Raw genomic sequence first — 288,358 nt, forward strand, 5'->3', positions numbered from 1 at the left:
CAGGAAGACAGCAATGTCAATGGTCATGAGTGAGAAGATTGAACCTGAAATGTCCCTAGGACTACACTGGAAGCCTACATTAGTTTTTTAGGCATCTGTCCTCAGAGGCCTGTTCTGCAATACCAACTTATGATACAACATGTGGCCCCTGAACCCAACAACAGAACATTTCCTTTCTTGATTAGGTTTTCCCCAGAAAGCAGGGGAAACCCTGCTTTCCCCAGAAGGAAACCGTGTGTTGGACCTGTGTCAACCCTCAGGGTAGACGAATCCTGCATGGCCCCTTAGCCAACGGCACATTCTCAGTTCTCCCTGGTAACAAATGAGCATTGTGACCCATTTTCATGAGGCTCCATGTCAACTCAAGGCCTTGCTACTTTGCCCTGGAGCCACCAGAACGAGTCTGCCATGTTCCTCAGTTGCAATGGTCAATGGAGTTGTGCTTTCCAGGCATCCATGCGGGAGTGCTCTGCACCCAAACTTTCCACATGGGGATCCCTGGAGCAAACAAACCAGACTCCCTCTGTCCGGTAGAAGGAAACCTTCCTGTTTGGAGCATCTCACAAGCCTCAGCTTGGGAAATTCTCCATGGCCTCTTGATGCCACCCCTCTATTTGTTGGTCATCATAGACACAATCTCCAGCATGAGCAAACATCTGAATTCTGCCCTTACTGAGGTGCTGGATTTTCGATTCAAACGCTCCACACTGGAACTGCCTTTCTCTTGACACTGAATTTAACCATAGCTTGGATTTACAATTCCATCCTCACCCTCATGGTCTGCAAGCCCTCTTGATAGGGAATTCTGGAGACACAACACAGCATTATGCCATCCCCATAGAAAGAAGAAGGGCCTGGTGAGGCTGCCCAGTACTCCACATGATGACCAATCTTCTCAGCCCTCAAGGGAACCCCAATTAATAGTTTGCCCTGGCCACTAGTGCTGTGGCTGACAGAGCCTGAGCCCCGACCTTGTGTCAGCCACCCAGTGGGTGGGACCCATATCCAGCATGTGAGACCAGCCATGGACCAGGACCATCAACTCTACCCATCCTTGGTATTCAGGCATCTGTCCCCAGATCTTTTCTGGAATCCCTACCAATGGAGGTACCTGAGGCAAAATAGAGAACTCCTCCTTCCCCATGGCAGGAATACTGGCTGTTGGGATGGGTGTTCAACCCTCAGCATGGGAGCCAACTGCATTGCCAATGAGACTACACCCACACCCACTCCTGATTGCCGACCTGGGCACAAACAGGCATGGTGACCCTCAGCCTGAGCCTGCTTTCAAACAAACGCTATCAGTTGCTCCTCCAGGATCCCTCATTGCAGGCCTGATACGCCCCTAGGCCCAAATCCTAAGCCTTGGTGGGATTTTGCAGGTGCCCAGACCTTGAGGCCATCTCTTGAATCCCTGTTTTGGGGCACACCTAAGATGGAAAACAGCATTCTTCCCTTCCCCGAGAAAGGCACCAAATTATTGGGAGCCTCCAGCATCCTTAGAGAGGAAAAATCTCTCATGGACACATGAAACCACACCTGCATTCCAAGGCCAGCCTGGACACACAATCAAGATACAAAAGCCTGTGATACCGCCTTCGAGTCACCTTATTTACAGTTCCTGACAAGCTGCCCTCCATGTCTATGCATTGGGCCCACGATCACCTCACCACTAACCATAACCCCAGTTTGGTTTGCAGCCATCTATCCCAAAACCATGGCTCACATGCCCACCAGAATGTGGTCTCTGGAGCCACACAAGAGGAAAGTTCCTGCGATCCCTAAGAAAACTGTGCCCGTCACAGTTGTCCAAACCCTCCAGATTAGGAAAATCCTGCCAGGCAGCTGAGCCCACCCCAATATTGGAGGCCGCTCTGGACACAAACGTGCAGTCTGAAACGCCCTGATCACCTCCATCCAGGCAGACAGCCAAGTCAATGGCCCTGAGTCAATTGATTTAACCTGACATGCCCCTAGGACTTCACTGGAACCCTAGATTGGGTTTACAGACATCTGTCCTCAGAGTCCTGTTCTGGAATACCAAGATATGATACAACATGTGGTCCCTGGTCCCCACAACAGAACATCTCCTGTCCTCAGAAAGAAATGGTGCTCTTGGACCTGTGTTAAACTTTCAGGGTAGATATTTCCTGCATGGCCCATTAGCCACCAGCACATTCTATGATCTCCCTGGTAACAAACCGACATTGTGACCCATAATCATGAGACTCCATGTCAACTCAAGGCCTTGGTACTTTGATCCAGAGCCACCAGATGAACCTGCCATGTTCCTCAGCTACAATGGTCAAAGGATGTGTGATTTCCAGGCATCCATGCGTGAGTGCTCTTATACCCAAACCTTCCACATGAGGTACTCTGGAGCAAACAGACCACACTCCCCCTGTCCAGCAGAAGGAAACCTTGCTGTTTGGAGCATCTAACAAGACCCAGCATGGGAAATCCTCCATCGCCTCTTGACGCCGCCCCTCGATTTGTCGGTCCTCATAGACACATACTCCAGCATGAACAAACATCTGACATCAGCCTTTACTCAGGTGCTGGATATTCGAATCAGCCGTTTGGCACTGAATTTAACCATAGCTTGTGTTTACAATTTCATCCACAGCCAACTGGTCATTCGCCCTCTTGATAGGGAATTCTGGAGCCACAAAGAAGCATTCTGCCTTCCCCATAGAAAGAAGGGTCTGGTGAGTTTGCCCAGAAACTCTCCATGAAGATCAATCTACTAGGCCATCGAGGGAACCCTGATTCATAGTTTTCCCTGGCCACTAGTGTTTTGGCTGACAGAGCCTGAGCCCCGACCTCGTGTCAGCCACACAGAGGGTGGGGCCCATATCCAGCATGTGAGACCGGCCATGGCCCAGGGCCATCATCTCTACCTATCCTTAGTATTCAGGCATCTATCCCAGACCTTTGCTGGAATCCCTGGCAATGGAGCAACCTGAAGCACAAAAGAGAACTCCTTCCCCATGGCGTTGAATCCTGGCTGTTGGGATGGGTGTGCAACCCTCAGAATTGGAGCCAACAGCATGGCCAATGAAACCACGCCCACTCCTGAGGGCCAACCTGGGCACAAGCAGGCATTGTGCCCCTCAGCTTGAGCATGCTTTCAAACAAACGCTCTCAGTTGCACCTCCAGGATCCTGCATTGCAGGCCTAGTATACCCCTAGGCCCAAATCCTAACCCCTGGAGGGATTTTCCATGTGCCTAGACCCAGAGCCCATCTCCGGAATCCCTCTTTTGGGGAACGCCTAACATGGAAAACAGCACTCTTCCCTTCCCCAAGAAATCCACCAAACAATTGGGAGCTGCCAGGATTTTTGAGAGGAAAAATTTCCCATGGATCCAGGACACAAAATCTGCATTCCAAGGCCATCCTGGAAAGTCAATCCAGATACAATAGACTGTGTTACCCTCTTTGAGTCACCTGATTTTCAGTTCCAGACGTGATGCCCTCCAGGTCTATGCATTGGGCCTGTGATCACCTACCACTAACCCTATGCCGAGTTTGTGTTTTCAGTCTTCTCTCCCAAAACCATGGATCACATCGCCTCTGGGATGGGGTCCTGGAGTCACACCACAGGACTGGGCTTGTCATCCCCAAGGAAACTGTACCCATCACAGTTGCCCAAACCTTCCAGATTAGGAGAAACCTGCAAGGCTCCTGAGCTCACTCCAATATTGGAGGCCACTTTGGACGCAAATGTGCAGTCGGAAACACCCTGACACCTCTATCTAGGCAGACACCCAAGTCAATGGTCCTCAGACAGATGATTGAACCTGATATGCCCCTAGGGCCTCACTGGAATCCTAGATTATTTTTTCAGGCATTTCGCCTCAGAGGCCTGTTCTGGAATATCAATATGATAAAGCATATTGTCCCTGAGCCCCACAATAGAACATCTTTTGTCCCCAGACGGAAGTCATGTTCTTGGACTTGGGTCAACCCTCAGGGTAGATGAATCCTGCACGGCTCCATAGTCACCAGCACATTCTAAGATCTCCCTAGTAACAACCAGCATTGTGATCCATCTTCATGAGATTCCATGACACATCAAGTCCTTGGTAATTCGCCCAAGAGCCAGCAGAATGAACCTTCCATGTTCCTAAGCTGCAATGGTCAGTGGAGGTGTGCTTTCCATGCATCCATGCGGGAGTGCTCTGCTACCCAGTCTTTCCACATGGGGGACCCTGGATCAAACAAACCGGACTCCCCCTTTCCGGTAGAAGGAAACCTTGCTGATTGGAGCATCTTAGAAGCACCAGCATGAGAAATCTTCCATGGTTTATTGACACAACCCCTCCATTTGTCATAGACACAAACTCTAGTATGTGCAAACATCTAACATCCGCCCTAACTCAGGTGCTGGATATACATTTCCACCGCTGCACACTGGAACTGCCTTTCACTTGACACTGAATTTAACCATAGCTTCGGTTTACAATTCCATCCTCAGCTTTCTGGTCCGCAAGCCCTCTTGAGAGGGAATTTGGGAGCCACAAAGCAACATTCAGCATTCCCCACAGAAAGAAATAGGGCCTGCTGAATCTTCCCAGAAACCCCACATGAGGATCAGCCTGCTTGAAACTCGAGGGAACCTTGATTTATAGGCTGCCCTGGGCACTAGTGCCATGCCTGACAGAGCCTGAGCCAAAACCTGGTCTCAGCCATCCAGAGATCTGAGCCCATATCCAGCATGTGAGACCGGCCATGGCCCAAGTCCATCACCTCTCTCCATCCTTGGTATTCAGGCATCTGTCCCCAGACCTTTGCTGGAATCCCTGCCAATGGGGGAACCTGAAGCACAATAGATAACTCCTCCTTCCCTATGGCAGGAATCATGGCTGTTGAGATGGGTGTCCAAACCTCACAGTGGGAGCCAGCTGCATGGCCAAGGAGATCAAGCCCACTCATGAGGGTCACCCTGGACACATGCAGGCATTGTGACCCTCAGCTTGAGGATGCTTTCAAAAAAAGGCTCTCAGTTGCACATCCAGGATCCTGCATTGCAGACCTGGTATGCCCCTAGGCCCAAATCCTAACCCTTCGTGGGAATTTCCATGTGCCCATACCCAGAGCCCGTCACTGGAATCCCTGTTTGGGCCACCCCTAAGATCAAAAACAGCACTTTTCTCTTCCCTGAGAAAGCCACCAAACTATTGGGAACCCCGCAGAATCCTTGAGAGGAAAAATATCCCATGGACACATGAGTCCACACCTGCATTCAGAGGCTATCGTGGATACACAATCCAGATACAAGAGCCTATGCTACTCCCTTCGAGTCACCTGATTTACAGTTCCTGACGTGCTGCCCTCCAGATCTATGCATTGGGCCTCGCCAAAAACCCTATCCCGAGTTTGTGCTTGAAGATTTCTCTCCTAAAACCATGGCTCACATGCCCTCCAGGTTGGGAACCCTGAAGTCACACCACAGGACTGTGCCTGCCATCCCCAAGGAAACTGGACCCATCACATTTGCACAAACCCTCCTGATTAGGAGAAATCTGCAAGGTTCCTGAGCCCACCCCAATTATGGAGGTCGCTCTGGACACAAGTGCACAGTCTGAAACACCCTGTTCATCTCCATTCAGGAAGACTCCCAAGCCAAAGGTCCTGAGTCAGATGATTGAAACTGACATGGCCCTAGGACCTCATTGGAAGCCTAGATTATCTTTTCAGGCATCTGTCCTCAGAGGCTTCTTCTAGAATACCACTTATGATACAATATATGGTCCCTGAGCCCCACAACAGAAAATCTCCTGTTCCCAGATGGAAGCCGTTCTCTGGAACCTGTGTCCAACCCCAGGGTATATGAATCTTGGACATCCCCTCAGCCACCAGAACATTCTAAGATCTCCCTGGTAACAAACAAGCATTGTGACCCATCTTCATGAGACTCCATGCCAACTCATGGCCTTGGTACTTCATCCCAGAGCCAGCAAAATGAACCTGCCAAGTTCAGGGGCCTTGCAGAATTCGCCTAACTGGAGGATTTGATACAGCTCCAATAAGAAAGCTCCCCATGTGGAGATGAGAGAGGTTATGTTTAGTAACTCAGAAAAGTCCCAGATGCTGGTCTTCAAACCAGTTCTCTGAGGAGAGACACCTGGAAACCAAAGCTAGATATCAGATTAGGGCCTATAGGCCTGTCCGTTTCAATCTTCTGTCTCTGGGGACACTGTATGAGGGTCTACGTGGAGATAGTTGCTCAGCTGGTGTTGGAGGGCCCCTCCTAGTCCAGGGCGACCTACACTATTGGCATGGCCTCGGGGCCCCTGGAGGTTTTTCCTAATCTGTAGAGTTGTGGCGAATGGAGTGGGCACAGTTTTATTGGAGAGGACAGGCACAGTCCTTCGGTGTGGCTCCAGAGGCCCAAGCCTGGAGGGTGTTTGGGACCGGGCTGTGGGCACTGAAGTCTGATAACACAAACTTGGCTTAGGTGTGGCACCGAGGGTATGGCAGGCCAGATCCACAGACCATGAGGTGAGCTCCTCTGGTTATGAAAGAAGGGGGAGTGGGAGGCAGTCGCTCAAGCTTTTGTCTCTGGATGTTGTGTCCCACATAGCCATGAAATGTAGGGTGGCCTCAGGGGCTATGGAAGAGTCTCTCTCTCTGAGGAGTTGGGCCAGCTCCCAAGATTTGGGGGTCATTTTATGGGAAGGTTGGAGTCCTGTTGTCTGGCTCAGGTGTTTCTCCAAGAGAGGGACTCCAGATCACAGCCCTGGGTGAGGTCGACTGGAAAACTCGAACTCTGGTGAGTTTTGGGAGCATAGGAGCTTTACAAACCCCATATGCGAGCTCTTGGTCAAGGCTACTTCGACATGGGGCTCACATTGAGGGTCACAATGCGAGTTTGTGCCCAAGGAGGAAATCAAGTTTGGGCTTGGCCAAACATGAAGTTTTCTCCTACCCTGAAGTTGTGACTCCATGCCAACAGCAACGTTTACAGCCATGGGGAAGGAAGAGTTCTTATTTGTGATTCAGGTACCCACCTGTGCGGGCATTTGATAGAATGTCTAGGTTCAGATGTCTGAAAACCCAGGTTGGGAAGAGATAATGGCTTAAGTCTGTGGCTAGTCTGATGTGCTGGTTTTGCAGCCAGCTGTCACCTTGTCTGTCGGGACGTCTGGCCTCAGGCTGTGTCACACAGACCATTAGTGCCCAGGGTAGCCTATCCAATTGGGGTGCAGTCGAGGCCCAAGCAGGTTGATCCTCATTTGGGGTTTCTGGAGAGCCCCATAGGGTAACGTTTTTCTTCTGGTGGGCAGAAAGAGGGCTGCAGTGTAGTTCCAGAATTCCCAGTCTGGAGGGCTTGTTTGCCAGGATTGTGAGGAAGGAAGTCTGAAAACACAAGCTATCGTTAGGTTTGGGGCCAAGGGCACTGCAGGCCCACTCTGTAGAGTCTTAATTGAGATCTCCTGCATCTGAGGTCAGGGCAATTATCAGACGTTGCCTCAGGCTGGAGTTTGTGTGCATGATGGCCCCTTCCTGAAAAGGGTGGTGGCGTCATGAGGCCATGGAGGTTTCCCTGCGATGGGAGTTGTGAGCTGCTCCAAACCTCAAGCTTTCCTTCTGCAGGACAGTCGAGCCCTATTGGATGGTTCCAGGATGCCTGATATGGAAAGACTCAAGAGCAGGTGTCTAAGCATGGATGCCTGGAAACGCCACCTCACATTCCCACTGGCTGGTCAGGACAAGGCAGGCTCAATCTGCAAGCTCTTAGGGGAGCTACCCAGTGGGCTGAGTTGAAATGGACTCTCCTGAGGAGGGGTCATAATGTGGGTTGGTGGCCATGGAGACCTTGGAATGTGGTGGTGGCTCAGGGACTCTGCAGGACTCTCCAACCTGAATGGTTTGACACATCTCCAACAAGGAATCTTCCCAAGCGGGGCGAGAGGTGTTCTGTTTTGTGCCTCAGGAAAGCCCCATATGCTGGTCTTCGAACCCTGGCCTCTGAGGAGCGACACATGGAAACCAAAGCAAGAGTTCAGATTAGGGCCTAGGGGCCTGTACGATTCAATCTTCTGTCTCTGTGGACATCTATCTGCGTGTCTGTGTGGAGGTAGTAGCTCAGTTTGTGTCAGGATGCCCCTGTTTGTCCAGGGCGTCTTATAGTAGTGGGATGTCCTCGGGGGCCTTGAGGTTTCTCCTGTTCTTTAGAGTTGTGGCCAATGGAATGGGCACAGTCTCCTAGGAGAGAGCAGGACAGTCCAGCGGTGTGGCTCCAGAGGCTCCATCCTATAGGCTGTGTGGGCCAGGGCTGGGGGACAGATATTCAAAAACACAAACTCGGCTAAGGTTTGGGGCCGAGGTTATGTCAGGCCTGACCTACAGTCCGTGAGGGGAGCTTTTTGCGATATAAGGAGGGCGACTGGGAGGCTGTAGTTCAGTCTTATGTCTCTGGAGGTTGTATTCACGATGGTCATTTAATGTAGGGGTGGCCTCATCGGCCATGGAAGAGTCCCCCTCTCTGGGTATTTGCCCAACTCCCAAGAGATTGGGGTCATTCTTTGGGAAGGGAAGAGTCCTGTTCTCTGCATCATGTGTCTCCCTAATTGAGGGTTTCTAGAGCAGAATACTGGGTATAGACAACTGTAATACCTGCCCACTGGTTAGGCCTGGGGACCTATGGGCATGGCAAGCCCCATATGAGGGTACTTGTTCCAGCCACTGAGAGGCATTACTTGAATAGGGGACCCACGCTGAGGGTCACAATGCATGTTTGTGCCCAAGGTGGCCCTCAATCATGGGTGGGGTCCATTGAGTATGCAGGTTTCTCCTACACTGAACGTTAGACAACATGCCAACCACAAGGTTTCTTGCCATGGGGAAGGAGGTGTTCTTATTTCTGCAACACGTTCACCTCTGATCAGTGATTGGAGATAAGGTCTAGGTTCTGAAGCTTGAAAACCGAGGTTGGGAAGAGATGACGACCTAAGGCCATGACAGGTCTGATGTGTTCAGTTTTCTGCCAGCTTTCTATGTGTCGTTCTGGAGGTCTGCACTCAGGCTGTGCCATACAGGGTATTAGTGCCAAGATAGGCTGTATAATTGGGGTACAGTCAAGTGCCGTGCAGAAGATAATCATTTGGGGTTTCTCAGTAGCCCCATATGGCAAAGTTTTTCTTCTGGAGGGCAGGCAGAGTGCTGCTTTGGGTCCAGAATTACCAAACTGGAGAGATTTTGGGCCAGGATTGTGAGGACGGAAGTCTGAGTACAAAAGCTAGGCTTGGATTTTGGGGCAAGACATGGCAGATCCATGATAGCCCTTTCATGAAGGGGGGTCATTACAAGGCCATGGGGGTTTTCCCATGAAGGGAGTAGTGAGATGCTCCAAACCACAAGGCTTTTCTCCGGGTTAATTGAAACCTGTTGGATGGCTTCAGGACGTCCCATAGGGAACAACTCCAGAGCAGGGTTCTATGGATGGATGTCTGGGCAGCCTGCCTCACATTCCAATTGTCTCCTAGTGACAGGACACGTTTGATCTGCTGGCTCTGGTGTAGCAACCTATGTGGCTGGGTTGAAATGGACTCTTCTGAGGATGGGTCATAATGTGGGTTTGTTTCCATGGAGACCTTGGAATGGGGCGATAACACCAGGGCCCAAAAGTTTTCTCCTAACTGGATGTTTTGACACAGGTCCAATGAGCAAGTTTCCCATAGGGAGACAAGATTTGTTCTCATTGGTTACTTCAGTAACCCCCCGTATTCTGGTATTGGAAACAAGAACTCTGAGGAGAGATGCCTGGGAACCAAAGAAAAGAAATGGATCTGATTAGGGCCTAGGGGCATGTCTGGTTTAATCTTCTTCTCTGGGGACATCTGTCTACCGGTTTGAGTGGAGGTAATTCCTCAGCTGGTGTCAGATTGCCCCTGTATGTCCCAGGCAGTTTACACTATTTGATGGCCTCAGTGACTTTGGAGGTTTCTCCTAATTTGCAGGTTTGTGGCCAATGAAATGGACAGAATTCCTTTGTGGAGGTAAGGCACAGTCCTGAGGTGTGGCTCCAGGGGCCCAAGCATGGAGGGTGTGTGGGCCAGACCTCTGGAGAAAGAAGTCTGAAAACAGAAACTTGGCTTAGGTTTGGGGATGTAGGTATGGGAGGCCCGATCTACAGACCTTGAGAACTCTTCATGATATGAATAAAGGGTGAGTGTGAGGTGCTTGCTCAGGCTTTTTTCTCTGGATTTTGTGTCACCAATGGCCGTGAAATGTCAGGGTGGCCTCATGGGCAAAGGACGAGTTTCCCTTTCTGGGGATTTGGCCTGATCTCAAGATTTTGGGGTCATTCTGTGGGATGTGAGCAGTCCATTCTGGTTTTTTTTTTCCTTCCTTTTTTTTTTCCTCAGCTGTGCCACTGAAAGAGGGATTCCAGAGCAGATCCCTTGGGAGGGGTGACTGGGCAACCCGAGCTCTGGTTAAGATTGGTGGTCTAGGGGATGGCAAGCCCCATATGTGGGTTCTTGGTCCAGGCACTGAGAGGACTTAATTGAGGACAGAGCTAACACTCTGTGTCACAATGCATGTATATGCCCAACACAGCCCTCAAGCATGGGTGGGGACTCACAGGCCACGGTGGTATCTCCTACACTGAACATTGGACAACATGCCAACCACAAAGTTTCTTGCCATCAGGAAGTAGGAGTTCTGATTTCTGCAATACATTCACCCCTGGAGTATTGGAGATAAGGTCTAGGTCCTGAAGCCTGAAAACCGAGGTTGGGAAAAGATGATGACCTAAGGCCCTGGTGGGTCCTATGTGCTCAGTGTGAGGTCAGCTTTCTGGGTGTTGGTCAGGAAGTCCGGGCACAGGCTGTGTCAGACAGGGTATTAGAGCCCATGTAAGCCTATATAATTTGGGTACAGTCGAGTGCCATGTAGGTTTATCTTCATTTGGGGTGTCTGGGGAGCTCCATAAGGCAACATTTTTCTTCTGGAGGGTAGGCAGAGTGCTGCATTGTGGGTCTGGAATTGCCAGATATGAGGACTTGGGGGACAGGTGTTTGAGGATGGAAGTCTGAGAATACAAGCTAGACTTAGGTTTCAGGGCAAGGGCAAGGCAGGCACACACTGCAGTGCTGAATCGAGATCTCTTGCATCTGGATTCAGGGTGAGGATCAGATGTAGGCTAAGGTTGGAGTTTCTGTCCATGATGGCCCCTTCATGAAGTGGAGGCATCAAAAATCCATTGAGATTTTTCTCACGATGAGAGTTGTGAGATGCTCCAAAATGCAGGGATTCCTTCTGGAGGACATTTGAGACCTGTTGGATGGCTCCAGGACATCCCATATGGTATGAAAGCAGAGCAGGATTCTAAGGATGGATGCCTGGACAGACTGCCTCGCATTCCAATTTTCTCCTAGCGACAAGACAGGTTTGATCTGCTGGCTCTGGGGGAGAAACCGAGGGGGCTGAGTTGAAATGGAATCTCCTGCTGTTGGGTCCTAATGTGGGTTTGTGTCCATGGAGACCTTGGAATGGGGTGGTGGCAATGGGTTCTGAATGATTCTCCTAACTGGAGGTTTTGAGACAGCTACAAAGAGCAAGTTTCCCATGTGGAGATGAGATTTCTTCAGATTGGTGCCTCAGGAAACCCCCATATGCTGGTATTGGAAACCAGGCCCATGAGGAGAGATACCTGAAAACCACAGCAATGGATCTGATTAAGGCCTAGGACCTGTCCGGTTCAGTCTTCTCTGACAACACCCATCTACAGTATGAGTAGAGGTAGATGCTCAGCTGGTGTCACACCGCCCCTGTTTTTCCTGGGTAGCCTTCACTATTGGGATGGCCTCGGGGACATTGGAGGTTTCTCCTAATTTGTACAATTGTGGACAATGGAATGGACAGAATTCCTGTGGAGTGGGCAGGCACAGTCCTCAAATGTGGCTCCAGGGTCCAGCCTGGAGGGTGTGAGGGCCAGTACTATGGGAACAGAAGTCTGAAAACACAAACTCGGCTTAGGTTTGGGGACGTAGGTATGGCAGGCCGGATCTACAGACCGTGAGGAGAACTATTCGGGATTTGAAGAAAGATGAGTGTGAGGCACATGCTCAGGCTTTTGTGTCTGGATTTTGTGTCATCGATGGCCGTGGAATGTCGGGGAGGCCTCATGGGCCATGGACAAGTCTTCTTCTCTGTTGATTTGGCCCGATCCCAAGATTTTTGGGTCAATCTGTGGGATGGGGGGAGTCCTTTCTGTTTTGTTACCTCAGGTGTCCCACCAAAAGAGGGATTCCAGAGCAGAGCCCTGGGGAGGGGCGAGTGGACAACCAGAAATCTGGTTAAAAGTTGGGGCCTAGCAGCATGGCAAGCCCCATATGCTGTCTAATAGTCCAGCCACTGAGAGGCCTTCCTTGAGGACAGGACTCACGCTGAGGGTAACAATGCGTGTTTATGACCTCATGGCACTCAAGGATGGGCAGGTCTTCATGGTGCACGCTGGTTTCTCCTACACTGAACGTTGTACAACATGCCAACAACAAGTTTTCTTGCAAAGAGGAAGGATTAGTTCTGATTTCTGCATCTCATTCACCCCTGGGCAGTGATTTTAGATAAGATCTAGGTTGTGAAGTCTGAAAACTGAGGTTGGGAAGAGATGACGACCTAAGGCCATGTCAGGTCTAATGTGCTCAGTGTGGAGCCAGCTTTCTGGGTGTTGGTCGGGAGGTCCGGTCTCAGGCTGTGTCAGACACGGCATTAGTGCCCAGGGTAGATTGTATAATTGGGGTACAGTCAAGTGCCGTGCAGGTTGATCCTCATTTGGCTTTTCTGGGTAGCCCCGAGGGCAAAGTTTTTCTTCTGGAGGGCAGGCAGAGTTCTGCATTGTGACTCCGAAATTCCCAAACTGGATGCCTTGTGGGTGAGGAGTGTGAGGACAGAAGTCTGAGAACACAGGTTAGGCATACATTTCATGGTGAGGGCACGGTAGGCACTGCCTGCATATCTGAATCAGAATTTCGTACATCTGAAGTCAGGACGAGGATCAGATATAGACTCAGGTTGCATTTTCTGTCCATTATGGCCCTTTCATGAAGGGGGCAGCATCTCGAGGCCATGAAGGTATTCCCACGATGGGAGTTGTGAGATGTTCCAAACCGCAAGGATTCCTTCTGATCGACAATTGAGACCTGTTGGATTGCTCCAGGACGTCCCATAATGAATGACGCCAGAGCAGGGATCTAAGGAGGGATGCCTGGGCAGTCCGCCTTGCATTCTAATTGACTCCTAGTGTATAGACAGGTTCGATATGCTGGCTCTGGTGGAGCAACAGAGGGGGATGATTTGAAATGGAATCTCCTGCACATGGGTCGTAATGTGGGTTTGTGTCCATGAGGCCCTTGGAATGGCATGGTGGCACACGGGCCCCGCAGGATTCTCCTAACTGGAGGTTTTGAGACAGCTCCAAAGGACAAGTTTCCCATGTGGAGACGAGATTTGTTCTTATTAGTGCCTCAGGAAACCCCCATATGCTGCTATTGGAAACCAGGCCTCTGAGGAGAGATACCTGGAAACCAAAGCAATGGATCTGATTAGGGCCTAGGGGCCTATCCGGTTCCATCTTCTTCTCTAGGACATCCATCTATGGTATGATTGGACGTAGATGCTCAGCTGGTGTCAGACCATCCCTGTTTGTCCTGGGTGGTTTACACTATTGGGATGGCCTCGGGGAAATTGGAGGTTTCTCCTAATTTCTATGATTGTGGACAATGAAATGGCAGAATTCCCGTGGAGTGGGCAGGCACAGTCCTGATAAGTGGCTACAGGGGCCCCAGCCTGGAGGGTGTGTGGGCCATGACTATGTGGACAGAAGTCTGAAAACACAAACTCGGTTTAGGTTTGGGGACGTAGGTATGGCAGGTCGTATCTACAGACCATGAGGAGAACTCTTCGGGATATGAAGAAAGAGTGAGTGTGAGGTGCTTTCTCACGCTTTTGTGTTTGGATTTTATGTCAATGATGGCCGTGGAATGTCGGGGAGGCCTTATGGGCCATGGATGAGTCTTCCTCTCTGTGGATTTGGCCCGACCCCAGAGTTTTGGGTCAGTGTGTGGGATGGGAGGAGTCCTTTCTGTTTTGTTACCTCAGGTGTCCCACCAAAAGAAGGATTTCAGAGACTAGCCTTGTGGATGGGAGACTGGACAACCAGAAATCTGGTTAAAATTTGGGGTCTAGAGGCATGACAAGCCCAATATGCCATCTAATGGTCCAGCCACCAAAAGGCCTTCCTTGAGGACAGCGCTTACACTGAGGGGCACAATGCGTGTTTGTACCCTCGTGGTGCTCAAGCGTGGGCATGACCTCATTGGCCACACTGGTTTCAACTACACTGAACGTTGGGCAACATGCCAACCACAAGGTTTCTTGCCATGGGGAAGGAGGAGTTCTGATTTCTGCATCATGCTCAACCCTGGACAGTGCCTGGAGATAAATTCTAGGTTCTGAAGCCTTAAAACTGAGGTTGAGGAAGAGATGACAACCTAAGGCCATGGTGGATCCGATGTGCTCAGTGTGCAGCCAGCTGGCTGGGTGTGGGTTGGGAGGTTCAGGCTCAGGCTGTGTCAGAAAGGGCATTAGTGTCCAGGGTAGCCTGTATAATTGGGGTACAGTCAAGTGGCGTGCAGGTTGTTCCTCATTTGGGGTTTCTGGTTAGCCCCATAGGGCAAGTTTTTCTTCTGGAGGGCAGGCAGAGTGCTGCATTGTAGTTCTGGAATTGCCGAACTGTAGGGCTTGTGTGCCAGGAGTGTGAGGACGGAAGTCTGAGAACTCAAGCTAGGCATAGGTTTCTGGGAAAGGGCACGGCAGGCACAATCTGCAGATCTGAATCGAGATCTCGTGCATCTGAAGTTCAGGTTGGAGTCTCTGTCCATGATGGCCCCTTTATGAAGGGGGGGGGATCACGAGGCCATGGAGGTTTTCCCACGATGGGAGTTGTGAGATGCTCCAAACCGCAAAGATCTTTCTGCGGTACAATTCAGACTTGTTGGTTGGTTCCAGGAGGTCCCATACAGAACGATTCTGAGCAGGTTTCTAAGGATGGATGCCTGGGCAGCCCGCCTCGCATTCCAATTGTCTTCTAGTGAATAGACAGGTTCAATCTACTGGCTCTGGGGGAGCATCAGAGGGGGCTGAGTTGAAATGGAATTTCTTGCGGATGTGTCCTAATGTGGTTTGTGTCCATGAGGCCCTTGGAATTGCGCGGTGGCACATGGGCCCTGAAGGTTTCTCCTAATCAGAGGTTTTGAGACAACTCCAAAGGACAAGTTTCCCATGTGGAGATGATATTTGTTCTTATTGGTGCCTCAGGAAACCCCCATATGCTGATATTGGAAACCAGCCTCTGAGGAGAGATACCTGGAAACCACAGCAATGGATCAGATTCGGCCCTAGGGGTCTGTCCGGTTCAATCTTCTTCCTTGGGGACATCCATCTATGGTAAGAGTGGAGGTAGATGTTCAGCTGGTGTCAGACCGCTCCTGTTTGTCCCGGGAGACCTACACTATTGAGATGGCCTCTGGGACATTGGAGGTTCCTCCTAATTTGTACAACTGTGGACAATGGAATGGGCAGAATTCCTGTGGAGTTGGCAGGCACAGTCCTGATGTGTGGCTCCAGGGGCCCAGCCTGGAGGGTGTGTGGGCCAGGACTGTGGGGACAGAAGTCTGAAAACACAAACTCAGCTTAGGTTTGGGGACGTAGGTATGGCAGGCCCGGTCTACAGACCATGAGGAGAACTCTTCAGGATATGAAGAAAGGGCAAGTGTGAGGCACATGCTCAGGCTTTTGTCTCTGGATTTTGTGTCAACGATGGCCGTGGAATGTCAGGGAGGCCTCATGGGCCATGGACGAGTCTTCCTCTCTGTTGATTTGGCCCGATCCCAAGAGTTTTGGGTCAATCTGTGGGATGGGAAGAGTCCTTTCTGTTTTGTTACCTCAGGTGTCCCACCAAAAGAGGGATTCCAGAGCAGAGCCCTGGGAAGAGGCGACTGGATAACCCGAAATTGGGTTAAAAATTGGGGCCTAGCGGCATGGCAAGTCCCATATGCCGTCTCTTGGTCCAGCCACTGAGAGGCCTTCTTTGAGGACAGCGCTCACGCTGAGGGGCACAATGTGTGTTTGTACCCTCGTGGTGCTCAAGTGTGGGCGCAGCCTCATGGGCCACACTGGTTTCAACTATACTGAACGTTGGACAGCATGCCCACCACAAGGTTTCTTGCCATGGGGAATTAGATCTGATTTCTGCATCATGTTCAACCCTGGGCAGTGATTGGAGTTATAGTTTAGTTTCTGAAGCCTGAAACCTGAAGTTGGGAAGAGATGACGACCTAAGACCATGGCGGATCTGATAAGCTCATTGTGCGGCCAGCTGGCTGGTTGTGGGTTCGGAGGTCCAGGCTCAGGCTGTGTCAGACAGGGCATTAGTGTCCAGGGTAGCCTGTATAATTGGGGGTACAGTCAAGTGGCGTGCAGGTTGTTCTTCATTTGGGGTTTCTGGTTAGCCCCAGAGGGCAACGTTTTTCTTCTTGAGGGCAGGCAGAGTGCTGCACTGTAGTTCTGAATTGCCAAACTGTAGGGCTTGTGGGCCAGGAGTGTGATGATGGAAGTCTGAGAACAAAAGCTCGGCATAGGTTTCTGGGCAAGGGCAGAGCAGGCACACTCTGCAGAGCTAAATCGAGATATCGTGCATTTGAAGTCAGGGCGAGGATCAGACGATGGCTCACGTTGGAGTCTCTGTCCATGATGGCCCCTTCATGAAGGGGGGAGGATCACGAGGACATGGGGGTTTTCCCAAGATGGAAATTGTGAGATGCTCCAAACTGCAAAGATTCCTTCTGCAGTACGATTCAGACTTGTTGGTTGGCTCATACAGAACTATTCCTAGCAGGTTTCTAAGGATGGATGGCTGGGCTGCCTTCCTCTCATTCCAATTGTCTCCTAGCAACAAGACATGTTCTATCTGCTGGCTCTGGGGGAGCAAGCGAGGGGCCTGAGTTAAAATGGACTCTCCTGCAGATGGGTCCTAATGTGATTTTATGTCCATGGAGATCTGAAATAAGGCGGTGGCACGGGGCCCTGAAGGATTCTCCTAACCGGAGGATTTGACACAGCCACAACGAGCAAGTTTCCCATGTGGAGATGAGATGTGTTCTGATCGGTGCCTCAGGAATCCCCCGTATGCTGGTATGGGAAACCAGTCATCTGTGGAGATGCCAGGAATCCAAAGCAATGGATCCGATTAGGGCCTAGGGGCCTGTCCGGTTGAATCTTCTTCATGGGGGACATGTGTCTACAGGTCTGAGTGGAGGTAGTTACTCAGCTGGTGTCAGATCAACCCTATTTGTCCTGGGGTGACAACACTATTGAGATAGACTCATGCACTTTGGAGGTTTCTCCTAATTTGTACGGTTATGGCCAATGGAATGGGCAGAATACCCTTGAAGAAGGCATGCACAGTCCTGAGGTGTCACTCCAGGGACCCCAGCCGGAAGGGTTTGTGAGCCACGGCTGTGGGGACAGAAGTCTGAAAACACAAACTCGGCTTAGGTTTGGGGACGTAGGTATGGCAGGCTGGATCTACAGGCCATGAGCAGAACTCTTTCTGATATGAACAAAGGGCGAGAGTGAGGCGCATGCTCAGTCTTTTGTCTCTGGATTTTGTGTCACCAATGGCCATGGAATGTCGAGGTAGCCTCATGGGCCATGGACGAGTGCCCTTCTCTGGAGATTTGGTCAGATCCCAGGAGTCTGGAGTGATTCTGTGGGATGGGAGGAATCTGTTCTGTTTTTTTACTTCAGGTGTCCCACCAAAAGAGGGATACAAGTGCATAGCCCTGGGGAGGGGCGAATGGACAAACCAACCTCTGATTAAGAATGGGTGCCTAGGGGCATGGCAAGACCCATATGAGGGCTCTTGGTACAGCCACTGACAAGACTTACTTGAGGACAGGTCTCATGCTGAAGTTCACAATGCGTGTTTGTGCCAATGCAGCCCTCAAGCATGGGCGGGGCCTCATGGGCCATGCTGGTTTCTTCTACTCTGAACATTGGAAAACATGCCATCCACAAGGATTCTTGCCATGGGGAAGGAGGAGTTCTGATTCCTGTATCACATTCACTGCTGGGCAGTGATTGGAGTTAAGTTCTTGGTTCTGAAGACTGAGAAATGAGGTTCCAAAGAGATGATGACCTAAGACCATGGCGGGTCTGATGCGCTCACTGTGCGGCCAGCTGTCTGGGTGTCAGTCGGGAGGTCCGGGCTCAGGCTGTATCAGACAGGGCATTAGTGCCCAGAGTAGACTGTATAATTGGGGTACAGTTGAGTTGCGTGCAGGTTGATCCTCATTTGTGGTTTCTGGGTAGCCCCTTAGGGCAATGTTTTTCTTCTGGAGGGCAGGCAGAGTGATACATTGTGGCTCCGGAATTGCCAACCTGAGGGCTTGTGGGCCAAGAGTGTGAGGACGGAAGTCTGAGAACACAATCTAGGCAGAGATTTTGGGGCAAGGGCATGCAGGCACACTGCAGTTCTGAATCGAGATCTCCTGCATATTTTTTTTCCAATTTTTTTTTTCAGAAAAACAGTATTCATTATTTTTTCACCACACCCAGTGCTCCATGCAAGCTGTGCCCTCTATAATACCCACCACCTGGTACCCCAACCTCCCACCCCACCGCCACTTCAAACCCCTCAGATTGTTTTTCAGAGTCCATAGTCTCTCATGGTTCATCTCCCCTTCCAATTTACCCAAAAGCACATACCCTCCCCAATGTCCATAACCCTACTCCCCTTCTCCCAACCCCCCTCCCCCCAGCAACCCACAGTTTGTTTCGTGAGATTAAGAGTCACTTATGGTTTGTCTCCCTCCCTATCCCATCTTGTTTCATGGATTCTTCTCCTACCCACTTAAGCCCCCATGTTGCATCACCACTTCCTCATATCAGGGAGATCATATGATATTTGTCTTTCTCCGCTTGACTTATTTCGCTAAGCATGATACGCTCTAGTTCCATCCATGTTGTCGCAAATGGCAAGATTTAATTTCTTTTGATGGCTGCATAGTATTCCATTGTGTATATATACCACATCTTCTTGATCCATTCATCTGTTGATGGACATCTAGGTTCTTTCCATAGTTCGGCTATTGTGGACATTGCTGCTATAAACATTCAGGTGCACGTGCCCCTTTGGATCACTACGTTTGTATCTTTAGGGTAAATTCCCAGTAGTGCAATTGCTGGGTCATAGGGCAGTTCTATTTTCAACATTTTGAGGAACCTCCATGCTGTTTTCCAGAGTGGTTGCACCAGCTTGCATTCCCACCAACAGTGTAGGAGCGTTCCCCTTTCTCCACATCCTCGCCAGCATCTGTCATTTCCTGACTTGTTGATTTTAGCCATTCTGACTGGTGTGAGGTGATATCTCATTGTGGTTTTGATTTGTATTTCCCTGATGCCGAGTGATATGGAGCACTTTTTCATGTGTCTGTTGGCCATCTGGATGTCTTCTTTGCAGAAACGTCTGTTCATGTCCTCTGCTCATTTCTTGATTGGATTATTTGTTCTTTGGGTGTTGAGTTTGTTAAGTTCTGTATAGATTTTGGACACTAGTCCTTTATCTGATATGTCGTTTGCAAATATCTTCTCCCATTTTGTCAGTTGTCTTTTGGTTTTGTTAACTGTTTCCTTTGCTGTGCAAAAGCTTTTGATTTTGATGAAATCCCAAAAGTTCATTTTTGCCCTTGCTTCCCTTGCCTTTGGCGATGTTCCTAGGAAGATGTTGCTGGAGCTGAGGTCGAAGAGGTTGCTGCCTGTGTTCTCCTCAAGGATTTTGATGGATTCCTTTCTCACATTAAAGGTCCTTAATCCATTTATAATCTATTGTTGTGTGTGTGTTGTGTGTGGTGTAAGGAAAGGGTCCAATTTCATTTTTCTGCACGTGGCTGTCCAATTTTCCCAACACCATTTATTGAAGAGGCTGTCTTTTTTCCATTGGACATTCTTCCCTGCTTTGTCGAAGATTAGTTGACCATAGAGTTGAGGGTCTATTTCTGGGCTCTCTATTCTGTTCCATTGGTCTATGTGTCTGTTTTTGTGCCAGTACCATGCTGTCTTGATGATGACAGCTTTGTAATAAAGCTTAAAGTCTGGAATTGTGATGCCACCAACTTTGGCTTTGTTTTTCAATATCCCTTTGGCTATTCGAGGTCTTTTCTGGTTCCATATAAATTTTAAAATTATTTGTTCCATTTCTTTGAAAAAGATGGATGGTACTTTGATAGGAATTGCATTAAATGTGTAGATTGCTTTAGGTGGCATAGACATTTTCACAATATTTATTCTTCCAATCCAGGAGAATTGAACATTTTTTCCATTTCTTTGTGTCTTCCTCAATTTCTTTCTTGAGTACTTTATAGTTTTCTGAGTATAGATTCTTAGCCTCTTTGGTTAGGTTTATTCCTAGGTATCTTATGGTTTGGGGTGCAATTGTAAATGGGATTGACTCCTTAATTTCTCTTTCTTCTGTCTTGTTGGTGTAGAGAAATGCAACTGATTTCTGTGCATTGATCTTATATCCTGACACTTTACTGAATTCCTGTACAAGTTCTAGCAGTTTTGGAGTGGAGTCTTTTGGGTTTTCCACATAGAGTATCATATCATCTGCGAAGAGTGATAATTTGACTTCTTCTTTGCCGATTTGGATGCCTTTAATTTCCTTTTGTTGTCTGATTGCTGAGGCTAGGACTTCTAGTACTATGTTGAATAGCAGTGGTGATAATGGACATCCCTGCCGTGTTCCTGACCTTAGTGGAAAAGATTTCAGTTTTTCTCCATTGAGAATGATATTTGCAGTGGGTTTTTCACAGATGACTTTGATGATATTGAGGTATGTGCCCTCTATCCCTACACTTTGAAGGGTTTTGATCAGGAAGGGATGCTGTACTTTGTCAAATGCTTTTTCAGCATCTATTGAGAGTATCATATGGTTCTTGTTCTTTCTTTTATTGATGTGTTATATCACATCGACTGATTTGCGGATGTTGAACCAACCTTGCAGCCCTGGGATAAATCCCACTTGGTCGTGGTGAATAATCCTTTTAATGTACTGTTGAATCCTATTGGCTAGTATTTTGGTGAGAATTTTTGCATCTGTGTTCATCAATGATATTGGTCTATAGCTCTCTTTTTTGATGGGATCCTTGTCTGGTTTTGGGATCAAGGTGATGCTGGCCTCATAAAATGAGTTTGGGAGTTTTCCTTCCATTTCTATTTTTTGGAACAGTTTCAGGAGAATAGGAATTAGTTCTTTAAATGTTTGGTAGAATTCCCCCGGGAAGCCATCTGGCCCTGGGCTTTTGTTTGTTTGGAGATTTTTAATGACTGTTTCAATCTCCTTACTGGTTATGGGTCTGTTCAGGCTTTCTATTTCTTCCTGGTTCAATTTTGGTAGTTTATATGTTTCTAGGAATGCATCCATTTCTTCCAGATTGTCAAATTTGTTGGCGTAGAGCTGCTCATAGTATGTTTTATAGTAGTTTGTATTTCTTTGGTGTTAGTTGTGATCTCTCCTCATTCATTCATGATTTTATTTATTTGGGTCCTTTCTCTTTTCTTTTTGATAAGTCTGGCCAAGGGTTTATCAATTTTATTAATTCTTTCAAAGAACCAGCTCCTAGTTTGTTTGATTTGTTCTATTGTTTTTTTGGTTTCTATTTCATTGATTTCTGCTCTGATCTTCATTATTTCTCTTTTCCTGCTGGGCTTAGGGTTTCTTTCTTGTTCTTTCTCCAGCTCCTTTAGGTGTAGGGTTAGGTTGTGTACCTGAGACCTTTCTTGTTTCTTGAGAAAAGCTTGTACGGCTATATATTTTCCTCTCAGGACTGCCTTTGTTGTGTCCCACAGATTTTGAACCGTTGTATTTTCATTATCATTTGTTTCCATGATTTTTTTCAATTCTTCTTTAATTTCCCGGTAGACCCATCCATTCTTTTTTTTCCCATTTATTTATTTTCAGAAAAACAGTATTCATTATTTTTTCACCACGCCCAGTGCTCCATGCAAGCTGTGCCCTATATAATACCCACCACCTGGTACCCCAACCTCCCACCTCCCCGCCACGTCAAACTCCTCAGACTGTTTTTCAGAATCCATAGTCTCTCATGGTTCACCTCCCCTTCCAATTTACCCAAATTCCCTACTACTCTCTAACGCCCCTTGTCCTCCATGCTATTGGTTATGCTCCACAAATGAGTGAAACCATATGATAATTGACTCTCTCTGCTTGACTGATTTCACTCAGCATAATCTCTTCCAGTCCCGTCCATGTTGCTACAAAAGTTGGATATTCGTCCTTTCTGATGGAGGCATAATACTCCATAGGGTATATGGACCACATCTTCCTTATCCATTCATCCGTTGAAGGGCATCTTGGTTCTTTCCACAGTTTGGCGACTGTGGCCATTGCTGCTATAAACATTGGGGTACAGATGGCCCTTCTTTTCACGACATCTGTATCTTTGGGGTAAATACCCAGGAGTGCAATTGCAGGGTCGTAGGGAAGCTCTATTTTTAATTTCTTGAGGAATCTCCACACTGTTCTCCAAAGAGGCTGCACCAACTTGCATTCCCACCAACAGTGGAAGAGGGTTCCCCTTTCTCCACATCCTCTCCAACACATATTGTTTCCTGTTTTGTTAATTTTGGCCATTCTAACTGGTGTAAGGTGATATCTCAATGTGGTTTTAATTTGAATCTCCCTGAGGGCTAATGATGATGAGCATTTTTTCATGTGTCTGATAGCCATTTGTATTTCTTGATTGGAGAAGTGTCTGTTCATATCTTCTGCCCATTTTTTCATGTGTTTGTCTGTTTCGTGTGGGTTGGGTTTGAGGAGTTCATTATAGATCCTGGATATCAACCTTTTGTCTGTACTGTCATTTGCAAATATCTTCTCCCATTCCGTGGGTTGCCTCTTTGTTTTTTTGACTGTTTCCTTTGCTGTGCAGAAGCTTTTGATTTTGATGAAGTCCCAGAAGTTTATTTTAGCTTTTGTTTCCTTTGCCTTTGGAGACGGATCTTGAAAGAAGTTGCTGTGGCTGATACCGAAGAGATTACTGCCTATGTTCTCCTCTAAGATTCTGATAGATTCCTGTCTCACGTTGAGGAAAACTTCCAGACTCTTTCTATGAAGCCAGCATTACCCTGATCCCCAAACCAGGCAAGGACCCTACCAAAAAGGAGAATTTCAGACCAATATCACTGATGAATATGGATGCTAAGATTCTCAACAAGATCCTAGCCAACAGGATCCAACAATACATTAAAAAGATTATCCACCATGATCAGGTGGGATTCATCCCTGGGCTACAAGGGTGGTTCAACATTCGTAAATCAATCAATGTGATACAACAAATTAATATGAGAAGAGAGAAGAACCACATGGTCCTCTCAATTGATGCAGAAAAAGCATTTGACAAAATCCAACATCCGTTCCTGATTAAAACTCTTCAAAGTATAGGGATAGAGGGAACATTCCTGAACCTCATCAAATCTATCTATGAAAGACCCACAGCAAATATCATCCTCAATGGGAAAAAGCTTGCAGCCTTCCCGTTGAGATCAGGAGCAAGACAAGGATGCCCACTTTCACCACTCTTGTTCAACATAGTATTAGAAGTCCTAGCAACAGCAATCAGACAACAGAGAGAAATAAAAGGTATCCAAATTGGTAATGAAGAAGTCAAACTCTCTCTCTTCGCAGATGAATGATTCTTTATATGGAAAACCCAAAAGACTCCACCCCCAAACTACTAGAACTCATACAGAAATTCAGCAGCGTGGCAGGATACAAAGTCAATGTGCAGAAATCAGTGGCTTTCTTATACACTAACAATGAAAATACAGAAAGGGAAATTAGAGAATCGATTCCATTTACTATAGCACCAAGAACCATAACATACCTGGGAATAAACCTAACTAAAGTGGTAAAGGAACTATACTTGAGGAACTATAGAACACTCATGAAACAAATTGAAGAAGACACAAAAAGATGGAAGACCATTCCATGCTCTTGGATCGGAAGAATAAACATTGTTAAAATGTCTATACTGCCTAGAGCAATCTATACTTTTAATGCCATTCCGATCAAAATTCCACCGGCATTCTTCAAAGAGCTAGAGCAAATAATCCTAAAATTTGTATGGAATCAGAAGAGACCCCGAATCGCTAAGGAAATGTTGAAAAACAAAAATAAAGCTGGCGGCATCACCGTACCTGATTTCAAGCTTTATTACAAAGCTGTGATCACCAAGACAGCATGGTACTGGCATAAAAACAGACACATAGACCAGTGGAACAGAGTGGAGAGCCCTGATATGGACCCTCAACTCTATGGTCAATTAATCTTTGACAAAACAGGAAAAAATATACAGTGGAAAAAAGACAGTCTCTTCAATAAATGGTGCTGGGAAAACTAGACAGCTATATGTAGAAGAATGAAACTCGACCATTCTCTTACACCGTACACAAAGATCAACTCAAAATGGATAAAAGACCCATTCATTCTTTAGAAGGATGCTGTTTAGTCTGCATGTATTTGTGTTCTTTCCAAACTTCCTCTTGTGGTTGAGTTCTAGCTTCAGAGCATTGTGGTCTGAAAATAAGCAGGGAATGATCCCAATCTTTTGATACTGGTTGAGTCCTGATTTAGGACTGAGGATGTGATCTATTCTGGAGAATGTTCCATGTGCACTAGAGAAGAATGTGTATTCTGTTGCTTTGGGATGAATTGTTCTGAATATATCTGTGATGTCCATCTCATCCAGTGTAACATTTAAGGCCTTTATTTCCCTATTGATCTTTTGCTTGGATGATCTGTCCATTTCAGTGAGGGGATTGTTAAAGTCCCCTACTATTATTGTATTATTGTTGATGTGTTTCTTTGATTTTGTTATTAATTGGTTTCTATAGTTGACTGTGCTCACGTTGGGGGCATAGATATTTAAAATTGTTAGATCTTCAAGTTGGACAGACCCTTTGAGTATGATATAGTGTCCTTCCTCATCTCTTATTATAGTCTTTGGCTTAAAATCTAATTGATCTGATATAAGGATTGCCACTCCTGCTTTTTTCTGATGTCCATTAGCATGGTAAATTCTTTTCCACCCCCTCACTTTAAGTCTGGAGGTGTCTTCGGGTTTAAAATGAGTTTCTTGGAGGCAACATATAGATGGGTTTTGTTTTTTTATCCATTCTGATACCCTGTGTCTTTTGATTGGGGCATTTAGCCCATTAACATTCAGGGTAACTATTGAGAGATATGATTTTAGTGCCATTGTATTGCCTGTAAGGTGACTGTTACTGTATATTGTCTCTGTTCCTTTCTGATCTACCACTTGTAGGCTCTCTCTTTGCTTAAAGGACCCCTTTCAGTATTTCCTGTAGAGCTGGTTTGGTGTTTGCAAATTCTTTCAGTTTTTGTTTGTCCTGGAAGCTTTTAATCTCTCCTTCTATTTTCAATGATAGCCTAGCTGGATATAGTATTCTTGGCTGCATGTTTTTCTCGTTTAGTGCTCTGAAAATGTCATGCCAGCTCTTTCTGGCCTGCCAGGTCTCTGTGGGTAAGTCAGCTGCCAATCTAATACTTTTACCATTGTATGTTACAGACTTCTTTTCCCGGACTGCTTTCAGGATTTTCTCTTTGTCACTAAGGCTTGTAAATTTTACTATTAGGTGACGGGGTGTGGGCCTATTCTTATTGATTTTGAGGGGCGTTCTCTGAACTTCCTGAATTTTGATGCTCGTTCCCTTTGCCATATTGGGGAAATTCTCCCCAATAATTCTCTCAAGTATACCTTCTGCTCCCCTCTCTCTTTCTTCTTCTTCTGGAATCCCAAACATTCTAATGTTGTTTCGTCTTATGGTGTCACTTATCTCTCGAATTCTCTCCTCATGGTCCAGTAACTGTTTGTCCCTCTTTTGCTCAGCTTCTTTATTCTCTGTCATTTGGTCTTCTATATCGCTAATTCTTTCTTCTGCCTCATTTATCCTAGCAGTGAGAGCCTCCATTTTTGATTGAACTTCATTAATAGATTTTCTGATTTCAACTTGGTTAGATTTTAGTTCTTTTAGTTTTCCAGAAAGGGCTTTTATATCTCTGGAGAGGGTTTCTCTAATATCTTCCATGCCTTTTTCAAGCCCGGCTATAACCTTGAGAATTGTCATTTTGAACTCTAGATCTGACATATTACCAATGTCTGTATTGATTCGGTCCCTAGACTTCGGTACTGCCTCTTGTTCTTTTTTTTTGTTGTGAATTTTTCCGCCTTGTCATTTTGTCCAGCTAAGAGTATATGAAGGAGCAAGCAAAATACTAAAAGGGTGGCAACAATCCCAGGAAAATATGCTTTAACCAAATCAGAAGAGATCCCAAATCGTGAGGGGGGATTTCTCCCCCCTCACGATTGGGTGAGGGATCCCCTCTGATTGGGATCTCCTTTGATTGGGATCTCCCAATCTCTTCTGCTTGGGATCTCTTCTGACTTGGGGATAAAAAGAGGTTCAAAAAGAAAGAAAGAAAAAAAAGGAAAGAAAAAAGAGAATTAAAAAAAGAGATTGAATTAAAAATTCAATCAAGAATTTAAAAAAGAATTAAGAAAAAAAAGATTGAAGAGATTAGGATCTCTTCTGATTTGGGTATAAAAAGAGGTTCAAAAATAAAGAAAGAAAAAAAGGAAAAAAAAGAATTAAAAAAAAGAAAATGAATAAAGAAAAGTATAAAAAAGAAAAATATATATATATATTAGATAATCTAGTTTAAAAACGTTAAAAAAGAAAAGGGTAAAAGTTATAAAAAATTTTAGCAGAAGAAGAGAAAAAAAATGAAAAAGAAAAAAATTAAATTAACTGCAAGACTAAAAAATCACAGAGAGAAAGCCATGAGTTCCGTGGTTTGTTTTCTCCTCCTCTGGAATTCTGCTGCTCTACTTGGTTTTGAAACTGCACTCCTTGGTAGGTGAACTTGGTCTTGCCTGGATTTCTTGTTGATCTTCTGGGGGAGGGGCCTGTTGTAGTGATTCTCAAGTGTCTTTGCCCCAGGCGGAATTGCACCGCCCTTAGCAGGGGCCGGGCTGAGTGATCCGCTCGGCTTTGCTTTCAGGAGCTTTTGTTCCCTGAGCGCTTTCCGTAGAGTTCCGGAGGACGGGAATACAAATGGCGGCCTCCTGGACTCTGGCCCGGAGGACCCGAGAGCCCGGGGCCCCGCTCCCCTGTGCGCCCTCAGCGAACAGCTCCTAGTAACTCGCGTCTGCCTAACCTCCGGCCGCGCTCCGAGCTCACCGAACTTGCGACCGGTTCAAGGCAACTCCGAGCTGCGAGCTTACTGTCGGCTCTGTCTCTGCAGCCAGCTTTCCTGTTCCAATATCCGCAAGCTCTGCAACACTCAGACACCCCCGATCCTTCTGTGACCCTGTGATACCTGAGGCCACGCTGACCCTGCGTGGGCTTCGCCCCTGTTCAGCCTCCGGAGCGATGTCCCTCAGCGGAACAGACTTTTAAAAGTCCTGATTTTGTGCTCCGTTGCTCTGCCGCTTGCCTGGAGCCGGCCCCTCCCCCCGGGGTCTATCTTCCCGTCGCTTTGGATTCACTTCTCCGCCAGTCCTACCTTTCAGAAAGTGGTTGTTTTTCTGTTTCTAGAATTGCTGTTCTTCTCTTCAATCTGCCGATGGATTTGCAGGTGTTTGCAATCTTTAGATAAGCTCTCTAGATGATCTCCTGCTAGCTGAGGTTGTCTCAGCCTGCTACTTCTCCGCCATCTTGACTCCTCCCCCCACCATCTCCTGCATCTTAGGTCAGGGTGAGGATCAGACGTTGGCTCACGTTGGCGTTTCTGTCCATGATGGCCCCTTCATGAAGGGGGGTGCATCATGAGGCTATGGAGGATTTCCCATGGTGGGAGTTGTGAGATTCTCCAAACTGCAAGGATTCCTTCTTCGGGACAATTGAGACCTGTTGGATGGCCTAGGACATCCCATAGGGACGACTCCAGAGAAGGGTTCTAAGGATGGATGTCTGGGCTGCCTGTCTCGCATTCCAATTGTCTCCTTGCAATAAGACAGATTCGATCTGTTGCCTCTGGGGGAGCAACCGAGGGTGCTGAGTTTTAATGGACTCTCCTGCAGATGGGTCATAATGTGGGTTTGTGTCCATGGGGACCTTGTAATGGGGCAGTGGCACCAGGGTCCTGAAGGTTTCTAGTAACCAGAGGTTTTGACACAGTTTCCACGTACAAGTATCACATATGGAGACGAGATTTGTTTTGATGGGTGCCTATGGAAAGCCCCATATGCGGCTATTGGAAACCAGGCCTCTGAGGAGAGATGGTTGGAAACCAAACCAATGGATCTGAAGAGGTCCTAGGGGCCTGACCATTTCAATCCTCTTCTCTGGGGACATCTGTCTCCAGGTCTTAGTGGTGGCAGTAGCTCAACTGGTTGCAGATACCCCTTATTTGTCTCGGGCAGCCTACACATTTAGGATAGCCTTGGGGACATTGGAGCTTTCTCTTAATTTGTTCTGATTGATGTCACCCCAACATTCCATGGCCATTGTTGACACAAAAATCAGTGACAAAAGCCTGAACAAGCGCCTCACACTCGCCTATTGTTCATATCCCCAAGAGTTCTCCTCAAGGTCTATAGACCGTGCCTGCCATACCTACGTCCCCAAACCTAAGCCGAGTTTGTGTTTTCAGACTTCTGTCCCCACAGACCTGGCCAACACACCCTCCAGGCTGGGGCCCCTGGAGCCACACCTAAGGACTGTGCCTGCTTTCTCCAAGGGAATTCTGCCCATTCCATTGACCACAACCATACAGATTAGGAGAAACATCTAAAGACCCTGAGGCCATCCCAATAGTGTAGGCAGCCAGTAACAAACAAGGGTGATTTGACAAAGAGTTGCCATGTGACACACGCTGAGCAACTACCTCTAATATGACCGTAGACTGATGGCCACAGAGAACCAGATTGAACCAGATAGGGCACTAGGCCCTAATCGGATCCATTGCTTTGCTTTCCAGACATCTCTCCTCAAGGCCTGGTTTCCAATACCAGTATATGGGGGATTCCTGAGGCAGTCATCAGAACAAATCTCAACTCCACATTGGAAATGTAATCTTTGGATCTCTGTCAAAACCTCCAGTTGGGAGAATCCTTCAGGGCCCTGGATCCACCGCCCCATTCCAAGATCTCTAATGGACACAAACACACAATATGAACCATCCTCAGGAGAGCACATTTCAACTAAGCCCCCTTGGATGCTCCCCCAGAGCCAGGAGATCGAACCTGCCTTGTCCCTAGGAAATAATTGGAATGTGAGGCAGGCACACCACGCATCCATCCTTAGAATCCTGCTCTGGAGTCATTCCGTATTGGATGGCCAATGAAGCCATCCAACAGTTTTTGAGGGTCCTACAGAAGGAATCCTTGTGGTTTGGAGCATTTCACAACTCCCACCGTGGAAATACCTACATGGTCTCTTGAAAACCTCTCCCTTCATGAAGAGGCCATCATGGTCAGAAACTCCAACCTGAGCCAAAGACTGATCCACACCCTGAGTTCAGATACATGTGATTTGATTCAGCTCTGCAAAGTGTGCCTGCCGTGCCTTTGCCTCAAAACTTAAGCCCAACTTGTGTTCTCAGACTTCCATCCTCACTCTCCTGGACCACAAGCCTTCCAGTTTGGGAATTCTGGAACCACAATGCAGCACTCTGCCTTCCCCCCAGAAGAAAAACATTGCCCTATGGGGCTACCCAGAAACCCCAAATGAGCATCAACTTACACGCCACTCAAATGTACCCCAATTATACAGTCTAACCTGCACACTAATGCCCTGTCTGACAAGACCTGAGTCCGGACCTCCCGACCAACACCCAGAAAGCTGGCCGCACACTGAGCACATCGGACCCGACCATGGCCTTATGTCGTCATCTCTTCCCAACCTTGGTTTTCAGTCTTCAGAACGTAGACCTTATCTCCAATCACTGCCCAGGGTTGAACATGATGCAGAAATCAGAACTCCTCCTTCCGCATGGCAAGAAACTATGTGGTTGACATGTTGTTGAATGTTCAGAGTAGGAGAAACCAGGGTGGCCCATGAGGTTCCACCCATGCTTGAGGGCAAGGTTGAGCACAAACTCACATTGTGACACTCAGCATGAGCCCTGTCCTCAAGTAAGTCTTCTCAGTGGCTGGACCAGGAGCCAGCCTATGGGGCTTTTCATGCCCCTAGGCCCCGCTTCTAAACCAGATGTTGGGTTGTCCAGTCGCCCCTCCCCAGGGCTCTCCTCCGGAATCTGTCTTTTGGTGGGAGACTGGAGGTATAAAAACAGAAAAGACTCCTCCCATCCTAAAGAATGACCCCTAACTCTTGGGATCAGGCCAAATCGTCAGAGAGGGATACACGTCCATGGCCAATGAAGCCACTTCGACATTCAACGGCTATTGTTGACACAAAATTCAGACAAATGCCTCAGCAAGCGCCTCACAATCACTCTTTGTTCATATCCCGAATAGTTCTCCTCACGGTCTGTAGATCGGGCCTACCATACCTCCATCTCCAAACCTAATCCGAGTTTGTGTTTTCAGGCTTCTTCTGTCACCACAACCCTGGCCCACACACCCTCAAGGCTGGGGTCTCTGGAGCCACAACTCAAGACTGTGCTTGCCCGCTCCAAGGGAATTCTGCCCATTCCATTGACCACAACCGTACAAATTAGAGGTACCTCCAAAATCCCCGAAGTTATCCCAATGGTGTAGGTCGCCCGCGATAAACAGGGGTGATCTGCCATCAGCTGAACAACTACATCCACTCAGATCTCTAGGCAGATATCCCCAGAGAAAAACATTGAACCTGACATGCCCCTAGGCCCTAATCAGATCTATTTCTTTGGTTTCCAGTCATCTCTCCCCAGAGGCCTGGTTTCCAATAAAAGCATTTAGGGTTTCCTGAGGCACTGATCAGTACAATGTCGTCTCCACAAGTTAAACGTGCTCTTTGGAGCTGTGTCAAAACCTCAGGTTAGGAGAATCCTTCAGGGCCCCGGTGCCACAGCCCCATTCCAAGGTCTCCATGGACTCAAACCCACATTATGACCCATCCACAGGAGAGTCCATTTCAACTCATCCCCCTAGGTTGCTCCCCCAGAGCCAGCAGATCGAACCTGCCTTGTCACTAGGAGACAATTGGAATGCGAGTTCTCTGCCCAGGCATCCATCGTTAGAACCCTGCTCTTGAAAAATTTCTTATGGGACGTCCTGGTTAAATCCAACAGTTCTCGACTATCTCACAGAAGGAATTCTTGCAGTTTGGAGCATCAGACAATCCTACCGTGGGAAAACCTCCATTGCCTCATGATGCCCCCCCCCAATTTCATTAAGGGGCCATCATGGACAGAAACTCCAACCTGAGCCAGCGTCTGATCCTGCCCTGACTTCAGATGCACGAGCTCTCGATAGAGCTCTTCAGAGTGTGCCTGCTGTGCCCTTGTTTCAAAACTAAGCCTAGCTTGTGTTCTCAGACTTCCGTCCTCACACTTCTGGTCAACAAGCACACCAGTTTGGCATTCCAGGGTCAAAATGTAGCACCCTGCCTGCCCTCCAGAAGAAAAATATTGCCCTATATGGCTCCCCAGAAACACCAAATGAAGATCAACCTGCAGGCCACTCAACTGTAGCCCAATTATAGAGTCTAGCCTGGGCACTAAAGCCCTGTCTGCACAGACTGAGCCTGGACCTCCCAACCTACCCCCACACAGCTGGCAGCACACTGAGCACATTGGACGCCATGGACTTAGGTCATCATCTCTTCCCAACCTCGGTTTTTAGGCTTCAGAAACTAGACCTTATCTCCCATCTCTGCCCAGGGGTGAACGTGATGCAGCAATCAGAACCCCTCCTTCCCCATGCTCAGAAACCTTGTGGTTGGCATGTTGTCCAAATACAGTGTGGGAGAAACAAGTGTGACAAATGAGGCCCGGCCATGCTTGAGGGCCGCCATGGTCACAAACAAACTTTGGGACCCACAGCATAAGCCCTCTTCACAAGCAAAGACTCTCAGTGACTGGACCAACAGCTCGCATATGAGGCTTGCCATGACCTTAGTCCCCCAATTTTAACCAGAGGTTGAGATGTCTAGTCACCCCTACTCAGGGCTCTGCTCTGAAATCCCTCTTTGGTGGGACACCTGAGGTAAATAAATACAGAAAGTCTCCTCGCATCCACAGACTGACCCCAAACACTTGGGATTGGGCCAAATCCACAGAGAGAAAGAGTTGTCCATGGCCCATGAGGCCACCTCAACATTCCAAAACCTCCGTTGACAGAAATCTGGAGACAAAAGCCTGAGCATGTGCCTCACACTTGCTTTTTGTTCATAGCAAGAAAAATTCTCCTCACAGTCTGTAGATCGGGCCTGTCATACCGATGTCACCAAACCTAACACGAGTTTGTGTTTCCAGACTACTGTCTCAATTTTCCTGGCCCACAAACCCTCAAGGCAAGGGCCCCTGGATCCACACCTCAGGACTGTGCCTGCCCTCTCCAAGGGAATTCTGCTCATTCCTTTGGACACAACCCTACAAATTAGGAGAATCCTCCAAAGTCCCCGAAGTCATCCCAATAGTGTAGGATATCCAGGACAAGCAAGGGCGATCTGACACAAGCTGAATCACTACCTCCACTCATACCCATAGACAGATATGCCCAGAGGGGAATATTGAACCGGACAAACACCTAGGCCCTAATTGGCTCTACTGCTTTTGTTTCCAGGCATCTCTCCTCAGAGGCCTGGATTCCAATACCATCATAAGGGCATTTTCAGAGGTACCAATCAGAACAAATCTCGTCTCCACATGGGAATCTTTCTCTATGGAGCTGTGTCAAAACCTCCAGTTAGGAGAAAACTTCATGGCACCGGAGCCACTGCCCCACTCCAATGTCTCCATGGACACAATCCCACATTATGACCCATCCTCAGAAGAGTCCATTTCAACTAAACCCTCTCCGTTGCTCCCTCAGAGCCAGCAGATCGAACCAGCCTTGTCACTAAGAGACAATTTGGATGCGAATTGGGCTGCCCAGGCATCCGTCATTGGAACCATGCTCTGGAGAAGTTCCTTATGGGGTGTCCTTGATCCATCCGACAGGTCTCGACTGTCCCACAGAAGGAATCCTTCTGGTTTTCAGCATCACACAATCAAACAGTGGGCAAACCTCCATGGCCTCATGATGCCCCCACCATCATGAAGGGGATATCATGGACAGAAACTCCAACATGCGGCAATGTCTGATCCTCGCCCTGACTTCAAATACATGAGATCTCGATTCAGCTCTGCAGAGTGTGCCTGCCCTGCCATCGCCCCGAAACCTAAGCCTAGCTTCTGTTTTCAGACTTCTGTCCTCGCACTCCTGGCTAAAAATCCCTCCAGGTTGGGAATTCTGGAGACACAAGGCAGCACTCTGCTTGCCCTCCAGAAGAAAAACGTTGCCCTATGGGGCTAGCCAGAAACCTCAAATGAAGATCAACCTGCATGCCCCTCATCTGTACCCCAATTATACAGTCTAGCCTAGGCGGCAATGCCCAGTCTGACAAACACTGAATCCGGATCTCGTGACCGACACTCAGACAGCTGGCCGCACACTGAGCACATTGGACACGCCATGGTCTTAGGTCATCATTTCTTCCCAATCTCGGTTTTCAGGCTTCAGAACCTAGACCTTATCTCCACTCACTGCCAAGAGGTGTACGTAACGCAGAAATCAGAATTCCTCCTTCCCCATGACCAGAAAACTTCTGGTTCGCATGTTGTTCAACGTTCAGTGTAGGAGAATCCAACGTGGACCATGAGGCCCTGGCCATGCTTGAGGGTCGCGATGGGCACAAACACACATTGGGACCCTCAGCGTGAGCCATGTCCTCAAGTAAAGCCTCTCAAGGGCTAGACCAATAGCCCGTATATGGGGCTTGCCATACCCCAAGTCCCCCAATCTTAACCAGAGCTCGAGTTGTCTGATCACCCCTACTCAGAGTTCTTCTCTGGAATCACTCTTTTGTGGGACACATGAGGTAAAAAAAAAAAAAAAATAGAGAAAGGACTCCTACCATCCAAGGAATGACCCCAAACACCTGGAATCGGGTCAAATGCACAGAAAGAAAAACTCGTCCATGGCCGATGAGGCCAGTCTGACATACCAGGGCCACCGTTGACACAAAATCCAGAGACAAAAGCCTGAAAAGGCGCCTCACACTCACCCTTTGTCCATAGCCCGAAAAATTCTCCTCATAGTCTGTACATCAGGCCTGCCATACCTATGTCCCCAAACCTAAGGCAAGTTTGTGTTTTCTGACTTCTGTCTCCATTGTCCTGGCTCACAAACCTTCAAGTCAAGGGCCCCTGGAGCCACACTTCAGGACTGTGCCTGCCCTCTCCAAGGGAATTCTGCTCATTCCTTTGGAAACAACCATACAGATTAGGAGAAACCTCCAAAGTTCCCGAGGCCATCCCAATAGTGTAGGACATCCAGGAAAAACAAGGGCAATCTAACAAAAGCTGAGCCACTACCTCCACTCAGACCCATAGACATATATGCCCAGAGAAGAAGAATGAACCAAACAAGCACCTAGGCCCTAATCGGATCCATTGCTTCTGTTTCCAGGCATCTCTCCTCAGAGGCCTGGATTCCAATACCAGCATAAGGTCATTCCCGGAGGTACCAATAAGAACAAATCTCATCTGCACATGGGAATCTTTCTCTTTGGAGCTGTATCAAAACTTCCAGTTAGAAGAAAACTTCATGGCACCAGAGCCACCACCCCATTCCAAGGTCTCCATGGACAGAAAACCAAATTATGACCCCTCCTCATGAGAGTCCATTTCAACTCAGACCCCTCGGTTGCTCCCCAGAGCCATCAGATCGAACCTGCCTTGTTGCTAGGAAAAAATTGGAATAAGAGTTGGGGTGCCCAGGCATCCATCATTAGAATTCCGCTCTGGAGAAGTTCCTTATGGGGTGTCCTTGATCCATCCGACAGGTCTCGACTGTCCCACAGAAGGAATCCTTCTGGTTTGCGGCATCACACAATCACACAGTGAGAAAAACTCCATGGCCTCGTGATGCCCTCACCTTCATGTAGGGATCATCATGGACAAAAACTCCAACCTGAGGCAATATCTGATCCTCGCCCTGTCTTCAGATGCACGAGATCTCGATTCAGCTCTGCAGACTGTGCCTGCCGTGCCCTCGCCCCGAAACCTAAACCTAATTTGTGTTTTCAGACTTCCATCCTCAAACTCCTGGCTCACAATCCCTCCAGTTTGGGAATTCTGGAGACACAATGCAGCACTCTCCCTGCCCTCCAGAAGAAAAACGTTGCCCTATGGGGCTAGCCAGAAACCCCAAATGAGGATCAACCTGCATGCCCCTTGGCTGTACCCCAGTTATACAGTCTAGCCTGGGCAGCAATGCCCAGTCTGACACAGACTGAGCCCGGACCTCGTGACCGACACCCAGACAGCTGGCCGTACACTGATCGTATTGGACACACCATGGCCTTAGGTTGTCATCTCTTTCCAACCTCGGTTTTCAGGCTTCAGAACCTAGACCTTATCTCCACTCACTGCCAAGCGGTGTACATGATGCAGAAATCAAAACTTCTCCTTCCCCATGGCAAGAAATCTTGTGGTTGGCATGTTGTCCAACATTCAGTGTAGGAGAAACCAACGTGGCCCATGAGGCCCTGGGAATGCTTAAGGGCCGCGATGGGCACAAACACACATTGGGACCCTCAGCGTGAGCCCTGTCCTCAAGTAAAGCTTCTCAGGGTCTGGACCAAGAGCCCACATATGGGGCTTGCCATGTCCCTAGTCCCCCAATCTTAACGAGAGCTCGAGCTATCTAGTCACATTTACTCAGGTCTCTGCTCTGCTATCCCTCTTTGGAGGGACACCTGAGGTAAAAAAAAAAAAAAAAAAAAAGGCAGAAAGGACTCCTCCCATCCACAGAATGACCACAAACACTTGGGATCTGGCCAAATCCTCAGAGAGAAAGACTCGCTCATGGCCCATGAGGCCACCCCAACATTCCACGGGCACCATTGATACAAAATCCAGGGACAACAGCAGAGCAAGCGCCTCACATTCGTCCTTTGTTCATAGCCCGAAAAATTCTCCTCACAGTCTGTAGATTGGGCCTGACATAACTATGTCCCCAAACCTAAGCCGAGTTTGTGTTTTCAGACTTCTGTCTCAACAGCTCTGGCCCACACACCCTCCATGCTAGGTCTCCTGGAGCCACAACTCAGGACTGTGCCTGCCCTCTCCAAAGGAATTCTGCCCATTTCATTGACCACTACCGTACAGAGTAGATGAAACCTCCAAAGTCCCTGCGGACATCCCAATAGTGTTGGTGGCCCAGGAGAAACAGGGGCGATCTGTCACAAGCTGAGCCCACACCTCCACTCAGATCCATAGACAGATAGCTCCAGAGAAGAAGATAGAATTGTACAGGCACGTACACCCTAATCGGATCTATTGTTTTTGTTTCCAGGCATCTCTCCTCAGAGGCCTGGTTTCAATACCATCATATGAAGGTTTCCTGAGGTACCAATCAGAACAAATCTCGTGTCCACTTGGGAAATTTTTCTTTGGAGGCATGTCAAAACCTCTAGTTGGGAGAAACCTTCAGGTCCTTAGAGATACTGCCCCATTCCAAGGTCTCCATGGACACAGACCCACATATGACCCATCCTCAGGAGAGTACATTTCAACACAGCCCCTTCGGTTGCTCACCCAGAGCCAGCGCATCGAACCTGTCTTGTCTCTAAGAGACAATTAGAATGCGTGGCGGGCTCTACAGGCCTCCACCTTAGACCCCTGCTCTGGTGTCTTTCTTTATGGTATGTCCTGGAGCCATCTGACAGATTTTGATTGTCCTGGAGAATGAATCCTTGTGGATTGGAGCATCTCACTACTCCCATCATGGGAAAACCTCCATGGCCTTATGATGCTGCCCCCCTTCATGAAGGGGAATCATGGACTGAAACACCAACCAGAACCAAAGTCTGATCCTCGCCCTGACTTCAGATGCATGAAATCTCGATTTACCTCTGCAGAGTGTGCCTGCCGTGCCCTCGACCCGAAACCTAAGCTTAGATTGTGTTCTCAGACTTCTGTCCTCACTCTCCTAGCCCACAAGCTCTTCAGTTGGGGAATTCTGGAGACACAATGCAGCACTATGCCTGCCCTCCAAAAAAAAAAAAAAAAAAAAAAGTTGCCCCTGGGGATACCAAGAAACGCCAAATGAGGATCAACATGCATGCCAATCGACTGTACCTCAATTATACAGTCTACCCTGCCACTAATGCCCTGTCCAACACAGCCGGAGCCGGGACCTCTTGATTGACACCCAGTCACCTGGGGCCACACCAAAGGACTGTCCTGCCCTCTGCAAGGGAATTCTGCCCATTCCATTTGCCACAAACCTACAGATTAGGAGAAACCTCCAACGTCCCCAAGACCATGCCAATATTGTAGCCCTCCCGGGACAAACGGGCGATCTGACACATGTGGAGCAACGAACACCACAGAAAACCATAGACTGATGTTCTCAGAGAAAAAGATAGAAGTGGACAGGCCCCTAGGCCCTAATTGGATACATTGCGTTGGATTCCAGGCATCTCTCCTCAGATGTCTGGTTTCAAATACCAGCTTATGGGATTTCCTGAGGCAACAATCAGAACAAATCTCGTCTCCACATGGGAAACTTGCTCTTTGGAACTGTTTCAAAACCTACAGTTACGAGAATCCTTCAGGGTGCCGGAGCCACTGCCCCACTCCCAGGTCTCCATGGACACAAAACCACATTATGACCCATCGTCAGGAGAGTGCATTTCAACTCAGCCCCCTCGGTTGCTCCTCCAGAGCCAGCAGATCGAACCTGTCTTGATGCTAGGAGACAGTTGGAATGCGAGTTGGGCTGCCCAGGCATCCATCATTAGAACCCCTCTCTGGAGTAGTTCCTTAAGGGACGACATTGATCCATCCAACAGGTCTTGACTGTCCCACAGAAGGAATCCTTGTGGTTTGCAGCATCACACACTCGCATCGTGGGAAAACATTCATAGCCTCGTGATGCCCCCACCTTCATGTAGGGGACATCATGGACAGAAACTCCAACCTGAGGCAATGTCTGATCCTCACCTTGACTTCAGATGCACGAGATCTCAATTCAGCTCTGCAGAGTGTGCCTGCCGTGCCCTTGCCCTGAAATCTAAGCCTAGCTTGTGTTTTCAGACTTTCGTCCTCACACTCCTGGCTCAAAATCCCTCCAGTTTGGGAATTTTGGAGACACAATGCACACTTTCCCTGCCCTCCAGAAGAAAAATGTTGCCCTATGGGGCTACCCAGAAACCCCAAATGAGGATCAACCTGCACGCCACTCCACTGTACCCCAATTATACAGTCCAGCCTGGACAGTAATGCTCTGTCTGACACAGCCTGAGCCCGGACATCTTGACCGACACCCAGACAGTTAGCCGCACACTGAGCACATCAGACACGCCATGACCTTATATTGTCATCTCTTCCCAACCTCGGTTTTCAGGCTTCAGAACCTAGACCTTATCTCCACTCACTGCCAAGAGGTGTACGTGATGCAGAAATCAGAACTTCTCCTTCTCCATGGCAAGAAACCTTGTGGTTGGCATGTTGTCCAATGTTCCATGTAGGAGAAACCAGTGTGGCCCATGAGGCCCTGGCCATGCTTGAGGCCATGCCCTAACCCCAAAACCTAAGCCTAGCTTGTGTTTTCAGACTTCCATCCTCACACTCCTGGATCACAAGTCCTCCAGTTTGGGAATTCCGGAGCCACAATGCAGCACTCTGCCTACCCTCTGGAAAAAAACATTGCCTTATGGGTCTACCCAGATATGCCAAATTAGCATCAACCTGCACACCACTCGACTGTACCCCAATTATACAGTCTACCCTGGGCACTAATGCCCTGTCTGACACAGCCTGAGCCCAGACTTCCCGATCATCACCCGGACAGCTGGGGCCACATCGCAGGACTGTGCCTGCACTCTCTAAGGGAATTCTGCCTATTCCATTGACCACAAGCCTACAAATTAGGAGAAACCTCCAAAGTCCTCGAGACTATCCCAGTAGTGTAGGCCGCCAGGGACAAACAGGGTCAGTCTATCACAAGCTGAGCAACAACTTCCACCCAGAACCATAGACAGATGTGCCCTGAGAAGATTGAAGCAGAAAGGCCCCTAGCCGTGAATCAGATCAATACTTTGGATTCCAGGTATCTCTCCTCATATGCCTGGTTGCTAATACCAGCATATGGGGGTTCCTGAGGCAACAATCAGAACAAATGTCATCTCCACATGGGAATCTAGCACTTTGGAGCTGTGTCAAAACCTCCAGTTAAGAGAGTCCTTCAAGGCCCTGGAGCCACCAACCCATTCCAGTGTTTTCATGGACACAAACCCACATTATGGCCCATCATCAGGAAAGCCCATTTCTATTCAGCCCCCTCGGTTGCTCACCTAGTGCCAGCAGATCAAACCTACCTTGTCACTAAGAGAAAATTGGAATGCGAGTTTACTGCCCAGGCATACATCGTTAGAACTCTGCTCTGGAAAAGTTCCTTATGGGGCATCCTTGATCCATTCAACAGGTCTCGATTGTCCTGCAGAAGGAATCCTTGTGGTTTGCAGCATCACACTCTCGCACTGTGGGCAAACCTCCATGGCCTAGTGAAGCCCCCACCTTCATGTAGGAGACATCATGGACAGAAACAGCAACCTGAGCCAACATCTGATCCTCACCCTGACTTCAGATGCACGAAATCTCGATTCAGCTCTGCAGAGTGTGCCTGCTGTGTCCCTGTCCCCAAACATAAGCCTAGCTTGTGTTCTCAGACTTCCTTCCTCACAATCTTGGGCCACAAGCCCTCCAGTTTGGAATTTTGGAGACACAATGCAGCACTCTTCCTACCTTCCAGAAGAAAAATTGTGCCCTATGGGACTGCCCAGAAACCCCAAATGAAGATCAATATTCATGCCACTCGACTGTATCCCAATTATACAGTCTAGCCTGGGCACTAATGACCTGCCTGACACAGCCTGAGGCCTGAATTCCTGACCGACACCAAGACAGCTGGCCGTACACTGAGAATATCTGAACCGCCATGGCCTTAAGTCGTGATCTCTTCCCAAACTCAGTTTTCAGGCTTCAGAAACCTAGACCTTATCTCCACTCACTTTCCATGGGCGAACGTGATGCAGAAATCAGAACTCCTCCTTCTCCCTTGCTAGAACCTTGTTGGAATGTTGTCTAATGTTCAGTGTAGGAGAAACCAGCTGGTCCATAAGGCCCCGCCCATGCTTGAGGGCCACAATAGACACAAATACACATTGGGACCCTCAGCGTGACCCCTCTCCTCAAGTAAAGCCTCTCAGTGGCTGGACAAAGAGCCCGCATATGGGGCTTGCCATGCCCCAAGTCTCCCAATCTTAACCACAGGTCGAGATATATAGTCACCCGTACTCAGGGATCTGCTCTGGAATCCCTCTTTGGTGGGACACCTGAGGTAAATAAATACAGAAAGGACTCCTCCCATCCACAGAATGACCCCAACCACTTGGGATTGGGCTAAATTCCCAGAGAGAAAGACTCTCCCATGGCCCATGAGGCCACTCTGACATTCCATGGCCACTGTTGACACAAAATCCAGAGACACAGGCCTGAGCAAGCACCTCACACTCGCCCTTATTTCATAGCCCAAAAAATTCTCCTCATGGTCTGTAGATCGGGCCTGCCATACCTATTTCCACAAACCTAAGGCGCGTTTTTTTGAGACTTCTATACCCACAGTCCTGGCCCACACACCCTCTAAGCTGGGGTCCCTGGAGCCACGCCTCAGGACTGTGCCTGCCCTCTCAAAGTGAATTCTGCTCATTCCTTTGGACACAACCCTACAGATTAGGACAAACCTCCAAATTCCTCAAGGCCATCCCAATAGTGTAGAACGTCCAGGACAAACAGGGGCGATCTGACACAAGCTGAACCTCTACCTCCACTAAGACCCATAGACAGATATCCATAGAAAAGAAGATTGAACAGGACAGGCATCTAGGCCCTAATCAGATCCATTGCTCTTGTTTGCAGGCATCTCTCCTCAGAGGCCTGTATTCCAAAACCAGCATATGGGGGTTTCCGGAGGTACCAATCAGAACAAATCTCATCTCCACATGGGAAACTTGCGTTATGGAGCTGTGTCAAAACCTCCAATTAGGAGAAACCTTCAGGTCACCAGAGCCACCGCACCATTCCAATGTCTCCATGGACACAATCCCACATTATGACCCATCCTTAGGAGAGACCATTTCAACTCAACCCCCTCGGATGCTCCCCCAGAGCCAGCAGATCGAACCTGCCTTGTCGCTAGAAGAAAATTGAAATGAGAGGCAGTCTCTTTAGGCATCCATCCTTAGAACCCTGCTCTTCACTAAACGAGAAAAACATGTAGCCAAGAATACTATATCCAGCTAGGCTATCATTGAAAATAGAAGGAGAGAATAAAAGCTTCCAGGACAAACAAAAACTGAAAGAATTTGCAAACACCAAACCAGCTCTACAGGAAATACTGAAAGGGGTCCTCTAAGCAAACAGAGAGCCTACAAGTGGTAGATCAGTAAGGAACAGAGACAATATACAGTAACAGTCACCTTACAGGCAATACAATGGCACTAAAATCATATCTCTCAATAGTTACCCTGAATGTTAATGGGCTAAATGCCCCAATCAAAAGACACAGGGTATCAGAATGGATAAAAAAACAAAACCCATCTATATGTTGCCTCCAAGAAACTCATTTTAAACCCGAAGACACCTCCAGACTTAAAGTGAGGGGGTGGAAAAGAATTTACCATGCTAATGGACATCAGAAAAAAGCAGGAGTGGCAATCCTTATATCAGATCAATTAGATTTTAAGCCAAAGAGTATAATAAGAGATGAGGAAGGACACTATATCATACTCAAAGGGTCTGTCCAACAAGAAGATCTAACAATTTTAAATATCTACGCCCCCAACGTGAGCGCAGCCAACTATAGAAACCAATTAATAACAAAATCAAAGAAACACATCAACAATAATACAATAATAGTAGGGGACTTTAACACTCCCCTCACTGAAATGGACAGATCATCCAAGCAAAAGATCAACAGGGAAATAAAGGCCTTAAATGATACACTGGATGAGATGGACATCACAGATATATTCAGAACATTTCATCCCAAAGCAACAGAATACACATTCTTCTCTAGTGCACATGGAACATTCTCCAGAATAGATCACATCCTCGGTCCTAAATCAGGACTCAAACGGTATCAAAAGATTGGGATCATTCCCTGCATATTTTCAGACCACAATGCTCTGAAGCTAGAACTCAACCACAAGAGGAAGTTTGGAAAGAACACAAATACATGGAGACTAAACAGCATCCTTCTAAAGAATGAATGGGTCAACCGGGAAATTAAAGAAGAATTGAAAAAAAATCATGGAAACAAATGATAATGAAAATACAACGGTTCAAAATCTGTGGGACACAACAAAGGCAGTCCTGAGAGGAAAATATATAGCCGTACAAGCTTTTCTCAAGAAACAAGAAAGGTCTCAGGTACACAACCTAACCCTACACCTAAAGGAGCTGGAGAAAGAACAAGAAAGAAACCCTAAGCCCAGCAGGAGAAGAGAAATCATAAAGATCAGAGCAGAAATCAATGAAATAGAAACCAAAAAAAAAAAAAAAATAGAACAAATCAACCAAACTAGGAGCTGGTTCTTTGAAAGAATTAATAAAATTGATAAACCCTTGGCCAGACTTATCAAAAAGAAAAGAGAAAGGACCCAAATAAATAAAATCATGAACGAAAGAGGAGAGATCACAACTAACACCAAAGAAATACAAACTATTATAAGAACATACTATGAGCAGCTCTACGCCAACAAATTTGACAATCTGGAAGAAATGGATGCATTCCTAGAAACATATAAACTACCAAAATTGAACCAGGAAGAAATAGAAAGCCTGAACAGACCCATAACCAGTAAGGAGATTGAAACAGTCATTAAAAATCTCCAAACAAACAAAAGCCCAGGGCCAGATGGCTTCCCGGGGGAATTCTACCAAACATTTAAAGAAGAACTAATTCCTATTCTCCTGAAACTGTTCCAAAAAATAGAAATGGAAGGAAAACTCCCAAACTCATTTTATGAGGCCAGCATCACCTTGATCCCAAAACCAGACAAGGATCCCATCAAAAAAGAGAGCTATAGACCAATATCCTCGATGAACACAGATGCAAAAATTCTCACCAAAATACTAGCCAATAGGATTCATCAGTACATTAAAAGGATTATTCACCACGACCAAGTGGGATTTATCCCAGGGCTGCAAGGTTGGTTCAACATCCGCAAATCAGTCGATGTGATACAACACATCAATAAAAGAAAGAACAAGAACCATATGATACTCTCAATAGATGCTGAAAAAGCATTTGACAAAGTACAGCATCCCTTCCTGATCAAAACGCTTCAAAGTGTAGGGATAGAGGGCACATACCTCAATATCATCAAAGCCATCTATGAAAAACCCACTGCAAATATCATTCTCAATGGAGAAAAACTGAAATATTTTCCACTAAGGTCAGGAACACGGCAGGGATGTCCATTATCACCACTGCTATTCAACATAGTACTAGAAGTCCTAGCCTCAGCAATCAGACAACAAAAGGAAATTAAAGGCATCCAAATCGGCAAAGAAGAAGTCAAATTATCACTCTTCGCAAATGATATGATACTCTATGTGGAAAACCCAAAAGACTCCACTCCAAAACTGCTAGAACTTGTACAGGAATTCAGTAAAGTGTCAGGATATAAGATCAATGCACAGAAATCTGTTGCATTTCTCTACACCAACAACAAGACAGAAGAAAGAGAAATTAAGGAGTCAATCCCATTTACAATTGCACCCCAAACCATAAGATACCTAGGAATAAACCTAACCAAAGAGGCACAGAATCTATACTCAGAAAACTATAAAGTACTCATGAAAGAAATTGAGGAAGACACAAAGAAATGGAAAAATATTCCCTGCTCCTGGATTGGAAGAATAAATATTGTGAAAATGTCTATGCCACCTAAAGCAATCTACACATTTAATGCAATTCCTATCAAAGTACCATCCATCTTTTTCAAAGAAATGGAACAAATAATTTTAAAATTTATATGGAACCAGAAAAGACCTCGAATAGCCAAAGGGATATTGAAAAACAAAACCAAAGTTGGTGGCATCACAATTCCAGACTTTAAGCTTTATTACAAAACTGTCATCATCAAGACAGCATGGTACTGGCACAAAAACAGACACATAGACCAATGGAACAGAATATAGAGCCCAGAAATAGACCCTCAACTCTATGGTCAACTAATCTTCGACAAAGCAGGGAAGAATGTCCAATGGAAAAAAGACAGCCTCTTCAATAAATGGTGTTGGGAAAATTGGACAGCCACGTGCAGAAAAATGAAATTGGACCATTTCCTTACACCACACACAAAAATAGATTCAAAATGGATTAAGGACCTCAATGTGAGAAAGGAATCCATCAAAATCCTTGAGGAGAACACAGGCAGCAACCTCTTCGACCTCAGCTGCAGCAACATCTTCCTAGGAACATCGCCAAAGGCAAGGGAAGCAAGGGCAAAAATGAACTTTTGGGATTTCATCAAAATCAAAAGCTTTTGCACAGCAAAGGAAACAGTTAACAAAACCAAAAGACAACTGACAGAATGGGAGAAGATATTTGCACACCCTCCAGGCTGGGGCCCCTGTAGCCACATCTCAGGACTGAGCCTGCTTCTCAAAGGGAATCCTGCCCATTTCACTGGAGACAACCCTTGATATTAGGAGAAAACTCCAAAGTACCCGATGCCGACCCAATAGTGTAGGCCTCCCAGGACAAACAGGGGCGATCTGTCCCAAGCTGAGCAATTACCTCAACTTAGACCCGTACACAGATATCCCCAGAGAAGAAGATTGAACCGGACAGGCACCTAGACTCTAATTGGATCCATTGAATTTGTTACCAGGCATCTCTCCTCAGAGGTTGGTTTCCAGTACTAGCATATGGGGGTTTCCAGAGGAAACCTTGTGGTTTGGAGCAACTCACAAACTCAGTGTGGGTAAACCTACTTAGCCTTATGAGGCCCCCTCTTCATGAAGGTGCCATCATGGACACAAACTCCAGCCTCAGCCAACGTTTGATCCTCACCCTGAGTTCAGATGCAGAAGATCCTGATGCAACCTCTGAAGAGTGGGCCTGTTGCACCCTTGGCCCCAAACCTCACCCTAGATTGTGTTTTCAGACGTTTGCCCTCACACCCTGGCACACAAGCCTTCCTGATTGGGAAATCTGGGGCCACAAAGAAGCACTCTGCCTGCCCACCAGAAGAAAAAAAAATGTCTATTGCATTTCCCAGAAACCTCAAATGAGGATCAACCTGCTCAGACCTTGGCAACACCCCAATTGCATAGGTACCCTAAGCTTTAATGCTCTGTCTTACATAGCCTGAGCCCAGACCTTCCGGCAGAAACCGAGACAGCTGGCCTCACACCCAGTAAATCTGACCCGCAATGGCCTTAGGCATCATCCCTTCCCATCCTGGGTTTTCAGGCATCCAAACCTAGACCTTATCTGAAATCTCTGCACAGGGGAGAACCTGACACACAAGTCAGAACTCCTTTTTCCCCATGGCAAAAATCCTGCTGTTGACAGGGAGTCAAACCTTCAGCGTAGGAGAAACCTGCATGGCCCATGAGGCCACGCCCATGCTTGAGGGCTGCCTTGGAAAAACACAGGCATTGTGACCCTCAGCGTGAGTCCCCTATTCAAGTAATGCCTCTCAGTGGCTGGACCAATAGCTCGCATGTGGGGTTTACTATGCCCATAGGACCCCAGCCTAACCAGAGGGCGGGTATTCCAGTTGTCAGTACCCACTGATCTGCTTTAGAATCCCTCTATTGGGGGGACACCTGAGGCAGAAAACAGGACTCCTCCCTTCACACAGAATGACCCCAAACTCTTGGGAGCTGGGCAAATCACGAGAGAGGAATACTCTTCCTTGGCCCATGAGGCCACCCCTACATTAAACAGCTATCATGGACACAACATCCAGAGATAAAAGCCTGAGTGACTGCCTCCCAATTGCCCTCCTTTCATGTCCCAACGTGATCCCTCCATGGACTGTAGATGAGGCCAGCCATAACCTCGGCCCAAACCTGAGCCGAGTTTGTGTTTTCGGACGTCTGTCCCCACAACCCTGGCACACACAGCCTCCAGGTTGGGTCCTCTGGAGCCACACCACAGGACTGTGCCTGCTCTATCCTAGGAAACTGTGCCCATTCCATTGGCCACAACCCTACTGAATAGGAGAAACTTCAAGGCCCATGAGGACATTCCACTACTGTAAGCCGCCCTGGACAAACAGGGACATTCTGACACAAGCTGAGCAACTACCTCCACGCAGACACACATACAGATGTCCACAGAGACAGAAGATTGAACCGGACAGGCTCCTAGGCCCTAATCTGAACTCTTGTTTTGGTTTCCAGGTGTCACTCCTCAGAGGCCTAGGCTCAAAGACCAGCATATGTGGCTTTCCTGAGGGACCAAACAGAACACCTCTCATCTCCACATGGGAAGCTTCCTTGTTAGATCTGTGTCAAACACTTCAGGTTGGAGAATCCTGCAAAGACCCTGAGCCACCACCACATTCCAATGTCTCCATGGCTGCCAACCCACATTATGACCCATCCTCAGGACAGTCCATTTCAACTCAGCCCTCTGGGTAGCTCGCCCAAATCCCGCAGATTGAGCCTGCTTTTTCCCAACCAGTCAATGGGAATGTGAGGTGGTTTTCCAGGCATCCATGCTTAGACCCCTGCTCTCGAGAATTTTCGCATGGGGCATCCTGGATCCATGCAATAGGACTCGACTCTCCTGCAGAGGGAAACCTTGAGGTTTGGAGCAGCTCACAACCCCCAGCTTAGGGAAACCTCCATGGCCTCATGACGCCAACACCCCCTTTAGGAATGGGCCATCATGAACACAAACTCCAGCCTGAGGCAACGTCTGATACTCGCCCTGACCTCAGATGCAGGAGATCTCGATTCAGACTCTACAGAGTGGGCCTGCCATGCCCTTGGCCCCAAACCTAAGGCTAGCTTGTATTTTTGGACTTCGTTCCTCACACTCCTGGCAATCAAGCCCTCCAGACTGGGAATTCCGGAACCACAATGCAGCCCTCTTCCTGACCACCAGAAGAAAAACGTTGCCCTATGGGGCTCTCCAGAAACCCCAAATGAGGATCAACCCCCTCCGGCCTCGACCGCACCCCAATTGGATAGGCTGCCCTGGGCACTAATGCTCTGACACAGCCTGAGGCGAGACGTCCCGACAGACAAGGAGACAGCTGGCCACACACCCAGCACTTGGGACACGCCACGGCCTTAGGCCGTCATCTCTTCCCAACCTGAGTTTTGAGATATCTGAACCTAGACATTATATCAAATCCCTGCACAGGTGGGTACCTGAAGAACAAATCAGAACTCCTCCTTCCCATGGCTGTAAGCTTGCTGTTGGCATGGAGTCACACCTTCAGGGTAGGAGAAACCTTCATAGCCCCTGAGACCACGCCCAAACTTGAGTCCCGACTTGGGCACAAACTTGCATTGTGACCCTCAGCATGAGCCCCATGTCGAAGTAAGGCCTTTAAGGACCTGGACCAAGAGCCCACATATGGGGCTTGCCAAGCCCCTATGTTCCCAATCCTCGCCAGAGTTCGAGGTTTCTAGTCGCCTATACCTGGGGCTTTGCTCTTGAATCCCTCTCTTGGAAAGACACCTGAGCCAGACAACAGGACTCCACCCTTCCCACAAAATGACACCAAACTCTTGGGAGCTGGGCCAAATCCCCAGAGAGGGAGACTCGTCCATAGCCCCTGAGGCCACCCTACAATCCCCGGCAAGCTGGACACAACATCCAGAGAAAATGTCTGAGGGACCGCCTCCCACTTGCCCTGACGGAGGAGATCCCCTCACAGTCTGTAGATCCAGCTTGCCATACCCTTGGCGCCACACCTAAGCCGAGTTTGTGTTTTCAGTCTTCTGTGCCCACAGCCCAGACCAACACATCCTCCAGGCTAGGGCCTATGAAAACAGACCAAAGTACTGTGCCTGTTCTATCCAAGTTAACTGTGCCCAATCCTTTTACCACAACCCTAAAGATTAGGAGAAACCTCCAAGGCCCATGAGTCCATCCCGATTGTGTAGGCTGCCCTGGACTAAGAGGGGAACTCTGACATCAGCTGAGAAACTATCTCCACTTAGACACTCAGCCAGTCTCCCCAGATAGAGAAGATTGAAATGGACAGCCCCTAGGCCTTAATCTGAATCCTAGCTTTGGTTCCCAAGTATCTCTCCTCAGAGGACTGGTTTCAAAGTCTAGCATATGGGGCTTTTCTGAGGCACCAAACAGAACCTCTCTCGTCTCCACATGGGGAGCTTTCTTATTGGAGCTGTATCAAACCCTCCAGGTAGGCTAATTCTGCAGGGCCCCTGAGCCACTAACACATTCCAAGGTCTCCATGGACATAAACCCACATTATGACCCATCCTAAGGAGAGTCCATTTCAACTCAGCCCCCTGGGTAGCTCGCCCCAGAGCCAGCAGTTCAAACATGTCTTGTTGCAAATAGTCAATGGGAATGCGAGGTATGCTGTACAGGCATCCATCTTTCGAACCCTGATCTCCAGTCCTTCCGTATGGGACGTCCTGGAGCAATCCAACAGGACTAGACTGTCCCGCAGAAGGAAGCCTTGTGGTTTGTAGCAACTCTCAAACTCAGTGTGGGAAAACCTCCTTAGCCTCATGAGGCCCCCGCTTCATGAACACACCATGAACACAAACTCCAGCCTCAGCCAACGTTTGATCCTCATCCTGACTTCAGATGCAGGAGATCCCAATTCAGCCTCTGACGAGTGCGCCTGCCGTGCACTTGGCCTCAAACCTCACCCTAGGTTGTATTTTCAGACTTCCGGCCTCACACTCCTGGCCCGCAAGCCCTCCTGATTGGGAATACTGGGGCCAAAATGAAGCACTCTGCCTGCCCACCAGAAGAAATACATTGTCTATGGGGTTGCCCAGAAACCCCAAATGAGGATCAACTTGCTCATCCCTCGGCCACACCCCAATTTCATAGGCTACCCTAAGCACTAATGCTCTGTCTTACATAGCCTGAGCCCAGACCTTCCGACAGAAACCGAGACAGCTGGCCGCATACCCAGCACCTTGGACCCACCATGGTCTTAGGGAATTCATCCCTTCGCATTGACCTGCATGTCTTCCTGGAGGTATGTTTTGAGGCTGTGTCAGACTGTGCATTTTTCCACAGAGCCTATGGAATTGGCGTGGGCTTAGGGACCTTGCAGGTTTCTGCTAATCTGGAAGGCTTGTTAAGCTGAGACGGGCAGAGTTTCCTCAGAAGAGCAGGCCCAGTGATGTGATGTGGTTCTGGAGGCCCCATCCTGGAGTGCATGTGGGTCAGGACTTTGGGATCAATGTCTTCAGACACAAACTCGGGTAAGAGTTAGTGCTGAGGTAATGGCATTTCCGATGTGCAGACCCTGAGGCAGCTCCTAGGGATTTGAAATTTGGATGGCTGGAAGGCAGGAGCACAGGTTTTTCTGTCTGGATTGTGTGTCTAGGATGGCCATGAAATGGAGGGGTGGCCTCATGGGTCCATGGGAGATTCTACCTCTCTGGGGATTCTGCCCAGCACAGCAGATTTGGTGTCTTTCTGGGGGAAGGGGAGAGCACAGTTTTCCATCTCAGGGGTCCTGTCCAAACAGGCATTCCAGAGATGAGTTCTGGGGCGGGACGCCTGGATAAATCCACCAAGCCTTAGGATTTGGGCCTAGGGGCATGACAGGCTTGCTCTGTGGGCTCCTGGTCCAGCTCCCGGGGGGGGGGCTTGTTGGAAAGGGGTCTCAAGCTGAGGGTCACAATGCCTGTTTGTGCCCAGCTGCCCATCCTGAGTTGGCGTGATCTCATGGGTCATGCACCTTGCTCCCACTCTGAGGATTGGATTGTCATCTCAACATTCAGTTTTCCTGCCATGGGGAAGAAGTCGTACTCATTTGTATTTCAGGGTCCCCCATGCACAGGAATTTGCATGTTCTGGGACAGGTACCTGATTACCCAGGTTGCTTCAATATGATGACCTCGGGCCAAGGCAGGACCCACCTGCAGGATATGGGGCCTGCTGTTTAGGTGGCTGACAGGAGGTCGGGGTTCGAGCTGTGTCAGACAGAGCATTGTGCAGAGGGCGGCCTATGATATTGGGGTGCTGTTGAGAGCTGTGCAACTGGATCCTCATGTGGGGTTTCTGCGCAGACCCTTAGGGCACTTCTTTCTGCTGGCGGGCAGTAGACGGCATTGTGGCTCCAGAATTCCCAATATGGAGGGCTTGCAGGCGAGGAATGTGAGGACAAGAGCCTGAAAACACAAGGTACGGTTAAGTTCAGTGCCGAGCACATTATCTTTCCAATATACATCGGTTGTTTCGTGATCTCCAGCCCCTGAGTATGGTCGAGGGTCAGATGTCTGCTCACGCTGGAGTTTGTATGCATGATGGCCAACGAACGGTGGGGTTTTCTTAAGAAGCCTTAGAGGTTTTCCCAAGCTGGAGCTTGTGAGCTGCTCCAAAAAGCAAGGTATCCTTATGCGGGACAGGGGAAGTCCGCTTAGAGGGCTCCAGGGTCCCCCATATGGAAGATTGGATAGCACAGATCTCTGAATGGAGACCTGGGAAGCCCACTTCACGTTACCATTACAGCCGAGGAACAGGGCAGGCTTGATCCGCTGTCTCTGGTTCCAAGTTCCAAGTGATCTGAGTTGACGGAAGTTCTCAGTCTAACTGGTCCCAATGCTGCTTCATGTCCAGGGAGACCTTAGAATGTGGCAGAGGCCCTGGCGCCATGCTGGATTCTCTTACCCTAAAGGTTAGACTCAGTTCACAGGAGACAGGTTTCCTTCTCGGGACAGGAGGGTTTCTCATGTATGGCTCACAGACCACAGGTTGGATCATATATTGGTTTTCCAGAACAGGCCTCTGGGGACAGAGGCCTGAAAACCTAAGCTAGGGTTCCAATGAGGTCCTAGGGGCATGGCAGTTTCAACCTTCGGACTCAGCGCCATTGACCTGTGTGTCTTCCTGGAGGTAGGTGCTGAGGCTGTGTCAGACAAGTCATTTTTTCCAGAGCAGCCTATGAAACTGGGATGAGCTCAGGGTTTTCACCTAATGTGAAAGATTTGGGCAACTGAGACGGGTAGAGTTTTCTCCGGAGAGCAGGCCCAGTGATGTGCTGTGGTTCTGGAGGCCCCATCCTGGAGGGTATGTGGTTCAGGGCTCTGGGACCATAATCTTCAGACATAAACTTGGGTACGAGTTAGGGGTGAGATGATGGCAGGCCCAATTCACAGACCCTGAGGGCAGCTCCTCGCATTTGAAATTTGGGTGGCTTGGAGGCAGGAGCACAGGCTTTTCTGTCTGGATTGTGTCTACTATGGCCACGTGGAGGGGTGTCCTCATGTGTCCATGGGAGTATCTTTCTATCTGGGGATTCTGCAAGGCACTCAAGAGTTTGGTGTCTTACTGGGGAAGGGGAGACAGCGTTTTACCATGTTAGGGTTCCTCTCAAACCATGGAATCCAGAGACGGGTTCTGGGTCCTGCTGCCTGGGTAACCCTACTAAGGCTTAGGATTTGGGCCTAGGGGCCTGACAGGCCCGCTCTGTCGGGTCCTGGTCCAGCTCCCATGGGGGCTTGTTGCAAATGGGTCTCAGGGTGAGGATCACAATGCCTGTTTGTTCCCAGCTGCCCATCCTGAGTGGATGCTGTCTCTTGTTTCTTGCACCTGGATCCCAATCTGAGGGTTGGACAACCATCACAACATTCAGTTTTCCTGCCTTGGGGAAGTAGGAGTACTCTTTTGTGATTCAGAGTCACCCATGGGCAGGAATTTGAGCTATGTTCTGGAACAGGTACCTGAATATTCAGGTTGGTTCGAGATGAAAGACTCATGTCAAGACAGGTTACACCTGTAGGGTATGAGGCCCACTATCTGTGTGGCTGCCAGGTGGTCAGGTTCTCTTGCTGTGTCAGAGAGAGCATTAGTGCACAGGGTGGCCTATTATATCGGGGTGCCATAGAGAGATATGCAGGTGGATCCTCATGTGGATTTTCTGTGCAGACCCATAGGGCAGTTCTTCTTTCTGGTGGGCAGGCAGAAGGCTATATTGTGGCTCCCAAATTCCCAATATGGAGGGCTTACAGGCAAGGAGTGTGAGGACAGAAGTCTGAATAGACAAGCTACATTTAACCTCAGATCCGAGCACATGGCCACTCCAATGAGCAGCGGTTGTTTTCGAGATCTCCAGCACCTGATTATGGGCGAGGTCAGATGTCTGCTCACACTGAAGTTTGTATCTATAATGGCTAACGAACGAGATATCCATCACCTGAATAAGGGCATATGAATTATATTTGCTCACACTGGAGGTTGTTTCTATGGTGACCGACAAATGGAGAGGCATCATCAAGAGGCCATGGAGGATTCCCCACACTGATGCTTGTAAGACGCTCCAAACAGCAAGGTTGTTTTTTCTACTGACAGGTGGAGTCTGGTTTGCTCCAGAGTCCCCCACGTGCAAAGTATGAGTAGAAGAGCTTTTCCACATGGATGCCTGGAAATCACACCCCAAATGACCATGGCAGCTGAGGAACATGGCATGTTCCTTCTGGTGGCTCTGGGGCAAAATACCAAGGCCTTGAGTTGACATTGAATCTCTTACAGATGTGTCACAATGCTGGTTTGTTACCAGGGAGATCTTAGAATGTGCTGGTAGCTAAGGTGCCATGCAGGATTCTCTTACCCTGAGGGTTTAACACAGGTCGAAGAGCTGTGTCCCCTTCTGGGACAGGAGATGTAGTGTTGTGTGGCTCAGGGACCACATGTTGTATCATAAGTTCATATTCCAGAACAGGTCTCTGAAGACAGATGCCTGAAAACCTAATATAGGCTTCCAATGAAGTCCTAGGGCCATGTCAGGTTCAATCTTCAGACTCAGGACAGTTGACTTGGGTATCTGCCTAGATGTAGGTGATCAGAGTGTTTCAGACTGTTCATTTGCATCCAAAATGGCCTCCAATATTGGGGTGTGCTCAGAGAATTTGCAGGTTTCTCCTAATCTGGAGGGTTTGGAAACTGTGACATGTACAGTTTCCTAGGGGATGGCATGCACAGTGCTGTGGTGTGATTCCAAGACCCCACCCTGGAGGGCTTGTGAGCCATGCTTATGGAGAGAAGTCTGCAAACACAAACTCGGGTTATGGATAATGGCTAGGTGATCGCAGTCCCAATGCATAGACCTGGAGGGAAGCACATCAGTAACTGTAATTAGGGAGATGGGAAGGTGGTAGCACAGGCTTTTATATCTGGATTCTGAATCCAGGATGGCCTCGGAATGCAGGTGAGCCCATGGGAGATTTTACTCTCTAAGGATCCTGGTGTCTCCCAATAGTTTGCTGGGTTTTTCGTGGAAGGGAAGAGTGCTGTTTTCCATCTTAGGGGTGCCCCAAAACAGGGATTCCAGAGACGGGCTCTGGGTCTGAATGCTTGGAATATCCCACCAAGGGTTAGGATATGGGCCTAGGCGTGTCCCTGGACTACAAAGTGGGATCCTTTTGGTGCAACTGAGAGGGCTTGTTTGAAAGCATGCTCAGGCTGAGAATCACAATGCCTGTTTGGTCGCTAGGTGGCCCTCATGTGTGGGTGTGGTCTCATTGGCCATACAGCTGTCTCCAACACTGAGATTTGGACACCCATCCCAACAGTTAGGATTCCTGCCATGGAAAAAGTAGAGTTCTCTGTTGTGCTTCACGTTCCCCCATTGTTTCAGATTCCAGCAAATTTCAGGGTAAAGATGTCTGAATACCAAGAATGAGTAGAGATGATGGAGTAAGGCCATGTTCAGTTCCACATGCTAGATACAGGTCCCAAACTCTGGACTGCTGACACTAGGTCGGGGCTCAGGCTCTGACAGACACCGTATGAGAGGCTAGGGTAGCCTATAAATCGGGGTTCCCTCGAGGGCCTCACAGATTGATCTCCATATGGGTTTTCTGGGCAGCCTCACCCGGCACTTCTTCTTTCTATGGGGAAGGCAGAATACTGTGTTGTGCCTATGGAATTCCATATCCAGAGGGCTTGGGGACCAGTAGGGTGATAATGGAATTGTAAACACAAGTTACGGTTAAATTCAGTGCCAAGTGGAAGGCTGTCCCCATCTGCAGCGGATTCTGTGAGATATCCAGCCCCTGAGTAAGGGAGGATGCCAAATGTTTGCTCACACTTGAGTCTGTGTCTATGGTTACTGAAAAATGGAGAGGTGGCGTCAAGAGGCCATGGAGGATTTCCTACGCTGGGATTATTGAGATGCTCCAAACAGCAAGGTTTCCTTCTACTGGACAGGTAGAGTCTGGTTTGTTTGCTTCAGGGTCCCCCATGTGATAAGTTAGTTAGTAGAGTTCGCCCGGATGGATGTCTGGAAAGCCCAACTCCATTGACCATTGCAGCTGAGGAACATGGCAGGATATTTCTGGTGGCTCTGGGGAGAAGTACCAAGGCCTTGAGTTAACATGGAATCTCTTGAAGATGGGTCACAATACTGGTTTGTTACCAGGGAAATCTTACAATGTGCTGGTGGATAAGGGGTCATGCAGGATTATCGTACCCTGAGGTTTTGACACAGTTCAAAGAGCACGGTTTCCTTCTGGGGACAGGAGAAGTTCTGTTGTGTGGCTCAGGGATACATGTTGTATCATGAGATGATATTACAGAACAGGCTTCTGAGAACAGATGCCTGAGAACCTAATCAAGGGTTTCAATGAGGTCCTAGGGGCATGACAGTTTCAATCTTCTGACTCAGGACCATTAACTTGGTGTCGGCTTGGATATAGGTAATCAGTGTGTTTCAGACTGTGCATTTGTGTCCAGTACAGCTTCCAATATTGGTGTGGGTTCAGGGGCCTTGCAGGTTTCTCCTCATGTGGAGGATTTGCGCAAGTGTGACGGACAAAATTTCCTTGGAGATGGCAAGCACAATCCTGTGCTGTGGCTCCAGAGACCCAATCCTAGAGAACATGTGAGACATGGTTATGGAGAGAAGTCTGCAAACACAAACTTGGGTTAGGGTTAGTGTCGCAGAGATCCCAGGCCCAAAGCGTAGACCTGGAGGGGAGCTCGTCAGGAACTGTAATTAGGGTGACTTGAAGACGGTTGAACAGGATTTTATATTTGTATTGTATGTCCAGGATGGCCTTGAAATGCAGGCGTGGTCTCATGGTTCCATGGGAGATTTTTCCTCTCTGAGCATCCTGGGATCCCAATAGTATGGTGGCTTTTTCACGAAAGGGAAAAGTGCTGTTTTCCATCAAATGGGTGCCCCAAAACAGGGATTCCAGAGACGGACTCCGGGTCCAGGTGCCTGGAAATCCAACCAAGTGTTAGGATTTTGGCCTAAGGGTGTACAGGGCTGTAATGCGAGATCCTGGTGGTGCACCTGAGAATGCTTGTTTGAAAGCATGCTCAGGCTGAGGGACACAATACCTGTTTGTGCCCAGGGCGGCCCTCATGAGCGGATATGGTCTCATTGGCAATGCAGCTGGTTCCCACTCAGAGAGTTGGACACCCATCTGAACAGCGAGGTTTCCTGCCCCGGGGATGGAGGAGTTCTCTATTGTGCTTCAGGTTCCCCCATTGGCAGAGATTCCAGCAAAGGTCTGGGGACAGATGCCTGAAATCCAAGGATGGGTAGAGATGACGGAATTGGGCCATGGCTGGTCTCACATGCAGGATATGGGGCCTGCTCCCTGGGAAGCTGACACTAGGACGAGATTCAGACTCTGTCAGACACAGCACTAGTGGCCAGGGCAGCCTATAAATTGGGGTTCCATCGAGGGAAGAGAAGAGGGATCCTCATGTGGAGTTTCTGGGCAGACTCACCAGGAACTTCTTTTTATGGCGAATTCAGAATGCTGTGTTGTGGCTCCAGATTTCTCTATCAAGAGGGCTTGGGGACCAGAAAGATGAGGATGGAATTGTAAACACAATCTACGGTTAAATTCAGTTCCAAGTGAAAGGCAGTCCCAATATGCAGCGGCTTATAAAGATATCCAAAACCTGAGTAAAGGCAGATGTCAGGTGTTTGTGTACACTGGAGTTTGTTTCTATGCTGACTGACAAATGGAGGGGAGGCGTCAAGAGGCCTATGCTGAGGCTTGTGAGGTGCTCTAAATAGCAAGGTTTCCTACTACTGGAGAGGTGGAGTGTTGTTTGTTTGCTCCGGGGTCCCACATGTGGAAAGTTTGGGTAGCAGAGCTCTCCCACATGGATGCCGGGAAAGTACACCTCCATTGACCATTGCAGCTGAGGAACATGGCAGGTTCGTTCTGGTGGCTCTGGGGCGAAGTTCCAAGGCTCTGAGTTGACTTGGAATCTCTTGCACATCGGTCACAGTGCTGTTTTGTTACTAGGGAGATCTTAGAATGTGCTGGTGGATAAGGTGCCATGCAGGATTCTCCTACCCTGAGGGTTTGACACAAATCCAAGAGCACGGTTTCCTTCTGGGAAAGGATATGTTCTGTTGTGTGGCTCAGGAGCCACATGTTCTACCATAAGATTCTATTCCAGAACAGGCCTCTGAGGAGAGATGCCTGAAAACCTAATCTAGCTTTCGAAAGAGGTTTTACGCACATGTCACATTCAATCTTCTGACTCAGGACCATTGACTGGGGTGTCTGCCTGGATGTAGGTAATCAGGGTGTTTCAGACATCACATTTGCGTCCAGAGCGGCTCCATTAGTGTGGTGGGCCCAGGGGCCTTGCAGGTTTCTCCAAATCTGGAGAGTTTGGGCCACTGTGACATCACAGTTTCTTTGGGAATGGCAGGCCCAGTCCTGTGGTGCGGTCCCAGAGACTCCATCCTGGAGGACATGTGAGCCACTGTTTTTGGAGAGAAGTCTGCAAACGCAGACTCGGGTTGGGGTTAGATGTGAGGTGATCCCAGGCCCATGCATAGACCTGGAGGGCAGCTCATCATGAACTGTAATTAGGGTGACTCAAAGGCGGTAACATAGACTTTTGTATCTGGATTGTGTGTCCTGGATGGCCTCAGAATGCAGGTGTGGTCTCATGGGTCCATGGGAGATTTATCCTTTCTAGGGATCCTGGCAGCTCCCAATAATTTGGTGGCTTTTTCAGGGAAGGGAAGAGTGCTGTTTTCCATCTTAGGGGTGCCCCAAAATAGGGATTCCAGAGATGGACTCTGAGTCTGTCACCAAGACATTTACACCACGGGTTAGGATTTCGGCCTAGGGGTGTACCAGGACTGCAATGGGGGATCCTGGTGATGCAACTGAGAGGGCTTATTTGAAAGCATACTTAGGCTGAGGGTCCCAATGCCTGCTTGTGCCCAGGGCGGCCCTGAGGAGTGGACATGGTCTCATTTCCCATGTAGCTGGCTCCCACCCTATGGGTTGGACAACCAATCCAACAGTCATGTTTCCTGTCCTGGGGAAGGAGGAATTCTCAATTGTGCTTCGGTTCCCCCATTGGCAGGGATTCCAGCAAAGGTCTGGGGACAGATGCCTGAATACCAAGGATGGGTTAAGATGACAGATTTGAACCATGGCAGGTCTCACATACTGGATACTTGCCCTCATCTCTGGGTGGGTGACACTAGCTCTGGGCTCGGGCTCTTTCAGACACAGCACTAGAGGCCAGGGCAGCCTAAAAAACAGGGTTCCCTCGAGGACTGAGCTGATGATCCTCATGTGGGGTTTCTGGGCAGACCCACCAGGCACTTCTTCTTTCTATGGGGAAGGCAGAATGTTGCGTTGTGGCTCCAAAATTCCCTATCAAGAGGCCTTGGGGACCAGTAGGGTGAGGATTGAGTTGTAAACACAAGCTACAGTTCAGTCCACTGCCAAGCGGAACGAAGTTCCAATCACAGCATCTTATTGGAGATATGCAGCACCTGAATAAGGTTGGATATCCAATGTGTGCCCACACTGGAGTTTATTTCTATGATGACCAACAAATGGAGGGGTTCTGTCAAGAGACCATGGACTATTTCTTATGCTGAGGCTTGTGAGATGCTCCAAATAGCAAGATTTCCTTCTACTGGAAAGGTGGAGTCTGCTTTCTTTGATCCAGTGTACCCATGTGGAAAGATTGGGTAGCAGAGCTCTCCCGCATGGATGCCTTTAAAGGACACGTCCAATGACCATTGCAGCTAAGGAACATGACAGGTCCGTTCTGGTGGCTCTGGGGCAAAGCACCAAGGCCTTGAGTTGACATGGAATCTCTTGTAGATGTGTCCCAATGCTGGTTTGTTACCAGGGAGGTCTTATAATGTGCTGGTGGCTAAGGGGTCATGAAGGGTTCTCCTACCTTGAGGGTTTGGCACAGGTGGAAGAGCACACTTTCCTTCTTGGGATAAGAGATGTTCTGTTGCATGGCTAAAGGTCCATATGTTGTATCCTAACTTGTTATTCCCAAACAGCCCTCTGAGGACAGATGCCTGAAACCTAATCTAGGGTGGCAGTGATGTCCTAGGGGCATGTCAGTTTCAATGTTCTGACTCAGGACCATTGACTTGGGTGTCTGCCTGAATGTAAGTGATCACAGTGTTTAAGACTGCGCATTAGCATCCAGAGCGACTTCCAATATTGGGGTGGGCTCAGGGACCTTGCAAGTTTCTCATAATCTTGAGGGTTTGAGCAACTGTGATTGGCAAAGTTTCCTAGGGGATGGCAGGCACAGTACTGTGGGGTGGCTCGAGAGACCCCATCCTGGAGGGCATGTGAACCATGGTTTTGGGAGAGAAGTCTGCAAACTCAAACTCAGGTTAGGCTTAGTGGCACGGATATCAGAGCCCAATTCATAGACCAGGAGGGCAGCTCGTCAGGAACTGTAATTAGGGTGACTCGATGGTGGAGGCACAGGCTTTTCTATCTGAATTTTGTGTCAAGGATGGCCTCAGAATGCAGATGTGGTCTCATGGGTCCATGGGAGATTTTTCCTCTCTAAGGATCTGGTCTGCTACCAAATGTTTGTTGGCTTTTTCGAGGAAGGGAAGAGTGTTGTTTTCCACCTTAGTGGTGCCCCAAAACATGGATTCCAGAGACAGGCTCTGGGTCTAGGTGCCAATAAATTCCCGCCAAGGGTGGGAGTTCGGACTAAGGGCGTCCCAGGCCTGCAATGCAGGATCCTGGTGGTGCAATATAGAGGGCTTGTGTGAAAGCATGCTCAGGCTGACGGTCACAATTCCTGCTTGTGCCCAGGGTGGCCCTCATGTGTGGGCGTGGTCTCATTGGCCATGCAGCTGTCTCCCACTCTAAAGGTACGACACCCATCCCAACAGCCAAGATTCCTGCCATGGGGAAGTAGGAGTTCTCAATTGTGCTTCAGTTCCCCCATTGGCAGGGAGTACAGCAAAGGTCTTGGGACAGATGCCTGAATACCAACGATGGGAAGAGATGACTGACTTGGGCCATGACCACTCACAAATGCTGGATATGGTCCCTGCTCTCATGGTGGCTGACTCTATGTCATGTCTCAGGCTTTGTCAGACACAGCACTAGTGCCCAGGACATCGTATAAATCGGGGTTCCCTTGAGAGCCGAGCAGATTGATCCTCATGTGGAGTTTCTGGGAAAACTCTTAAGGCACTTTTTCTTTCTACAAGGAAGGCAGAATGCTGCGTTGCGGCTCCAGAATTCCCTATCAAGAGGGATTGTGGACAAGTAGGTGGAGGATGGAATTGTAAACCCAAGCTATGGTTAAATTCAGTGTCAGGCGAAAAACAGTTCCAGTGTGCAGCAGTTGAATACAATAACCTGCACCTGAGTAAGGGTGGATGTCAGATGTTTTCACATGCTGGAGTTTGTGTCTATGAAGACCGACAAATGGAGATGTGGTTTCAAGAGGCCATGGAGGATTTCCCATGCTGGGGCTTGTGAGATGCTCCAAATAGCAAGGTTTCCTTCTACAGGACAGGGACAGTCTGGTTTGTTTGCTCCAATGTCCCCATGTGGAGAGTTTTTGTAGAAGAGCTCTTCTGCATGGATGCCTGGGAAGCACACCTCCATTGACAATTGCAGCTGAGGATCATGACAGCTTCGTTCTGGTGGCTCTGGGTTGAGTAGCAAGGCCTTGATTAGACATCAATCTCATGAAGATGGGTCACAATGCTGGTTAGTTACAAGGGAGATCTTAGAATGTGTTGGTGGCTATGGGGCTGTGCAGAATTCATCTACCCTGAGGGTTTGACACAGGTCCAAGAGCACGAATTATGTTTGGGGACAGGAGATGTTCTGTTGGGGGGCTCATGGACCATATGTCGTATTATACTGGTATTCCAGAGCAGGCCTCTGTGGACAGGTGCCTCAAAACCTAATCTGAGTTTCCGATGAGGTCCTAGGGGGATGTCAGGTTCAATCTTCTGACTCAGGAACATTGATTTCGGTGTCCGCTTGGATGGAGGTGATCAGGATGTTTCAGACTGCACATTTACATCCAGAGTGGCCTCAGTATTGGGGTGGGTTCAGGAGCCTTGCAGGTTTCTCCTAATCTGGAGGGTTTGGGCAACTTTGACTGGCACAGTTTCCTTGGGGATGGCAGGCAGAGTCCTGCAGTGTGATTCCAGAGACCCCAACCTGGAGGTCATGTGAGCCATGGTTTTGGGAGTGAAGTCAGCAACACAAACTCGGGTTAGGGTTAGTGGCGACATGATCGCAGGCCCAAAGCATAGACCTAGACGGCAGCACTTTAGGAACTGAAAATCAGGTGACTTGAAGGCTGTAGCACCAGCTATTGTATCTGGGTTGACTTTGCAGGATGGCCTCGGAATTCAGGTGTGGCCTCATGGGTCCATGGAAGATTTTTCCTCTCTAAGGGGCCTGGCGGCTCCCCATAGTTTGGTTTATTTTTCATGTCAGGGAAGAGTGCTGTTTTCCATCTTAGGGGTGCCCCAAAACAGGGATTCCAGAGATGGGCTCTGGGTCTGGGCACCTGTAAAATCCCACCGAGGGTTAGGATTTGGGCCTAGAGGCGTACCGGACCTGCAATGCGGGATCCTGGAGGTGCAACTGAGAGTGTTTGTTTGAAAGCATGCTCAAGCTGAGGGTCACAATGCCTGCTTGTTCCCAGGGCGGCCCTCAGATGTGGGCATGGTCTCACTGGCTATGCAGCTGGTTCCCATTCCGAGGGTTGGACACCCACCCCAACAGCCAGGATTCCTGCCATGCGGAAGGAGTTGTTCTCTATTGTGCTTGTTTCCCCCATTGGTTCGGATTCCAGCAAAGGTCTGGAGATAGATGCCTGAAAACCTCCGATGGGTAGAGTTGATGGCCCTGGGCCAGGGCTCATCTCACATGCTGGTTATGGGCCCCACCCTCTCAGTGGTTGACACGAGTTCGGGGATCAGGCTCTGACAGACATAGCACTACTGGCCAGGGCAAACTATAAATCAGGGTTCCCTCGAGGGCTGAGTAGATTGATCTTCATGGGAAGTTTCTGGGCTGACTCATCAGGCCATTCTTCTTTCTAAGGAGAAGGCAGAATGCTGCATTGTGGCTCCTGAATTCCTTATCAAGTGGGCTTGCAGACCAGTAGGGTTAGGATGTAATTGTAAACCCAAGCTATAATTAAATTCAGTGTCAAGTGAATGGCATTTCCAGTGTGCAGTGGCTGATTCAAATATCCAGCACCTGAGTAAGGTCAGACGTCGGATGTTTGCTCATGGTGGAGTTTGTGTCTATGATGACCGACAAATGGAGGGGTGGCTTCAAGAGGCCATAGACGGCTTCCGATGCTGGGGTTTGTGAGATGCTCCAAACAGCAAGGTTTCCTTCTACTGGACAGGGTGGTCTTGTTTGTTTGCTTCAATGTCTCCCATGTGAAAAGTTTGGGTAGCAGAGGACTCCCACATGGATGCCTGGTAAGTACACGTCCATTGACCATTGCAGCTGAGGAACATGGGAAGTTCGTTCTGATGGCTCTGGGGCAAAGTAGCAAGGCCTTGAGTTGACATGGAGTATCATGACGATGGGTCACAATGCTGGTTTGTTCGAGGGAGATCTTAGAATGTGCTGGTGGCTAAGGGGTCGTGCAGGATTCATGTACCCTGAGGGTTTGACACAGGTCCAAGACTACGGCTTCTGTCTAGGGACAGGAGATGTTCTGTTGTGGATCTCAGGGACCATATGTAGTATCGTAAATTGGTATTCCAGAACAGTCCTCTGAGGGCAGATGACTAACAAGCTAATCTAGGTTTGCAATGATGTCATAGGGGAATGTCAGATTTAATATTCTGACTCTGTACCATTGACTTGGGTGTCTGCCTGGATTAAGTTGATCAGGGTCTTTCAGAATGCACATTTGTGTCCAGAGCAGCCTCGAATATTTTGGTGGGCTCAGGGGCCTTGCAGATTTCTCCTAATCTGGAGGGTTTGTAACACTGTGACGGGCACAATTTCCTTGGGGATAGAAGACACAGTCCTGTGGTTTGACTCCAGAGACCCCATCCTGGACAGCATGTGAGACATGGTTTTGGGAAAATAGACTGCAAACACAAACTCGGGTTAGGGTTAGTGGCAAGGTGATCCCAAGCTCAATGCATAGACCTTGCGGGCATCTCGTAAGGAACTGTAAATGGGGTGACATGAAGGCGGTGGCACATTATTTTGTATCTGGATTGTGTGTCCACGATGGCTTCAGAATGCAGGTGTGGTCTCATGGGTCCATGGGAAATTTTTCCTTTTTAAAGATCCTGGCGGCTTGCTATAGTTTGGTGACTTTCTCAGGGAAAGGAAGAGTGCTGCATTCCATCTCTGCAGGCCCTAAAATATGGATTTCAGAGACGGGCTCTGGGTCTGGGCACCTGGAAAATCCCACCAAGGTTTAGCATTTGGGCCTAGGGGTGTACCAGGCCTGCAATGCGGGATCCTGGAGGTGCAACTTAGAGCGTTTGTTTGAAAGCATGCTCAGGCTGAGGGTCACAATGACTATGCCCAGGGTGGCCCTCAGGAGGGGTCGTGATCTCATTGGCCATGAAGATGGACCCACTCTGAGGGTTGGACACCCATCCTAACAGCCAGGATTCCTGCCATGGTGAAGGAGGATTTCTCTATTGTGCTTCAGGTTCCCCCTTTGTCTGGGATTCAAGCGAAGGTCTGGGACAGATACCTGAATACAATGGATGGGTAGAGATGATGGCCCTGGACCATGGCTTGTCTCACATGCTGAATATGGGCCCCTCCCTCTGGTTGGTGATGCAAGGTCAGGGCTCAGGCTCTGTCAGACCCAGGACTAGTGGTCATGGCAGCCTAATAATCGGGGTTTCCTCGAGGGCAGATCCTAATGTGGAGTTTCTGGGAAGACTCACCAGGCCATTCTGCTTTCTATGGGGAATGCAGAATTCTGCGTTGTGGCTGAGAATTCCCAATCAAGATGGCTTGGGGACCAGTAGGGTGGGGATGGAATTGTAAATATAAATATGGTTCAATTCATTCCCATGGGGAAGGCAGTTCCAATGTGCAGTGGCTGATTTGAGATATCCAGCCCCTAGTAAGGGAAGAATTCAGGTGTTCGCTCACACTGGAGTTTGTGTCTATGATGACCGGCAATTGGAGGGGTGGAGACAAGAGGCCATGGAGGATTTCCCACGCTGGGGCTTGCGAGATGCTCCAAACAGCAAGGTTTCCTTATACTGGACAGGTGGAGTCTGGTTTGTTTGCTCCAGTGTCTCCCATGTGGTAAGTTTGGGTAGCAGAGCTCTTTTGCATGAATGCCTGGAAAGCACACTTCCATTGACCTTTGTAGCTGAGGAACATAGCAGTTTCATTCTGGTGGCTCTGTGATGAAGTACCAAGGCCTTGAATTGACATGTAATCTCTTGCAGATGGGCCACAATGCTGGTTTGTTTCCAAGGAGATCTTAGAATGTGCTGGTGGCTAAAAGGCCATGCAGGATTCTCCTATTCTGAGTGTTGGTATCCTTCTGGGGACAGGATCTGTTCTGTTGTGTGGCTCATGGACTACATGTTGTATCATAAGTTTGTATACCAGAACAGGCCACTGAGGACAGATGCTTGAAAACCAGATCTGAGTTTCCAATGAGGTCCTAGGGGATGTCAGATTGAACCTTCAGACTCAGGTCCATTGACTGGTTGTCTGCCTGGAAATAGGTGATCAGGGTGTTTCAGACTGTGCATTTGTGTCAAGAGCGACTGCCAATATTGGGGTGGTCTCAGGGGCCTTGCAGGTTACTCCTAATCTGGAAGGTTTGTGCAACTGTGGTGGGCACAGATCCATGGGCACGGCAGCCACAGTACAGTGGTGTGTCTCCAGAGAACCCATCCTGGAGGATATGTGAGCCATGGTTTTGGGAAAGAATTCTGCTAACAGAAACTCGGGTAAGGGTTAGTGGTGAGATGATTTCAGACCCAGTGGGTAGACCTGGAGTACAGATAGTCAGGGACTGTAATTAGGGTGACTGGAAGGTGGTGGCACAGGCTTTTATATCTGGATTATGTGTCCCGGATGGCCTCGGAATACTGGTGTGATCTCATGGGTCCATGGGAGACTTTACCTCTCTAAGGATTCTGGCGGATCTCCATAGTTTGGTTGCATTTTTGTGAAAGGGAAGAGTGCTGTTTTCCATCTTAGGGGTGCCCAAAACAGGGATTCCAGACACAGGCTCTGGGACTGGGTGCCTGGAAATTTCCAGCAAGTGTTAGGATTTGGGCCTAGGGGTATACCAGGCCTGTGATGCGTAATGGTGGTGGTGAAACTGAGAAGCCTTGTTTGAAAGCATGCTCAGTCTGAGGGTCACAATGCCTGTTTGTGCCCAGGGCAGCCCTCAGGAGTGGGTGTGGTTTCATCGCCCATGTAGCTGGCTCCACTTTGAGGGTTGGACACCCATCCCAACAGCCAGGTTTATTGCCATGGGGAAAGAGGAGTTAGTTCTCTATTATGTTTCTGGTTCCTTTATGGATTCCATTTGGGTGAGGATGGAATTGTAAACACCAGCTACAGATCAAGTCAATGCCAAGCATAAGGGAGTTCCAATGTGCAACGGCTTATTCGATTTATCCAGCACCTGAGTAAGGGAGGATGTCAGATGTTTGCTCACCCTGGAGTTTGTGTCTATGATGACTGACAAATGGAGGGGTGGCATCAAGAGGCCATGGAGGACTTCCCATGCTGAGGCTTGTGAGATGCTCCTAACTACAAAGACCTTCTACTGGACAGGTTGAGTCTGGTTTGTTTGCTCCAAGGTCCCCCATGTGGAAAGTTGAATAGCAGAGCTCTCGTTCATGGATGCTTGGAAAGAACACCTCCATTGAACATTGCAGCTGAGGAACATGGCAAGTTATTCCTGCTGGTTCTGGGGCAAAGTACCAAGGCCTTGAGTTTACATGAAATCTCTTGCAGATGGGCCACAATGCTGGTTTGTTACTACAGAGATCTTAGAATGTGCTGGTGGCTAAGGTGCCATTCAGGATTCCCTACCCTGAGGCTTTGGCACAGGTCGAAGAGTACATTTTCCTTCTGGGGACAGAGGATGTTCTGTTGTGTGGCTCAGGGACGACAGGTTGTATCAGAAGTTGGTATTCCAGAACAGGCCCCTGAGGACAGATTCCTGAAAACATAATCTAGGGTTCCAATGAGTTCCTCGGGGCATGTCAGGTTCAATCTTCTGAATCAGGAGCATTGACTTGGCTGTCTTACTGGATATAGGTGATCAAGGTGTTTCAAAATGTACATTTGCCTCCAGAACTGCTGCCAGTATTGGGGTGGGCTCAGGAGCTTTGCAGGTTTCTCCTAATCTGGAAGGTTTGAGCAACTGTGACGGTCACAGTTTCCTTGGAGATGGCAGGCACATTCCTGTGTGGATCCAGAGACCCCATCCTGGAAGGCATGTGAGCCATGGTTTTGGGAGAGAAGTCTGCACACACAAACTTGGGTTAGGGTTAGTGGCGAGGTGATCACAGGCCCAATGGGTAGACCTGGAGTGAAGCTCGTCAGGAACTGTAATTAGGATGACTGGAAGATGAAATCACAGAATGCTGTATCTGGTTTGTGTGTCCTGGATGGCCTCAGAATGCAGGTGTGGTTTCATGGGTCCATGGGAGACTTTTCCCCTATAACGATCCTTGTGGCTTTCTATATTTTGGTGACTTTTTCGGGGAAGGGAAGAGTGCTCTTTTCCATCTTAAGGGTGCTTCATAACAGTGATTCCAGAGACAGTTTCAGATCTGGGCACCTGGAAAATCCCACCAAGGGTTAGGATTTGGGCCTATGGGCATACCAGGTTGCAATGTTTGATCCTGGTGGGGCAACTGAGAGGGCTTGTTTGAACGCATGCTCAGGCTGAGGGACACCATGTCTTTTTGTGCCTAGGGCGTTCCTCAGGAGTGTGCGTTGTCTCATTGGCCATGCAGTTGGCTCCCACTTTGAGGGTTGGACACCCATCGCAACAGCCAATTTTTTTCCATGGGGAAGGAGAAGTTCTCTATTATGCTTCTGGTTCCCCCAACGGCACAGATTCCAGCAAAGTTCTGGGGACAGGTGACTGAACACCAAGGATTGGTAGAGATGATGCACTTGGGCCATATCCGGTCCCACATGCTGGATATGGGGACCGCTCTCTGTGTAGCTGACACTAGGTCATGGCTCAGGCTCTGTCAGACACAGCACTTATGTCCTCGGGGTTCCCTCGAGGGCCGAGCTGATTGATCCTTTGTGGGGTTTCTGGGCAGTCTCACCAGACACTTCTTTCTATGGACAGGGAAAAATGCTGTCTTCTGACACCAGAATTCCCTTTAAAAAGGACTTGGCGAACAGTAGTGTGAGGATGGAATGGTAAACACAAGCTACGGTACAATACAGTGCCAAGCTGAAGGCAGTTCCAATATGCAGTGGCTTATTCGAGATATCCAGCACCTGAATAAGTGTGGAGCTCAGATGTTTGCTCACACTGGAGTTTGGGTCTATGATGACCGACAAATGGAGGGAGGTGGCGTCAAGCGGTCATGGATGATTCCCATGCTGAGGCTTGTGAGATGCTCCAAACAGCAAGGCTTCCTTCTGCTGGGAAGGCGGAGTGTGCTTTATTTGCTCCAGGGTCCCATACATGGAAAGTTTGGTAGCAGAGCTCACCTGCATGGATGCCTGGAAAGCACACCTCCATTGACCATTGCAGGTGAAGGAACATGGCAGGTTCTTTCTGCTGGCTCTGGGGCGAAGTACCAAAGCCTTAATTTGACATGGAATATCTTGCAGATGGGCCAAAATGCTGGTTTTTTACCAGGGAAATCTTAGAATGTGCTGGTGGCTAAGGTGCCATGCAGGATTCTCCAACCCTGAGGGTTTGGCACAGGTCAAATGCATGGTTTCGTTCTGTGAAAAGGACAAGTTCTTTTGTGTGGCTCAGGGAACAAAAGTTGTATTATAAGGTTGGTATTCCAGAACAGGCCTCTGAGGACAGATGCTGGAAAACCTATTCTAGTTTTCCAATGAGGTCCTAAGGGCATGTCTGGTAAAATCTTCTGCCTCAGGCCCATTGACATGGGTGTTTGCCTGCATTTATGTGATCACGGTCATTCAGACTGCATATTTGATTCCAGAATGGCCTCCAATATTAGAGTTGTCTCAGGGTCCTTGCAGATTTCTCCTAATCTGGAGGGTTTGTGCAATTGTGACTGGCAAAGTTTCCTTGGGGATCGCAGGCCCAGTCCTGTGGTGTGGCTCCAGAGACCCCATCCTGGAGGGCATGTGAGCCATGGTTTTGGGAGAGAAGTCTGCATACACAAACTCAGGTTAGGGTTAGTGGCGAGGTGATCACAGGCCCAAGGCTTAGACCTGGAGGGCAGCTCATCAGGAACTGTAGTTAGGTTGACTAGAAAAAGGTAGCACCAGCTTTTCTATCTGGATTGTGTGTCCAGGATGGCCTTGGAATGCAGGTGTGGTCTCATGGGTCCATGGGAGACTTTTCCTCTCTAAGGAACCTGCTGGCTTCCAATAGTTCTGTGGCTTTTTCAGGGAAAGGAAGAGTGCTGTTTTCCATCTTAGGGGTATACCAAAACAGGAATTCCAGAGACGGGCTCTGGGTCTGGGTGCCTGGAAAATTGCACCAAGGGTAGGATTTGTGCTTAGGGGCGTACCAGGCCTGCATTGCTGGATCCTGGTGGTGCAACTGGGAGAGCTTGTTTGAAATTATGCTCAGGCTGAGGGTCACAATGCCTGTTTTGCCCAGCGCAGCCCTCAGGAGTGGGCGTAGTCTTATTGACCATGCAGCAGGCTCCCACTCTGAGGGTTGGGCACACATTCCAACAGCCATGTTTCCTGCCATGGGGAAGGAGGAGTTCTCTATTGTCTTCAGGTTCCCCCATAGGCAGGGATTCCAGCAAAGGTCTGGGGACAGATGCCTGAATACCAGTGATGTATAGAGATGACGGATTGGGCCATGGCCGGTCTCACATGTTAGATATAGGCCCTGCTCTTTAGAAGGCTGACATGAGGTCGGGGCTCAGGCTCTGTCAGACACAGCACTAGTGGCCAGGGCAGCCTATAAATTGGTGTTCCCTCGAGGGAGGAGAAGATTGACCCTCACGTTGGGTTGCTAGGCAGACTAACCAGGCAATTCTTCTTTCTTTGGGGAAGGCAGAATGCTGTGTTGTGGCTCCAGAATTCCCTGTCAAGATGTCTTGGGGAACAGAAGGTGAGGATGCAATTGTAAACAGCATCTACAGTTTAATTCAGTGCCAGGCAAAAGGCAGTTCCAATGTGCTGCTTCTTACTTGAGATATCCAGCACGTGAGTAGGGGTGGATGTCAGATGTTTGCTCACACTGGAATTTGTGTCAATGTTGACTGACAAATGGAGTGGTGGTGTCCAGAGGCTATGGAGGATTTCCCATGCTGGGACTTGTGAGATGCTCCAAACGGCAAGGTTTCCTTCTACTGGACAGGTAGAGTCTGGTGTGTTTGCTGCAGGATCCCCAATTTGGAAAGTTTGGGTAGCAAAGATCTTCAACATGGCTTCGAGGAAAGTGCATCTCCATTGACCATTGACAATGAGGAACATGGCAGGTTCATTCTGGTGGCTCTGGGGCGAAGGACCAAGACCTTGAGTTGACATGGAATTTCTTGCACATGGGTCACAATGCTGGTTTGTTACCAGGGAGATCTTAGAATGTGCTGGTGGCAAAAGGGCCTTGCAGGATTCTCCTTCCCTGAGCGTTTGACACAGGTGCAAGAGCAGGGTTTCCTTCTGGGGATAGGAGTTGTTCTGTTTTGTGACTCAGGGACCACATGTTGTATCACAAGTTGGCATTCCAGAACAGGCTCTGAGGACAGATGCCTGAAAACCTAGTCTAGGTTTCGAATAAGGTCCTATGGGCATGTCAGGTTCAATCTTCTGACCCAGGACCATTGACTTGGGTGTCTGCCTGGATGTAGGGGAATAGGGTGTTTCAGACTGCGCATTTGTGTCCAATGTGCCCTCCAGGGCACATCAGAGGCCTTGCAGGTTTCTCCTTATCTGGAGGGTTTGGGCAACTGTGACAGGCACAGTTTCCTTGGGCCTGGCAGGCACAGCCCTGTGGTGTGGCTCCAAAGAACAGATGCTGGGGACATGTGAGCCATGGTTTGGGAGAGAAGTCTGCAAAGACAAACTTGGGTTAGGGTTAGGTTTTGTGGCGAGTCAATCACAGGCCCAATGCGTAGACCTAGAGGGCAGCTCCTCAGAAACTATAAATAGGGTGAATCTAAGGCATTAGCACAGGCTTTTATATCTGTATTTGTGTCCCGGATGGCCTCAGAATGAGGTGTTGTCTCATGGTTACATGGCAGATTTTTCCTCTCTAAGGATCCTAACGGCACCCAATAGTTTGGTGGCATTTTCAGGGAAGGGAAGAGTGCTGTTTTCCATCTTAGGTTTACCCCAACACAGGGATTACAGAGATGGGCTCTGGGTCTGGTCGTCTGGAATATCCCACCAAGGGTTAGGATTTGGGACAAGGGGCATTCCAGGCCTGCAATGCGGGATCCAGGTATTGCAAGTGAGAAGGCTTTCTTGAGGGAATGCTCAGGTTTAGGTCACAATGCCTGTTTTTGCTCAGGGCGGCTCCCATGAGTGACCGTGGTCTCATAGACCATTAAGTTGCTTCCCACTCTGATGGTTGGACACCCATCCCAACAGCCAGGTTTCCTGCCAATGGGAATGAGGAGTACTCCTGGGCTTCAGCTTCCCCCATAGGCAGGGATTTGAGCTACGGTCTGGGGAAAGATGCTTGAATAACGAGGTTGAGTAGATGTGATGGCTTCGGGGCACAACAGGACCCACCTACAGCATATGGGGCCCACTGTCTGCATTGATAACTGGGAGTCGTGGTCCAGGCTGTGTCAGACAGAGCCTGAGTGCCCATGGCGGCCTATGATATTAGGGTGCCATTGAGGGCCATGCAGGTGGATGCTCATGTGAGTTTTCTGGGCAGACTCACCAGACACTTCTTCTTTCTGTGGGACAGGCAGAGTGCTGCATCGTGGCTCCAGAATTCCCTATTAAGAGGGCTTGGGGACCAGGAGGGTGAGGATAGAATTGTAAACACAAACTATGGTTAAATTCAGTGCCAAGCAGAAGGCAGTTCCAGTGTGTTGCGGCTGATTCTAGCTATCCAGCACCTGAGTAAGGGTGGATGTCAGATGTTTGCTCACACTGTAGTTTGTATCTTTGATGACCAACAATTGGAGAGGTGTTGCAAGAAGCCACGGAGGATTTCCCACGGTGTGACTTGTGAGATGCTCTAAACAGCAAGGTTTCCTTCTACTATACAGGGCGAGTTTGATTTTTTTGCTACACCATACCCCATATGGAAAGTTTGGGTAGCAGAGCTCTCCAATATGGATACCTGGAAAGCACACCTCCATGGTCCATTTAAGCTGAGTAACATGGCAGGTTTGATCTGGGGGCTCTGGGGATACGTTCTAAGCAGCCTGAGTTGACATGGAGTTTCATGCTCTTGGATCACATTGCTGGTTGGTATCCATGGAGAAATTAGAATGTTGATTGGTTAGAAGGCCATGCAGGATTCTCCTACACTGTTTCTGGGACACAGCTACCAAGAGCAAGGTATCCTTCTAGGGAAAGGAGGGGTTCTTTAGTGTGGCTCAGGGACCACATGTTGGAATATAAGTTGGTATTGGGAAACAGGCCCCTGTGGACAGGTACCTGAAAACCTAAGCTCGGGTATCGATGAAGTTCTAGAGGAATGTCAGGGTCAATTTTCTGACTAAGGGCCTTTGACTTTAATGTCTGCTTGGAGGCAGGTGCTCATTGTGTGTCACAATGAGCATTTGGGTCCAGAACGTTCTTCAAAATGGAGGGGGGCTCAGGGGCTTTGTACTTTGCTCCTAATATTCAGGGTTTGGGCAACAGTGAAAGGCAGAGTTTCCTTCGGGAGGATAGGCCTAGTCATCTGGTGTGGCTCCAGAGGCCCCTTCCTGAGCGCATGTGGGTCAGGGCTTTAGGGACAGAAATTTGCAAATGCAAACTAGGGTTAGGGTGAGGGCCAAGGTGATCACAGGCCCGATATGCATTCCCTGAGTGCAGTTCATATTGTACTGAAATTAAGGTGTCATGGAGGCAGTAGTGCAGGCTTGTCTGTCTGGATTGTGTGTCCAGGACGATCGCAAAACATAGGGGTGGGTCATGGGGCCATTGGAGATTCTTCATCTCAGGGGATTCTGCTCGGTTCCCAAGAGTGGTTTCTGTGGGGGAAGGGAAGACTGCTGTTTTAGGTCTCAGGGGACCCCCAAAAGAGGGATACCAGAGACAGGTTCTGGGTGGGAGCCTGGAAATAATGAAAGATGGTGAGGATTTGGCCCTAGGAGGGTCCTGGGAGGCCTGCTCAGTGGGCTCCTGTCCCAGCTATTGAGGTGGTTTGTTTGAAAGCAGGCTCATGCTGAAGGTCACAGCACTTGTTTGTGCCCAGGGCGGCTCCCATGAGTGACCGTGGTTTTATGGCTCATGCAGCTGGTTCCACTCTGAGAGTTGGACTCCCATCTCATCAGCCAGGTTTCCTGCCATGGGGAAGGAGGAGTAACATGGGCTTCAAGTTCTCCCATACACAGGGATTTGAGCTACAGTCTGGGGAGAGATGCCTGAATATCCAGGTTGAGTAGATGTGACGTCTTCGTTCCACGGTAGGTCCCTCCTGTAGGATATGTGGTCCACTATCTAAGTGGCTGTCTGTAGGTAGTGGCCCAGGCTATGTCAGACAAAGCCTGAGTGCCCATGGCAGCCTATAATATTAGGGTGCCATCGAGGGCCATGCAGGTGGATCCTCATGTGGCTTTTCTGTGCAGACTCACCAGGCACTTCTGTGGGGCAGGCAGAATGCTATGTTGTGGCTCAAGAATACCCTATCAAGAGGGCTTGGGGACAAGGAGGGTGAGGATGGAATTGTAAACACAAGCTACGGTTCAATTCAGTGACAAGCGGAAGGCAGTTCGAGTGTGCCGCGGCTGATTTGAGATATCCAGCACCTGAGCAAGGGTGGATGTCATATGTTTGCTCACACTGGAGTATGTGTCTATGATGACTTCCAATAGGAGGAGGGGTGTCATGAGGCCATGGAGGATTTCCCACCCTGGGGCTTGTGAGATGCTCCAAACAGCAAGATTTCCTTCTATTGGACAGTGGGAGTCTGGTTTGTTTGCTCAAGAGGCCCCATATGGAAACTTTGGGTAGCAGAGCTCTCCCTCATGGATGCCTGTAAAGCACAATTCCATTGACCATGGTAGCTGAGGAACATGACAGGGTTGATCTGGTGCCTCTGGGGCGAAGTTCCAAGCGGCCTGAGTTGACATGGAGTTTCATGCTGTTGGATCACAGTGCTGGTTAGTATCTAGGGAGACGTTAGAATATTGGGGTGGTCAGGTAGACATGCAGGTTTCTCCTACACTGAGTCTTGGACACAGCTACCAAGAACAAGGAATGCTTCTGGGGCAGGAGGGGTTCTGTATTGTGGCACAGGGACCACATGTTGGGATATAAGTTGGTTTTGGAGAGAAGGCTTCTGGGTACAGGCACCTGAAAATCTCAACTAGGGTATTGATGAAGTCCTAGAGGCATGTAAGTTTCAATCTTCTGACTCAGGGCCTTTGACTTGGATGTATGCCAGAGGAAAGTGCTCATTGTGTGTCAGAATGTGCATTAGGGCCAGGGAATTCTTCAAAATTGAGGTAGGCTCAGGGGCTTTGTACTTTGCTCCTAATCTTCAGGGTTTGGGGAACTGTAAAGGGCAGAATTTCCTTTGGGAATATAGGGACAGTCGTACAGTGTGGCGCAAGAGGCCTCATCCTGGAGGGCATGTGGGCCAGCGTGTTGGGTACTGAAATCTGCAAAAGCAAACTAGGGTTAGGGTAAGGGCCATGGTGATTACAGGCCCAATCTGCAGGCCCTGCAGGCAGCTCATAGAGTACTGAAATTAAGGTGTCTTGAGGCGGTAGGGCAGGCTTCTCTGTCTGGACTGTGTGTCTAGGACGGTCGTAAAATGTAGGGTAGACTTCATGGTGTCATGGGAGATTCTTCGTCTCTGGGGATTTTGCCCAGATCCCAAGAGTTTGTGTCTCTGGGGGAAGGCAAGACAGCTATTTTCCTTCTCAGGAGACCCCCAAAAGCGAGATTCCAGAGATAGATTCTGGGTGTACATGACTGGAAATCATGAACGCAGGTGGGGATATGGCCCTAGCGATATGGCAGTCCCATTCTGCGGGCTCCTGGTTGAGCTACCAAGGGGGTTTGCTTGAAAGCAGGCTCACGCTGAGGGTCACAATGCCTGTTTGTACCCAGGGAGGCTCCCATGAGTGACCATAGTCTCATGGGCCATGCAGCTGGTTCCCACTCTGAGGGTTGGACACCCATCTCAACAGCCAGGATTCCTGCCATCAGGAATGAGGAATACGCCTGTGCTTCAGGTTACTCCATAGGCAGGGATTTGAGCTAGAGTCTGGGGAGAGATGCCTGAATATCCAGGTTGAGTAGATGTGATGGCTTCGGGGCACGGCAGGTCCCACCTGCTGGATACGGTGTCCACTGTCTACATGGCTGACTGGAAGTCGTGGTTCAGGCTGTGTCAGACAGAGCCTGAGTGCCCAGGGTGGCCCATGATATTATGGTGCCATAGAGGGCCATGTTGGTGGATCCTCATGTAGGGTATCTGGGCAAACTCATCAGGCACTTCTTTCTGTTGGACAGGCAAATTCTGCATCATGGATCCAGAAATCCATATCAAGATGGTTTGGTGACCAGGAGGGTGAGGATGGAATTGTAAACACAAGCTACAGTTATTCAGTGCCAAGCGGAAGGCAGTGCTAGGGTGCAGTGGCTTATTGGAGATATCCTGTACCTGAGTAAGGTCAGATGTCAGATGTTTGCTCACACTGGAGTTATTGTCTCTGATGACCGCCAAATGGAGGGGTTGCATCATGAAGTCATAGAGGGGCTTGTGAGATGCTCCAAAGAGCAAGGTTTCCTTCTACTGGACAGGGGTAGTCTGGTTTGTTTGCTCCAGAGTCCCCCATATGGAAAGATAGGGTCGCAGAGCTCTCCCATATGAATGCCTGGAAAGCACAACTCCATTGATCAATGCAGCTGAGGAACATGGCAGATTCAATATGGTGGCTTTGCAGTGAAGTTCCAAGTGGACTGAATTGACAAGGAGTTTCATGCTGTTGGGTCACAATGATGGTTGGTATCCATGGAGACGTTAGAATGTTGGCGTAGTGAGGGGTCCATGCAGGGTTCTCCTACACTGTGTCTTGGACACTGCTACCAAGAGCAAGGTATCCTTCTGGGGACAGTTTTGGTTCTATTGTGTGTCTCAGAGACCGCATGTTGGAATATAAGTTGGTATTAGGGAACAAGCCTCTGAGGACAGGTGCCTGAAAAACTAAGCTAGGGTATCAATGATGTCCTAGAGGCATGTCAGGTTCAATCTTCTGACTCAGGGCCTTTGACTTGGATGTCTGCCTGAAGGCAGGTGCTCATTGTGTGTCAGAGCTCACATTTGGGTCCAGAGCATTCTTTGAAATTGAGGTCGGCTCAGGGGCTTTGTACTTTGCTCCTAATCTTCACGGTTTGGGCAACAGTGAAGGGCGGAGTATTCTTTGGGAGGGTAGGCTCACTCGTCATTGTGGCACCAGAGGCCCCATCCTGGAAGGCATTTGGGCCCGGGCTTTGGGGACAGAAAACTGCAAACGCAAACCTGGGTTAGGGTGAAGGCCGAGGTGATCATAGGCCTGATCTGCAGGCCGTGATTGCAGCTCATAGTGTACTGAAATTAAGATGTCATGGAGGAGGTAGCACAGGCGTTTCTTCTTGAATGTGTGTCCAGGACAGCCACAAAACATAGGGGAGTCTTCATGGGTCCATGGGAGATTCTTCATCTCTGTGGCTACTGCCCAGCTCCCAAGAGTTTGGTGTCTCTGGGGGAAGGGAAGACTGCTGTTTTCCATCTCAGGGGACCCGCAAAATAGGGAACCCAAAAACAGGTTCCTGGTCTTGGCCCCAGGAAATCACAAAAAAGTGTGAGAATTTGGCCTTTGGGACATAGCAGGCCCGCTTGGTGGGGTTCTGGTACAGTTAGTTTTTTTTGAAAACAGTCTCACGCTGCGTGTCACAATGCCTGTTTGGGCCCAGGACGGCTCCCATGAGTGGCCGTGGTCTAATGGGCCATGCAGCTGATTCCCACTCTGAGGGTTGGACACCCATCTCAACAGCCAGGTTTCCTGCCATCGGGAACGAAGAGTACTCTTGTCCATCAGGTTCCTCCATACTCAGGGATTTGATCTTCGTTCTGGGAACAGATGCCTGAATATCCAGGTTGAGTAGATGTGATGGCTTTGGGCCAAGGCAGGTCCCACCAGCAGGTTATGGGGCCCACTGTCCACGTGCCTGACTGGATGTCGTGGCTCAGGCTGTCAGACGGAGCCTGAGTACCATGTTGGCCTATGATATTAGGGTGCCATCGAGGGCCATGCAGGTGCATTCTCATGTGGGGTTTATGGACAGGCTCACCAGGCACTTCTTTTGTGGGGCATGCAGAATGCTGTGTTTTGGCTCCAGAATTTCCTATCAAGAGGGCTTGCGAACCAGGAGAGTGAGGATGGAATTGTCAACACAAGCTACGGTTAAATTCAGCGCCAAGCAGAAGGCAGTTCCTGTGTGTAGTGGCTGATTCGAAATATCCAGCACCTGAGTAAGGGCAGATGTCAGATGTTTGCTCACACTGGAGTTTGTGTTTATGATGACCACCAAATGGAGGGGTGTGGTCTGGAGGTCATGGAGGATGTGCCACGCCAGAGCTTGTGAGATGCTCCAAACAGCAATGTTTCCTTCTACTGGACAGGGCAAGTCTGGTTTGTTTACTCCACCATCCCCCATATGGAAAATTTGCGTAGCAGAGGCCTCCCGCATGGATGCCTAGAAAGCACACCTCCATTGATCATTGCAGCTGAAGAACATGGCAGGTTCAATCTAGTGGCTCTGGGGCAAAGTTCCTTGCAGCCTGAGTTGACATGGAGTTTCATGGTTTTGGAACACAATGCCAGTTTGTATCCAGGGAGACGTTAGATGTTGTGTGATCAGGGGCCATGCAGGATTCTCCTATACTGAGTCTTGGACACAGCTACCAAGAGCAAGGTATCCTTCTGGGGACAGTAGGAGTTCTGTTGTGTTGCTCAGGGACCACATGTAGGAATATAAGTTGGTTTTGGAGAACAGGCCTCTGGGGACAGGCCCTGAAAATCTAAGTTAGGATATTGATGAAGTCCTAGGGTCATGTCAGGGTCAATCTTCTGACTTAGGGCCTTTGACTTGGATTTCTGATTGGAGGCTGGTGCTCATTGTGTGTCAGAATACGCATTTCGATCCAGAGGGTACTTCGAAATTGAACTGGGCTCAGGGGCTTTTACTTTGCTCTTAATCTTCAGGGTTTGGGCAACATTGAAGTGTAGAGACTCCTTCGGGAGGGTTGGCACAATCATCTGCTGTTGCACCAGAGGCCCCATCATGTAGGGCATGAGTGCCAGTGCTTTGGAGACAGAAATCTGCAAACACGAACTAGGGTTAGGGTGAGGGCCGAGGTGATCACAGGTCCGATCTACAGGCCCTGAGGGCAGCTCATAGTATACTGAAATTAAGGTGTCATGGAAGCAATAGCGCAGGCTTTTCTGTCTGGACTGTGTCCAGGATGGTCGCAAAAAGCAGGGCTGGCTTCATGGGACCATGGGAGATTCTTCGTCTCTGGGGATTCTGCCCAGCTCCCTAGAATTTGGTGTCTCTGGGGGAAGGGAAGACTGCAGTTTTCCGTCTCAGAGGACCTCCCCAATAGAGGGACTCCAGAGATAGGTTCTAGGTCTGGGCACCTGGCAAACATGAATGAAGGTGAGGATTTGGCCCTAGGGACCTGGCAGGCCCGCTCTGCAGGCTCCTGTTCCAGCTACCAAGGGGGTTTGTTTGAAGGCAGGATAATGCTGAGGGTCACAATGCCTCTTTGTGCCCAGGGAGGCTCCCATGAGTGACCAGTCTCATGGGCCATGCAGCTGGTTCCCACTCTGAGGGTTGGACACCCATCTCAACAGCCAGGTTTCCTGCCATCGGGAATGAAGAGTACTCTTGTCCATCAGGTTCCCCCATACTCAGGGATTTGAGCTAGAGTCTGGGGGGAGATGCCTGAATATCCAGGTTGAGTAGATGTGACGGCTTTAGGCCAAGGCAGGTCCCACCAGCAGGTTATGGAGCCCACTCTCTGCATGCCTGACTGCAGGTCACTCTCTGCATGCCTGACTGCAGGTTCACCTGTTGTGTTGAACAGAGCCTGAGTGCCACGGTGGCCTATGATATTAGGGTGCCATCGAGGCTCATGCAGGTGCATCCTCATTTGGGGTTTCTGGGATGACTCAGCAAGCTCATCTTTTTTCTGTGGGGTAGGCAGAAAACTGCCTTGGAGCCCCAGAATTCCCTAACAAGAGGGATTGGGTGCCAAAAGGGTGAGGCTGGAATGATAAACACAAGCTACAGTTAAATTCAGTGCCAAGCGGAAGGCAGTTCCAGTGTGCAGTGGCTGACACGAGATATCCAGCACCTGTGTTATAGCAGATGTCAGTTGTTTGTTCACACTGGAGTTTGTGTCTATGATGACCGACAAATGGAGGGGTATCATCTCGAGACCATGGAGGATTTCCTACAGTGGGGTTTGTGAGATGCTCCAAACAGCAGTGTTTCCTTCTAATGGACAGGGGGAGACTGGTTTGTTTGCTCCAGGGTCCCCCATATTGAAAGTTTGGGCAGCAGAGCTCTCCCACAAGGATGTCTGGAAAGCACACCTCTATTGACCATTGCAGCTGTGAACATGGCAGGTTCGATCTGGTGCCTCTGGGGAGAAGTTCCAAGGGGGCTGATTTGACATGGAGTTTCAAACTGTTGGATCACAATGCTGGCTTGTATCCTGGAGACTTTAGAATGTTGGGGTGGTCAAGGGACATGCAGGATTCTCCTACACTGAGTCATGGACACAGCTACCAAGAGCAAGTTATCCTTCTGGGAACAGGAGGGGTTATGTTCTGTGGCACAGGGACCACATGTTGGAATGTAAGTTGGTATTGGAGAACAGGCCTCTGAGTACAGGAGCCTGAAAATCTAAGCCAGGGTATCGATTAAGTCCTAGGGGCATGTCGGGTTCAATTTTAGGACTCAGGGCCTTTGAATTGGATGTCTTCCTGAAGGCAGGTGCTTACTGTGTGTCATAATGTGCATTTGAGTCCAGAGCATCCTTCGAAATTGACATGGACTCAGGGGCTTTGTACTTTGCTCTTAATCTTCAGGGTTGCTGCAACAGTGGAGGTTACAGATTCCTTGAGCAGGGTAGGCACATTCGTCCGGTGTGGGTCCAGAGACCCCATCCTGGAGGGCATGGGGGTCAGGGCTTTGGGGACAGAAATCTGCAAATGCATAGTAGGGTTAAGGTGAGGGTCAAGATGATCACAGGCCCTATCTATAGGCCCTGAGGGAAGCTCATAGTGTAGTGAAATTAAGGTTTCATGGAGGCGGAAGCGGCGGCTTTTCTGTCAGGATTGTATGTCCAGGACGGTCGAAAAAGGTAGGGGTGGCTTCATGAAACCATGGGAGATTCTACTCAGATCCCAAGTGTTTGGTGTCTCTTAGAGAAGGGAAGACTGCTGTTTTCCATCTCAGGGAACTCCCAAAAGAGAAATTAGACACAGGTTCTTGGTCTGGGTGACAGGAAAACACAAATGATGGTGAGCATTTGGCCCTAGGGATCTGCAGGTCCACTCTGCAGGTTCCTGGTCCAGCTTCTGAGGGGTTTCTTTGAAATCAGGCTCACTCTGAGGGTCACAATGCCTGTTTGTGCCCAGGGCATCTACCATGAGTGACCGTGGTCTCATGGGCCATGCAGCTGGTTCCCACTCTGAGGGTTGGACACCCATCTCAATAGCCAGGTTTCCTGCCATTGGGAATAAGGAGTACTCTAGTAATTCAGGTCCCCCATAGGCAGGGATTTGAGCTACGGTCTGGGAAAGATGCCTGAATACTCACGTTGAGTAGAGATGATGGTTTCAGGCTATGGCAGGTCCCAACTGCAGGATATGGGGCCCACTGTCTGCGTGGCTGTCTGGAGGTTGTGGTTCAGGCTGTGTCAGACAGACCTGAGTGCCCATGACGGCCTAAGATATTAATGTGCCGTTGATGGCCAGGCAGGTGGATCCTCATGTGGGGTTTCAGGTAGACTCAACAGGCACGTCTTCTTTCTGTGTGGTAGGCAGAATGCTGCGTTGTGGCTCCAAAGTTCCCTGTCAAGAGGCTTTGTGGACCAGGAGGGTGAGGACGGAATTGTCAACACAAGCTATCATCACACAGTTGGATCACACTGCTGGTTTGTATCCAGGGAGATGTTAGAATGTTGGGGTTGTCATGGCCCATGCAGGATTCTCCTACACTGAGCCTTGGACACAGCTACCAAGAGCAAGGAATGCTTCTGGGGACAGGAGGGGTTCTGTTGTGTGGCTCAGGGACCACATGTTGGAATATAAGTTGGTATTGGGTAAAAGGCCCCTGGGGATAGGCACCTGAAAACCTAAGCTCGGGTATAGATGAAATCTTAGAGGCATGTCAGGGTCAATCTTCAGACTGAGGGCCTTTGACTTGGATGTCTGCCTGAAGGCAGGTCCTCATTGTGTCAGAATGTGCATTTGGGTGCAGACTTTACTTTGAATTGAGATGGGCTCAGGGGCTTTGTACTTCGCTCCTAATCTTCAGGGTTTTGGCACAGTGAAGTGCAGAGTTTCCTTTGAAAAGGTACGCACACTTGTCCAGTGTGGCTCCAGAGACCCCATCCTTGAGGGCATTTGGGCCTGGGCTTTGGGGACAGAAATCTGCAAACGTAAACTAGGGTTAGCGTGAGGGTCAAAATAGTCACAGGCCCTATCTGCAGGCCCTGATTACAGCTCATAGTGTACTAAAATTAAGGAGTCATTTGAGAAACAGTAGTTCATTTTTGCTTTTGCTTCCCTTATCTTTAGAGACGTGTGTTGCAAGAAGTTGCTGTGGCTGACATTGAAGAGGTTGCAACCTGGGTTCTCCTCTAGGATTCTGAAGGATTCCTGTCTCACATTGAGGTATTTCATCCATTTTGAATTTGTTTGCATATAGTGTAAGAGAAGTTCCAGTGTCATCCTTCTGTGTGTGACTGTCCAATTTTCTGAGCACCACTTATTGAAGACACTGTCTTCTTTCCCTGAGTACTCTTTTCTGCTTTGTCAAAGATTAGTTGACAAAAAAAAAATGAAGGTCTATTTCTTGAGACTCTCCTTAATTCTACTGCGTGACGGGTCTCTTTTTTTGTCACTACTATGCTGTCTTGATGATCCCAGCTTTGTAAACTAGCTTGAAGTCGGGCATTGTGATGTGCCCGGCTTTGGTTTTCTTGTTCATCAGTCCCCTGGCTATTCAGGATCATTTCTGGCTAAATGGAAATTGTAAGATTGTTTGCTTTAAGGATGAAAAGTTTTGATGATATTTTGATGAGGATTTCGTTGACTGTGTAGAGTGCTCTGGACAGCATATGAATTTTTACAATGTTGATTCTTCCAATCCAGGAGCATGGAATGTTTTTCCATCTATTTGTATCTTCCTCAATGTCCTTCCTCAGTGTTGTGTAGTTTATACAGTAGAAATAATTTACCTCTTTCATTGGGTTTATTCCTAGGCATCTTATGGGTTTGGGTGTTATGGTTGGTGGAACTGACACCTTCATTTCTCTTTCTTCATTTACTTTGTTTGTGTATAGGAAAGCAAGAGGTTTCTGTGTTTTCTTTTGGAATCCTACATGTTTCTGACTTGTTGTATGCATTCAAGTCATTTTGGAGTGAAGTCTTTTGGCTTTTCCACATAAAGTATATTGTCTTACTCAAAGAGAGATGATTTGACTTCTTCTATGACAACTTGCATCCCTTTTATTTGCTCTTGTTCTCCAAATGCTGAGGCTGGGACTTCTAATGTTGTGTTCAACAAAGATAGTGAGAATGGGCATTCCTGTCATATTCCTGACCTGAAGGGAAAAGCAGTCAGTTTTTCCCCATTGAGAATGATATTTTCTGTGGGCTCTTCATAGGTGGCTTTTATAATATGAGGTATGTTCCCTCTATATCTGTATCTTGAGGAGTTTTAATCATGAGAAAGTGTTGTATTTTGCCAAATGCTTTGCTTTTTCTGCATCAAATGTGAGGTTGATATGGTCCTTGTCTTTCTTTTGTTTGTGACTAATGACATCAATTGATTTGTACTTATTGAACCTCCTTTGAATCCCAAGAGCAAACCTCACTGGGTGGTGGTGAATAGCCATTTTAATGTACCATGGATCATACTGGCTTGTATTTTGTTGAATAATTTGGTATTAGTGCTTACCAAGCTTATTCATCTGTAATTCCCCGTTTACATGGGGTCTTTGTCTGCTTGTGTGTCAAGGTAATGCTCAGTCTTATTAAATCTTTTGGAAGCTTTCCTTCAACTTCTATTTTTTGGAAACAGCTTCAGTAGAATATGCATGATTTATTCTTAAAATGTTTGGTAGAGTTCCACTGAAAAGGTATCCGGCCCTGGACTCTTGTGTTTTGGGGAAGGTTTTTGATTCCTGATTCAATGTCCAAGCTGGATATTGGTCTGTTCAGTTTGTTTATTTCTTCCTGTTTCAGACTCGGTAGATTACAAGTTTCCAGGAATACTGCCATTTCTTCCAGATGACCTACTTTGTTGGTATCTCAGGCGAGCTGAAAGTGATGAAAGATGGTGTTCACAATGTTAGGGCGGAGCTTAAAGCTACCAGGGCAGAGGTTCACAATGCTCTCAATGAGTTCCAATCTAATCTAAAATCTCTCAAAGCTAGAGTAACTGAGACAAAAGATAGAATTAGTGATCTGGAGGACAAACAGATAGAAAGGATCCTGAGGAAACCTGGAACAAACAGCTTAGAAACCACGAAAACAGAATCAAGGAAATAAATGATGCCATGAAACTTTCCAAAGTCAGAATTATTGGAATCCCTGAAGGGGAGGAGAAAGAAAGAAGTCTAGAATATATAGTGGGACATGTTCTTCATGAAAGATCACAACAAATGCAAAGGAAAGAGGGAATTGTTTGGACATATTATCAGCAATGATATACCAACACATGAAATATTAAGGGGGTTCTACAATAGAGGAAAAAATCTAAGAATGGCATTGAACAGAAAAATAGAGACAATATACAGAAAGAAAGACTTCAAAGGTAACCTGATGTTAATAAAATGTATCTATCAATAATCACTCTCAATGTGAATGGTCTAAATGTGCCCATAAAATAACACAGGGTTGCAGATTGGATAAAAAGACAGGACCCGTCCATATATTGTCTACAAGAGACCCATTTTGAAATTAAAGATACACCCAGATTGAAAGTGAAGGGATGGAGAAACATCTTTCATTCCAATGGGCCGCAAAAGAAGGCCGGAGTAACGATTATCATATCAGATAAATTGGATTTTAAACTAAAGACTGTAGTAAGAGATACAGAAGGACACTAGATAATTCTTAAAAGGACTATCTACCAAGATGATCTAACAATTGTAAATATCTATGCAATCAATATGGGAGCAGTCAATTACATAAGAAAACTGTTAAGATAAAGAGTCAAGATAAAGAGTCATATTGACATGAATACATTAATAGTAGGAGAACTTAACACATCTCTCTCAGAAATAGACAGATCATCGAAGCAGAAAATCAATAACGAAACCAGATGATTGAATGACACATTGGACCAGGTGGACCTCGTAGATATATACAGAACATTCCATCCTAAAACAACAGAATACTCATTCTTCTCAAGTGCATATGGAACCTTCTAAAAAATAGACCACATAATGGGTCACAAATCAGGACTCAACAGATACCAAAAGACTGAGATTATTCCCTGCATATTCTCAGATCACAATGCTTTAAAACTGGAGATCCATCACAAGGGAATGTTCTGAAGGAAATCAAAAACTAGGAAGCTAAAGATCACCTTGCTTAAGAAAGCTGGGATCAACCAAGAAATCAAAGAAGAACTGAAACAATTCATGGAAACCAATGAGAATGAAGACACTTTGGTCCAAAAGCTATGGGATACAGCAAAGGTGGTCCTAAGGGGGAAATATATAGCCATCCAAAACTCCCTCAAAAAAATGAAAAAAATCCAGAATACACCAGCTCCCTCTACACCTTAAAGACTTGAGAATAAACAAAAATCAAACCAACTCCACACATAAGAAGGGAAATAATCAAGATTAGAGCAAATATCAATGACGTAGAAACTAGAAATACAGTACAAAATATCAATGAAACCAGAAGCTAGTTTTTTGAAAGGATCAATAAGATTGATAAACCATTGGCCAAACAAATCCAAAAGAAAGGAGAGAAAGTTCAAATTAATAAAATTTTGAATGAAAAGGGAGAGAGCACAACGAACACCAAGGAAGTAGATACAGTCATCAGAAGTTATTACCAACAGTTATATGCCAATAAGTTAAACAAACTTGAAGAAATGGATGCATTCCTGGAAAATTATAAACTCCCAAAATTGAACCAGGAAGAAATTTACAACCTGAATAGACCAATTTCTAGTAACAAGATTGAAGAAGTGATCAAAAACCTCCCCAAAAACAAAGCCCAGGACCTGATGGATTCCCTGGGGAATTGTACCAAACTTTCAGAGAAGAAATAAGACCTATTCTCCTAAAGCTGTTTCAAAAAATTGAAGCAGAAGGAAAACTTCCAGACTCTTTCTATGAAGTCAGCATTACCCTAATCCCCAAACCAGGCAAAGACCCTACCAAAAAGGAGAGTTTCAGACCATTATCACTGAAGAATATGGATGCTAAGTTTCTCAACAAGATCCTAGTCAACAGGATCCAACAGCACATTAAAAAGATTATCCACCATGACCAGGTGGGGTTCATCCCTAGGCTACAGGGATGGTTCCACATTCACAAATCAATCAATGTGATAGAACAAATTAATATGAGAAGAGAGAAGAACCACATGGTCCTCTCAATTGATGCTGAAAAAGCATTTGACAAAATCCAGCATCCGTTCCTGATTAAAACACTTCAAAGTATAGGGATAGAAGGAACATTCCTGAACTTCATGAAATCTTTCTATGACAGACCCACAGCCAATATCATCCTCAATGGGAAAATGTTTGCAGCCATCCCATTGAGATCAGGAACATGACAAGGATGCCCACTCTCAACACTCTTGTTCAACATAGTATTAGAAGTCCTAGCAACAGCAATCAGACAACAAAGGGAAATAAAATGTATCTAAATTGGCAATGAAAAAGTCAAACTCTCTCTATTCGCAGATGACATGATTTGTTATATGGAAAACCCAAAAGACTCCACCCCAAAACTACTAGAACTCATACAGCAATTCAGCAACGTGGCAGGATACCAAGTCAATGTACAGAAATCAGTGGCTTTCTTATACACTAGCAATGAAAATACAGAAAGGGAAATTAGAGAATAGATTACATTTACTATAGCACCAAGAACCATAAGATACCTTGGAATAAACCAAACCAAAAAGGGAAATGATCTGTATTTGAGGAACAACAGAACATTCATGAAAGAAATTGAAGAAGACACAGAAGGATGGAAGACCATTCCATCTTGGCATTATAGACATTGTCTATACTGTCTAGAGAAATCTTTAATTTTAATGCCATTATGAACAAAATTCCACTGGTATTTTACAAAGAACTAACGCAAATAATCTTAAAATTTGTGTGGAATCAGAAGAGACACCGAATCGCTAAGGAAATATTAAAAAACAAAAATAAGACGGGGGACATCACGTTACTGGATTTCAAGCTTTACTACAAAGCTGTGATCACCAAGACAGCTTGGTACTGGCATAAAAACAGACATATAGACAAGATGGCGGGGAAGTAGGAGGAAGCGCCCTTTCAATCTGCACCCTAAAGTGAGCTGATTACCTTCCAGAAAACTCCGATCACACTCGAAATCAGCCTGAGGTCAGAATTATACTTGTCTGGATCTCTACCAGAACAGGAGATGCCAATGGGCAGGTAAAGTGGAATGGGAATGACGGACTTATATCAGAAGATAAACAAAAGTGGGAGGGAGCCACCAGAGGCAACCATTTGGAAAGTAATACTCCAATACGAGTGAGAGTGCCCTGAATCTGGGGACCAGCATTAACTTGGAGACTGGTTGAAAACACTCCAAAAGAGCAAAGGATCATGGGGGAAATTGTGCGAATCCGGGTGGCTAGGAATAGGGGCTTAAGTCGCTGGTCCCAGGACAGGCTCCCCTCGTGCTGAGGCAGAGAGAGTGTGGTGGAGAAACCAGTTCTTGGTCCCTAAGCCGCCAGCGCACCAGAGAATGCGTGGGTTCGAGCTCCTGTGAGGTGATGGGAGCCACGCCGGTCGACAGAACGCTCGAGCAGTGCTACAAAGCCTGAGATACGCAAGCATGTCCCTCATACTCCCCTGAGAGAGTTACAAAGGCCTGGCCTGCGCTCTTTGACCCGCGCCATTGTTTCAGAGCCTAAGGCGTGCGTCCCAATCTCTCCCCTGACAGAGGTGCACAAAAGCCCAGCATGGCGCTTTCCAACCTGCGCTCCATTCTCAGTGCCTGAGATGTGCGCGTGCGACCCATAGTCGTCCCTGAAAGAGGTGCACGCAAGCCTGGCCCTCTTAGACCCAGTAAGACCAGGCACTCCCAGCCCGGGCCAGTGCAAAAATCTCAGTGTGCGATTGCTGCTTGGAAACTCTCTGGTGGTCGGGAGTTTCCAGACAGCTTCCACTGCTTCAGTTTTGGGTACAAGCAAAAGATCCTGTGTCCCCAGGGACCGCGACTTGGAATCTGCTCTGCCAGCAGCCAAGGGGAACTTATTTAGGCTCTGCACCCAGACTGAGGCTTCTCTCTGAGAGGGAGATCAGGGTGCAGATTGTTTTCCTCTAAAACTACAAAAACCATCAAAAGTGGTCAAGGTGAGAGAAAAAAAAAAGTGAAAAAACATAAAAACTGCCAGAGAACAAAAGCCTGAAAAAAACCAGTTTCCACAGAGCCCACCCCCTTGAGGGGGGCGGGAGGACTTAACTCAGGAAACATCATTGACTGACAACCCACATGGCAGGCCCCTCCCCCAGAAAACAAACCAAGAAAGTAAAAAAAAAAAAAAAAAAGAGGAAAAAAAAAAGGACTACAAGAGAACAACCACGACTTCATAGGAAAACCTTTACTTTTCTCTTGTTCCCACTATTCTGGTTTATTTTATTTTTTACACATAGGTAATTTTTTCCAATTTATTTATTTTCAGAAAAACAGTATTCATTATTTTTTCACCACACCCAATGCTCCATGCAAGCCGTGCCCTCTATAATACCCACCACCTGGTACCCCAACCTCCCACCCCTCCGCCACATCACTCCCCTCAGATTGTTTTTCAGAGTCCATAGTCTCTCATGGTTAACCACCCCTTCCAGTTTACCCAAAAGCACATACCCTCCCCAATGTCCATATCCCTACCCCCCTTCTCCCAACTCCCCTCCCCCCAGCAACCCACAGTTTGTTTCGTGAGATTAAGAGTCACTTATGGTTTGTCTCCCTCCCTATCCCATCTTGTTTCATGGATTCTTCTCCTACCCTCTTTTTTAAAAACTATTTACCATCACAGCGAGCTGTACAGTACATCAAATTCCAAAATACCTTTCTAACCTGAACTTCTTGATATATACGCCTATGTTTTTCTTTTACATTTCTATTTTTTGAATTCCTTTTTGTTAAATTTTAGTTTAATTTAGTCTAGTTTATTCCTTTTTATTTTTATCTTCTAATATTCATATAGATTTAAACTTCAAAGTAATCCCCTTTCCCCGATCTATACTACCCCTGTAGGTAAACCAATTTTAAATCCCCTTTATCTTAGGAAATTTGAGTCCTTCAACAAAGATATCAAGATACATCAAGGAAGAATCAAAACAACCTTCCTCGCACACACTGAGAATTTATAACAACTCTCCCATTCTCTTCTTCCACCAGTGTTTCTGTGATTTTGTGTTTGTCCTGATAGCATATAAATCTTACACTTGGTGTTCTTTTTGACGTGGTTTTCCTTTATTTGCGTATATATGTATATATTTTTTCTCTTCTCATATACTTGTATCAGTCTTTTTGTTTGTATGTTTTTGTTTGTCTACTTCATAAATTTTACCATGGGGCCCATCTGGGCTGAACCTTCTCTTTTATCTTCCCTTTCTTTCCTGTCTCTCTCTCCTTTTTCTTTTCTTTTCTTTTTCTTTTTCTTTTTCCTTTCTTTTGTCTCTCGTTTTGATGGGGAATCCTGATTGCTCAGAAGTGTTCCAGGGTGCACCTTGACTGCAACAGGTTGATAGATCCAGCTACATCTGTTCACTCATCTCCCACCAAAATGACTAGGAGGAGGAATGCCCAACAGAAGAAAAATACAGAGGAAGAACCTTCTGCAACAGAGCTAACGGCTATCAACATAGACAATATGTCTGAACCAGAATTCAGGATAACAATTACCGGGCAATAGCTAGGTTGGAGAAAGCCATGGATGACCAAAGGGAATTGATTAGGGCGGGGCTGAAAGCGACAAGAGATGATGTTCACAATGTTAGGGCGGAGCTTAAATCTACCAGGGAGGAGGTTCACAATGCTCTCAATGAATTCCAATCTAATCTAAACTCTCTCAAAGCTAGTGTAACTGAGACAGAAGATAGAATTCGTGATCTGGAGGACAAAGAGATAGAGAGAAAGAATCAGGAGGAAGCCTGGAACAAACAGCTTAGAAACCACGAAAACAGAATCAGGGAAATAAATGATGCCATGAAACATTCCAATGTCAGAATTATTGGAATCCCTGAAGGGGAGGAGAAAGAAAGAAGTCTAGAAGATATAGTGGAACAGGTCCTTCATGAAAATTTTCCTAATCTCGCAAATGGAACCAACGTTCATGTACTAGAGGCTGAACGGTCTCCACCCAAGATTATACATTCAAAAAAAATCACGACACCTGATAGTAAAATTGAGGAATTGTAATTGTAGATATAATCTCTTGAAAGCCGCTAGGGCAAAGAGGCTTCTTACTTACAGAGGGATGCCCACAAGATTAACGTCAGACCTGTCCACAGAGGCCTGGCAAGCCAGAAGAGGCTGGCAAGATATAGTCAGGGCACTAAATGAGAAGAACATTCAGCCAAGAATACTTTAACCAGCAAGACTGACATTCAAAATGGACGGAGAGATAAAGGGTTTCCAAGACTGGCAAGGCTTAAATGACTATGCAACCACCAAGCCGACACTGCAGAAAATATTAGGGTGGGTTCTATAAAAGAGGAAAAATCCTAAGAAGAACATTTTACAGAAATATAGAGACAATCTACAGAAAGCAAGACCTTAAAGGTAACTCGATGGCAATAAAAAAGTATCTATCAATAATCACTCTCAATGTGAATAGCCTAAATGCGCCCATAAAATGGCACAGGGTTGTAGATTGGATAAAACGACAGGACCCATCCATATGTTGTCTACAAGAGACCATTTTGAACCTAAATATACACATAGACTGAAAGTGAAGGGATGGAGAAGCATTCTTCATGCCAATTGGCCTCAAAAGTAAGCTGGTTTAGCGATTCTAATATCAGATAAATTAGACTTTAAACTAAAGACTGTAGTCAGAGATACAGAAGGACACTACATAATCCTTAAAGGGACTATCCACCAAGATGATCTAACAATTGTAAATATCTATGCTCCCAATATGGGAGCAGCCAATTACTTAAGAAAACTGTTAATCAAGATAAAGAGTCATATTGATATGAATACACTAATACTAGGAGATCATAACATGCCTCTTTCAGAATTAGACAGATCATCGAAGCAGAAAATCAATAAGGAAACAAGAGCATTGAGTGACACATTGGACCAGATGGACCTCATATATATATACAGAATATTCCACCCTAAAACAATAGAATACTCATTCTTCTCAAGTGCACATGGAACCTTCTCCAGAATAGACCACATACTGGGTCACAAATCAGGACTCAACCGATACCAAAAGACTGAGATTATTCCCTGCATATTCTCAGATCACAATGCTTTGAAACTGGAGCTCAATCACTAGGAAAAGTTCAGAAGGAACTCAAACACCTAGAAGCTAAAGACCACCTTGCTTAAGAATGCTTGGATAAACCAGGAGATCAAAGAAGAACTGGAACAATTCATGGAAACCAATGAGAATGAAGACACTTCGGTCCAAAACCTATGAGATACAGCAAAGGCGGTTCTAAGGGGAAAATATATAGCCATCCAAGCCTCGCTCAAAAAAATTGAAAAATCCAGAACACACCAGCTGTCTCTACACCTTAAGGAACTGGAGGATCAACAACAAATCAAACCAATTCAACACATAAGATGGGAAATCATCAAGATTAGAGCTGAGATCAATGAGGGAGAAGCCAGAGATACAGTAGAACGTATCAATGAAACTAGAAGCTGGTTTTTTGAAAGAATCAATAAGATCGATAAGCCACTGGCTACACTAATCCAAAAGAAAAGAGAAAAGCCCAAATTCATAAAATTATGAATGAAAAGGGAGAGATCACAACTAACACCAAGGAAGTAGAAACAATCATCAGAAGTTATTACGAACGGTTATATGCCAATAAGCTTAGCAATCTAGATGAAATGGAGGCATTCCTGGAAAAATATAAACTACCAAAATTAAACCAGGAAGAAATCGACAACCTGAATAGACTGATATCTAATAACGAGGTTGAATCAGTGATCAAAAACCTCCCAAAAAACAAGAGCCCAGGACCTGACGGATTCCCTGGGGAATTCTACCAAACCTTCAAAGAAGAAATAACACCTATTCTCCTGAAGCTGTTTAAAAAATTGAAGCAGAAGGAAAACTTCCAGACTGTTTCTATGAAGCCAGCATTACCCTGATCCCCAAACCAGGCAAGGACCCTACCAAAAAGGAGAATTTCAGACCAATATCACTGATGAATATGGATGCTAAGATTCTCAACACGATCCTAGCCAACAGGATCCAACAGCACATTAAAAAGATTATCCACCATGATCAGGTGGGATTCATCCCTGGGCTACAAGGATGGTTCAACATTCGCAAATCAATCAATGTGATACAACAAATTAATATGAGAAGAGAGAAGAACCACATGGTCCTCTCAATTGATGCAGAAAAAGGATTTGACAAAATCCAGCATCCGTTCCTGATTAAAACTCTTCAAAGTATAGTGATAGAGGGAACATTCCTGAACCTCATCAAATCTATCTATGAAAGACACACAGCAAATATCATACTCAATGGGAATAACCTTGCAGCCTTCCCATTAAGATCAAGAACAAGACAAGGATGCCCACTTTCACCCCTCTTGTTCAACATAGTATTAGAAGTCCTAGCAACAGCAATAAGACAACAGAGAGAAATAAAAGATATCCAAATTGGTAATGAAGAAGTCAAACTCTCTCTCTTTGCAGATGACATGATTCTTTATATGGAAAACCCAAAAGACTCCACCCCCAAACTACTAGAACTCATACAGCAATTCAGCAATGTGGCAGGACACAAAGTCAATGTGCAGAAATCAGTGGCTTATACACTAACAATGAAAATACAGAAAGGGAAATTAGGGAATCAATTCCATTTACTATAGCACCAAGAACCATGAGATACCTGGGAATAAACCTAACTAAAGAAGTAAAGGATCTGTACTTGAGGAACTACAGAACACTCATGAAAGAAATTGAAGAAGACACAAATTGATGGAAGACCATTCCATGCTCTTGAATTGGAAGAATAAACATTGTTAAAATGTCTATACTGCCTAGAGCAATCTATACTGTTAATGCCATTCTGATCAAAATTCCACCGGCATTCTTCAAAGAGCTGGAGCAAATAATCCTAAAATTTGTATGGAATCAGAAGAGACCCCGAATAGCTAAGGAAATGTTTAAAAACAAAAATAAAGTTGGCGGCATCACCTTAACTGATTTCAACCTTTATTACAAAGCTGTGATCACCAAGATAGCATGGTACTGGCATAAAAACAGACCCATAGACCAGTAGAACAGAGTAGAGAGCCCAGATATGGACACTCAACTCTATGGTCAATTAATCTTTGACAAAACAGGAAAAAATATACAGTGGAAAAAAGACAGTCTCTTCAATAAATGGTGCTGGGAAAACTGGACACCTATATGTAGAAGAATGAAACTCGACCATTCTCTTACACCGTACACAAAGATAAACTCAAAATGGATAAAATACCTCAACGTGAGACAGGAATCCATCAGAATCTTAGAGGAGAACATAGGCAGAAATCTCTTTGATATCAGCCACAACAACTTCTTTCAAGATACGTCTCCAAAGGCAAAGGAAGCAAAAGCGAAAATAAACTTCTGGGACTTCATCAAAATCAAAAGCTTCTGCACAGCAAAGGAAACAGTCAAAAAAAAAAAAAAAAACAAAGAGGTAACCCACAGAATGGGAAAAGATATTTGCAAATGACAGTACAGACAAAAGGTTGATATCCAGGATCTATAATGAACTCCTCAAACTCAATCCACACGAAAAAGACAAACACATCAAAAAATGGGCAGAAGATATGAACAGACACTTCTCCAATCAAGACATACAAATGGCTATCAGACACATGAAAAAATGCTCATCATCATTAGCCCTCAGGGAGATTCAAATTAAAACCACATTGAGATATCACCTTACACCAGTTAGAATGGCCAAAATTAACAAAACAGGAAACAACATGTGTTGGAGAGGATGTGGAGAAAGGGGAACCCTCTTACACTGTTGGTGGGAATGCAAGTTGGTGCAGTCTCTTTGGAGAACAGTGTGGAGATTCCTCAAGAAATTAAAAATAGAGCTTCCCTACGACCCTGCAATTGCACTCCTGGGTATTTACCCCAAAGACACAGATGTAGTGAAAAGAAGGGCCATCTGTACCCCAATGTTTATAGCAGCAATGGCCACAGTCGCCAAACTGTGGAAAGAACCAAGATGCCCTTCAACGGATGAATGGATAAGGAAGATGTGGTCCATATACACTATGGAGTATTATGCCTCCATCAGAAAGGATGAATACCCAACTTTTGTAGCTATATGGACGGGACTGGAAGAGATTATGCTGAGTGAAATAAGTCAAGTAGAGAGAGTCAATTATCATATGGTTTCACTTATTTGTGGAGCATAACAAATAGCATGGAGGACAAGGGGTGTTAGAGAGGAATAGGGATTTTGGGTAAATTGGAAGGGGAGGTGAACCATGAGAGACTATGGACTCTGAAAAACAATCTGAGGGGGTTGAAGTGGCGGGGGCGTGGGAGGTAGGGGTACCAGGTCGTGGGTAATATAGAGGGCACAGCTTGCATGGAGCACTGGGTGTGGTGAAAAAATAATGAATACTGTTTTTCTGAAAATAAATAAATTGAAAAAAAAAAAAGAATGCTTGGATCAACCAGGAGATCAAGGAAGAACTTAAACATGTCTTGGAAACCAATGAGAATGAAGACACTTCAGTCCAAAACCTATGGGATACAGCAAAGGCGGTCCTAAGGGGGAAATACATAGCCATCCTAGCCTCCCTCAAAAAAAATTGAAAAATCCAGAACACACCAGCTCTCTCTACACCTTAAAGAACTGGAAAATCAACAACAAATGAAACCAACTCCACACATAAGAAGGGAGATCATCAAGATTAGAGCTGCGATCAATGAGGTAGAAAACTGAGTTACAGTAGAACGTATCAATGAAACTAGAACCTGGTTTTCTGGAAGAATCAATAAGATTGATAAACCATTGGCCACAAATCCAAAAGAAAAGAGAGAAAGCCCAAATTCATAAAATTTGAATGAAAAGGGAGAGATCACAATGAACACTAAGGAAGTAGAAACAATCATCAGAAGTTATTATCAACAGTTATATGCCAATAAGCTTAGCAACCTCGATGAAATGGATGCATTCCTGGAAAACTATAAACTCCCAAAATTGAACCAGGAAGAAATCAACAACCTGAATAGACCGATATCTAGTAACGAGATTGAAGCAGTGATCAAAAACCTCCCCCCCCCAAAAAAAAAGAGCCAAGGACATGACGGATACCCTGGGGAATTGTACCAAACTTTCAGAGAAGAAATAAGACCTATTCTCCTGAAGCTGTTTCAAAATATTGAAGCAGAAGGAAAACTTCCAGACTCTTTCTATGAAGCCAGCATTACCCTGATCCCCAAACCAGGCAAAGACACTAATAAAAAGGAGAATTTCAGACCAATATCACTGATGAATATGGATACTAAGATTCTGAACAAGATCGTAGCCAACAGGATCCAACAGCACATTAAAAAGATTATCCACCATGATCAGGTGGGATTCATCCCTAGGCTACAAGGATAGTTCAACATTCACAAATCAATCAATGTGATACAACAAATTAATACGAGAAGAGAGAAGAACCACCTGCTCCTCTCAATTTATTCAGAAAAAGCATCTGACAAAATCTAGCATCTGTTCCTGATTAAAACACTTAAAAGATTAGGAATATAGGGAACATTCCTGAACCTCATTAAATCTATCTATGGAAGACTCACAGCAAATATCATCCTCAATGGGATAAAGCTTGCAGCCTACCTGTTGAGATCAGGAACACGACACGGATGCCCACTTTCACCCCTCTTGTTCAACATAGTATTAGAAGTCCTAGCAACAGCAATCAGACAGAAAAGAGAAATAAAAGGTATCCAAATTGGCAATGAAGAAGCCAAACTCTCTCTATTCACAGTTGAAATGATTCTTTATATGGAAAACCCAAAAGACTCAACCCCCAAAATACTAGAAATCATACAGCAATTCAGCAATGTGGAAAATACCAAGTCAATGTGTAGAAATCAGTGGCTTTCTTATACACTAACAATAAAAATACAGAAAGGGAAATTAGAGAATCGATTCCATTTAGTATACCACCAAGAACCATAAGATACATGGGAATAAACCTAACCAAAGGGGTGAAGGATCTGTTCTTGAGGAACTACAGAAAACTCATGAAAGAAATTGAAGAAGACACAAAAAGATGGAAGACCATCCCATGCTCTTGGATCGGAAGAATAAACATTGTTAAAATGTCTATACTGCCTAGAGCAATATATACTTTTAATGCCATTCCGATCAAAATTCCACCGGTATTCTTCAAAGAGCTAGAGCAAGTAATCCAAAAATTTATATGGAATCAGAAGAGACCCTGAATAGCTAAAAAAAAATGTGAAAAACAAAAATAAAACTGGGGGCATCACAATACCTAATTTCAAGCTTTACTACAAAGCTGTGATCACCAAGACAGCATGGTATTGGCATAAAAAAGGACACATAGACCAGAGGAACAGAGTAGAGAGCCCAGATATGGACACTCAACTCTATGGTCAATTAATCTTTGACAAAACAGGAAAAAATATACAGTGGAAAAAAGACAGTCTCTTCAATAAATGGTGCTGGGAAAACTGGACAGCTATATGTAGAAGAATGAAACTCGACCATTCTCTTACACCGTACACAAACATAAACTCAAAATGGATAAAAGACCTCAACGTGAGACAGGAATCCATCAGACTCCTAGAGTTGAACATAGGCAGTAATCTCTTCAATATCAGCCACAGTAACTTCTTTCAAGATATGTCTCCAAAGGCAAAGGAAACCAAAGTGAAAATAAACTTTTGGGACTTCATCAAAATCAAAAGCTTCTGCACAGCAAAGGAAACAGTCACAAAAACAAAGAGGCAACTCACTGAATGGGAGAAGATATTTGCAAATGACAATACAGACAAAAGGTTGATATCCAGGATCTATAATGAACTCCTCAAACTCAGTACACACAAAACAGGCAATCATATAAAAAATGGGCAGAAGATATGAACAGACACTTCTCCAATCAAGACATACAAATGGCTATCAGAAACATGAAAAAATGCTCATCATCACTAGCCATCAGGGAGATTCAAATTAAAATAACATTGAGATATCACCTTACACCAGTTAGAATGGCCAAAATTAACCAGAGAGGAAACAACATGTGTTGGAGGGGATGTTGAGAAAGGGGGACCCTCTTCCACTGTTGATAGAATGCAAGTTGATGCAGCCTCTTTGGAGAGCAGTGTTGAGATTTCTCAAGAAAATATAAATAAAATCTTTAAAAAAATATAAATGGAAATTCCCTATGACCCTGCAATTGCACTCCTGAGTATTTACCCCAAATATACAGATGTAGTGAAAAGAAGGGCCATCTGTACCCCAATGTTTATAGCAGCAATGGCCACGGTCGCCAAACTATGGAAAGAACCAAGATGTCTTTCAATGGACGAATGGATAAGGAAATTGTGGTTCATATACACTACGGAGTATTATGCCTCCATCATTAAGGATGAATACCCAACTTTTGTAGCAACATAGACAGGACTGGAAGAGATTATTTTGAGTGAAATAAGTCAAGCAGAGAGAGTCAATTATCATATGGTTTCACTTATTTGTTCCACAAATAGCATGGAGGACAACGGGTGTTAGAGAGAAGGGAGTTGGGGTAAATTGGAAGGGGAGGTGAATCATTAGAGACTATGGACTCTGAAAAACAATCTGAGGGGTTTGAAGTGGCTGGGGGGTGGGAGGTTGGGGTACCAGGTGGTGAGTAGTATAGAGGGCACGGGTTGAATGGAACACTGGTGTGGTGAAAAAAGAATGAATACTGTTACGCTGAAAATAAATGAATTATTTGAAAAAATAAACAGGCATATAGACCAGAGAAACAGAGTAGAGAGCCCGGATATGGACCCTCAACTCTATGGGCAAGTAATCTTTGACAAAACAGAAAAAAAATATACAGTGGAAAAAAGACAGTCTCTTCAATAAATGATGCTGGGAAAACTGGACAAGTATATGTAGAAGAATGAAACTTGTCCATTCTCTTACGCCATACACAAAGATAAACTCAAAATGGATAAAAGACCTCAACATGAAATAGGAATCCATCAGAATCCTAGAGGAGAACATTGGCAGTAACCTCTCTCATATCAGCCACATCAACTTCTTTCAAGATATGTCTCCAAAGGCAAAGGAAACAAAAGTGATAATGAACTTTTGGGACTTCCTCAAGGTCAAAAGCTTTTGCAAGCAAAGGAAAAGTTAACAAAACAAAGAGGCAAGCCACGAAATGGGAGAAGATATTTGCAAATGACAGTACATACAATAGGTTAATATCCAGAATCTACAAAGAACTCCTCAAACTCAACACACACAAAACAGGCAATCATATCAAAAAATGGGCAGAAGATATGAACAGACACTTCTCCAATGAAGACATACAAATGGCTATCAGACATATGAAAAAATGTTCATCATCATTAGCCTTCATGGACATTCAAATTAAAACCACATTGAGATATCACCTTACACCACTTAAAATGGCCAAGATTAGCAAGTAGGAAACAATGTGTGTTGGAGAGGATTTGGAGAAAGGGAAACCTCTTACACTGTTGGTAGAAATGAATGTTGGCGCAGCCACTTTGGAAAACAGTGTGGAGATTCCTCAAGAAATTAAAAATAGAGCTCTCCAGTGACTCTGCAATAGCACTACTAGGTATTTACCCCAAAGATACAGATGTAGTGAACAGAAGGCCCATCTGTACCCCAATGTTTATAGCAGCAATGGCTATGGTCGCCAAACTGTGGAAATAATCAAGATGCCCTTAAACGGACGAATGGATATGGAAGATGTGGTCCATATACACTATGGAGTATTATGTCTCCATCAGAAAGGACGAATACCCAACACTTATAGCAACATGGACGGGACTGGAATAGATTATGCTGAGTGAAATAAGTCAAGCAGAGAGTCAATTATTATATGGTTTTACTTATTTGTGGATTATGACAAATAACATGGAGGACATGAGGAGATGGGGAAGAGAAGGAAGTTGAGGGAAATTGGAAGGAGAAGCGAACCATGAGAGTCTCTGAACTCTGAAAAAATATCTGAGGGTTTTGAAGGGGTGGGGAGTGGGAGGGTGGGGAAACCAGGGGGTGGGTATTAGAGAGGGCACGGTTTGCATGTAGCACTGGGTATGGAACAAAAACAATGAATTCTGTTACGCTGAAAAGAAAAAAAATAATAAATATACCAAGGAGGGGGGAGTGGGTTATTCATACTTTCAGATGGCTCAGTAATATTCCATCATATATATGGACCGTATCTTCTTTATCCATTCATCTGTTGAAGAGGACCTTGACCCTTTCCACAGTTTGGCTATTGTGTCCATTACTTCTATGAACACTGGGGTAGTTATGACCCTTCTTTTCAATACATCTGTATCTTTAGGGTAAATACCCAGTAGGGCAATTGCTGTGTCGTAAGGTAGCTCTATTTTTAACATTTTGAGAACTCTTCTGAAATACCTGTGGCTTCTGTGAGTCTATAAATCTACGTCTCCACCTTCCTTCCTGTATGTAGTAGTGCTCTACCTGTCCGCACACCCCGAAGTAAAGCAACCCCATCCCAGGTCATGGGAGTTCCAAATATCTCCTAATGAACCGTATGTTGCGGGTGTCAAGCAACAGTGAAGGAGGCAGGATAGGTCTGTAGCTGGTCTGTGAATTGTCTGGTGCTGTCCTGTGATGACCTATAGCCTGAAGGGGCAGCAAAGGCTGGATATGGGGGAGTCATCTCACACATTACCTTCCCAAATCTGATATTTTGCGTTGGGGAGAAAATCCTGTGACTAGGACCTTTGTCTACTGTCACTTCTTCCCTTCTGCCTCTAGACTGCATCTGTCCCTGCCCTTGTAGATTCCCTCCACAAACCTTCATGCTCCTGTCTCCTGCTCACACAATCACCTCCTACAAAAGTTGCCCTCATTTTTGGTATGAAGGAATGGGTAATGAAGGGGTGAGCAACTCTGGGGTGCCAGCCAATGAGGGCCTTGATGTTTGTGGAACCATTGGTACATTGAGCATGGTCTGAGCAGTTATCACAGGAGTTCCCAAGTGCTAGAAATACATAAGTAACCTACGTCCCCCTTACATTTAAGTGACCTGGACCATACCAGCCTTTACATTTTCTCTGGGAAGCATCACCCTCAAATATGCTGACATCATCCATCTCATGGTTGCATGTCTCCCACTTTGCGGGTCCCTTGAAGTTCATTTCAACCCCCAGAAGAAACTTCCTCATGGTTCCCATCTGTGTATGCCCACGTGCTATGAGCACACTGTCATTACTGACCTCAGCCCAGGAGTCACAGCTCTAGGCACTTCCCCTACAGTATCAGTGGTGTCAAATGTAGACACCAGATCACTGGCATTGGCACCACACCTACAACCCCACTCCACATGCCTGCAGCTAAAATGGACCATAGCCCAGAAGGGGCCATCCAGGAATCTCACCTTCCAACTCCATTCTGACCCAAGTGTCCAATTTATCAGGTCAGTACTGAGTCCTGGAAGTGGCCCCATTGTTCATACCCAAGGAGACACTAGTCTCCAAGGTGCACCTCTTCCCACCTCTCTCCCACTGAGCTATGCAGACACTCATGCACCAAAAGCACCCATTGTTAATCCTACATTTCTCCCCAATTCCTGCAGTCCTTCTTTGGTAAGAATGGAGCCCACAGCCTGGTCACTCATACCATTCTGCCTCCTGCTCTGACCCCAAACCTACTCATCCAGACACAGGTAATCATACCCTGCCTCTGGAATCGCTCTACTCTTCTTGCATGGTCTTGTTACATTTGTTCTTCCAAAGACTGCATCACAGACAAATCTGTCCTGGATAAGCAGCTATATTTATGGCCACAGTCTGAAGCAATAACATCAGGGGCCAACCTCAAATTTAGCAAAAATCTGAAAAATTGGTCTCTCCCAAAGCTTTATGCAGAAATACCTGTGAACAGACACACATATTGTCTATTCCTTCCGATCAAAATGCTCCTAAACTTTAGTATGTCTGAACAAGTTGATGAGGACAGGCATGTTATGCTCAATGTCAACTCTGCATGTTTAACCAACATATTCTTCGAACCATGGAGACCCCAACCACAGGAGAATGTGATAGATAGTAAGGGATAGTAGTAACTCTAAGACAGGCTGTCCTTTACAATCACCCAGGGGTTGTCTTTTGCAAATCAGTTATTTAGAAATAATAAGTTTTGTTTATTTTTATTTTTTCTAATTTTAAATGCTTTATTTGCCGATTTTTCAAATCCATACCATACCATTAATTGGGGAGATGAACACATATTTCCCATTTCCCCTTCTATGCCATAGTGGGTGGGTGCACAAACATTAACACTTGGGCACTGCATGTAAGGCAGAAATGTCCACAAAGACATTCATTTGAATGAAGAAACTCTCCAACTCAAGGAGCTGTGCCTGCCTCTCAGTGCCCTGCTTGGCTTCTTGCTTTAAGGCCTCCACCTCTCCTTTGAAGATGTAACACTTCTCTTTGAGCTCGAGGATCTCAGCCAATGACTGACAGTTTTCATGGCCTGGGTCTCCTCCACAATTTCCTTCAATTGTCCCTCTTCATTTCATTCCATATATTTGAATAAAAGTATTCAAATTGGATTGTTTCATCTTCTAGAGCATGGTGTAGTTTTCTTCTCAAGGGGAGAACTACCCCCAAAATGAATATTGTACAGATAGCAGGACAAAAGGACCTCAGCCTTAAGGAGATCAAAAGTAAGAAGAAACTTGAATACTCACTTTTCTACAAAGGTGAAAAACATACTACCATAGATTTTTGAGGCAAGTTGTCATCTTAGTCCTGTGCTTTCTTGGGATGGAGGGCTCATAGTTTGGAGGTTCCCAGATCTCCATGGCTGCATTGGACAAATCAGTTCAGTGCTGAGCGGGTTTTGAGGTCGCATAATCTCGTGCAAGCTGGAAAGCTGAGTGCTAGAGTGTTCTGCACTTTGGGGAGAAGGAATGATCTGTTTCCAAGGAAACATGCTGAACTTGTTGTCTAATTGCCTTCTTGGCCCAGTGCAGAGCTTTATTATTAGTCTCCAGGTCCTTGGGAACACAGTGAAATTGCTGTCCAGGTGCCTGATAGGCCTATTAGACAGCTCAATTATTGGTCTCCTGTTCCAAGGGCATATGGTGAACCCACATACATCATGCCGCTTGGCCTAGCACACAGCTGATTTTTTGGTCTACTGGGCCAAGTGCCCATGGTAAGTCTCCTATCAGCATTCCTAATTGCTTGAGCACAGAGCTGAGTTTTTGGTTTTGAGATCCAAGATTCCATGGTGCACCTGATTACCAGGTGCCTATGTGGCATATCAGACAGCTGAGTTTGTCTCCAGGTCCAAGGGCACATGGAGATCCTGCTGCCCGGGTGTCTGCTTTGCCTATCGGACAGCTCATTTTTTTTGGTCTCCTGGCCAAAGGGCACATGCTGAGCCCACTATTTGTCTGGTTGGCCTGGGGAGAACTATGTGTTTCTTATTGCCATTAAAGAACACATGGTGAGCCTGCTATTCAGGTGCCCTCTAGGCCTATCAAAGTGCTGTGTTGTTAGTTTCAGGTCCAAGGGTACATGGTGATCCGACTCTCAAGGTATGTGCTTGGCCTAATTGAGGGTTCTTTTACTGGTCACCATGTCCAAAGTCTCATGGCAAGCCTGCTATCCAAATGGCTGCTTGACCTAATAGAGAGATGTGTTGTTGGTCTCAAGGCCCTAGGGCACATGGTAAGCCAGCTCTCCAGGGGCCTGCTTGGCCTAGTCGAGACCTCACTGTTTGGTTTCCATGTCCATGAGTACATGTTGAGCAAACTGAAGTTTCCTGCTTGGCTTATCACAGAGCTGTATTGTTGGTCTACAGATCCAAGGGTGACATCATTATCCCACTGACAAGGAGACTGCTTAACATAGCAGACAGCTCAGTTTCTGGTCTCCAGATCCAAGGGCACACGATGAGCCTGCTTTCAATGTGTATCCTTGGCCAAGCTGCAAAGAGAGTTGTCTTGAGGTATGAGGGCCTATGATGAGTCTCCTGTCTGGGTGTCTGCTTGGCCTAGTACAGACCTGGTATTGTGGCTTCCATGCCCATGGGCCCATGATGAGCCAGCTGTGAAGCTGTCTCCTTGGCTTGTCACAGAGGGACATCGTTGGTCTCCAGGTCCAAGGGCACCCAGTAAACTGACTGTCAGCATGCCAGTGTAGCCCATTACACAGCTCAGTTGTCATTCACCAGGTCCACGGACACATGGAAATCCTGTTGCCAAGTTGTCCACTTGGCCAAGAAAAGAGCTGAGTTGCAGAACTCTAGGTCCAGTTGCACACAGTGAGTCTCCTGTCTAGGTGACTGCTTGTCCTGTCCCAGGTCTCCTTTCTTGGCCTCAAAGTCCAATAGCACAGGTTTATCCCACTATCCAGGTGCCTGCTTAACCCACCAGACTACTCAGTTATTGGTCTCCAGGTCCAAGGGCACTTGGTGAGTCCTTTGTCAAGGTCCCCCCTTGGCCAGGCAAAAAGCTGAGTTGTTGTCTCAAGGACCTTGGACACATGGTAAGCCACGTGTCTAGATGGCTGCTTGGCTTCGCCCAGAACGTTCTTATTGGTCTCCAGGTCCAAAGGCACAAGGTGAACCATCTGTCCGGGTGCCTGCTTGGCCTGGTAGGGACCTGATTTTGTGGTTTCCAGTTCCATGGGCCCGTGTTGAGACAGTTGTGAAGTCACCTGCTTGGCTTATCTCAGAGCTCCATTGTTGGCCTCCAGATCCAAGGGCACATTTTTAGCCCACTGTCAACATATCTTCTTAACCCACAGGACATCTGAGTTGTTTGTCTCCAGGTCCAAGGGCACATGGTAACTCCACTGTCATGGTGTCTGCTTGGCCAAGCAAAGATCTGAGTTGTTGGTTTACAGGTCTAAATGCACATGGTGAGGCTCAAGTCCAGTTATCTGCTTGACCTAGCCCAGGGCTCCTGTTTTCGGCTTAATATCCAAGGGACTATGGTGATCCCACTGCCAGTGTGCCTGTTTAGCTTACCAGACAGTTCACTTGTCAATCTCCATGTCCAAGAGCACATGGTGGACCTGCTGTCCAGGTGCCTGCTTGGTGTAATTGAAAACAGATTTGTTAGTCTCCATGTCCATGGGAGCATGGTGAGATGGCTCTTCAAGGGGCCTGCTTGACCTAGCAGACATCTGAATTGTTGGTCTCCTAGTCCATGGGCACATGGTGAGTCTGTTGTCCAGGTGCCTTCTTGGCCTAGTGCAGAGCTGAGTATTTGTCCACTGGGTACAAAGACCATGGTAATGCTTCTGTAGAGTTGATTCATTTTACCGATTCCAGCTGGGATGCAGAACCCATGGTTTCTGGGCTCTTGGCAAACCCGTTCTATGGGATTCTTTGCCTTGTGCTGCACTTGGCTGGCTGGTTTGAGATATGGAGGATCCCTGTCCACCCAGTGTCTGTGTGACTCATCTGTCCAGTGTCAAATGGAATCAGAAGCCTCCCAGTCTTTGGGTTCCTGGGAGGTGCTGTATCCTGAGGTCTGAAAGTCTCTTTGTTAAGCTTTATTTGAGGATTGATGGTATGTGGGTTAGCCAGGTTTCTGGAAATTATTTTGTGCACTGCTGAGTTGTTTCAGACAGTCCATGGACTGAGTGCCAGTGGTCCAATGACTAACATTGCATATAGAGATATGTTGATTCTGTTTCCCAGTACCTACTTGTGTAAAATCCTCCCTCTGCCCGATGTCTCCAGATATTCCACATATTGTGCACATATGGGTTGGCTGGATGTTCAGAGCACCCATGTGCCCTTTGCTGAGCCAGGGTTGGAGGGCTTCAGAGTAGTAGTGTGCTAAATGTTCCTTCAGGACGTGGACTCAGATTTTCTCTACTGAAGTTACATATGACCACAGGGGTAAGAGACCCTGCTGTAAGATAATCCATGGTATTCTGATAGACAGTGTCCCACTCCCACACGCCAAATGAGAATGTCTCCCTGAGGACCTGAGCCAGCCTCATAGTGTGGAATGGTTCTAGGTTTTTCCGTGTATGGGTATGAGGACTCTCTGGACCACAGAGTGGTAAAAACGTAGGTGCTAACCTGATGGTGCTGTGTAGAGTATTGGAGAGGGCACAGCTGGAAGTTTGGGTAGGGGGCTTTGTCATGGGCAGGGACAGGGAACAGGGCAGAGAAGTCGAGGAAGAGAAGGAAGAGCTGTGACTGAACTTCCATATCTATCTTCACTGAAGCCTGGGCTGTTGCCCAGTTTTTATAACCTCCCTGGGACACCAGAATAACTTCATGTGATGTCACCACCATGGAATGTCACCAGTATGTTCTGGCCAATCACCAGGGATTTCTCAGATTGGCATCATTCTGATGACCAACGACAAGACAGGTCAGCTGGCCAATTACTGATGGATATCTCAGTGACACCCCAGACTGATATCATTACCTGGAAACCATGTTTTAAAGGAAAAGAGTTAAACTGTGCTTCAAGTGGAAAATTTTATATTTGGGTTGTATTTACAGTGATGATCATAAATACTGCAAAAGTCATGTGCCACACAGAGGCACCATTAATTAAAACATTGACATGAATATTAATGAAAACATGGGCCATTAGAACCCATGGAAGGTCACAGGTGTATGTAAGTCAGACAACATGGCAATAGAGAAATCATTACTCTCAGCTTATCCAACAAAGCTTAAATATAAGTGCAGAATATGGTAGACATTATGTTTAGGACATCTTACCACAGTAAACCTAATCCTGGAAGGGATGAATATGTGTCACCAGTAAGGATCTGCTTGCCAATAACATAGTGGCATTCAGCTCTCATAGACTGGGAACAACAAAATCCGTCCTGTCACCAGGTTCACAGTCTTCATATCCAGCATCCAATGAGAGAATTCTGCGGGGAAGAATTAAATTTTTCTCTGCCCTCAAATACAATTACATACTTAATAAATCATTCTGAACACTCAAGAAATCAGTCAAAGATGTGATCATATAAATATTACAAGGCTACAAATAGAAAAGTGACCACTATTTCCTTTGGGGAAACCCTGGGCATCCACAGAGAGTCTGTGTTGTGGTGTCCTCCTCCTTCCCTCACCGGGGACTATCATCCACCCAGCATAACCGCAGATCCTCCCATCCACTCTACCCTCAGGGCCAATGGGACAGCAAGATTTCTTCCAGATGAAGAGCAGAGGTGCCAAAACACAATGTCATGGGTCTTGCCATTCATCCAGAATCTCTCTGTGAGAACAGATGGGGAAAGTCCCCAGCATCTGAAGAAGAAATGCACCATTTGGACTCTTGAGTATTTTAATTTTGTCATTTTCCAGTGGCTTCTACCTTGCGTTTCCCATTGCAGTACTACTGGGAATGTCAAAATAATTGTTCTTCCAAGAATACAAGTCAGCCATCAGATCTACCCAGAAATCAGATCCTAAGTACCATCTAGACGGGATGTCCTCAAGTCTTCTTAGTGGGATGCAGTCCGAAGGCTCAACTAGCTTGGAAATAGGCAACTGCCACCTTCCAGGGGAATAAGGGCCCAAAGCAGGGATGGTAGAAAAACACACTCGGATCATTGGTGTTTTCCTATTAGAATGATGGCAGAAAAGAGATGGAGGAGAATTCTTAATGAAGAGTCATAACAAAGTAAGCTTTGCTAAGAGAGCCACTCTGAAACTAGAGTGGGAAGGACAATGAGGAAGGAAATCATAGACCCATCTCCTGTTTCAAGTATCTGAGCACTGTGAACTTTTGACTTTTGGCACAAGGACCTGCTTATTGGGAATCTACCACAACTTGGTACACATCCTTCTACTCTGGACCGGAAGAGAGACAAAGTAACGCCTGCTAGCTGCCAGCACTCATCATCATTCTTTCAAAACAAGTGCCTGTGCTTTTCCCTCGTGAACATGTACTCCCTGCTCAAAATCAGTAGCACACCTGATTTCTCTCCACACTGTGTTTCCCAGATCATGATCCGTAAATCCCCAAACAGAAGGGTCCTTTTTTGCTTCCTTTTTTCCCAGCACCCACTTCTTGTCAGACATGATGATGTACCAATGCAAAGGGCCATGTGAGGCTATTTGTACATCATCAGGTCATGGCAAACATCAGAGAAAACAATAAAATGCTGAAGTCCACCTCACCTTAAATTCAGATTCCTAAAATTGATGTGTTCCCAGTTTGGTCTTTTTGTAAAATTTCTTTCCAAAGAACCAGCCCTGGGTGTCGGAATTGAAATGTCTATTTTGACAGAACGTCATAAATCCATGCAATTTCCCCCATTGTAGTCTATAAGGTACTCTAAATAGCTATACTTTTTTTTCACACCACCACCACCAAGAAAACCCTCGCCAAACTGTCATCTGACATTTGCCAAAGTGACAGAGATTACTTGATATTGTTCAAAACTTAATTTCTTAAAAGGACATATGCTCATAGATCCTTAAGAAATTTTTCCATAACTGTGCCAGAAAAATGATCAATTAGACATCAATTAGATAAAATGGTATAATTGTGTTACCTGAAGCAGCTTGACATTGTATTGTCATGTATAAATATGTGCTGTTACTCCGGGTTTTGTTTTCCTCCCATAGTATTATGTGGCATAAATCATAAAACATTTTTATTTACGTTTCATTTTTATTAATGTGTTATTTATCATGTGAGAATTGTACTCACTTCTTTGCCAGAGACATAGAGCTCACAAGTAGGCAGAGCGGCAGGCTGAGGCAGCAGGAGAAGCAGGCTCTCCTCCCCTGAGCAGGGAGCCCTACTTGGGCTGGATCCCAGGGCCTGGACCTGAAACGAAAGCAACTGCTTAAGCGACTGAGAAACCAAGGTACCCCAGGTAGAAATTATTTTAAAGAGATCACGTTATATTTGCCGCCTGCAAATGCCTATTTCCCCTGGGATTTTTCCAAGGATTTCTTCATTGTCACTTTCCAAGAGACCACACGGCAGTGACCAGTCCTGCAGGGACTTACAATGTTGTGGCCCCCAGCATGCCAAGCTCCAGGGAGTGCAAGGGTAAGGGGTGAAGCCAGCAGAGACGTTTTGGGTCCAAACACTCCAGAGTGCACAGACTGACCTTGGCAGTCAAGACGGGCCTGCCCAGATGTCACCTGCCTCATCCTCTGTGTCCATGTAAGGATACCACGCATGCATGCCATCTATGCAGGCCCCGGAGGCGCCATCCAGTGATTGAGACGACCCACTGTCCACAAAGGGTGACCCTCCCTGCAGACAGAAAATTGAGGATGGGTGGGAGGCAAGAGGGAGGTCAGTGCACTAAGGGCTTTTCAAATCAGACACTCATGGGAATCCAGTGTTTTCTATTTTTTTTTAATTTTTTTCCTATTTATTTATTTTCAGAAAAACAGTATTCATTATTTTTTCACCACACCCAGTGCTCCATGCAAGCTGTGCCCTCTATAATACCCACCACCCGGTACCCCAACCTCCCACCTCCCCGCCACTCCAAACCCCTCAGATTGTTTTTCAGAGTCCATAGTCTCTCATGGTTCATCTCCCCTTCCAATTTACCCAAAAGCATATACCCTCCCCAATGTCCATAACCTTCCCCCCTTCTCCCAACCCCCCTCCCCCCAGCAACCCACAGTTTGTTTCGTGAGGTTAAGAGTCACTTATGGTTTGTCTCCCTCCCTATCCCATCTTGTTTCATGGATTCTTCTCCTACCCACTTAAGCCCCTTCGAACTCAGCCGCAGCAACATCTTCCTAGGAACATCGCCAAAGGCAAGGGAAGCTAGGGCAAAAATGAACTTTTGGGATTTCATCAAAATCAAAAGCTTTTGCACAGCAAAGGAAACAGTTAACAAAACCAAAAGACAACTGACAGAATGGGAGAAGATATTTGCAAATGACATATCAGATAAAGGACTAGTGTCCAAAATCTATAAAGAACTTAACAAACTCAACACCCAAAGAACAAATAATCCAATCAAGAAATGGGCAGAGGACATGAACAGACGTTTCTGCAAAGAAGACATCCAGATGGCCAACAGACACATGAAAAAGTGCTCCATATCACTCGGCATCAGGGAAATACAAATCAAAACCACAATGAGATATCACCTCACACCAGTCAGAATGGCTAAAATCAACAAGTCAGGAAATGACAGATGCTGGCGAGGATGCGGAGAAAGGGGAACCCTCCTACACTGTTGATGGGAATGCAAGCTGGTGCAACCACTCTGGAAAACAGCATGGAGATTCCTCAAAATGTTGAAAATAGAACTGCCCTATGACCCAGCAATTGCACTACTGGGAATTTACCCTAAAGATACAAACGAAGTGATCCAAAGGGGCACGTGCACCCGAATGTTTATAGCAGCAATGTCCACAATAGCCAAACTATGGAAAGAACCTAGATGTCCATCAATGGATGAATGGATCAAGAAGATGTGGTATATATACACAATGGAATACTATGCAGTCATCAAAAGAAACGAAATCTTGCCATTTGCGACAACATGGATGGAACTAGAGCGTATCATGCTTAGCGAAATAAGTCAAGCGGAGAAAGACAACTATCATATGATCTCCCTGATATGAGGGAGTGGTGATGCAACATGGGGGCTTAAGTGGGAATCCAGTGTTTTCAAAGAGTATCTCTCTGTCCCAAGCAGAAAGGGTACTTTGTGATCCAAATTAATGCAATTCACTGGAAAATGACTGACATAAGTTTGTATCCTTAGCTCATGGCTCAGGCAGTCTGCCCCACAGACAATATTAGTAACTGTCACCCTTGGCTCCAAGGGGCTCCTGGAAGGAAAACAAGCCCCACAGAGACCCGCAGGAAGTACTTTTTTTTTGTACATATTTTACTTATTCGACACAGCAGGCATGACTTGGGTGACGGGCATAGGGAGAAACTCTCCCCACTGAGCAGGGAGCCTGATGCTAGGTTTGATCCCTGGACTCCAACAGCAGTACCTGAGCTGATGTCCAATACTTAACCCACTGAGCCACCCAAGAACTCCTAGAGAGACTTTGTGAAACAATGTCTTATAAATAGGAGTTGCAGATGTAAAATGAACATTTAAGTCTCCTATGTGCCCTCAGGAATATCTTTTTTTTATTAAAAAATAGTTACTTAACAAACAGGCAAACTTTGATTTCTGCAGTAGAATTCAGGGACTCATCACTTATATCCACCACTCAGAGCTGATCACAAGAAGTGCCTTCTTCAAAGCCCATCATCCATTGACCCCTCCCCAAACCACTTCCCTCCATGACCTCACAGTGTGCAAGGATGCCTTCACTCTGAGAATTCTGACATGAACCATCGCCATGGTGACCTGATTACATGCACCTATCCTTCCATTTCAACTGCCACTCTGTTAGATGAGGCCCTTGCAGTTTGATAAACAAGTGTAAAGGTACCCACAATGGGAAATCTCAACTTCTGTTCTACGGGTATGTGCCTATCAATTTTCTGAATTCTCTTCTCTCAGATTGGCTGTCTCACTTTTACAGACACTGGGTTCTTCTCTTCGGGTTTTCCTTTCCACCCTCTGATTTCTCCTCCTGGTTCGATGCCTGTATTTGTTAGTTTTTCTGTTATTTCAGTGTGACTTCTTGGTGAAGCTGTCTTCCTTAAATAACTTTTATGTTCAGAAAACCATACTATTTCTGAATGCCAATTTCAGACACAGTCATACAGTGAATACACACAGGTCACACGCCACTCTGTTGTCCCTGGATCAAGAGAACCTTGGTGTGACCCAGGCAACACATTTGAGGAAGAGGAATTGCCGGTCACTTCTTCTCAATGGAGATGACAAAATCAGAGAGGAACAGTCAGCAGTCAAAATGCAGCTGATTTTAGAAGGAGAGACACTGGAAGATATTGGGGTGTTTTCATGGGTTGATGTGGAGGATTTCATGGGCCATCTGCATGACGCTTGGGAGTGGATGAAAATGGACTGTGACACTGGGTGGGTGGAAAGAACAACTGGCAACTGAACAGTGGACTGTCTGTTGGTCTCAAATATACTGCTGAGCTGGGTTCTCAAGGTCCAGCCTATGGAGGGAGACAGAAGACTGTAGGTTTAGTAGACAGTCTCCTAAACCTACAGTCTCCAGAGGAGATCAAGAGACCTGTGAGTAGACACAGGATGTTGGGGAGGAATGAGAGAGTAGGGAGGAAATCACTCCAGCCAGGGTAGCCTCACTTCCATCTAGGCTCCTCAGAACAATCCTCACATCAAGAGTAGTCCATTGAGAATCATACATCTCCTTCCTTAAACCAACCATTCCCAGCCCAGATGGCCACCTCCATGTTAACTCTTACCATGAACTGCTCCTCAGGATTGGCCAGCTGGAGGAAAGTGAATTCTTGGCAGGGTCATAGTGTGATAGTTGGGAGTGGAATGAACTGGAGTTTGAATCAGCTTGGGAGCCAAGCAGAACACCAGTAGCAGTGGGGATCCACTGGCCTTCAGGAAGGCCATGGGTGACAGTGCTGACCTTGCAAACAGGTGGGGGAACATGGCCAATGCTACACATTCCTGGTACTTCACTAGGGCTCCATTTGGAAGAAACTGTTTCATTTTTTACGTCAGGGCCCCAAACACAGAGGTGACTGAGGACTGAGTCTGGTCTCATGGCACTCGGTCTCCCCTAAAGAAACACTGGCAAAGGGGAGTTTGAGAATGTGAGGGCAACTCTTGGTTCAGGTGTTCAGAGTGTTTTCTCAGAGGCACTGGGTGGTTGTCAAGGCTTGGGGATCTCCATCCACAGAGAAACAATGGCATTCCTGTCCCAGATCCATCCCTCATCAGGGTGGCAACTATCGACAATCCCTTTACCACACTACATTTCAGTGACTTCCACTGTGAAATGGGGCTTCCAGCATATTTCCACTCCCATTGGTGCTGCTTGGGGAGGACAGGAGAAAGGGACATGGATTCCCTGTTGGTTGTAAAGCATCATTCTCATGTGAAGGATAAAGAGGGGGCTTCCATCCTCCCGTGCAGTGAGCCATCCCAAGTCCCATGTCTGGATTCACCCACAGCCAGCCATCTAGCTGATTCCCTAGGCAGTATGTTCATCAACACCTACAGAGAAACTGGGAAGCATCCTATGTCCCAGGGGCTCCTTGTGGTAAATTACTTGGGACACCCTGACGGCACACTAATGTCTAGGCTGGAGGACAGAGAAACCGGGCACAGAGGGCACTCAGGGATGCTCTTGGGTAGGTGTGGCTACTCAACGGGATGTAAATCCAGTCCAGCAGGCATGCTGACTGTGCTCTGCTGCATTTCTGTAATGTCTATGCTAAATACAAGCAGTTGCCCACAGAACCTGTGGTTTGGGAGGGGGCGGAATTCAGAGCACAGCACATGGTGACATCCTCCTAAGTCCCACCTGGAGGGAGCAATGCCTTCTGGGCAGCTGATGAGTAGGGGGAAGATATGGTTGGACTAGAAGTAAAGAATGTCGAATCCCAGGCTCCTGGGTGGCTCAGTGGGTTAAAGCCTCTGCCTTCGGCTCGCATCATGATCTCAGGGTTCTGGAATCGAGGCCCGCATCGGGCTCTCTGCTCAGCAGGGAGCCTGCTTCCTCCTCTCTCTGCCTGCCTCTCTGCCTACTTGTGATCTCTGTCTGTCAAATAAATAAATAAAAATCTTTAAAAAAAAGAATTTCGAATCCCCCTATGGTCTTCTGACAACAAGATGCCAACACTGCTCTCTATTTCTATGTGTCACCCAGAAATATCTGTGGAATATCCCCCTGAGAATGTGGAGTCACCCACAACCATGCCAGTCTCTCCACAACCACCCAAGATGGAAGTCCGGTCTTCCTCCAGGATCAGGTCTACCATATCAGGGGCACCCAGGAAGGTACCTGGGATATTGACTCATTACGTTGATTGGAAACACATTTTTCTACTCAGTAACACAGACATAACCAAAGCTTTCAAAATATTGAGACACAATTTCCTTTGACTTCACTGATAGCAATTTCCCTCTATGCCATCTGTCACCATTAAATCCAGGAGTCAAGATGGAATTCTGATTCAAACTGGATCCAAGGGACACAGGAAAAAAGTGTCTATTAGCTGAAGGGATGGATCTTAGGTCTTTTTAGAACACAGGTCCATATAGCTCTCTCCAGGAAACATGGTTCTGAGATGTGTAGGAAGGAAGAGACTATGTTTTCCACCAGTAACACTGAACATAACAATGGAACAGAATACAAAGAAGGTTTCATGATCCCCCCCCCATCCACTTCCGTCCATTAGCCTCATCTTACATGAGTGTGCTAGGTACCTTCAAAAGAACGAAACGACCTCACATTTGGGGAACTAAAGTACCCAGTACATTCCATGTGTTTACCGTTCTACAAATTTGGCAAATGCATTCTGTGATGTCTTCTCATTCTGGAAACAGAAATCTGGGCACGAATGTCTAAGACAGCTGGGATCCCAATAGCCATAGACAGGCACAGCCCCCAAATCCATCATGGGAAGAAAGGACACATTAAATGCCATACATATGCATCATGGAGTGCTATTCAGGCATAAGAAGAAACAAATGTTTCCAATATTTTAGGAAATAGATGGGTCTTGGAAACCTAACACACATTTTGAGCATGCACACAAGGAAAGAGGTACATTACACGATCCCAGGCTTTGAGGACACTAGGGTAGGGACATTTGTAGACCCAGAAAATGGAAAGTACAGTGCAGGGAGGAAAGGGGGAGGGCCGGTCATGTTATCATGGGTACAGAGTTTCCATGAGATAAGATGGAAAAGTTTTCCACGTAGATGGCAGTTCTGTCTACAAAGCATCAGGCATATGAGCAGTGTCACTGAACATACATGTACTAACAAATACAACCGTCAATATTACTTAGATTCCATCATCAAAAAAACCACTACTCCAAGGCAATAGAGAACCGATAGGGTCACAGCAGAGATTCAGGGAAGACAAGTGAACGGGCCCCATGACCGGGTGAAGAAGTAGCAAGCTGGCTTGGCTTCACAGTGGGCCAGAGGGTTCAGGGGACTGAGCCCTGAAACCCAGGGTTCCTTGAGTGTTTCCCAGATTGACCCTGATGCTCAGGTCAAAAACCACTGATCACCCCCCCCATTTGAAAACCAAGGACCCGTTTTCCTTTTCCATGCTTCTCCCCTCCTCTGTGTTTCTATGTACATCAAGGACGATGGCAACTGAGGCCTTGCTTGGTCACTCTCACATCCATTCACTCTGGGCCCCCATACACATCAAGCAGAGTTAACTCTTGAGTCATTCCTGAGTAGTGAAGCCAATGTACTGACATCTCTTCTATGTTCTCGTAGATCCTGTAGAGGGCCAGTCTAATGACCTTCTTAGGGACTGGACAGAGGACGGTGCTCCAACTCTCTCTGAGGTAAGCTCGCCTCTCTTTCTCAGAAACTGAAATGTTCCTTCCTTGATTTCTTCTATCAATGGAGGATGAAAATCTGGCACTTTACCTCCCAGGGGAAGGGGGCAGCAGTCTCCCCTCGTGGAGGAATGCTGGGTCCAACCTCTTATGGAGAGTGGACCCAAAAAGGGTGATGACACAGGACAGCCTCAGTTACAATCTCGATGGGATCAAACAAATTCTTCAGCAGAAAAGGTTTCTACTTGAAAAAGAATGTTCTATCTCTTGATCAGAATGGACTTCGGAGATCTGCCAAGAACAGCTCCAGAATCATTCTAAGTGTCCTCTTTAACTCGGGTTGGGCGACATGGACTCAAAAAAAGAACCTCGGGACCTCATCCAATTAACTGCCTGAAGACCTCCCCAAACCAAAGAGCTGGTCAAACAGCATACAGGATGCTGGGATCTCACTGTGTTTTCTTTTTCTCAATCACAGGTAGACGCTTGGAAGAATGGCAGCTGTACATATTTAATAGCATTGGGCTCTGGGAGGAAATCTAGAATACAAAGAAGCTTGCCCCTGATTCTGGGTTCCAACAAGGAATGGGGGTTAGGAGATACTGACTGACTGTCCAGTGAGATAGAATCACCACGTTTTACAGGGCCTGGAAGAACTAGTACCTATGCAAGGGTGATTTGTTTGCATGTTGGATGAAGGCCCTGTGTGTGTGGCTGCATGTTTGAGTATCTGTCTGTGTCTATGTGTTATGCTTGTGAACACAAATGTGTGCCTTTCTCAGGAGACCTTTCTCACACTTTCATCACATTCAAAGTGTCACCTTGCCCAAACACTCTCATCACCCTGGCACACTTTACATACTCCTTCCCCTGTTCACCAAAGATGTACCTGGAGGATGTTTCTGTTTGCTTTTCTGAGATGGTCATGGCTCAGAGATGAATGATCCAAACCCTTGACCTCTTACTTGGAAAGCCAAGATTTGAGCTCAGGTTTCAATATGAAAGTTTCTCTGGGCTACTGTGTTAGTCCCTCAGCCAGGGGGTCATGATGTACCATAGGTGCTAGTTAGCAAAGGGGCACCAATATCTGTGCATACAGCCAACCTATATTCTATGAAGTTCCCCAAAAAGACCCATCAGAACACAGTTGCTTCCAGGATCACAGAAGCTGGGGCAAGGATAGAAGCCCATGTTAAAGATTACAGCCTGGTCCCTGGACTCAAGGGCACAGAGAAAAGCCACATCCTCATGCTCAAGCCCATAATGCTGGAAAGTATGTGGACCCATGGAGGACAGAATAGGGCAGCATTGGTCATAGCCAGTCTCAATGTGTACACACGACCAATGGCAGAAAAGCATAACAGAGGAAATTTAGTGTACTTGATAAGATTTCTGTAAGCCTCAGGAAGGATCAAATTCTCTAAGCACACACTCACACACCACTGGCAAATAGGAAATCAAGGTCAAGCTTGGTTGGAAGCCTTGGTCCCAACACTCCTGGGGCAAATCTCCTGCAAAGCCGGCCTACAGAGTGTCATCACACACTCCAAGAGTCCTTTGTGTAAGGAACTTCCCACTGGTCAGAACAGCTGGGAGGGTTTGGACAGCCACTGTCTTCATCAGAAACACACACACATGGAACAGCTCAAGAATAGTGGAAGGAATATATCAAACTCACCCACGGTGCCAGCTGTTTATGTAAGCTTCGATGTCAGTTTTCTCCAGCATTGTACATGGGATTTTCTGAAGAAAAATGATGAGAGAAGCAAAGCACTAGGCTTCTTTTCTGAGGGTTGAATTCAGCCCGGCAAGCAAGGCTGCTTTTTATGCCGTGCAAAAACTTAGAGACGTGATGCATACAGTCATAGTATTTGGCAATCTTGGGCCCAGAACTCCAAAGAAGCAGAGTGTGACACCTTAGTGGCATGTCAGTAAGGAGAGGTTATGCGACTTGGTCCTCACACAGAAGCCAGGTTAAGGTTCACGTGTATTGGACTGACTATTTGACTTTGATCGGGCTCGTTTTAGCTAGAAAGACAAAAACCTTCTCATTTCCTTCCTGCTCGTCTCGCATCCCTTCCTCTCTGCCCCGAGGAGAAGGTCCAGCAGCAGTGTGGTCTGTACCTCCTATGCACACACACACACACACACACACACACACACACACACACTCACCTTCTGACTTCATCCATCCAAACTCCCAGCCTACTTCCGGAGCAGCCACACCAGTGTCCTCACAGCCTCTGTATCCTCCAAGATCCCCTCGAAGACTGGATGGAAGAGCTACCCATTTTGAGGGCAGAGGAATTAACACCAACTCTCCCTCAGGTAAACCCATTTTTCTTCAAGATTTTATTTATTTGAAAGTGAAAAATACAGAGTGAGAGGCAGACAGACAGAGCAGGATAATGCAAGCAGGAGGAGTAGCAGAGGGAGAGGAAGAAGCAGGCTACTTTTTTTGAGCAGGGTGCCCAAAGTGGGACTCCATCCCAGGACCCTAGGATCAGGTCCTGATCTAAAGGCAGAAGATTCAATGTCTGTGCCGCTAGGACGCCTCAGTAAAGTCATTTTGTGCTTCTGAGGGACAACCAGTGTTTGATTTCTTTTTCCATGAATATCTGAGCATGTACATGCCAGAGGGGAGAGAGAATTCCCTTGGTGCTGCGAGCCTGAAGTGAGTTTATATCAGTAAGGGACACCATATTTAGAGGGGTACTGAGAAAACACCACCACCATTCCTTAAGCAATGGATGGTCATGAGCATTTTCCACCAGGCCATTCTGTCTATGGAAAATAGCTTTGATTTGAGTTGCTGAAGAAAATAGACTTGGGAGATTTGGCATTCCAAGCTGGAGCCTATTCTGGAGGTAGGGCTTTGTCTCCTCATTTGGTCTGAATGGCTTCCTCCATTCTGAGTTCCTGATCAGAACGGAGGCTGGGGCGGACTGAAGAAATGGAGTGTCCTGTAGAAAACCAGGACCCTGTGCTACAGTCCCTGCAAACCAGTAGGTCATTCAGGTGGTGTGCTTGGTGTGTCTGAGCGTTGGGGCTTGTATTTGTGTGGGTCGATGTAATGGGACTGGGCCTGTGGGTTTGATGAGTGCATGTGTTTCATCAGAAGACATCTCCCACTTAATGGAGTTCAGGATATGGGTAAAAGTTTCAAAGCCAAACCTCCTTCATCGCTGCTGCACACACACACCTAGGACACCACATTCCTCGCTGACCACAGATACACCTGGAGGGTTGCTTAGGATTCCCTTTCCTCAAACAGGGATGGGGAGAAAGGAAGGGGCACACATCTGTCCTAGCTGGGGACATTTCTCAAACAGGATCAAAACACAAAAGAATCAGAACCTACTTTAGTCTACCAAAACATCATCACCAGCCTTACAAAAATGCTCACATCTTGAATGCACAGAGGGAAGGCTCACTGGCAAATGGCAACTGCGAGGAAAGCCTCATCATTAGCTTGGTACCCGATCAAATTTCCTGACATTCTGCTACATGGCCAGGTTAGTGAGTACCTTCTCTTGCCTGGCCTCTGCCATCTCATGAAATTGCTGGTTCATGATTGAGGATGGGGTTGGGGGTGTCTCCTGGGAAACTGGGTCCTGCTGACTCAAAGGACACACACACATACGACAGGAAAGGAAGACTGGGAAGAATAAGCACTTTGAGGATGGGGACTCTTTTGGAATGCACAGATGTCAGGACATAGAAATCCTATGTCTTTGGTTTTCCTGACCATGCATGTCTCAGGAACAAATAGAAACCTCTAGGGTACTTGTGCTTCCATTGAATGCAACCCTGCCACACAGTGTTCTTCTGAAGAAATACAATCTCCTAGAAGAGGTGAGAGATAGGGAGGAGCCTCACAGGTTGATCCTGGCAAAGAAATAGTCTTGACAATGAATACAACACAGTCGCTGGTTGGAGGAACTTGCCTGTCAGTACAACAGAGCATGCACATTAGTGTTTACCCACTTTCAATTGAAGAGATCACCCTGATCAATTCCTTATAGCTGAAGTTCAGAGTCAATGTTTCTCTCTCCATCCTGGCTCCTTGCACTGACCACTCTTGATGTAGCAGCAGCTTGCTCAGTCCATACTCATGTAACCCAACGTCTCCATACATTCCAATGTATGCTGTCCCCAAGCTAAACTCCAAGAGCTCTTCCCGCCGAGGCCCACCAATGGACTGAACATTCTGTGTATCTCTCCCTAGATTCGTTGGATGGACAGGCATGTGAACATTCCACAGGAATGATAGAGGAAGACACCCCGTTTTATATCAGAGTGGTATGTCAGCCTTTCTTTGTAGGAGACACAAAATTCTTCTGGCTTTTTAAATCAAGGTCACATACAAAAATCTCAGTATGCACAATTTACAATGTAGGGAGAAGCCTGAGTAAGAGTCTGTTAGCAAATGTTACCTAATCCCAAAGACATTACAAGGAGGCGAGACAACTACAGCAGGATCATCTACCATCTGTAGGGCAGTGAGCTTTGGTACGGGTAGCAGCTATTCCTCCTTGCCACCTATTTTGTCCAGTGAGACCCAGAACGTGGAACCTGTAGGAAGACTGGGCCCATTTGTGCATGTCTCATTTTGCTCTCTTCATACTTTGGGGATCACAGGCCTCTAGCACACTTCCCCATCTTCCCCAGGAATGAGGGGTCCTCTGCGCATTGCAAAGTGGTGAAAGAGAACCTCAAACCTCAAATCTCCCATACCCGAGTGAACAAAAGAGTCATGCAAACAGGACAGCGCATGATTTGATGATCATACTGTATTGTTTCCTGAAATCACAGGTGTCCCCGCTGGAAGAGGAGCGTGGTAAGTATTCTGTACTCTAGAGTCATTCATTTGTTTGCAACAACCTGGAAAAGGAGAAAAGTGGGGCTTCCTCACAGTCCCCATGATGAAACCACCCTGATTCCAGGTCCTGAGGGATTGAGAATAAGGGTCATAATAACAGAAGAGTATTTGCTGGGGAAAGACTCATGGTCTTATGGCCCTGTCCCCGGAAACTATGCTGCTGCCTTTAGGTGGTGCAGGTTTGGGTGCAGGGAGTAGGTGTGCTTTTGATATGGACTTATTTCACAGATACTCCATGCCCTGTAGGTCCAATTGGAGGCAGAGTTAGTATCCACATCCCTGCTCCTCTTCAGGACCTTTCTTCCTCCATCCAGTAAGGGCCAACTGTAGCTTAGTCCATACTTATTAACTCCCCACCTCCACACACTTGTCCACACATGCACACCAAGCAAAGCTCCCTGAGCCCTGTGGGAGACCAGACACTCTCTGTGTGTATCTACCTAGATCCCCTGACTAGACTGTGCAATGACCTTAATGTGGACAGCACAGAAGGAGAGGCCCCATTTTTCACCAACGTGGTAAATTAACCTTTCTTAATGTGAGGTACAGCATCCTTTGATTCTCTTATACTCGAAATCAGATCCAAACACCTCAGCACATACAATGTCCTTGGTGCGGAGATTATTGAGAGAGAGTCTATTACCCATGGATACCCAATTCCAAAACCCCTGCAGGAAACAGCATGTTATGTTACAGTCCACACGGTTGTGAGCTTTTTCATGGGTACTATTTACACTGCCTTGGCACCTGTTTTGTCCAATGGACCCAGGGCATGCAACCTCTAGGTATCCATATCACTGCCCATGGCCCTGCCCATCACTAAGAAAAAAAAAAAAAAACTGTGCACACAGGACAAGGCATGATTTTATGTCCATAATATTTTCTTTTCTGAAATCACAGGTCGACCTGCTGGAAAGGGAGAGTGGTAAGTATGCTGAATTCTAGAGTTACTCATTGGTTTGGAGCAACCTGGACAATGGACAAGGTGGGGCTTCATTGCAGGCTCCATCTTGAGGGCCACCCAGAATCCAGATCCTGCAACAAGGAGACTAAAGGTCATGTTCCAGACCATGACCCGAGGCCTCATGACCCTTCCCCCAGAAGCTATTGTGCTGGTCTTAGGTGCAGTAGGTTTGGTTGCTGGGTAGGAGGTGTGTTTATATGGAAACCCATGTGCTGTGATTCTCAGGGTTGGTTTTTGTGTCATTTGGGTGAATGGTATGTTCTCATATGTGTCTGTTCCCTTCCACATGGCTATTAATGGTGTCCACTTTCTCAGGGAAGTTTCCCATCACCATCATGTCATGAACGTCCACGCACATGAAAACTCTTCAACACCTACAATTTAAATAGGCGTTCATTTTCTTTAAAGATTTTAACTATTTATTTGATAGACAGAGATCACAGATAGGCAGAGAGGCAGGCAGAGAGAGTGGAAGGGAAGCAGGCTCCCTGCTGTGCAGAAAGCCTGATGTGAGACTCAATCCCAGGACACTGGGACCATGACCTGGGCCGAAAGTGGAGGCTCAACCCACTGAGCCACCCAGGTGCCCCTTTATTAGGTGTTCTTTCCTTGCAAATATACATCAATTCCCCTAGAAAACAGATCCCATCGCTAACTAGGAAGGGGAAAACTGTGCCCCAAAGAAACAAGTTTGTCTTTTTTAATCCCTTTTACTGAGTCAGGGTCCATGGGTCTCTGATGTCATGGTACATCACGGGCATGAATGATCACAGTACCTCTCTCTTGCTACTTCACTCACACACACGTCTCTGCATCAGAGGCCCCATGATGCATCTTCCCAATCTCATTGGAAGCACTGAGTGCTGGGACAGACTGCTTCTCTCTGCAGACAGCTTCTGGGGCAACCTTATGCAACAGCCCATTCAGGGAAGACCCTGACAAAGGAGCAGTGGACAGGAATAGATGGGGCCAATGCACTCTGTGTTTCTCCTTGGAGATATACCATTTCCCTGAAGATAATATGTCTAAGAATTAAACTGGCCTTCTCCCATGGGAAATCACACACCCACCACTGGCCCTAGGTGGGGCTTTCTGAGGTAGGCCCAAAAGGTGTCCTATGAAAGGAGAAATGAAGTCATATTCAGGTACTAAGCATCACTGTGGGGACTTGGGCACACTCCATGCAGGAACGAGGGGAGGTCTGTGCATTGCAAAGTGGTGAAAGAGAACCCCAAACCTCAACAGGTGTGACAGGACAATCACCACACATTTTACTAGCCATCTGTCCATGCAAGAGGGGCTTGTTTTATTCAGAATGTTTGGGCCAATAGACAAGTCAAAGGAGGTCCATGCCTGGGAATGGAAATAGCCAAGTCAGGGTTTCAAGGTTCTTTGGCAGCAAACAAGACTTTATTTTGGTGAGAAACACGTGTTTGAAAAGAATCTGAATTTCTGACATCTCTTTCCTCACTCACACATGCAAGACCCATTTGAGTACCTTTTGCTGCTCTCTGAGGACACTCTACAGGCTCTTCCCGGGTTGCTGCACCATTCTGCATTCCACTAGTTGCATACAAAGTTTCAAATTTTCTGCATCTTTCCAATATGGGTATTGGGCTTGAATTCCTGGTTTGGGTCCTCACTATCCTAACAGACAATGCCACATCTCAGTGTCCTTTGGATTGGCATTGCCCTAATGATGCCTTATATTGAGCATCTTTTCATAAGTGTCTCCAATCTGTGGGCTGCCTTTTCATTCTGTTTTCTGTTTTAGAAGAGGATGCTTTTTCTAGGCGGTCCTCTTGACAAGCATCGGGATGCCAACAAGAGTGCATTTCTTTGGGCATTTCTATTTCACTCCCACGTGCCCCTGCCTATTTGTAGGCCAGCGCCATCCTGTTAGCTCAGGGGAGTGATCCAATGTATTGGAAGGTCAGCTTCTAGGGACCCACCACCTACTTCTTCATATTCAGAAACGTTTTGACTCCTATGTTCTTTGTGGTTCCAAATCTATTCTAGCAGTTTCTCTGTTTTGAGAGCACAACATTGTGCTTTTGGTCAGTGCTGTACTGAATCTGTTCCCCACTTATTCTACGAACAGGGAGTTCACCTTAATCTCTTGGGGTCCAACGGCCTCCAACATTGCCTGGTGGGTGTGCATGAGCCTGGGAACGTCTTATGTATCAATGGTCCTGTCAGGCCAGCCACTAAGGCTGGAGAAATATGCTGGAGAGCAGGGCTTGTCTCTCGCTCCTGGTTGGTTTCTAATTCTGAGCTAACCAGGAAAGAATCAGTCTACAATCAGTTTTACAAAGTCATTTATTAACTCAATGAACTATAGGGAAAGCATCCAGGAAAAGAAAACATCCAGTTGCTCACTCCCAGTAGCCACATGTCAAGAATCCCTTAACGACTGGAGTTTTATATGGTTGCATTGGGAAGGGACAGCCGTCATGGGCATGTAGAACTGACACTGATGTGACTGCTGCACCACCTGGTCTCATTAGAAGGGATAAAAGTCCAATCCCTGTCTCCTCAAAGGCCTCTGGCTCCACCAGTCCCATGGACATTTGACAGCAGAGCAAAAGCTCAGACAAATGATGCATGGCCCATAGTCATCTCAATAGAACTGGGATGAATGGGTGAGGCAGTCTCTCTCATAACAGCATTGTTCCTGTTTCAGTTCTTACAGATTAGGGTATAGACAGCACTGACAACTCCAGCAGTGAGGACGGATTCTCTTTAGGTAGGGAACAGCACAGAGGATGGGAACAGTGGGACAGGGCACCTGGGAACAGGTTGTTGCCCCTGGTGCTCTGGAGAAAGAAGAAGGTGGATAAAAACTGCCAAGGAAGGGATGCATTGGCAACAGGCATGGTTTGCTCATTTCATAGTTTCTGAATGAAAAGAATAGACATTGTGACCACAGTCCTTTAGGGTAGGCTATGTTTGTCATCACCGCTGAACTCCTTGGGCAGCTATTTTAAGGACCTTTCCCATCAAATCTGTTCTTGCCTCCCTTTGCTGCTGCCACATGTCAAAGATTAGTCTCTTTACTCATGGTCTCTCAGCAATGGTGCAGAATAGATTCTGGGTCTTTCTTGGCATGGGCCTAGACCTGGTCATTGTCATGACGTTGCAGACCCAACCACACTTTCTTGTGCAAGAGAACCAGGACACTACATTCTATTGAGAGCCAGGAAGTGGAAGAAAGTTAAACTATCTCCCTCATAACGTCTACTACCAAACCTTCCTGGTTCTGTCCAAGCTACTGTACCTTCAAGGGGACTCCCAGAGCTGGAAAAGGTAAAGCAAACTTCCCTTGGGTACACTACACAGGATCCCATGATCCTTAGCTTCTGCCAGCCTTCACACACCAGTTGAGTCTTACATGTGTACATGTTCCCAAAGAAGGACGACCACATGAATCTGCCCTAGAGACACAGTCAGGGGACAGGGTCCTCCAAACCTGTGTTAAGGGGCTCCTGGGAATGCTTCACACACTTGCTGTCCCAGCTGCACCATGCAGAGATCAAGCGACCAAGGCCAGGGAGGACTCAGAGCTGGGGCCCCACACAACTGAGGGCAGAGCTATCATACCCAGAGCAGCAGGCCATAAATCGTCAGCTCCACTAACTCCTCTTTATCCTTTATCACAGCCACCCCAGCATCCTCGCTGCTTTCTGACCCAGAGGAGGATTCCACGGAAGACAAAGATTCTGAGGGAAGGAGCCACACTGTGCCTATAATTCATTCCCACCTCCCTCTCGTGGGTTTCCTGTCTCATCTGTCCATTAGCACCTCCTCCTTGTGTTGACGATGCCCACCCTGGAGGCCCTAATCTCTGGCAGGCATTCAGGCTTTGCATCTGAAATGTTGCATGATATCCATGGGAAGCCCTCCTCACCTCATTCCTAACATCATCCTGACCCCTCACCGCTGAATCTGGGAAGCAGCACTGGACAGAAGAGCAGTGAGTACGGCTGGGATTTGGCAGGGTACAGGTAACCCTGCTGGAGGGGCCTCAGGAAGGGAGGCTAGGCCTGGGTGTCCCCACTTGGTTCTCTGCTGCCAGGGAATCTGTGCTCATGCCCTATTCTACTCTTGCTTTCAGCTTTCAAGAAGCTTCCCTTCTGTAGACTTGACAGAAACAACAAGGGAAGCAGAAGAGAAGGACTTGGGAATGGGGTGAGTTGGGCAAGAAGAGGGACAGGCAAACATGGACACATGCTCTACCTCATTGCCCTGACTTTGTTGTGAGCACCTTGGGAAACAACACAAAATCCGGGGTGCTTCCCTGGCCTCTGACAACAAAGAGGAGATTAGAGGAAGGTCACAGTCCCTTCAGGCAGTAGGAAGCTTGACAACATCCCACGGGGAACCTCCACCTGATCCGTACAACTCCCTGTGGTGGTTGGGCACTGTCGTCCAGGAGCCAATGCTCTTAGAGGGAGGGCACTGGCTGCCTGGAGGTAATGGGCTCCAGGCAGCCCATGCACTGTTCTCTTCTGGAAAAGAGCCCCTCACCCCAGTGACCCCTCAATCTGCACAACCGAAACCTTGCCCTCCTACCCTGCAAAACTCAGCAGACGGCTTGCTCCCAAACAACACTAGTCTAGAAGAGATAGTGGTGGGGTGGCCCAATCTCCTCAGATGTCCCAGGACATCTGAGAAATGAGCAAAAAAGACAGGCCCCAGGCTCATAGGAGTCAGACAGCTCACTCCTCCCAGCGCTGTATCCTTCTGGGCATGGACTAGGCAACGGTCTCTGGCTGAGTCATATATGCTGGCCACTCCTGTTGTACCTGACCAACACCTCCAGTCCCCCAAGCCTCCAAAACACCTCAGGGGAGGTAGCCGGTCCCCCATGGAACCATTTCACTATGTGAGTTTGATATTCTAGAGACTCTCCTCAATCTCTAAATCTTCAGGGAAGACCCATCAGGGAAAGGCCACACTGCCTGCTTCCACCTTGCCCACCACCTGCCCACAGTGTGGGGACAATGCAAACTCATTTCCCATGGGAGTTGGGAGCATGCCTTCTCTGTCATGCCACCTGCAACACTCGTGTGGGCAAAGGCTCCCGCCACAAAGAAGGACATGTCGAAGGCTCTCAGAGAGGCTGGAGAAGTGACAGCCCGGCAGGAGGAGGACCTGACAGTAACTGAGGAAGATGGTCATGGAAGGAGCCTGAATAACTCTGGGAGTGTAGCCTTCATTCAGCCCCAGGGGGCCCAATGGAAACTTCACTGTCTTCATGTCACACATGGGTACTGCAGGGAAACCTCTACCTCAACACCTCAGAAGTCATGCCCCACAAGCCCACAGGCCTCTGGGAAGACCTGCCCCAGGGCACGTGCCACTCACTATCTCATACCACTCCACCTTCTGTCTCCACAGCTGCACCACAGGACAGTCTGCCCATGACCCCAAGGCACTAGAGTCTCCGGAGGTGCTCAGACAAAGGGAGCCAGGAGTGCCCTGGGGCCCCTCTTGTGACTTCAATTTGGGCCTGGAGGAAGACTCTGCATGAAAACACAAGGACACATGCCTGCAGGAATGGCTTTCTTGCACCTGACCTCCACAGGCCAAACAAAGAGAACACCTCTGGGGTGCCTGCTTGGCTCAGTGGGTTAAAGCCTCTGCCCTTGGCTCAGGTCATGATCCCAGGGTCCTGGGATCAAGCCCCGCATCAGGCTCCCTGCTAGGCAGAGAGCCTGCTTCCTCCTCTCTCTCTGCCTGCCTCTCTGCCTACTTGTGATCTCTGTCTGTCAAATAAATAATAAATAAAACCTTAAAAAAAGAGAGAACACTTCTTTGCAGCCCTCCAGAAGACAGCAATGGATCCCCGATGATGAGACAAGAGGACCCTCTGAGTTGGCCACCACACCCACATTTGGCTGCCCAAGCCCTGCTGATGACTGACACTTGGGGCAGGAAGCAATTATCTAGGCCCACAACAGTCCATTGTCTAGTGAGACTGGGCCTCCCTCAGACTGGGTGGGGCAGCAGTCTTCCGGTCATTTTCCCTATCTGATGCAGGGACTGTTCCTCCTCACACTGACCCCTCCAGTTCCCATCAACCATGCAGAGCATGACAGATGCATGAAGAAGCATGATTTCCAGGGTCCCTTGACAACCGTGGAATTGACTTGAGGGGCAGCAGTCACCCCAGCTGTATTCCTCCAGGGTGCCACTCCAGAACCACCCTGTCGTTTCCACACACAGGACCATGACCAATGCTGGGCTCAACACTGGCAGTGGCCCCACAAAACGGGCCCTTCTCAGTCTGTGTGTACTGCAGCAGCAACAGGTGTAGGGAGGAGAGGCTGTCCCTAAACAGCTCCACCTCTGGAGCAGCCAGACACCTGGCTGGGAACTGGGACCCCAAGCACCATGCTATACCTCGGGGAAAACATGAGCTTCAAGTTCAGCAATGCTAGACACCTAGGGTGTACAGAAATGGGATCCAACATTCCTTTGGTGGGAATGCAAGCTGGTGCAGCCAATTTGGAGAACAGTGTGGATATTCCCTAAGAAATTAAAAGTAGAGCTTCCCTATGAACCTACAATTGCACTACAAGGTATTTACCCTAAAGATACAGATGTAGTGAAAGAACAGCCATCTGTACCCAAATGTTCATTGCAGCAATGGCCAACATTCCTTAGGAAGCACGTTGAAGCATTGCACGTATTGCTCTACCTGAGGTCTCCAAGTCCAAAGTTCTCAGGAACCATTTCTTCTCCCACAGCAACCCTAATCTATCTCCCCATGTTCAAGAAGAATCTCTTCTCCTCATAACGGGGCATCATTGGAAACATGGGTAATATGAACAAGGCTTGGACAGGGCTGTCCTATGGAGAGAGCTAGACAGAGACTTAGATGGGACCATAGGGCTTTAAGGAGCTAAGGCTGACTTTCAGAAAACCTGCAGCCATCAAACCTCTTGGGAATGTTGGCCTGACCCATTGTTTACAGACTTCACCATTGCTTCACCAGGAGCTTAAAGAATGTCAATCTCTGGCAGGTATAGGAATCTCGGATATATCGGGCACCTCAGGAAGAGGAATGTGCCCAAATCCACAGGTATTGCATGCATGTCTGATGGAAAGCCCTTTCCTTGGCTGCTGGCCTGGAGAGAAAACAATCAGAGATTCCTCCAAAAAGTCCCAGTGATGCAGATTCTAAGCAATCACCATGATTGATCACTAGGTTTGCTAAGCTTAAGTCAATAATTGCACCATGTGGGTTAAAGCAGGACTTGATATCCAAGGACATGAGCCCTGAGCTGGATGTCTCTGGAAAGGAGCATTCTTTTGAAGAGGAAACATAGACTTCAAAACCCACCTTTGTGGACTTTCAAATCTAACTCTGGTGGCCTTTCCATATGTGTTACATACCTGAGCGAGACAACTTGAGGTTATTTTCAGAAACATTTCCACATTAGCTCATGGTCAGGCAATCCCCTTGCTTCTTATTCTGTGGGGATACCAGGACCCCATGGGCTTAGGGCTAATTCAACAACTGGAACATGCAATTGATTCCCCCACGACTGTAGAAGTCAACTAGCACCTTGACCAAATGGATGGGGCTGGGATGAGGAACGCATTCCTTCAAAGCCAGAGAACATACACCACCCCACAGGGTTCTCTGGGGAGAAATGGAGACAATGAAGGACCCAGCTGTCCCTGTAACTGGAGTGGAGGGTCCACTTGGGAAGGCCCTTATCTGCCAGCGAAGTTTTCTCCCACTCACTGGAAACTACTACTAACGAGGTTATTCAGGCGAGGCCTCAAAATAAAAAGGGCTTCCTGTAATGGTTTCTTCCCTCCCAGTACTACTGATCCAGTACAATGGCAAACAAAGGCTTTAGCTAAGCGTCCAACTGCTCACCTGGGTAAATGAACCTCCTGATTCATACGGGGATGGTCCCTGACTCTAAGGACTTGGCATCAGCTCCAGAGCATGACAGAGAATAAAGGCCACCAAACAATGACAGGAGGCTGATTTATCAAGTACCAGCTTACATTTAGAGATATGCCTGAACTAATGCTGGAAACCAGCCCAAATTTAAACCCAGCCACCCTTAGGCCTGGACCGGCAACTCTACACCTATGGCTCCTAACTCTTGAAAGGTTCTTAAGTCGACCAGACTTAAGATGCCTCACGAAAATGCAGAGGACAGGTGCTTTAGCAATGGCAACAGTTTCATGGAAAGGGGCTACGAAAAACCAGGTATGCTGTCATCCGCCGAACTCAGACTGCTGAGGCCAAAGCCTGTCAGCAAACATGTCTGCCCCCAAATCAGAGATCTTACTGCCCACCTGTTGGTTGTAATTTGAAAAAGTCTTATAAGTATTTATCCTGACTCCAACAGAACTTCTTTGTCCACTGAAGCAATTGACAGAAAAGTCTCTTCTTCCCAAGCCATAACCCACCAACCCAACATGGGCCTGAAATTATTGCACATCCCAAGAATGGCCTTCCAAACCTGAGGAGCCCTTGAAAGCCTGACTACAGCTCAAGGAGACTCAGGATTAGATAAGGGCCCCTAGCTGGGACAAATGGCCTTGAAGCTCTAACCTGTGCCCATGGATTCCCCAAGCTCCAGAGGCCACTGGACACTTAGCTTGGGCCCAGATTCATGGGCTCATTATGAAAACCATTACCGACCCAGCCAACCTTCCCCATTTCAAGGAACGGTGATTCAGACTTCCTTCTCTAAGTAAGTCCTTACAGAGTACACAGTCAAGGTCCTATATGTCAGCTCCAATAGGATTTCTCAATGAAATAAGGGAATTATCCCAATGCATGAAACAGTTATACAAAACACAAAGACTTTAGATGTAACTTCTGCACAAGGTGGAGCTTGTGATAGTCTAAAGACAGAATGATGTGGGTACATTCCCTACTACCACAAAGAGATTTCTGGGTTCCTAAAAGATACCACTGCCCAAATTCGCATGTCCAAAGATCCCTCTCTTTAAGGATTGGCTCAACTCTTGGCCTGGAGGACCATTCTCACCTACTATCAAAGGACTCTTCATGGGGATTTTCCTTCTCTTTCTTCTTCTAACCCTGTTGTGTTATTCCCCATCTATCCCGTCTGTCTCTGCAGGTGGTTCCAGGAACCCTTCACCGCAGTAACTTCCAGAGGACAGATGGTCCGTTCCACTTAACTGGATCCAGTTAAAACTTCTCCCCTGCACTCAGTGACCTCTTCATTTTACAACTCTGACACAGAGAGGCCCCCCAACAGACCAGGAGTGACCCACAGGTAGGGAGAGCTCTATGCCCCCATTCAGCAGTAAGAAGTTACAGAAGATGAGACCATGCTCCTTCAACAACCTTAATGACAGAAGAATCTAACCGTTCAGGGGCACACAAGGAGGGAAGAGAAATCTAGATGAGCACCAAGCAGGAGCTGGCACACAACAAAGCCCCCATCCCCTACATGTGATATGAGTGACATTAATCAGGTGCTCTCACTGCCCTAAAATAAGGAAAGGAAAAAAACAGATTCTCCACAAATAGAGATCAAAACCCTGCAATATCAGAGTCTTCCTCAGTTTTTAAAAGACCTCATGATTCTCAAGGAAGAGGCTAGCTACCATCCAGAGACCCATAACTCAGTTTCCTGAAGCCCTAACATTCCCCTCCCTTCCATCATACTGAGGAAGGCTGAGGCAGAAGGAAATATCAATAAAATGAAATTTCTATTCAAACCTGCAGTCCCTTTAGAAGGACTTGTGACAGGAGGAAAGTAATATTCCTCCAGAAAGCTCCCAACTATCTTTCTATTAATGCCTTCCTAGAAGGAAAAACTACCTTCATTTGAGAAGAGCAAAGTCTCCTGTATCCTGTGTTTCCTCTGTCCTACTGCAACGTTCTTGCAAAACCTCCCTTTTGCGTGATCACCCCCAACCCCATCATAGAGTCAGCCTCCCATCATGACCCCAGCATAGCACAGAAATCTGAATAGTTTTATTACTGGACTGAAATGCACCTCAGGTCAAGCCATCGCCTGAGTGTCTGTAAAAGTCACTGTCTTGAACACGACTCACCAATACAGTTTGAAACTCAAACATCTAAAATTTAATCAGCAGTTGACATGGATGTGAGGCTATCATGTAGAAAGATCTATCTGAATTCCAGAAAGTAACATGGCACCAGACTACAAGTGGCATGCAGAGGTTAATGCAGAGACAATTCCAGAAGAAAGGGGCTGGAATTCGTATGTTGAGTCAGGAAGGGAGGAACATGAGTGAGCAGTCCTTCCACATCCCCTCCTGTTTTGGCCATTAGCATAGGGTTCACTCTGCACAGGAACCCGGCCAATGCTGGGGCACAGGAGGGAGATTTCTCACGTACCTCACCTCATTCCATGTGTGCTATGTCCTGGGAAGAGAAACCTTGTATTTACAGACAATGTGAAAGAACCTTCAGCCATGTGTCCCCAGTTCAAATGACATCAGAACTCGTTCATCCTGGGTTGCACCACACACATCTCCCCAGTGTGGGAGTGCCTTTGGTTGGGGCTCTAACCTTGGGAGACACGAGAGAACTCACCCTTCTGAGGAAAGTAGACATCATACACATGGGGAAAACGATTCTAGGCCAGGGATCACCTCTGTACACAGCAAAACCACGGGAGAGGCACCTTAGGGATGTAACAAGGGTGGCAGACCCTTCATTCAGAGATATCTGTTCTTATTCTTCCCCATGACCTCACATGGGTTAGAAGCCTTGTCGTGGCATTGCTGTACCAGAGCCCGCAGCAACATGCATCCCTTTGAGGCCATGGGCACATTGCCACAGACAGAAACTGGTTGAATCCATCTCCAAGGGAAAGCATTTAGTACATCCATACCCTTAGCCAGCATCTGAGGATCCACACCGGTGGGAACCCCTACAAATGTGGTCAACATGGAAGAACTGTTAGATACAGCTCTCACATTTGGAGACACCAGACAACTCAGAGCAGGGAAACCTGTGTCTGTAATTACTGTGGTCCTGCCTGAACCCAGAGTGCCCACCTTTCTCACCACCACAGAAATCAGAGAGTACAAACCATGTGTCTCTGATCACTGAGGCAGAGCCTTCTGCCAGATTTGGTCACTTCCCAACACCAAATAATTCACACGGGGAGAGCCACTAGCGCTGTGCCTTGGTGGAAGAAGCTTCAATTGGGGCTCAGGCCTGAGCTCCTGCTACCATCTCAGAGAGCAGGTCATCCCTCATTAAGGCGCAAAGGTGCAGGGACCTCCTGGGACACACTGCATCATTGCTGCTGCTGAATGCTGATGAAATCCATGTGGGAATCCCATTCCTCATGAAGCCAACACGTGAAGGACCTGGGAGGATTCACACAGAAGAAAATCCTCCCGGAGTGATGAGGAAAGGCATATTCTTAGGTATTCCTTTTTCCTTAGCCAACAACGACACCCTCACACTGAGGAACCACTGCTCCCAATGCAATGGGGGGAAATTCTTACCCGGACACTCACATCAGAAAATCACTGGGCAAATACCTCCAAAGGAATTTCTTAGGGTCAAAATGAGATACAAACCCAGAGACTGATAATTTTTCACTGCAAACTCATACAACTGTGTCACGTTCTGAGGGATGCTGAATGCAGTATTTCAGTAATCAATAGCTAGAAATAAAGCAAATCTGCTCCCATCCACCAGTACTTGCATAAAGGCCAGGATCACTGAAAAAGAGGGGTCTCACAACCATGCACAGTGTGCCAGTTAAGATCGGGGGACTTTTCCTTTACTAGTTCTCACAAATGACACTGGTACTGTCTCTTGGTAGGAACTTTGACACATATATACACTGCCTGGGACCCATGAAATCATCAATTGAAGGGCTAACTTAGTATCTTAGAACAAATACGTGATTGACATATGTTCATGAAAACATTAATCTATTGATGTATGTAGACTGCAAGGATGAATGGCAACAAGACTCAACAAACACATGGTTTGTGATCTACCTCTCATGTGTCCTTAAATCTACTTATATTGTCCTCATAAATTGGAAAGGATTTATAAATTAATTACATGCTTAGAAATATTTCTATTTTCATTACTTATTTGAGAGTGAGAGAGCTAGAGAGGGAGCAAGAACCGTCCGCGTTGGGAAGCAGAGAAGCGGGAGAGAAAGCAGGCTTCACATTGAGAAGGGTGCCCAATGCAGGGACTTATCCTTCAGGATCCAGCCAAAGTCAGATGCTTAACGAACTGTACCACCCAGGACTTGCAAATTAATTTCATCTTTTTCAATGGTGCTGTTTTTGAAGAATTGTGTGTATCAGGACAGAAATTAAACTTTACTGTTGAGATTCAGACAGTGAGGGCTTCCTCCCCCATGAAGAGCATTTGTTAGCCAAGTGCTTTTTTTTTCAATTTGTTTATTTTCAGAAAAACAATATTCATTATTTTTTCACTACACCCAGTGCTCCATGCAAGCCGTGCCCTCTATAATACCCACCGCCTGGTACCCCAACCTCCCACCCCCCCGCCACTTCAAACCACTCAGATTGTTTTTCAGAGTCCATAGTCTCTCATGGTTCACCTCCCCTTCCAATTTACCCAAATTCCGTACTCCTCTCCAAGTGCTTTTTATCCACCACCAAGAATAGCTCCTTATCTCTTGGCCTGAGAAGGTGTAAGACCACTGCTGTTATGGAAACAGTCCCCAATTTAGAATATTTAGAACAGGAGGGGAAACGTATGCCCTCTTCCATAAACACAAAACACATCCAGGAATGCCTGTATGGTTCTTTTATTTAAGGGACAAACTCTTGATTTTCGCTCAGATCCTGATATCAGGATTGTCAGATCGAACCCCTGATATGTGTCATGCTCTGCACCGCAGGTGGAGCCTGCATAAAGTTCTCTCTCTCCCTCTATACCTCCCCTTCCAATCTTGGCTACCAGAAGTTCCACGATGTCTATGCCAGACTAAAGGAGGAGTGTGTAGGACAAGAGGTCACCCAGACGTCAATCACCATTGGCAACTAGTGACAAGAGACTAAATAAATTTCCTGCTACTCTCAGAAACAAAGAGAAGACTTGCAGAAACCCTATTACAACTGCATTTTACATGACCGTCTTAGCAATGCTTACTTCTCCTAGAATATTCATATTAGAAATATTTTCTCATTCATGTACCCTGAATCTTCAGTGATATGGAATTCCTACAGGATATGTGCAAACACTCTACCTCCTCATGTCTTCTCTACTCTATGTGAGTGACCCTCTTGATTTTGGCTGAGATGATGATTCCAGGGTTATGAGATCGAGCCCTGCAAAGTGTGTGGCTCCTGCCCAGCATCTCCCTCTCTCTTTTTCACACCTCCCCCTCTTAAAAAAAAGACAAACAAACAACAACAACAACAACAAAAAAACAGCATTTCCACTCAGAGATCCATTTGTAAAGATGCCCGATATTTTTAACTCTAGTTTACTGGCCCTAAAAAAATGTGTTGACAGAAAATACTATTTTAAAGAAAATGTCTATTTATATGATAACCCTGCAATAATTCAGGATTCTGCTAACAGAATCAAACTGTAGTTCAGATGTTTTGTTTGGAGCAGGGACTTGCAGAACCTTCTCCCTATGTGCCACTAAGTAATTTTCCCCAAGCAACAAATTCTAGTTATTCTGGCTAAGGGTACATCTCCAATTTAATTGAAAAGAAAAAGGTATCTTACCCTCTGTAAGAAAGACAGAAGCAAGCAAAAGAGGCACCCAAGTCACATCATGTACCTCAACCCAGGCAGAAAGTTCATAACCAGGATAACTTACTGCTGTGATGCACATCCACCATGGAGATGACAGGATCACACTACTGTATGTGTTGCACTTGAATCTGCACAGATGCCAGATGCATTGGATGCTGCCAAGGAGGCCAAGTCACCTGAGCCTCGAAGCACCACCTGTAAAAACACAGAGAGCATTTAGCTGAGATGTCAGGACCCATACTCAGGAAGACACAATGTCACACAAAACTGGAAGCATGCTCCTCCCTTCCAGCAGAGAGCACAAGTTCAAAGAGGCCAAAACCAGAGGATCCCGAAATTTGTGAAAGACTTAGTATTGCTGCTGGCTGACCTTCAAAGAATACATGCATGGTAAGTTGTCTGCCATGAGTTCCATGATATCTATGCCAGTCCCAAGCAGGAAGATGTGGGCCAGGAGATGGCCCGGAGGTCAATCATCATTTGCAACTAGTGACGAGAATCTAAGTAAAGTTCCTGCTGCTCTGAGAACCTGAACAGAAGATCTGCAAAAACCCTATTTCAACTGCATTTTGCATGGCCGTCCTAGGGTTGCTTACTTCTCCTTAAATCTTTTTTCGCCTTTGACATGCGTTCTCATTAATCTACCCTGTAACTTCAATGGCACAGAACTCCCATAGGAGATGTGCATATACTCTACCTTCTCAATGTATTTTCTACTCTTTGTGAGTGACTCTGTTAGACTTTCACTTTTCACAACTCCATTTGGCTGAAATGAACATCTGGTCTTTCCTTTCTTTTTTTTTTCCTGAATATCCCATTTATTTAAAAATAAATAAAAACCTGTGTTTAGGTACACACATCACACACATGGGTAGAGGTGCATAGACAGGACTGGATTTGTAAGATACAAATTCCTATAGTCATGGAGTTTTTTTTTTTTTTTTCCAATTTATTTATTTTCAGAAAAACAGTATTCATTATTTTTTCACCACACCCAGTGCTCCATGCAAGCCATGCCCTCTATAATACCCACCACCTGGTACCCCAATCTCCCAACCCCCCGCCAATTCAAACCCCTCAGATTGTTTTTCAGAGTCCATAGTCTCTCATGGTTCATCTCCCCTTCCAATTTACCCAAAAGCACATACCCTCCCCAATGTCCATAACCCTAGCCCCCTTCTCCACCCCCCCTTCCCCCAGCAACCCACAGTTTGTTTCGTGAGATTAAGAGTCACTTATGGTTTGTCTCCCTCCCTATCCCATCTTGTTTCATGAATTCTTCTCCTACCCACTTAAGCCGCCATGTTGCATCACCACTTCCTCATATCAGGGGGATCATATGATAGTTGTCTTTCTCCGCTTGACTTATTTTGCTAAGCATGATACGCTCTAGTTCCATCCATGTTGTCGCAAATGGCAAGATTTCATTTCTTTTGATGGCTGCATAGTATTCCATTGTGTATATATACCACATCTTCTTGATCCATTCATCTGTTGATGGACATCTAGGTTCTTTCCATAGTTCGGCTATTGTGGACATTGCTGCTATAAACATTCGGGTGAACGTGCCCCTTTGGATCACTACGTTTGTATCTTTAGGGTAAATTCCCAGTAGTGCAATTGATGGGTCATAGGGCATTTCTATTTTCAACATTTTGAGGAACCTCCATGCTGTTTTCCAGAGTGGTTGCACCAGCTTGCATTCCCACCAACAGTGTAGGAGTGTTCCCCTTTCTCCGCATCCTCGCCAACATCTGTCATTTCCTGACTTGTTGATTTTAGCCATTTTGACTGGTGTGAGGTGATATCTCATTGTGGTTTTGATTTGTATTTCCCTGATGCCAAGTGATATGGAGCACTTTTTCATGTGTCTGTTGGCCATCTGGATGTCTTCTTTGCAGAAACGTCTGTTCATGTCCTCTGCCCATTTCTTGATTGGATTATTTATTCTTTGGGTGTTGAGTTTGTTAAGTTCTATATAGATTTTGGACACTAGTCCTTTATCTGATATGTCGTTTGAGAATATCTTCTCCCATTCTGTCAGTTGTCTTTTGATTTTGTTAACTGTTTCCTTTGCTGTGCAAAAGCTTTTGATCTTGATGAAATCTCAATAGTTCATTTTTGCCTTTTCTTCCCTTGCCTTTGGCGATGTTCCTAGGAAGATGTTGCTGCGTCTGAGGTCGAAGAGGTTGCTGCCTGTGTTCTCCTCAAAGATTTTGATGGATTCCTTTCTCACATTGAGGTCCTTCATCCATTTTGAGTCTGTTTTTTTGTGTGGCGTAAGGAAATGGTCCAATTTCATTTTTCTGCACGTGGCTGTCCAATTTTCCCAACACCAAAGCAAAAAAGAATGTCCAGTGGAAAAAAGACAGCCTCTTTAATAAATGGTGTTGGGAAAATTGGTCTTTCCTTTCTAAGACATGCCTCTCATGGACCCTGGAACTAAAAAAAAAAAATATATATATATATATATATATATATATATATATATATATAAAGTAATAAAAAACCAACAACTAATCACCACCCAATATGAATGTAACCTATACCTTGGAGATTGAAGTTGTTTCACTCCTAACTAGCGACTATGCTACTGACCCAAAGGGCCAGCCCTCCAGCAACTAGCTTCTACAGGATTCTGGGACAATTTGTGGTATAGTTCTGATAGGATTTTCCCAATAAGAAAACACTGCCAGCCTCCAAACATGATTGCAAACTAAATAGAATCAGAGCTTCATGGGACCCATTGTGAGGCACAGAAATGCCTGGTGGTGGTGGCAGCAGGTGCCAGTCCATACAGCTGATGGATTTCAGTTCAACGGATTTGGGAGGTTTTCTTAGATGCAAGAAGGCAGCCGCAAGCACACTTGGTTTATTAGCATCTATTCTAACTAAGCCTGGCTGGCATATTGATGGAAATTCCATACAGATTTTGAAACCCTGCTGTGCTGGAACTTTTCATGAGGAATCTCTAGAGTGAAATTTCAGTAGTGTGTCTAAGCCAAAGCCAAGCATGATACTCCCATCAGACTTGATTGCAATACTTGTCAATTTGAGTTGATTCATCTTCTCAAGGTCGCCCAAATATCCTGAGGTGCCTATAACTGCCAAAAAATAACTTTCTCTAATCATCTGGCGAGGCTTCTGGGCACTGTGTCATCGAAGTGTGAAGCTTCTATTGCCAAGGGGCTCCACAAAGCCACCCTTAATTACTTAAAATTGTCTTGTCATTATCTGACTCTATACACGTCACACTCTCAAATTGGACATTTCTCTCAATCCCTTGGTAAAATAACCAATGTTTCCAACAGTGTCCTGTTACAAGAAAAAGACACTTGTGCTGAACCTACACCAATAATCCTAAGTACCTTGGAAGAAAGAATTCTCCCTGAGAGCTTCTGAATGATGGACGATTCAGGGAGGGAGAGAAGTTAAATGCTCCCATTTGCTCACACAGAAATATTTCATCACATTTCTGTAGATCATGAATACTTTCAGATACAGAAATACAGATACATGGATACAGAGAGAGATACATGGATACTTTCCCTCAATCTGAAAGAAGAAACATTAAAGCACCAGCAATGTTTCAAACAAGAGTCACAAAGGTAGACTCATTTTCCTCAACTTACTCAGTCCCCCCCCCTATTAATTCTTGTCCAGCATGAATGCAGCTTTTCCATGAGTTCTGCAAATCTGTACCCAGTTGATTTTGAGGATTTTCACAATCAGACACTAAGACCCCATGAGACACATCACCGTGTAAAGTCACAGGCATTTAGTGCTAGAGTAGGAATGAAAGGCCTGTGGACACACGATTAATGAGATATATTTTCACTAAACATTGAAGGCCAGACATCAGCATGGAGGCAGAGAAGCCACAAGACCTGTATCCTGGTCCTTAGGGCATGGCGTGTCCATGGGTTTCCATATCTCCAAGCCAAACATACTCATGTCTTCTGAGCTAAGGGTTCTGCTTCTAGAATTTTCTCCCAAAGAGAAAACCAGAGGGGTTGTAAAGGATTTGAAACAGTGTTCATGGAGGCTTCTTAGATGATGGTGAAACCCTTCAGCCTACTGTCTTGCCCGAGTCCCACAAAACTGTTCAGTGCCCACTTTGCATCCACCGTGGTCAGGCAGGTCTAGCCCTCTCTCCCCCGGTTGCACAGCACACCCTCTCCTGGTGTCCACCAGGCCACTCAGCCTCTGTGTTTCATGTCCTTGATGGATCTCTTTGGAAGATGGTAACCTGCATAGGGGTGGAAGGAGCAAATATAATCCTTCCCACCCTTTCTTCCTCTTTGCACCCATCCAAGGTTTGTGCAGGGGGAGCAGAGCTGCAGGGACATGCACATAGGGTTCTTCTGTGGAGCTTCCAAGAATCCCCTTGCACAGAGCCTAAGCCCTAGAACTTAGCAGGATATTTTGGTCTCTAACCCCACCACCCACCCCAGCCACGAAGCAGCATTCCACCGGACAGCCTCCTCAGAAATAACTCCTGCACCCTAGCTAGCTTCCCTCCATCCAACGCCCAAGTGCTGACCTAGGCATTCGAAAGGAGACTGGATTAGGAGACACACACACTGTAACCAGGTGCCTGACTGCATGTCACACCACAACTTCTACTTCAGGGTTATGGTGATGGCAGAATTCCCACTGTGTGCTTTTTGCCCTGGGACATGCCAACCCTCCAATGTGTCACAGAGTACAGAGATGGGCTTCAGCGCCCCTGTGATCTGGCTGTCTGATGCGGCTGCCTGGGGATGCCCACCTCCCTCCCTGCCTCCAGTCCTTTCCTATGAGCATCTGCCTAGGCCTTGCAACTCTGGCTCTGCTCCAGTGCCCCAGTCCCTGGTTGCAGGCCATCAACAGGCAGTTGAGGAGGCAGAGTCTTTGGCTTGCTGGCCCTGTGTTCCCCTCATCCCAACCACCATGACGACCAATGTGGACCCAAGTGCCAGATAGAACTGCGGCCCCTGCATTCCTGCTCAATCTCAGGGAGCACTTCTGAAGCAAAGCATGTCAGACCCAAATACCTGCTCCCAGCCCCTTCCCCACAAGCCGAATAACCCCTAGGGACAGATGTATAGGGAAGCCAAAATATTCTACACTCCAGGCATTGCACATCACTCAGCCTCTCATGGTACGCAGGTGGGTCAGAGGAGGATTCAGCACAACAGCACAAACAACACGAGTAGTGAGCAAATGTGTTTCTCCCGGGGCAGCAACATTTCAAAATACCCTTCAGTAGGCCTGGTTGTCAGCCTGCCTGTGCTTCAGTAAGAGCCCTGCTCTGACATTGATGAGCAAGCCACAGACCAAGAGTACCTCTGCAGGTAAATGGGCCCAAATATATCCTGGATCCTTTCATTCTGTTGTTTTGATTTTGCTCCAAAGTCAAGGGAGATATCTCTGGGGCATGGATGGGGCTCTCCATTCAAGAGCACAGGATATTTATGAAACATATGTTCCCCTCAACACAACTCCTGGGATAGGCTGTCTCAAGCTACTACCCTTGGGCTACTGTGTGACCTCAGCAGGGCCAAAGCACAGCCTGCTCCCTGGATGTGGAGAGAACAGGGATGAAGTCCATGTGCCTCACATTTGGAAGCCAGAACTCTAAGGGAACTATGCATGTGGGATGTTTGTAGCACAGAAACTGGCAGGCATCACATTGCCCTGAAAGCCATCCAGGCTCGTCAATGCCTCATAGTGGGGTTTCAGTGGCTGCTCTGCATTCCAGATCGCCCCTGCTCTGTCTTGACATTGACCTAACCTGGAACCCTTCTGGTCCCTCCAAGGTCCAGTGGCATAAAAAGGGCCTAGAGTAGTTGGGGTGGCCCTGGGAAGGGAAACCACTGAGGCAAATCCCAAAATGAGACTGGAGGACATAACAAGGGCTCACTGATATGGGAACCCACAGGAGATTGCTGTGGGAACAGGGAGCCCAGAGTCTGTGGAGGGTGTTCACATCACTGCCCCAACAGCTGTGTACCTGTCAGCTGACTGACTCTGTCTGTGCCCCACATCTTCTCTAGAAGTGGGCCTCACAGCACTTTGTACCCCAGGATTTGGAGAGGAGAAACCAAGACAATGAACAATAAAAGCACCTCACCAGTGCTTGGAACAGAAGCAGCATCCATGAAGACATATCTTCCTAGGATTGGTTGGTAGAAAACGTGTTTTGGAACCCCTGGCTCAGCTGGTCATGTCGTTTTGAACATCAGAGAAAAAACACCTGGCTTCAGGGAGCCTCCCTCCAACATGTTGACTCGGAGCCACCCTGATCCAGTTACAAAACATCCTCTCCAGGGACATTCCTGCCTTTCTGGTAAATATCGGGCTGTGTAGACACACTACCCTGCAAGCTTTGCCCCAGGAAGCTGTGGACCCAGCAAGTTTGTGGCTCCCAGCTGGGCCCAGATGTCCTCTTCGTGTCACCAGGACAGTGGACCTGGGCCTCTGACCTTACCTCACTTCTCAGTGGTGATGACAGTGGCCTCTAGGAGCTCCCCCAGCCCTGCCTCATCTTGGTCATCAGTCTGAAGATGTATGCTGACTCTGGGGCCAGCTAAGTCACTGTGAATTGCCTCAACATGGCACCCATATCCACTGTGGTGAACGTGCTGGTGTTGCTGTTGGCCAGGCCGTAGATGATCTGATACACTGTGGGTGGGACAGGAGGGCCACACATCAGTCTCATCACCCCCTCGGACCCCACATTCCCGCCACCCCACCACCACCACTCTGCCGTGTTTCTGCCACGTCCTTCCTTCTCTGCCCGCATCTGAGAGGAATGGCACAGCCACAGTGGCAGATGGAGCCTCTGAGTGCTGGGCACCCATGACTCTTGTTCTCCTTTATCCATTCCACGACCAAGATGTGGAAACAGTTTCATCTTTAGTGATTCAATACTTACATAAAACATCAGTACTCTTCATATCAGCAATTTAAAACCTCCCAAAAAAACAACTTCCAGAGCCAGATGCATTTCGTGGTAAATTTTACCATTCAGGGAAGGATTCATAGCAGTAGTTTTCCCACTTTTCCAAAAACTAGAAGAAAAAGCTTCTAAACTCATTTGCTGAGGCCAAGAAAACCCTAAAGCAAAAATAAACAAGGACCTACCAAGAAAAGAGTCTTACAGTCCAATATCCCTGATGACCTTAGATGCAAAAATGTTCAACAAAATACTAGCAACTCATGTTCACCAATATGCTGAGAAAATCATATACTATGATCAAGTGGGATCTTGCAGGAATGCAATCATGCTTTACAGGTGCACATTGATGAAAGTGGTACAGCACATTAAGAAAATAAAGAATAAAAATGATGTGATCATCTTGAGATGCAGGGACGTATTTGACATACCGTAATAACCATTTGCAATCAAAATTCTCAATAGTGTGTGTAGACCAAGAACATACCTCAACACCGAAAAGGCCATATATGGGGTGCCTCTGTGGCTCAGTGGGGTAAAGCCTCTGACTTAAGCTCAAGTCATTATCCCAGGATCCTGGGATCGAGCCCCACATCAGGATCTCTGCTCAGCAGGAAGCCTGCTTCCTCCTCTCTCTGCCTCTCTGCCTACTTGTGATCTCTCTCTGTATCAAATAAATAAATAAAATCTTTTATAAAAAAGGCCATATATGACAACCACACTGATTATGTCACATCTGATAGTGAAAAGTTTTGGTTGTTTCTATTTCCTCTAAGATCGCCTAAGTTAGGAACACTGCCGATATTATGTTGCCACGTTTGTGGAACACAATATTGAAAATACAAGGCAGAAGAATTATGCAAGAAGATAATCAGAAGGCACCAAAACTGGAAAGAAAGAAATAAAATGGTCACTACTTGCAGATGATATAGAATATAAGGAAACCCTCAAAAAAGCCAGTGAAAAATTGTTCACACTATGACTAAATTTAGTAAAGGGGCAGGATACAATATCACTACCCCAAAATCTGCTGTGTTTCCTTATGCTAATAGTGAGTCATCAGAAAATAAATTAGGAAGATCATCCCACCAGAAGTTACATGAAAAAGAATAAAACACCCAGGAATATACTTCACCAAGAGGTAAAAATTTGTATGATGAAAACGACAAGACGGGAAGGAAAGAAACTGAAGGCAACACACATAAACCAAGAGACACCGCATATTCACAAGTGAGAAAAGTTAATAATGGTAAAATGTCCATATTTCTCTAAGACATCTACAGTTTCATTGCAGTTCTTGTCAAAATTCTAAAGACATTTTTCACAGAAACAGAAGAAAGATTCTAAAAATGTGTATGATGCCACAAAAGACTCTGAATACCTGAGCAATCTAGAGAAAGAAGAACCACACTAAAGGCATCGTGCTTGCTCATTTCAAACTAATGACAAAGCTAGAGTAATGTAAACAATCTAGCATTGTCATAAGAACAGATACACACATCACCAGATTATAAGAGAGAGCCCAGAAGTAAACACACACATCTATGGTCCTGGACATTTTGACAAAGGAGCCAAGAATGAACAAGGGGGAAAAAACAGTCTCTGTCATCAATGGTGCTGGGAACCCTGGAGAGCCACATGCAAAAGAACAAAACTGCACCATTCTCTTACAACATACAGAAAAACTAACTCAAAATGGGTCAAACAATTGAATATAAGCCCTGGAACTATAAAACCTGTAGCAGAAAACACAGGGTTTGGAAAGGTCCTGGGTGAAAGGTCTTGGTAGTGGTGCTTTTAAGCGGATACCAAAGGAAAAATAAACAAAGAAGAAAAGTGTGGGCCTACATCTAACTATAAAACATCCAAACAACAAAGGAAACCTTCAACAAAATAAAAATATAATCTAAGGTAAAACATTTGTAAATTATTTATCTGGTAAGGGGTTAATATTCAAAATATAAAGAACTCATGCAACTCAACAAAACAAAACAAAACAAAACACACAAAAGCACCCAAAACAACAAAAACTCCACAAGTTATCTAGTGTATCAGAAGTTCCAAATAGACATTTTCCTAAAGAAGACATACAGATCGTCTACGGGAACATGAAAAGATGCTCATCATTAATCATCAGGGAAAAGCAAATCAAACCAGAATGAGGCCCTACTTCACACCTGTCAGAAGAGACATTATCAAAAACAGAAGAAATAGCAAATTTTGGTAAAGATGTGGAGTAGAGGAAAACTCTAGTGAACCATTACGGGGAGTACATATGGGTGCGGCCACTACGGAAAACATTACAGAAGTTCCTCAAAAAAATAAGAAATAGAGCAACCAAAGGAGCCACCAATTCCCTTTCTGAGTATTTATCTGAAGGGAATGAAAACATTCATTCACAAAGGTATATTCACCCCTGTGTACACTGCAGGATTATTTACAACAGAGAAAATAAAGAAACAACCTAAATGCCATCAGTGGCTGAATGAATAAAGAAATTGTGGAGGTAAACACAGTGGAATCCTATTCATCCATAATAAAGGATGAAATATTTTGATTTACAACATGGTGGCCCTTGAAGGCATTATGCTAAGTAAAACAGGCCAGACAGAAAGACAAATACTAGAGATCACTTACATGTAGAACCTTAAAACAAACAAAACAAAAACAAAAATGTGAGCTCACACACTGAACAGATGGGGGCTAGCAGAAGTTTGGGGTTGGAGGTGGGAGAAATGGGTGAAGGTGTCAAAAGGAAAAAAGAAAACAAAGCCAAATACAGCATCTTTTTTTTTTCAATTAAGTAATTTGTACCCCCAACATGACTCAAACTCATAATCTGGAGATCAAGAGTCACACACTCCACCGACCCCGCCAGCCAGGGTCCTGGAATTGTCACATCTTCTGATATTCAATGTATGGAGAAAGGGGAAACTAATTTAATCTAGGGTATTTTGAGGGCTAGGTATTTTTTGGTAAATGTACAAATGAAAGAACACATTCTTCAGGGTCACACACTCAGAACTGTATCTAGTTCTAATATTTATCATGATACTGAGAAAGTAACTTGCCTTTTTAATTTAATTATTTAGGGAGAGAGAGAAGGGGGGACATAAGCAGGGGGAGGGACGGAGGGAGATGGAGAAGAAGACTCCCCACTGAGCAGGGAGTCTGAACTGGGGTTTGATCCCAGGAACCTGGAATTATGTCCTAAGCCAAAGGCAAGCTTCAACAACTGAACCACCCTAGTGTCCGTCCTTAACCTCTTTTCTGCCTGTTTCCCCACCTCTGAGGATATTATGAATATTTGCTTTTAGAACAGCTTCTATTATTAATTTAATAATAGGTTTTAGATTTGAATGAAGTAGAGGTCACTTAGAATAATACCTATGACAGTAAGCCCTCAAAAATGTTTTTAAAAATTTTATTCTGGGGGTACCTGGGTGGCACAGTCAGTTAAGCAGCTGACTCCTTTTTTTATAAACATATAATATGTTTTTATCCCCAGGGGTACAGGTCTGTGAATCGCCAGGTTTACACACTTCACAGCTCTCACCATAGCACATACCCTCCCCAATGTCCATAACAGATCCCCTTATCCCAACCCCCCTCCCTAAGCAGCTGACTCTTGATTTGGGCTCAAATCAAGATCACAGCTCCTGGGAGAGAGCCCCACACCAGGCTCCACACTCAGCGGGTACACTGCTGGAGGATTCCCTCTCTCCCTCTGACCCTCCCCTCTCTAGCATATGCTTGTGCATGCAATCTCTTTCTGTCTCTGCAATAAATAAATATGCCTTAAAAAACCTTAAAACTCAATGGGGCAATCGGACCATAATGGCATGGGGTAGTAGATGGGGCCATGGGGTTGCCCAAGCGGGAGGAGGTGGCAGCCAGATGATGACCCTATGGTAGGGGTGCAGGACCCATGGGGGAGGGAGCAGGGGTCACCAAAGTCAGGTGAAGGGACAGCCAGGCGGTAGTGGCACAGAGAGTGTTGGAGGGCCCGTGGTGTGGGAGCTGTGTGACAGCCAAGTGGGGCAGCCCCGCAGTGACTGTCGGGGGTGGGTGGAATCTAGACAGCAGCAACCAGGAGTGGGAGTGGGGCCAGCCTGGAGGTAGCAGCTCTGCAGCAATAGCAGCGGGGTGGGAGTGTTGGGCGGGCCCAGAGTGCACTCCTGGGGGCGGGGAAGCAGCAGTTAGGCCAGCGTGGTGGGCGGGTTCAGAGTGTACTTCATGGGGGCGGGGCAACAGCAGTTAGGAGGGCATGGTGAGTGGGCCCATTGGGCACGTCATGGGGGAGGGGGAGCAGAAGTTAGGCAACCGTGGTGGGCGGGATCATCCTGCACATCAAGGGGGCGGGGCACCGAAGCTCGGCCGAGACCGGGGGCACAGGGCAGCTGCAGAGCTGCAGCAGCTGAGGTAAGGCGGGCCTTGTGTGGGGCCCAACATGGTGGCAGGGGTGCATGTGGCAGTAGCAATGTGAGCTGCATGGGGAGGGGGGCAGATATTCAGGGTCTAAGTAGCGTGGTAATACACCAGGCAGCAGGGAGGCAACGGATCAGGGGGACGGGGAAGCTGTTAGACAGTCGTGGTGTGTGGGGGTAGGCGGGATCAGCCAGGAGTCAGTGGGACGTCAAGGTCATGGCACGGTGGGCGGGGCTGCATGGGCCTGAGGAGTTGGCACCCAGCAGACAACACTGAGGAAGGGGGACGGGATCACAGGGGAGGGAGCAGCAGTCACCAGAGGCAGGGATGGGGGCAGGCAGTAGTGGCACTGGGAGCAGTGGGAGCGGTGTGGCACCTGTGGAGGATGGGTGGAATCTAGGTGGCCGCAGAGGCGGTGAAAAGGTGGGAGCAGCCCCAGGCAGCAGTGCAGCAGCAGTTAGGATGGTGTGATGGGCGGGCCCATGGTTCACGTAAAGGGAGCGGGGCAACAGCAGCAGGGAGGGCGTGGTGGGCGGGCCCATTGTGCACGTCAAGGGGGCGGTGCAGCAAGTTAGGCAGGCATGATGGGCGGGTGCATTGTGCACGTCAAGGAGATGGGGCAGCAACGGTGGTGTGGACGTGGTGGGCAGGTCCATCGTGAAGGTAAAGGGAGTGGGGCAGTATCGGTTAGGAGGGTGTTGCTGGGCGGGTCCTTCATGCAAGTCAAGCAGCGGGGCAGCATCAGTTAGGAGGGTATTTGTGGGCGGGTCCGTTGTGCATGTCAAGGGGGCAGTGCATCAAACTTAGGAGGATGTGGTGGGCGGGCCCATTGGCAAGGAGGTGCGGCAGCAACAGTTAGGAGGGCGTGGTTTGCGGGCCCATCCTGCATGTCAATGGGTTCGTGGTAACAGTAGTTAGGAGGGCGGGGTGTGCGGGTCCCTCATACATATCAAGGGGACGGGCAGCATCAGTGGGGTAGGTGTGGTGGGCGGGCCCATAGTGCATGTCATGGGGGTGGGGTAGCAGAAGTTAGGCGGGCGTGGAGGGCGGGCCTTTTGTTCACGTCAAGGGGGAGGGGCACCAAAGCACAGTAGAGTCTGGGACACAGGGCAACAGTGGAGCAGCAGCAGCAGTGGTAAAGAGGGTTGTGTGGGGGGGGTACAGCAGGGTGGTAAGGGTACATGTTGGGGTCAGCAAGATGGTGGCAGAGTGAGGGGGGCAGGGAGGCGGGCATGCGATGCAGTAATATGGGTGGCCACAGCGAAGCAATCGAGCAGGAGGGGGAAGAAGATACTTGGTCGTGGTGGGTGGAGGGGAGGGACCAGCCTGGCATCAGCCAGGCATCAGTGTCATGGTGTGGTGGGCAAGGCTGCCAAGCTCCATGGGGGCGAGGAGGTGGCAGAGAGGTTAGAACTAACTGTTCTAACTGGCGGGGCCGGCGGGGGAGGGAGTGGGGGTGTCACCAAGCAGCACTGGAAAAGTGAGGGGAAGCTTCTTGTGGTAAGGGGAAGCTGTGTGACATCTGAGTGGGGCAGCTGTGTGGCACCTGTGGGGGGATGGAATATAGGCGGCAGGGCAGTGTAGGGAGTGTGGGACCAGCCCTGAGGCAGCAGCACAGCGTCTGCGTGGCTGGCTTACTGGGCCTGCTCATAGTGCCTGCCAACAATGTGGGGCAGTGAAGCACAGCAGAGGCCGTGGGCACAGACAGAGGTGGCGCATCAATAAGGGGACCTGAGGGGGCACTGCAGGGTGGCAGGGGTGGATATTTTGGGGGCAGAAAGCTGGTAGGAGCGTGGGGTGTGGTGGACGTGCTGGGCAGCCACACGCTTGGCAGACAGGAGGCATTGGAGTGGGGGGAGGGGAGTAGCTAGGCGGTAGTGTCGCTTGGGCCTGGGCAGGACTAGCTGGGTATAAGCGGGGTACCAATATCATGGTGTGGTTTGTCAGGCAGCGAGCAAGGACCTGGCTTTGCTGGGCCTGGTGCATGTCTACAGGGCAGCACCACTGATAGGAGAAGCAGCAGGGACCCAGGATAGCAGTGGAGAGAAAATGGTGGTTGTAAGTGGGGGCGCTGTGGACGGGGGTGCAGCTTGGTGGGAGTGGCTCATGTTGTGGGGGCAGCCTGGTGGTACCAGTGCGGGGAAGGTAGAGTAGGACTCATGGGATGGCAGCAGCATGGGAACAGGAGTAGGAAATCAGGAAGGCTCCAGAGTGGAATGCAGGGTTCGTACTAGGCAGTAGCTGCAGGGAGGGGTGGCTGGAACAGCACGGGGGCAGCTTGGCAGGTGGGGCAGGCATTCAAGTCAACAGGGCAGGAATGCATAGGCCTGGGCTATGAAGACCAGCAGCAATGAGACACAGGACAGCAGCAAGACATAGGGCAAGAGTGGGACACAGGGCGGCAGCAGATCAGAAGCAGGGTGGCGGTAAGGGGGCAATGACAGTCAGGGCAGGGAATTGGTAGTGGGGGTGTGGGGCACCCGGCAGGGTACAGGTGCGGGGAGAACACAGAGGGATGGTGGCAGAAATGTGGTGGGGCAGCAGGACAGTAATGAGCATGGTGGTGGGCGAGGTGTGACAGCACGACTGCATGGGTGCATGTGGGGTAGCAGGCAGGTGGTGGCATGGGGAGAACTGGGGACAGAACCAACTGGGAGGCAGTAGCACAGCAACTGCACAGGAAGGGCATGAAAGGCGGGGTAGGGCCTTAATGCATATCAGTGGGGACTGGACAGTGAAGGTCAGCATTGGCCTGGGGCACAGGGCAGAAGCTTATCTACATCAACGGTGGTAATGTGGACAGAATGAGGGGTGTGCTGCAGATGGCAGGGTCAGGGGGTGTGGGCACCCAGACAGTAGCAGCATTGGGAGAAGGCTGGGATGAGTGGGACAGCAGCAGGTCAATGGGGAGGGAATCTGGAGGCACTGGAGCAGGGATGGGGGGACAACAGGTGGTAGCATTTTGGGGGTGTTTGGTGGGACCAGCAGGGCAAGGGCTCCACACAGCTGCAGCAGCAAGGGGACAGTATGCAGTGAAGAAATGGCAGTGGGGGGGGCAGTGAGACAGCAGTGACTTGAGAAAGGCAGTGACTTAAGGAAGTGCAGTTGGATGGCAGCAGACTTGGAGGTGAAGCGGGGAGGGATTGGCCCGGATGTGCTTGGGAGGGACCAGCGGGGCAGCAGCTGCCTGGCAATGGCATTGTATGGCTTGGGGGCAGGGCGGGGTGGTGAAGATGGGCAGGAGCAGCAGGGTGACCACAGTAGCAGTGGTGGTGTTGTTGGAAACACAGACACCAGGCCTGTAGAAGCAATGGAGAGTGGCACAGCAGGGTGGCAGTGTCCTGGGGCTGCACAAGGGAGTGGTAGGGGCACTGGGGGTGACAGAGCCGAGCATCAGTTGCAACACACAGGGCAGCAGGGCAGCTATGGCGAGGGTTAGCTCTTGTGGGACAAAGGGGCACTGTTGTGGAGTAGCAGGGTGGAGGGTGGCAGCGATGGTGGCAGCAGCCTGTCAGCAATGTGGGGGTGGAAGGGACGGTGGCGGGTGTGTGGGGCACAGCAGGGTGGTAGTGGGGGGATGGCACAGTGGGGTGGCCGTGGTACGAGGTGTGGGGACCAGCCAGGCATCAGAAGCACAGATGGGGGTGCGGTGATTTGGTAGCAGAACTATCAAATGCTTTTTCTGCATATGTTGAGATGGTTCTATGATGCTGATCCTTCGTTTTGTGAATGCGGCACATTAGTTTTATTTGTGTGACGGTTTTTATATCTATGTTCATCACAGATACTAGTCTGTCATTCTCTTGGGGACACACTGGGAGGTTTCAATAAGGGCCATTCTGCCCTCATAAAATGAGGTGGAGAGTATTCCTTACTCTTGTTTTTCTGGCAGAGTTGGAGAAAGTTTGGTATTCATTTTTTTCTGTGGATTATTCATACAATTCACTGGTGAAACCATGGGGTCCTGGACTTCTGCTTGTTGGAAGTTTTTGGTTTCTTATTTAATCTCCCTACTGATCATTGGTTTGTTCAGAATTTCTGTTTCTTCAGGATTCAGCCTTGGCAGGTTGTATGTTTCTGGGTATGTATCCTTTTCTTTTGGATTATCCAGTTTGTTGGGGTGTAATTGTTTATAGGACTTTCTTATGAGCCTTTGAATATCTATGGTATCAGGAACATCTCTTTCATTTCTGATGAGTCCTCTTTCTTTTTTGTTAGCTTGAGTCTGGCTGAGACTCTGTCAGCTTTTTTCTTTTCAAAGAACCAGCTCTTTTTTGATCTGTTATTCTTGTTATTTTATGTTTTTTTTTTAATCTTTCTGTTGTCTTTTTAGTCTGTATTTCACTTATTTCAGGTCTGATATGTTCCTTCCTTTGTTCTAATAACTTTGGATTTCATTTGTTCTTTTTATGTTTCCTTGAGTTATCAAGTTAGGTTGTTTATTAAAGATGTTACTTGTTTCTTGAGTTAGGCCTATATCAGTATAAAATTCCTTCTTAGAACCACCTTTTTTTAAAGTTAGCTCTAAGGGGTACCTGTGTGGCTCATTCTGTTAGGCATTGGACTTTGGCTCAGGTCAAGAATTTAGGGTCCTGGAATTGAGCACTGCATCAGCCCTCTGGTCAGCACGGGGAACCACTTTTTCTGTCTTCTACTGCCTGCTTCTCCTTACACTTTGCTCAGTCTCTTCTCTCTCTCCCTCTGTGTCAAACAAATAAATGACATCTTCAAAAAATTAAAGAGATCTCTATGCCCAGCATGGGGTTGAAACCCAAAACTGCAAGATCAAGAGTTACAGCGCTTCACTGACTAATCAGGTGCCCCATTTTAGAACACGTTTTACTGCATTCCATAACTTTTGTTTGATTGCATTATTTTTTCATTTGCCTCAAATTATTTCTGTGATCCTATTTCAGTTTTCCCATGAACTCATTTAGTTGTTCAGTAAATGTTGATTAGTCTCTGGGTTTATGAATTTCCAGTTTTCTTCTTGTAATTGATTTCTAGTTCTATACCACTGTGTTTGGAAAAGATGGTCGATTTGGTTTCATTCATCATTTGGGAAAATCTTAGGCTTCTGGAGTTTATTGACTTGTCTTGTGGCCCCACATATGACCTATGGTGGAGAATGTTCTAGGTTCACTTAAGAGGAGTGCATACCATGTGCTGCTTTTGGATGGAGGGTTCTGTGTGTATCTGTCAAGTCCATCTAAGTAACGGGTTGTCTGAGGCTGGTGTTTCCTGTGCGATCTTCTGTCTGGATGGTGTATCATTGAGAGAAGAGTGAGGTATTAAAGTTCCCTATGGTATTAGTGCTGATTGCTTCTCTTAGGTCTGTTCATATATACTCTACATATTTAGTTGCTTCACTGCTGTGTGGGTAAATATTTATAAATATTGCATCATCTTACTGCATTGATTCCATTATCAGTTTCTAGTGCCCAAAATTGGCTCTTGTTGCAGTTCCATCTCTTTCCCAAACTTGTCTCATGGTCCTGCCCACACCTTGGACAGAAGAAGAGTCATTGTCCACATATTTATAAGAATATAATTAAATAGATTTTAAATCATGTTTCATTTCATTAATCTAGTTATTTGGCACTGTGCTATACATTTTCCTATCTCGTGCTCTCAGGTGTCCCCAATGGCCCAACAGCTCTTCCCCAAGTTGTGCAAGTCTTGCAAATGATCATGGTGAGTTGGGAGACTTATCCAAATGGACCTTCAGCCCATGGTACTATGTCTCTAGCTCTGCGATTTTATTTTGGTGGAACACATCTTTAGGGTCACTCCAGAGTCAGGATAAAGGGCCCCGTTGCGCTGCACACCATCCCTGAAAGCCAGTCATTTATCACAGCCATTAAACCCTTTACTGATGCAGGACTTTGATGTGATCCCCTTCTGTTACCAATGCAGAGTGCTCCACCCCATGTCCTTCATGCCCTAATATCCTAAGCCCTTTCACCCAAAACATCTGTGTTCTTGTCTCAATAATGGGAAATGTTATCAGAAATCACAGGATTGGACAAGATGGCAGAGAACTAGGAGGAGGTGCCATTTCAACCTGTACCCTGAAGAAATCTGATTATCTACCAACGAACTCTGATTACCCATGAAATCAGCCTGAGATTAGAATTATACACATCTGGATCTCTACTGGGGCGGAAGACTCCAGTAGACAGGTAGAGCAGAGTGGGAACATTAGACTGATATCAGAAGATAGACAAAAGGGGGAGAGAGCCACCAGAAACAACCCATTGGAAAGTAATACCTCAATATGAGTGTGCCCTGTGAGGGGACCAGCATTAACTTGGAGTCTGGTTGAAAGCACTCAAAAAGAGCACAGGATCTGGGGGGAAGTTGTGGGAATTGGAGTGGTTAGGGACAGGGGCTTAAGTCCCCAGACCAAAGACAGCAACCACTGGCTCTGAGCCAGAGAAAGTGCAGTGAAGAAACCTAGTCTTGGTCCCTGAGCCATGAGCACACCCGAGAGCACCTGGGTGGTGGCTCCCATGAGGGGCTGGGAGCCTCGCCAGCCATCAGAACCACAGCCTTTTTGCACTCTCCATGCACGTGCCATGCAGTGCATGAGTCTGAGTCGCGCCCCACACCCTCCCAAGAGAGAGGTGGGTGCAGACCCCAACCCAGTGCTCTCAGACCTGGAAAGTCTGAGCACCCCCAGACCAGGCCAACAGGAAAATCTCAGTGTGCTATCGCTGCTTGAGACCTCTCTGGCAGTCTGGAGCTTCCCAGACAGCTACCACTGAAGTGGTTTTGGGTACAAGCAGGAGTTCCTGTGTCCCCAGGGACCGTGACTGGGAACGTGCACTGCCAGAGGCCAAGGGGGAATTTATGTGCTCTGAAGCACCCAGAAAGTAACAGACTGATGTTTCTCTCTGAGAGGGAGTTCTGAGTGCAGTTTGCTTTCCTCTAAACCTCTAAAAACCATCAAAAGCTGTCAAAGTGAGAGAAACCAAAGGAAGAAACAAAGCAAAAACCTCCAGGGAACAAAAGCCTGAAAAACCGGTTACCTCAGAGCCCACCCCCTTGAGGGGTGGGGGCGGGAGGACTTAACTCAGGAAACACTGCCTGAAAACCCAGGCTGCAGGCCCTGTCCCAGAAAGCCAACTGGAAAAAAAAATACAAGAGAACAACCACCACTACTTCATAGATACAACTTTTATTTTTAATTTGTTCCCACTATTTTGGTTCATTACTTTTAATAGATAATTTTTAAACCTATTTACCATCACAGTGAGATGCCCAATACATCAAATTCCATAATAACCTCTCAATCTGAACTTTTTGATACATATACCCATATTTTCTTTTGCTTTTCTATTTTTTAACTTTTTTAAAATTTCATTTTAGTTTAGTTTACATTATTTTTTTATTTTTATTTTTTAATATTAATATAGAGTTGAACTTCAAGGTAATCAATTTTACCAAGTCAATGCTACCCCTATAGGTAAATCAATTTTTAATTCCCCTTTATCTTAGGAAAGTTCAGTCCTTTAACAAAGATATCAAGATACATCCAGGAAGAATCAAAATAACCTTCCTTGCCCACACTGAGAATTTGTAACTACTCTCCCATCTTTTTATTCCACCAGTGTTTCTGTGTATTTGTGTTTGTCATGGTAGTATATAAATCTTATACTTGGGGTTCATTTTGAGAAAGTTCTTTTTTTTTGCTTTTTTATATATGTATATTTTTTCTCTTGTAATCTACTTTTATCAGTCCTTTTGTTTGTCTGTTTTTGTTTGTATACTTCATAAATTTTACCTTACTGCACTTTTGGGCTGAGCTTTCTCTTTTATTTTACCTTTCTTTTTTTTCCAGTCTCTCTCTCTCTCTCTTTTTTTCTCTCTTTCTTTTTTCTTTCATTTGGGTGGGGACTCGTGATTCCTCAGAAGCATATCAGGATGCACTTTGACTGCACCACAGTCAATAAATTCAGCTACATCCGTTCAGCCATCTCTCACCAAAATGACTAGGAGGAGGTATGCCCAACAAAAGAAAAATTCAAAGGCTGGGCCTTCTGCAACAGAGCTAATAGTTATCGATATAGACAATATGTCAGAAAGGGAATTCAGGCTAACAATTGTCAAGGCAATAGCTAGGTGGGTGAAAGCCATGGATGACAAAATGGAATTGATTAGGGCAGAACTGAAAGCCACCAGGGATGATGTTCACAATGTTGTCAATGAGTTCCAATCTAATCTAAATTCTCTAAAAGCTAGAGCAACTGAAACAGAAGATAGAATTAGTGATCTGAAGGACAAACAGATATAGAAAAAGGATCAGGAAGAAGCCTGGAAAAAAACAGCTTAGAAACTACAAAAACAGAATAATGGAAATAAATGATGCCATGAAACATTACAACATCAGAATTTTGGGGATCCCTGAAGGGGAGGAGAGAGAAAGAAGTCTAGAAGATATAGTGGAAAAAATTCACCATTGAAAACTTTCCCAGTTTCTCAAAAGGAACCAACGTTTGTGTACTAAAGGTAGAAGAGCTGCCCCCCCTCCGCCGAAGATCATAGAATCTCGAAAGTCCTCAAGACACCTGATAGTAAGAATGACAAATCATAATTGTAGTCAGGCTCCCCTGAAAGCAGCTAGTACAAAAAGCTCCTTACATACAGAGGAAAGCCCATCAGAATAATGTGAGACCTGTCTATACAATCCTGGCAAGCCAGAAAGGGATGGCAAGATATATTCAGGGCACAATATGAGAAGAACATGCAGCCAAGAATACTTTATCCAGCAAGACTGACATTCAAAATGGATGGGGAGATAATGAGTTTCCAAAACTTGCAAGGCTTAAAAGAGTATGCAAGCACCAAGCTGACACTACAAGAAATATTAAGGGGGGTTCTAAAAAAGAGGAAAAATCCTAAGAATATCATTGAACAGAAATATGGAGAACATCTACAGCAAGAAAGACTTCAAAGGTAACATGATGTCAATAAAACGTATCTCTCAAAAATCACCCTCAATGTGAATGGGCTAAATGAACCCATAAAATGACAAACGGTTGCCAATTGGATAAAACAATAGGACCCATTCATATGTTGTCTACAAGAGACTAATTTCGAACCTAAGGATACAACTAGACTGAAAGTGAAAGGATGAAGAAGTAATTTTTCATGCCAATGTGCCTCAAAAGAAGGCTGGGGTAGTGATTCTCATATAAGACAAATTATATTTTAAACTAAAGACTGTAGTCAGAGATACAGAAGGACAGTACATAATTCTTAAAGGGACTATCCACCAAGATTATCTACAGTTGTAAATATCAATGCCAATAGGGGAGCATCAAATTACATAAGAAAAATGTTAATCAAGATTGTGTCATGTTGATATGAATATATTAATAGGAGGGTATCTTAACACATCTCTCTCAGAAACAGATCATCCAAGCAGTAAATCAATAAAGGAACAAGAGCATCGAATTACACATTGGACCAGATGGACCTCATAGATATATACAGAACATTCCAGCCTAAAAAAACAGAATCATCATGCTTCTCAAATGCACATAGATCCTTCTCCAGAATAGACCACATACCATGTCACAAATCAGGGTTCAACCGATACCAAAAGACTGAGATTAATCCCTGCATATTCTCAGATCACATTGCTTTGAAATTGGAGCTCAATCACAAGGAAAAGTTTGAAAGGAATTCAAACACCTGGAAACTAAAGACCACCTTGCTTAAGAATGCTTGGGTCAACCAGGAGATCAAGGAAGAACTGAAACAATTCAAGGAAACCAATGAGAATGAAGATACTTTGGTTAAAAACCAATACAACAAAGGCAGTCCTAAGGGGGAAATACATAGCCATTCAAGCCTCCCTCAAAAAAATGGAAAATTCCAGAATACACCAGCTGTCTCTACATCTTAAAGAACTGGTGAATCAACAACAAATTAAACCAACTCCAAACACAAGAAGGGAAATAATCAAGATTAGAGCAGAGATAATTAGATAGAAACTAGTGATACAGTAGAATGTATCAATGAAACTAGAATCTGGTTTCTTGAAAGAATCAATAAGATCGATAAGCCATTGGCCACCCTAATCCAAAAGAAAACAGAGAAAGCCCAAATTAATAAATTATTAATGAAAATCGAGAGATTATAACTAACACCAAGGAAATGGGAACAATTATCAGAAGTTATTCTCAACAGTTAAATGCCAATAAGTTAAGGAACCTAGATGAAATGGATATATCCCTGGAAAACTATAAACTCCTAAAATTGAACCAGGAAGAAATTGGCAACCTGAATAGACCAATATCTAGTATCAAGATTGAAGCAGTGATCAAAAACCTCCCAAAAAAACAAGAGCCCAGGACCGGAAGGATTCCCTGAAGAATTCTTCCAAACGTTCAAAGAAAAAATATCACCAATTCTCCCAAAGCTTTTTCAAAAAATGGAAACAGAAGGAAGGCTTCCAGACTTTTTTATGAAACCAGCATTATCCTCATCCCACAACCAAGCAAAGACCCTACCAGAAAGGAGAATTTCAGACTAATATCACTGATGAATACGGATGCTAAGATTCTCAACAAGATCCTAGCCAATAGGATCCAACAGCACATTAAAAAGATTATCCACCATGACCAGGTTGTATTCATTCCTGGGTTACAAGGATGGTTCAACATTGGCACATCAATCAATGTGATAGAACAAATTAATAAGAAAAGAGAGAAGAACCACATGGTCCTCTCAATTGATGAAGAAAAAGCATTTGACAAAATCCAGCATCCATTCCTGATTAAAACGCTTCAAATTACAGAGATAGAGGGAGCATTACTGAACTTCATAAGATCTTTCTATGAAAAACAACAGGGGCAGCTGGGGAGGAGTCAAGATGGCGGAGAAGTAGCAGGCTGAGACTACCTCAGCTAGCAGGAGACCAGCTAGAGAGCTTATCTAAAGATTGCAAACACCTGCAAATCCATCGGCAGATCGAGGAGAAGAAGAACAGCAATTCTAGAAACAGAAAAACAACCACTTTCTGAAAGGTAGGACTGGCGGAGAAGTGAATCCAAAGCGACGGGAAGATAGACCCCGGGGGGAGGGGCCGGCTCCCGGCAAGCGGCGGAGCAACGGAGCACAAAATCAGGACTTTTAAAAGTCTGTTCCGCTGAGGGACATCGCTCCGGAGGCTAAACCGGGGCGAAGCCCACACAGGGTCGGCGTGACCTCAGGTCCTGCGGGGTCACAGAAGGATCGGGGGTGTCCGAGTGTCGCAGAGCTTGCGGATATTGGAACGGGAAAGCCGGCTGCAGAGACAGAGCCGACAGTGAGCTCGCAGCTCGGAGTTGCCTTGAACCGGCTGCAAGCTTGGTGAGTTCGGAGCGCGGCCGGAGGTTGGGCAGACGCGAGTTACTGGGAGCTGTTCGCTGAGGGCGCACAGGGGAGCGGGGCCCCGGGCTCTCGGCTCCTCCGGGTCGGAGACCAGGAGGCCGCCATTTGTATTCCCGTCCCCCGGAACTCTACGGAAAGCGCTCAGGGAACAAAAGCTCCTGAAAGCAAAGCCGAACAGATCACTCAGCCCGGCCCCTGGTAAGGGCGGTGTAATTCCGCCTGGGGCAAAGACACTTGAGAATCACTACACCAGGCCCCTCCCCCAGAAGATCAACAAGAAATCCAGGCAAGACCAAGTTCACCTACCAAGGAGTGCAGTTTCAATACCAAGGAGAGAGCAGCAGAATTCCAGAGGAGGAGAAAACAAACCACGGAACTCATGGCTTTCTGCCTGTGATTTTTCAGTCTGGCAGTTAATTTAATTTTTTTCTTTTTCATTTTTTTTCTCTTCTTCTGCTAAAATTTTTTATAACTTTTACCCTTTTCTCTTTTAACGTTTTTTAACTAGATTATCTAATATATATATTTTTCTTTTTTATACTTTTGTTTATTCATTTTCTTTTTTTTTAATTCTTTTTTTTCTTTTTTTTCTTTCTTTCTTTTTGAACCTTTTTTTATCCCCAAATCAGAAGAGATCCTAATCTCTTCAATCTTTTTTTTCTTAATTCATTTTTAAATTCTTGATTGAATTTTTAATTCAATCTCTTTTTTTTAATTCTTTTTTTCTTTTTTTTCTTTCTTTTTGAACCTCTTTTTATCCCCAAATCAGAAGAGATCCCAATCAGAAGAGATTGGGAGATCCCAATCAAAGGAGATCCCAATCAGAGGAGATCCCTCACCCAATCGTGAGGGGGGAGAAATCCCCCCTCACGACTTGGGATCTCTTCTGATTTGGTTAAAGCATATTTTCCTGGGATTGTTGCACCTTTTAGTATTTTACTTGCTCCTTCATATACTCTTAGCTGGACAAAATGACAAGGCGGAAAAATTCACAACAAAAAAAAGAACAAGAGGTAGTACCGAAGGCTAGGGAACTAATCAATACAGACATTGGTAATATGTCAGATCTAGAGTTCAAAATGACAATTCTCAAGGTTATAGCCGGGCTTGAAAAAGGCATGGAAGATATTAGAGAAACCCTCTCCAGAGATATAAAAGCCCTTTCTGGAGAAATAAAAGAACTAAAATCTAACCAAGTTGAAATAAAAAAAGCTATTAATGAAGTTCAATAAAAAATGGAGGCTCTCACTGCTAGGATAAATGAGGCAGAAGAAAGAATTAGCGATATAGAAGACCAAATGACAGAGAATAAAGAAGCTGAGCAAAAGAGGGACAAACAGCTACTGGACCATGAGGGGAGAATTCGAGAGATAAGTGACACCATAAGACGAAACAACATTAGAATAATTGGGATTCCAGAAGAAGAAGAAAGAGAGAGGGGAGCAGAAGGTATACTGGAGAGAATTATTGGGGAGAATTTCCCCAATATGGCAAAGGGAACGAGTATCAAAATTCAGGAGGTTCAGAAAACGCCCCTCAAAATCAATAAGAATAGGCCCACACCCCGTCACCTAATAGTAAAATTTACAAGCCTTAGTGACAAAGAGAAAATCCTGAAAGCAGCCCGGGAAAAGAAGTCTGTAACATACAATGGTAAAAGTATTAGATTGGCAGCTGACTTATCCACAGAGACCTGGCAGGCCAGAAAGAGCTGGCATGACATTTTCAGAGCACTAAACGAGAAAAACATGCAGCCAAGAATACTATATCCAGCTAGGCTATCATTGAAAATAGAAGGAGAGATTAAAAGCTTCCAGGACAAACAAAAACTGAAAGAATTTGCAAACACCAAACCAGCTCTACAGGAAATACTGAAAGGGGTCCTCTAAGCAAAGAGAGAGCCTACAAGTGATAGATCAGAAAGGAACAGAGACAATATACAGTAACAGTAACCTTACAGGCAATACAATGGCACTAAAATCATATCTCTCAATAGTTACCCTGAATGTTAATGGGCTAAATGCCCCAATCAAAAGACACAGGGTATCAGAATGGATAAAAAAACAAAACCCATCTATATGTTGCCTCCAAGAAACTCATTTTAAACCCGAAGACACCTCCAGACTTAAAGTGAGGGGGTGGAAAAGAATTTACCATGCTAATGGACATCAGAAAAAAGCAGGAGTGGCAATCCTTATATCAGATCAATTAGATTTTAAGCCAAAGACTATAATAAGAGCTGAGGAAGGACACTATATCATACTCAAAGGGTCTGTCCAACAAGAAGATCTAACAATTTTAAATATCTATGCCCCCAATGTGGGCGCAGCCAACTATATTAACCAATTAATAACAAAATCAAATAAACACATCAGCAATAATACAATAATAGTAGGGGACTTTAACACTCCCCTCACTGAAATGGACAGATCATCCAAGCAAAAGATCAACAGGGAAATAAAGGCCTTAAATGATACACTGGATGAGATGGACATCACAGATATATTCAGAACATTTCATCCCAAAGCAACAGAATACACATTCTTCTCTAGTGCACATGGAACATTCTCCAGAATAGATCACATCCTCGGTCCTAAATCAGGACTCAACCGGTATCAAAAGATTGGGATCATTCCCTGCATATTTTCAGACCACAATGCTCTGAAGCTAGAACTCAACCACAAGAGGAAGTTTGGAAAGAACACAAATACATGGAGACTAAACAGCATCCTTCTAAAGAATGAATGGGTCAACCGGGAAATTAAAGAAGAATTGAAAAAAATCGTGGAAACAAATGATAATGAAAATACAACGATTCAAAATCTGTGGGACACAACAAAGGCAGTCCTGAGAGGAAAATATATAGCGGTACAAGCCTTTCTTAAGAAACAAGAAAGGTCTCAGGTACACAACCTAACCCTACACCTAAAGGAGCTGGAGAAAGAACAAGAAAGAAACCCTAAGCCCAGCAGGAGAAGAGAAATCATAAAGATCAGAGCAGAAATCAATGAAATAGAAACCAAAAAAACAATAGAACAAATCAACCAAACTAGGAGCTGGTTCTTTGAAAGAATTAATAAAATTGATAAACCCTTGGCCAGACTTATCAAAAAGAAAAGAGAAAGGACCCAAATAAATAAAATCATGAATGAAAGAGGAGAGATCACAACTAACACCAAAGAAATACAAACTATTATAAGAACATACTATGAGCAACTCTACGCCAACAAATTTGACAATCTGGAAGAAATGGATGCATTCCTAGAAACATATAAACTACCAAAATTGAACCAGGAAGAAATAGAAAGCCTGAACAGACCCATAACCAGTAAGGAGATTGAAACAGTCATTAAAAATCTCCAAACAAACAAAAGCCCAGGGCCAGATGGCTTCCCAGGGGAATTCTAACAAACATTTAAAGAAGAACTAATTCATATTCTCCTGAAACTGTTCCAAAAAATAGAAATGGAAGGAAAACTCCCAAACTCATTTTATGAGGCCAGCATCACCTTGATCCCAAAACCAGACAAGGATCCCATCAAAAAAGAGAGCTATAGACCAATATCCTTGATGAACACAGATGCAAGAATTCTCACCAAAATACTAGCCAATAGGATTCAACAGTACATTAAAAGGATTATTCACCACGACCAAGTGGGATTTATTCCAGGGCTGCAAGGTTGGTTCAACATCCGCAAATCAGTCAATGTGATACAACACATCAATAAAAGAAAGAACAAGAACCATATGATACTCTCAATAGATGCTGAAAAAGCATTTGACAAAGTACAGCATCCCTTCCTGATCAAAACCCTTCAAAGTGTAGGGATAGAGGGCACATACCTCAATATCATCAAAGCCATCTATGAAAAACCCACTGCAAATATCATTCTCAATGGAGAAAAACTGAAAGCTTTTCCATTAAGGTCAGGAACACGGCAGGGATGTCCATTATCACCACTGCTATTCAACATAGTACTAGAAGTCCTAGCCTCAGCAATCAGACAAGAAAAGGAAATTAAAGGCATCCAAATCGGCAAAGAAGAAGTAAACTATCACTCTTCGCAGATGATATGATACTCTATGTGGAAAACCCAAAAGACTCCACTCCAAAACTGCTAGAACTTGTACAGGAATTCAGTAAAGTGTCAGGATATAAGATCAATGCACAGAAATCAGTTGCATTTCTCTACACCAACAACAAGACAGAAGAAAGAGAAATTAAGGAGTCAATCCCATTTACAATTGCACCCCAAACCATAAGATACCTAGGAATAAACCTAACCAAAGAGGCACAGAATCTATACTCAGAAAACTATAAAGTACTCATGAAAGAAATTGAGGAAGACACAAAGAAATGGAAAAATGTTCCATGCTCCTGGATTGGAAGAATAAATATTGTGAAAATGTCTATGCTACCTAAAGCAATCTACACATTTAATGCAATTCCTATCAAAGTACCATCCATCTTTTTCAAAGAAATGGAACAAATAATTTTAAAATTTATATGGAACCAGAAAAGACCTCGAATAGCCAAAGGGATATTGAAAAACAAAGCCAAAGTTGGTGGCATCACAATTCCGGACTTCAAGCTTTATTACAAAGCTGTCATCATCAAGACAGCATGGTACTGGCACAAAAACAGACACATAGACCAATGGAACAGAATAGAGAGCCCAGAAATAGACCCTCAACTCTATGGTCAACTAATCTTCGACAAAGCAGGAAAGAATGTCCGATGGAATAAAGACAGCCTCTTCAATAAATGGTGTTGGGAAAATTGGACAGCCACGTGCAGAAAAATGAAATTGGACCATTTCCTTACACCACACACAAAAATAGATTCAAAATGGATTAAGGACCTCAATGTGAGAAAGGAATCCATCAAAATCCTTGAGGAGAACACAGGCAGCAACCTCTTCGACCTCAGACGCAGCAACATCTTCCTAGGAACATCGCCAAAGGCAAGGGAAGCAAGGGCAAAATGAACTTTTGGGATTTCATCAAAATCAAAAGCTTTTGCACAGCAAAGGAAACAGTTAACAAAACCAAAAGACAACTGACAGAATGGGAGAAGATATTTGCAAACGACATATCAGATAAAGGACTAGTGTCCAAAATCTATAAAGAACTTAACAAACTCAACACCTGAAGAACAAATAATCCAATCAAGAAATGGACAGAGGACATGAACAGACATTTCTGCAAAGAAGACATCCAGATGGCCAACAGACACATGAAAAAGTGCTCCATATCACTCGGCATCAGGGAAATACAAATCAAAACCACAATGAGATATCACCTCACACCAGTCAGAATGGCTAAAATCAACAAGTCAGGAAATGACAGATGCTGGCGAGGATGCGGAGAAAGGGGAACCCTCCTACACTGTTGGTGGGAATGCAAGCTGGTGCAACCACTCTGGAAAACAGCATGGAGATTCCTCAAAATTTTGAAAATAGAACTGCCCTATGACCCAGCAATTGCACTACTGGGAATTTACCCTAAAGATACAAACGTAGTGATCCAATGGGGCACGTGCACCCGAATGTTTATAGCAGCAATGTCCACAATAGCCAAACTATGGAAAGAACCTAGATGTCCATCAACAGATGAATGGATCAAGAAGATGTGGTATATATACACAATGGAATACTATGCAGCCATCAAAAGAAACGAAATCTTGCCATTTGCGACAACATGGATGGAACTAGAGCGTATCATGCTTAGCGAAATAAGTCAAGCGGAGAAAGACAACTATCATATGATCTCCCTGATATGAGGGAGTGGTGATGCAACATGGGGGCTTAAGTGGGTAGGAGAAGAATCCATGAAACAAGATGGGATAGGGAGGGAGACAAACCATAAGTGACTCTTAATCTCACGAAACAAACTGTGGGTTGCTGGGGGGAGGGGGGTTGGGAGAAGGGGGGAAGGTTATGGACATTGGGGAGGGTATGTGCTTTTGGTCAAATTGGAAGGGGAGATGAACCATGAGAGACTATGGACTCTGAAAAACAGTCTGAGGGGTTTGAAGTGGCGGGGGTGGGTGGGAGGTTGGGGTACCAGGTGGTGGGTATTATAGAGGGCACAGCTTGCATGGAGCACTGGGTGTGGTGAAAAAATAATGAATATTGTTTTTCTGAAAATAAATAAATTGGAAAAAAAAAAAAAGAAAAAAAAACAAATATCATCCTCAGTGGGAAAAAGCTCACAGCCTTCCCCTTTAGATCAGTAACACGACATGGATGTGCACTCTCACCACTCTTGTTCAAAATAATATTAGAAGTCCTAGCAACAGCAATCAGACAACAAAGAAAAATAAAAGGTATCCGTATTGGCAGTGAATAAGTCAAACTCTGTCTCTTCACAGATGACATGATACTTCACATGGAAAACCCAAAATACTCCACCCCCAAACTACTAGAACTCATACAGCAATTCAGTAATGTGCCAGGATATGGAGTCAATGTACAGAAATCAGTTGCTTTCTTATAAAATAACAATGAAAATACAGAAAGGGCAATTAGAAAATCAATTCCACTTACTATAGCACCAAGAACCATAAGATACCTGGGAATAAACCTAACCAAAAGGTAAAGGATCTGTACTCGAGGAACTACAGAAGACTCATGAAAGACATTGAAGAAAACACAAAAAGATGGAAGACCATCCCATGCTCTTGGATTGGAAGAATAAACATTGTTAAAATGTCTATACTGCCTAGAGCAATCTATACTTTTAATGCCATTCCCATCAAAATTCCACTGGTATTTTTCAAAGAGCTGGAACAAATAATCCCAAAATTGGTATAGATTTAGAAAAGACCCCGAATTGCTAAGGAAATGTTGAAACAGAAAAACAAAACTGGGGGCATCACCTTACCTGATTTCAAGCTTTACAGCAAAGCTGTGATCACCAGGATAGCATGGTACTGGCATAAAAACAGAAAAATAGACCAATGGAACAGTGTAGGGACCCCATTTAGGTACCCTCAACTCTTTGGTGAAATAATCTTCAACAAAGCAGGACAAAAATATTCAGTGGAAAAAAGACAAATTGAAGACAATAAATGGTGCTGATAAAATTGTACAGATATATGTAGAAGAGTGGCACTCAACCATTCTCTCACACTGTACACAAAGATAAACTCTAAGTAGATAAAAGTCCTCAATGCGAGACAGGAATCCATCAGAATCATAGAGGGAAACATAGGCAGTAACCACTTCAATATCAGTCACTGCAACATCTTTCAAAATATGTCTCCAAAGGCAAAGTGAAAATGAACCTTTCAGACTTTATCAAGATCAAAACCTTCTGCACAGCAAAGGAAACAGTGAACAAAACAAAGAGGCAACCCACAAAATGGGAGAAGATATTCACAAATGACAGTGCAGAACAAAACAAAGAGGTAACTCACAAAATGTGAGAAGATATTCACAAATGACAGTGCAGACAAAAGAATGATATCCAGAATCTATAAAAAACTTCTTAAACTCAACACACACAAAACAGATAATCATGTCAAAAAATGGGCAGAAGACATGAACAGACACTTCTCCAATGAAGACATACAAATCACTATCAGACACATGAAAAAATATTCATCATCACTAGCCATCAGGGAGATTCATATTAAGTGGTGTATGCAGTGAAGCCAGACACCACCCGCTCCTGGCACATGCAGGTGAATTCAAGAAGCATATGAGCAAGGAAACAGACTGAGGATTATTTCCAGCTCCCCTCAAAAGGAGAGAAGTGCTCACAACACTGATCAAAGAATCCCACTCATCATGCTCTTTTTCCATGCTGCCATCTGTGAACAGGCCTGTCCTGGGCAGAACTGCCAGATAACAGGTGGAGAAGGATTAGGACTGGTTTCTGACAGGAGCTGGAAATCCAGGGGCCCATGTTTCCACAGGGGTTCCCTGGGATATTGGTTTGGATGGGTTCCCTATCCTCTGACTTCTCTTCCTACGTACCTGTCCCCATGGCCAACTATTCCATCTTGAAAACATGGCTGGAAAAATATTCTGGGGATGTTTTCCAGCCCACAGAATTTCTCAGCCTGAATATGCTGCTGGAATACATGGGGCTCAATATGCCATGCTCAGACCTGGAGCATTGTGCTCAGCTTCTGCTCTCACAGCTGCAGCAACTTGAGCTCACGAAGCCAGAACCTGGGGGTGAGGAGAACTGGGGGTGCCTGATGTTGGCCTGAGGAGGAGACAGGGTGGGCCACACTGAGTAAGCCTCCATAGATTATAATTTGTCTGAGAGGAGTGAGTAGTCTCAGATCCCTGTCTCCACGGGCTTCAGTTGGGGAGAAATTCCAAGGATTGGGTCTTGAATACAGACCATATTGAGTAGTGGGAAAGGTTTCTTTCATTTATAAGGCAAAAGGGAAGTCAATAATGCTGATGATACTTTCTCTTCTTGGAGCTACAACACCAGCCCCTGAGCAAGATCCTGATCCACCTCAGGAACCTGTCCCAACACCCATTCTGGCATCCGCCACATCTTTGGAGCCTGAGATGGCCCACCCCATCCCTGCTGCTATTGCTCACCAGTCAAGAAGAACAGTGACTTGGGGCGACTGGGTGGCTCAGTGGGTTGAAACCTTTGCTTTCGGCTCAGGTCATGATCCCAGGGTCCTGGGATCAAGCCCCACATCGGGCTCTCTGATCAGCAGGGAACCTGCTTCCTCCTCTCTCTCTGCCTCTCTGCCTACTTGTGATCTCTGTCTGTCAAGTAAATAAATAAAAAAATCTTAAAAAAAGAAGAAGAACAGTGACTTCACCTGCGCTGTTGGGGCCAGTGCAGGTGGTAGTCAGAGCTCTAATTCACGCCCCTGAGATGGGAGATTCTGCAGCCCCTTTGCCTAAAGTGGAGGTCCAGCAGGGTTCTGTTTCTGCTCCTGGAGTTCCTGAATGGCCTGAATCGCCAGCTGCCTCAGCAGAGCAACCTGCCACATCCTCTGAGCAGCAGCTGGTGTAGGCTACATCCCTAAAAATGCCTTCCCTCCCTGTCATTGCCTTCTTTGTAATATTGTTGTTTCATATGCACCTGTATAATGACTTAATAGATTTTGGTCATTAGATAAAGTAGAATTTGGGGCGCCTGGGTGGCTCAGTTCATTAAAGCATCTGCTTTCAGCTAAGATCATGTTCTCAGGGTCCTGGGATCGGGCCCCACATCAGGCTCGCTGCTCAGTGGGGAGCCTGTTTTCCCTTCAGTATCTGCCTGCATCTGCCTACTTGTGATCTCTCTGTCAAAATAAATAAATAAAATTTAAAAATAAATAAATAAATAAAGTAGAATTTGAGTTTCCATAAAATTTTACTCAGAGCCTTTTCAATGTTATATTGACGTCTCATTAGGTATATTCAGAGTTTGGCACAACCATTTACTTCTATAACATTTCCATCACAGAGACACCTTTGCTACTAATCACTCACTGCTCATTACCTCACCCCTGTCCCTGAAACCACAGCTCTTCTCTCTGTCTCTGATACATACTTGACTTGGATTTTCGTGTCCCTGGAATCCTACAATAAGGCTTTCTCTGTCTGTCTGCAGAATATGAGTGATTCGCCTTTTTTTTTCCAATTTATTTATTTTCAGAAAACAGTATTCATTACTTTTTCACCACACTCAGTGCTCCATGCAAGCCGTGCCCTCTATAATACCCACCACCTGGTACCCCAACCTCCCACCTCCCCGCCACTTCAAACCATGAGAGACTATGGACTCTGAAAAACAGTCTGAGGAGTTTGGAGTGATTTGCCTTTTAAAAAAGTTATACAAATAAAATTTTATTACATTGAGATGTTCCTGAATGATGAAAGATCACGGGAAGCCCCAAAATGAACTATTTTCATTATCTGTGATAGGGTTCCCTTTCATAAGGATGCCTGAAAAGCAGAAACCACAAGAGAAATGTTTGGGTCCATGAGCCACTTTCAATTCTTTCATTTTCCTGGATAGAATATGTTCAACCTATTCTAATGGGCATATGATAAAATATTAAAATCATATTTTAAATATTATCATTTATTGCTAACAATTTAGGTAATGAAGTAAATAGTTCTTTAGGTTTAATCCAGACTATGTTTATGTAGTAAATAATTTAAATATGAAAAGAGAAGACACGTTCCTTCTACCAAGAAATAATCACCCATAACACACAATGTCCATTTTCCCTGCCTTTCCTTGTAAGTGTAATGTGTGTGTTTGGGTGCACACGCACACACATGTGTGTGAGAGAGAGGGGCAGGGAAGGTTTCAGGGCTGCACTCTTAATACCTGATACCCTCACTGTGGACAGGCACTGTCGCTGCTGTTCCCTTGGGCATCCACAGTGACAGCACTCAGCAGCCCCATCTGTTGAACAACTAAGTCATTTCCAATTATTTGACTCTCATAATATAAGTGATAAGCATTTCTGTGCCATGAATCTCTGTTTCTCTACAAATGATTCCTATAAACACCAATGCTGCAAAACACTTTAACCACATTTTTGGAAGACTGGCTGCTAGCTTCTCTCTGCTCTCTTTATTAAGGGGAAGCTTTGCTTTGGAAAGGAGGGATCCTGGATTCCATAGTTGGGACCTGAAATCATGAGGTGGACAAGACAACAGTGAGGCCATCATGGTATTGGGAGTGATCACAGAGCATGGAAGAGCCTGCCCAAATGCCCTGTCATATGTTCTCTCCCACAAGCTTCCTGCCTTGTGTCCTGGAACACACCTCACCCATGCCCTGTCTGGTGACACGCTCAAGCCAATTCATCCCCTTGTGCTCCTTAACATAGATGCTAACTAGAGCAACCGGACCCTGCTCCATGCCAGCAGAGGGGTGCAGGCCAGGCCACTCCTCTCAGCTTTCTCCCTGCCATTCCTGGATAAACCCAATACTCTCTGGGAAAAACCTTCAAAAACAGTGCAGGTAAGTGGGTCACAGACAATTGTTCATCTAGATATAGTTTCAGTGGCAACAGCAAGAACCCCTTGAACTTGTGTGAGCAAGGCAGGCCTTTACAAAGAACATTGGCTGCTCATGGAAGCTACAGGTTGGACAGATCCTCAACCAGGGGCTTTGCCACTGGACATAGCTCATCCACACCATCAGGATTTTCTAGCTGTGACCCCCTGACCTTCCAACCCCAACCTTGGTATTCCTCAAGTTAAGCTTGTCTGAGAGAGGGGGATGTGCTTCCTGATGAGACCACTCTGCCCTCAAAGTCATGTAAGGGGGAGTCCATTTGATCTGATAATCTATTAGAGGCCACTGTCATTAATTCTTGTCTTCTCTGCATAACATGAAGAAAACCAGGCACAGAAGATATTCTCAGAGAGAGGACATTCGGGGCTCTCCCTGCAGGAAGAGAAAGAAACACCAGGAAGTGGGACTCAGTGAGAAAGGACAGCTCTGAGCACTAGGGAAAGGGCTGCCATGGGATGGGTGCTGCCATATTAGTCACTGACACAGGATTTGTGTTGGCTTATAGGGAGTGGCCAGGCTTCCTCGTACCAACAGGTCCATCAAAAACCAAAATGCCATCAATAAAATACTTTCATCCCCAACCATGGAAAGGCAGTGAGACGTAGGCAGTCTAGGAAGCCTAAGATTCTTTGACAACACAGTGGGGGGAAAGTGTGACAGTCATACTGGAATGGAGGGCAGCTAGTTTCTGTGCTTTGGGGAGAAAGAGCCCCATCACAAGGTACACCAATATTTTATCCAAAATCAGGTGACAGTTCAGGGGGCTTCAGCCTGCCAGTCTCCACACTGAGGATTGTCCATGTCCAGGACACAAGCTCCAGGTGACATCCTGTCCCATGGCTGGCCTGGGACTGATGGATGAGGACCAGTGTTGTGGGATCCCATACTGGATGTATGAACTCTTTCTGGAAGGAATACTGAGTCAGGGGAGCCTGGATTGGCAGGCTGAAAGGGCACAGTAAGGCAGAAACTCAGAGCCCATGACAGCAATGTGCTACCTGTGGGCCAATTTTAGCAGGTAAAGCTATGGATTACTGAGTATCTTTTTAGAGTATATATCACGTCAGTTAATCCCCCTAACAATTGCTTACAAAAGTTAAAAATGATGACTCTGTTTGACGAAGAGGGAAACCAAAGCTTTAAGAAATTGCCATATTCTATGCTCCACATTCAGTTACAGGCAGGATTTGAACCCAGGGCTTGCCAGCGTTCTTGGCCCAGCCTCGCAAGAAGGTTTCATCTAGATGTTTCAGAAGACTTCTCAACTCTTAGGTTACATGAGCCTTTGTACCAAGGGAGAAACCTCCTCCTTCCCAGAAAAAGGCTGGCTGGTACTGGGAGAGTCCTCAGTGCTAAGTTACAGCATCATCACAACAGACCCAGGACAAGCTCGAGTCAGAGGTGACACAACTGCCCCTTGAAATCAGTGAGCTCTCCAGGCCTTGGGGATGGATGTGGAGCTTTGTGCACCTCTGAGTTCCAGGGCTGAGCTGTGTGCATGGAACACAGAGTTCAATGGCAGATAAACAGCAGTTCAGGCCCCCACTCAGCCTCATTGTAGCTGGGTGACCTCAAGCAGGGCTCTGGAGCTACAGAACCCATCCTTAAATTGTAGAATGTAATGGGTACTGCTAAGTGGGATGTAGAAAGAAATGAGTCATACAGTTCCTGCCTGATGCCTGGGAGCACATGCAGAGGAAAGGAATCTGTGTCAGTGCCCAATTTACCCATGTACCTGCTGTTCCACTTGTTGGTTCTGGTGTCGTCCTTAAGAAACAGATGCCAAAGCTAAGGTCAGGGAAGATTTCTTCTTAGGCATTCTTCTCTGATATTCATAGTTTAGGCTCTTGAATTTAGATCTGTGACCCATTTGAGGTTCAATTTCTGTATTTCTGAAGGGAGGGTCCACAGACCTTCATTCAGTCATTTATAATTTTATGTATTGGTAGTTGTAAAATGGATGCAGTTAAGTCACTGTAGCACCTTAGGTTGTCACTTGCAGGGAGTTGTCAATAGATCCACAAGAATCTGCAGAATAAATGTATTCTCTCCTTGAAGAAATTCGCTGAGATTGTGAAGGAAGTCCAAAATGAGGTTAGCTTATATCTTCTGTGGAGGTGGGGCAGTGTCCGTGTCCTTGTTAAGAGCACAAACCCCATTTTGGTGGCCTCAGGAGTCATTTCAGGAGTTTCCTTTTCTGTCTGCAAAACAAGCCACAGTCAATGCTGGGCATCTTCAAGGATTCACAGAGAGATCAAAACGGTTCCAGAAAAGTCAACGATTTGGTGTGTGTCTTCTAGGAAATCTGTAGAAAATGTGCTTTTTCCCAAATGCACTATTTTGAGAAATAATTTACTGAGTTGCTGAGTCAGGCCCTGTTTTCCAAGATAGAAAGTAGCGAGAATGGTGGATGCTTCCCAAGAGGCACAGGGTGTACAGTGGAATGGCATGGGAAATAACTGGTCCACTCCACAGCTCTTTATATCTGGTTGAAAGAAAGCAGTAAAAGAAAACAAGCCATATTTATGGATTCCTTTGCTTACACTAACCATAAAAAAATTTGGACAATTTGAAAACTATCACTCAGCATATCTGTATCCACTTTTCCCAGTTAGAAGACACCAACTTATATTCCCAGCTTATTTTTTACTTATTAGGAGAAGGTGGTGTCAAATATACATCCCTTAATGACTCTACAAAAATTCTTGTAGAACTAACAGATGGATTAAGTCCTAAACATAAGAACATTGATTGTACATACAAAATTTATTTTCATCTCTATATGCGAATAACATGCTATCAAGGACAGAAATTAAGAAAACAATTTTTAATTGATAATCACTCAAAAAGAATAAAATAAACAGGAATTATTTTCACCTGGAGGTGAAAGACCTGTACACTGAAAAGTTAAATAATTAATGAAAGAATTTGATTAAGACAGAATTAAGTCTGGAGACATCCCCTGCTAATGGATCACTAGAATATATGTAATGCAAAGGTCCAAAATATGTAAAGAAATCTAAATATTCACCGCAAACTCCATCAAGGTCTACTGGCATTCTTAGAAATAAAACCATTAATCCTACCAAGTGAATAATACCACAGAAGGCCCTGAATAGCCAAAGCCAACTGGAGAGAAAACAAACCTGGAGGCATCATGATTTCTGAATCCAAAGTGTATTACAGAGTGGTAGAAATGAAAATAGTATGGTATCGGCCTACAGACAGACAAAGATCAATGGAACAGAGTAGAAAACCCATGGAAAAAGCCACACATATGTAGTCAATTTATTTACAACAAAAGCTCCAAGAATGGAAAATAGGGAAGCAGCAGTCTCCACCATAAGTGGCTTTGGAAACACTAGGCAACCTCAAGTAAAGCAATGGAACTGAATGTCTCTCCCACCCGATCCAAAATAACAAAGTCACAATGTGGCAAGGACTTCAAAAAAACAGCTATGCCCATAAAATAACTAGGTGGAAATTGGGCAGAATGTTATTAACACACCTGCCTTTTTATAATAAGCTCCATGACCAAAATTTGAACTCCAGATTCTGAGATCTAGGGTCAGATGCTGTGGTGACTGAGCCAGTCAAGAGCCTATTAAAACAATGGGACACAGAGTTTTCAGGAAAGATCTATTCATTCATCCCCTTAACACAATTTTTTTGGAAGAATGTTTCTTGAGATCCGTCTTGACAGTGACTTTTGGATTTGACATTAGAAGCAAAGGCTACAATGAAAAATAAACAACTGGGCCTGCTTTGAAGTAAAAGCCTTCTTTGCAGCAAAGCAAATCTCCAGTCATCTACACATTGAACAGACAACATACTGAAGAGGAGAAAATATTTGCAAACTACTTAACTGATAATTGTCTCTTATCGACAATATTGAAGAACTCATACAACTCAATAACACAAAAACAGATGGCAGTTACAAGATGAGCAGAGTTCAGACTAGATATTTTTCCAAAGAAAACACACAGAGGGCCAACAAATACAAGAAGAGATGTTCACCACAACTTATCACCAGGGAAATGCAAATCAAAGCCCAAAATGATGTCCCCTATCATCTGTCAGAAAGACTAGTATCCAGAAGACTGAATAAGAATTTTGGCCGAAATGTGGAAGAAAGGGAACTCTGCTCTATTGGTGGGACTGTGAATGGGCTCTGTTGGTGGACTGTAAATGGGTGCAGCCACTATGGAAAACAGTGTCAAGTTTTCTCAAAAAATTCAACATAGGGGCACCTGGCTGATGCAATCAGAAGGGTGAGTGACTCTTGATCTTAGGGTCATGAGGTTGGCTACCACACTGAGGGTAAAGAATACTTAAAAAAATGGATATAGTAAAACCATCTCATCCAACAATTCTCCTCTAATGTATTTAAATGAAGAAAGGTCTTCTCTTTTCAATAAAGAAGGTTTATAGAGGTAAGTGGGTGGCTGAGTAATTAAGCCTTTGCCTTCGGCTCAGGTCATGATCCCAGGGTCGAAGTATGGAGCCCCACATTGGGCTCCCTGCTCAGTGGAGAGTCTGCTTCTCCCTCTCCCACTCTCGTGCTTGTGCTCTCTATGTGTGTGTTCTTCTATCTGTCAAATAAATAAATACAATATAAATTAATTAATTACATATTTAATTAATTGATTAAATGAAGGTGTATAGTTTGATGTGCCCAGATATTTCATTTCAGCACTGAGAGTCTCTGCTCCTTTGAAGTAGACTGTAAAGGGTCCAGGCCACCAAGCTAAGGTTTAAAGTCTCAGGTCAACTGCCCTCGAGAGCTCTGCTCAAATCCTGAGAATTTAGCTCTCAGTCTATTTCCCTTGTACCCACAGCTCTGTGTTCCCCAATCTGTCAAGACCCAGCCCACAATCCACGAGGAACTTGACATAGCTTGTGGTTTAGTTGACCCAGGACTTGCTGAGTCAGCACTGGGCCCAATTCTATGTCCTGACCTGCCCCCCTACAAACATGGCTGGGAAAGAGGACTTAGTAACTACTTAGCAGAAGGCTCTCACAAGCATAGGCCCCCAACCATATACTTCCTGATCAGGGAGTATCTCCCAGCCATTGCAGTCCCACTGCATCCAATGAGCCATACATGTATTCTGTGCAAATTCCTTCCACACTTGTCCCTCAGGCAGCCAAATCAGATACACATGATCACCAAAATCATTTTTTTAAGATTTTATTTATTTATTTGAAAGACAGAGATCACAAGTAGGCAGAGAAGCAAGCAGATAGAGAGGAAGGGAAGCAGGCCCCCTGCTGAGCAGAGAGACCGATGTGGTACTATATCTCAGGACCCTGAGATCATGACCTGAGCCGAAGGCAGCGGCTTAACCCACTGAGCCACCCAGGCGCCCCAGATCACCAAAATCTTGCTGGCTTTAAGTCTTCTGCTACTCATGCAGATATTTCCTTCCCAGGTGAGCACTATGTGTGTGTGTGTGTGTGTGTGTGTGTGAGAGTGTGTATGCATATATGTATATATACATACATACATATACACATACATACATACATATACATGCATATATATACATATATATTTGAAGTTTCCTTTTTGATCATATATATGATCATATATATACATATATATGTATATATACATACATACACATATATACATATACATATACATATATATATATATACATCCATATATGCCTGGAAGGGGCATCCATATAGGCATCCATATATGAATGTATATATATGATCAAAAAGGAAACTTCTATCCATAATTTGTCTCATTTTGTATTTATATTCATCCAAAATGATAACCTAAGTTTGTTTCCTTCAAAAGGTCCATATAACACAGCAAGAGGCTATTTTAAGTGGTCACTTTGAGAGAAACCTAAGTGGTGCTTTTTCTTTCCCATTGCTGAGTTTTTCTTCCTCCAACTTGCAACACATAGCCTATTCTTTCTTTCTCTTCAGAAGGAAGCCAGGTGCCCACCTTAATGCTCAATCCCTGAATAACATCATTTGTTTGTTTGCTTCTTTTTTATTTTTGGTAGGATAGTGTCTTCTGTTAATCACACACAAACCATGGATGCCCCAGGTGAAGAATACAGATTATGCACAAGGAAACTGCATTTCCACTTTTGTCAACATTATCTGAGGTGAAATGTTAGATCCCAACGGGGTAATTTGGAGTGAATTTTATTCAACTCTTCCAGAGGACAGTGTGGGATGTGACTATCCTGGGGCCTGACTGAAACAGCAAGGAGCACTGCTCCAGAACTCCAGACTTTGAAGACTGTGAGAAGATTATCTCTGAAACTGCCTGTAATCAAAATAGTTTTGGAGTGAAGGAAGGAGGAACAACGAATCATCAGTGTTGGAAATACCCATTGGATGCTAAAATACTTGAATGCTGAGCAAGGACTGGGACTGATGTCTTTCATCTGACATGTGTCCCCCACAGGCTCCAGAGCAAGGATGAAAGTCACAGTTGATGCCAAATTCAGAGTAGTAATTTACAAGACACCAAATCTTCAGTGCCTATTTTCTCATATGCTGACTGTGCCTAAGTAGTACTGGAGTCTATGTTCCCTCACATAGCACACAAAGACCATGATGGTGCGTTTTCTTTTCTCATGCTTGATCAAATGCCATGAGGGAAATCTATACCCTGCTCAGAGGTGAGGTTTATTGTTAGATGAAGTTATTACTGACTCAGTAACAGATTCTGAATTATGATTTTTGTTCACTTACCACGCTGTGAACTGGTTTTTCAGTGGTGATGACATATCTCCCCAGATTTATTGAGATACCACTTTGTGTAAAAGAAACTCTGGAAGCCCTAGAAGCACCAGGCTTCTCTCAAGATAAGACTCGGTGTCCAAGTGGATGCTTATTACTCACAATCCTTGTATTGACCTCTGGGCATTACCAGTAGGACTGAACTTTGGAGAAGTACAGTGAACATGAGTTAAAAATTTGCCATATTAGAATTTGTAGGAACTTTCACAGTGATAACCCCAGGCCAATGCTTAAGGGGTTCTTTAGATTAACAGAAAACAGAAGGAAAATAAATAGAAAAATAGATAAATAGAAAGAGAATGAAAATTTTCCATCTCAGCCTATGAAGCGAGCATTACCCTGGTACTCAAACCAGGCAAATATCCCATCAAAAGGAATAATTTCAGACCAATATCCCTGCTGAATATGGACACCAAGATTATCAACAAGATCCTAGCTAATAGGATCCAACAGTACATTAAAAAGATTATCCCCATGACCAGGTGGGATTCGTCTCTGGGTTACAAGGATGGTTCTATATTCACAAAGCAATCAATGTGATAGAACAAATCAATTGGAGAAGAGAGAACCACATGGTCCTCTCAAATGATGCAGAAAAAGCATTTGACAAAATACAGCATCCATTCCTGATTAAAATGCTTCAAAGTATAGGGATAGAGGGAACAATCTTCAACTTCATCAACCTATCAGTTAAAAGCTTACAGTGAATATGATTCTCAATGAGGAAAAATTGACAGTCTTCCCTTTGATATCAGGAACAAGAGAAGGATACCCAGTCTCAGCCGTGTTGTTCAACATAGTACTAGAAGTACTAGAAACAGCAATCAGAATACAAAAGGAAATAAAACGTACTCAAGCCGAGAAAGGAGAAGTGTAACTCTTTTTGCAGAAGACATGATACTTTATATGGAAAGCCCAAAAGGATCTACCCCCTAACTACTAGAACTCATACAGTAATTCAGTAATGTGGCAGGATACAAAATCAATTCACATAAATCAGTTGCTTTCTTATACACTATCCATGAAAATATAAAAAGGGAAATTAGATAATTGATTTCATTTACTATAGCAGCAAGAAACCCACAATACGTGGGAATAAACCGAACCAAAGAGGTAAAGGATCTGTACTTGAGGAACTAAAGAACACTCATCAAAGTAATTGGAAAAAGCACAAAAAGATGGAAAAACATCCCATGCAAATGGATCAGAAGAATAAACGTTGGTAAAATATCTGAGAATCCATCAAAATCCTTGAGGAGAACATAGGCATCAACCTCTTGGATCTCAGACGCAGCAACATCTTCCTAGGAACATCGCCAAAGGCAAGGGAAGCAAAGGCAAAAATGAGCTATTGGGATTTCATCAAGATCAAAAGCTTCTGCACAGCAAAGGAAACAGTTAACAAAACCAAAAGACAACTGACAGAATGGGAGAAGATATTCTCAAACGACATGTCAGATAAAGGACTAGTGTCCAAAATCTATAAAGAACTTAATAAACTCAACACCCAAAGAACAAATAATCCAATCAAGAAATGGGCAGAGGACATGAACAGACATTTCTGCAAAGAAGACATCCAGATGGCCAACAGACACATGAAAAAGTGCTCCATATCACTCGGCATCAGGGAAATACAAATCAAAACCACAATGAGATATCATCTCACACCAGTCAGAATGGCTAAAATCAACAAGACAGGAAATGACAGATGCTGGCGAGGATGTGGAGAAAGGGGAACACTCCTACACTGTTGGTGGGAATGCAAGCTGGTGCAACCACTCTGGAAAACAGCATGGAGGTTCCTCAAAATGTTGAAAATAGAAATGCCCTATGACCCAGCAATTGCACTACTGGGTATTTACCCTAAAGATACAAACGTAGTGATCCAAAGGGGCACGTGCACCCGAATGTTTATAGCAGCAATGTCCACAATAGCCAAACTATGGAAAGAACCTAGATGTCCATCAACAGATGAATGGATCAAGAAGATGTGGTATATATACACAATGGAATACTATGCAGCCATCAAAAGAAACGAAATCTTGCCATTTGCGACAACATGGATGGAACTAGAGCGTATCGTGCTTAGCGAAATAAGTCAAGTGGAGAAAGACAAATATCATATGATCTCCCTGATATGAGGGAGTGGTGATGCAACATGGGGGCTTAAGTGGGTAGGAGAAGAATCCATGAAACAAGATGGGATAGGGAGGGAGACAAACGATAAGTGACTCTTAATCTCATGAAACAAACTGTGGGTTGCTGGGGGGAGGGGGGTTGGGAGAAGGGGGGTAGGGTTATGGACATTGGGGAGGGTATGTGCTTTTGGGTAAATTAGAAGGGGAGGTGAACCATGAGAGACTATGGAATCTGAAAAACAATCTGAGGGGTTGGAAGTGGCGGGGGGTTGGGAGGTTGGGGTACCAGGTGGTGGGTATTATAGAGGGCACGGCTTGCATGGAGCACTGGGTGTGGTGGAAAAATAATGAATACTGTTTTTCTGAAAATAAATAAATTGGAAAAAAAAATGTCTGTACTGCAAAGAGCAATCTATATTTTTAATTCCATCCCAGTCAAAATTCCACCAGCATTTTCAAAGTGCTGGAACAAACAATCCTAAAATTTGTATGGAACAGGAAATGACCGAAATTGCTAAGGAAATGTTGAAAAAGAAACCTGGGGTCATAGGGCACCTGGGTGGCTCAGTGAGTTAAAGCCTTTACCTTCAGCTCAGGTCATGATCCCGGGGTCCTGAGATTAAGCCCCACATCTGGCTCTCTGCTCAGTGGGGTGAATGCTTCCTCCTCTCTCTCTGTCTCCTCTTAGCCTACTTGTGATCTATGTCTGTCACATAAATAAATAAATAAATCGGTATCATCACCTTGCCTGATTTCAAGCTTTATTATAAAGCTGTGATCACCAAGACAGCATGGTCATGGTCCAAAAACAGATACATTGACCAGTGGATCAGAGGAAAGAGTCCAGATATGGACCCAAATTCTATGGTCAAATAATCTTCAACAAAACAGGAAAAAAAATACCCAGTGGAAAAAAGATAGTATCTTCAATAAATAGTGTTGTCATAATTGGACAGCTATATATAGAAGAATGAAGCTTGGCCATCCTCTTACTCCTTACATAAGGCTAAACTCGAAATGGATAAAAGACCTCGATGTGAGGCAGGAGGCTATCAAAATCCTAGACTAGAAGATAGGCAGTAACTTCTTCTACAACATCCAGAGCAACTTCTTTCAAGACGTGTCTCCAAGGGCAAAGAAAACAAAAGTGAAAATGAACTTTTGGGACTTTATCAAGACCAAAAGCTTCTGCACAACAAAGGAAAGAGTCAACAAAACAAAGAGACAACACATGAATGGGAGAAGACATTCACAAATGACACTACAGACAAAGGGCAGTTATCCAAGATCTATAAATAACACTTTTAACTCAACACTGAAAAAAACAGATACTCTTATCAAAAATTGGCAGAAGGCATTAGCAGACACTTCTCTAAGGAAGACATAAAATGACTAACAGACACATGAAAAAATGTTCATCATCATTACTATTAGAGACATTCAAATCAAAACCTCATTGAGATGCCACCTTACACCAGTTAGAATGGCCCAAATTAACAGGACAGTAAATAACGTCTGATGGAGAGGATACGGAGAAAGGGGAACCCTCTTACACTGTTGGTGGGAATGCAAGTCATTGCAGCTGCGTTCAAAAACAGTGTGGAGAATCCTTAAAAACTACAAATAGGCCTAGCCTATGACCCTGCAATTGCACTACTGTGTGTTTACCCCAAAGATACAGATGTAGTGAACCAAAGGGCTATATGTACCCCATTGTTCATAGCAGCAATGGTCACAATCACCAAAGTGTGGAATAAGCCAAGAAGCCCTTCAACAGACATTAGATAAATAAGATATGGTCCATATATAAATGAAATATTATTCAGCCATCAAAAGAGATGAATACCTAACTTTTGTACCAACATGGAGGACTGGAGAAGATTATGCTGATTGAAATAAGTCAAGCAGAAAAAGTCAATCATCATATGGCTTCACATACTTGTGGTGCATAAGAAAGTAGCACTTGTGGTGCATAAGAAATTACATTTAGGACATTAGTAGAAGGAAAGGAAAAATTACTTGGCGGAAATTGTAAGAGGAGACAAAGCAGAGAGACTGTGGCTGTGACACAGATACTGAGGGTTTTGGAGGGGCAGAGATTGGGGTATAGGTAAGCCTGGTGGTGGGTATTAAGGAGGGAATATATTGCATGGAGCACTGGGTGTGGTGCATAAGTAATTGATCCTGGAACTCAGAAAAATTAAATTAAATTTCAAAAATAATGTATTCACTTATAGAAATCAATAAAATATGAAGAGTGAAAAATACACTTTATTTAAAATTTAATAGTGATGCTATTTTATGTCTTTATGAGATTTTTAAAGCAAAACATCCATGACCTACATTCACCTATTGATAAAAATTACCTCGTTTATCATCTTTATAAAAACAAACTTCCTAGATTTCTACTCTACCTGAGGGGTTTGAAGTGGTGGGGGGGTGGGAGGTTGGGGGAACCAGGTGGTGGGTATTTGAGAGGGCACAGATTGCATAGAGAACTGGATGTGGTACAAAAACAATGAATACTGATAAGCTGAAAATAAATTTTAAAAATGATTAAAAAAAAAAGGTTTTATGCATCACATTGCTCTATGTTAAGTTAAGCCTAAACCAAATAAAGAATATGTAACATATCATAAAAAAATTACTACAGATTTCCATTCAGCAGAAAAGGACTGTATTTACAAGGATAGTAGTAGAATATTTATGAGAAGACTTTCCACTGTACCTTTTTTTTTTCTATGCTGCCCCTTTAACACAGATAATCTAGGAGACAAGACACCAAGAACCCAGAGTGATACAGTGGAGTGGAGGGAGTCTTATTCAGAAAGGTGTCCCAAAGTATTATAAACAGCTGGGTGCAAAAACAGAACATTTTAAAGTCTGGATAAAGAAGATGTGGTTCATAAATAGGATGGAATATTACTCAGCCCCCCCCAAAACTGAAATATTGTCTTTTGTAAGGATGAGAATGGAACTGGAGGGTATAATGCTAAGGGAATAAGTCAGTCGCAGAAAGCCAAATGTCATATGATTTCTATCATAAGTGTAATATGAGGAACAAGACCAATGAACATAGGGGAAGGGGAGAAAAAAATAAAACAAGATGCATATAGGGAGGGAAGCAAACCATGAGACTCAACAACTAGGGAACAAATTGAGGGTTGCTGTAGGGGAGGTAGCTGTGACATGGGGAAACTGGATGATGGGCATTAGAAAGCGCTTTTGATGGAATGAGCTCTAGGTATTATATAGAACTGATGCATCCCTAAATTGTACCCCTGAAACTTAAAAAAAAAAAAATAATGTTTTCAGGAGAATTACATAGCTTTTCCCCAGCAGCACACAGGAAGTTCCCATAAATTACTTGTTGAAAGAGTGAGCTGCCAGGTGGAGCTCTCTCATCCTTCTGCCCATCCACAGGCTCTAGAGCTCAGGGGAGAGATTAATAAGAGCAGAGAGGTACCTCGGAAAATGGGAGGAAATGGGCTTCCCTGTGTGAGCCATGAAAAGAAGAAGAGCATGTGGCCTGGGACTGACCACCAACCAAAGGGGCGCACAGGAAAAGCTGCCAACAGAAGCTGAAACAGTAATCTGCAAAGAAGTGAACTAGAAGTAAATCACCACAGAAGTGAAGAGTGGGGTCTCCCCAGGAGACCACTTACCTTTCACCCCTAGACTGGTGGAGTGAGGATAATTCCAGCTGGATTGCCCTTGGGTTTCCGTCACTCTCAGACAAACCCATTCCTGTTATATTTGTATACTTTATGACTCATAATTATTTTCTGTAGCACAGTTGACACACAATAATTTGTTAATGTCAGGTGAACTTTATAATGATTGGACAAGTTTTTACTTTATATTATAATGTTGCAATGTGTAGCTACCATCAGTCAACAGAGACACCATTCCAATACAATTGTCATATTCCCTATGCTGTGCCTTTCATCCCCATGACTTACTCAACCCACAATGGGAAGACTGTGTCTCCTACACCCCTTCACTTATTTCTTCCATGCCCCCCTCAGCTCCTTCTGAGAACCATCTCTCTCTTATCTATAGTGACATTTTGATTGTGCTTTGTATTTGTTTATTCATTTGTTTTGCTTTTCAGAGTCTAGACAGAAGTGAAATCCTATAGAGTTTGTCCTTCCTGTCTTACCTATTTCACTTTAGTGTATGCCCTCTGGGTACATCAATAATGCAAAGGACATAAATCCCATCCTATTCTAAGGCTGAGTAATTTTCCATTTCCTCTAGGTTGCTTACCTTATTGGCATAAAGCTGTTGGTCATAATTTCTGATGGTTGTTCTTATTTCCTTGGTGTTAGTCATGATCTCTCCCCTTTCATTCATAATTTTATTAATTTGGGAACACTCTCTTCTTTTGTAATAGTTTGGCCAGTGATTTATCAATCTTCTTGAGTCTTTTAAAGAACCAGCTGCTAGTTTTGTTATGTGTTCTGTATCTCTAGTTCCGAACCCATTTATATCTCCTTTAAACTTGATTCTTTCCCTGTCTTTGTCTGGAAACAAGGGCATGCTGCTTGGCCCCTGAGAAATGTAGGCCAGAAATCCCAGAGGGGAGGGGCACCTGGAGCATACTGGTCTCACCCACAGACGCTTCCATGGCACACTAGATAGTCTCAGGCCAATGGTCATGTAGGCCATCAAGTATTTCTTCACACCTACAGGTGGTATTTCTTCACACCTACAGGTGGAAAGATAAAGGGATCAGGGGGACTGATACCAGCTCCCTGCCTTGGAACCACACTGAGGTCCTTTGGGGAAACCCTGGGCATCCACAGAGAGTCTGTGTTGTGGTGTCCTCCTACTTCCCTCACCGGGGACTATCATCCACCCAGCATAACCGCAGATCCTCCCATCCACTCTACCCTCAGGGCCAATGGGACAACAGGCTCTCTTCCAGATGAAGAGCAGAGGTGCCAAAACACAATGTCATGGGTCTTGCTATTCATCCAGAATCTCTCTGTGAGAACATATGGGCAAAGTCCCCAGCATCTGAGGAAGAAACGTACCATTTGGACTCTTGAGTATTTTGATTTTGTCATTTTCCAGTGGCTTCTACCTTGCGTTTCCCCTTGCAGTACTACTGAAAATGTCAAAATAATTGTTCTTCCAAGAATACAAGTCAGCCATCAGATCTACCCAGAAATCAGATCCTAAGTACCATCTAAATGGGATGTCCTCAAATCTTCTTAGTGGGATGCAGTCCAAAGGCTCAACTATCTTGGATGACCCAGGAACTAGAAAACTGCCACTATCCAGGAGAAGAAGGAACACGAAGCAGGGATGGTAGGAAAACACACTCGGATTATTGGTGTTTTCCTATTAGAATGATGGCAGAAAAGGTTGGAGTAGAATTCTCAATGAAGAGTCATAACAAAGGAAGCTTTGCTAAGAGAGCCACTCTGAAACTAGAGTGTGAAGGACAATCAGGAAGGAAATCATAGGCCCATCTCCTGTTTCAAGTATGTGAGCACCATGAACTTTTTTTTTTTTAAGATTTTATTTATTTATTTGTCAGAGAAAGAGTGAGAGCGAGCACAAGCAGACAGAGTGGAAGGCAGAGTCAGAGGGAGAAGCAGGCTCCCTGCGGAGATAGGAGACGGATGTGGGACTCGATCCCAGGACGCTGGGATCATGACCTGAGCCGAAGGCAGCTGCTTAACCAACTGACCCACCCAGGCGTCCCCACCGTGAACTTTTGACTTCTAGCACAAGGGCCTGCTCATTAGGAATCCACCACAACCTGGTACACATCCTTCTACTCTGGTCTGAAAGAGAGACAAAGTAACGCCTGTTAGCTGCCAGCACTCATCATCATTCTTTCAAAACAAGTGCCTGTGCTTTTCCCTCGTGAACCTGCACTCCCTGCTCAAAATCAGTAGCACACCTGATTTCTCTCCATGCTGTGTCTCCCATATGATGATCTGTAAACCCCAAATAGAAGTGTCCTTTTTTGCTTCTTTCTTTTTCAGCACCCGCTTTTGACTGATACGATGATGTACCAATCAATGCAAAGGGCCATGTGAGGCTATTTGTACATCGTCAGACATGGCAAACATCAGAGAAAACATTAAAATGCTGAAGTCCACCTTACCTTAAAATCAGATTCCTGAAATTGATGTGTTCCCAGTTTGGTCCTTTCGGAAAATTTCTTTACAAAGATTCAGCCCTGGGTGTCAGAATTGAAATGTCTATTTTGACAGAACATCAGAAATCCATGCAATTTCCTCAATCGTAGTCTATAAGGTACTCTAAATAGCTATACTTTTTTTTGTTCCCACCACCACCACCAAGAAAAGCCTCGCCAAGTCATAAACTCCAGTTAACTGTTATCTGACATTTGCCAAAGTGACAGAGATTACTTAATATTGTTCAAAGCTTAATTCCTTAAAATTACATATGATCATAAGATCCTTAAGAAATTTTTCCATAACTGTGCCAGAAAAATGATCAATTTAGATATCAATTATATAAAATGGTATAATTGTGTTATCTGAAGTGGCTTGACAATTGTATTGTCATGTATAAATATGTGCTGTTACTCGGGGTTTTGTTTTTGTCCCGTAGTATTATGTTGCATAAATCATAAAATATTTTTATTTACGTTTCATTTTATTAATGTGTTTATTTATCGTGTAAGAATTGTACTCACTTCTTTGCCAGGGACATAGAGCTCACAAGTAGGCAGAGCGGCAGGCTGAGGCAGCAGAAGAAGCAGGCTCTCCTCCCCTGAGCAGGAGGCTCGTATTGGGCTCGATCCCAGGGCCTGGACATGAAACGAAAGCAACTGCTTAAGCAACTGAGAAACTCAGGTACCCCAGGTAGAAACTATTTTAAAGAGATCATGTTATATTTGCTGCCTTCAAATGCCTATTCCCCCTGGGATTTTTCCAAGGAGTTCTGAATTATCACTTTCCAAGAGACCACACGGCAGTGACCAGTCCTGCAGGGACTTACAATGTTGTGGCCCCAGCATGCCAAGCTCCAGGGAGTGCAAAGATAAGGGGTGAAGCCAGCAGAGAGGTTTTGGGTCCAAACACTCTAAAGTGGACAGACTGACCTTGGCATCCAAGATGGTCCTGCCCAGATGTCACCTGCCTCATCCTCTGTGTCCATGTAAGGACACCATGCATGCATGCCATGTATGCAGGCCCCGGAGGCGCTATCCAGTGGTCGAGACGTCCCACTGTCCACAAAGGGTGACCCTCACTGCATACAGGAAATTGAGGGTGGGTTGAGGCAAGAGGGAGGTCAGTGCACTAAGGGCCTTTCAAATCAGACACTCACGGGAATCCAGTGTTTTCAAAGAGTATCTCTCTGTCCCCTGCAGAAAGGGCACCTTGTGAAGCAAATTAATGAAATTCACTGGAAAATGATAGACATATATTTTAATCCTTATCTCATGGCTCAGGCAGTCTGCCCCACAGACAATATTAGTAACTGTCACCCTTGGCTCCAAGGGGCTCCTGGAAAGAAAACAAGCCCTTCCTGGGAAGGAGAGCCCTGCAGGAAGAACTTATTTTACATATTGTACTTATTCAACACAGCAGGCATGACTTGGGTGAGGGGCAGAGGGAGAAACTCTCCCGCCTGAGCAGGGAGCCTGATGCTAGTTTTGATCTCTGGACTCCAAGAGCAGTACCTGAGCCGATGGCTAATACTTAACCCACTGAGTCACCCAAGAACTCCTAGAGAGACTTTGTGAAACAATATCTTATAAATAGGAGTTTTACAGAGTAGCAGATGTAAAATGAACAGTCTCCTATGTGCCCTTAGGAATATCTTTTTTTAATTAAAAAAAAATTGTTACTAAACATACAGTGCAGCTTTGCTTTCCACAGTAGAATTCAGGGACTCAACACTTATATCCACCACTCAGAGCTGATCACAAGAAGTGCCTTCTTCAATGCCCATCATCCATCGACTCCTCCCCAACCCACTTCCCTCCATGAACCCACAGTGTTCAGGGATGCCTTCACTCTGAGAGTTCTGACATGGTGACCTGATGACATGCACCTATCCTTCCGTTTCAACTGCCACTCTGTTAGCTGAGCCCCTTGCAGTTTGGTGAACAAGTGTAAAGGTCCCCATGATGGGAAATCTCAACTGCTGTTCTACAGGCATGTGCCTATCAATTTTCTGAATTCTCTTCTCTCAGATTGGCTGTCTCACTTTTACAGACACTGGGTTCTTCTCTTCAGATTTTCCTTTCCACCCTCTGATTTCACCTCCTGGTTCAATGCCTGTATTTGTTAGTTTTTCTGTGTTATTTCAGTGTGATTTCTTGGTGAAGCTGTCTTCCTTAAATAAATTTTATGTTCAGAAAACCATACTATTTCTGAATGCCAATTTCAGACACAGTCATACAGTGAACACACACAGGTCACACACAACCCTGTTGTCCCTGGATCAAGAGAAATTTGGTGCGACCCAGGCATCACATTTGAGGGGGAGGAATTGCCGGTCACTACTTCTCAATGGAGATGACAAAATCAGAGAGGAACAGTCAGCAGTCAAAATGCAGCTGTTTTTAGAAGGAGAGACACTGGAAGATATCGGGGTGTTTTCATGGGTTGATGTGGAGGGTTTCCCAGGCCATCTGCATGATGCTTGGGAGTGGATGAAAATGGACTGTGACACTGAGTGGGTGGAAAGAACATTTCGCAGTTGAACAGTGGACTGTCTGTTCGTCTCAAAGATACTGCTGAGCTGGGTTCTCAAGGTCCAGTCTATGGAGGGAGACAGGAGACTCTAAGATTAGTAGACAGTCTCCTAAACCTACAGTCTTCAGAGGAGATCAAGAGACTTGCGAGTAGACACGGGATGTTGGGGATGAATGAGAGAGTAGGGAGGAAATCACTCCAGCCAGGTTGACCTCACTTCCATCCATGCTCCTCAGAACAGTCCTCACATCAAGAGTAGTCCATTCAGCATCATACATCTCCTTCCTTAAACCAACCATTCCCAGCCCAGATGGCCACCTCCATGTTAACTCTTACCATGAACTGCTCCTCAGGATTGGCCAGCTGGAGGCAAGTGAATTCTTGGCAGGGTCATAGTGTGATAGTTGGGAGTAGAATGATCTGGAGTTTGAATCAGCTTGGGAGCCAAGCAAAACACCAGTAGCAGTGCAGATCCACTGGCCTTCAGGAAGGCCGTGGGTGATAGTGCTGACCTTGCAAACAGGTGGGGGAGCATGGCCAATGCTACACATTCCTGGTTGTTCACTAGGGCTCCATTTGGAAGAAACTGCTTCATGTTTTACGCCAGGGCCCCAAACACAGAGGTGACTGAGGACTGAATCTGGTCTCATGGCATTCCGTCTCCCCTAAAGAAACACTGGCAAAAGGGAATTTGAGATTGTGAGGAAGCTCCTGGTTCAGGAGTTCAGAGTGTTTTCTCAGGAGCAATGGGTGGTTGTCAGGGGCCTGGGGATCTCCATCGACAGGGAAACAAATGCATTCCTGTCCCGGATCCATCCCTCATCAAGGTGGCAACTCTCAACAGTCCCTTTACCACACTACATTTCAATGTCTTCCACTGTGAAATGCGGCTTCCAGCCTGTTTCCACTTCCATTGGTGCTGCTGTGGGGAGGAGAGGAGAAAGGGACACGGATTCTCTGTTGGCTGTAAAGCATCATTCTCATGTGAAGGATAAAGAGGGGCTTCCATCTTCCCGTGCAGTGGAGCCATCCCAAGTCCCACGTCTGGATTCACCCACAGCCAGCCGTCTAGCTGATTCCCTAGGCAGTATGTTCCTCAACACCTACAGAGCAACTTACAAGTATCCCGTTCTTTCCTATGTCCCAGGGGCTCCTTGTGGTAAATTACTTGGGACACCCTGACGGCACACTAACATCTAGGCCGGAGTACAGAGAAACCGGGCACAGAGGGCTCTCAGGAATGCACTTGGGTAGGTGTACCTGCTCAATGGGATGTAAACCCAGTCCAGCAGGCATGCTGACTGTGCTCTGCTGAATTTCTGTAATGTCTATGCTAAATACAAGCAGTTTCCCACAGAACCTGTGGTGTGGGAGGGGGCGGAATTCAAAGCACAGCACATGGTGACATCTTCCTAAGTCCCACCTGGAGGGAGGAATGCCTGCTGGGCAGCTGGTGGGTAGGGGGAGAAGATGGTTGGACTAGAAGTAAAGAATGTCAAATCCCGTGTGCCTGGGTGGCTCAGGGGGTTAAAGCCTCTGCCTTTGGCTCAGGTCACGATCTCAGGGTCCTGGGAACGAGGCCTGCATCAGGCTCTCTGCTCAGCAGGGAACCTGCTTCCTCCTCTCTCTGCTTGCGTCTCTGCCTACTTGTGATCTCTGGCTGTCAAATAAATAAATAAAAATCTTTAAAACAAACAAACAAGCAATAAGAATGTCAAATCCCCCTATGGTTTTCTGACAACAATATGCTGACATTGCTCTCTATTTCTATGTGTCACCCAACAATCTCTGTGGAGCATCCCCCAGAGAATGTGGAGGCACCCACAACCATGCCAGCCCCTCCACAACCAATCAAGAGGAAAGTCCGGTTCTTCCTCCAGGATCAGGTCTACCCCATCAGGGACATCAGGAAGGTACCTTGGATATTGACTCATTACTTTGATTGGAGACACATTTTTCTACTCAGTAACACAGACATAACCAAAGCTTTCAAAACTGCTGAGACACAATTTCCTATGATTTCACTGGTAGTATTTTTCCTCTATGCCAAGAGGATTTAATGTCACCATTAAATCCAGAAGTCAAGACAGAATTCTGATTCAAACTGGAGCCAAGGGGCACAGGAAAAAAGTGTCTACTAGCTGAAGGGATGGATTTTAGGTCTTTTTGGATCACAGGTCTATATAGCTCTCTCCAGGAAACATGGTTCTTAGATTTGTAGGAAGGAAGAGACTATGTTTTCTACCACTAACACTGAACATAAAATGGAACAGAATACGAAGAAGGTTTCACGATCTGCCCCCTCCACTTCCGTCCATTAGCCACATCTTACATGAGTGTGCTAGGTACCTTAAAAGGAACAAAACGACCTCCCTTATGGGGAACTAAGGTATCCAGTACATTCCATGTGTTCACCCTTCTACAAATTGGGCAAATTCATTCTGTGATGTCTTCTCATTCTGGAAAGAAAAATCTGTGCACGAATGTATAAGACAGCTGCGTTCCCAGTAGCCATAGACAGGCACAGCCCCCAAATCCATCATGGGAGGAAATAACACATTAAATGGCATACATAGACATCATGAAGTGCTATTCAGGCATAAGAAGAAACAAAGGTTTCCTATATTTTAGGAAATAGATGGGCCTTGGAAACCTAACACATATTTTGAGAGCATGCACACAAGGAAAGAGGTACATAACACGATCCCAGGCTTTGAGGACACTAAGGCAGTGACATGCGTACACCCAGAAATTTGATAGTACGGTGCAGGGAGGAGAGGGGGAGGGCTGGTCATATTGTCATGGGTACAGAGGTTCCATGAGATAGGATGGCAAAGTTTTCCATGTTGATTGCAGTGCTGTCTACAAAGCATCAGGCATGTGAGCAGTGTCACTGAACATACACGTACTAACAAATACAACTGTCAATATTATTTAGATTCCATCACCCAAAAAACCACTACTCCAAGGCAATAGAGAACCACTAGGGTCACAGCAGAGATTCAGGGAAGACAGCTGAACCGGCCCATTGACCTGGTGAAGAAGTGGCAAGGTGGCTTGGCTTCACAGTGGACAGGAGGGTTCAGGGGACTGAGCCCTGAAACCCAGTGTGCCTTGAGTGTTTCCCAGATTGACCCTGATGCTCAGGTCAAAATCCACTAATCACCCCCCCATTTGAAAGACAAGGACCCATTTCCCTTTTCCATCTTCTCCCCTCCTCTGTGTTTCTATGGACACCAAGGACGTTGGCCCAGCAGCAGTTCAGGTCTTGCTTGGTCACTATCACATCAATTCACTCTGGCCCCCCATAAACATCAAGCAGAGTTAACTCTTGAGTCATTCCTGAGTAGTGAAGCCAATGTCCTGAGAGCTCTTCTGTGTTCTCGTAGATCCAATAGAGGGCTAGTCCAACGACCTTCTCAGGGACTGGACAGAGGAAGGTGCCCCAACTCTCTCTGAGGTAAGCTCCCCTCTCTTTCTCAGAGACTGTAATGTTCCTTCCTTGATTTCTTCCATCAATGGAGGATGAAAATCTGGCACTTTATCTCCCAGGGGAAGGGGGCAGCAGTATTCCTTCGTGGAGGAATGCTGGGTGCAACTTCTTATGGACAGTGGACCCAAAGAGGGTGATGACACAGGACAGCCTCAGTTACAATCTCTATGGGATCAAACAACTTCTTCAACAGAAAAGATTTCTACTTGAAAAAGAATGTTCTGTTGATCAGAATGGTCATCGGAGATTTCCCAGGAAAAGCTCCAGAATCATTCTAAGTTTCCCCTTTAACTTGTGTTGGGGGACATGGACTCAACCATGGGTCCTCATCCAATTAACTGCCTGAAGTCTGCCCCAAACCAAAGAGCTGGCCCAACAGCGTACAGGATGCTGGGATCCTCACTGTGTTTTCTTTTTCCCAATCACAGGTAGACACTGGGAGGAATGACAGCTGTATGTATTTAAGAGCATCGGGCTCTGGGAGGAAATCTAGAATACAAAGAAGCCTGCCCCTGATTCTGGGTTCCAACAAAGAATGGGGTTTGGGGGATACTGACTGAGACTGTCCAGTGAGGTATGGTCACCACGTTGTACAGGGCCTGGAAGAACTAGTACTTATGGAAGGGCGATTTGTGTGCATGTTGGATGAAGGCCCTGTGTGTGTGGCTACATGGTTGTGTGTCTGTCTGTGTCTATGTGTTATGCTTGTGAACACAAATGTGTGCCTTTCTCAGGAGATCTTTCTCACACTTTCATCACTATCAAAGTATCACACTGCCTAAACACTCTCATCACCCTGGCACACTATACGTACTCCTTCCCATGCTCACCACAGATGTACCTGGAGGATGTTTCTATTTGCTTTACTGAGATGGGCATGGTTCAGAGACGAATGATGCAAACCCTTGACCTCCTACTTGGAAAGCCAAGATTTGAGCTCAAGTTTCAATATGAAAGTTGCTCTGGCCGAAACACATGTGTTAGTCCCTCAGCCAGGGGGTCATGATGTACCATAGGTGCTAGTTAGCAAATGGGCACCAGCATCTGTGCAGACAGCCAAAAACCTAGATTCTATGAAGGTCGCCAAAAAGACCCATCATGACACAGTGGCCTCCAAGGTCACAGAAGCTGGGGCAAGGATAGAAGCAGATGTTAATGATTACAGCCTGGTCCCTGGACTCAAGGGCACAGAGAAAAGCCACATCTTTGTGCTCACGCCCATAATGCTGGAAAGTGTGTGGACCCATGGAGGACAGAATAGGGCAACATTAGTCACAGCCAGTCTCAATGTGTACATACGACCAATGGCAGAAAAGCATAACAGAGGGAATTTAGTGTACTGGATAAGATTTCTGTAAGCCTCAGGAAGGATCAAATTCTCTAAGCACACACTCACACACCTTTGGCAAATAGGAAATCAAGGTCAAGCTTGGTTGGAAACTTTGGACCCAAAACTCCCGGGGCAAATCTCCTGCAAAGCCGGCCTACAGAGTGTCATCACACACTCCAAGAGTCCTTTGTGTAAGGAACTTCCCACTGGTCAGAACACCTGGGAGGGTTTGGATAGCCACTGTCTTCGTCGGAAACACACACACGAAACAGCTCAAGAATAGTGGAAGGAATATATCAAACTCACCCACGGTGCCAGCTGTTTATGTAAGCTATGATGTCAGTTTTCTCCAGCATTGTACATGGGATTTCCTGAAGACAAATGATGAGTGAAGCAAACCACTAGGCTTCTTTTCTGAGGGTTGAATTCAGCCCGGCAAGCAAAGCTGCTTTTTATGCCATGCAAAATCTTAGAGGCGTGATGCATATAGTCACAGAATATGGGGATCTTGGGCCCAGAACTGATGTCCAAAGAAGCAGCGTGTGACACCTGAGTAGCATGTCAGTCAGGAGACGTTATGGGACTTGGTCCTCACACAAAAGCCAGGTTAGGGTTCACATGTATTGGACTGACTATTTGACTTTGATCGGGCTCATTTTAGCTAGAAAGAAAAAAACCTTCTTCTCATTTCCTTCCTGCTGCTCTCGCATCCCTTCCTCTCTGCACCGAGGAGAACGTCCAGTGCGGTCTGTACCTCCTATGCACGCGCACACACACACACACACACACACACACACACACACACACATACACACTCGCCTCCTGTCTTTATCCATCCAAACTCACTGCCTACTTCCTGAGCAGCCACAGCAGTGTCCTCACAGTGCCTCTGTATCCTCCTAGCTCCCCCGGAGGACCTGATGGAAGAGCTACCCATTTGGGGGCAGAGGAATTAACACCAACTCTCCCTCAGGTAAACCCATTTTTCTTCAAGATTTTATTTATTTGAGAGACAAAAATACCGAGTCAGAAAGAGAGAGACAGAGACAGAGAGAGCATGATAATGCAAGCAGGGGGAGTAGCAGAGGGAGAGAAAGAAGCAGGCTCCTTTTTTGATCAGGGTGCCCAATGTGGGGCTCCATCCCAGGACCCTAGGATCAGGTCCTGATCTGATGGCAGAAGCTTCAATGTCTGTGCATCTCGGCCCCCTCAGTAAAATAATTTTGGGACAACCAGTGTTTTATTTCTCTTTCCATGAACATTTGAGCATGTATATGCCAGAGTGGAGAGACAATTTCCTTGGTACTGAGAGCCTGCAGTGAGTTTATATCATTACAGGACACCATATTTAGAGGGGCACTGAGAAAACACCACCACCATTCCTTAAGTAATGGATGGTCATGAGCATTTTCCACCAGGTCATTCTGTCTATGGAAAATAGCTCTGATTTGAGTTGCTGTAGAAAATGGACTTGGGAGATTTGACATTCCAAGCTGGAGCCTTTTCTGGAGGTCATTTTCTCCTTCTCTGGATCATAAACTCATTGATTTCATCCCATGTGGCTTGCTTCTGACACCAAGAGCACATTGATGAGTGCACATAGTGTGCACAGGATGCTGGGATCCTCACTGGATTTCCCTTTCTCCAGCTGCAGGAGGCGGCAACCGGAAATGGACCATGTACATATTCTCCCATCAGTCCCTTTTCGGGGACAGATCTAGCTGAAAAACAAGGTAGGGCTTTGTCTCCTCATTTGGTCTGGAGGGCTTCCTCCATTCTGAGTTCCTGCTCAGAACGGGGACTGGGGCGGACTGAACAAATGGAGTGTCCTGTAGAAAACCAGGACCCTGTGCTACATTCCCTGCAAACCAGTAAGTCATTCAGGTGGTGTGCTGGGTGCGTCCAAGGGTTGGGGCTTGTTTTTGTGTGGGTCAATGTAATGGGACTGGGCCTGTGGGTGTGATGAGTGCGTGTGTTTCATCAGAAGACATCTCCCACTTAATGGAGTTCAGAACATGGGTCAAGGTTTCAAAGCCAAACCTCCTTCATCCCCACTGCACACACCCACCTAGGACACCACACTCCTCGCTGACCACAGATACACCTGGAGGGTTGCTTAGGATTCCCTTTCCTCAAACAGGGATGGGGAGAAAGGAAGGGGCACACGTCTGTCCTAGCCGGGGACATTTCTCAGACAGGGTCGAACACAAAAGAATCAGGACCTACTTTAGTCTACCAAAACATAACCACCAGCCTTACAAAAATGCTCACATCTTGAATGCACAGAGGGAAGGCTCACTGGCAAATGGCAACTGCGAGGAAAGCCTCATCATTAGCTTGGCACCCGATCAAATTTCCTGACAATCTGCTACATGGCCAGGTTAGCAAGTACCCTTCTCTTTCCTGTCCTCTGCTATCTCATGAAATTGCTGGTTCCTTGGTGATTACAGCTTTGTAATAAATACACTATGGATTATTATGCCTCCATCAGAAAGGATGAATACCCAACTTTTGTAGCAACATGGACGGGACTGGAAGAGATTATGCTGAGTGAAATAAGTCAAGCAGAGAGAGTCAATTATCATATGGTTTCACTTATTTGTGGAGCATAACAAATAGCATGGAGGACAAGGGGCGTTAGAGAGAAGTAGGCAATTTGGGTAAATTGGAAGGGGAGATGAACCATGAGAGACTATGGACTCTGAAAAACAATCTGAGGAGTTTGACGTGGCAGGGTGGTGGGAGGTTGGGGTACCAGGTGGTGGGTATTATAGACGGCACGGCTTGCATGGAGCACTGAGTGTGGTGAAAAAATAATAAATAATGTTTTTCTGAAAATAAATAAATTGAAAAAAATAAAGAAATTGCTGGTTCCTGATTGAGGACAGGTTGGGTGGGGGGCTCCTGGGAAACTGGGTCCCACTGACTCAAAGTACACACCCACATACCACAGGAAAGGAAGACTGGGAAGAATAATCACTTTGAGGATGGGGACTCTTTTGGAATGCACAGATGTCAGGACATAAAAATCTTGTGTCTTTGGTTTTCCTGACCATGCATGTTTCAGGAACAATTAGAAACCTCTCGGGTACTTGTGCTTCCATTTAATGCAACCCGGCCACACAGTGTTCTTCTGAAGAAATGCAATCTCCTAGAAGAGGTGAGAGATAGGGAGGAGCCTCACAGGTTGATCCTGGCAAAGAACCGTTCTTGACAATAACCACGACATAGTCGCTGGTTGGAGGAACTTGCCTTTCAGTACAACAGAGCATGCACATTAGTGTTTACCTCTTTCGATTGAAGAGATCACCCTGATTCAATTCCCTGTAGCTAAAGTTCAGAGTCAATGTTTCTCTCTCCATCCCCACTCCTTGCACTGACCATTCTTGATGCAACAGCAACTTGCTCAGTCCATACCCATGTAAACCAACGTCTCCATACACTCCCATGAATGCAATCCCCAAGATAAACTCCATGAGCTCTTCCTGCCGAGCCCCACCAGTGGACTGAACATTCTGTGTATCTCTCCCTAGCTTCGCTGGATGGACAGGTGTGTGAACGTTCCACAGGAATGACAGAGGAAGCTACCCGATTATTTTCCCCAATTTATTTATTTTCAGAAAAACAGTATTCATTATTTTCACCACACCCAGTGCTCCATGCAAGCTGTGCCCTCTATAATACCCACCACCTGGTACCCCAACCACCCACCCCCCACCACTTCAAACCCCTCAGATTGTTTTTCAGAGTCCATAGTCTCTCACGGTTCATCTCCTTTTCCAATTTACCCAAAAGCACATACCCTCCCCAATGTCCATAACCCTACCCCCCTTCTCCCATCCCCCTCCCCCCAGCAACCCACAGTTTGTTTCGTGAGATTAAGAGTCACTTATGGTTTGTCTCCCTCCCTATCCCATCTAGTTTCATGGATTCTTCTCCTACCCACTTAAGCCCCCATGTTTCATCACCACTTCCTCATATCAGGGAGATCATATGATATTTGTCTTTCTCCACTTGACTTATTTCGCTAAGTATGATACGCTCTAGTCCCATCCATGTTGTCGCAAATGGCAAGATTTCGTTTCTTTTGATGACTGCATAGTATTCCGTTGTGTATATATACCACATCTTCTTGATCCATTCATCTGTTGATGGACATCTAGGTTCTTTCCATAGTTTGGCTATTGTGGACATTGCTGCTATAAACATTCGGGTGCACGTGCCCCTTTGGATCACTACGTTTGTATCTTTAGGGTAAATTCCCAGTAGTGCAATTGCTGGGTCCTAGGGTAGCTCTATTTTCAACATTTTGAGGAACCTCCATGCTGTTTTCCAGAGTGGTTGCACCAGCTTGCATTCCCACCAACAGTGTAGGAGGGTTCCCCTTTCTCCACATCCTCGCCAGCATCTGTCATTTCCTGACTTGTTGATTTTAGCCATTCTGACTGGTGTGAGGTGATATCTCATTGTGGTTTTGATTTGTATTTCCCTGATGCCGAGTGATATGGAGCACTTTTTCATGTGTCTGTTGGCCATCTGGATGTCTTCTTTGCAGAAATGTCTGTTCATGTCCTCTGCCCATTTCTTGATTGGATTATTTGTTCTTCAGGTGTTGAGTTTGTTAAGTTCTTTATAGATTTTGGACACTAGTCCTTTATCTGATATGTCGTTTGCAAATATCTTCTCCCATTCTGTCAGTTGTCTTTTGGTTTTGTTAACTGTTTCCTTTGCAGTGCAAAAGCTTTTGATTTTGATGAAATCCCAAAAGTTCATTTTTGCCTTTGCTTCCCTTGCCTTTGGCGATGTTCCTAGGAAGATGTTGCTGCGGCTGAGGTCGAAGAGGTTGCTGACTGTGTTCTCCTCAAGGATTTTGATGGATTCCTTTCTCACATTGAGGTCCTTAATCCATTTTGAATCTATTTTTGTGTGTGGTGTAAGGAAATGGTCCAATTTCATTTTTCTGCACGTGGCTGTCCAATTTTCCCAACACCATTTATTGAAGAGGCTGTCTTTTTTCCATTGGACATTCTTTCCTGCTTTGTCGAAGATTAGTTGACCATAGAGTTGAGGGTCTATTTCTGGGCTCTCTATTCTGTTCCATTGGTCTATGTGTCTGTTTTTGTGCCAGTACCATGCTGTCTTGATGATGACAGCTTTTTAATAAAGCTTGAAGTCCGGAATTTGTGATGCCACCAACTTTGGCTTTGTTTTTCAATATCCCTTTGGCTATTCGAGGTCTTTTCTGGTTCCATATAAATTTTAAAATTATTTGTTCCATTTCTTTGAAAAAGAGGGATGGTACTTTGATAGGAATTGCATTAAATGTGTAGATTGCTTTAGGTAGAATAGACATTTTCACAATATTTATTCTTCCAATCCAGGAGCATGGAACATTTTTCCATTTCTTTGTGTCTTCCTCAATTTCTTTCATGAGTACTTTAGAGTTTTCTGAGTATAGAGTCTTAGCCTCTTTGGTTAGGTTTATTCCTAGGTATCTTATGGTTTGGGGTGCAATTGTAAATGGGATTGACTCCTTAATTTCTCTTTCTTCTGTCTTGTTGTTGGTGTAGAGAAATGCAACTGATTTCTGTGCATTGATCTTATATCCTGACACTTTACTGAATTCCTGTATAAGTTCTAGCAGTTTTGGAGTGGAGTCTTTTGGGTTTTCCACATAGAGTATCATATCATCTGCGAAGAGTGATAATTTGACTTCTTCTTTGCTGATTTGGATGCCTTTAATTTCCTTTTGTTGTCTGATTGCTGAGGCTAGGACTTCTAGTACTATGTTGAATAGCAGTGGTGATAATGGACATCCCTGCCGTGTTCCTGACCTTAGTGGAAAAGCTTTCAGTTTTTCTCCATTGAGAATGATATTTGCAGTGGGTTTTTCATAGATGGCTTTGATGATACTGAGGTATGTGCCCTCTATCCCTACACTTTGAAGGGTTTTGATCAGGAAGGGACGCTGTACTTTGTCAAATGCTTTTTCAGCATCTATTGAGAGTATCATATGGTTCTTGTTCTTTCTTTTATTGATGTGTTGTATCACATTGACTGATTTGCGGATGTTGAACCAACCTTGCAGCCCTGGAATAAATCCCACTTGGTCGTGGTGAATAATCCTTTTAATGTACTGTTGAATCCTATTGGCTAGTATTTTGGTGAGAATTTTTGCATCTGTGTTCATCAAGGATATTGGTCTATAGCTCTCTTTTTTGATGGGATCCTTGTCTGGTTTTGGGATCAAGGTGATGCTGGCCTCATAAAATGAGTTTGGGAGTTTTCCTTCCATTTCTATTTTTTGGAACAGTTTAAGGAGAATATGAATTAGTTCTTCTTTAAATGTTTGGTAGAATTCCCCTGGGAAGCCATCTGGCCCTGGGCTTTTGTTTATTTGGAGATTTTTAATGACTGTTTCAATCTCCTTACTGGTTATGCCTCTGTTCAGGCTTTCTATTTCTTCCTGGTTCAATTTTGGTAGTTTATATGTTTCTAGGAATGCATCCATTTCTTCCAGATTGTCAAATTTGTTGGCGTAGAGTTGCTCATAGTATGTTCTTATAATAGTTTGTATTTCTTTGGTGTTAGTTGTGATCTCTCCTCTTTCATTCATGATTTTATTTATTTGGGTCCTTTCTCTTTTCTTTTTGATAAGTCTGGCCAGGGGTTTATCAATTTTATTAATTCTTTCAAAGAACCAGCTCCTAGTTTGGTTGATTTGGTCTATTGTTTTTTTGGTTTCTATTTCATTGATTTCTGCTCTGATCTTTATGATTTCTCTTCTCCTGCTGGGCTTAGGGTTTCTTTCTTGTTCTTTCTCCAGCTCCTTTAGGTGTAGAGTTAGGTTGTGTACCTGAGACCTTTCTTGTTTTTTGAGAAAAGCTTGTACCGCTATATATTTTCCTCTCAGGACTGCCTTTGTTGTGTCCCACAGATTTTGAACCGTTGTATTTTCATTATCATTTGTTTCCATGATTTTTTTCAATTCTTCTTTAATTTCCCGGTTGACCCATTCATTCTTTAGAAGGATGCTGTTTAGTCTCCATGTATTTGTGTTCTTTCCAAACTTCCTCTTGTGGTTGAGTTCTAGCTTCAGAGCCTTGTGGTCTGAAAATATGCAGGGAATGATCCCAATCTTTTGATACCGGTTGAGTCCTGATTTAGGACCGAGGATGTGATCTATTCTGGAGAATGTTCCATGTGCACTAGAGAAGAATGTGTATTCTGTTGCTTTGGGATGAAATGTTCTGAATATATCTGTGATGTCCATCTCATCCAGTGTATCATTTAAGGCCTTTATTTCCCTGTTGATCTTTTGCTTGGATGATCTGTCCATTTCAGTGAGGGGAGTGTTAAAGTCCCCTACTATTATTGTATTATTGTTGATGTGTTTCTTTGATTTTGTTATTAATTGGTTTATATAGTTTGCTGCGCCCACGTTGGGGGCATAGATATTTAAAATTGTTAGATCTTCAAGTTGGACAGACCCTTTGAGTATGATATAGTGTCCTTCCTCATCTCTTATTATAGTCTTTGGCTTAAAATCTAATTGATCTGATATTAGGATTGCCACTCCTGCTTTTTTTCTGATGTCCATTAGCATGGTAAATTCTTTCCACCCCCTCACTTTAAGTCTGGAGGTGTCTTCGGGTTTAAAATGAGTTTCTTGGAGGCAACATATAGATGGGTTTTGTTTTTTTATCCATTCTGATACCCTGTGTCTTTTGGTTGGGGCATTTAGCCCATTAACATTCAGGGTAACTATTGAGAGATATGATTTCAGTGCCATTGTATTGCCTGTAAGGTGACTGTTACTGTATATTGTCTCTGTTCCTTTCTGATCTACCACTTGTAGGCTCTCTCTTTGCTTAGAGGACCCCTTTCAGTATTTCCTGTAGAGCTGGTTTGGTGTTTGCAAATTCTTTCAGTTTTTGTTTGTCCTGGAAGCTTTTAATCTCTCCTTCTATTTTCAATGATAGCCTAGCTGGATATAGTATTCTTGGCTGCATGTTTTTCTCATTTAGTGCTCTGAAAATGTCATGCCAGCTCTTTCTGGCCTGCCAGGTCTCTGTGGATAAGTCATCTGCCAATCTAATACTTTTACCATTGTATGTTACAGACTTCTTTTCCCGGGCTGCTTTCAGGATTTTCTCTTTGTCACTAAGGCTTGTAAATTTTACTATTAGGTGACGGGGTGTGGGCCTATTCTTATTGATTTTGAGGGGCGTTCTCTGAACCTCCTGAATTTTGATGCTCGTTCCCTTTGCCATATTGGGGAAATTCTCCCCAATAATTCTCTCCAGTATACCTTCTTCTCCCCTCTTTCTTCTTCTTCTGGAATCCCAATTATTCTAATGTTGTTTCGTCTTATGGTGTCACTGATCTCTCGAATTCTCCCCTCATGGTCCAGTAGCTGTTTGTCCCTCTTTTGCTCAGCTTCTTTATTCTCTGTCATTTGGTCTTCTATATCGCTAATTCTTTCTTCTGCCTCATTTATCCTAGCAGTGAGAGCCTCCATTTTTTATTGAACTTCATTAATAGCTTTTTTTATTTCAACTTGGTTAGATTTTAGTTCTTTTATTTCTCCAGAAAGGGCTTTTATATCTCTGGAGAGGGTTTCTCTAATATCTTCCATGCCTTTTTCAAGCCCGGCTAGAACCTTGAGAATTGTCATTTTGAACTCTAGATCTGACATATTACCAATGTCTGTATTGATTAGGTCCCTAGCCTTCGGTACTGCCTCTTGTTCTTTTTTTTGTTGTGAATTTTTCCGCCTTGTCATTTTGTCCAGCTAAGAGTATATGAAGGAGCAAGTAAAATACTAAAAGGGTGGCAACAATCCCAGGAAAATATGCTTTAACCAAATCAGAAGAGATCCCAAGTCGTGAGCGGGGATTTCTCCCCCCTCTCCTTTGATTGGGATCTCCCAATCTCTTCTGATTGGGATCTCTTCTGATTTGGGGATAAAAAGAGGTTCAAAAAGAAAGAAAGAAAAAAAAGAAAAAAAGAATTAAAAAAAAGAGATTGAATTAAAAATTCAATCAAGAATTTAAAAAAAGAATTAAGAAAAAAAAGATTGAAGAGATTAAGATCTCTTCTGATTTGGGGATAAAAAGAGGTTCAAAAATAAAGAAAGAAAAAAGGAAAAAAAAGAATTAAAAAAAAAGAAAATGAATAAAGAAAAGTATAAAAAAGAAATATATATATATATATATATATATATATATATATATATATATATATTAGATAATCTAGTTAAAAAACGTTAAAAAAGAAAAGGGTAAAAGTTTAAAAAATTTTAGCAGAAGATGAGAAAAAAAAATGAAAACGAAAAAAAATTAAATTAACTGCAAGACTAAAAAATCACAGGCAGAAAGCCGTGAGTTCCGTGGTTTGTTTTCTCTTCCTCTGGAATTCTGCTGCTCTCTCCTTGGTATTGAAACTGCACTCCTTGGTAGGTGAACTTGGTCTTGCCTGTATTTCTTGTTGATCTTCTGGGGAAGGGGCCTGCTGTAGTGACTCTCAAGTGTCTTTGCCCCAGGCTGAATTAAATTGCCCTTACCAGGGGCCGGGCTGAGTGATCTGCTCGGCTTTGCTTTCAGGAGCTTTTGTTCTCTGAGCGCTTTCCGTAGAGTTCCGGAGGACGGGAATACAAATGGCGGCCTCCTGGTCTCCGGCCCGGAGGAGCCGAGAGCCTGGGGCCCCGCTCCCCTGTGCGCCCTCAGCGAACAGCTCCTAGTAACTCGCGTCTGCCTAACCTCTGGCCGCGCTCCGAGCTCACCGAGCTTGCGACCGGTTCAAGGCAACTCCGAGCTGCGAGCTTACTGATGGCTCTGTTTCTGCAGCCAGCTTTCCCGTTCCAATATCCGCAAGCTCTGCGACACTCAGACACCCCCGATCCTTCTGTGACCCCGCGGGACCTGAGGTCATGCCAACCCCACGTGGGCTTCGCCCCGGTTTAGCCTGTGGAGCGATGTCCCTCAGCGGAACAGACTTTTAAAAGTCCCGATTTTGTGCTCCGTTGCTCCTCCACTTGCTGCGAGCCGGCCCCTCCCCCCGGGGTCTATCTTCCCGTCGCTTTGGATTCACTTCTCCGCCAGTCCTACCTTTCAGAAAGTGGTTGTTTTTCTGTTTCTAGAATTGCTGTTCTTCTTCTCTTCGATCTGCTGATGGATTTGCAGGTGTTTGCAACCTTTAGATAAGCTTTCTAGCTGATCTCCTGCTAGCTGAGGTAGTCTCAGCCTGCTACTTCTCCGCCATCTTGACTCCTCCACTTCCGCTACCCCATTTTTTATCAGAGTGATATGTCGGCCTTTCTTTGTGGGAGACACAAAATTCTTCTGGCTTTTTTAATCAGGGTCACATACAAAAATCTCAGCATGCACAATTTACAGGGTAGGGAGAAGTCTGAGTAAGAATCTGTTAACAAATGTTACCTAATCCCAAAGACATTGCAGGGAGGCGAGACAATTACAGTAGGATCATCTACCATCTGTAGGACAGTGAGCTATGGTACGTGTAGCAGCTATTCCTCCTTGCCACCCATTTTGTCCAGTGGGAACCAGAACGTGGAACCTGTAGGAAGACTGGGCCCATTTGTGCATGACTCATTCTGCTCTCTTCATACTTTGGGGCTCACAGACCTCTAGCACACTTTCCTATCTTCCCCAGGAATGAGAGGTCCTCTGTGCATTGAAAATTGGTGAATGAGAACCTCAAATATCAAATCTCTCATCGCCCGGGAACAAAAGAGTCATGCAAACAGGACAACGCATGATTTGATGATCATACTGTTTTCTTTCCTGAAATCACAGGTGTCCAAGCTGGAAGGGGAGGGTGGTAAGTATTCTGTACTCTAGAGTCATTTACTTGTTTGCAACAACCTGGAAAAGGAGAGAAGTGGGGCTTCCTCAGAGGCTCCATGATGAAACCACCTTGATTCCAGGTCCTGCAAAATTGAGAATAAGGGTGATAGTAACAGAAGAGTATTTTCTGGGGAACGAATCATGGCCTCATGGCCCTGTCCCCCAGACACTACACTGCTGCCTTTAGGTGGTGCAGGTTTGGGTGCAGGGAGTAGGTGTGCTTTTGAGATGGACTTATTTCACAGCTACTCCATGCCCTGTAGCTCCAATAGGATGCAGAGTTACTATTCACATCCCTGCTCCTCTCCAGGCCCTTTCTTCCTCTATCCAGGAAGGGCCAACTGCAGCTTAGTCCATACTGATTAACTCCCCACCTCCACACACTAGTCCACAAGTGCACACCAAGCAAAGCTCCCTGAGCCCAGTGGATGTTCAGACACTCTCTGTGTGTATCTACCGAGATCCCCTGGCTAACCTGTGCAATGGCCTTGATGTGGACAACACAGAAGGAGAGACCCCATTTTTTAAAATTTATTTTTTATTTATTTTCATCATAACAGTATTCATTATTTTTGCACCACACCCAGTGCTCCATGCAATCCATGCCCTCTATAATACTCACCACCTGATACCCCAACCTCCCACCTCCCGCCCCTTCAAAACCCTCAGATTGTTTTTCAGAGTCCATAGTCTCTCATCATTCACCTCCCCTTCCAATTTCCCTCAACTCACTTCACCTCTTTATCTCCCCATGTCCTCAATGCTATTTGTTATGCTCCACAAATAAGTGAAACCATATGATAACTGACTCTCTCTGCTTGACTTATTTCACTCAGCATAATCTCTTCCAGTCCTGTACATGTTGCTACAAAAGTTGGGTATTCATCCTTTCTGATGGAGGCATAATACTCCAGAGTGTATATGGACCACATCTTCCTTATCCATTCGTCTGTTGAAGGGCATCTTTGTTCTTTCCACAGTCTATCGACCGTGGCCATTGCTGCTATAAACATTGGGGTACATATGGCCCTTCTTTCACTACATCTGTATCTTTGGGGTAATCCAGGAGTCAATTGCAGGGTCACAGGGAAGTTCTATTTTTTAATTTCTTGAGCAATCTCCACACTGTTCTCCAAAGAGTCTGCACCAACTTACATTCCCACCAACAGTGGAAGAGGGCTCCCATTCTCCGCATCCCCTCCAAAACATGTTGTTACCTGTCTTCCTAATTTTGGCCATTCTAACTGTTGTAAGGTGATATCTCAATGCGATTTTAATTTGAATCTCGCTGATGGCTAGTGATGATGAACATTTTTTCATGTGTCAGCTAGCCATATGTATGTCTTGATTGAAGAAGTGTTTGTTCATATCTTCTGCCCATTTTTTTGATATGATTGTCTGTTTTGTATGTGAGTTTGATGAGTTCTTTATAGATCCTGGATATCAGCCTTTTGTCTGTACTGTCATATGCAAATATCTTCTCCCATTCCATGGGTTGCGAGAAGCCCATTTTCCACCAAGGTGGTAAATTAGCCTTTTTTCATGTGAGGTACAGCATCCTTTGATTCTCTTATACTCGAAATCAGATCCAAACACCTAAGCACGTACAATGTCCTTGGTGGGGAAATTATTGAGGGAGAGTGTGTTACCCATGGATACCTGATTCCAAACACCCTGCAGGAAACAGCATGTTCTGTTACAGTTCACATGGTAGTGAGCTTTTTCATGGGTACTACTTACACTGCCTTGGCAGCTGTTTTATCCAATGGACCCAGGACATGCAACCTCTAGGTACATTCCATATCACTGCCCATGGCCCTGCCCATCACCAGGAGAAAAAAAGAGCTGGGCACACAGGACAAGGCATGATTTGATGTCCAAAATATTTTCTTTTCTGAAATCGTAGGTGGCCCTGCTGGAAAGGGAGAGTGGTAAGTATGCTGTATTCTAGAGTTACTCATTGGTTTGGAGCAACCCAGACAAAGGGCAAGGTGGGGCTTCATTCAGGCTCCATCTTCAGAGCCACCCAGAATCCAGATCCCGCAACAAGGAAACTAAAGGTCATGTTCCGGACCGTGACCCGAGGCCTCATGACCCTGCCCCTGGAAGCTACCATGCTGGTATTAAGTGCTGTTGGATTGGGTAGTGGGTAGGAGGTGTGTTTACAAGGTAATCCATGTCCTGTGATTCTAGGGTTGATGTTTGTGTCAGTTGGGTGAATGGTATGTTCTCATATGAGTTGGTTCCCTTCCACATGGTGATTATTGGTGTCTACTTTTTCAGGGAAGTTTCCCGTCACCATCATGTCATGAACCTTCAAGCACATGAAAACTCTTCAACAACCACAATTTAAATAGGTGTTCTTTTTCTTTTAATATTTTATCTATTTATTTGATAGACAGAGATCACAAATTGGCAGAGAGGAAGGCAGAGAGAGAGGAAAGGAAGCAGGCTCCCTGCTGAGCAGAGAGCCCGATGCAAGGCTCAATACCAGGACTTTGGCACCATGACCTGAACCGAAAGCAGAGGCTCAACCCACTGAGCCACCCAGGCGCCCCTTAAATAGGTGTTCTTTCCTTGCAAATACACATCAATTCCCCTAGAAAACAGATCCCATCGCTAACTAGGAAAAGTTAAGAAGGGGGAAACTGTGCCCAAAGACACAAGTGTGTCTTTTCCAATCCCTTTTACTGAGTCAGTGTCCATGGGTCTCTGATGTCATGGTACGTCACGGGCATGAATGGTCACAGTACCTCTCTCTTGCCACTTCATTCACACACACGTCTCTGCATCAGAGGTCCCATGATGCATCTTCCCAACCTCATTGGAAGCATTGAGTACTGGGACAGACTCCTTCCTTCTGCAAGCGGCTTCTGGGGCAGCCTCATGCAACAGCCAATTCAGGGAAGACCCTGACAAAGAAGCAGTGGCCAGGAATAGATGGGGCCAATTCACTCCGTGTTTCTCCGTGGAGATCTACCATTTCCTTGCAGATATTGTGTCTAAGAATTAAACTGGCCTTCTCCCATGGGAAATCACACACCCACCACTGGTCCTAGGTAGGGCTTTCTGAGGTAGGCCCAAAAGGTGTCCTATCAAAGGAGAAATGAGGTCGTCTTCAGGGACATAGCATCACTATGGGGACTTGGGCACCCTCCATGCAGGAACAAGGGGTGCTCTGTCCATTGCAAAGTGGTGAAAGAGAACCTAAAACCTCAACAGGTGTGACAGGACAATCCCCACACATTTCACTAGCCATCTGTCCATGCAAGAGGGGCTTGTTTTATTCAGAATGTCTGGGCCAATAGAAAAGTCAAGGGAGTTCCATGCCTTGGAATGGATACAGCCAAGTCATGGTTTCAGGGTTTTTGGCAGCAAACAAGACTTTCTCTTGGTGAGAAACACATGTTTGAAAAGAATCTGATTTTCTGACATCTCTTTTCCTTACTTGCTTGTGCAGAATCCACGGGAGTAACTTTTGTTGCTCTCTGAGGACACTCTACAGGCTCTTCCCGGGTTGCTGCACCATTCTGCATTCCACTAGTTACATACAAAATCTCGAATTTTCTGCATCCTTCCAACATGGCTTTTGGGCTTGAATTCCTGGTTTGGGTCCTCAATATCCTAACAGACAATGCCACATCTCAGTGTCCTTTGGATTTGCATTGCCCTAACGATGACTTATATTGAGCCTCTTTTCGTAAGAGTCTCCAATCTGTGGGATGCCTTTTCATTCTCTTTGCTGTTTTAGAAGAGGATGCTTTTTCTAGGCGGTCCTCTTGACAAGCATCGTGGTGCCAACAAGAATGCATTTCTTTGGGCATTTCTATTTCACTTCCATGTGCCACTGCTTATTTGTAGGCCAGCACCATCGTGTTACCTCAGGGGAGTGATCCAATTTATTTGAAAGTCAGCTTCTAGGGACCCACCATCTACTTCTTCATATTCAGAAACGTTTTGACTACTTGTGTAATTTGTGGTTCCATATCTATTCTAGCAGTTTCTCTGTTTTGAGAATACCACATTGTGCTTTTGGTCAGTGCTGTACTGAATCTGTTCCTAATTTATTCTAGGAACAGGGGGTTCACCTTAATCTCTTAGGGTCCAACAGCCTCCAACATTGCATGGTGGGTGTGCATGAGACTGGGAACATCTTATGTATCAATGGTCCTCTCAGGCCAGCCACTAAGGCTGGAGAAGTATGCTGGAGAGCAGGGCTTGTCTCTTGCTTCTGGTTGGTTTGTAATGCTGAGCTAACCAGGAAAGAGTCGGTCTACAATCCGTTTTACAAAGTCATTTATTATCTCAATGAACTATAGGGAAAGCATCAAGGAAAAGAGAACGTCTAGTTGCTCACTCCCACTAGCCACATGTCAAGAGTCCCATAACGACTAGAGTTTTAGATGGTTGCATTGGGAGAGGACAGCAGTCATGGGCATGTAGAACTGACCGTGAGGTGACTGCTGCATCATCCTGGTCTCATTAGAAGGGATGAAATTCCAATCCCTGTATCCTCGAAGGCCTCTGGCTCCACCAGCCCCATGGACATTTGACAGCGCCTGGGTGGCTCAGTGGGTTAAGCCACTGCCTTCGGCTCAGGTCATGATCTCAGGGTCCTGGGATCGAGTCCCGCATCGGGCTCTCTGCTCAGCAGGGAGCCTGCTTCCTCCTCTCTCTCTCTGCCTGCCTCTCTGCCCACTTGTAATCTCTCTCTGTCAAATAAATAAATAAAATCTTAAAAAAAAAAAGAAAAAGACTCAGACAAATTCTGCATGGATCATAGACATCTCAATAGAACTGGGATGAATGGGTGAGGCATTCTCTCTTATAACAGCATTGTTCCTGTTTCATTTCTTACAGATTTGGGTATAGACAGTACCGACAACTGCAGCAGTGAGGACGAATTATCTTCAGGTAGGGAACAGCACAGAGGAAGGAAACAGTGGGGCAGGGCTCCTGGGAACAGGGTGTTGCCCCTGGTGCTCTGGAGAAAGAAGAAGGTGGATAAAAAACTGCCAAGGAAGGGAAGCATTGGCCACAGGCATGATTTGCTCATTTCATAGTTTCTGAATGAAAAGAACAGATATTGTGACCACAGGCCTTTAGTGTAGGCTGTGGTTGTCATCCCCACTCAACTCCTTGGGCAGCTATTTTAAGGACCTTTCCCATCAAACCTGCTCTTGCCTCCCTTTGCTGCTGCCACATGTCCAAACTTGGTCTCTCAGGAATGGTGCACAATAGATTCTGGGTCTTTCTTGGCATGGGCCCAGACCTGGTCCTGGTACTGACTTTGCAGACCCAACCACCCTCTCCTGTGCAAGAAAACCAGGACACTACGTTCTATTGAGAGCCAGGATGTGGAAGACAAGTAAACTCTCTCCCTCATAACATCTACTACCAGACCTTCCTGGTTCTGTCCCAGTTGCTGTACCTTCAAGGGGACTCCTTGAAGGGGAAGGTAAAGCAAACTTCCCCTGGGTTCACTACACAGGCTCCCATGGTCCTTAGATTCTGCCAGCCTTCACATCCCAGCTGAGTCTTACCTGTGTACATGTTCCCAAAGAAGGACGCCTCCATGAAGCTGCCCTGGAGACACAGTCATGGGCCAGGGTCCTCCAAGCCTGTGCTAAGGGGTTTCTGGGCCTGCTTCACACACTTTCTGTCCCACCTGCACCGTGCGGAGATCAAGCCACCAAGGCCAGGGAGGACTCAGAGCTGGGGCCCTACCCAGCTGAGGGCAGAGCTATCATACTCAGAGCAGCAGGCCATAAATCGTTAGCTCCACTAATGCCCCTTTATCCTCTCTCAAAGCCACCCTAGCATCCTCGCTCCTCTGTGACCTGGAGGAGGATTCCATGGAAGACGATGATTCTGAGGGAAGGAGACACACTGTGCTTATAATTCATTTCCACCTCCCTCTCGTGGGTTTCCTGTCTCATCTGTCCATTAGCACCTCCTCCCTGCTTTGACGATGCCCACCCTGGAGGCCCTAATCTCTGCAAGCATTCAGGCTTTGCATCTGAACTGCTGCATGATATCCGTGGGCAGCCCTCCTCACCCCGTTCCTAACATCACTCTGACCCCTCACAGCTGAGTCTAGAAAGCAACACTGGACAAAAGAGCAGTGAGTACTTCTGGGATTTGGCAGGACACAGGTCGCCTTGCTGGAGGGGCCTCAGGTATGGTGGCTGGGCCTGGGTGTCCCCACTTGGTTCTCCGCTGCCAGGGAATCTGTGCTCATGCCCTATTCTGCTCTTGCTTTCAGGTCTCAAGAAGCGTCCATTCTGTGGACTTGACAGAATCTACAAGGGAAGCAGAAGAAGAGAAGGACTTGGGAATGGGGTGAGTTGGGCAGGAAGAGGGGATGGCAAACATGGACACATGCTCTACCTCATTGCCCTGACTTTGTTGTGGGCACCTTGGGAAACAACACCAAATCCAGGGTGCTGTCCTGGCCTCTGACAACAAAGAGTAGATTAGAATAAGGTCACAGTCCCTGCAAGCAGTAGGAAGCCTGAGAACATCCCATGGGGAACCTCCACCTGATCCATACAACTCCCTGTGGTGGTTGGGCACTGTTGTCCAGGAGCTGCTGTTCTTGGACGGAGGGCATTGAATGCCTGGAGGTACTGGACCACAGGCAGCCCATGCACTGTGCTCCTCTGGAAAAGAGCCCCAAACCCCAGTGACCCCTCACTCTGCACGACCCAAGCCTTGCCCTCCTACCCTGCAAAACTCAGCAGACTACTTGCCCCCAAACAACACTAGTCGAGAAGAGACAGAGATGGGGTGGCCCCATCTCCCACCTCAGACACCTGAGAAGTGAGCAAAAAAGACAGGCTCCAGGCTCATAAGAGTCGGACAACTCTCCCCTCCCAGGGCTGTATCCTTGTGGGCACGGAGTAGGCAATGGTCTCTGGCTGAGTCATATATGCTGGACAATCCTGTAGTACCTGACTTACACCTCCAGTCCCTCAAGCCTCCAAACACCTCAGGGGAGGTAGCCGGTCTCCTCCTGGCACCATTTCACTATTTGAGTTTGATATTCTAGAGACTCACCTCAATCTATAAATCCGCAGGGAAGACCCACCAGGGAAAGGCCACACTGTCTGCTTCCACCTTGTCCACCACCTGCCCACAGTGTGGGGCCCATGCAAACTTACTTCCCATGGGAGTCGGGAGCATGCCTTCACTGTCATACCACCTGCAACACTCATGTGGGCAAAGCCTCCCCCCCCCACAGAGAAGGGCATGTTGAAGGCTCTCAGAGAGGCTGGAGAAGTGACAGCCTGGCAGGAGGAGGAGCTGGCAGTAATGGAGGAAGTTGGTCAGGGAAGGGGCCTGAGTGACCCTGGGAGTGTAACCTTCATTCAGCCCCAGGGGGCCCATGGGAAACTTCCCTTTCTTCATGTCAAACATGGGTCCTGCAGGGAAACCTCCTCCTCAACACCTCAGAAGACATGTCCCACAAAGGCCCACAGGCCTCTGTAAGACTTGCCCCAGGCACATGCCCTCGCTATCTCATACCACTCCACCATCTGTCTCCACAACTGCACTACAGAACAGTATGCCCAGGACCCCAAGGCACTAGAGTCTCCAGAGGTGCTCAGACAAAGGGAGTCAGGAGGGCCCTGGGGCCCCTCTTGTGACTTCAGTTTGGGCCTGAGGAAGACTCAGTGTGAAATCACAAGGAAACACACCTGCAGGAATAGCTTTCTTGCACCTGATCTCCACAGACCAAACAAAGAGAAAACTTATTTGCAGCCCTCCAGAAGACGGCAATGGATCACTGAGGATGAGACAAGAGGACCCTCTGAGTTGGCCACCTTACCCACAGTTGGCTGCCCAAGCCCTGCTGATGTCTGACACTTGGAGCAGGAAGCAATTATGTAGGCCTACAATGGTCCATTGTCTGGTGAGACTGGGCCTCCTTGGTACTGGGTGGGACAGCAGTCTTCCCGTCACTTCCCATATCTGCTGCAGGGAAAGCTCCTCCTCCCACTGACCCCTCCAGTCCCTATCAACGATGGAGAACATGACAGATTCAAGAAGAAGTGTGATTTCCAGGGCCCCTTGACCACCATGGAATTGACTGAGGGGCAGCAGGCATCCCAGCTGTATTCCCCCACGGTGCCGTCCCTGAACCACCCTGTCACTTCCACACACAGGACCATGACCAATGCTGGGCTCAACACTCAGTCTGTGTGTTCTGCAGCAGCAACAGGTCTAGGGAGGAGAGGCTGTCCCTACACTGAGCTCCACCTCTGGATCAGCCAGACAACGCAGCAGATGAACTGGGACCCCAAGCACCATGCTGCACCTCGGGGAAAACATGAGCTTCAAGGTTGGCAATGCTAGACACCTAGGGTGTACAGAAATGGGATCCAACATTCCTTTGGTGGGAATGCAAGCTGGTGCAGCCAATTTGGAGAACAATGTGGATATTCCTTAAGAAATTAAAAATAGAGCTTCCCTATGACCCTACAATTGCACTACAAGGTATTTACCCAAAAGATACAGATGTAGTGAAAAGAACGGCCATCTGTATTCCAATGTTCATAGGAGAAATGGCCAACATTCCTTAGGAAGCACGTTGAAGCATTGCACATATTGCTCTACCTGAGGCCTCCAAGTCCAAAGGTCCCAGGAACCATTTCTTCTCCCACAGCAACCCCAATCTATCTCCCCATATTCAAAAAGAATCTCTTCTCCTTGTAACGGGGCATCATTGGAAACATGGGTGATTTGACCAAGCCTTTGGACGGGGCTGTCCTATGGAGAGAGCTAGACAGAGACTTAGATGGAACCAAAGGACTTTAAGGAACTAAGGCCGACTTTCGGAAAACTTACAGCCATCAAACCCCTTGGGAATGTTTGCCTGACCCCTTGCTTACAGACTTCCCCATTGCCTCGCCAGGAGCTTAAAGAATGTCACTCTCCTGCAGGTGTAGGAACCTTGGATATATCGGACTCCTCATGAAGAGGAATGTGTCCAAATTCACAGGTATTGCTTGCATATCTGATGGCAATCCCTTCCCTTGGCTGCTGGCCTGGAGAGACAATGATCAGAGATTCCTTAAAAAAGTCCCAGTGATGCAGAGTTTAAGTAATCACCATGATTGTTCACTAGGCTTGCTAAGCTTAAGTCAATAATTATACCACGTGGGTTAAAGCAGGACTTGCTTTCCAAGGACATGAACCCTGAGGTGACTGTCTCTGGAAAGGAGCATTCTTTTGAAACATAGACTTCAAAAACCCACCTTTGTGGACGTTCAAATCTAACTCTGGTGGCCTTTCCATATGTGTTGCTTACCTAAGCAAGACAACTTGAGATCATGTTCAGAAACATTTCCACATTAGCTCATGGTCAGGCAATCCCCTTGCTTCTTATTTTGTGGGGATACCAGTACCCCATGGGCTCAGGTCTAATTCAACAACTGGAACATGTGGTTGATTCCACCACGACTGTATAACTCAACTAGCACCTTGACCAATTGTATGGGGCTGGGATGAGGAACTCATTCCTTCAAAGCCAGTGAACATACACCACTCCACAGGGTTCTCTGGTAACATATGGAGACAATGAAGGACCCAGCTGTCCCTGTAACTGGAGTGGAGGGTGCACTAGGGAAAGCCCTTATCTGCCAGATAAGTTTTCTCCCACTCACTGGAGACTGCTACTAACAAGGATATTCAGGCGAGACCCCAAAATAAAAAGGGCTTCCTGAAATGGTTTCTTCCCTCCCAGTACTACTGATCCAGTACAATGGCAAACAAAGGCTTTAGCTAAGCATCCAACTGCCCTCCTGGGAAAATGAACCTCCAGATTCATACAGGGATGGCTCCTGACCCTAAGGACTTGACATCAACTCCAGAGCATCACAGAGAATAAAGGTCACCAAACAATGACAGGAGGCTGATTCATCAAGTACCAGCTTATGTTTCAAGATATACCTGAACTAACGCTGGAAACCAGCCCAACTTTAAACCCAGCCACCCTTAGGCCTGGACCCGACCACTCTAAACCTATGGCTCCTAACTTTTGAAAGTTTCTTAAGTTGACCAGACTTAAGATTCCCCACTAAAATGCAGAGGACAGGTGCTTTAGTAATGGCAACAGTTTCATGGAAAGGGGCTATGAAAAACCAGATATGCTGTCATCAATCGAACTCAGACTACTGAGGCCAAAGCCTGTCAGCAAACATGTCTGCCCTCAAATCAGAGATCTTACTGCCCACCAGTTGGTTGTAATTGGCAAAAATCTTACAAGTATTTATTCTAACTCCAAGAGACATTCTTTGTCCTCTATGCCCATGAAGCAATTGACAGAAAAGGCTCTTCTTCCCAAGCCATAACCCGCCAACCCAACATGGCCCTGAAATGATTGCACATCCCAAGAATGGCCTTCCAAACCCTAGGAGCCCTTGAAAGCCTGACTTCTGTTCAAGGAGACTCAGGATTAGATAAGCGCCCCTAGCTGAGACAAATGGCCTTGAAGCTCTAACCTGTGCCCATGGATTCCCCAAGCGCCAGAGGCCACTGGACACTTGGGGTGGGCCCAGATGCATGGGCTTATTATGAAAACCATCATTGACCGAGCCAACCTTCCCCATTTCAAGCAACGGTGCCCGTGTGCTCTGTTTCATTGCATGGTTACCTAGTATCCATCTTTGCCCCTCTTTGGGACTGGAGGATGTTGTGTGGCATGGGGAAGTCCTTCCAGAGTACACAGTCAAGGCCCTACATGTCAGCTCCCATAGGATTTCTCAATGAAATAAGGAAATGATCCCAATGCATGAAGCAGTTCTACAAAACACAAAGACTTTAGATGTTGTAGCTTCTGCACAAGGTGGAGCTTGTGCCAATCTAAAGACAAAATGATGTTGGTACATTACCCACTACCACAAAGAGATTTCTGGGTTCCTAACAGATACAACTGCTCAATCTGCACTTCCAAGGATCCCTCTCTTTAAGTACTGGCTCAACTCTTGGCCTGGAGGAGGGTTCTCATCCACTATCAAAGGACTCTTCATGGGGATTTTCATTCTCTTTCTTCTTCTAACCCTGTTGTGTTGTTCCCCATCCATCCTGGCCGTCTCTGCAGATGGTTCCAGGAACCCTTCACAGCAGTAAATTCCAGAGGACAGATGGTCCTTTCCACTCAACAGGATCCAATCAAAACCTCCCATGCACGCAGCTGCCTCTTCATTTCACAACTCTGACACAGAGAGACCCCCCCACCAACTGACCAGGAATGACCCACAGGTAGGGACAGCTCTATGTCCCTATTCAGCAGGAAGAAGTTACAGAAGATGAGACCATCTTCCTTCAACAACCTTAATGACAGAATGGTCTAAACTTTCTGGGGCACACGAGGAGGGAGGAGAAAGCCAGCTGAGCACCAAGCAGGAGATGACACACAACAAAGCCCCACCCCCAAAATGTGATATGAGTGACATTCCTCAGGTGCTCTCACTGCCCTAAAATAAGGAAAGGAAAAAACATATTCTCCACAAATAGAGATCAAAACCCTGCAAGACTAGAGTCTCCCTCAGTTTATAAAAGTCCTCATAATTCTCAAGGAAGAGGCTTTCTTAACAGGAGGCTAGCTACCATCCAGAGACCAGTAACTCCATTTCCCGAAGCCCTAACATTCCCATCCCTTCCATCACACTGAGGAAGGTTGAGGCAGAAGAAAATGTCAATAAAACGGAATTTGTGTTCAAACCTGCAGTCCCTTGAGAAGGACTTGTGAGAGGAGGAAAGTAACATTCCTCCAGGATGCTCCCAACTATCTTTCTGTTAATGCCTTCCTAGAAGGAAAAATTACCTTCATTTGACAATACCAAAGCCTCCTGTATAATGTGTGTCCTCTGTCCTACTGCAACATTCTTGCAAAACCTCCCTTTTGCCTGACTACTCCCATCCCCATCATAGATAGAGTCGGCCTCCCATTATGAACCCAGTATAGCACAGAAATCGGAATAGTTTTATTTCTGGGATGAAATGCACCTCAGGTCAAAACATCGCCTCAGTGTCAAAAAAGTCACTGTAAAAGTCACTGTCTTGAACACGATGCACCGATATAGTTTGAAACTCAAACATCTAAAATGTAATCAGCAGTAGACATGGATGTGAGACTACCATGTAGAAATATCTATCTGAATTCTGGAAAGTAACATGGAACCAGACTACAAGTGGCATGCAGGGGTTGATGCAGAGATAATTCCTGAAGATAGGGGCTGGAATTCGTATGTTGAGTCAGGAAGGGAGGAACATGAGTGAGCTGTCCTTCCACAGCCCCTCCTGTTTTGGCCATTAGCAGAAGGTTCACCCTGCACAGGATCCCGGCCAATGCTGGGGCACAGGAGGGAGATTTCTCACGTACCTCACCTCATTCCATGTTTGTTATGTCTTGGGAAGAGAAACCTTGTATTTACAGACAATATGGAAGAACCTTCAGCCATGTGTCCCCAGTTCAAATGACATCATAACTCTTTCATCCTGGACAGAAACTGGTTGAATCCATCTTCAAGGGAAAGCATTTAGTACAGCCATACCCTTAGCCAGCATTGGAGGATCCACAGCAGTGGGAACCCCGACAAATATGGTCAACGTGGAAGAGCTGTTTGATACAGCTCTCACAGTTGGAGACACTTGACAACTCAGAGCAGGGAAATCTGTGTCTGTCATTACTGGGGTCGTGTCTGTAACTAGAGTGCCCACCTTTCTCACCACCACAAAAATCAGAAAGTACAAACCATGTGTCTCTGATCACTGTGGCAGAGACTTCTGCCAGATGTGGTCACTTTCCCAACACCAGAGAATTGACATGGGGAGAGCTACTAGCGCTGTGCCTTGGTGGAAGAAGCTTCAACTGGGGCTCAGGCCTGAGCTCCTGCTACCATCTCAGAGAGAAGGTCAACCATCATTAAGGAACGAAGGTGCAGGGACCTCCTGGGACACCCTGAATCATTGCTCCAGCTTAATGCTGATGAAATCCATGTGGGAATCCCATTTCTCATGGAGCCAACACGTGAAAAACCTGGGAGGATACACACAGAAGAAAATCCTCCTGGAGTGATGAGGAAAGGAATGTTCTCAGGTGTCCCTTCTTCCTTAGCCAACAACGACACCCTCACACCGAGAAAACACTGATCCCAAAGCAATGGGGGGAAATTCTTACCCAGACACTCACATCAGAAAATCACTGGGCAAATACCTCCAAAGGAATTTCTTAGGGTGAAAATGAGATAAAAACCTAGACACTGACAATTATTCACTACAAACACATACAACTGCGTCACGTTTTGAGGGATGCTGAATGCAGTATTTCAGTAACCAATAGGTAGAAATCAAGCACATCTGCTCCCATCCATCAGTACTTGCATAAAGGTCAGTATCACTGAAATGGAGGGGTCTCACAACCATGCACACTGTGCCAATTAAGAATGGGGGACATTTCCTTTTCTAGGTCTCACAACTGACACTGGTACTGACTCTTGGTAGGAAATTTGACAAATATATACACTGCCTGGGATCCATGAGAATATCAATTGAAAGGTTAACTTAGAATCTTAGAACAAGAGGTGATTGGGTATGTTCACGAAGACATTAATCTATCAATGTATGTAGATTGCAAGGATGAATGGCAAAAAGACTCAACAAACACATGGTTTGTGATCTACCTCTCATGTGTCCTTAATTCTCTAATATTGTCCTCATAAATTGCAAAGGATTTATAAATTAATTGCATTCTTAGAAATATTTCTATTTTCCTTACTTATTTGAGAGTGAGAGAGCTAAAGATGGAGCAAGAACAGTCCGAGTTGGGCAGCAGAGATGAGGGAGAGAAAGCAGGCTTCACATTGAGAAGGGTGCCCAATGCAGGGCCTGATCCTCCAAGATACAGGGATCCTGACCTCATCCAAAGGCAGATGCTTAACGAACTGTGCCACCCAGGGACTTGAAAATTAATTTCATCTTTTACAATGGTGTTATTTTTGAAGAACTGTGTGTATCAGGACAGGAATTAAACTGTACTCTTCAGATTGAGGCAGTGAGGGCTTCCTCACCCTCTATGAGAATTTGTAGCCAACTGATTTTCTTCACCACCAAGAATAGCTCCTTATCTCTTGGCCTGAGAAGGTGTATGATTACTGCCAATATGTAAACAGTCCCTGATTTAGATTTAGAACAGGAGAGGATACATATGCTCCCTTCCATAAACACAAAGCAAATCCAGGAACGCCTGTAAGGTTCTTTTATTTAAGGGACAAACACTTGATTTTTTCTCAAGTCCTGATATCTGGGTTGTCAGATCGAGTCCCTGACATGTATCATGCTCTGCACCACAGGTGGAGAATGCATTAAGGTCTCTCTCTCCCTCCATACCTCCCCTTCCAAACATGGCTACCAGAAGCTCCATGATGTCAATGCCAGACTAAAGGAGGAGCGTGTAGGACAAGAGGTGACCCAGACGTCAATTACCAACTATTGACAAGAGACTAAATAAACTTCCTGCTGCTCCCAGAACCAAACAGAAAACTTGCAGAAACCCTATTACAACTGCATTTCACATGACCATCTTAGCGATACTTACTTCTCCTAGAATCTTCATATTAGAAATATGTTCTCATTCATCTACCTTGAGTCTTCAGTGATATGGAATTCCTACAGAAGCTGTGCAAACACTCTACCTTCTCATGTCCTCTCTAATCTATGTGAGTGACCTTCTTACTGATCCTCTTGATTTTGGCTGAGATGATGATTCCAGGGTTGTGAGATCGAGCCCTGTGTCATGCTCTACAAAGCATGTGGCACCTGCCCAGTGTTTCTCTCTATCTCGTTCCTCCTGATCTAAAGAAAAAAAAAAAAAGGCATGTCCACTCAGAGATCCATTTGTAAAGATGCCCGATATTCTTTACTCAGTTTACTGGCCCTAAAAAGAATGTGTTGACAGAAAACACTATTTTGGAGAGAATGTCTATTTATAAGACAACCCTGCAATAACTCAGGATTCTCCTAACAGAAGCAAACTGTAGTTCAGATGTTTTGTTTGGAGCAGGGACTTGCAGAACCTTCTCCATATGTGCCACTAAGTAATTTTCCCCAGGCAACAAACTCTAGATATTCTAGTTAAGTGTACATCTCCAATTTAATTGAAAAGAAAAGGGTATCTTTCCCTCTGGAAGAAAGACAGAAGCCAGCAAAAGAGGCACCCACGTCACACCATAAACCTCAACCCAGGCAGAAGTTTCAGAACCAGGACAACTTACTGCTGTGACGCCTTCCACCATGGAGACGACAGGGGTCACACTCCTGTACGTGTTACTCTTGAATCTACACTGAAGAGACAGAGGCCAGACACATTGGATGCTTCCAAGGAGACCAAGTCACCTTAGCATCGAAGCACCACCTGTAAAAACAGAGAGAGCATTTAGCTGAGATGTCAGGACACATACTCGGGAGGACAAAATGTCATAAAAAACTGAAAGCATGTTCCTCCCTTTCAGCAGAGAGCACAAGCTCAAAGAGGCCAAAACCACAGGATCCCGAAACTTGTGAAAGAATTAGCATTTTTGCTGGCAGACCTTCAAATAATACATGCATGTTAAATTGGCTACCAGGAGTTTGATGATATCTATGGCAGTCCCAAGCAGGAGGATGTAAGCCAGGAGAGGGCCCAGAGGTCAATCACCATTTGCAACTAGTGACGAGGGTCAAAGTAAAGTTCCTGCTGCTCTGAGAACCCGAACAGAACATCTGCAGAAACTCTATTTCAACTGCATTCTGCATGACCGTCCTATGGTTCCTTACTTCTCCTTGAATATTTTTTCACCTTTGACATGTGTTCTTATTAATCTGCCCCATAACTTCCATGACACAGAACTCCCATAGGAGATGTGCACATACTCTACCTTCTCAAGGTCCTTTCTACTCTACATGAGTGACTCTGTTAGACTTTCTTTCTCTTTTCACAACTCTATTTGGCTGAAATGAGCCTAAGACATGCCTTTCATGGACCCTGGAACTCAAAATAAAATAAAATAAAATAAACAACAACTAATCACCACCCAATATGAATGTAACCTATACCTTCGAGATTGAAGTTGTTTCACTACTAACCAGCGACTTGCTACTGACCCAAAGGGCCAGCCCTCCAGCAACTACCTTCTAGAGGATTCTGGGACAATTTGGGGCATAGTTCTGATAGAATTTTCCCAATAAGAAAACACTACCAGCCTCCAAACCTGATTGCAAACTAAATAGAATCAGAGCTTCACGGGACCCATTGAGGCAAAGAAATGCCTGGTGGTGGTGGCAGCGGGTGCCAGTCCACGTGGCTGTTGGATTTCAGTTCAACGGATTGGAGATGGTTTCTTAGATGCAAGAAGGCAGCCACAAGCACACTTGGTTTATTAGCATCTATTCTAACTAAGCCTGGCAGGCATAGTGACGGACCATTCCATACAGATTTTGAAACCCTGCTGTGCTGGAACTTTTCATGAGGAATATCTAGAGTGAACTTTCAGTAGTGTCCAAGCCAAAGCCAAGCGTGATCTTCCCATCAGACTTGACTGCAACACCTGTCAATTTGGGTTGATTCCTCTTCTAGAGGTCCCCCAAATATCCTGAGGTTTCTATACCTGTCAACAAGTAACTTTCCCTACTCATCTGGCAAGGCTCCTGGGCATTGTGTCATTGAGGTGTGAAGCTGCTATTTCCAGGGGGCTCCACAAAGCCATCCTTAATTCCTGAAAATTGTCTGCTCATTATCTGACTCTATACATGTTACTCTCAAATTGGACATTTAGCTCAATCCCTTGGTAAAATAACCAATGTTTCTAGCAATGTCCTGTTACAAGAAAAAGGCACTTGTGCTGACCCTACACAAATAATCCTAAGTACCTTGGAAGAAAGAATTCTCCTTGAGAGCTTCTGAATGATGGAATCAGGGAGGGAAAGAAGTTAAATGCTCCCATTTGCTCACACAGAAATATTTCATCACATTTCTGTAGATCATGGATACTTTCAGATACAGAAATAGAGATACATGGATACAGATATAGATACATGGACACTTTCCTTCAATATGGAAGAAGAAACATTAAAGAACCAGCAATGTTTCAAACAAGAGTCACAAAGGTAGACTCATCTTATCTTCCTAAACTCACTCAGTTCCCCCCCTCCGTTAGTAATTCTGTCCGGCTTGAAAGGAGCTTTTCCATGAGTTCTGCAAATCTGTACCCAGTTGAGTTTGAGGATTTTCATGATCAGACAATAAGGCCCCATGAGACACATCACCATGTAAAGTCACAGGCATTTAGTGGTAGAGTAGGAATGAAAGGCCTGTGGACACACGCTTAATGAGATATATTTTCACCAAGCATTGAAGGCAGGACATTAGCATGGAGGCCGAGAGGCCACAAGACCTGCATCCTTGTCCCTATGGCATGGCGTGTCCATGAGTTTCCTTGGATGGGAGTTTCCGTATCTCCAAGCCGAACACACTCATGTCTTCTGAGATAAGGGTTCTGCTTCTAGAATTTTTTCCCAAGGAGAAAACCAGAGGGGTTGTAAAGGATTTGCAATAGTGTTCATGGAGGCTTCCTGGATGATGGTGAAGCGCTGCAGCCCACCATCTTGCCTGAGGCCCACAAACTGTTCAGTGCCCACTTTGCATCCACCATGGTCAGGCAGGTCTACCCTTTCTCCCCCAGTTGCACAGCACATCCTCTCCTGGTGTCCACCAGGCCACGCAGCCTCTGTGCTCCATGTCCTTGATGGATCTATTTGGAAGATGGTAACCTGCATAGGGGTGGAAGGAGCAAATATACTCCTTCCCAACCTTTCTCCCTCCTTGCACCCATCCAAGGCTTGTGCAGGGGGAGCAGGGCTGCAGGGACATGCAGATTAGGGTTCTTCTTCTGTGGCGCTTCCAAGAATCCACTTGCTCAGAGCCTGAGCCTTAGCACTTAGCAGGATATTTTGGTCTATAACCCCACCACCCACCCCAGCCACTAGGCAGCATTCCCTCCAACCAACGCACAAGTGCTGACCTAGGCATTCAAAAGGAGACTGGATTAGGAGACACACACACTGTACCCAGGTGCCTGACTGTGCTCCACACCACACCTTATACTTCAGGGTTGTGGTGATGGCAGAATTCCCGCTGTGTCCTTTTTTGCCGTGAGACATGCTAACCCTCCAATGTGTCATAGAGTACAGAGCTGGATTGCAGCCCCCCTGTGATCTGGCTGTCTGATGTGGCTGCCTGGCCCTACCCACCTCCCTCCCTGCTCCCAGTGCTTTCCTATGAGGATCTTCCTAGGCCTTGTGACTCTGGCTCTGCTCCGGTGCCCCAGGACCTGGTTGCAGGCCATCAACAGGCAGTTGAGGAGCCACAGACTCTGGCTTGCTGGACTTTGCTCACCTTAACCCAACCAACATGGTGACCAATGTGGACCCGAGTGCACATAGGACTGCAGCCCATGCCTTCCTGCTCAATCTCAGAGGGCACTTCTGAAGCAAGGCACGTCAGACCCAAATACCTGCTCCCAGCCCCCTCCCCACCAGCCTAATAACACTTAGGCACAGATGTATAGGGAAGCCAACATATTCTTAAAAGTTATTTATTTATTTATTTGATAGACACCGATCACAAGTAGGCAGCGAGGCAGGCAGAGAAAGAGGGGGAAGCAGGCTCCCCACTGATCAGAGAGCCCAACGTGGAGCTCGATCCCAGGACCCTGACATCACGACCCGAGCCGAAGGCAGAGGCCCAACCCACTGAGCCACCCAGGTGCCTAGGGAAACCAACATATTCTACACTCCAGGCATTGCATATAACTCATCCTTTTATGGTACTCAGGTGGGTCAGAGGAGGATTCAGCACAACAGCACAAACAACACGAGTAGTGAGCAAATGTGTTTCTCCCAGGGCAGCAACATTTCAAGATACCCTGCAGTAGGCCTGGTTGTCAACCTACCTGTGCTCCAGTAAGAGCCCTGCTCTGACATTCATGAGCAAGCCACAGACCAAAAGTACCTCTTCAGGTAAATGGGCCCAAATATATCCTGGATCCTTTCATTTTATAGTTTTGATTTTGCTCCAAAGTCCAGGGAGATATCTCTCGGGCATGGATGGGGCTCTCCATTCGAGACCACAGGATTTAATGAGCCATATTTTCCCCTCAACACAACTTCTGGGATAGTCCCAGTCAAGCTACTACCCATGGGTTACTGTGTGAACTCAGCAGGGCCAAAGCACAGCCTGCTCCCTGGATGTGCAGAGAAAAGGGATGCGCTCCCTGGATGTGCAGAGAAAAGGGATGCACTCCTTGTGCCTCACATTTGGAAGCTAGAGCTCTAAGGGAACTATGCATGTGGGCTGTTTGTAACACAGAAGCTACCAGGCAACACGCTGCCCTGAAAGCCACCCGGCTCCTGGAAGCCTAAGAGTGGGGTTTCAGTGGCTGCTCTGCATTCCAAATTGCCCCTGCCCTATCCTGACATTGACCTAACCTGGAACCCCTGTGGTCCTTCCAAGGTCGGGTGGCATAAAAAGGGCCTAGAGTAGTTGGAGTGGCCCTGGGAAGGGAAACCACTGAGGCAAATCCCACAGTGAGGCTGGAGGACATATCAGTGGCTCACTGGTATGGGAACAATCTGCTGTGGGAACAGGGAACCCAGAGTCTGTGGAGTGTGTTCACATCACTGCCTCAACAGCTGTGTCCCTGTCGAATGACTGAATCTCTCTGTGCCTCACACCTTCCATAGAAGTGGGTCTCACAGCACTTTGTATCCCAGGATTTGGAGAGGAGAAACCAAGACAATGAACAATAAAAGCACCTCACCAGTGCTTGGAACAGAAGCATCATCCATGAAGACATATCTCCCTAGGATTGCTTGATAGAAAATGTGCTTTGGAACCCCTGGCTCAGCTGGTCATGTCGTATTGAACATCAAAGAAAAAGCACCTGGCTTCAGGGAACCTCCCTCCAACATGGTGACTCAGAGCCACCCTGACTCCTTTCCAGGAACATTCCAGCCAATCTGATAAATATCGGGCAGTGGAAACACACTACCCTGCAAGCTCTGCCCCAGGAAGCTGTGGGCCCAGCAAGTTTGTGGCTTCCAACTGGGCCCAGCTGTCCTCCCTGTGTCACCAGAAAAGTAGACCTGCACCTCTGGCATTACCTCGCTTCTCAGTGGTGATGAGAGTGGCCTCTAGGAGTTCCCCAGCCCTGCCTCATCTTGGTCATCAATCTGAAGATGTACGCTGATCTAAAGCCAGCTAAGTGGTTGTGAATTGCCTCAACATGGCACCCATCTCCACTGTGGTGAACGTGCTTCTGTTGCTGTTGGCCAGGCAGTAGATGATCTGATACACTGTGGGTGGTACAGGAGGGCCACACATCATTCTCATCATCCCCTCGGACCCTACATTCCCGCCACCCCACCACCAACACTCTGCCGTGTTTCCACCACGTCCTTCCTTCTCTGCCAGCATCTGAGAGGAGTGGCAAAGCCGCAGTGGCAGATGGAACCTCTGAGTGCTGGGCCCCCATGACTCTCATTCCCCTTCACCCATCCCACCTCCAAGATGTGGAAACAGTTCCATCTTTAGTGATTCAATACTTACATAAAACACCATTACTCATCATATCAGCAATTTAAAACCTCCCAAAAAACCAACTACCAGAACCAGATGCATTTCGTGGTAAATTTTACCATTCAGGGAAGGATTCACAGTAGTGGTTTGCCTACTTTTCCTGAAACTAGAAGAGAAATCTTCTAAACTCATTTGCTGAGGCCAACATATCCCTAATGCAAAAACAAACGAGGACCCCCCCAAGAAAAGAGTCTTACAGTCCAATATCCTTGATGACCATAGATGCAATAATGTTCAACAAAATACTAGCAACTCAAGTTCTCCAATATGCTGAGAAAATAATATACGATGATCAAGTGGGATCTTGCAGGAATGCAATCATGCTTTACAGGTGCACATTGATCGAAGTGATACAGCACATTAAGAAAATAAATAATAAAAATAATGTGATCATCTTGAGATGCAGGGAAGCGTTTGACATACTTTAATAACCATTTGCAATCAAAATTCTCAATAGTGTGTGTAGACCAGGAATATACATCAACACCGAAAAGGCCATATATGGGGTGCCTGGGTGGCTCAGTGGGTTAAAGCCTCTGCCTTAAGCTCAGGTCATTATCCCAGGGTCCTGGGATCGAGCCCCGCATCAGGCTCTCTGCTCAGCAGGAACCTTGTTTCCTCCTCTCTCTGCCTCTCTGCCTACTTGTGATCTCTCTCTGTATATCAAATAAATAAATAATTTTTTATAAAAAAGGCCATATATGACAACCACACCGATTACGTCACATCTGATAGTGAAAAGTTTTAGCTGTTTCTATTTCCTCTAAGATCGCCTAAGTTAGGAACATTGCTGATCTTTCCTTGCCACTTTTGCTGAACACAATATTGAAAATCCAAGGCAGAACAATTATGCAAGAAGATAATCAGAAGGCACCAAAACTGGAAAGAAAGAAATAAAATGGTCACTACTTGCAGGTGATATAGAATATAAGGAAAGCCTCAAATAAGCCAGTGAAAAATTGTTCAAACTATGACAAAATTCAGTAAAAGGGCAGGATACAATATCACTACCCCAAAATCTGCTGTGTTTCTATATGCTAATAATCAATCATCAGAAAATAAATTAGGAAGATCATCGCACCTGAAGTTACATGAAAAAGAATAAAACACCTAGGAATATACTTCACCAAGAGGTAAAATCTTGTATGATGAAAACGACAAGATGGGAAGGAAAGAAACTGAAGGCAACACACATAAACCAAGAGACACCGCATATTCACGGGTAAGAAAAATTAATAATGATAAAATGTCCATACTTCTCTAAGCTATCTACAGTTTCATTGCAGTTCTTGTCAAAATACTAAGGACATTTTTCATAGAAAGAGAAGATTCTAAAAATGTGTATGTTGCCAGAAAAGACTCTGAATACCAGAGCAATCTAGAGAAAGAAGAACCACACTAAAGGCATTGTGCTTGCTCATTTCAGACTAATGACAAAGCTAGAGTAATCTAAACAATCTAGCATTGTCATAACATCAGACACACACATCACCAGAAGATAGGAGAGATCCCAGAAGTAAACACACACACCTATGGTCCGGGACTTTTTGACAAAGGAGCCAAGAATAAACAATGGGGAAAAACAGTTTCTGTCATCAATGGTGCTGGGAACCCTGGAAAGCCACATGCAAAAGAACAACACTGTACCATTCTCTTACACCATACACAAAAATTAACTCAAAATGGGTCAAGCAATTGAATATAAGTGCTGGAACTATAAAACCTGTAACAGAAAACACAGGGTTTGGAAGGGTCCTTGGTGAAAGGTCTTGGTAGTGGTGATTTTAGGTGGATACCAAAGGAAAAATAAACAAAGCAGCAAAGTGTGAGCCTACATCTAACTATAAAACATCCAAACAACAAAGGAAACCATCAACACAATAAAATTGTAACCTAAGATAAAACATTTGTAAATTATATATGCGGTAAGGTGTTAATATTCAAAATATAAAGAACTCATGCAACTCAACAACAAAACAAAGCAAAACACACAAAAGCACCCAAAACAACAAAAACCCCGCAAGTTATCTAGTGCATCAGGAAAAGTTCCAAATAGACATTTTCCTAAAGAAGTCATACAGATGGTCTACAGGAACATGAAAAGATGCTCATCATTAATCATCAGAGAAATGCAAATTAAACCAGAATGAGGCCCTACTTCACACCTGTCAAAAGAGCCATTATTAAAAACAGAAGAAATATCAAGTTTTGTTAAAGATGTGAAGTAGAGGAAAACTCTAGTGCACCATTACAGGGAGTTTATATGGGTGCGGTCACTACGGAAAACATTATAGAAGTTCCTCAGAAAAATGAGAAATAGAGTAACCAAAGGAGGCACCAATTCCCTTTCTGAGTATTTATCTGAAGAGAATGAAAACATTCATTCACAAAGGTATATTCACCCCTGCGTACACTGCAGGATTATTTACAACAATGAAAATAAAGAACCAACCAAAAGGCCATCAGTGGCTGAATGAATAAAGAAATTGTGCGGGTAAACACAGTGGAATTCTACTCATCCATAATAAAGGATGAAATATTTTGATTTACAACATGGTGGCCCTTGAAGGCATTATGCTAAGTAAAACAGGCCAGACAGAAAGACAAATACTAGAGATCACTTACATGTAGAACTTTAAAACAAACAAAACAAAAACAAAAATGTGAGCTCACACACTGAACAGATGGGGTCTAGCAGAAGTTTGGGTTTGGAGGTGGGAGAAATGGGTGAAGGTGTCAAAAGGAAAAAAGAAAACAAACCCAAATATAGCATTTTTTTTCAATTAAGTAATATGTACCCCCAACATGACTCAAACACATAACCTGGAGATCAAGAGTCACACACTCCACTGACCCCGCCAGCCAGGGTCCTGGAATTGTCACATCTTCCGATACTCAATGTATGGAGGAAGGGGAAACTAATGCAATCTAGGGTATTTTGAGGGCTAGGTATTTTTTGGTAAATGTACAAATGAAAGAACACATTCTTCATGGTCACACACTTAGGACTGTATCTAGTTCTGATATTTATCATGACACTGAGAAAGTAACTTGCCTTTTTAATTTAATTATTTATTTGAGAAACAGAGAAGGGGGAGACATAATCAGGGGGAGGGACAGAGGGAGATGGAGAAGAAGACTCCCACTGAGCAGGGAGTCTGAAGTGGGGTTTGATCCTAGGAACCTGGGATTATGTCCTGAGCCAAAGGCAATATTCAACAACTGAACCACCATGGTGCCCCTAAGTAACCTCTTTTCTGCCTGTTTCCCCACCTCTGAGGATATTGTGAATATTTGCTTTTAGAACAGCTTCAATTTTTAATTTTATAATAGGTTTTAGATTTCTTGATGGGCAGAGGACATGAACAGACATTTCTACAAAGAAGACATCCAGATGGCCTGTTAACAGATACACGAAAAAGTGCCCTATATCACTTGGCCTCATGGAAATACAAATCAAAACCACAATGAGATATCACCTCACACCAGTCAGAATGGCTAAAATCAAAAAGTCAGGAAATGACAGATGCTGGCGAGGATGTGGAGAAAGGGGAACCCTCCTACACTACTGGTGGGAATGCAAGCTGGTGCAACCACTCTTGAAAAAAGCATGGAGGTTTCTTAAAATGTTGAAAATAGAACTGCCCTATGACCCAGCAATTGCACTACTGGGTATTTACCCTAAAGATACAAAGATAGTGATCCAAAGGGGCACGTGCACCCAAATGTTTATAGCAGCAATGTCCACAATAGCCAAACTATGGAAAGAACCTAAATGTCCATCTACAGATGAATGGATCAAGAAGATGTGGTATATATACACAATGGAATACTATGCAGCCATCAAAAGAAATGAAATGTTGCCATTTGCGACAACATGGGTGGAACTAGAGTGTATCATGCTTAACGAAATAAGTCAAGTGGAGAAAGACAACTATCATATGATCTCCCTGATATGAGGAAGTGGTGATGCTACATGGGGGCTTAAGTGGGTAGGAGAAGAATCAATGAAAAAAGATGGGATTGGGAGGGAGACAAACCCTAAGTGACTCTTAATCTCACAGAACAAACTGAGTGTTGCTGGGGGGAGGGGGTTCTGAGAAGTGAGGTGGGGTTATGGACATTGGGGAGGGTATGTGCTTTGGTGAGTGCTGTGAAGTGTGTAAACCTGGCGATTCACAGACCTGTACCCCTGGGGATAAAAATATATGTTTGTAAAAAATTAAAAAATAGGTGTTAAATTTGAATTAAATAGAGGTCACTTAGAATAATACCTATGACAGTAAGCCCACAAAAATGTTTTTAAATATCTTATTTTGGGGGTACCTGGGTGGCACAGTCAGTTAAGCAGCTGACTTTTTTTTATAAACATATAATATATTTTTATCCCCAGGGGTACAGGACTGTGAATCACCAGGTTCACACACTTCACAGAACTCACCATAGCACATACCTTCTCCAATGTCCATAACCCCACCCCCTTATTTCAACCACAATCCCTAAGCAGCTGACTCTTTTTTTGGGCTCAAATCAAGTTCCCAACTTCTGGGAAAGAGCCCCACACCAGGATCCATACTCAGTGGGTACACTGCTGGAGGATTCCCTCTCTCCCTCTGACCCTCCCCTCTCTAGCATATGCTTGTGCATGCAATATCTTTCTGTCTCTACAATAAATAAATATGTCTTAAAATCTTATCTTGAACATTTGGTGGTTGCATAATCATTTTCATAATTGGGCAGTATCTCCTAGTTTACAAAGCACTCTTACACACTTTATTATTGAAGTCAGGATATGGTCCTGGGAGAAGAATTTACTGAGTTTATTTATATTGGAAATGAAGAAAACCAGACTTAGAGTAGGGCTGTGCTTTGCTCATGACTGCAGAGCTAGCAGATGATCTTCTGATTTTCAGTCCAATGGAGGAAGAAAAGAAGAAATCCAAACACTGTAACAAGAGCCAATGAAGGGCACTAGAAACTGATAATGGAATCAATGCAGCAACACAATGCAATAATTATAAATATTTACCCACCCAGCAGTGGAGCAACTAAATATGTAGAGCATATATGAACAGACCTAAGAGAAGCAATAAGCCCTAATACCATAGGGAAATTTAATACCTCACACTTCTCTCAATTATACACCATTCAGACAGAAGATCACAAAGGAAACATCAGCCTCAGACAACCCTTTATTTAGATGGACTGGACAGATACATACAGAACCCTCCATCCAAAAGCAGCACATGGAATGCACTCCTCTCAAGTGAACCTAGAACATTGTCCACCATAGGTCATAGGTGAGGCCACAAGACAAGTCAATAAACTCCAGAAGCCTACGGTTTTCCCAAATGATGAGTGAAACCAAATCGACCATCTTTTCCAAACACAGTGGTATAGAACTAGAAATCAATTACAAGAAGAAAACTGGAAACTCATAGACACAGAGACTAAACAACATGCTACTGAACAACCAATTGAATTCATGGGCAGACTAAAATAGGATCACAGAAATACTTTGAGGCAAATGTAAAAATAATACAATCAAACAAAAGTTATGGAATGCAGTAAAACGGGTTCTAAAATGGGGCACCTGATTAGTCAGTGGAGCACTGTGACTCTTGATCTTGCGGTTTGGGGTTTCAACCCTATGCTAGGCATAGAGATCTCTTTAATTTTTTGAAGATGTCATTTATTTATTTGACACAGAGGGAGAGAGAGAGACTGAGCAAAGTGGAAGGAGCAGCAGGCAGTAGAAGAGGGAAAAAGTGGTTCCCCATGCTGACCAGAGAACTGACGCAGTGCTCAATTCCAGGACCCTAAATTCATGACCTGAGCCAAAGTCCAATGCCTAACAGAATGAGCCACAAGGCACCCCTTAGAGCTAACTTTAAAAAAAGTGGTTCTAAGAAGGAAGTTTATAGTGATACAGGCCTAACTCAAGAAACAAGAAACATCTTTAATAAACAACCTAACTTGATACCTCAAGGAAACATAAAAACAACTAATGAAATCCAAAGTTAGTAGAACAAAGGAAGGAACATATCAGAACCGAAATAAGTGAAATACAGACTAAAAAGACAATAGAAAGATAAAAAATAATAAAAGAACAAGAACAACAGATCAGAAAATAGCTGGTTCTTTGAAAATAACAAAGCTGACAGAGCCTCAGCCACACTCAAGCTAACAAAAAGGAAACAGGACTCATCATCAGAAATGAAAGAGATGTTCCCTGATACCATAGATATGCAAAGGCTCATAAGAAAGTCTTATGAACAATTACACTACAACAAGCTGGATAATCCAAAAGAAAAGGATACATTCCCAGAAACATAAAACCTGCCAAGACTAAATCCTGAAGAAATAGAAATTCTGAACAAACGAATGACCAGAAGGGAGATTAAATAAGAAACCAAAAACTTCCAACAAGCAAAAGTCCAGGACCCCATGCTTTCACCAGTGAATTCTATGAATCATCCACAGAAAAAAATGAATACCAATCCTACTCAAACTTCCAGGAAAACAAGAGGAAGGAATGCTCTCCACCTCATTTTATGAGGCCAGAATGGCCCTTATTGAAACCTCCCAGTGTGTCCTCTAGAAAATGTCAGACTACTATCTGTCATGAACATCGACATAAAAATCGCCACACAGATCAAACTAATGTGCCGCATTCACAAAACGAAGGATCAGCATCATAGAACCATCTCAACATATGCAGAAAAAGCATTTTATAGCACTGCTACCAAGTCACTGCCCCCCCATCTGTGCTTCTGCTGCCTGGCTAGTCCCCACACCCCGTACCACGGCCACCCCACTGTGCCATCCCCCCAGTGGCACCCTGCTGGGCCCCACACACCCTTCACTGTCCCTTCCACACCCCATTGCTGACAGGCCGCTGCCACCAGCGCTGCCACCCTCAACCCTGCTACGCCACAGCAGTGCCCCTTTTTCCCACAACAGCTAATCCTCGCCTTAGCTGCCCTGCTGCCCTGTGCTTGAAACTGATGCCCTGCTCTGTCACCCCCAGTGCCCCTACCATTCCCTTGTGCACCCCCAGGACTCTGACACCCTGCTGCGCCACTCTCCAGTGCTTCTACTGGTCTGGTGCCTGTGTTTCCAACAACACCACCACTGCTACTGTAGTCACCCTGCTGCTCCCGCCCGTCTCCACCACCCCGCCCTGCCCCCAAGCCATGTCATGCCATTGCCAGTCAGCTGCTGCCCCGCTGGTCCCTCCCAACCACATCTGGGCCAACCCCTCCCCACGTCACCTCCATATTTGTTGCCATCCAACTGCACTTTCTTAAGTCACTGCCTTTCTCAAGCCCCTGCTGTCTCACTGCCCTCCACTTCCATTTCTTCACTGCATACTTTCTCCTTGCTGCTGCAGCTGTGCAGAGCCCCTGCCCTGCCCACACAGATATTAACCTTATGCCCTTGCCCTGCTGGTCCCACAAAACACCCCAAAAATGTTACCACCTGTTGTCCCCCCATCCCTGCCTCAGTGCCTCCAGATTCCCTCCCTGTTGACCTGTTGCTGCCGCCCCACTCATCCCAGCCTTCTCCCAATCCTGCTCCTTCCTGGGTGCCCACGCCTCATGACCCTGCTGTCTGCAGCACACCCCTCATTCTTTCCACATTACCTCCGCTGCTGTTGCTAAGCTTCTGCCCTGTGCCCGAGGCCACTGCTGACCTTCACTGTCCAGTCCCCACTGACATGAATTAAGGCCCTACCCCGCCCTTCATGCCGTTCCTGTGCAGTTGCTGTGCCACTGCCTCCCTGTTGGTTCCATCCCCCCCTTCTCCCCACGCCACCATCCACCTGCCACCCCACATGCACCTGTGCAGCCATGCTGTCCCACCCTGCCCACCACCATGATCATTACTGTCCTGCTGCCCCACCACATTGCTGCTACCATCCCTCTGTGCTCTCCCTGCACCTCTACCCTGCTGGGTGCCCCACACCTTCACTACCAAACCCATGCCTTCACTGTCATTGCCCCCTTACCGCCATCCTGCTTCTGATCTGCTGCCGCCATGTGTCCCTCTCTTGCCCTATGTCCTGCTGCTGCCCTTGTCCCGTTGCTGCTGGTCTTCTTAGCCCAACCCTATGCAGCCCTGCCCTTTGACTTGCATGCCTGCCCCACCTGCCAAGCTGCCGCCGTGCTGTTCCAGCCACCTCTCCCTGCAGCTACTACCTAGTGCGAACCCTGCCCCCCACTCTGGAGCCTTCCCGATTCCCTACCCCTTTTGCCACACTGCTGCCACCCCGCGAGTCCTACTCCTCCTTCCCCGCACTGGTACTCCCAGGCTGCCCCCACAACATGAGCCACTCCCACCACGCTGTACCCCTGTCCACAGTGCCCCCACTTACAACCACCATTTCCTCTCCGCTGCTATACTGGGTCCCCGCTGATTCGGCTATCAGTGGTGCCGCCCTGTAGACATGCACCAAGCCCAGCAAAGCCAGGCCCTTGCTCGCTGCCTGACCCACCACACCATGATATTGGTGTCCCACTTATACCCAGCTAGTCCTGCCCAGGCCCAAGTGGCACTACCGCCTAGCTACACCCCTCCCCCACTCCAATGCTCCTGTCTGCCAAGTGTGTGACTGCCCAGCAGGTCCACCACATGCCGCACTGCTACCAGCCTTCTGCCCCCAAAAAATGCACCCCTGCCACCCCGCTGTGCCCCCCTCAGGCCCCCTTACTGCTGCGCTACCTCTGTCCTGTGCCCACGGCCTCTGCTGTGCTTCACGGACCCACATTGTTGGAATGCACTATGAGAAGGCCCAGTAAGCCAGCCAAGCTGTCGCTGTGCTACTGCCTCAGGGCTGGTCCCACACTCCCTACACTGCCCTGCCACCTATATTCCATCCCCCCACAGGTGCCACACGGCTGCCCCACTCCGATGTCACATAGCTTCCCCTTACCACAAGAAGCTTCCCCTCACTTTTCCAGTGCTGTCTGGTGATACCCCCACTCCCTCCCCTGCTGGCCCCGCCAGTTAGAACAGTTATTTCTAACTTCTCTGCCACCTCCTTGTCCCCATGGAGCTTGGCAGCCTTTCCCACCACACCATGACACTGACACCCCGCTAATGCCAGGCTGGTCCCTCTCCTCCACCCGCCACGTCCAAGTATCTTCTTCCCCCTCCCCCTGCTCCACTGCCTCACTGCAGCCACCGGTATTACTGTTTCGCATGCCCGCCCTCCTGCCCCCCTCATGCTGCCATCATCTTGCTGCCCCCACATGTACCCTTACCACCCTGCTGTACCCCCACACACAACCCTCTTTACCACTGCTGCCATCGCTCCACTGTTGCCCTCTGTCCCAGGCTCTACTGTGCTTCTGTGCCCCGCCCCCTTGATGTGAACAAAGGGCCTGCCCTCCACGCTCGCCGCACTGCTGCTACCCCACGCCCATGATGTGCACTATGGGCCCGCCCCCCACGCCTGTCCCACTGATGCTGCCGGTACCCCTGATATGTATGATGGACCTGCATAGCCCGCCCTCCTAACTACTGTTACCGTAACTCATTGACTTGCACGATGGGCCCACCCACCACGCCCTCCTAACTGTTGCTGCCCCACCTCATTGCACGATGGACCCGCCCACCACATCCTCCTAAGTTTGATGCCCTGCCCCCTTGACGTGCACGATGGACCCGCCCACCAACACCCTCCTTACTGATGCTGCCTCGCCCCCTTGACCTGCATGATGGCCCCGCCAACCACACCCACCCCGCCACTGCTGCCCCACCCCCTTGACGTGCACAATGCGTGCGCCCACCACGCCTGCCTAACTGTTGCCGCCCCGACCCCTTGACATGCACTAAGGGCCCGACCACCATGCCCTCCCTGCTGCCGTTGCCCCGCCCCCTTGACGTGAACCACAGGCCCACCCACCACGCCATCCTAACTGCTGCTGCACTGCTGCATGGGGCTGCTCCCACCCTCTCACAACCTCTGCGGCCACCTAGATTCCACCTATCTTCCACAGGTGCCACACAGCTCATACTCCTTCCAGTGACACTACTGCCTGCCCCCATCCCTGCCTCTGATGACTCCTGCTCCCTCCCCTGTGATACCAAACCCCTTCATCAATGTTGTCTCCTGGCCGCCAACCCCTCAGGCTCATGCAGACCTGCGCACCGTGCCATGACCTTGACATCCCGCTGACTCCCGGCTGGTCCCACCTCCCCCCACACGCCACGACTGCCTAACGGCTTCCCCCTCCCACTGCTCCATTGCCTCCCCGCTGCCAGGTGCATTACCAGTTACCTACACCATGAATGAGTATATGAATAAATTCACTCTCATTATGTTTTCCACTATGTTTTCATCCTCATTATGTTTTCAAGCATTTTCACTGACATAATTTCATGGGATCTTCATCACAATTGTGGGACTCGATCCCAGGCCCCTGGGATGATGACCTGAGATGAAGATAGAGGCTTTAATCTAATGAACCACCCAGGCACCCCTGTATATTGGTTTTGTATCCTGCACATTGCTGATTTGCTGTATGAGTTCTAATAGTCTCAGTTTTCCAAATAAAGTATCATGTCATCTGCCAAAAGAGAAAGTTTGGCTTATTCTTTGCCAATTTGAATACATTTTATTTCTCTTTGTTGTCTGATAGCTGTTGCAAAGACATTTAATAAAATGTTGAACAATAGTGGTGAGAGTGGGCATCCTTTCATGTCCCTTATCTCAAAGGGAAGGCTGTCAACTTTTCCCCGTTGATAATGATATTTGTTGTGTGTTTTTCATAGATTTGATGAAGTTTAGGAATGTTTCCTCTATCCCTATACTTTGAATGGTTTTAACCAGAAATGGATGCTGGATTTTGTCAAATGCTATTTCTGCATCAATTGAGAGGACCAGGTTGTTTTCCTCTCTTCTCTTATTGATTTGTTCTATCACAATGATTGATTTGCAAATGTCAAATCGCCCTTGCATCCCAGGGATCAATCCCACCTGTTCATGGTGCATCCACCTCTCAATGTACTGTCAGATCCTATAAATAGAGATCTTGTTGAGAATCTTGGCATCTATATTTATCAGGGATATTGGTCGGAAATCCTCCTCTTTGTTGGGGTCTTTCCCTGATTTGGAGATCAGGGTAATTTTGGCTTCATAAAAAGCAGTTTCCCTGAACAAATGTGGCTTGCAGTGTTAGTAGCACCATGGTGCAGAGACAAGCTGGAGCTCCTATGACCCCTGAGACAGTGGCTGGGGCCGTGCTCTGCCAGTGGAAGTTGTCAGAGGGGGAGTCTATGTTCCCAGAGGGGAATAGACTGAGGCCTCTCTCTGAGGTGGAAGTCTGGGTACAGTTTGATTTCCTCTAAACTTTCAAAGAACTGTCATTTTTCTTGATAGCCATTATATTTGGAGAAGCACTCTAATTGTTCCCATACAGAGATCAAAATACTAACTTTAATGAGTCTGACTGGGGTCTCACCTCAATCAGCCACTCCAGTAGATAAACCTGAACAGAGGGAATCCCAGCTCAGGCAGCTCCTGGTTCTGATAAATGCTGGATGACTATCCCTTCTCATAGTATAAACATTTCATCTCTGTCTTCCACAGAGGAGTGTTTCCTGCTCTCAAAAACACCTGCTGAGATGTTAGAGGAAAGAACCATACATTCTGCAGGCTAATGCCAGCAAAGGAAAGGGGACTCTTGAAATAATTAGCAACATAATTCAAGCCCCCCCAAAGATATTCAAGGGCAAGCATGGCAGGAGTACTCTCTACCATGGTTGCTGTTCTTAGATTGCATTGCTTGGAGACTTCTTGACACAACTGTGAGTGGGCAGGAAATAGACTGCAATTTAATCTCTGAATTGCAAAGATTCAGCAAAATAATTAGCTTTGTGTATTTAGCACCCACTTAAAACTACTGGAATTTGTTTATTCTCCACAGTAAGATCAACCTGTATTCTATTACTTCATATCATATTTGGTCCATAAGCAGCATTACCACTATTCAGGGAGGGAGGTGGGATGGAGATCTAGGTCTCAGATTGCTTTGAAGTTACAGTAAACCAATTATCACACATCTACCCATACATTAAAGAACAGAGTTTTAAAATGAGGTGGAATTTAGGATATTTTCAGTATTTCTTGGTCATTTATTAAAAGCCCAAGCATGGCATCAAATTTAACCCTAAACGTTAGACTGTTAATTTGCTTTGGACCAACAATGTAAATGCTTCCCCTGGAGTTCCACTCTGTTTCTACTGATGTGTTGTTTCTAAATCCCACTAGACTGGCGAAAATGTCTCATTCACATTTGCATTCTCAGAAATTGGCACAGCTGTCCATCATAATGCAAGTTCTCTGGAACGTTTACAGGATGAATGCTGGCATAAAACTTTGAGGGCCTACTGTGCAATGCCTTCTGTGATCTTGCCAAAGTCTCTTTTCTGGAGATATCATTCTGTTTCTGAAATTTCTAAGAAAAAACATTGGAATGAGTTCTCCCCATTTTAATATTTGTGTTTTATATGCATGGTCAATGAGCTTCTTTTGAAACAAAATGGAAAATACTCTTTTTTTTTTTTAACTAAGCCTTGGTTATCCATAGAGAATGTTGCTGAGGCTATGAATGCCCCAGTAATCAGTGTTTTGCAGATGTCTGCTTTTTATTATTTTTAATAGGTCCCACAGCTCAGATGTGTGAGTTGTGTGAAGCTCACACCATTGCATAGATCTGGGAACCCACTGCTTGCCTCTAACCAAGGTGTTGGATGATGGCGTCAGTGCAGAGGTTAGTGTCCCACCCAAGCACCTCAACAACAGACTGATAATGCACAAATAACCTCAATTACCAAGAGTCTCTCAGGCCTCAGGTGTTTGGTTTTGGTTTTGTATTTTTAATGTAAAATATGTAGCAAAGGGAAGGTTCACAGTTGGAAGCCATTTTCTCAAGCCATGAAGCCACCATCATGAAGAACTTGATCATATCATCGCTACCACATCCATCGCTGATGCCAGGCTTTGCAAGCATGAGCTGCTTTTGTTTTTAACACTTTCTCTACCAAACAACACAAGCAAAATCACCCTGCAGTAAAATAAACTCACATTATAGTGGCTTCAAACAACATAGCCGCTATGATTCCCTGAATTCTTCTCATTAAGGACCTGAGCCTGCACCGTGGCCAGTCTTTGCAGAATTGCTTCTACTTCTGGCAGTGGGAGGACAGTCTTCAAGTGCCCCTAGGAATGAACATGACACTGCCATTCACATTGTATTGGCCAAAGTAAAGAACAAGGGGATTGCCATTTTCACTTGTTTCTAGAATACAAAAATTTGGGAATACTTTAATAAACAGCACTAAGGTATGTCGCAATTACAGCTGATAAATAAAAATTTCACTTAAAAAGACTTCATTCTGATATAGTCTAGCTGTATTAACCATCTCTCAAACACGCTTCTAAATAATATGCTGTACTAAATACAAGGAAAAGATTTGTATTAGCATTTTGTTCCTATTACTTTTGCTTCTATTTGCCATGATTTGTCTTGTTCACTGTCTGACATTTAAACCACATGCCATAGGAAGATTCATCAAAGATCCTGTATTAGGGTCCCCATTATGGTAGGTGGTAGTTTTTCTTCACAAGAAATGTGTAAAATTTTTGATAGGCACTGAGAGTTCAATAAAAATGAATAGATAATAATTATTATAGAAAATATGAAAATATATTTCATTTTTTAAAAATATGTGAAATCTGGATGGATCCTGGCAGTTGGTAGAACATAAAACCTCCCAGTCATCCAAACTAGTTCTTATCCTGTAACCTAGTCATAACCTGTATACAGGAATCCAGTCATTAAAAATTAATCAATTAATTAAAAAAGAGAGCTACTCATTCACAAGTTGCATTATAATGGTGGACTGTAAAACCATTTGGAGATCTTTTGCTAATCATCCTCATTATAAATTAATCTCTATTCATACTTGCCTTGACCTTCACACACAAAGGCTATAGCCTTGTTCTGCATAATCAAGACTACTATAATAGATATCCAGAGGTGAGGGTTAGCCCACCTGAATACTGGCAGAATATGCCTAGTCTAGAGGAAGCTTCAGGATTTCTCCTTCTTACTACTGGTTGTAGCTCACACTATAAAATTCCAAGAAGCATTCTGAAGGCTTCATCTTCAGATTATCTCCTTGTTTTTTGTCCCCAGGGTATGCAGTGGCTTCCAGCAGTAGCTCATCTCTGGGTTGTCAGACCCATGTTTGCTCCCCTTCAATAAATTCTACTCATTGCAATGATTCCAGGAAATCCAGTTCTTTACTGGACCCTGATGGATACCACTGTGCAAATCGAGGGATCATCACTTTCTCCGTGTGTGTACTCATTTACTTAAAAATGGGTCAAATCAGGAATACAGTCACCAAAAGGCCAAACTTCTGCTTTAAACATAAAATGCCCGAGCACTGAAAATGTATAATCAGTTTCTGAATTCAACTCTCTTTCTCAACTTCTGGAAGCCAAGTCCTCAAGCTTTATATCTCACAATAATTTACAAGATTTCCTACTCTTGTGAAGGTCTATTGAGCTGTTGTCGTTATTTTTATAAATTTGTCATAGTGTGAGGAGGTTTTATATCACATTTTGCTAGTTCCAATTAGCTTAATGGCCAAGTAAACCTGGACTTAGATCAATGATCTTCTACTGTCTATAGACTCTCATCTAGGCAATAAATGGTCTGTTACTTTAATAAAACATGGTGGGTGTTTTTTTTTCTCCTTTGAAATGATATATTCTCTGCCAAGTATTATATTATTGTCCTAAGCTTCAACCCATACTTCTCTTTGTGGGGTTTGTGGGTCATCTCAAACAACAGACAACCACATTCCCCATGAGTTTCCAACTGCATCCTTGGGGTAGCACAAAGTGAGTCCCAGAGGGATATGTCTGGATGAGAGGAGTGGTACAGGATGGCTTCTGCCCATTTCTGCACTCCCTTCAGTTACAACAGCAATGACTGCATTATCTGAGGTCAAGATGGCAGTACTGTGATCCCTCTGAGCCACAACAGAAGGACTTACACTAAGTGCACATCTCTTTCTATGCCAAGCTCAGCTCTAGCCACATAGGTCAGATGTGTGTTAAATGCTCAGACTTGGAAGCTACTTGTTAACAGCAGTATCACTTAGGGCCTCTTGGTGCAGAGGGCAGACAGGACGAGATCAGTGGGGCCACTCTCTCTAAAGGATGTATTACTAGGGAGAGGGAGGAGGTGGAGAACCTTCATGCTGTGATGCAGGGTAACGTGTGGGCCAAGATAAAGGAAGGCCAAAGGGCTTTGTAAGGAGCATCTTGAACTTATGCAGTTGCAAGGAAACCCCGGTAAGGCTGATGGGTGTTTTGAGCAAGCAAAATTTTAAAAGTCAAGAAACACATGACAACTGGCATATGATCCATACCCAATCAGTATGGATGAAACACTAAACAAACCACCGGATGAGCATAGCTCTTTTAATGAAACCTATATGTTTCCTAGCTATCAACTCATGTTTGTTATGAAAGATTAGGCTATATGTAATTCAAAATGGAGAAACAGAAAGCAAAAATAGCAGTCTTTTGCATTGTATGCACTTTGGTGCTTTGTTCGGAGAGCTCCATGACTTGTCCTTCTTGACTTTTGCTCAAGGTACAAACACATCACTGGTCTCTTTTCCTCTCTCTTCAGCATCTCCGTGGTTTTGTCTGTGCTGAATACATAATTCAGCATATTCTCTCATTTTTACTCTGGAAACATACACTCTTATTTATGGTGAGCTATTCAAAACTTACTGTGGATTTTACTGAGGAAATGAATGCAATTGTTTATATCACACATCCAACAATTAAAAAAAAACACCTTAAAAATAACCGTGACAATTTGTTTTCTCTCACAAGTACAGTATCAACCCTGATCAGAGAGCTATCTACATTTTCTTCCCCTACTTCCTCCACCAGTATTTGGCCTCTTCTTAACAGATATCACTCAGATATCTATTTTGCTACACACAATGATTTGGTTGGTCCTTCCTGAGCTGACACCCCATCATCAATATGTCCAAACCCGTCTTGATGAACTAAATGCCTGTGTGCATCATCTCTTCTCTCTTTTGAAGACAAGCACCTGCAACATGAGTATGGCCCTCATAGCTCTACAGTGCTCTAAACCATTTTTTCTCAAATATACATAAAGCTCTGTCCCAGAGGACTACCAATAAAAAAATTTCCTCATATTATAAAAAAATCCACTTTTGCATGATATTTTGATTTCATGATATTTTCACTCCCTTTTCCACATAAAATATACTGTGGATATTATTCCAAGTCAGTTAATGGATAATGATGGATGATCTCTCTTTTTGTCAGTGTTAGATAATGGTTTGATTTCTTCTTTGCTGATTTGGATGGCTTTAATTTCTTTTTGTTGTCTTATTGCTGAGGGTAGGACTTCTAGTACTATGTTGAATAACAGTGATAACAGTGGTGATAATGGACATCCTTGCCACATTCCTGACCTTAGCGGAAGAGCTCTCAGTTTTTCTCCATTGAGAGTGGTATTCGCTGTGGGTTTTCATAGATCGCTTTGATGATATTGAGGTAGGTACTCTCTACCATTCCCCACACTTTGAAGAGTTTTGATCAAGAAAAGATGCTGTACGTTGTCAAATGCTTTTTCAGCATCTATTGAAAGTATCATATGGTTCATGTTCTTTCTTTTATTTATGTAATGTAATGCATTGATTGATTTGTGGATGTTGAACCATCCTGGCAGCCCTGGAACAAATCCCACTTGGTCGTGGTGACTAAACCTTTTATGTATGCTTGGATCCTATTGGCTCGTATTACATTGAGAATTTTCACATCTGTGTTCATCAAGGATACTGATGTGTAATTCTGTTTTTTGATGGGGACTAGGTTTTGGTGTCAAGGTAATGCTGGCCTCATGAAATGGGTTTGGAAGTTTTCTCTTCATTTTGTGTGGGAGGGAACACTTTCAGGTGAATAGGTATTAATTCTTCTTTAAATGTTTGGTAGAATTTCCCTGGAAGCTATCTGGACCTGGACTCTTGTTTGTTGGGAGATTTTTGATGACTACTTAAATATCCTTACTGGTTACGGGTCTGTTCAGGTTTTTTATTTCTACCTGGTTCAGTTGTTGTAGTCTATACATCCCTAGGAATGCATCCATTTCTTCCAGATATGTATATTTGCTTCCAGGACATATATTTGCTCATAATATGTTCTTATAATTGTTTGCATTTCTTTGGTGTTGCTTGTGATCTCTCCTCTTTCATTGATGATTTTATTTATTTGGGTCCTTTCTCTTTCTTTTTGAAAAGTCTGGCCAGGTATTTATCAAACATATTAATTCTTCCAAAGAACTAGCTCTTAGTTTCGTTGATTCTGTCTAATGTTTTTCTTTTTACTTTCTTTTTTTGTGATTTCTATTTCATTGATTTCTGCTATGATTGGTATTATTTCTATTTTCTGGCTGGGTTTAGGCTTTCTTTGCTGTTCTTTCTCCAGCTCCTTTAAGTGTAGGGTTAGGTTGTGTATTTGAGACCTTTCCTTATTCTTGAAAAAGGCTTGAATCACTATATACTTTCCTATCAGGACTGCCTTTGCTGTGTCCCACAGATTTTGAACCACTGTGGGGTTTTTTAAATTTATTTTTTATTTATTTTCAACATAACAGTATTCATTATTTTTCACCACACCCAGTGCTCCATGCAACCCGTGCCCTCCATAATACCCACCACGTGATACCCCATCTTCCCACCCCCCTACCTCTTCAGACCCCTCGGATTGTTTTCCAGAGTCCATGGTATCTCATGGTTCACCTCCCCTTCCAATTTACCCCAACTCCCTTCTCCTCCCTAACTCCTCATGTCCTCCATGCTATTTGTTATGCTCCACAAATAAGTGAAGCCATATGATAATTGACTCTCTCTGCTTGACTTATTTCACTCAGCATAATCTCTGCCAGTCCTGCCCATGTTGCTACAAAAGTTGGGTATTCATCCGTTCTGATGGAGGCATAATACTCCATAGTGTATATGGACCACATCTTCCTTATCCATTCGTCCGTTGAAGGGCATCTTGGTTCTTTCCACAGTTTGGCGACGGTGGCCATTGCTACTCTAAACATTGGGGTACAGATGGTCCTTTGTTTCATGACATCTGTATCTTTGGGGAAAATACCCAGGAGTGCAATTACAGGGTCATAGGGTAGTACTATTTTTAATTTCTTGAGGAATCTCCACACTGTTCTCCAAAGAGGCTGCACCAACTTGCATTCCCACCAACAGTGGAAGAGCGTACCCCTTTCTCCACATCCCCTCCAATACATGTTGTTTCCTGTCTTGTTAATTTTCGCCATTCTAACTGGTGTAAGTTGATATCTCAATGTGGTTTTAATTTGAATCTCCCTGATGGCTAGTGATGATGAATATTTTTTTCATGTGTCTGATAGCCATTTGTATGTCTTGATTGGAGAAGTGTCTGTTCATATCTTCTGCCCATTTTCTCTTTAGATTGTCTGTTTTGTGTGTGTTTAGTTTGAGGAGTTCATTATAGATCCTGGATATCAACCTTTTGTCTGTACTGTCATTTGCAAATATCTTCTCCCATTTCGTGGGTTGCCTCTTTGTTTTGTTGACTGTTTCCTTTGCTTTGCAGAAGATTTTGATTTTGATGAAGTCCCAAAAGTTTATTTTCACTTTTGTTTCCTTTGCCTTTGGAGACATATCTTGAAATAAGTTGCTATGGCTGATATCGAAGAGATTACTGCCTATGTTCTCCTCTTGGATTCTGATGGATTCCTGTCGCACATTGAGGTCTTTTATCCATTTTGAGTTGATCTTTGTGTATGGTGTAAGAGAATGGTCGAGTTTCATTCTTCTACATATAGCTGTCCAGTTTTCCCAGCACCATTTATTGAAGAGACTGTCTTTTTTCCACTGTATATTTTCTCCTGCTTTGTTGAAGATTATTTGCCCATAGAGTTGAGGGTCCATATCTGGGCTCTCTAATCTGTTCCACTGGTCTATGTGTCTGTTTTTATGCCAGTACCGTGCTTTCATGGTGATCACAGCTTTGTAATAAAGCTTGAAATCAGGTAACGTGATGTCCCCAGTTTTATTTTTGTTTTTCAACATTTCCTTGGTGATTGGGGTTCTCTTCTGATTCCATACAAATTTTTGGATTATTTGCTCCAGGTCTTGGAAGAATACTGGTGGAATTTTGATCGGAATGGCATTACGAGTATAGATTGCTCTAGGCAGTATAGACATTTTAACAATGTTTATTCTTACAATCCAAGAGCATGGAATGGTCTTCCATCTTTTTGTGTCTTCTTCAATTTCTTTCATGAGTGTTCTGTAGTTCCTCAAGTACAGATCATTTACCACTTTGGTTAGGTTTATTCCCAGGTTATCTTATGGTTCTTGCGCTATAGTAAATGGAATCCATTCTCTAATTTCCTTTTCTGTATTTTCATTGTTATTGTAGAAGAAAGCCACTGATCTGTAAGCTGACTTTGTATCCTGCCACGTTACTGAATTGCTGTATGAGTTCTAGTAGTTTGGGGGTGGAGTCTTTTGGGTTTTCCATATAAAGAATCATGTCATCTGCGAAGAGAGAGAGTTGGCTTCTTCATTGCCAATTTGGATACATTTTATTTCTCTTTGTTGTCTGATTGCTGTTGCTAGGACTTCTAACACTATGTTGAACAAGAGTGGTGAGAGTAAGCATCCTTGTCATATTCCTGATCTCAATAAGAAGGATGCTAGCTTTTTCCCATTAAGGATGATATTTGCTGTGGGTCTTTCATAGATAGATTTGATGAAGTTCATGAATGATCCTGCTATCCCCATACTTTGAATTGTTTTATTCAGAAACGGATGCTTGATTTTGTCAAATGCTTTTTCTGCATCGATTGTGCAAACCACTTGGTCCTTCTCTCTTCTCATATTAATTTGTTCTATCACATTGATTGATTCGCGAATATTGAACCATCTTTGTAGCCTAGGGATGAATCCCACCTGGTCATGGTGGATAATCTATCAAATGTGCTGTTGGATCCTGTTGGCTAAGATCCTGTTTTCATTATCATTTTTTTCCATGAATTCTTCAAATTCTTTAATTTCCTGGTTGAGCCATTCATCCTTAAATAGGATGCTCTTTAGCCTGCATGTGTTTGGGTTCTTTCCAACTTTCCTCTTGTTATTGAGTTCTACCTTTTGAGCATTGTAGTCTTAAAATATGCGGGGAATGATCCCAAACCTTTGGTACTGATTGAGACTTGGTCTGTGACCCAGGATGTGATCTATTCTGGAGAATGTTCCATGTGCACTAGAGAAGAATGTGTATTCTGTTTCTTTGGGATGGAATATTCTAAATATATCTCTGATGTCCATCTAGTCCAGTGTGTCATTTAAGGCTTTTATTTCCTTACTGAACTTTTGCTTGGATGATCTGTCCATTTCTGTGGGGGGAGTGTTAAAGTCTCCTACTATTATTGTATTACTGTTGATGTGTTTCTTTGATTGTTTTGCTAATTGGTTTATATAGTTCGCAGTTCCCATGGTATAGATATTTAAAATTGTTAGATATTCTTGTTGGACAGACCTGTTGAGTATGATACAGTGTCCTTCTTCATTTTTTCGTATAGTCTTTGTCTTAAAAGCTAAATGATCTGATATACAGATTCCCTCCCCAGCTTTCTTCTGAAGTCTATTAGCATGGTAAGTTGTTTTCTACTCCCTCTCTTTAAATATGGAAGTGTTTGTGGTGCTAAAATGAGTTTCTTGTAGATCACATATTGATGTTTTGTTTTGTTTTTGTTTTTGTTTTTGTTTAATCCATTCTATATACTATGTCTTTTGATTGGGACGTTCAGACCATTTATATTCAGGGTAACTATTGAAAGGGTACATTCAGTGTAATATTGAAATATATGAATTTAATGCCTTCGTATTGCCTGTAAGGTGACTCTTACTGTTATTTTCTCTGTTCCTTTCTGGTCTACTACTTCTAGGCTCTCTCTTTGCTTAGAGGACCCATTTCAATATTTCCTGTAGGGCTGGTTTAGTGTTTACACATTCTTTTAGTTTTTGTTTGTCCTGGAAGCTTTAGTCTCTCCTTCTATTTTCAATGATAACATAGTTGGATATAGTATTCTTAGCTGCATGTTTTCATCATTTAGTGCTCTGAATATACCATACCAGTTCTTTCTGGCCTGCCATGCTCTGTGGGTAAGTCTGCTGCCAGAAAAATATTTATATCATTGTACGCTACAGACTTCTTCTCCCAAGTTGCTTTCAGGATTTTTCTTTTTGTCACTAAGACTTGTATCTCTACTATTAGATGACAGGGTGTGGTCCTATTTTTATTGACTTTGAGAGGGGTTCTCTGTGCCTCTTGGATTTGATGCTTTTTCCTTCTGCCATATTAAGGAAATTCTCTATTATAATTCTCTCCAAATGCTTTCTGTCCCCCTGTCTCTTATTCTTCTGGAATCAATATTATCCTAGTTTTATTTCTTTTATGGTATCACTTATGTCTCTAAATCTCCCCTCATAGTCCAGCACTTGTTTGTTTCTCTTTTGCTCAGCTTCTTTATTCTCCATCACTTGTTCTTCTATGACACTAATTGTCTCTTCAGCCTCATTTATAATAGCAGTAAGAGGCTCCATTTTTTTGCACCTCATTAATAGCTTTTTTAAAATTTCAGCTTCGTTAGATTTTAGTGTCGCTCTCACCATCAAGAACGCCCCGGGGGCACACAGGGTGGGAAGCTTCTTTATTGCGCTCTCCTGCGCCGCGATCTGGGGGCAGCCTGTCCCTGGGACGCCCCGCTGGAAGCAGCCCCGTCCGGGGCCCCGGGGGGTCTCCGCCGGGCGCACCATGCCACAGCGCCGGGAACCCGTGCTGGTCCACCGCTCCCGGGGCCCCGCGCTCCTCCCCTACACGGAAGTTCATGCACATATATATGGTTTGTAATAGCCAATGAGCAGCCCTATCATGCAGCGCGCACATGATCATTCCCTTCCACCACCTAAGGGTCCCGCAGTGTTCATTCACCTCTTACATAAGCTGTCAGCCAATCACATCTTGTTCCTCAAAAGTGCATGCGCCATTTTGCTCTTAATCTGCCAGCGTGGCTCCCGACAGCTCCCCCTTTTTTATTTTATTTATATGTGATGGCTGAGACCGTGCCTGTCTTAGGTTGCCGATCCTCACTACCCATGCTTACCCGTCATCGGGTACTCCTCCTGGTCGAGGGGCCCCTGTCTTAGGTTGCTATGGTGTGGGATCAGTCTTACCCGTCTTTGACTACCGGTCTAGCATGCCTAGCTCCCGTGTGTCCTCCCACCACATAAGCGTTCCCGGGTGTCGGCACCACGTGTCGCTCTCACCATCAAGAACGACCCGGGGGCACACAGGGTGGCAAGCTTCTTTATTGCGCTCTCCTGCGCCGCGATCTGGGGACAGCCCTGTCCCTGGGACGCCCCGGTGGAAGCAGCCCCGTCCGGGGCCCCAGGGGACTCCGCCCGGCGCACCACGCCGCAGCGCCGGGAACCCGTGCTGGTCCACCGCTCCCGGGGCCCCGCGCTCCTCCCCTACACGGAAGTTCACGCACATATATACGGTTTGTAATAGCCAATGAGCAGCCCTATCATGCAGCGCGCGCATGATCATTCCCTTCCACCACCTAAGGGTCCCGCAGTGTTCATTCACCTCTTACATAAGCTGTCAGCCAATCACATCTTGTTCCTCAAAAGCACATGCGCCATTTTGCTCTTAATCTGCCAGCGTGGCTCCCGACATTTTAGTTCATTTATTTCTCCAGAAAGGGCTTTTATTTCTCCAGAAAAGGTTTCCCTAATATCTCCTGTGCCTTTTTCGAGCCCAGCTAGCATCTTGAGAATCTTCATTCTGAACTATAGTCTGACATATTACCAATGTCTATATTGATTAGGTTCATGGCCTTCAGTACTTCTTCTTCTTCATTTTTCTTGTTCTTTTTTTTTTTTTTTTTTTGGGTGAGTTTTTCAGCCTTGTTATTTATCTAGATAAACATATATGAATGAGAGAATAAAATACTAAAAGGTTGGCAAAGACCCAAGAAAAAGCATGCTAACCAATTCAGAAGGACCCAAAGTCAGTGGGAGAAGAAATGAGTAAAAAGGTTTAAAAAACGTATATGTGTGTGTATATATATATATATATATATATTCCCAAAATATTCATCATACGGTTTGTGACATTTAAGATGATTCTTGGCCATGTATGTTATATAACCATTTTATTATCATTTGTAAACATTGTTTTTATTTATTTATTTTATTTTTCTTAATTTATTTTTTATTTATTTTTGGCATAACAATATTCATTATATCTTCACCACACCCAGTGCTCCATGCAATCCGTGCCCTCTATAATACCCAAACCTGTTACCCCAACCTCCCACCCCCGCCACTTCAAACCTCTCAGATTGTTTCTCAGGGTCCATATTCTCTCATGATTCACCTCCCCTTCCAATTTCCTCCAACTCCCTTCTCCTCTCTAACTCCCCATGTCCTCCATGCTATTTGTTATGCTCCACAAGTAAGTGAAACCATATGATAATTGACTCTCTCTGCTTGACTGATTTCACTCAACATTTTTTTAAACTATGCTTGATTTGATAACAAGGCTGGTATTTCTTTTTTATTAGTGTGCATTTCTTAACTATTAAGGTTGATTTTTTTCATGTTTGTTATTGATCTCTTGAATTTCATTTTTCAGTTTGTAGGTCTGGAACTTGGGTCACATATTGGTTCCATCTGAATCTTGGCTTCCTTTTCTATAATACCGAGCCAATAATAAGAACTATGCAAATAATTTGAGACCTACATTATACAATAAGTGTAAAGTATTTAGACAGTGTCAGAGGCCACAATTCAAAATATCACATATCATGACTCTCTTTCCATCCATGGAGCTTGTCTTATCTACTATATTGAAAATTAATAACCTTTATCTGATTATATTGACTATAATATGCTGCTTATGTTTTATATTTTTTATTCAATATATGTTTAATAACAAGCAATTGTTAGGATCTTTTACTCAGATTCTTCATTTATGAAGTGGAAATACACATAGTACTTATGAGCTTTTGTGAGAACTAAGAGGGTTTCTGTATGTAAAACTCTTGGAACAAGACTTGGCAGACAGGTAGTACTAAATAAATGTTATTACTTACTAGAATTTTTATACCTATTATCATTTATTATTAGTATATGGAAAACACCAAAATGTTAACATTACAAAAGAAAACACACTTTCTGGGCACCTGGGTGGCTAAGTGGTTTAAGCCCTTGCCTTCAGCTCAGGTCATGATCTCAGGGTCCTGGGATCGAGCCCCACATTGGGCTCCCTGCTCAGTGGGGAGTCTGTTTCTCCCTCTTCTTTTGCCTGCCTCTCTGTCTACTTGTGATCTTCTATCAAATAAATAAATAAAATCTTTAAAAAAATACACTTCCTTAAAACCTATGGCTTAGATCTTTCTTATACCACCCTGTAAGATTTGATTGGAGATCAAGCCAAAGAATGCAATATTCATTGCATTCAATGAAATATTCATTGCATTGCATAAGTGAATTGTGGACGGGACACCTGGGAGGATCAACTGGTCAAGCATCTGGCTCTAGATTTTGTCTCATGTAATAATCTCAGGATTGTGAGATGAGCCACATGCCATCTCCACACTCAGCATGGAATTTGCTTGAGTTTCTCTCCTTCTCCCTCTGCCCTTGCCATGTTTGTGTGCACTTTCCACTCTCTCTCTTTCTTTATAAAATAAATAAATAAGTCTTATTTTTAAAAGTGGACTGTGGAAAATTCAGATTTGGATACATTCTTTAGTTCTTTTATTCAATAAGCATTGATTTAGCATTATTCTATGGCTAATATTGTGCTACATATCCTAGGAATATGTTTGTGACTAATAATAATAATGTACAATTATACAATAATACATAGCATATACTATAAGCTATAATATGATTATATGATTATATATATATATTATGAACTGCTTTATAGTATGATTTATAGCCAACTTTACAGATTACTCACTATTAGTGAGGCTCAGAATTTTTCTAAGCATATGATTATCAGAAACACAAAATAAAGAAGATGTGGTCCATATACACTATGGAGTATTATTCCTCCATCAGAAAGGACGAATACCCAACTTTTGAAGCAACATGGATGGGACTGGAAGAGATTATGCTGGGTGAAATAAGTCAATCAGAGAGAGCCAATTATCACATGGTTTCACTTATTTGTGGAGCATAACAAATAGCACAGAGGAAAAGGGAAGATGGGAAGGAGAAGGGAGTTAAGGGAAATTGGAAGGGGAGGTAAACCATGAGAGAATATGGACTCTGAAAAACAATCTGAGGGTTTTGAATAGGTGGGGGATGGGAGGTTGGGGGAACCAGGTGGTGGGTATTAGAGAGGGCACAGATTGCATGGAGCACTGGGTGTGTTGCAAAAACAATGAACACTGTTATGCTGAAAAAATTAAACTAATTTAAAAAAATAAATAAAATAGACAAAGAAAAGGAGACCTGTATAATAACACCACTGATGTATAGGTGAGTAAATGAGGGTCTGAGGTGGGTCACTCTCTTAAGACTGTAAACCAGTAAAAATCATAGGTAGCAATATTGTCCCTCTAGGCATCATGTGGAAGACGCCTCTGAGATGAGCATGTGTTCTCAGAAAAGTTAAAGACTGGCACAAGGAACCAAATAGTTATAATAAAGCATGACAAAAGCTACAATGTGTTGTATTTAAGGTCTTAATGAGAACACATATGAGAACTTTCTCACCCAAGGTATGAGAACAGGAAAGACCCATCTAAACTGAAGCCTGATGCATCAAGTTTGATGATGGGTGCTGCGATGAGAGGTCAAAATGTTTCAGGGAGAGGAAACAGTGTAAAGGTCCTGAGGTGATGGAGAATAAGGATTGAGGAATGACATAAAGTTCACTGAACTTGAAGGAGAGGATAATGAAAATGAGCACAGAGATTTAAGATAACAATGTCCAGATACTAGAGCAGCAGACCCCCTTCTTCTCTTACAGGTCTGTTCAGAAAGGCAGTGTCTGACCCACCTTCCAATGACCCACTTACAGTAAACCGTGCCTGAGTATCTGAAAGGGTCTCAACCTTGCAAGCAGAACAATTCCAGGGAGAATTCATGGGAAACCTGCCTCTCTACTTCCGTCTTTTTTTTTTTCTTTTGATAATCCATAGCATACTATATTTCTTTTGAATAAAGTCTATAAAGGTTTTTGTAGGATAGTTTTAGAGCAAAAAAAAAAAAAAATAACATATAATGGTAAACAGAGGATGAGTTGTGGGAACATACCGAACTTCCTAGGAGGTTGGATTAAGAGAGTGAATGGTGGATGACCCTTTTAAAATGTCAGAGAGTGAGTGAAAAAGTTAAAGTGATATGAAGAACGGTTTTGAAAGGGAGGAGTAGAGGCAAGTCTTTCAAGGAGCAAGTCAATATTCTATAAGACTGCAGCAACTTTTGATGGGCAACGTAAGAACAGAACAGCAAAGGAGAGAAAATAATTTAAGGATAACATAGCGAAAATATGAGAAAATCTGTCTATACCATCAAAGTAGAAAGTATAAAGAAGAGTTCAGACAAGAATAAAATGTCACACAGGAAACATGGAATGTACAAAGAAAAGGAAATTAGGATTTATTTTTCACATATTAAAAGTAAACAGTAAGAGTACAAAAAAAGAATTCTTAAAAAATAAAATGATATGTTACATAAAACAAATTATGTGTGCCAATGTCAAGGACTTAATCAAAAAGTTAAAATTTATTTTTAATCTTTTATTTCTATTAACATATAATGTATTATTAGCCCCGGGGTAAGAGTGTGTGAATCGTCAGGTTTAGCCACTTAACAGCACTCACCATAGCTCATTCCTTCCCCAAGATAAGTTAAAAATTATTTTATGGGAAACATATCAACTCAAAAATCGCACAGAGTGACTAAGGTGGAATGTGATATTTCTCTTGGGCTTGTCATTTGATGGTTCTCCACTGAGTCTTTCAGCTCTTTAAACAAAAGGGATTCTAAAAAGCTTTTGGATTAAAGGTATATGACCAAAAAAGCAAAAGGTCATCACAAGGAAAACTACCAGTAATAATTACAAAGGAGAGAAGAAAGACCTTAGAACCCAGAAACAAGGAGCATAACTGAGTACTGATCAGAAGATTTACATAGATATATTGCTGCAATGGTTGACAAGGTTAGCAGAAGGCATGATGCACTGGGCAAATGATGTGTCAGAAATCCAAAAATGGCTGATTGTGAATTTCAGAGGACATCTGAAACGGGCCAAAATAGAGAGGTGGTAAAATTATTAGTTTACTCAAAAATATGGCTTTGCTGTTGAACTACAATGATTCTTTCTGTAAATCTGGACCCAAAATAGTGTTTGGCAGATAAGCTGTGAAAATAAGTGAGGATGTTATCTATCAAAGTGACCCACATTCTAATGCTCAATGGGTGGGGGAAGAAATAAATTAATGTGATGAGGAGGAGGCAAGTCTACTTACGCAGTCCTTTATTTTCATGTGTGCTCTGTAGACCCTCTCAACAGAAAATAAATAACAAATCAGAGAGAATACAAATGGAAATGATCTGAAGAAGAGATGCTATTGGAGGATAGTTAATAAGCCTAGGTGCCTTCTGCAGATAACTAATTTTGACAGTAGCAGACAAAACAAACATGAGAATATTTAAAATCTATAAAGGCTTCTCCAGTAAAGCTTTAGCAAGAGTAACAGTGCCATCAAATGAGACAGAAGGAGATGATATTGAAAACGTCAAAGTGCAGGTCAAGCTACTGGCAATGCTTGACTTGCTTTGGAGAGGAAGAAGATGCAGAATGGCATTAGTGCAGTGAAAATAAGTGAACGGAAGATGGAAATGGACAGGGGGGATTTGAATAATATTGGGAAGCAAGACATGTATACTTAAGCACTGCCAAGTGCCAAATCGTGTGTGCACATGACAGTTCCCACTATTGCATGCTGCTCCTTCATTAGGAGTCATTTGAAAGTCCTCATGACACAACAAGGGCAAGGAAACTTAATGGGATTGTTTGTACTTCTTATGAGAGAATGATCTATGTCAAGGCACTTCATCAGTCAGGGTTTTTGTCTTTCAAATATACGAAGGAAGAAGGTGGCCAAAACTGGGCCAGGTAGTGATGCACAGCAGGTTAGAAATGCATCCGATTTGGCAGAAACATACCCCTCTGAAATCAGGTTCAACCATCTCAGCTGCAGAGCCAAGCCACTGACCATCCCACCGGAATCTATTTTCTTATGTGTGCATCCTAAAGTGACAGTGAGAATTAGACAGGGTGATAGACGCCAAGTGCTCAAAGACTTCTGTAGACTTTAGTGGGGGTAGAATTTCAAAATCTAAAGATTCAGAAGGGGGGTATGGGAAGACAACACTGAAATAGTAAAACAAAATTGAAGAATTTAAACGAAAGGTTTAGACATATTTCTAGGCAGATACTAGAAGTTACTGTGATATGGAGTGTTCCACAGAACACAACATCACAGAAAGCACCAAGCATGAGAAATGTGAGGAGACAACAGACAACTTCTAGAGACACTCCTCTACATGTTGGGGGTTGTGATAAGTGCAATCACAGTTTGGGGCACGAATTAAAGTGAATAGCACAGAGAGCAAACACAGTTGAGAAATGCTCTGCAGGGGATGGCAGAAGGGTAAAGCATTATTTATTAATTAATTAATCCATTCACTCACTCATTCATTCCCTCACAGATTTTCCAAGTATTTACTGTGCTAGTCATAGTGAAATAGTGGAGAGAACTGTTGAGAAAAGAAATTACGTAGAAAAAGAGATGAAAAGCACCACACACATTTTTTTTCTCCCAATTTATTTATTTTCAGAAAAACAGTATTCATTATTTTTTCACCACACCCAGTGCTCCATGCAAGCTGTGCCCTCTATAATACCCACCACCTGGTACCCCAACCTCCCACCCCCCCGCCACTTCAAACCCCTCAGATTGTTTTTCAGAGTCCATAGTCTCTCATGGTTCACCTCCCCTTCCAATTTACCCAAATTCCCTACTCCTCTCTAACGCCCCTTGTCCTCCATGCTATTGGTTATGCTCCACAAATGAGTGAAACCATATGATAATTGACTCTCTCTGCTTGGCTGATTTCACTCAGCATAATCTCTTCCAATCCCGTCCATGTTGCTACAAAAGTTGGATATTCGTCCTTTCTGATGGAGGCATAATACTCCATAGTGTATATGGACCACATCTTCCTTATCCATTCATCCGTTGAAGGGCATCTTGGTTCTTTCCATAGTTTGGCGACTGTGGCCATTGCTGCTATAAACATGGGGGTACAGATGGCCCTTCTTTTCACGACATCTGTATTTTTGGGGTAAATACCCAGGAGTGCAATTGCAGGGTCATAGGGAAGCTCTATTTTTAATTTCTTGAGGAATCTCCACACTGCACCACACACATTTTATTATGATATGCCAGATGGTGATCATAGGGGAGTAAGAATCTAAATCCAGAAATTTAAGGTTACCTGGGCTAGTTAAGTCAGTAGAGCATGTTATTCTTGATTTCAGGGTCTTTAAGTTCAAGGCCAGCACTGGGTGAAAAGTTTACTTTTAAAAAAGAAAAGGTGCTTATGCTTTTATACCAAGAAGAAGAAAAAGAAGGAGGAGGAGGAGGAGGAGGAGGAAGAGGAGGAAGGAGATGGAGGGAAATTTGGAGCACTACATATAGGACATAGCGTCATGTGAAACTCATGGTCTGATTTTCATAAATTTCAGAGAAGGTTTTAGTTGGTCTGACTCAACCTGCCAGTTGCACTTGGGGAATAAGGAGGGAGGCATGCTTCTCAGAGGTTTTTTGATTTGCCTCTGAGATTCTTTGAGCATCCACAGTTCTTAACCTTGAAGGGAGAGGAGGAGCAGAGATGTATGTATTTAACAATGGTTAGCACTCCTTCTGAACAATGTCTAAGGGACCAGCTTGTTATGAATAATGCATGAATAAATTTTAACCTGTTGGCTTCATTTTCCGTTTTAAAATATATTTGAAAGATACAAATCATGAAAGTTATAAGGGACTATTATTTACCATTGATCTATGAGCTACATAAGGAATAGGACTTTTTCATATATATCTCTACCTACAGAGCTAGGACCCAGTATAGTGCACTGCGCAGAAATGGCATTTCATATTTGTGGAACTTAATTAAGGATCTGTTTATCCTTTAGTGACACTGTTTGCTTAAGCCTTTACCAATCAGTTTGTAAAAATAATTTCACGGATATGCTTAGACTAATAAAATTATATCCCAACGTGTTCTTTCAAACATATTAACAAGTTACAAGAGGGGGCTGTCATAATATTGTCCCCACTCTTTCTCAAACAGAAATTTTAAGAAATATTTCTCAAAATTAAAAGAAAAATAGACAAGATAGTGACTTGTTGGCCTGGCAGCATAGTTGAATTAATCCAGTAAGTACCTCTTTAAGGATTTCTTTACAAAGCAGCATAACTAAAAAAGAAAATAATAAAACAAGTATTACTGCAGTTAGAAAATACTTATAAGGTCTAGAGCGTATCATACTTAGCAAAATAAGTCAAGCAGAGAAAGACAACTACCATATGATCTCCTTGATATGAGGAAGTGGTGATACAACATGGGGGCTTAAGTGGGTAGGAGAAGAATAATTGAAACAAGATGGGACTGGGAGAGAGACAAACCATAAGTGACTCTTAATCTCACAGAACAAACTGAGGGTTCCTGAGGGGAGGGGGGTTGGGAGAAGTGGGGTGGGGTTATGGACATTGGGGAGGGTATGTGCTTTTGTGAGTGCTGTGAAGTGTGTAAACCTGGCGATTCACAGACCTGTACCCCTGGGGATAAAAATATATGTTTATAAAAAAATAAAAAATTAAAAGAAAAGAAAATACTTATAAGGTCTAAATTACATACAATTTCTGTAGCTATAATGTTGCTATCACTCAGTAAGTGAATGAAGAAATTAGAGATAGTATGAGAAAGGAATCCATCAAAATCCTTGAGAAGAACACAGGAAGCAACCTCTTCAACATCAGAGCAGCAACTTCATCCCAGAAACATCACCAAAAGCAAGGGGAGTAAGGTAAAAAAATGAACGATTGGGAATTCATCAAGATCAAGAGCTTTTGCACGGCAAAGGAAATAGTCAACAAAACCAAAAGACAACTCACAGAATGGGAGAAGGTATTTGCAAATGACATATCAGATGAAAGGCTAGTATCTAAAATCTATAAAGAACATATTAAATTCAACACCCAAAGAACAAATAATCCAATCAAGAAATTGGCAGAGGACATAAACAGATATTTCTGCAAAGAAGACATCCAGATGGCCAACAGACACATGAAAAAGTGCTCCATATCACTCGGCAACAGGAAAATACAAATCGGAACCACAATGAGATACCACCTCAATCCAGTCAGATTGGTTAAAGTTAACAAGTCAGGAAATGACAGGTGCTGGCGAGGATGTGGAGAAAGGGCAACCACTCTGGAAAACAGCATGGAGGTTTCTCAAAATGTTGAAAATAGAACTACCCTACAACCCAGCAATCACACTACTCTGTATTTACTCTAAAGACACAAATATAGTGATCCAAAGGGGCATGTGCACTTGAATGCTTATAGCAGCAATGTCCACAGGAGCCAAACTATGGAGAGAACCTAGATGTCCATCAACAGATGAATGGATAAAGGAGATGTTTTATATATATATATATATATATATATATATATATATATATATATATAATGGAATGCTATGCAGTCATCAAAAAATGAAATCTTGCCATTTGCAAAATATATATATATGTGCTGGTGGCTGTGGTGCCATGCAGGATTCTCCTACCCTGAGGGTTTGGCACAGATCTAAGATCGCTGTATACTTCTACGGACAGGATTTGTTTTATTGTGTGGTTAAGGGACCACATGTTGCATCCTAAATTAATATTCCAGAACAGGCCCCAGAGGACAGATGCCTGAAAACCTAATGTTGCATTCCAATGAGGTCCTAGGACCATGTCAGTTTCAATCATCTGACTCAGGACCATTGACTTGGCCTTTTGCCAGGATGTAGGTGATCAGGGTGTTTCAGACTGTGCATTGCATCCAGATCGATGGCCAATATTGGGGTGGGAACAGGGGCATTAAGGTCTCTCATACTCTGGAAGATTTGGAAAACTGACGGGCACAGGTGCCTTGAGGATGGCAGCCACATATCTGTGGTGTGGCTGCAGGGACCACATGATGGAGGGCATGTGAGCCATGGTTTTGGGAGGGGAGCTGCTAATTCAAAAATGGGTACGGGTTAGTGGTGATGTGATCCCAGGCCCAGTGCATAGACGAAGAGGGCAGGATATCAGGAACTGTAATTAGCTTGAATAGAAGGCGGTAGCACAGGCTTTTCTATCTGGATTGTGTGTCCAGGATGGACTCCAAATGCAGGTGTGGTGTCATGGGTCCATGCAGACTTTTCCTCTCTAAGGTTCCTGGTGGTTCCCCATAGTTTGGTGGATATTTCGGGGAAAGGAAGATTGCTGTTTTCCATATTAGGGGTTCCCCGAAACAGAAATTCCAGAGACGGGCTCTGGGTCTGGGCGCCTGGAAAATCCCACCAAGGGCTAGGATTTGGGCCTAGGGGCACACCAGGCATGCAATGCTGGATACTGGTGGTGAAACTGAGAGGGCTTGTTTGAAAGCATACTCAGGAAGAGAGTCACAATGACTGTTTGTGCCAAGGGCAGCCCTCAGAAGTGGGCGTGGCCTCATTGGCCATGTACCTGCCTCCCACTTTGGGGGTTGGACCACTATCCCAACACCCAGGTTTCCTCCCATGGGAAAGGAGGAGTTCTCTATTATTCTTTAGGTTCCTCCATTGTCAGGGATTCCAGCAAATGTCTGTGGACAGGTGCCTGAATACCAAGGATGGGTAGAGATGACAGACTTGGGCCATAGCCGGTCTCACATGCTGGATAGGGGGCCTGCTGTCTGGGTGGTTGAAACTAAGTCTGGTCTCAGCCTCTATCAGACACAGCAAGAGTAGCCAGGGCAGCCTATACATTGGGGTTCCCTTGAGGGCCGAGCAGATTGATCCCCATGTGGGGTTGCTGGGCAGACTCACCATGCACTTCTTTCTATGAGGAAGGCAGAATGCTGCGTTGTGGCTCCAGAATTCCCTATCAAGGGGTCTTGGGAGCCAATAGGTTGAGGATGGAATTGTAAACACAAGATACAGTTCAATTCAGTGCCAAGCAAAAGGCAGTTCCGATGTGCAGTGTTGGATTCAAGATATCCAGTATCTGAGTAAGGGCGGATGTCAGATGGTTGCTCACACTTGAGTATGTGTCTATGATGGCTGACAAGTGGAGGGGTTGTGTCAAGAAGACTTGGAGGATTTCCCATGCTGAGGCTTGTGAGATGTTCCAAATAGCAAGGTTTCCTAATCGGTCAGGGGGAGTCTGGTTTGTTTTCTCCAGTGTCCCCCATGTGGAAAATTTGGGTAGCAAATCTCTCCTGCATGGATGCCTGGAAAGCACACCTCCATTGACCATTGTAGCTGAGGAACATGGCAGGTTCTTTCTGGTGGTTCTGGGCGAAGTACCAGGGCCTTACTTGACAGGGAATATATTACAGATGGGCCACAATGCTGGTTTGTTAACAGGGAGATCTTAAAATGTACTGGTGGCTAAGGTGCCATGTAGGATTCTCCTATCCTGAGGGTTTGGCACAGGTCGAATGCATGGTTTAATTCTGGGGAAAGGACAGGTTCTTTGTGTGGCTCAGGGACCAAAAGTTGTATTATAAGGTGGTAATCCAGAACAGGTCTTGGAGGACAGATGCCTGAAAACCTATTCTAGGGTTCCAGTGAGGTCCTAGGGGCATGTCTGGTACAATATTCTGCCTCAGGCCCATTGACTTGGGTGTTTTCCTGCATTTAGGTGATCAGGGTGTTTCAGACTGCGCATTTGCTTCCAAAATGGCCTCCAATAATGGAGTTGGATCAGGGTACTTGCAGATTTCTCCTAATCTGGTGGGTTTGTGCAAGTGTGACTGGCAAAGATTCCTTGGGGATGGTAGGTCCGGTCCTGTGGTGTGGCTTCAGAGACCCCATCCTGGAGGGCATGTGAGCCGTGGTTTTGGGAGAGAAGTCTGCAAACACAAACTCGGGTTAGGGTTTGTGGTGAGGTGATCTCAGGCCCAATGCATAGACCTGGAGGGCAGCTCGTCAGGAACTATAATTAAGGTGACGGGAAGGAGGTAGCACAGGCTTTTTTATCTGGATTGTGTTTGCAGGATGGCCTCGGAATGCAGGTGTGGACTCAAGGGTCCATGGGAGATTTTTCCTCTCTATGGATCCCCTCTTCTCCCAATACTTTGATGGCTTTTTCAGGGAAGGGAAGAATGCTGTTTTCCATCTTAGGGGTGCCCCAAAACAGGGATTCCAGAGACAGGCTCTGGGTCTGGGTGCCTGGAAAATCCCACGAAGGGTTAGGATTCGGGCCTAGAGAAGTCCTAGGCCTGCAATGCGGGAAACTGGTGGTGCAACTGTGAGTGCTCGTTTTAAAGCATACTCTGGCTGAGGGTCACAATGCCTGTTTGTTCCTAGGGCAGCCCATAGGAATGGGCGTGGTCTCATTGGCCATGTAGCTGGCTCTCAATTTGAGGGTTGGACACCCATCCCAACAGCCAGGTTTCCTGCAATTGGGAAGGAGGATTTCTCTCTTGGGCTTCAGGTTCCCCCACTGGCAGCAATTCCAGCAAAGGTCTGGGGACAGGTGCCTGAACACCAATGATGGGTAGAGTTGATCGACTTGGGCCATGGCTGGTCCCACATGATGGATATGGTGCCTTCTCTCCTGGTGGCTGACACGAGTTCAGGGCTCAGGGTCTGTCAGACACACCACTAGTGGCCAGGGTAACCTGTAAATCATGGCAGCCTATAAATCCCTCGATGGCTGAGCAGATTAATCCACATTTGGCATTTCTGGGCAGACTCACCAGGCACTTCTACTTTCTATGGGGAAGGCAGAATGCAGCAATGAGGCTTGAGAATTCCCTACCAAGAGGGGTTTGGGTCCATGGAGGTGAGGATGGAATTGTAAACCCAAGCTACAGTTAAATTCAGTGCCACGCAGAAGACAGTTCTAGTGTGCAGTGGCTTACTTCAGATATTCATCATCTGAGTAAGGACGATGTCAGAGTTTTGCTCACACTGAAGTTTGTGCCTATGATGACCAAAAAATGGACGGGTGCTGTCAAGAGGCCATGGAGGACTTTGCTCGCTGGGGCTTGGGAGATGCTCCAAACAGTAAGGTTTCATTCTACTGGACAGGTGGAGTCTGGTTTGTTTGCTCCAGTGTCCTCCATGTAGAAAGTTTGGGTATCAGAGCACTTCCACAAGGATGTGTGGAAAGCACACCTCCAATGACCATTGCAGTTGAGGAACATGGCAGGTTCGTTCTGGTGGCTATGGTGCGAAGCATCAAGGCCTTGAGTTGACATGCAATCTCTTGCAGATCGGTCTCAATGCTAATTTGTTACCAGGGAGATCTTAGAATGTTCTGGTTGCTAAGGGGCCATGCAGGTTCTACCACACTGAGTGTTTGACACAGGTCCAAGGGCATGGTTTCTCTGGGGACAGCAGAAATTCTGTTGTTTGGCTCAGGGAACACATGTTGTATTACAAGTTGGTTTTCCAGAACAGGCCTCGGAGGACAGATGCCTGTAAACCTAATCTAGGGTTCCAATGAGGTTCTAGGGCATGTCAGTTTCAATCTTCTGACTCAGGACCATTGATTCTTGTGTCTGCCTGGTTGGAGATGATCAGGGTGCTACAGACTGGGCTTTTGCTTCCAGAGCTGCCTCCCATATTGGGGTAAGCTCAGGGGCCCTTCAGGTTTATCCTAATCTAGGTAGTTTGTGCAACTGTCATGGGAGCAGTTTCCATACTGGTCTCACACACAGACGCCTCCATGGCGCACTAGATAGGCTCAGACCAATGCTCATGTAGGCCTTCAAGTATTTCTTCACACCTACAGGTGGTAATTATTCACATCTACAGGTGGAAAGTTAAAGGGATCAGGGAGACTGATACCAGCTCCCTGCCTTGGAACCACACTGAGGTCCTTTGGGGAAACCCTGGGCATCCACAGAGAATCTGTGTTGTGGCGTACTCCTCCTTCCATCACCGGGGACTATCATCCACCCAGCAAGGCACAGACCCTCCCATCCACACTACCCTCAGGGACAATGGGACCGCAGGCTCTCTTCCAGATGAAGAGCAGAGGTGCCAGATCACAACGTCATGAGTCTTGTCATTCATCCAGAATCTCTTTGTGAGAACAGATGGGGAAAGTCCCCAGCATCTGAGGAAGAAATGCACCGTTTGGACTCTTGAGTATTTTGATTTTGTCATTTTCCAGTGGCTTCTACCTTGTGTTTCCCCTTTCAGTACTACTGAAAATATCAAAATAATTGTTCCTCCAAGAATACAAGTCAGCCATCAGATGTACCCAGAAATCAGATCCTAAGGACCATCTAGATGGGATGTCCTCAAATCTTCTTAGTGGGATGCAGTCTGAAGTCTCAGCTAGCTTGGATGACCCAGGAACTAGGAAACTGCCAACTTCCAGGGAAAGAAGGAAACCGAAGCAGGGATGGTAGGAAAACAAACTTGGATCATTGGTGTTTTCCTGTTAGAATGATGGCAGAAAAGCGTTGGAGGAGAATTCTCAATGAAGATTCGTAACAAAGGAAGCTTTGCTAAGAGAGCCACTCTGAAACTAGAGTTTGAAGGACAATCAGGATGGAAATCATAGGACCATCTCCTGTTTCAAGTATCTGAGCACCGTGAACTTTTGACTTCTGGCACAAGGACCTGCTCATTGGGAATCCACCACAACCTGGTACACATCCTTTTACTCTGGACTGAAAGAGAGACAAAGTAGCGCCTGTTAGCTGCCAGCACTCATCATCATTCTTTCAAAACAAGTGCCTGTGATTTTCCCTGTGAACCTGTACTCCCTGCTCAAAATCAGTAGCACACCTGATTTCTCTCCACGCTGTGTCTCCCAGATGATGGTGCGTAAATCCCCAAACAAAAATGTCCTTTTTTGCTTCTTTCTTTCCCAGAACCTACTTCTTGACTGACACGATGATGTACCAATGCAAAGGGCCATGTGAGGCTGTTTGTACATTGTCAGGTCATGGCAAACGTCAGAGAAAACATTAAACTGCTGAAGTCCACCTCACCTTAAATTCAGATTCCTGAAATTGATGTGTTCCCATTTTGGTCTTTTCGGAAAATTTCTTTCCAATGAACCAGCCTTGGGTGTCGGAATTGAAATGTTTATTTTGACAGAACATCAGAAATACATACAATTTCCTCCATCGTAATCTATAAGGTACTCTAAATAGCTATACTTTTTTTTTTCACACCACCACCACCGAGGAAACCCTCACCAAGTCGTAAACTCCAATTAACTGTTATCTGACATTTGCCAAAGTGACAGAGATTATTTGATATTGTTCAAAACTTAGTTTTTTAAAAGAACATATGCTCATAAGATCCTCAAGAAATTTTTCCACAAAATGATCCAGAAAAATGATCAATTTAGATATCAATTAGATAAAATGGTATAATTGTGTTACCTGAAGCAGCATGACAATTGTATTGTCATGTATAAATATGTGCTGTTACTCGGGGTTTTGTTTTCCTCTCATAGTATTATGTGGCATAAATCATAAAATATTTTATTCACGTTTCATTTTTATTAATGTGTTTATTTATCGTGTAAGAATTGTACTCACTTCTTTGCCAGAGACATAGAGCTCACAAGTAGGCAGAGCGGCAGGCTGAGGCAGCAGGAGAAGTAGGCTCTCCTCCCCTGAGCAGAGATCTCGATTTGGGCTCGATCCCAGGGCCTGGACCTGCAACGAAAGCATCTTCTTAAGCAACTGAGAAACCCAGGTACCCCAGGTAGAAACTATTTTAAAGCAATCACGTTATATTTGCTGCCTGCAAATGCCTATTTCCCCTGGGATTTTTCCAAGGAGTTCTGAATTGTCACTTTCCAAGAGACCACACAGCAGTGGCCAGTCCTGCATACAATGGTTGTGGCCCCCAGCATGCCAAGCTCCAGGGAGTACAAGGATAAGGTGTGAAGCCAGCAGAGAAGTTTTGGGTCCAAACTCTCCAGAGTGCACAGACTGGCCTCGGCAGCCAAGACGGGCCTGCCCAGATGTCACCTGCCTCATCCTCTATGTCCATGTAAGGACACCACGCAGGCATGCCATGTATGCAGGCCCCGGAGGCGCCATCCAGTGGTTGAGACGACCCACTGTCCACAAAGGGTGACACTCCCTGCAGACAGGAAATTGAGGATGGGTGGGAGGCAAGAGGGAGGTCAGTGCACTAAGGGCCTTTCAAATCAGACACTCACGGGAATCCAGTGTTTTCAAAGAGTATCTCTCTGGACCCTGCAGAAAGGGCACCTTGCGATCCAAATTAATGCAACTCACTGGAAAATGACAGACATATGTTTGTATCCTTAGTTCATGGCTCAGACAGTCTGCCCCACAAACAATATTAGTAACTGTCACCCTTGGCTCCAAGGGACTCCTGGAAGGAAAACAAGCCCTTCCTGGGGAGGAGAGCCCCGCAGGAAATACTTTTTTTTTTATTTTTTACATATTTTACTTATTTGACACAGCAGACATGACTTGGGTGAGGGGCAGAGGGAGAAACTCTCCCCCCTGAGCAGGGAGCCTGGTGCTAGTTTTGATGCTTGGACTCCAAGAGCAGTACCTGAGCCAATGGCCAATACTTAACCCACTGAGCCTTCCAAGAACTCCTAGAGAGAATTTGTGAAACAATGTCTTATAAATATGAGTTTTACAGAGTAGCAGATATAAAATGAACATTTAAGTCTCCTATGTGCCCTCAGGAATATCTTTTTTAATTAAAAAAAGTTATTTAGTCTCTCATGGTTCATCTCCCCTTCCAATTTACCCAAAAGCACATACCCTCCCCAATGTCCATAACCCTACCTCCCTTCTCCCAACCCCCCTCCCCCCAGCAACCCACAGTTTGTTTCGGGGGGTGGGAGGTTGGGGTACCAGGTGGTGGGTATTATAGAGGGCACAGCTTGCATGGAGCACTGGGTGTGGTGAAAAAATAATGAATACTGTTTTTCTGAAAATAAATAAATTGGAAAAAAAAAGTTATTTAAATATAGTGCAGCTTTTCTTTCTGCAGTAGAATTCAGGGACTCGTCACTTATATCCACCACTCAGAGCTGATCACAAGAAGTGCCTTCTTCAATGCCCATTATCCATAGACCCCTCCCCAACCCACTTCCCTCCATGACCCCACAGTGTGCAGGGATGCCTTCACTCTGAGAGTCCTGACATGAACCTTCACCATGGTGACCTGATGACACGCACCCATCCTTCCGTTTCAACTGCCTCCCCTTGCAGTTTGGTGAACAAGTCTAAAGGTCCCCATGATGGGAAATCTCAACTTCTGTTCTACGGGTATGTGCCTATCAATTTTCTGAATTCTCTTCTCTCAGATTGGCTGTCTCACTTTTACAGAGACTAGGTTCTTCTCTTCAGGTTTTCCTTTCCATCCTCTGATTTCTCCTCCTGGTTCCATGCCTGTATTTGTTAGTTTTTCTGTGTTATTTCAGTGTGACTTCTTGGTGAAGCTTTCTTCCTTAAATAACTTATATGTTCAGAAAACCGCACTATTTCTGAATGCCAATTTCAGAGAGACTGAATGCCAATTTCACAGTCATGCAGTGAACACACACAGGTCACACGCCACTCTGTTGTCCCTGAATCAAGAGAACCCTGGTGTGACCCAGGCAACACATTTGAGGGAAAGGAATTGCCGGTCACTTATTCTCAGTGGAGATGACAAAATCAGAGAGGAACAGTCAGCAGTCAAAATGCAGCTGTTTTTAGAAGGAGAGACACTGGAAGATATCGGGGTGTTTTCATGGGTTGATGTGGAGCCTTTCCCGGGCCATCTGCATGATGCTTTGCAGTGGATGAAAATGGACTGTGACACCGGGTGGGTGGAAAGAACACTTGGAAGCTGAACAGTGGACTGTCTGTTGGTCTCAAAGATACTGCTGGGCTGGGTTCTCAAGTTCCAGCCTATGGAGGGAGACAGGAGACTGTAAGTTTAGTAGACAGTCTCGAAAACCTACAGTCTCCAGAGGAGATCAAGAGACCTGCGAGTAGACACAGGATGTTGGGGAGGAATGAGAGATTAGGGAGGAAATCACTCCAGCCAGGGTAGCCTCACTTCCATCCATGCTCCTCAGAACAGTCCTCACATCAAGAGTAGTCCATTCAGCATCATACATCTCCTTCCTTAAACCAACTATTCCCAGCCCAGATGGCCACCACCATATTAACTCTTACCATGAACTGCTCCTCAGGATTGGCCAGCTGGAGGCAAGTGAATTCTCGGCAGGGTCATAGTGTGATAGTTGGGAGAGGAATGATCTGGATTTTGAGTCAGCTTGGGAGCCAAGCAGAACACCAGTAGCAGTGGGGATCCATTGGCCTTCAGGAAGGCCGTGGGTGACAGTGCTGACCTTGCAAACAGGTGGGGGAATATGGCCAATGCTACACATTCCTGGTTCTTCACTAGGGCTCCATTTGTAAGAAACTGTTTCATTTTTTACGTCAGGGCCCCAAACAGAGGTGACTGAGGACTGAGTGTGGTCTCATGGCACTCGGTCTCCCCTAAAGAAACACTGGCAAAGGGGAATTTGAGATTATGAAGGCAGCTCTTGGTTCAGGGGTTCAGAGTGTTTTCTCAGGGGCACTGGGTGGTTGTCATGGGCTTGGGGATCTCCATCCACAGGGAAACAACGGCATTCCTGTCCCAGATGCATCCCTCATCAGGGTGGCAACTCTCAACAGTCCCTTTACCACACTATATTTCAGTGACTTCCACTGTGAAATGGGGCTTCCAGCCTGTTTCCACTCCCATTGGTCCTGCTGTGGAGAGGACATGAGAAAGGGACATGGATTTCTGCTGGCTGTAAAGAATCATTCTCATGTGAAGGATAAAGAGGGGCTTCCATACTCCCATGCAGTGGTGCCATCCCAAGTCCCATGTCTGGATTCACCCACAGCCAGCTGTCTAGCTGATTCCCTAGGCAGTATGTTCATCAACACCTACAGAGCAACTGGGAAGCATCCCCTTCTTTCCTATGTCCCAGGGGCTCCTTGTGGTAAATTACTTGGGACACCCTGACGGCACACTAACGTCTAGGCCGGAGGACAGAGAAACCGAGCACAGAGGGCTCTCAGGGATGCTCTTGGGTAGGTGTGGCTGCTCGATGGGATGTAAACCCAGGCCATCAGGCATGCTGACTGCGCTCTGCTGCATTTCTGTAATGTCTATGCTAAATACAAGCAGTTGCCCACAGAACCTGTGGTGTGGGAGGGGGCGGAATTCAGAGCACAGCACATGGTGACATCTTCCTAAGTCCCACCTGGAGGGAGCAATGCCTGCTGGGCAGCTGGTGAGTAGGGGGAGGAGATGGTTGGACTAGAAGTAAAGAATGTCGAATCCCGGGCGCCTGGGTGGCTCAGTGGGTTAAAGCCTCTGCCTTCGGCTCGGGTCATGATCTCAGGGTCCTGGGATCGAGGCCCACATAGGGCTCTCTTCTCAGCAGGGAGCCTGCTTCCTCCTCTCTCTGCCTGCCTCTCTGCCTACTTGTGATCTCTGTCTGTCAACTAAATAAATAAAAATCTTTAAAAAAAAAAAAAAAGAATGCCGAATCCCCCTATGGTCTTCTGACAACAAGGTGCCAACACTGCTTTCCATTTCTATGTGTCACCCAGCAATCTCTGTGGAGCTTCCCCCTGAGAATGTGGAGGCACCCACAAACATGCCAGCCCCTCCACAACCACCCAAGAGGAAAGTTCGTTTCTTCCTCCAGGATCAGTTTTACCCCATCAGGGACACCCAGGAAGGTACCTTGGATAAGGACTCATTACGTTGGTTGGAGACACATTTTTCTACTCAGTAACACAGACATAAACGGAGCTTTCAAAACGCTGAGACACAATTTCCTGTGATTTCAATGGTAGCAGTTTCCCTCTATGCCATCCATCACCATTAAATCCAGAAGTCAAGATGGAATTCTGATTCAAACTGCATCCAAGGGACTCAGGAAAAAAAGTGTCTACTAGCTGAAGGGACGGAACTTAGGTCTTTTTGGAACACAGGTCCATATAGCTCCTCCAGGAAACATGGTTCTTAGAGATGTAGGAAGGAAGAGGCTATGTTTTCCACCAGTAACACTGAACATAACAATGGAACAGAATATGAAGAAGGTTTCATGATCCCCCCCATCCACTTCCGTCCATTAGCCACATCTTACAAGTGTGTGCTAGGTACCTTCAAAAGAACGAAACGACCTCACATTTGGGGAACTAAAGTACCCAGTAAATTCCATGTGTTTACCGTTCTACAAATTGGGCAAATGCATTCTGTGATGTCTTCTCATTCTGGAAACAGAAATCTGTGCACAAATGTCTAAGAGAGCTGGGTTCCCAATAGCCATAGATAGGCAAAGCCCCCAAATCCATCACGGGAGGAAAGGACACATTACATGGCATACATATGCATCATGGAATGCTATTCAGGCATAAGAAGAAACAAAAGTTTGCAATATGGTAGGAAATAGATGGGTCGTGGAAACCTAACACACATTGTGAGAGCATGCACACAAGGAAGGAGGTACATTACATAATCCCAGGCTTTGAGGACACTAGGGTAGGGACATTCGTAGACCCAGAAAATGGAAAGTACAGTGCAGGGAGGAAAGGGGGAGGGCCGTTCATGTTGTCATGGGTACAGAGGTTCCATGAGATAGGATGGAAAAGTTTTCCACATAGATGGAAGTTCTGTCTACAAAGCATCAGGCATGTGAGCAGTGTCACTGAACATACATGTACTAACAAATACAACCGTCAATACTACTTAGATTCCATCACCAAAAAAACCCACTACTCCAAGGCAATAGAGAACCGATAGGGTCACAGCAGAGATGCAGGGAAGACAGCTGAACTGGCCCCATGACCATGTGAAGAAATGGCAAGCTGGCTTGGCTTCACAGTGGGCAGAAGGGTTCAGGGGACTGCACCCTGAAACCCAGTGTACCTTGAGTGTTTCCCAGATTGACCATGATGCTCAGGTCAAAACCCACTGATCACCCCCCCATTTGAAAGCTAAGGACCCATTTACCTTTTCCATCCTTCTCCCCTCCTCTGTGTTTCTATGTACACCAAGGAAGTTGACCCAGCAGCAAGTCAGGCCTTGCTTGGGCACTCTCACATCCATTCACTCTGGGCCCCCATACACATCAAGCAGAGTTAACTTCCGAGGCATTTGTGAGTAGTAAAGCCAATGTCCTGACAGCTCTTCTGTGTTCTCGTAGATCCTGTAGAGGGTCAGTCCAATGACCTTCTTAGAGACTGGACAGAGGAAGGTGCCCCAACTCTCTCTGAGGTAAGCTCGCCTCTCTTTCTCTGAGACTGAAATGTTCCTTCCTTGATTTCTTCCATCAATGGAGGATGAAAATCTGGCACTTTACCTCCCAGAGCAAGGGGGCAGCAGTGTCCCCTCGTGGAGTAGTGCTTGTTCCAACCTCTTACGGACAGTGGACCCAAAAAGGGTGATGACACAGGACAGCCTCAGTTACAATCGTGATGGGATCAAACAACTTCTTGGGGATGGCAGGCACAGTCCTGTGCTGTGGCTCCAGAGACCCCATTCTGGAGGACATGTGAGCCATGGTTTTGGGAGAGAAGTCTGCAAACCCAAATCAGGTTATGTTTAGTGGCGGGGTGATCACAGGCCCAATGCATAAACCTGAAGGTCAGCTCATCAGGAAATGTAATTATGGTGACTGGAAGGCGGTGGCACAGACTTTTCTATCGGGATTGTGTGTCTAGGATGGCCTCGGAATGCATGTGTGACCTCCTGGGTCCATGGGATATTTTTTAATCTCAAAGGATCCTGGAAGCTCCCCATAGTTTGGTGGCTTTTTCGGGAAGGGAAGAGTGCTGTTTTCCATCTTAGGCATGCCCCAAAACATCCATTCCAGAGCCAGGCTCTGGGTCTGGGTGCCTGGAAAGTCCCACGGAGTGTTATGATATGGGCCTAGGGGCATACCAGGACTGCAACGTGGGATCCTGGTGGTGTAACTGAGAGGGTTTGTTTGAAAGTATGCTCAGACTGAGGGTCACAATGCCTGTTTGTGCCCAGGGCTGCCCTCAGGATTGGGTGTGATCTCACTGGCCATGCAGCTGGCTCCCATTCTGAGTGTTTGACACCAATCTCAATAGACAGGTTCCTGCCATCTGGAAGGAGTTCTCTATGGTGCTTAAGGTTCCCCTGTAAGGGTCTGGTTGGCCAGAGGGAGTCATTTCGTGTTTATGTAGTGAACTTAGAATGACCCTATGCAGTAAACTTAGATTGACCCCGCCCTTCCCAGAGGAATTACTTGCAAAGCCTAGATAAAAAGGCGGTTCAAGCCAGGTGAAAGCATCCAATCAGTGGGGCACACCTATATCTACTAGGGTAAATTGAAATACATTTGGGCACCCGTGTGTTACCTAGCATTTTTTTTTTTTCTGTGTGTGGTGATTTAGCATGACTGCGCAGTGTTCTCTGTATATTGCAATCTCATTGGCCACGTGTGTATAGCCTGGCTAAATAACTCCATAAAAGTTAGTCTGTGAGGCTGGGAGGGGTCGCCTCTTTGCAGGAGACAGCCCTGACCAGTCAGTTTGATTCTCAATGCTGGCATGAAATAAAGCTTTGCTTGACCTTCATCTTGTATCAGTCTCACTCCTTTAATTACAGACCCTTACATTGGAGGGGGCACCCGGATTCAAATGACAAGAACTGAGCCAGCATTGGAAATTTTGGGAAAAGCCTCCAGAAGTAAGATCACGGGATCCTATCTGTCTGTCTGGTTAGAGCTCTAGGGTATGGCCCACCAGGGAGAAAATAGATGAAGCGGTGCCCCCCAGGGCTATAGTGGATATGGGGACACCCCATCCGTCTGCTGGTAGATCAACGGTGGGATTTGAGTCCCCTGGACAGTAAGGGGTTTCGAGACCGCCTAGGCTGTTGCCAGGGTGTTTGAGTCCCCCAGTCAGGGGCCTGCTGGGTGTTTCGAGTCCCCCTAGGCGGTTGGGGGGTTCGAGTCCCCCTAGACGGCCAGGGGATTCGAGTCCCCCTAGATGGTCGGGGGGTTCTTGTCCCCCTTGGTGGATGTGGGGTTCGAGTCCCCCTAAACGACCAGGGTGTTCAAGTCTGCCTAGACTGTCAAGCTGTTCGAGTCCCCATGGGCAGTTGGGGGTTTGAGTCCCCCTAGGTGGTCAGGGGATAAAGCCCCCACCAAAGGCAGGTTATGGGTAAGAATCCTTGGGCCTGCGGTTGTTGTGTTTTTTTGTTGTTTGTTATGATTGAAGCAATGGGGCAAGCAGAGAGTAAGGGGACTCTGACTTTATCTCTCCGTTCTTCATAATAGATGTAAGGCTTCTCGCTCACTCATTTTGTCTGTTAAGGGCTAAGACTGGAGTCAACTGGGGTTAGTCGAAGGCCGGGTTAAGGTGCCCAATGCTGGCTTATTGGAGCCGGGCATGGAATATAGTGCCTAGTGGGCCACTTTTGGTAAGCAGAACTGGCACTGCAGGATGAACCGACATCGAGACAGAGACATTAAGGAATATTTCCAAGCAGCTGCAGAAACTCATTTTGTTTTGGGGAATTCCTTGCCTTTTCTGGCCCAACGTGGAATGAATAGCCCCTCCCCCTTGCTCGCAGGAGAGCATGACATCTGACATGGAGATGGTTATTTGTCTATCTCAAGGTTTTAATGGGTAATTGTTAAAGTGGCTTCCGAAGTCTTTGGTGTCCTGAAACTCTGAAGGGTTGCTTGAATTGGAATTAAATTAAATGGAATTAAATTTGATGGACATGTAGGTCTTAACCAACTGGGATAAAATGCTAGAGCATTGGCTGCTGGAACTGGGTTTGTGCTTTTGAAATCTGCTGGTGAACATGTTCTGTGCTTAACTGATTGATAAGTTTGCCATCTAAAGAATTCTGTTGTACTAACTTACAGTTGGTTTATATTTAGTCTTCTGTAGAGGTTCAGGTATTTCTAAGAATACAAAATTCTGTTAAGTGTAATTAAGACTGACGGAAATGAGAAAAGCAACTCTGTATGTAAAATGTAAGAGATATGTAGAAGTTTGAATCTGAAAAGTGCCTGACTGTGTGAATGTGTCGGTATGGCTCCACTTCCGCTATGGTGTCGGAGTGGGTTGCACCCTGAGTCTCGCGGGACGTCATATGGCATAACAATAATCTACTCCACGGAGTGTACTGGTCCAGGGTTTATACGGACAGACCTTAGCGGAGACGCTCCTAAGTTCCCGCGAGGGAAGCGAGCAGGACAGCATCTGAAAGATCCCCCTCCCTTTGTGTGCAATATCATGCTCCAAGGGAAGGAAACCTAGTAAACTCATTATCTGCTTACTTAAAAAAAAGACACCAGTATAGAAAAGCTGCTTTTCTCTCTGGTTAAAAAGACAAAATTTTCTTAAATTAATTGATCTGTTATGGTTTTCTCTTTGCCTGCCCAGAAAATTCAGTTTCTATGTTTTGTTTTATCAGGTGTTTAACATCCCTAATTATATTTAGGCATGTCTTTTAAAACTTTCTAAGGTTTTAGCAATTGTTGACAGGATTTAAACCAATGATAAACCTTGGGTCACATTTCGAAAAATGCCATGCATTTCCTAAAGTTTTAATATGTTATAGATCACCACTTGATATTGTGATTATGGAAATGTTACGTGTCACAGAAGTAACCTGATTTTCTTGCCAGTTACATTGTAAATTCTCATCTCACCAGCTCTTTACCATATCTGTTCTGAGTTTTTGTCATTTTTAATTGTTTTAATTCTCTTGTAAGATAAATTCTGTCTCAAAGAAATTCATATGGGAGACTTTCAGGACAAATACAGGTCTTTGATATGTTGAAATTCTGGAACTGAAATGGGTAAGAATTTACAGAAGTAAAAGCTGCATTCGGACTAAACCAGAATTATTAACATGGGACTAGGTGAACTGAAAGACTGTAATGTTGTATCTTTTGATGTTTTGTCTTATGTTTGCTCTTCCAGACTAGGGAAACTTATTCTTAAGTTATCTGTAACTTACAGAGATAAAATGTAGTCATTTGTAAACAAATCGAGGTATTCAACTCTTTCTTTCTATCTGAACTCTCTGAAATCAAAAGGCCTCAGCAAGTATTCTTTCTTCCATGGCTACCAGTCATTTGCATAAGTTCAATAAGTATCCGTTCTCCTTGTAACAAGACACCATTGGAAACATTGGTTATTTTATTTTACCATGGCTTTGACTGGAATGCCATATTAGAAAATACTCAGATATGACTAGACAGCTTAAAGGAACTAAGGTTGACTTTATAAAACCTGGAAACCTAAAGCCCTTTGGAACTGTTGGCCTGATACCTTGCTTACAGAGTTCCCAGCAGCCTCACCAGGTGAGTAAAGGATGTTACTTCCTGGCAGGTGCAGGAACCTCAGGATTCTTTGGGGTTTTCAGGAAGAGGAATTAACCGAAATCAATAGGTATTGCAGGCATGTCTGATGACAAGTATGTAGCTTGGCTTCTGGCCTGGAGAGCCTATCATAAATTCAACCTAGATATTCCTTATGAGAAGTTCCAGCAGAGCAGATTCTAAAAGATTTATATGATCCCTCACTGTTCTTGCTGAGCTTTTCTAAATAATTAGGCCAAGCTTGTTAAAACTGGACTTGTTTTCAAATGAATTAGTCCTGATTTGGCTATCTCTGAAAACGAGGGTTATTTTAGAGAGAAAAATTATGTTTTAATAACACACTTTTATGGATGTTAAATTCTATATTTGATTGTCTTTAAATGTTTGTTTACTTAAGCTAGACAACTTGAGGTGATCTTCAGGGAAGTTGCACGATAGCTCACTTAGACGATCTTGCTTTGTTGGTCAGTCACCCGAGATATAGGTAACTTCAGAAAATTGAAGGGTTTGAAGGGAAGAATCTGACTGAGTTAGTGAGAATAGCAGAAAAGGTGTTTAACAACAGGGATGCGCAGGAGGATGAAAAACAGACCAAAAAAACTGGTTCAAGTTTTGGTATTACATGAGGCAAAGAGGAGATTGGTAGGGGATAGTAAATGGAAGTAAAAGCCAAATCACAGAGAAAGCAGGCGGGAAGACTAAGATTCAGATCAGTGTGCTTACTGTAAGGAAAGAGGACATTGGGCCAGGGAGTGCCCCAAAAGGAAGACAACAATGCTTGCCACCAGAGATTGAAGGGGTTATGGTTCAGAGCCCCTCCCCAAACCTCGGGTAAAAATTGAAGTGGAGGGGAAATCAGTTTATTTTTTGGTTGACATGGGAGCCCAATCTTCATGATTACTTAAAACTATTGGAACACTACTTGGAGAGGAAGTCTGTACAAGGAGCAAATGGCACAGAGAGACATAAATGGGCAACAGAAAGGACTTTAATTTTGGCCTCGGGAATAGATAAACATCAACTTTTGGTCCTCCCTAATGCCCCATATAACTTGATGGGAAGAGATCTCCTCCACAAGTTAAGAGTTGGCATTCAGTTCTCAGAAGGAGGCATGACTGTAACCTTGAGACAACCCACTGTACAAGTGCTTATGGCAGCAGCAGATGAATACGTCTTTTACTAGCCAGTCTCAAAACCAGAGTAAACAAAGTTGGGGCAGCCATCTCCAAATCCTACAGGAGGAGTTTCTGAGGTCTTGGCAGAAGGGAAGCACCCGGCTTTGCCAAGAAACAACCTCCAGTGGTGGTACAATTAAAGGCGATAGCTATGGCTGTTCACATTCAGCAGTACGCCCCTTCCCCGGAAAGCAAAGGAAGGGATCAGAAAACACATTAACCACCTCCAAGGATAGAGGATCCTAGTTCCTTACAAATCGCCATGGAACACACCTTTGCTGCCCGTCAAAAAGGCCGAGATTTGGGAGTACCTATGGGTCCAGGACTTGCGGGAAGTTAATAAATGGGTTGAAGATATCCACCCGATGATGCTTAACCCCTATACCCTACTCTCCCTCCCAGGCCCCAAAAGAACTGTGTATACCGTCTTAGAGCTCAAGGATGCATTTTTTATGCATGTCTTTAACAAAGGATTCTCAGCACCTTTTTGCTATTGAGTGGTTGGACCCACAGGAAGGATTCAAAGGCCAGTTCACCTGGACAAGACTTCCCCAAGGGATCAAGAACTCGCCCACTATCTTCGACGAGGCCCTACATGAGGATTTTCGTGAGTACAGAAACTCCAACCCAGGACTCACTCTGTTACAGTACGTTGATGACTTGCTAGTAGCCACTGAGGACTATGAGTCATGTTTGCAGGAGATGAGAAATCTCTTACAGACTCTGCACGATAAAGGGTATTGGGTGTTAGAAAAGAAAGCACAGCTCTGTCAGAGCCATGCCACTTAAGGATTTCATCTCCACGAGGGAGTGCATTCACTGTCTGAGCCCAGGAAACAGGTGATCACACAATACGCCTGCCCCACCACGTCCTGACAAGTGAGGGCGCTTCTTGAGACAGTGTGATACTGTTTTCTGCGGATACTGTGGTTTGTGGAGATTGCCTGACTTCTCTACAAACTGGCAAAAGAAAGGCTCACTATGATAGAGGGGACAGCTGAGGCAGAAGGAGCATTTCAGTAATTAAAAACAACCTTACTGAGTGTCCCAGCATTGGCCATCCCAGATGTTACCAAGCTCTTCCACATTTCCCGGGACACCAAAAAGGGACTGATCTTATTTCAAAATGAAGCCACTTAGCAGATCAAGCCACAACGCAAGCAGCCTGAGAAACAGTGCAAGACCTATTTTCACTCCTGACTCTAGCCCTACCAGAAAACTGGACTATTCAGAGGAAGATTTAAACTATTTACAAAAATGGGATAAATGAGACTATGAAGGAGACTGGGCTAAGACTAAAAGAGCAAATTTAATTCTTCTTTGAAGACTAAGTTAGAAGTCAGTAGACCAGATACATCAGGGTACTGATTTGGGGATACGCAAACCCAAGGGTCTTATAGGCAAGCAATTCCAGGTTTCTAAATTAGGGCATATGGGTAAGGATGTAGTTGATAGATGTGCTCAATGCCAGGCAGTTGAGGTGGGAGGAACTAGAATTGGAATAGGGAAAAGAGAAAAAGGTAAGGAACCAGGAATTTATTGGTAAATTGATTTTACAGAAATGAAACCTCGAAAATATGGACACAAGTATATGATAGTTTTTGTAGATACCTGTTCAGGCTGGTTAGAGGCTTTTTCCACCAAACATGAGATGGCAGGTGTGGTAGGCAAAAAAAGGATACTGGAAGAAATAATTCCTAGGTTTGGGCTGCCTCTCGCAATTGGGTCAGACAATGGCCCTGCATTTGTGAGCTCAGTCTCACAAACATTGGCCAAGGCCGTGGGCACAAATTGGAAACCACATTGTGCCTATCGGCCCCAGAGTTCCGGGCAAGTAGAGAGAATGAACCAGACTCTTAAAGAGACCTTGAGAGAACTAATTCTGGAGACTGGTGGTGGCTGGGTGGATCTCCTTCCTTCGCCCTCCTCAGGGAATGATATACACCCTATTTAAACAAGGTGACCCCATTTGAAATAATGTTTGGGAGTCTGCACTCCCCCCTCTGTCCTCTGCTACAAGAGGTTGCCCTAGCAGAAATTACTGATCAGTCTGTACTCAAGTCACTGCAGGCATTACAGTCTGTCTTTAAAAGAAGCCCATGCTGGGATTCGGATTGCCCACACTGGGATGGAGACAGAGGTGGAACCACATTCTTACCAACCCAAGGACTTGGATTGGATACGTCACTATCAAGTGTAGAACTTGGAGCCTCACTGAAAGGGATGGTTTACTGTTATCCTGAGCACCCCCACGGCAATAAAAGTAGCAGGCATCAGGGCCTGGATTCACGAGGGTCACGTCAAGCGAGCTGAGGATGAAGATGCCACCCAGAGGTAGAAGCCTCAGCCAATGGACCCCACTGACCAGGGACTAAAGCTAAGACTCAAAAGACTATGAGTTTATTGTTGCTCTTATTGTTACCTGTTTATGTAAAGTATAGGTAGGAAATTAGATGAAGCAGTAATTGGCTAACTCATCAGCCAACTGTGCACTAGTGTCATTTGTACAAACGTAAACTAGAGCAATAAAAATGTTAGACTTACATGCTCAATATAACACCTTACAACCAGAGAATATAGAACTGGCTGAAAAGTCAAGGATTTGACCAATCCCCAAAGAAAAGAGGGAATGTAAGGGCCTGGTTGGCCAGAGGGTGTCATTTTGTGTTTATGTAGTGAACTTAGATTGACTCTATTCACTAAACTTAGATTAACCCTGCCCCTCCCAGAGGAACTTAATTGTAGAGCCTAGATACAAGGGGGGGTCAGGCCAGATGAAGACATCCAATCAGTGGGGCATGCATATATCTCCTAGGGTAAATTGAAATTCAGTTGGGCACACATGTGTTACTTAGCATTTTTTTTTCTGTGTGAGGCAGACATACCATGCATGTGCAGTATTCTCTGTGTACTGCAATCTCATTGGCCACCTGTGCATAGCCTGGCTAAACTACCTCTATAAAAGTTAGTCTGTGAGGCTGGGCGGTGTCCCCTCTTTTCAAGAGACGGCCATGACCGGTCAGTTTGTTTCTCAATGCTTGGCAAGAAATAAAGCTTTGCTTGATCTTCATTTTGGTTCAGTCCTTCTTCTTTGATTATGGGCCGTAACACCACAGTTTGCAGGGATTCCGGGAAAGGACTGGGGAGAGATGCCTGATTAACAAGGATGAGTAGAGATGATGGACTTGAGCCATGACTGGTCTCACATGCTGGGTATGGGCCCCGCTCTCTGGGAGGATGGCACTATGTCGGGGCTCAGGCTCTGTCAGACAAAAACAGTGGCCAAAGAAGCCTATAAATCGGGGTTCCCTCTTGGGCCGAGCAAGTGGGGTTTCGGGACAGACTCACCAGACACTTCTTCTTTCTATAAGGATGGCAGAATGTTGTGATGTGGCTGGAGAATTCATGTGAATTCACATGGAATTTCTTGCTGACGGGTCTCAATGCTAGTTTGTTACCAAGGAGATCTTAGAATGTGCTGGTGGCTAAGGGGCCAAGCAGTATTCTCGCACATTGAGGGTTTGACAAAGGTCGAAGGGCACAGTTTCCTTTTAGGTACAGGAGATATTCTGTTGTGTGTCTCAGGGAACACATGTGGTATCCTAAGCTGGTACCCAGAAAAGGCCTCTGAGGACAGATGCCTGAAAACCTAATCTAGGTTTCCAATGAGGTCCTAGGGGCATATCAGGTTCAATGTTCTGACTCAGGACCATTGATTTGGGTGTCTGCCTTGATGGAGGGGATCAGGATGTTTCAGACGCACGTTTGCATCCAGACAGGCTTCCAATACTGGGATGGGCTCTGGTGCCTTGCAGGTTTCTTCTAAACTGGAGGATTTGGGCATATGTGATGCCCACAGTTTCCTTGGGAATGGCTGGCACAGCCCTCTGGTGTGGATCCAGAGACCCCATCCTTGAGGCCATGTGAGCCATGGTTTTGGGAGAGAAGTCTGCAAATACGAACTCAGGTTAGGGTTAGTGGTGAGGTGATTGCAGGCCCAATGCATAGAACTGGAGGACAGCTGATCAGGAACTGTAATTAGGGTGACTCAAAAGTCGTAGTACAGGCTTTAATATCTGGATTGTGTGCCCAGGATGGCCTCGGAATGCAGGTGTGGTCTTATGGGTCCATGAGAGATTTTTCCTTTCTAAGGATCCCAATGGCTCCCAATACTTTGGTGGCTTTTTCATGGAAGGGAAGAGTGATGGTTTCCAACATAGGGGTGCCCCAAAATAGGTATTCCAGAGATGGGCTCTGGGTCTGCACGCTTGTAAAATCCCACCAAGGGTTAGGATTTGGTCCTAGGGGTGTACCAGGCCTTCAATTCCTGATCCTGATGGTGCAACTGAGAGGGCTGGCTTGAAAGCATGCTCAAGCTGAGTGTCACAATGCCTGTTTGTGCCCATGGTGGCCCTCAGGAGTGGGCATGGTCTCATTGTCCATGCATTTGGCTCCCCCTTTGAGTGTTGGAAACCCATCCCAAAAGCCAAGTTTCCTGCCTTGGGGAAATAGGAGTTCTCTATTGTGCTTCGTCTTACCCCATTGGCAGGGATACCAGCAAAGGTTTGGGACAGATGCCTGAATACTAAGTATGGGTAGAGATGACGGACCTGGGACATGGCCGGTCTAACATGCTGGATATGGGCCCGGCTGTCTGGGTGGCTGAGAGGCGGTCGGGGCTCAGGCTCTGTCAGACACAGCAATAGTGTCCAGGGTAGCCTATTAATCATGGCAGCCAATAAATCCCTCGAGGGTCTTGGATGTCTGTCTGGATGTAAGGGATGAGGGTGTTTCAGACAGCACATTCACGTCCAGAGCGGCCTTCAGTATTATGTTCGGCTCAGGGGCTTTGCAGGTTTCTCCTAATCTGGAGGGTTTGGGCAACTGTGATGGCGAAAGTTTCCTTGGGGATGGAGACATAGTCCTGTGGTGTGGCTCCAGAGAGCAGATCCTGGAGGGTATGTGAGCCATGGTTTTGAGAGAGAGGTCTTCCAACACAAACTTGGTTTAGGGTTAGTGGCATTGTGATTGACAGCACAGCGCATAGACCTGGAGCACAGATGGACAGGAATTGTAATTAGGGTGACTCTAGGCGGTAGCACAGTCTTTTCTATCTTGATTGTGTGTCCGGGATGGCCTCAGAATGCAGCGGTGTTCTCATGGCTCCATGGGAGAATTTTCCTCTCTAAGGATCCTGGGGGCTATCCATAGTTCGGTGGCTTTTTCGGGGAAGGGAAGAGTGCTGATATCCATCTTAGGGGTGTCCCAATACAGGGATTCCAGAGACGGGCTCTGTGTCTGGGTGCCTCGATAATCCAACCAAGGGTTAGGATTTGAGCCTAAGGGTGCCCCAGGGTTGCAATTCAGTTTCCTATTGGTGTAACTGAGAGGGCTTGTTTGAAAGAATGCTCAGGTTTAGGGTCACAATATTGGTTTGTTCTCAGGGTGGCTCTCAGGAGTGGGCGTGGTCTCATTGGCCATACAGCAGGCTCCCACTTTGAGGGTTGGACAACCATCCCAACATCCAGGTTTCCTACCCTGGGGAAGGAGGAGTTCTCCATTTTGCTTCAGGTTCCCCCATTGTCACGGATTCCACCAAAGGTCTGGGGACAAATGCCTGAATACCAAGGATGGGTAGAGATGATGGCCTTGGGTCATGGACGGTCTTACATGCTGGATTCGGGCCCCGCTCTCTGGAAGACTGACATGAGGTCGGGGCTCAGGCTCTGTCAGACACAGCACTAGTGGCCAGGGCAGTCTATAAATCAGGGTTCCATCAAGGCAGGAGTAGAATGATCCTCATGTGGGGTTCCTGGGCAGACTCACCAGGTACTACTTCTTTTTATGGGAAAGGCAGAATGTTGTGCTGTGGCTCCAAAATTCCCTATCAAGTGGGCTTGGGGACCAGTAGGGTGAGGATGGAATTGTAAACACAAGTTATGGTTCAATTCAGTGCCAGGCGGAAGGCAGTTCCAATGCGCTGCTTCTTATGCAAGATATTCAGCATGTGGTTAAGGGTGGATGTCAGATGTTTGCTCACACGGAGTTTGTGTCTATGATGACTGACAAATGGAAGGTTGACATCCAGAGGCCATGGAGGATTCCCACTGTGAGGCCTGTGAGATGCTCCAAACAGCAAGGTTTCTTTCTACTGGACAGTTGGAGATTGACGTGTTAGCTCCAGGGTCCCCCCATATGGAAATTTTGGGTAACAGACCTCTCCCGCATGGATGCCCAGAAAGCATATCTCAATGGACCATGCAGCGGAAGAACATGGCCGTTTCTTTCTGGTGGCTCTGGGGTGAAGTATCAAGGCCTTGAGTTGACATGGAATGTCTTGCACAGGGATTACAATGCTGCTTTGTTACCAGGGAGATCTTAGACTGTGCTGGTGGCTCAAATGCCATTCAGGAGTCTCCTACCTTGAGGGTTTGACACAGGTCCAAGAGCACGTTTTCCTTCTGGGGACAGGAGATTTTCTGCTGTGTAGTTTAGGGACCACATGTTGTATCATAAGTTTGTATTCCAGAACAGATCTCTGAGGACAGATGCATGAAAACCTAATTGGGGTTCCAATGAGGTCCTAGGGGCATATGTGTTTCAATCTTCAGACTCCAGATCATTGACTTGATTGTCTGCCTAGATGTAGGGACTAAGGGTGTTTCAAACTGTGCATTTGCGTCTAGAGCAGCCTCCATATTGGGGTGGGATCAGGGGCCTTGCAGGTTTTTCTAATCTGGAGGGTTTGGGCTAGGGGGTTGGGCAAAGTTTCCTTGGGTATGGCTAGCAAAGTCCTGTGGTGTGGCTCCAGAAACACCATCCTGGAGGGAATGTGATCCATGGTTTGAGAGAGAAATCTGCAAACACAAACTAGGGTTAGGGTTAGTGGCGAAGCGATCATAGGCCCAGTGCGTACACCAGGAGGGCAGTTCTTCAGGAACTATAATTAGGGAGATGTGAGGCAGTAGCACAAGCTTTTTTATCTGGACTCTTGTCCTGGATGGCCTCGGAATGCAGATGTTGTCTCATGGGTACATGGAAAAATTTTCCTCTCTTAGGATCCTAGTGGCTTTCAATAGTTTGGTGGCTTTTTTGGGGAAGTGAAGAGTGCTGTTTTCCATCTTAGGGGTGACCCAAAACAGGGATTCCAGAAACAGGCTCTGGGTCTGGGACCCTGGAATATCACAACAAGGGTTAGTATTTGGGACTAGGGGCATACCAGGCCTTCAATGCGGGATCCTGGTGGTGCAACTGAGAGGGCTTGTTTGAAGGCATGCTCAGGCTGAGGGTCACAATGCCTCTTTGTGCCCAGGGCAGCTCCCATGAGTGATCGTGGCCTCATGGGCCACGCAGCTAGTTCGCAATCTGAGGGTTGAACACCCATCCCAACAGCCAGGTTTCAGGAAGGAGGAGTACTCCTGGGCTTCAGTTTCCCCCATAGGGAGGGATTTGAGCTATGGTCTGGGGAGAGATGCCTGAATCTCCAGGTTGAGTAGATGTGATGGCTTCGGGCCGTCAGGCTTCGGGCCGACAGTTCCCACCTGCAGAATATGGGGCCCGCTGTCTGCGTGGCTGAATGGAGGTCGTGGCTCAGGCTGTGTTAGACAGAGCCTGAGTGCCCACGACGGCCTATGATATGAGGGTTCCGTCAAGGTTCAAGCCGGTGGATCCTCATGTGGGTTTTCTTGGCAGACTCACCAGGTACTTCTTTCTGTGGGACAGGCAGAATGCTGCATAGTGGCTCCAGAATTCCCTGTCAAGAGGCCTTGGGGTCCAGGAGGGTGAGATGGAATGGTAAACAAAAACTACAGTTCAATCCAGTGCCAGTCAGAAGGCTGATTTGAGCTATCCAGCACCTGAGTAATGGCGGGTGTCAGATGTTTGCTCACACTGTAGTTTGTGTCTATGATGACCAACAAATGGAGGGGTGGCACAAGAGGCCATGGACGATTTCCCATGCTGTGACTTGTGAGATGCTCCAAACATCAAGTTTTCCTTTTACAGGACAGGGGGATTTTGGTTTGTTTGCTCAGGGTTTCCCATATGGAAAGATTGGGAGGCAGAGCTCTCCCACATCGATGCCTAGAAAGCACACCTCCATGGTCCATTGCAGCTGAGGAAATGGCAGGTTCGATCTGGTGGCTTTGGGCCAAAGTTCCAAGCAGACTGAGTTGACTTTGAATTTCATGCTGTTGGATCACAATGCTGGTTGGGATCCATGGATAAGTTAGAATGTTGGTGTAGTCAGAGGGCCATGCAGGAGTCTCCTACACTGTGATGTGGACACAGCTACCAAGAGCAAGGTATCCTTCTGGGGAGAAGAGGGGTTCTGTAGTGTGGATCAGGGACCACATGTTGCAATAGAGGTTGGTATTGGGTAACAGGCCCCTGGGGATAGACACATGAAAATCTAAGCTCTGGTAGTGATGAAGTCCTAGAAGCATGTCAGGTTCAATCTGCTGACTCAGGGCCTTTGACGTGGAAGTCTGCCTGGAGGCAGGGTCTCATTGTGTGCCAGAATGTGCATTTGGGTCCAGAGTGTTCTTCAAAATGGAGGTGTGATCAGGGGCTGAGTACTTTGCCCCTAATTTCAGGCTTTTGGCAACTGTGAGGATAGAATTTCCTTCGGGAGGGTAGGCACAGTCGTCTGGTGCGGCTCCAGAAGCCCCGTCTTGAGGGCATGTGTGCCAGGGCTTTGGGGACAGAAATCGGGAAATGCAAACTAGGGTGAGGGTGAGGGCCAAGGTGGTCACCGACCTGATATGCAGGCCCTGAGTGCAGCTCCTATTATACTGAAATTAAGGTGTCATAGAGGCGGTAGCACAGGCTTTTCTATCTGGATTGTGTGTCCAGGATGGTCACAACATGTAGGAGTGTTTTATGGTGCCGTGTGAGATTCCTCGTCTCTGGGGATTCTGTCCAGCTCCCAAGAGTTTGGTGTCTCTGGGGGATAGGAACATTGCTGTTTTCCTTCTCAGGGGACACCCACAAGAGGGATTCCAGAAACATATCCTTGTTCTGGGCACCTGGAAAACATGAATGAAGTTGAGTATTTGGACCTAGGAACCTGGCGGGCCCGCTCTGTGGGATCCTGGTCCAGCTACCGAGCGAGTTTGTTTGAAAGTAGGCTCACGCTGAGAGTCACAATGCCTCTTTGTGCCCAAGGCGGCTCCCATGAGTGGCCGTGGTCTCATGGGCCATGTAGCTGGTTCCCACTCTGAGGGTTGGACACCCATCTCAACAGCCAGGTCTCCTGCCATCGGGAATGAGGAGTACTCTTGTGCTTAAGGTTCCCCTATAGGCAGGGATTTGAGCTACGGTCTGGGGAGAGACGCCTGAATACCCAGGATGAGTAGAGATGACAGCTTTGGGCCATGGCATTTCCCACCTGCAGAATACAGGGTCCGCTCTCTGCATGGCTATCTGGAGGTTGTGGCTCAGGATGTGTCAGACAGAGCCTGAGTGCCCATTGCAGCCAATGATATTAGTGTGCCTTCGAGGGCCATGTAGGTGGATTCTCATGTGGGGTTTCTGTGCAGAATCACCAGGCAAGACTTCTTTCTGTGTGGTAGGCAGAATGCTGTGTTGTTGTTCCAGAATTCCATATCAAGTGGTTTTGTGGACCAGGAGGTTGAGGATGGAATTGTAATCACAAGCTATGGTTAAATTCAGTGCAAAGCGGTAGGCAGCTCCAGTGTGCTGTGGCTGATTTGAGATATGCAGCACCTGACTAAGGGCAGATGTCAGATGCTTGCTCACACTGGAGTTTGTGTCTATGATGACCGACAAATGGTGGGGTGGCGTCACGAGGTCATGGAGGATTTCCACCCTGAGGCTTGTGAGATGCTCCAAACAGCAAGGTTTCATTTTACTGGACAAGGGGAGTCTGGTTTCTTTGTTCCAGGATCCCCTATATGGAACGTTTGAGTAGCAGAGCAATCCTTCATGGATGCCAGGAAATCACAACTCCATTGACCTTAGCAGCTGAGAAACATGGCAGTTTCGATCTGGTGCCTCTGGGGCGAAGTTCCAAGAGACCTGAGTTGACATGGAGTTTCATGTTGTTGGATCACAGTGCTGGTTTGCATCCAGGGAGACGTCAGAATGTTGGGGTGATCAGGGGCCCATGCAGGATTCTCCTACACTGAGTCTTGGACAAAGCTACCAAAACAACTTATCCTTCTGGGGACAGGAGAGGTTCTGTTGTGTGGCTCAGGGAGCACATGTTGGAATATAAGTTGGTATTTGAGAACAGGTCTCTGGCGACAGGCACATGAAAACCTAAGCTTGGGTATAGATGAAGTCCCAGAAACATGTCAGGTTCAATCTTCTGACTCAGGGCCTTTAACTTGGATGTCTACCTGGAGGCAGGTCCTCATTGTGTGTCAGAATGTGCATTTGGGTCCAGAGTTTTCCTTTGAATTGAGGTGGGCTCAGGGGCTTTGTACTTTGCTCCTAATCTTCAGGGTTTTGGCAACAGTGAAGGGCAGAATTTCCTACAGGAATGTACGCACACTTGTCCAGGACTCCAGAGACCCCATCCTGGAGGGCATGTGGGCCTGGGCTTTGGGGACAGAAATCTGCAAAGGCAAACTAGGTTTAGTGTGAGGGCCGAGGTGATCACAGGCCTGATCTGCAGGCTCTGAGGACAGCTCATAGTGTACTGAAATTAGGGAATCATGGGGGCAGTAGGACAGGCTTTTCTGTCTGGATTGAGTGTCCAGGGTGGTCGCAAAAGGTATGGGAGTCTTCATGGGGCCATGGGAGATTATTCGTCTCTGGGGATTCTACCCAGCTTCCAAGAGTTTGGTGTCTCTGGGGGAAGTAAAGATTGCTGTTTTCCGTCTCAGGGGACCACCAAAAGAGGGATTCCAGAGACAGTTTCTGGGTCTGGGCGCCTGGAAAACATGAACGAGTATGAGGCTTTGGCCCTAGGGACCTGGCACGCCTGCTCTGCAGACTTCTGGTCCAGCTACCGAGGGGGTGTGTTTGAAAGCAGGCTCACGCTGAGGGTCACAATGCCTTTTTGTGGCCAGGGCGGCTCCCATGAGTGACCGTGGTCTCAAGGGCCATGCAACTGGTTCCCACTCTGAGGGTTGGACACCCATCTCAACAGCCAGGATTCTTACCGTCGGGAAGAAAGAGTACTCCTGTGCTACAATTTCCCCCATAGGTTGGGATTTGAGCTATGGTCTGGGGAGAGATGCCTGAATAACCAAGTTAAGTAAATATGACGGATTCGGGCCATGGCAGGTCCCAACTGCAGTATATGAGGTCCACTGTCTGTGTGGCTGACTGAATTTCGTAGCTCAGGCTGTGTCAGACAGAGCCTGAGTGCCCATGGTGGCCTAAGATATTAAGGTCCCGTCGAGGGCCATGCTGGTGGATCCTAATGTGGGGTTTCTGGGAAGACTCACCAGGCATTTCTTCTTTCTGTGAGGCAGGCACAATGCTGTGTTGGGGCTCAAGAATTCCCTATTAAGAGGGCATCGGCAAAAGGAGGGTAATAATGGAATTGAAACACAAGCTAAGGTTAAATGCAGTGACAAGCAGATCCAGCGTGCAGGGGCTTATAAGAGATATCCAGCACCTGAGTAAGGGTGGATATCAGATGTCTGCTCACACTGTAGTTTGTTTCTATGATGACTGCTAAATGGAAGGGTGGCATCAGCAGGCCTTGGAGGATTTCCCACGCTGCGCTTATGAAATGTTCCAAACAGCAATGTTTCCTTCTACTGGAAAGGTGTTGTCTGGTTTTCTTGCTACAGGGTCCACATTATTGAAAGTTTGTGTAGCAGAGCTCTCCCTCATGGATGCCTGAAAGCACAACTCCATTGACCATTGCAGCTGGGGAACATGGCAGGTTTAATCTGGTGCCTCTGAGGCGAATTCCAAGAGACCCAAGTTGACATGGAGTTATATGCTGTTGAGTCACAAGGCTGGTTGTTATTCAGGGAGATCTTACAGTGTTGGGTTTGTCATGGGTCCATGCAGGATTCTCCTGCACTGATACTTGGACACAGCTACCTAGGGCAAGGTATCCTTCTGGGGCAAGAGGATCTGTTGTGTGGCTGAGGGACCACATGTTGAAATATAAGTTGGTATTGGAAAACAGGCCACTGGGTATAAGAGCTTGAAAACCTAAGCTAGGGTACTGATGATGTCCTAGAGGCATGTCAAGTTCAATCTTCTGACTCAGGGCCTTTTACTTGGATGTCTGTCTGGAGGGAGGTGCTCATTGTGTATCAGAATATGCACTTGGGTCCAGAGTGTTGTTAGAAATTAAGCTGAGCTCAGGTGCTTTGTACTTTGCTCCTAAGATTCATGTTTTTTTCAAACATAAAGGGCAGAGTTTTCTTCGGGAGTGTAAGCACACTCATCCAATGTGGGACCAGAGGCCCCATCCTAGAGGGCATGTGGGCCAGGGCTTTGGGGACAGGAATCTGCAAATGCAAACTATGGTTAGGGTGAGGGCCTGTGTGATCACAGGCCAAATCTGCAGGGCGTGAGTGCACCTCATAGTGTACTGAAATTAAAGTGTCATGGAGATGGAGACCGCAGCACTGGATTTTCTGTCTAAACTGTGTGTCTAGGACAGTTGCAATATGTAGGGGATTCTTCATAGGGCCATGGGAGATTCTTCGATTCTGGGGATTCTGCACAGCTCCCGAGAGTTTGGTGTGTCTGACGGAAGGGAAGACTGCTGTTGCCCATCTCAAGGGACCCCCAAAAGAGGGATTCCAGAGACAAGTTCTGGGACTGGGCATCTGGCAAACATCGAGGGTTAGGATTTGGCCCTAGGTACTTGGCAGGCCTGCCCTGTGTGTTCCTGGTCCAGCTACCAAGGCGGTTTGTTTGAAAGCATGCTCACGCTGAGTGTCACAATGCCTGTTTGTGCCCAGGGCGACTCCCATGAGTGGCCGTGGTCTCATGGGACATGTGGATGGTGACCACTCTGAGGTCTGGACACCCATCTAAACAGCCTGGATTCCTGCCATTGGGTAGAAGTAATACTCCTGTGCTTCAGGTTCCCCCATAGGCAGGGATTTGAGCTATGGTCTGGAGAGAGATGCCTGAATATCCAGGTTGAGTAGATGTGATGGCTGTGGTCCACGACAGGTACCACCTGCAGGATATGGAGCAAATTGTCTGTGTGGCTGAAGAGGTCTTGGCTCAGGCTATGTTAGAATGAGCCTGAGTGCCCATGGCGGCCTCTGATATTAGGGTGCCGTTGAGGGCCATGCAGGTGGATCCACATGTGGGCCTTCTGGACAGACTCACCAGGCAATTCTTCTCTCTGTTGGGTAGGCAGAATGCTCCGTTTTGGCTCCAGAATTCCCTGTCAAGAAGGCTTGGTGACGAGGAGGGTGAGGATAAAATTGTAAACACAGGCTACAATTAAATTCAGTACCAAGTGGAAGGCAGCTCCAGTGTGAAGTGGCCGATTCGAGATACCAGTACCTGAGTAAGGGCTGATGTAAGATGTTTGCTTACACTGGATATTGTGTCTATGTGGGCCACCAAATGGAGGGGTGGCATCACGAGTCCATGGAGGATTTCCAACACTGGGGTTTGTGAGATGCTCCAAACTGCAAGGATTCCTTGTACTGGACAGGGCGAGTCTGGTTTGTTTGCTCCACCATACCCCATATTGAAAGTCTGGGTAGCAGAGCTCTCCGGCATGGATGCCTGGAAAGCATACCTCCATTGACCATTGCAGCTGAGGAAAATGGCAACTTCTTTCTGGTCACTCTGGGGTGAAGATCCAAGCAGCCTGAGTTCATATGGAGTTTCATGCTATTGGATCATAATGATGGTTTGTATCCAGAGAGATGTTAGAATGTTGAGGTGGTCAGGGGCCATGCAGGATTTTCCTACACTGAGTCTTGGACATAGCAACCAAGAGCAAGCTATCTTACTGCAGACAGGATGGATTCTGCTGTGTGGCTCACAGACCACATATTGGAATTTAATTTGCTATTGGAGAAAAGTCCTCTGGTATCGATGAAGTCCTAGGGGCATGTCAGGATCAATCTCCTGACTCAGGGCCTTTGACATGGATGTCTGCCTGGAGGCAGTTGCTCATGGCGTGCCAGAATGCGCATTTCAGTCCGAGTTTTCCTCGCAATTGAGGTGAGCTCAGTTACTTTGTATATTGCTCCTAATCTTCAGGGTTTGGGCAACATTAAAGGGTAGATTTTCCTTCAGGATGGTAGGCACAGTGTTCCGGTGTGGCTCCAGAGGCCCCATTCTGGAGGGCATGGGGACCAGGGCTTTGGGGACAGAAATCTGCAAACGCAAACTAGGGTTAGGGTGAGAGCAGAGGTGATCACAGGTCCGGTATGCAGGCCCTGAGGGCAGTGCATAGTATACTGAAATTATGGTGTGTTGAAGGCCTTAGTGCAGGTTTTTCTGTCAAGATTTTGTGTCCAGGACGGTCGCAAATGGTAGGGGTGGCTTCTTGAGGCCATGGGAGATTCTTCGTCTCTGGGGATTCTGCCCCGCTCCTAAGATTTTGGTGTCTTTGGGGGAAGGGAAGACTGCTGTTTTCTGTCTCAGGGAACGCCCACATGTGGGATTCCAGAGACAGGTTCTGTGTCTGGACACAATGAAACACGAACTAAGGTAAGCATTTGGTACTAGGGACCTGGCAGGAACGCTCGGCGAGCTCCTGGTCTAGCTACCAAGGGTGTTTGTTTCAAAGCAGGCTCACGCTGAGTGTAACAATGCCTGTTTGTGCTCAGGGAGGCTACCAAGAGTGGCCGTGGTCTCATGGGCCTTGCAGCTATTTCCCACTTTGAGGGTTGGACACCGATCTCAACAACCAGGTTTCTTGCCATCTGGAAGGAGGAATATTCTTGTGCATCAGGTTCCCTCATAGTCAGGGATTTGATTTACATTCTGGGGAGAGATGCCTGAATATCCAATTTGAGCAGATGTGATGGCTTCAGGCCAAGGCAGGTCCCACCAGCAGTTTATGGGGCCCAATGCCCATTTGCCAGACTAGAGGTGTGGCTCAGGCTGTATCAGACAGAGCCTGAGTGCTCTTGGTGGCCTATGATATTAGGGTGCCGTCAAGAGCCAGGCAGGTGGATCCTCATGTGGGGTTTCTGGGCAGTCTCAGCAGGCACTTTTTCTTTCTGTGGGGCATGAAGAATGCTGTGTTTTGGCTCCAGAATTCCCTATCAAGAGGTATTGGGGCCCAGGAAGGTGATGATGGAATTGTAAACAGAAGTTACAGTTAACGTCAGTGCCAAGCAGAAGGCAGTTCCAGTGTGTAGTGTCTGATTCGAGATATCCAGCACCTGAGTAAGGCAGATGTCAGGTATTTGCTCATACTGGAGTATGTGTTTATGATGACCACCAAATGGAGGGGTGACATTAAGAGGCCATGAAGGATTTCCCACACTGGGTCTTGTGAGATGCTCCAAACTGCAAGAATTCCTTCTACTGGACAGGGTGAGTCTGTTTTTTTTTTTTGCTCCACCATTCTCCATATGGAAAGTTTGGGTAACAGAACTCTCCCGCATGATTGCCTGGAAAGCATACCTCTATTGACCACTGCAGCTGAGGAACATGGCAAGTTCTTTCTGATGGCTCTGGGGAAAAGTTCCTTATGTCCTGAGTTGACATGGAGTTTCATGCTATTGGATCACAATGCTGGTTTGCATCCAGAAAGATGTTAGAATATTGGGGTGGTCAGGGGCCATGCAGGATTCTCTTACATGAGTCTTGGACAAAGCTACCAAGAGCAAGGTATCCTTCTGGGGACAGGAGGGATTCTGTAGTGTAGCTCAGGGACCACATGTTGGTATATACCCAGCACCTGAGTAAGGGCAGATATCAGATGTTTGCCCACACTGGAGTTTGTGTCTATGATGACTGACAAATGGAGTCGTGGCATCAAGAGGCCATGGAGGATTTCCCACGTTGGGGCTTGTGAGATGCTCCAAAAAGCATGGTTTCCTTCTACCAAAATGGGGGAGTCTGATTTGCTAGCTCCAGGGTCCCGCATGTGGAAAGATTGGAGCAGAGCTCTTCCACATGGATGCCTGGAAAGCACACCCCCAATGACCATTGCAGCTCGGGAACATGGCAGTTTCCTTCTGGTGGCTCTGGGGAGAAGTACCAAGGCCTTGAGTTGATACTGAATCTCTTGCAGATGGGTCACAATGCTGGTTAGTTACCACGGAGATCTTAGAATGTGCTGGTGGCTAAGGGGCCATGCAGGATTCTCCTACCCTGAGGGTTTGACACAGGTCCAAGAGCACAGTTTCCTTTTGGGGTCAGGAGATGTACTGTTGTGTGGCTCAGGGACCACATGTTCCATCATAAGTTGGTATTCCATGGAAATACCTGGATTCTATCTGGATTCTGTATCCAGGAAGGCCTTGGAATGTAGGAATGGTCTCATAGGTCCATGGGAGACTTTACCTCTCTAAGGATTCTGGCAGCTCCCAATAGTTTAGTGGCTTTTCGGGGAAGGGAATAGTGCTGCTTTCCATCTTAGGGGTGGGCCAAAACAGAAATTACATAGACGGACACTGGCTCAGGGCACCTGGAAAATCCCATCAAGGGTGAGGATTTGCGCCTAGATGTGTAGCAGGCCTACAATGAAGGATCCTGGTGGTGCAACTGAGAGGGCTTGTTTGAAAGCATGCTCAGGCTGAGGGTCACAATTCCTGTTTGAACCCAGGGCGGCCCTCAGGCGTGGGCGTGGGCGTGGTCTCATTGGTGATACCACTGACACCCACTCTGAAGGTTGCACACCAATCCCAACAGAAAGGTCTTTTCCCATTGGGAAGGAGGGCTTCTCTATTGTGCTTCAGATTCCCCCATTCACCGGGATTCCAGCAAAAGTCTAGGGACAGATGCCTGAATACCAAGGATGGGTAGAGTTGACGGACTTGAGCCATGGCCGGTCTCACATGCTGGATATGGTCCCCGGTCTCTTGGTGGCTGACATGATGTCGGGGCTGAGGCTCTGTCAGACACAGCACTAGTGGCCAGGTAGCCTACAAATCGGGGTTCCCTCAAGGGTCGTGCAGTTTGATCCTCATTTAGGCTTTCTTGGAAGACTGACTGGCAATTCTTCCTTTAGGAGGAAGGCAGAATGCTCGGATATAGCTCTAGAATTACCTTTTAAGAGGCCATGGAGTCCTTGAGGGTGAGGATAGAATTGTAAATAAGCTACGGTTAAATTCAGTGCCAAGCAGAAGGCAGCTCCAGTGTGCAACAGCTGATTCGAGATATCTAGCACCTGACTAAAGATGGATGCCAGATGTCTACTCACACTGGAGTTTGTATCTATTATGACCGACTAAAGGAAGGGTGGCATCAAAAAGCCATGGAGGATGTCCCACGCTGGCGCTTGTGAGATTCTCCAAACAGCAAGGCTTTCTTCTACTGGAGTTGGGGAGTCTGGTTTGTTTGCTCCAGTGTCCTCCATGTGGATAGTTAGGGTAGTAAAGGTCTCCCGCCTGGCTGCCTTGAAAGCTCACCTCCATTGTCCATTGTAGCTGAGGAACATGGCAGGTTCATTCTGGTGGCTATGGGTCGAAGTATCAAGGCCTTGAGTTCACATGGAATCTCTTGCTGATGGATCTCAATGCTAGTTTGTTACCTGGGAGATCTTAGAATGTGCTAATTGCTAAGGTGCCATGCAGGATTCAACTACGCTGAGGGTTTGACACAGTTCCAAGAGCACAGTTTCCTTCTGGGTACAGGAGATGTTCTGTTGTGTGGCTCAGGGAACACATGTTGTATCAGATGTTGGTATTCCGGAACTGGCCTCTGAGGACAGATGCCTGAAAGCCTAATCTAGGATTCCAATGAGGTCCTAGGGGAATGTCAGGTTAAATCTTGTGACTCAGGATCATTGAGTTGGGTTTCTGCCTGGAGGCAGGTGATCAGGATGATTCAGACTGCGCATTTGCATCCAGAGAGGGCTCCAATATTGGGGTTGGCACAGGGGCCTGGCAGGTGTCTCCTAGTCTGGAGGGTTTGGGCAACTGTGACAGGCAGAGTTTCCTTGGGGATTACAGGCACAGTCTGTGCTGTGGCTCCAGAGACGCCAACCTGGAGGATATGCGAGCCAAAGTTTTGGAAGAGAAGTCTGCAAACACAAATTTGCTTTAGGGTTAGTGGCGAGCTGATCGCTGGCCTAACGTGTAGAAATGGAGGGCACCTCATCAGGAACTTTAATTAGGTTGATTCAAAGGAGGTAGCACAGGCTTTTGTATCTGGTAGTGTGTCCTGGATGGCCTTGATATGCAGCTGTTTTCTCGCGGCTTCATGGGAGATTTTTCCTCTCTAAGGGTCCTGGTGACTCCCAATAGATTGGTGGCTTTTTCGGGGAAAGGAAGAGTGATGTTTTCCATCATAGGGGTGTCCCAAAACCGTGATTCCAGAGACGGGCTCTGGGTCTGAGCTCCTGGAAAATTCCACCAAGGCTTAGGACTTGGGCCTAGGGGCATATCAGGCCTGCAGTGCGGGATCCTGATGGTACAAAAGAGGGCTTGTTTGAACGCATGCTCAGGCTGAGGGTCGCAATGCCTCTTT

This window comes from Neovison vison, chromosome 2 (genome assembly GCF_020171115.1).
Source record: "Neovison vison isolate M4711 chromosome 2, ASM_NN_V1, whole genome shotgun sequence".
NCBI lineage: Eukaryota > Metazoa > Chordata > Mammalia > Carnivora > Mustelidae > Neogale > Neogale vison.